At 41.2% G+C, this 288358-nt stretch overlaps 16 protein-coding genes and 5 gene segments (V, D, J or C); 11 read left to right on the forward strand and 10 right to left on the reverse strand.

The window, feature by feature from the left end:
• Nucleotides 1-17831: 17831 nt before the first annotated feature.
• Nucleotides 17832-26990, forward strand: LOC119896469 (ornithine decarboxylase-like). Its single transcript, XM_038709906.1, has 10 exons — nt 17832-17988; nt 18211-18338; nt 18440-18613; nt 18730-18902; nt 18991-19207; nt 19330-19413; nt 19533-19686; nt 21674-21682; nt 24149-24270; nt 24749-26990. Exons 1-10 carry the CDS (start codon nt 17964-17966, stop codon nt 24989-24991), a joined length of 1329 nt encoding a protein of 442 aa, XP_038565834.1. The 5' UTR covers nt 17832-17963; the 3' UTR covers nt 24992-26990.
• Nucleotides 26991-32034: 5044 nt separating this feature from the next.
• Nucleotides 32035-96231, forward strand: LOC119896365 (protein TANC2-like). 4 transcript variants are annotated; one of them, XM_038709815.1, is made up of 30 exons: nt 32035-32337; nt 38004-38176; nt 50822-50928; nt 51159-51260; nt 63399-63538; nt 68040-68199; nt 68287-68607; nt 71884-72009; nt 72257-72523; nt 74265-74404; nt 75714-75945; nt 76033-76205; nt 78137-78217; nt 78301-78501; nt 79858-79992; nt 80204-80400; nt 80506-80614; nt 81668-81790; nt 81869-82006; nt 82185-82283; nt 84503-84694; nt 84818-84911; nt 86673-86806; nt 86901-87024; nt 87412-87587; nt 87877-88009; nt 88559-88650; nt 88767-88901; nt 89153-89253; nt 90456-96231. In XM_038709815.1, the coding sequence occupies exons 3-30, from the start codon at nt 50871-50873 to the stop codon at nt 92332-92334; spliced, it is 5862 nt and encodes a 1953-aa protein (XP_038565743.1). In that variant the 5' UTR covers nt 32035-32337; nt 38004-38176; nt 50822-50870; the 3' UTR covers nt 92335-96231. The 4 variants fall into 4 exon arrangements, with proteins under 4 accessions (XP_038565743.1, XP_038565738.1, XP_038565731.1 ...); XM_038709810.1 differs by lacking the exon at nt 38004-38176; XM_038709803.1 differs by lacking the exons at nt 32035-32337; nt 38004-38176; nt 50822-50928; nt 51159-51260 and adding an exon at nt 55484-56521.
• An 802-nt stretch (nt 96232-97033) lies between these two features.
• LOC119896442 (cytochrome b561) lies at nt 97034-107431 on the reverse strand. The gene is made up of 6 exons (XM_038709879.1): nt 107274-107431; nt 105689-105896; nt 100061-100159; nt 99791-99894; nt 99532-99689; nt 97034-98493 (listed from the first exon to the last, which is right to left on the reverse strand). The coding sequence occupies exons 2-6, from the start codon at nt 105891-105893 to the stop codon at nt 98301-98303; spliced, it is 759 nt and encodes a 252-aa protein (XP_038565807.1). The 5' UTR covers nt 105894-105896; nt 107274-107431; the 3' UTR covers nt 97034-98300.
• A 9023-nt stretch (nt 107432-116454) lies between these two features.
• Nucleotides 116455-178444, forward strand: hdac5 (histone deacetylase 5). Of its 4 annotated transcripts, XM_038709846.1 has the most exons (29): nt 116455-116693; nt 127532-127691; nt 141465-141551; nt 142005-142270; nt 142422-142566; nt 142685-142787; nt 144882-145015; nt 146689-146820; nt 147035-147144; nt 148728-148844; nt 149335-149446; nt 149587-149700; nt 149802-149995; nt 150076-150194; nt 150311-150506; nt 158652-158763; nt 163445-163578; nt 164262-164382; nt 165278-165327; nt 165418-165525; nt 165618-165673; nt 165811-165898; nt 166705-166824; nt 167660-167757; nt 168809-168927; nt 169025-169158; nt 170348-170429; nt 170546-170723; nt 172988-178444. In XM_038709846.1, exons 2-29 carry the CDS (start codon nt 127670-127672, stop codon nt 173025-173027), a joined length of 3291 nt encoding a protein of 1096 aa, XP_038565774.1. In that variant the 5' UTR covers nt 116455-116693; nt 127532-127669; the 3' UTR covers nt 173028-178444. The 4 variants fall into 4 exon arrangements, with proteins under 4 accessions (XP_038565774.1, XP_038565764.1, XP_038565773.1 ...); XM_038709836.1 differs by lacking the exons at nt 116455-116693; nt 127532-127691 and adding an exon at nt 131904-133377; XM_038709845.1 differs by lacking the exons at nt 116455-116693; nt 127532-127691 and adding an exon at nt 131904-133377 and having other exon boundaries at nt 142005-142258; nt 142431-142566.
• Nucleotides 178445-178617: 173 nt separating this feature from the next.
• On the reverse strand, nt 178618-185543 carry pex12 (peroxisomal biogenesis factor 12). 4 transcript variants are annotated; one of them, XM_038709868.1, is made up of 4 exons: nt 185315-185543; nt 184608-184732; nt 183603-184138; nt 178618-181062 (listed from the first exon to the last, which is right to left on the reverse strand). In XM_038709868.1, the coding sequence occupies exons 2-4, from the start codon at nt 184728-184730 to the stop codon at nt 180639-180641; spliced, it is 1083 nt and encodes a 360-aa protein (XP_038565796.1). In that variant the 5' UTR covers nt 184731-184732; nt 185315-185543; the 3' UTR covers nt 178618-180638. The 4 variants fall into 4 exon arrangements, with proteins under 4 accessions (XP_038565796.1, XP_038565793.1, XP_038565795.1 ...); XM_038709865.1 differs by having other exon boundaries at nt 184608-184735; XM_038709867.1 differs by having other exon boundaries at nt 185282-185543.
• A 2681-nt stretch (nt 185544-188224) lies between these two features.
• LOC119896433 (insulin-like growth factor-binding protein complex acid labile subunit) lies at nt 188225-193558 on the forward strand. The gene is made up of 5 exons (XM_038709869.1): nt 188225-188656; nt 189661-189806; nt 190295-190463; nt 190570-190732; nt 191996-193558. Exons 1-5 carry the CDS (start codon nt 188351-188353, stop codon nt 192286-192288), a joined length of 1077 nt encoding a protein of 358 aa, XP_038565797.1. The 5' UTR covers nt 188225-188350; the 3' UTR covers nt 192289-193558.
• Nucleotides 193559-196195: 2637 nt separating this feature from the next.
• On the reverse strand, nt 196196-196807 carry LOC119896468 (histone H3). The gene has a single exon (XM_038709905.1). It carries the CDS (start codon nt 196677-196679, stop codon nt 196269-196271), a length of 411 nt encoding a protein of 136 aa, XP_038565833.1. The 5' UTR covers nt 196680-196807; the 3' UTR covers nt 196196-196268.
• On the forward strand, nt 196800-197488 carry LOC119896451 (histone H2A-like). The gene has a single exon (XM_038709888.1). It carries the CDS (start codon nt 197050-197052, stop codon nt 197431-197433), a length of 384 nt encoding a protein of 127 aa, XP_038565816.1. The 5' UTR covers nt 196800-197049; the 3' UTR covers nt 197434-197488.
• Nucleotides 197489-199369: 1881 nt separating this feature from the next.
• LOC119896455 (histone H2B 1/2-like) lies at nt 199370-199956 on the forward strand. The gene has a single exon (XM_038709892.1). The coding sequence runs from the start codon at nt 199401-199403 to the stop codon at nt 199770-199772; it is 372 nt and encodes a 123-aa protein (XP_038565820.1). The 5' UTR covers nt 199370-199400; the 3' UTR covers nt 199773-199956.
• Nucleotides 199957-205469: 5513 nt separating this feature from the next.
• Nucleotides 205470-206018, forward strand: LOC119896461 (histone H4). The gene has a single exon (XM_038709897.1). It carries the CDS (start codon nt 205631-205633, stop codon nt 205940-205942), a length of 312 nt encoding a protein of 103 aa, XP_038565825.1. The 5' UTR covers nt 205470-205630; the 3' UTR covers nt 205943-206018.
• A 1236-nt stretch (nt 206019-207254) lies between these two features.
• Nucleotides 207255-207870, forward strand: LOC119896458 (histone H2B 1/2-like). The gene has a single exon (XM_038709895.1). The coding sequence runs from the start codon at nt 207296-207298 to the stop codon at nt 207665-207667; it is 372 nt and encodes a 123-aa protein (XP_038565823.1). The 5' UTR covers nt 207255-207295; the 3' UTR covers nt 207668-207870.
• Nucleotides 207871-216699: 8829 nt separating this feature from the next.
• LOC119896466 (histone H3) lies at nt 216700-217419 on the reverse strand. Its single transcript, XM_038709903.1, has one exon. It carries the CDS (start codon nt 217304-217306, stop codon nt 216896-216898), a length of 411 nt encoding a protein of 136 aa, XP_038565831.1. The 5' UTR covers nt 217307-217419; the 3' UTR covers nt 216700-216895.
• Nucleotides 217420-217585: 166 nt separating this feature from the next.
• Nucleotides 217586-218195, forward strand: LOC119896450 (histone H2A-like). The gene has a single exon (XM_038709887.1). It carries the CDS (start codon nt 217677-217679, stop codon nt 218058-218060), a length of 384 nt encoding a protein of 127 aa, XP_038565815.1. The 5' UTR covers nt 217586-217676; the 3' UTR covers nt 218061-218195.
• A 2054-nt stretch (nt 218196-220249) lies between these two features.
• On the forward strand, nt 220250-220837 carry LOC119896462 (histone H4). The gene has a single exon (XM_038709898.1). It carries the CDS (start codon nt 220373-220375, stop codon nt 220682-220684), a length of 312 nt encoding a protein of 103 aa, XP_038565826.1. The 5' UTR covers nt 220250-220372; the 3' UTR covers nt 220685-220837.
• Nucleotides 220838-224840: 4003 nt separating this feature from the next.
• Nucleotides 224841-227568, forward strand: LOC119896473 (multimerin-2-like). Its single transcript, XM_038709907.1, has 5 exons — nt 224841-224969; nt 225042-225113; nt 225194-225224; nt 225441-225685; nt 227218-227568. Exons 1-5 carry the CDS (start codon nt 224955-224957, stop codon nt 227533-227535), a joined length of 681 nt encoding a protein of 226 aa, XP_038565835.1. The 5' UTR covers nt 224841-224954; the 3' UTR covers nt 227536-227568.
• A 3861-nt stretch (nt 227569-231429) lies between these two features.
• LOC119917160 lies at nt 231430-235590 on the reverse strand (the record flags this gene model as incomplete). The annotated part of the segment is given in 5 exon segments: nt 231430-231707; nt 232682-232788; nt 232880-232897; nt 232990-233328; nt 235512-235590. Coding segments are annotated over 5 exon segments (570 nt in total), but the record flags the coding sequence as incomplete, so codon positions are not given.
• A 7131-nt stretch (nt 235591-242721) lies between these two features.
• On the reverse strand, nt 242722-243244 carry LOC119917164. The segment is given in 2 exon segments: nt 242722-243026; nt 243152-243244. Coding segments are annotated over 2 exon segments (372 nt in total).
• Nucleotides 243245-248779: 5535 nt separating this feature from the next.
• Nucleotides 248780-249387, reverse strand: LOC119896474. The segment is given in 2 exon segments: nt 248780-249161; nt 249249-249387. Coding segments are annotated over 2 exon segments (354 nt in total).
• A 677-nt stretch (nt 249388-250064) lies between these two features.
• LOC119917173 lies at nt 250065-250591 on the reverse strand. The segment is given in 2 exon segments: nt 250065-250432; nt 250552-250591. Coding segments are annotated over 2 exon segments (408 nt in total).
• A 1187-nt stretch (nt 250592-251778) lies between these two features.
• LOC119917139 lies at nt 251779-252315 on the reverse strand. The segment is given in 2 exon segments: nt 251779-252137; nt 252230-252315. Coding segments are annotated over 2 exon segments (387 nt in total).
• Nucleotides 252316-254973: 2658 nt separating this feature from the next.
• On the reverse strand, nt 254974-276384 carry col1a1a (collagen, type I, alpha 1a). 3 transcript variants are annotated; one of them, XM_038692267.1, is made up of 48 exons: nt 276145-276383; nt 274026-274217; nt 273511-273533; nt 273067-273102; nt 271579-271671; nt 269909-269977; nt 269760-269804; nt 268755-268808; nt 268616-268669; nt 268472-268525; nt 268309-268362; nt 268157-268210; nt 267473-267517; nt 267308-267361; nt 267161-267205; nt 266890-266943; nt 265980-266078; nt 265690-265734; nt 265403-265501; nt 265124-265177; nt 264907-265014; nt 264362-264415; nt 264122-264220; nt 263983-264036; nt 263798-263896; nt 263603-263656; nt 263443-263496; nt 263133-263240; nt 262998-263042; nt 262036-262242; nt 261576-261737; nt 261403-261456; nt 261171-261278; nt 260981-261034; nt 260843-260896; nt 260586-260747; nt 260233-260340; nt 259742-259849; nt 259588-259641; nt 258957-259064; nt 258726-258779; nt 258518-258625; nt 258372-258425; nt 258148-258255; nt 257704-257983; nt 257404-257594; nt 256815-257057; nt 254974-256620 (listed from the first exon to the last, which is right to left on the reverse strand). In XM_038692267.1, the coding sequence occupies exons 1-48, from the start codon at nt 276224-276226 to the stop codon at nt 256474-256476; spliced, it is 4344 nt and encodes a 1447-aa protein (XP_038548195.1). In that variant the 5' UTR covers nt 276227-276383; the 3' UTR covers nt 254974-256473. The 3 variants fall into 3 exon arrangements, with proteins under 3 accessions (XP_038548195.1, XP_038548204.1, XP_038548210.1); XM_038692276.1 differs by lacking the exons at nt 263443-263496; nt 263603-263656; nt 263798-263896 and having other exon boundaries at nt 276145-276384; XM_038692282.1 differs by lacking the exons at nt 258518-258625; nt 258726-258779; nt 258957-259064; ... (3 more) ...; nt 260586-260747; nt 260843-260896 and having other exon boundaries at nt 276145-276384.
• Nucleotides 276385-288358: the final 11974 nt, after the last annotated feature.

Below are 288358 nucleotides of genomic sequence, written 5' to 3' on the forward strand. Positions count from 1 at the left end.
TCTGACCACAGATGTATTGTTTTTAGCTGCGATTCACCTGTTACTCATGCCGCCTCACCAAGCTCCGTGTGTTCTCGCATCTTTAATGAACAAAGTGTTTCAAAGTTTTGCGCAGTCTTTCAGAGCCAAAGCCAACACCTGTCTGATTCCAACACCAACAATCTGGTTGATCACTTCAATCATATCTGCTTGTCGTCACTAAATATTACTGCTCCTCTAAAGGTTAGGCCTACGTCTAAAGCTAGTAAACAACCCTGGATAAATGACAGCATTCGCAGCCTAAAAAGGGAATGCAGGAAAGCAGAGCGCAGATGGAAAAAATCCAGTCTCCAAGTCCATTACCTCAGTCTGAAGGATTTATTAATTAACTACAATAACATGGTTAAGGATGCGAGAACACACTATTTTTCTGAACTCATTACTACACATAAACACAATCCCAGGTTTCTGTTTAAGACTGTGGATCAGCTGGTAAACCCAACCCCTCCTTGTGCCTCAGCTGGAAGTAATGATGACTGTGAATTGTTTTTATCTTATTTTACCAATAAGGTGGTGTCAATCAGAGCCTCTATTACCCCCGTGGCCTCTTACTCAGAGGTTCCTCACCAGCAACAACAGAGTTTTAACCAGTTTTATCCCATCGACTTGTCTGAGCTTTTAAAAACAATATCACAAATGAGAGTGTCCTCCAGCCCACTTGATATAATACCTACAAAATTTTTACTAAAAGTAATAGATTCTGTTGGGCCCCATTTGATCTCTGTTTTCAACAGCTCCCTATCTACTGGTTGTGTCCCTGATTATTTTAAAACGGCTTGCGTGAACCCACTTTTAAAGAAACCTGGTTTAGATCCTTCCCTCCCACAAAATTTTAGACCAATTTCAAAACTGCCTTTTACTGCAAAGATTCTAGAAAGAATTGTGTCCAAACAGCTGCTCACTGTACTGGAAAATAACAAAATATTTGAAAAGTTTCAGTCTGGTTTTAGGAAGTACCACAGCACTGAGACTGCCCTGCTTAAAGTCACCAATGACCTTTTAATGTCTGCTGATGAAGGTATGTGCTCAGTCCTTGTACTCCTGGACCTCAGCGCTGCTTTTGACACCATTGATCACAACATCATGTTAGACAGACTGAGGCACTGGGTGGGGATCTCTGGTACTGCTCTAGAATGGTTTTCATCCTACCTGTCAAATAGGAAGTTTTGCGTGTCTGTAAACAACTATATCTCTTCATTCTGTCCAGTTAAATATGGTGTGCCTCAGGGGTCGGTCTTAGGACCCATTTTGTTTTCCTTGTATCTGCTTCCCCTTGGACATATTATCCATAAACATGGCATTTCTTTTCATATTTATGCTGATGACACACAAATATACTTGCCCGTCAGATCCACAGACCCTGGAATGCTGAGTTCACTTAACAACTGCCTTTGTGAAGTTAAAAAATGGATGTCAAATAATTTCCTCCAGCTGAACTCAGACAAAACAGAAATCCTGGTCATCGGGTCCCAGCAGATGGCAAATCAAATACTGCCATCTGCTGGTTTGCTAGTAAATCACATTAAGCCTGTGGCAAAGAACCTTGGTGTTTGGTTTGATAGTAATTTAAATTTCGAGCAGCACACCACAAAGCTTGTTCAATCATGTTTTTATCAACTTAGAAATATAGCTAAAATTCGATCTATGTTAACTTTTAAGGACACCGAGACCATTTTACACGCCTTCATCTCATCACGCCTGGATTATTGCAACAGCCTTTTCACCTGTTTAACCCAAAAATCTATTGATCGACTCCAGACTGTCCAGAACTCAGCTGCCAGGCTTTTAACCAGAACAAAGAAATATGACCACATTACTCCTATTTTAGCTTCATTACACTGGCTCCCAGTATGTTTTAGAATTGACTTTAAAATTCTATTGATCACTTTTAAAGCTCTTCATGGCCTCTCGCCTTGTTATATTTCTGACCTTTTAGTCCCATACGCACCAGCACGTACCTTGAGATCCTCGGGCAGAGGTCTGTTGTCTGTTCCAGAGTCTCGACTGAAAACTAAAGGGGACAGAGCGTTTGCTGTCAGGGCCCCGAGGCTCTGGAACAGCCTGCCCGAGGAAATCAGGTCGGCTGAGTCAGTGAACTCTTTTAAGTCCCTTCTTAAAACATACTTTTATAGGAGAGCTTTTCCCGATCTTATTTGACTTTATTTTATCCCTTTTATTTTATTGTATTTTACTAATTTTATATTAAATTTTCATGCTCTTATCTTTTTTGTATTTTTCTTTACACTTGTTAAAGCACTTTGTAACTTGTTTTTGAAAAGTGCTCTACAAATAAGGATTATTATTATTATTATTCATTCCACCTGGCAAGATCCTCGACCAGATAGGCCTGGAAAAAAGGCCTCACTTGCCAGGGTTCCTGAAAAACATTACATACTTGCATTGTGATTCATTCAATACATTTATACATATTTTTATTACAAATTATATAGAAACCTAACAGTGTGCAGCCTTTACCTGGAATGAATCTGTTCATGTGCAAATGAAAACTCTCCAGTGAAGTCGAACCTCTGGCACACCGGTAAGTTGGAAGTACATGCCCACCCTTCTTCAGTGTCCCAGTCTGTGTGTACAGCTGGAAACCTGGAGGGTCCTGGAGGCAGAGAATGTGTTTACGCTGGGCCTTCCAGATTTCTGCCATCTTTGCAGAATTGATCAGAGGCACGCCGAGTGTGTTGCAGCCCTTCTCTCCATCATATGCCTTGATCAATTCCTTGAGCATGACTTGCTTCCCCGGAAAGTCCTCCTGCAGTGAAGCAGCATCTCTGCCTTGGTGATGTGGTGTGTCACATCTGCTTCTGTGGGACACATATGGCTTGCTTCCAGCTCCGCTCACTTGGCTTCCCTGAGTCGCTGCAGGTCACTCTCAGATGAAGCGGGTGAGTTGGGCCATGAAACTGGTGTATAGAGCATGTGAATCAGTTGTGCATCCTGTGGCAAACCTCCTCATATAGTGCCACACATCCAACAGGATCTTCATGCCCAGCCATGCCCCAAAGATCTTGTATAAGTGAGAGTTCCCACAGCAGTCACGGTCCACATATAGGATCTCTGGGGGTGGCACCCCAGCATCACTGTAGCGCCTCACAAGACCATCTGCCATCTTCATCAGGCCCCAGCCCTCACTAGCTGTCAGCACAGACATGATGACATGCCCATGATCATTGCCAATGTTAGTGGCCCAAGCAGCAGTAGACTGGGCCTGACCAGCCAGCTTCCTCACAATCTTTTTTGTGGAGTCCATTTTTAGTACCTGGCCGAAGAGAGAGGTGATGGAGGCCTTTACTTCATCCAGCCTGCAGAGGACATCCTGGGCATATACCTGCATCAGCCAGCGATGTTTTGGCACTGCAGGCATAGCAGGCAAGTCACACGCCAGAGCTTCCTTGGCATCCAGAGCATCAAGGCATGAGCAAAGTACCTCTCCATTGCTGGAATGCTCTGTGGGGCAAGTGATGGCTGTGGGGGTACCACCACATCTTGTCAACTCTGGCAAAGTTCAGCTCAGGCTGGCCAGCCCGTGACCACTTGAAGAGCGCATGCTGGTAAAGGATAGGCAAGGCAGGTATCCAGCCAGCAGGGAGACAAAATCTGCTCCCTATTAAACGGAAGAAAAAGATGGTGTAAGGCTCATCTTTTAAAACCTGCTGCCTATTATAAAATTGCTGTTCAGCTTAAACTGTAACTATACAGTGTAGAATCACCCAGGGATCACACATACTTCAGGGATCACACAGACAAATTAAATATCTGTACTTAACATAGGTTTGGATAAAGAATCTGCTAAATAAACAAAATTTTAAAAGATCATATATGTTGCTAGGGCCTCCACTTGCTCTGCTGCTGCTACAAACTCCATGTCGTCCGTGTCGCTAAGCTCCTGTGAACCCACACCTCGAGGCACTGCTGGAACAGCTAAACACGATATTAATGTTAGAGATAAATAATCTGTATTTGATTGATTCTTAAAAATACTTAACAGTATCGTACACCTTAAAAATTGAAACATTATAAACTTACAAGGCTGAAACTTGGACGGAGAGATCAGTCTTTTCACAGACTTGTCAAGGGTCCTTTGAGTCAGGCTCTTCCCAACCAGGAGGGATCGCAGTGAGGAGGCTGGCACTGGAGGATGACTCCTGGGTGATGGTAGGCTGGACAAAGGCTGTGCAGTGGTAGAGGTCTGGGCACTGGTAGAGGGCAGGGGGCTGGTGGGGTTCCGGGTGCTGGTAGAGGGCTGTGCGCTGGTGGAGGGCTGGGCGCTGGATCGCTGGACCTTGATTGAAATGGCTTCCCAGCCCTCTGGAAACAGCTCCATATACTCCTTAAAAGCCTCCTTGTTGGCTCGATAGTTCCTGGAGTCTTTCACTTTGCCCGTCTCCCGGATCATCAAGGCAACAAGGTATCCTCCATACCCTAGACAATTCTCCATGACCCACCTGAAGGTCTGGCCCCTGAATAGGCCAAACTGATGGAGACCCAGCACACAACTTTTGTGTGGGTCATTGCCCTGTAGTACAGCAGCACGCCTGGCAGACTCCAGTACCTGCTCAGGAGAAAGAGGACGCGACCATGGTCTCTCCTTGTTCTCCCTTTTAACCCTGAGTTCTTCCAGTGAATCAGACAGTATGATGCTGCCATCAGTCTTCTTTCTGAGTTGAGGCTCCATTTCTGTCAGTGAAAAAAAGACAATGTTCAAGTATACAGTATTTAATCAAATTAAATTAGCCTCTGCTGTTATAGAATATTTATCCATTAAAAACAAACTGCAACATCAATAGGATCTAAGTATTTCTTTGTGAAAGGCTTGATAGGTACTTAATAACAAAGCAGGAACCAATGTGTTAAAGTATATAGATCAAGCTAATCTTAGCACATCATGCTCTATTACAAGTAAAAGTTATGAATTCAACTTACTTACTTAATACTAATTTTACTCATTATGCACAATGGTCACTTTCAGAATAATGTACATTACATTATTGGATCATAGCTGGTAAAGGTAGAGCTAATTTTATATACTTTGAACTGCTGGGTTGGTTAATCTATAAAAATACATCATGACTTATTTTTTAATTATATTTTGTATAAATAATTTAAATCTGTAGAGTAAATAGTAACTACAGCTGTAAAATATGTTTGACTTAAAAGTACAATATATCCCTCTGAAATGTACTGAAGCAAAAGTATAAAGAAACATTAGCATATAATGAAATATTCAAATAAAGAACAATTAATGTTACCTCTAAATTGCAAAAGTTCAGTACTTCCAGTAAAGGTATTGAGATACTTAACAACTGTATCAGTCTACTGACTTAGCTATTTATTCATTGTGTAACAGCATGACGAGCTATAGTAAAATTAAATAATAAAGTAAGTTGTATCTTTTACTGTATCATCACTGTAATTTAACTTGCTGGACACCTGTTTGTAACTTAACATTCATTTAAAGACTAAGCTCGTTAATGTCATTAACAGACAGGTCTATCACATATGTACAACTTAAATTGTTAAAATGTAAGTTGTTGTTAAAAGTTAATATTAGTGACGTTAAGTTTTAAAATCGCTATCAGAAAAAAAAAACTGTATAACGTCACAGTGAGGGACAGGTAACATTAGGGTTACTGGCTAACGTCAGTTGTTTACTTCACTGAGCCACAGGTTATTAATTTAAAACTACCATATATAACATTATGCAGCATTATTTTGTATTGGCAAAAGCTATAAAAGACAGACTTACTGTCTAAATGTTGAATCAGTGCCAGTAGTTTTCCATTTCCAACCGGAAACCGCGGTCTCTGGGATCTCGGAGGCTTATTTGTCTGTGATAATGTTTTCATAGATTGATGGATAAATTAGCATACTCAGTCAACAACCACACAACAACAAAAAAGACATTGACTGATACATACAGATCTATTTTGGTCTGTTTTAGCTAACTTTAGTTGGATCCAAATAAATATGGATAGATTTCCGTGGTTACCAATTCTTTTATTATTAATAAAAAAATAATTAATCAAAAACTAATTAATCAAAAAATTAATTAAAAAAATATGTAAAAAATAAAAAAAGATGGGATGACCCGGTTGAAAAGAGAGTAAACCAAATGCATTCCACCTGTGTTTAAACATGTATTTAGGTTGAGCAAAACAGTCCACTCACAACGATGGCGATGAGTTAAAAGAAATAGCTTGTGATTTGTTGTAAACAACATTGAAATAGTGTCATTTTCCATGACAAACAGCACATCACATCCATGCCATTTCCCGGTTTTATTCTGCATCACAGAGCGTCTGACATTATGGGATTTCAGCTGAGATAGATGTCACCCTATCTACTATCCTAACAGTAGGAGACAATTTAAGTATCTGAGAAATAAAAAGGCTTTCGAACTAAAAAATAAAACATTAGCCGCAAGACTTCAGGTCATGTACACGATACGCAGAGTTTTTCCTGATCTGAGAACTTTACTATACCATGGCTGTTAGGGAGACTGATGGTTTTGATTTTAGACTACAACATCCTTTTAGTCTAATTGTGTCAGGTCCTTCAAACAGCGGTAAAACATATTTTGTGAAAATGTTGATTGAAAATGCACATAAGCTAATTTCAAAAAAGATTGAAAATGTTGTATATATTTTTTCGTGTTGGCAACCATTGTATGACCAGTTATTGAAAATTAGAAATGTGAATTTCATTGAAGGATTGTCATCTTCTTTGTGTGATGATACATTGTTGCCTTTAGATAAAAACAATTTGTTGATTATTGATGATTTAATGAGTAATGCTAGCAATAACATTGAGGTCCAAAATGTGTTCACAAAATATGTGCATCATAGAAATTTAAGTTGTTTATACCTAGCTCAGAATTTGTTTTTTTTTTCAAGGCAAAGGTAGCCATACTATTAATTTGAACACCAATTATCTTGTTTTGTTTAAAAATCCCAGAGATAAATACCAAGTCATGCTAATGGCTAGACAAATGTTACCTGGGAAGAGTCATTTTTTTATGGATTGTTTCAAGGATGCCACGAGTGTTATGGTTACTTGATGATTGATTTTAAAGCTAAGACACCTGATGATTTTTCTGTTGTGTATGTGCCTAAGAGAAAGTAAATACACATGTCTGATTGCATTAAAAGAAACCTGTCTTTACTGCAAACTATGCACGGAGCATCTCCATCTCAGAGAGTGAATATTATTAAATCAAAAATAATTAAATAATCACCAGACCTTTTGGTAGCGTTATGCGAAATAGCTTACAATGTTTTAAAAGGTAAAATTCCTTTAAATAAGACAAAAGGTGGGGATTAGACTGCTTGCCAATAAAAAGGTTTGTGCTTCAAAGAAAAAGACGATGCTTAAACAGTCTGGCGGTTTTCTTCTACCCCTCCTGAGTATCGCTGTGCCTTTTATAACGAGTCTTATTGGTTCAACACAAACTTAGATGACTATGGAGTATGCACAAAAAATGTTTCTGGGACCCAAACAACAGCTTGATATTTTAAGAAGACCTCCGGCACACGAGTCTATTCGAGAAACTGTTGAAAATGACCTGGATCGTACTATAAAAGACATTCTGGATCAAAAGACTGAAGATCTTCATGAAAAAGCAAAAAATTATTCCATCGCATTGCAGAGATTTCTCACCATGGTAAAACAAGGAGAAAAAGACCAGAACACACTAACTTTGTCGCTGAGGATTTTCACTCTTCAGAGCAGAAGAATCAAGAAGGAAGAGATTTTGTTTTTGAAGAAGTTTTAAAAAACATGCCATAAAACAGCAGGAATAAAGCTCAGCATATTTTGGATAAAATGTCCTCCTCAAAAAACATCTGCGTGGACTGAACGTGGGGAGTTTGTGTTTAAGGGTAATGTTATTAAAGGGTCTCATGTGTATGATTTGATAAGAGGAGTAACTGCTTCTCACAACGTGTGTGACAGGCAGAGACCTACAGGTTGGGATGAATATCTGCAATCGTTGGCTATATTGAATATACCTTTATCAGTTGTACCAAATCAACAGCTCAAAAGAAAAATTGACGAGATTAAGAGACTTTTGGAGAATCTTCTCCTCTTATTACTGGACCGCCATCTACACCTCTTGTTACCAGAGGACATCGATTAGTAAACAATGAAACAAGTGCCTTTGTATCTCCTAAAATGCGATTGAATGATTGGATAACTTTTTAATTGTATATCGTTATCGGTTTTAAATAAATACATAGAGACATAACTTTATCATTTCAAAGTGTTTTTATTTATATCACCATAATAACAAAAAACAGTGTCGTACACGTTTCAATCTATAAATCATTTTGATAATGAATGGCACACAACTTCTATTATCCCACACCCTGCTTGTCAATAAAGATAGCGGCCCAGTGTTGTCCTCCCAGGTGGGAGAGGTCTGTGTTTACCACCAACATGGCGGGTCTCTCTTTAATAACTGATCACTGAAGCTGGTCACTAGCAAATACTCCAAGAAAGACGCATTGCTTCAATACCTTATCAAGTACTTTTGACAATTCTATCGCATTCATACTATCGTTTGTTAAAGTTAGAAAAAGTCAATGAGAACCTGTCTTCTTGATGATATCTCAATTACTGAATCATATGTGGCGTAAATAACCGCATTTATTGTGCGTTGAAGCGGATTTCTAAAACGAGCCTCTAATCTAACACTAATGTTTTTAATGAGCGACAACTTTTGTCGACTCGCTTCTACATTTTTTCTAGTCTTAGTATGGGTCTTCTTATTTGTTGTTCGGCTACGCCTCTTTGGTGGGGAACTCCCTCTTTTCCCAGCAGGTCGTTTTATTGGTCGGGGGGCCATGGCCACTATACCCGACCCCTCTTGACGTCTGTTCATGACGTTAGTAATAACATCCGTAGCTATGTTTTTAGTGGCTGTTTTTAAATGAGGGGCAACAAATGTAAATCCTTTCTTGAATAAGGGGAATGCTAATCTAAACAAACCCCTAAAGATACCCCCTAACCCTGCAACATACTGAGCACCAAGGCCGCTATATGGTAAATCTCCTCCCGCTTGGTACTATTAATTTTCATTAACGCCTCGAAATCTTTGTTTAGGAACTCTTTTCCCTCGTCTGTTTGAATTGTATGCGGTATTCTACCTTCAGCTAAGATATCTTTAAAGGACGCTGTGACGCATTTACCACTCTTATTTTTTAAACAACGCACCCATGCGTATTGTGAAAACAAATCTATACACGTTAATAAACAGCGTACCCCATCATTTTCAGTAGAATAAGTGGACATGTCGACTAGATCTAGCTGGAATTGCCAATCCTATTGAATTCACTAAAACCTTGTTTCTCTTAAAATGCACCGGAGCCGTCTTGTGTAGAGTATAGGCATCTTGCTTCATGAGCCAGTTTTCTACGTCTGAATCTGCGTACCGAACTCCAGTAGTGTCAAATATGGCCTTTAAGTTTTTGCTTGACCTTTTGGTCCAGAAAATCAGCCAATGTTGTTGGGGGAGTCTTCTTTCTTTCTAGGAGCCATACTCATTGCAACAGGATCTATAATTATGCATCATTTTGGAGTCGTTACTCCTAATTGATTACCTGTGACGTCCATGATTGTGATGCTGCAAAGATGGCGCTGTTGTACTGCACGAAAATAGCTGTTTCCGATACGGATTCACCCAAAAAAGTATGTAAGTCAAAAAACTAGCCCGCTATATATATATATATATATATATATAAATATAAACACACAACTGATTGCTAAAGCCACTCCCAACCATCCACTTTTAGAGGATAACACTGGACATATATACAAACCCCCTTTTTCACAACCGTCTTCACCTTTTGGTGATCGACCCCCACCCCCGCTAATAGAGGATGAGGCCGGACACGCCCTAATACAAATACCCATTTTCACACCCCCATGTCTTTGTTGTTCAAGATTGCTATGACCCCACTCATTTTCTTTTAATTAATTAATTAATTTTTTAATTAATTTTTTAATAGAATTTTTTATAATTTTTTTGATTAATTAGTTTTTGATTAATAAATGTTTTTATTAATCAAAAATGTATTCACGTTCACGTTCACATGCACGTGCTTTGCTTGCCTTTATTTACTACTACTACTATCCCCTTCGGCAATATCATTGTTTTAACCAAATAGCCGGCCTGTTATAAACTATACATTATACGATTTCATTTGTAAGCAAATACGCTACTATTAAATCTTAAAGTTATTTTTATCAGCCGCGTAGTTAGTTAACGTTATATATCAGTTAACGTTAGCTGGATATGAATGGAGAATTGTTCATAGCTAGCTAGTAATTGTAAACGTTACTGACATTCCTTGAAACATACGCTATGTCAGTTAAGTGCCAATGTACATAATTAGCCCAATGGGTTAACTAATATTACAGATAAAAGTTCAAGACAATAGAATGGCAATGAACTTAACAAAAATACAGCAGATTGCCGATTGTGATTGGTCGAACCGTGGAAGGCGCAACGCAAAGTGATTGGATTTCATAATTCTTGGTAGTGGGGTGACATGTGATGGGTCAATTCTTTGTAGCATTCTTGGTAGCGATAGGCAATGCGATTGGCTCTCATATGATGGATTAGCTCTACTGACAGGTGACAGGGAGCGCCACCAGCCAGCCTGGTTGTAATGATATAATTTGATGTGTTGTTGATACAAAAAGTGCATTTGCTTAATAAAAAAAGGTTTACAGTTAACATTTTGGACTTTTTAGTTAGTGCTTGAGTAGCTGAGCATAAAAATATACCTCTTGTGTCCAAACTCCAAACAGGGAGGAAGATACAGCAAGTTAAAGAATTAGTGACAGGGGGAGACCTCAGCCTGCAGCTACAACAGGGAGTGAATGGGAGACGACTGAGACTTTCCAATCAATTAAGGATCAGAGATAAAAAACTAAACGTCCATTGAGCAGGATTTTGACATTTTGAGGGAGAAAAGGCATGTGGCTACATTTTGGTGCCTTTTTTGTGCTTATAGAGATAAATATACGCGACTAGCAGCAGTTTACAAAAAAAATTTAGATCATTAAACACTTCATTTCCTGCATTCTGGTGAATTTTTCTGCACCAATTTCTGTCTTTCCTCCATCGGTTTTTGGTGGAAATGTTTTTATTTATGCAAAGTGAAACCCAAGTTCACGTGGCATCTGACATTTACTGTATCATACTAAAACTCAACAGAACTTAAGTCAATACAGCTCTCAGTCATTCTGTGATGCTTTCAGTTATGTTTCGCTAAAAAAAACCCAGCTTTTATAGTGACAGTATGTGAGCACAATGCCACACCTGAGCAGCAGGAATGCTAAAATGCTTTGTTTACCTCGCTGTGTTGCGGCAGTGCAGCAGGCGTGAGCAGTGAAAACAAGGAATGAAGTTTAACTTATATGGACTCTAAAGGAGTGGAATGGATTTGAAGAAGCAGTAGCGTGAAAGTGATGGCTGTAGAATGGGGTTTAATTTATTAGTGCGTTCCTCAAATGGAATGGACGACGCTCTGAAAGGTGAACAAAGAAATGCGCTGAATTTCAGACAGTAAAAGTGAGTGGGTCTTGTCCAGGTTTGAGGGGATTACTTAAAAATGTAATCCGGTACAATTACAAATTACTTGTTAAAAATGTAATCAGTAACATAATCCAGGTACCACAAAATAAGAGTAATGTAATGTGATTACTTTTAGTTACTGCCAAATAGGCAAATGAAGACAAGAGAAGTAGCCTATCAATGATGCGTCGTCTCCTCAGTGTATTTTTAGAGAAACATACAATAACAAAATCTCCCATTCCCAAAATCCATGTTTAAATTTTTTTATATGATAGGCCTATGCTTTGCACTATGTCACCACTATGGCATTATCTGGCCCATCAATGACAAATAAATATTGTTTTGCAGGTATTCTTCATGCAGGGCTCTAGACTAACTTTTTTGACCTCCGTCCCGGGACTGTCCTGAAAAACAATTTGAACTGTCCTGAAATTAACTTAAAGCATCCCAAAATCAAAATGTTGTTTCTTTACTTTATTATCCTCTATAGTTGTTAGTGACATAATAAATTGTAGCGAACCCACGTATTGGTTAATAAAGTTATGAATATTCGGAAATATTAATTCTGTCAGGGCGGACAGACTGGCTGGTGGGCGCCGAGCAAACAGGCAGGTAAATCAATGGGCGGGCGGGCAGGCAGGCAGGCAGCGACTCCGCACACGGGAATAACTGTGACAGACGGAAACAAGACTTAAGGAAAGATCACAAAAATACTCAACTAGACTAGAAGAGTGACCAGAGCAACATCCCACAGAAGGTAAACTGACAAACTGCCGAAGAGTGAGAGCTGAGCTGAGTCTTTAACTGCAGGAATTGATGGTTGATTAGCCACAGGTGCGGAACGCTGCAGGTGGCGATGAGCCAGGAGCCAGGGCCAGACACGCCTACACACACACATTGACAGGACTAGACAGACAAGACTGACAGAAACAGCAGGGAAGGGAAAACTGAGGAAACACAAGGGAGGGGGAGGAGGCGAAGCCTAATTATGACAGGCACCACCTGAAATCGCCGTTCGCCTAAGGCCTTCAGGAAACCTTATGGTGCGTTCCACTTGGTATGGGAAGTCGGAATTTCCGAGTTCCCAGTTGGAACTTTCAACTGGAATGCCCCCTGAAGTCGGATTTCCGACTCAGAAAGTCGGGACAACCGCACTACCCCGACTTTGGGATCTAAGATGGCTGTTGGGGTATCAACAGTTAGTGAAAGCTGTAGTTTATACTGTTTATCAGCACTTCTGTGTACTTGTGACTCATATAAATGTTTGTACACAAAGTGCTATCCAACAGCTGTCTGTGGTCGTGTTGCTACAGTGTTTAGTGTGAGTAAACACTGTAGCCAGTCGCTTTCTCTGCCAGGGGATTGCCCGGAGGTCCGTCATCTTCGGCTGGTAGATGAAGAAACTCTTGCAGTAATAGACATTTAACCCTGGCTCGGTTTGTTCATGTTGATGTTCTCTGTGTTACGGGTGACGTAACTACCCACGTGGCTGGCCTCCGAACTTTGGTGGGAGTGGCAGAAGTTAATTTGACGGAAATAAAGCTTAAAAGGGAACTTGGTTGTTCCTGAATTCAAAGTAGTGTGGCTTAAATGGTCTGATAACTCTTAAACAAAACAAGGTAAATTCAACAAAGGTTCGCATGAATATGGCTAAGTACGTTGCTGGAAGACAAAGAAAATTTCACGGACAATGCTGGAATGAAGTCTTGGGCATTGGCGTTGCTTGGACGCAGAGCACGCTCTGTAAGCGTGCCGAGAGAAGAGCAAGAGAGAGAACTCAATCAACTCTTGTCAAGTTCTTAATTTTAAGCAAGAAAAGTTATTGTTAATCGTCCATAACAATTATGATAGTTACTGGTCAAAACATTTCATATATTGATTACCACAGATAAACGACCATCTTAACTAAACTTAACATCCAGGAGATTACTGATTGTTAAACATTCTTACTATAAAATGTATAAGAAAGTTATAAGAACTTGGCATTAGATTCCAAACAATAAAATACAGAGTAATACATTAATCCGCAGGAGAGGCATTTAACAATGGCATGCAATACTTCTTTTGTCCTCTGGGGGGGACACTAATTCAATGAGAGGACCTAAGGACCCTCTGACTATTTAACTTAAAGTTAACTCAATCCTTGGTTCAGGAGCTAGGAAAATTGGTTATTTAACACATGATAATATTTCTGTATCATATAATTTCTAAAAGAGTATATAAAAGGTGCTGGGAACAAAGCATTAGTTAGTCATGCATAGAGTCTGTTATTTCAACTTCACTGGAGGTGGTAGGCTTTATGGCCGGAAAGGCCCAAACAGCACTTGGGAGTGGAGCAAACCTTTCACCCCATCCTTTGGGGTTCTTCAGCTGTCTGTTGAGAGATTCTGGATTAATCCTTTTTGATTTAAAATAATTAAACCAACACTGGTTCACTACAAAATGTATATAAAATATAAATTGATAAAATAAATAATGTTTATTTTGCTTTATTCAAATAAAAGAGTTATAAACAAAACTGAAAAATGATCATTTGCGGCACATTTTCACCTCGATGATAAATCATTATTTAATGAGAATTCATAATCTTTTTTAAAAGTCTAACTGACCTGTACTCCGCTGTGCTCAGACTGTACTGAATGAGTACACTGCACTTCATCAGAGGTAGAAACCGAAAACAACACTGCCAATCAGGCAGACATCTCAGCGCAAATCCTCATGTTAACTTCTGCAGCTCTGATAAAGTGCAGCTCCAAACAGAGCCAGATTGTGCTTCAGGTTTTGGATGTTTATAGTGCAGAACTCTACCAGCGAGTCTGCTGGCTGCGTCTCAGTGTGCGTGGGTTACTTTACGATCATTCCGTATGCCGAGTTTCCTCAACTGGGTAGAGATGATTCTCGCCACTAGTTGACGTTATGAGAATACAGATTTGTTTTTCACTGTGTGAGAAGATGCGTGTCGCTTAACGCTAGGTTGTGACAAATTTGTGACATTTCATAATTAAAGTTTTATCATACAGCTGTTGTTTCAAAACTACTCTTTTATGACAGTTTAACTTATCTAGGAAAATAACGATACAGGACACAGTCGTCCAGGTCATAGTTTTTCAACGAAGGTTGGTCAAGGGCAACTGGTCTTGGTTGAAGGAAAAAAAAACTAAAAGATGTTTCGTCCCTCATCCAAGAGACTTCTTTGGTTCTGACTGACTGGTAGGGAAACTTGGCTATTTAACCTCTGTGGGATCGTTAGCTAGGATTGTTGATACCGCTGGTTCGTTAGTGCTCCTGGCTGTGGTCCTCACGGTCGTTTGTACCACCCGTGGCTAAACAAGCATCATTAGTGTTTTCACCTGAGGCCAAGAGGAAATGCTTGTTGAGTTTCCTGGGAAGTGATGAAAGGACAGCATTGTAAGTGGGTGATAAGTGGTGGCGTAGACCCCTTCGTGTGTCCAGCGACAGCTTCTCAACCCTGGTGTAGATGGCTTCCTTGACACCTCTTTCAAACCATCCATCTTCTCTGTCTAAAATGTGCACCTGGTGGTCCTCAAACGAGTGTCCTCTGTCCTTCAGATGTAAGTAGACTGCAGAGTCTTGACCTGAGGAGTTGGCCCTTCTGTGTTGAGCCATGCGTTTGTGTAGTAGTTGTTTAGTCTCCCCAATATACAGGTCTGTGCATTCCTCACTGGACCGCATACACTAGATTGCTTTTGTTGTGTTTGGGTGTGCGGTCTTTGGGGTGTACCAGTATTTGTCTTAGCGTGTTCTTGGGTTTAAAAAACACAGCGATGCGGTGTTTGCTGAAAATCCTCCTGAGTTTCTCTGATACTCCAGACACGTATGGAATCACAATGTTGTTGCGTTTGACCTTCTTCTCCTCATCCCCTGTAGTGTTGGTCTTCTTCCTGGATCTTGTGGCTGTTTTCACAAAGGTCCATTTAGGGTATCCACAGGCTGTAAGTGCCCCCTTCAGGTGGTTCTGTTCCTTCTCTCTGGCTTCTGGTTTCCTGTAAACCCCAATTTAATGTGTACAGCACAGTCCAGGAACATCAAACCCTTGTTGTAGACATCTTCTCGTGTGAACTTGATGTTACTGTTACTGCAGTTGATGTGTTCTGTGAAGGCTTGCACTCCCAGGGTTTTAATTTTGTTATCCACTTCTTCCATGTAGATGTCAGCCACAATGGGTAACACTGGTGAGCCCAAGGCACAGCCATGCTTTTGTCTGTAGAATCCTCTGTACTGGATATAGGTAGTGTTTAGACAGAGGCTGAGTAATTTGCAGATCTGGTCAGTTCCCTATCAGACAGATTTTTCACCCGTCTGTTATCTGTTTCCCCTGTTGTGGGGTTGTCGTCCTTACTCCTCCAAGACAATTCGCCTGTTTTGTTTGCATTGCTGGCTCTTGCCTGTAGGTTTTGGTTCTGTCTTTACTTGCTCTTGTTGTGTTGAGATAACTGTGCTTTCTTAATGAAATCCATGCTCTTTTCTAGTACTGTACTGGGCCGATGTGTTTCCAGTTTTTGGTGTAAGTTGTCAGATTACTTGTTCAGAGCTTCAATGGTGAAATGGATCTGTCTCACTCTCTCATTCAGTAGCTGGTGTTGTGCCTTCTCTAAGATTATATCGGCTCTGTCCTTTCACCGTGGAGCATAAGTGTAGGCTGTTGGGTAGGATTTTGTGTTGTCTGCATCTCAGGTTAAATCTTAGGTGGTTTCTTTAGTCTGCAATTTTCCTGGCTATCCTTTCATACTCCCGTACCAATCTGAGGGTGTTCATCCCAAAATGATTAGCAAGATGTCTGTGAAGGTTGCAAGTTGTTTGTGGGTCAGTTTGACCTGCTCGGGGATAGCGCTCGGACAGCCAATCTCTTAAGGTTTTGTTTCGATGGGTCTCTTTGACCCCGTCTCAACAGCGCACAGGGACTGAATATCTACCTTGGATACCAGCAGCAGCCTGTACCCACAGTCTGTACACAAGAGACAAGCAGAATCTCCTTTAACACAAACATACCCACCATGCATTTCACACGTAACACATGCAAACAAATCTGTATCTCCGTAATAGACTACACTAGACGTTTAGTAGGAAGTACATCAGTAGGGCAAGAAAAACTATATCAGAGGGATTTTGAATTTAAATCTGGCTGAACTTAGGCGTAGTCCGCACACACATTGGTATTTTTATAAACAGAATTTTTCCTCCTTTGTTAAAAACCACTCTGTTTACACGAAGAAGCAAAAACATGCCAAACCACCTGGTGCCAAATAAAAAATGGTTAACAAAGCAGGCAGTGGTGCCCAATCTGACATCAAACACAGCAGATAACGGCACGCACTCTGACATTACAAGGCAAAACTCCTGTTTTACTGCAACCAGAGTTTCTTAAAATCTTCACCCTGGCAGGGGTTTTCAAAAATGTTCGGGTTCAGTGACCTGATGTTATGGTTCCATGTGTACGAACGGCCAAACTGCGAAGAAAAAGTCACGGTTTTGAAAATAGCTGTGTTCATGTAGACAGGGCCTTTGACAGCAGAACAGGGCAGGTGACTTGATCAGAGTGATAACTGCCATGGTTGAAATGTGATCTGACACCACTGATCTTGTCAGTGGAGAAATTAGGTTATGTTTGGAGCCAGTGACATATTGCACTAGATTATATTTGGCAGTGTTTACAAAATTGTGTGTACAAGAGATGAAAGCAGGTGGAATACATCATAAAATTTGGCAGTAGCTCACTCCGTGGGGGCTTGGCTAGGGAACCAAAGGGTTGCTGGTTAAAGTCCATCATGGACAACTGCACTAGGTGCCCCTGAGCAAGTCACTGAACCCCTAACTGCTCCACAGGCACTGCACAGTGGCATCCACTGCTTCTAATTAAGGGGTTAAATAGTTTAATTTTGTATGTGTTATACTGTGTACAATTGTGTCAACAAAAGTTGATATAGCAAGCCAGCTAATAAGTTATTACTTACTAGTCCAACAGCAAGAAGGACAGTTAGGCATCTCTCACACAACAAAATCTTCCCCCGCCCCTGTACTGTAAAAACAAGAACCAACAACAGTTCTTTCCCCTCTGGCTTACATATTACTTAACACCTAAACTGAATCTGATGTAGGAAAATATAACCACTGGGTTATCAAGGTAAACAGGTTTGTTGGTTTTGAAACAGTAGGTGCGGTAAACCAAGACTGAGCTTGCTGAACAAAATCATTGTGTTACACTGAGTGTTAGTTAGGCGTGTGTGAGCATTTTGTGTTAAACTTACTTCCAGGTCTTTGTTTCATGCTGCTAAGAGATAAGAATTACACTTATTTAACATTATTTTGAGATTTGATGATGAACAAGCATGCTGGCCGGGGTAAGAAAAAAAAATTAACTTCTTAAGGTGATTTTTAATGTGAGAGGCAAATGTGCCTATAAATGCTGTTGTTACATTTTTGGTTTTTGATTACAATTTCACAATTTCAGACAAATAGCGAAAAGCTGGTAATAATTGTGATCCAGCCTCACGTTAACAACATTTGTTTCAGGTTATTTTCGTTTTATGATTTTGTCTTTCACTGCTTGTCATCACTTGCAGCACCAGGAACTGCAAATGGATCAGTCATGCGCAGTTTGTCCTCAGAGAATTGTGGATTTGAAATTTTAGATTATGGAAGGACCACCAATGATTTCATTGATAATAAAATAGAAGAGCTTGGTTCAGGGGTGAGTATTACGACACTTGAGTTTTGCTGACTATGAATGTCTTGTGAGATAGTTGAGATGTGTATTTTTCATTAACAGTAAAATGGTAACTTTGCTTTAAGGACAGTGAAGAGCCATTCTATGTGGCAAATCTTGATAGGATCGTTAAGAGGCACGTCAGGTGGCTCACTAACTTACCTCGAGTCAAGCCTTTCTATGCAGTGAAGTGCAACAACACACCAGCAGTTTTAAAGATGCTGAGTGCTCTGGACACAGGTTTTGACTGTGCTAGCAAGGTACTGATGAAGTATTTCAAAGACTTTTTTCACAATCTTTGTTATAGAAAGAAGTTGTCTCCCTCTCATTTTCTTTCTCAGTTTGCTTATTTCAAACCTGTTTTGGTCTAACACAGGGCGAGATTCAGCAAGCCCTATCCCTGGGAGTGACACCAGATAAAATAATTTATGCACATACAACCAAGCCCCTGTCGCACATCAGGTATGCCTGTGCTCATGGAGTAGATATGATGACCTTTGATAGTGAAGATGAACTCCTAAAAATTTCTCTTTGTCATTCCAAAGCCAAGTAAGTGAACAACTACTAATATGTTTGCTTCCATATTTTGTGTACATTCTTGTTAGAGTATTGATTAGTCTGTTGAACCACTTTACAGACTGGTACTCCGCATTGCAGTGGATGACTCTAAATCGCTGGTAAAACTCAGTTCAAAGTTTGGAGCCAGACTGGGGTCAGTTGGTAGGCTGCTGAAACTTGCTGGAGAGCTGGGCTTAGATGTCATTGGGGTCAGCTTTCACGTAGGTAGCGGGTGCACTGGAAGTTTGCCGTTTAAGCAGGGCATAGCAGATGCCCGACATGTCTTTGACTTAGCGGTATGTCGTCATCATTGTGTAAATTGTATTAAAGTATTCAATAAAATTCTAAGACTGTCTGCCAAAGTGCCAACAGCTAACATTTTAAATTGACATGACTGATTGATTGATATTTTTTTCAGAATTTGTTGGGATTCCAGATGAGACTCTTGGATATTGGTGGAGGATTCTCTGGGATTGGGGAATTTCAAGATAAATTTGAAGAGGTTGAGAACTGTGGTTACATAATCTCACATTAACAATGATAACTAATAAAATAAAAATTTAATGGAAAATAAATCAGTTTACATTTGAAATAGCTATTAACCGCTATGAACCCTTCTAGTTTTCAGAAGTCATTAATGGAGCACTGGATGAATTCTTCCCGCCTGACAGTGGGGTGCAGATTATCGCAGAACCAGGCCGATACTACGTGGAATCCGCCTTCACACTGGCAGTGAACGTCATGGCCAAAAGAGTGGTCATAGACGAGTCGTCAGGTAACGACACAAACTAGATGTCATATATATACAATGTGTGGTTGAATTTAAATTTTATTTTTTCCAATGACAAATATGCAATTCCACACTCATTTTGGGACATTATTTTTACCATATATGTGAACAAATAAACAACATCCAAAAACTAAGGACTAAACTTGCTAAAGAAGTCCACTGGGGAATAACTACAACCCTTACATTTGGGAAAAGGTCATTTGTTTAGTTTGTTGCTCTCCACAATGATTTTCCATACATGGCACAGCACCAAACTGTTTGGGCTTCTTCTCCTAAGCCTTAAAACGGCAAGAAAACCTTGTTAATATGACCTCAGGATCATTAGCAATAGAATTGTTCACATTTGCCTTTTGTGTCTCATTTCAAACATTCAGTTTTTCAGACTCATCTGAAAATTGAAAAACAATTTAACTATTAGGATGTGTACAGGACAGAGCTGTAGGCTATACCAGTTTAGTCTAAGCTTGTACCTGAGGTTCCAAACATTGGACAAGTACGTAGTAATGAAATGCAGCTACTAGTTATGTCCTATAAATTGAGCTAATGTTAATTTACATAGCAGCCAAAAAACATACTGATTGTTTTCCTACTAAGCTTCCAGACCTCAGTCTGAAGGGGAGGGGAGACGTTTGCTAGCGCAAAGCGGCTTCACTTTTCCAGCAGTTGGGGAAACAAACTTTTTTTGGTCTTGTGAAGCTGACACACTGTAACCGACATTTACGACATAACATTTACTGCTAGAATATTTTCCTCCACTCCCATTCACCGTCACTTTCTGCCGCACGGACAATCAAACACTTGCACATCCTGATTTTCTTAATGAGTTACGCTGCTCTGATAACAGCACCTGTCACTCAGATGTCTTTTGAAGAACAAGGAGAGGAAGCTAGCCAAGCGTTTAGTGTTAACATGCTCGCAAAGTGTGCAAGTAAAAATAATTAGCGCATTGATATAAAATTTTATTTAGCAATTTTAGTGGCAGCGGTCATAACGGCTGTGAAGCAGTCAGTTGATTGAAGACGTGGCCGGAGGTGAGGAGCTGCATGTGGTTCACGTCCTATAATTAAAAAAAACTTTCAGCTGTTCTTATCAAATGTAACAGTCACTTCACTCCTGGTTTCAATGGTGAACCACCACAAGAATGACAATTAACCAAAACACTACGACACACATTACCAAAAAACACTATATTCTAAGCAGACATGTTTTAAAAAAATTAAATCAAAGTAACATTTGTATTTCTAACAAATGGCAAACTTATTAGCAAATTTTAGAGTAGTATGTAACTGCAGTACTGGAGGCTGCAGTTTCAGGGCCGCAATCCTAGGACCGGAACTGCATTTCTAGGACCCTCATTTACTTTGATACTGCCAGCTAGCTGGCAGCTAGCTAGCTATGTTACCCTTGATAGCCCCCCGAAGCAAATTACCCTTACCACAACCGTCACCGAGTGTGTGCCTAAACTTAAGTTATTGATTATATGCATGTTGACCGGTTAACCCTGTCTGTGTTGCTGTGTGTTATCACCACCACTCCACTAGATGGCGCTGTTGCAAAAGAACTACAGTCCCAGAACTGCGGTCTCAGGATTGCGGGGGTCCTGAAACCGCAGCCTCTGGTACTGCAGCTAGATAATATTGAAATTTTAACAAAACTCCCTTCACCGTCAAGCATCATGGGTATTCTGAGCAACAAATGCAGGCTTTTTTTATTCATCTTCCACAGTTTCAATCCTGAAAATGTGCTTCTCTTCTCCCTGACAGCGAGCTGATGCACACACCGCTGCAGCGCCCACACAGCCCCGTCTTCTGTCACTCACAGCACTTTCTTCTCGTCTCATTCGCTCCGTTTGAATCACATTTTTTTTTCCCTATGCCAGAGATTTGGCAAGTCCCGCCCTACTGTGCTGTGATTGGCTAGTACTCGTCACTTGTGATTGGATGCTGGCAAAGGATACATGCAAGCCCATAAGAAAGTGACGGTACAGAGCGGCGATAATGAAAGAGCAAAGCACCTGCAGGACCAACACGCCGTTCTTTATAAAGAACCTGGAGAGGTTGGAGACGTCTCCCCTTTCAACATCACTAACGTTACACAAGATTTCTTCGTCCTCTGCCCAGCGTCAACTCACACTGGAAACTTTGCAGCTTTGTAGCCTGCCCCATTTGTTGACTTGTTGTTTATTTGTATTATTTATTTCTTGTGCTTCCACTACCAATTACAGCTCTCTGTGAACAGGTTTTGTTCCTTTCTTTGCACTTCATTTCCCACATGGAGCATTTCATTTTGCATGCCTGATTTTGCTGACTTGTTCAGATTTTGTTGTTTGGTCAGTTATCCTTAATTTTTGTGCTTCTATCATGATTAAGTAGGCCTTGTAGTTACATTATTTCTTTTAATGTCTGTTTTAACTGTGTTTATTGTTGATAAACTGTACGATCAGGAGTCTGCACGGAGTATTTTATTTTGAAAATCAACCGGATTCTCTATGCCGTTTCTGTGTCTGACTTCCAGTCTGGTTCATTGGCTCTGTACTGCTTGACTGGGCTTCCGTCAGAAATAGACAGGATGCCTATTTTCTGTGGAGTGGAGAGCCTCTCCTGGGATGCGTTGCAGCATTTCTGGTGTGAGCACAAGCATTGACTAGAAAGGACGTAACCGGACTTTCGGATTTAGTCCGGGGTCTTGTAAACTTGGTATAAATGACTTGGGTGCAGGTGGGCCCCGATTGAGGCTCTGTCACCGCTCTGTCTCCGTAGAAGTTGCTTAGCTCAGTTTTAGCAAAACCATAGTAGCAAAAAACAGCCACATATCTACACCATTTGGAATGTTTTGGTACAGTTTGCGGTGTCATTAGTTGCACTCAAGATATGAGTATAAGTGTTGTTATAAATGTTGCAAGTTCAGCATCCAACTGCAGATCTCTACCTGCCAAGAGCTGTCTCCAAAGGGTGGAAAACCACGGCAATACTTCCTCTTGTTTCGCTTCTTTTTATATTGCTTATTGTTTTTGCCATCATTGTGTTTCTGTGACACTAAGTGGGGGCTGTAAGTTATATTCAATTTAGTCTTGCATACCCCTCGGGGCAGCACTACTTCTTCGTCCTCTCAAGTTGGACTGACTGTCTGACTATCATCTCTCAAGCCCAAGTGGTATTACAACACAGGATGTGTTTTACGTCAGTGCAGCCCAGTTGGCAGAATAAAAGGTTTGCATTGTACGTTTCTGCAAACCATGGATATGTTCTTTACATTTCACTATGTATTATGTCAACATTTCAACAATGCATATCATGAGGAAAGTGACGTAATTCACATGACATCTATATGAGCTCACTTTCTCCAAAGGAGAAGGTGGGTATGGCTGCTGGCTAGAAATTTGCTAAAGCAGCAGAGGGAACTGTTTGAGACCTCCGCTCGTTTACTGTTTCAACTGACAAAACTTGGCATTTTTAGCAAGATGTTTGGACATTTTGAAGACATTTTTCTGGCAATCAGATATTTTGACCCAAACCATGATCTTTTCCTAAACCTAACCAAGTGTTTCTGTGCCTAAACCTAACCAGACCTTGCTAACATCAGCCCTCACAGACATGTACTGACCCCAGTGTTTCCCACACGTTCATTTATTTGTGGCAGCATGCCACAATATCGACGCTGACCGCCACATATTGATTTTCCATTTTTTTTACTAGGCCTATTTAAAATCGTATTTGATTGCAGAGCTCTGCATCCTCTCGCTCATCCCTCTCTCTCTCTCTTGCACTCCCCCCTGTCATTCTGTGGGAAACACTGGATCCGAATGAGTTGTTAAATGACAAACAAATCTTTGAAGTGCAGGTCTTGCATTTAGCAGTTTGCCTTTTTTCTTCACATGTGAAACTCTTGAATCTGAAAGTGATGACTCTTGGCACAGGCATGATAATCTAATCTGATCCATAAACCATCAGGGAGCATCGCGAGTAGTTATCCAGTCATGACAATGCCATTCCCAGTGTGTGCTCGCATATCGTGTAACGTCACACAGACACTTGTAATATCACCACTGACAAAAATGAACATTTTTAATATTTTATATTTAAACTGAAAACATAAAATGAACACAAGCAAGCCATTCAAGTCATTTTGTCTTCAATGCACGTCAAGCCATGAGTCTTTAGAGCTTCAAAGTCCAAGTGGAGTCATTTATTTTCTGTTAATTCAAGTTGCAAGTCATCAGAACTGACTCGAGTTGACTTGAGGCCAAGTCACCAAGACCCGAGTCTACATCTCTGCTAGCAGGGTTGTAGTTACTCACTTTGTACAGAGGGCCAGAGGCACCATAGATACAGTGAATCATTTTTATTTTTCTATTATTTTCAACATCTTTTTTAAAAAAGTATTTGCATCTTTGATAGATCTGGTTGGTTGCCATTTTAGTAACTTATCTTGCATGTATTTCTTCCAGATGGTGAGGAAAACAGCTCTAACAGAATGATGATGTACTACCTTAATGATGGAGTGTATGGCTCCATGAGTTGCATTGTCTTTGATCCCGCTCACTGCAACCTCGAACCATACCTTCACAGGGTAAATATCAAACCTTCAAAAGAGCAGATAACATCAAATGCCAATGATTTACACTTCTCACTTACCACAGTTTCTGAGCATGGTGATTACTGAATGGTTAGTTAGGGAAATATCATAGTTATGGCATTTATTCTTTATTTAAGGTATGGTTAGGGTTAGGAGCGCATTGAAGTCAGACTGTGACCTCCATAAGCTCACTGTCCCCCTAAAGAGAACTCTAATTCACTGGCACTTAATGTTGGCACTGGACGTGAATCCAGAGGTGTGGAATTGTAAAATATGGACGTAATTGCTGGGGATATTGGACTCTAAATTAAGCACAATGACCCAATCTGATATCTTCATGTTCAGTTATTGAGACACTTTTGTTTAAAATGTAAAATAGAAATCTGATTTAAACAAATAGATTATGGTAGAATATAATAACCAGAACCAGTGTTATGTGGATTTTAAATTTCAATATTTGTGCTCTACACAGGCAGTTAAGAGCAGCGAGCAGAGATACAGGTCTGTAATCTGGGGTCCAACCTGCGACTGCATTGACAAAGTAACTGACAGCTACTGGATTCCTGAGTTGCACGTAGGCGACTGGCTTCTCATCGACAACATGGGTGCTTACTCTGTTAGTGTATCCACTGACTTCAACAGCTTTGAAAGAGCACACATTTATCCAGTTATGACAGCTGAGACATGGAACACCTTAAATCTTACTCACACCTAACTTAATACAAATGGAAAACATAGAACAAAACCATAAAAAAACCTAAAAACCCCACATCTAACTAAAAGCTTGCTTGAATAGCAGCATCTTCAGTTGCTTTTTAAAATAATCAACAGAATTCACACAGCCTAGGTGCCACTGCTTGAAATGATTGATCCCCTCTGGTTTTAAAATGAGTGTAGGGAACCACTAATAGCCTCTGACCTGATGACCTCAAACTACGGGTCGAATTATTAAGCTTTATCAAGTCAGAGATGTAGGGAGGAATTTGACCGTGCAGGGCTCTAAAAGTAAGGACCAGGATTTTAAACTGAATTCTATACTAGACTGGTGACCAGTGAAGTGATGCTAAAACATGTGTGATGTGTGCTCTTTTGTTAATGTGAGTTAAAAGCCTTGCAACAGAATTCTGTATTGACAGGCCTATCGCGAATATTTTGTCATGTAAATTTCACTGCACCTGCAATCCACCATGGGATAATGGCATTCTCCCAATTTAGGATTACATTTGTGGTAAGTCTGTTATAGACATACAGTATATAGTATAAGCAATTACAAATAATTCACTTAGAGCAATGCAATGGGAGCGCCGCATTTTTACAACCAGGTAAAAATGGCAGCAGCGTGATGAGGCGTTTTTTCCGGTCGCTGAGAGTTGAAAAATGTTCAACTTTGGGAAAAACGCTGCGCTCGTCACTGTCACTTTTTACCCAGCAGTCCAATCACAGTGCAGGAGGGGCAGGACTAACACCACACAGAGCACATCCGATCTTGAACGAAACGATGTGTCTACACACCGAGGTGTAGGCACATTGGCGTGTCATCACATCTCATCATCAACACTGCACCTCCAAAACGCACCCTAACGCTCCCAACTAGGCGTTTTCAGAAGAGCAGGTGGCGCTTTCAGCTGGTAAAAAACGCTTTGGTGGACACGGGCATTTAGATTAGTTTGCAGTTTGTATACTACAGTTTGCAGTGTAAAAAGATAGCATGGAATATTAAAAAAAAATGTTGTTGTGTTTAAAATACACCATCTTTTCTCAATGAATTTGTAAGGGTATCTGGGGATCTGCTGATACAGAGTGCTATCCATTACTTATATTTACCTTAATGTTGATTAAATACGCTATGTATCCGACACACTGAAGTAACAGGTGTAATGTGGAGAATGGGGACTTGTGAAACAGATAAAACGGTAACAATCTGTTGGAGTTGTTAAGACTGCTTCTGACTCATAAACAATCTTAGTACAGACCATAGTCTGTATATAAAAAATTGACAACACGACAGCTCCCAGAAGTGATGCCAAAACATGGCAATTGGCCCTTTGCGGATGGAACATGGACAAACAATAAAGTCAAATACATTTTCCCAAAGATGGTTTCTGTCATTAGGTAGTTCTTATCATGCTGATGTGTGTTCAAGTGTTCATATTTCTGATACGTTGGGTTTTTCACAAGTTATTTGATGTTATTAGCATGACTGACAGCTGAGCCCTGCTCGCAGTTGAGTCGACTGGGAGTATGGGCTGGACCGGGATACAGCAGCTCCAACCCTGATCACTACTGCGCAGATTCTGACTCCACTGTTTGTAGTTTTTTAGGGTAGAATACACTATTGTTTTAACATTGATTATGTGTGGATGTGAATGTGGAAAAGGTGGGTCTTACCATAAGACCTGCAACAAGAGGAGTGAGACAGGACATAACCAATGTAATACAGACTTTAAGGATTCTGCTCCCAGGACCAGCTCAGAGACACATGTATTTGATGTATTTGTTTATTTACTTAATTTACGTAATTATCACTAAACTTGATTTAATTTGAACTTTACTGGAATCTGTGTCTCATTGAAAAGAATACCATTTATAATGAAAGGACAACAGTTCTCCCGCGACCTGATCCCGGATAAGCGGATGAAGATGGATGGATGGATGGATGGATGGATGGATGGATGGATGGACAACAGTTCATCTAAGTCTAAGTTACAGTTACATCCAAGAGAATGAATAGTAAGGGTGAGGGCCCATTAGGCCTCTGGTCCAGTCTGAGGGTTTACTCTACAGACATGTTTAATTGTGGCCTTTCCTCAAGTTACAGACAAAATTAATGTTAGTGGCACTTAATATGACCTGCTGCTAGCAATGTTTGTCATTACAATTTAATTTAAGACATCTGGAAGATTATTGTAGTTATTGATATAAATTGCAGCCAATTTATTCTGATTAATGTGTATGCCACCAAAAGTAAGTTTAGTCATTTAGCATTGCTCCAAAATATTGAGTTAAGAGTCTTTCACCTGTGATGGCAATTCAAGTTTTCAAATAAACAGCTTAGGCAAACACTTGTCTTTCTATGAATTTTATTCAAGTCTTCTGCAGAAGGAACTCACTGGGACACATTCATCAGAGTATCATCCGAGTGAGCTCCAGTGTCTCAGCACATGCAGCTTTTATCCTAATCTCAGGGTCAGCACTATCTTACCACTGTAACATGTTGTCTTTAAGATGTCCTCTGTGACGTCACAGGGATGAAAGGGAAGCGGCTGGACAGGAAACGAGCTGTTTTCAGTCAGTTCAGAGCAGAGTTTTCGGTGGGAGATGGGAACTCCCTTTGGGTTGGACTTTGGGCTTTTTCACTTTGCAAAGCTATTATATTTCTTTTTTGGTTTTGGAAAATACTTTACAAATGCAATTCAGACACAAAATTTCATATTTATCATGGTATAAGACAAGGCTTTCCAGTATCTCCATGTTTATTTTTGTTAGTTACCTTCCTAGGAATAAATGTAGTGGGCAAGGATTTCAAAATATGTCACTTAGCAGATAATACTACAGTTTTTCTGAAAGACCAAAGTCAGGTTTCAAAAGCATTCAGTGGCTTGTACAAATGCGTTTGCTAATGTTTATGGTTTAAAGATAAACTTTGATGAATCTTATTTATTTCCAATTTAAAATTGTAATCTGTCAGATTGTTATGGGATCCCAATTAAAGAAAATGTGACATAGAGTGTAGAACAAAAATGTAAATAACTTCTATTATTAAAAAAGAATTGTATTTGTGGTTAATGGGAGATGTTTCTATATATTTCTATGTAGCTGTATCAGCTAACGCCAACCTGTTGCTATCGTTTTATGGCTTGCCAAATTACTTCACCAGCTATCCCTGGTACCGGTGTTATGTCAAAGTGTTGATTTAGCTTGCAAGAACAAAGCAAATGTGGAACAATGTGTTTCCAAAACCAGTAGTGATGGAAGGCAGGGGCAGCCAGCTAATCTGGTATTGTTTGCTTCGTAATGCTCAATTTTGATTTATTGTTGTTTTACCGATACACAGCCGGTACGCAGCTTTTTGCCAAATAGTTATTAAAGGCTATCTAACGCCGACATATCATGTCAGTTAAATGTAGTCAATGTATTGTTATCATGCAACAAGGATTAGTTCAACATCAAGCTTAAAGAAATAGTCCTAACGTTGCAGTGGGACTTTACCTGAGTTTCTAGCATTTAGCACTGTGATGCTGTCTCCAGTGTGTCTGTCTCTGTTTTGGCTCGCTAATTAGTTCAGGCACGCGCAGGAGCACATGCTTAGGAAGGTAGTTGTTGCAATTTGAAACCTCACCGCAAGGTGCCACTAAAAACTACACATGGTCCTTTTAAGTGAATTATAAAAATTTTAAACAATCCAAACAGTAGACTTTCTGGTTATAGGTAGGTAGGTAGATATGAACTCCTCTAAAACGACAGACACCATCTTTGAAAAAATTTATTTTGCCTGTGGAAAGGCAGGGTTGGACAGTGCAGCCCTGCCCAAAAGGTCCAGCCCCACCCACAATACCATTTTAGCATCAAGTTTCTGGTTTGGAAGAAGGAAGTGGTTCCTGCTTGTGGAAGGAATGGATAGTAGAAGGTAAAAGTTGGCATTATGTTGGTTATTTTGTGTTCCTTTGCTTGCTACGGTAATTTAAATTCAAATAATTCAAATTCAAATCTAAATTCAATTAATTTATATCATATGATGGGTCATACATGTTTTATTGAAATTAAATGTTGTGTTATGCATTACGTTAGGAAGCTAAGCTGTAGAACCTTTAAACATACCTGAACACATTAAATGTGGTCTATTCGGTAACCTACTTGACATTAGCTAACTAGCTAGGCTACATATTGAGAAACATTACGTCAGTTACAATAATGCTTTCAGCTATGGCCTGCAACAGAGTATGTTAATTCCTTCCAATTTACTGTGCATTTGTTTCTACTTACTGTGTACCAGAAAGAATACGAGAGAACAAAATATGAGGTTATATGAGGTCATTTAAAGATCGAAAGGTCATTTCACTGGATCTTGACCCTTTAAAGACTATTTAGCCAAAAGTCACCGGAGAAAAAGAGGGAAGAGAGGCGGCGTCCTGTGCAGACTGAGGAGACACATTTTGGCTAATAGACGCTGGTTCCCTCTGCTTCCTACCATTCTTCTCTCCAATGTACAGTGCATCCACAATAAGGTAGATGAACGATGGTTAATGGTGTTTGCTGAAGTACAACAGTACTGGCATCATCACAGATACAAGTGAAACAAACACATGGAGAGGTCTGTTGTATGCAGAAGATTAGAGTCAACAGGTTTTTCTGGCCAGCCCGCAAAGACATCCTTTGATACCTGTTTGAGGACACTGTGTGTGTCATCCTAACCACAAGACCAGTCACAGATCGTCACATGGAGATTGAGAAAGACGTCTGGGCCAACCTAGAGAAGGCTTTTTAGAAAAGGTCGGGGGGGGGGGGGTTATTTTCACACAAACACTATTGGATGTAGTTTTTGCAACTGACAAATTTAAGCTGATGATACATGGAGGAACTTTTAAAGCAATGGTGCTGGGCAATGGCAATGAGTAAAGATTACTAAAGTAGTAAAGTAGGCCTATACTGCACAGGCATCATTATTTGTGTGGGAGTACTATGAAGAGACACACGATAAAGTTTGTTACAAATTTAATAAAAATCTGGATAATAAAGTTCTTAAAATAACTCCAGCGCAGAGAAAGCAACACAAAAATAAAGTTGCGATAGTTTGGAAGGTTATTACAACATTTCCAGCCGACAACAGCTGCAGATCAGCTGCAGGACTCTCCTCTGTGTCCGCCTGAGCATCAAGGAACGGAATTTTTAACGAGCTTTATTACCTGCTGTAATCAGCTGTTTTGGAGAGGAGGAGACCGACTTCAGCTCTGTGTAAAAACTTTCTGACTGATGAGAACAACAACAACCCCCGGACCCAGTATTGAACGTGGCTCCATCAGCTGTTCGCTGTAAACACACCGCTGCATGCTGGCTGCTATTTCCAAGCAATACATTTAATGCCAACGTACGATCTCAGGCTGACATCGGCGAGACTTGTGTGGCTATTTGACTGTTGATTGTGATTTATTGGTTTGTAAACAAGGTGAAAAAGAGAGAAGCAGTTGTAGAAAAACACCCGACATTCTCCAGTTAAAGCCAGTAACCTCTACTCGCCCATTCAGAAATTCACTGCAAGGCAAGCTCCACCCCCCCAAAGTATCAGTACTTTCGGAAAGTACTACCCAACGAGCAGGGACTTTTTGGGGGGTAAAATAAAGACCGTGGAACTAAATTTAGACCCTGGTCCCTCCAGTGGAAACGCAGTGAGTTCCTCCAAAGGTTCCAAGTTCCAGGGTATAGTTCCTTTGGTCAAAACGCAGCTCTAGGTTTCGTTTCTCTTGTCAAGATGAAGGAGGAAAGAAGTGTTGCTTTGGGAGAGATGGTCTTTATCAGCCTCTACTGGCTGACTCGTAGGAGCTACACAGACATCCAATATACCAAACGATATAGACGAGAAAGTGCCCAATTACAGCCCTGTAGGATGTTCTGTTTTCAAGTTGTGGGCCTGTAAAGCATGTGTGCTTTCGCTCACAGGAATGTTGATCAATATTCATTGTTTTTATCAATATTTCACTGGTTTGGAAGCTTTGTGTTATTTAGAATGTGGTTGTATGGACAGAAATAGTGTTTTGAAGAAAACTCCCAATAAAAGTGAACATATAAACTTTAAATATGGCCAAAACATGGACATTTACTTGGTATATTTTAGAAAAATTGTGTAATAACTGTTGTATGTTAGTTTCTTTTCATCAAATTTACAGTTCATTTGTATTCCAGGTGTATTTTAAGCTATTCTGTTGCATTATAATCAGTTGGATGATGGTTTTGATGGTGATATTGCTATTAAAAGTCTGATTCTGTTTGGCCTGACAAGGTTCAGCACATAAACTTTTATTGTTGTTTTTATCCTTACCTGGAGTTTATGTTGGAGTCTGTGTTTTGCTGGGAGTCGGTTGTTTTATGGTGTCAGTGGACTGCGTTGTCGTTAGCTGCGGTGTTGTGGCTGTTGTCACAGAGAGAAGCTCGGGAACTCGTATCTACTTCCCGACCCCGGTGTCCTCACATTAAAAGCAGAATAGTGGCTGCAACAGAGAAAACAGGCGTGTGCTTAATTTCTAAGTGAGGTTAGAGCCTATTGACAATAAGGCAGTAAAAAATTTAGATTTATTAATAACTGATATCATTGAAAAACTACATATAGCCCCTTTAAGTTTAATTTGGAAGAGTTAGAACAAGCAAATGCCACCCATTCAGTGAAATGGCCCAATGGTTTTTCAGTTTCATTCACGTTTATTCAGCCTCACTCGTATCACGAGGCATGTCATGATCTGATATTTATTTTTATTTAACTTACATTTATGTTTATCCAACATAATTCTCTCTGCTTCATGCTGTGATGACGGCGTTTCAAGGTGCAAATTGTCTTTTGACCGCTAGGTGTCCTCCTGCATCTTATGACCGCTTCGTCGTGACAGCTGCTGGCTCAAGTGTGTAGCCAGGGATTCTGTTGTTGTCTGTAGCACAGGCTCTCTCTCTCTCACACGCACACACACGCACACACACAAACACACGCCAGCGCGCACAAGCACACTATTGGCCACGCCCCTTTAGTGAATAATTCATCACCTCCCGTCGACTGGAGGAGACTCGTGCCACTGGAGCTCTTCAGACGTCAGCTCGTGCTCACTGGAGGAAGGAGAATAATGGTCATAAAACCTCCATCCGTGTATTGATAAGGAGATACTGATATCCGGTAATGAATGGGGAATTGGGAAGAGTGGGAACCCGCTTTCCACACAACACCTCCGTTGGTTTCTACCGGGGCTTTACGGCGGAGTACACACCGAGGGCTTGATATTAACCCGACCGTGACCGACCTATTATTTACCCGACTGACGTTAGTCTCATAGCCGGTGACTTGAGGGAGAACAAACACGCACGGTAGGTTTCTTGTATTTCCCGTGTATTATTGTGTGTGTGTGTGTGTGTGCGTGTGTGTGTGTGTGTGTGTGTGTGTGTGTGTGAGCGCGAGGGAGATAGATGTAGTAAGATGGTGTGTGTGTGTGTGTGTGCATTTGTGCGTATGTGTGGAGGCTAACATCTACCATCACTGCCATCATATCAAAGAGACCCATAACGTAATAATATTAATGTTTCAGACGTATCATTATTTATTATTATTACTGTTATTATTATTGTTGTTGTTGTTGTTGTTGTTGGTGTTGTTGTTGTTATATAATCATATCGTTTAACGTAGTAATGGCTTTAACATATTGAACTCACCATGGCTGATCTGAGTTACTGTATAAATGTTGACAGCTTGAAACATCACTTAGCTTGTATGTACCACAGAAACACATGATATTACAGTCACAGCTGTATAATGCAACCTGCAGGTGACACAGTGATCAAATGACAATGCAGCTTAAAGGGAAGGGAGCGTGGTTGTAAACTGGAACAGATAACCCTCACAAGGAACTGTGTTTAAATATGTGTGTAAAAGTGATTTTTACTTTTCCCGCCTTTCTCTAGCAGCTATTCTCATTTCTGCCCTGTTTTCCTCAACATGTTGGTCACATTTCAAATTCCCGTCGCTTGGACGGGGCTGGACGTGTCAGCCAGCTGTTGGTTAACAGTTGTTTTGACAGGAAACATAAATCCTTTGTGTGGGAATTATGGGATTATCTCTCACAATACTATGTCCATTATTAATCTACATCATTCGGATGGCACTGGTGTGTGTGTTTATCTATCCAACAGATCTGTCGATCTGTCTATTGTCTGTTTGTTGATGTATCGATCTATTAATCCATCAATCTTTCTATCGACAGTACCTAGTGAGCAAGACATAATACAGGCGTCCAGAGGACTGAAGCATAGTGGTCTTTTTTTCTGAACACTTTGGACATCATTGTGGAGAAGCAGGTCACTCTGACCAAGTAATTTCTTTGTCATATTTGGTCTTCTCTAAGCCTTTGGCTTCTTTTCCTAGACAGTGGCGGTGCAGATGGGTGTAATCCCATGTTAATCTGCCTACCCCTGTAGCTCATAGTCTGGGTTTAACACTGCTCTGATTATAAACCCCCTCCCCTTCCTTGCTAGTCATTAGTTTAATTAGATCACTCACACCACATCACTAGTGCTAATTAAAGGAGTACAAAACATAAGGACTTGGTTTAAGTGCAATGGCAATGTAATGTGACAATGATTTGTTTTGTTTTCCAAACCTGTCTGTCTGAATTGCTCCAATTTTGATAGGATATTTATTGCAAAACATAGTGATAACTAACAAAAATATAATCCATTGTGTTAGTGTGCAGTGCCTGTGTTAGCACAGTTCTGACTTCCTGTTGGAAGAAACTGTCTCGGAGATGGGCAGCGCTGGATTTAATGCTCCGGTATCATTTTCCATATGGCGAGAGTGAGAATAGAGTGGACCTCCTGACTGGTGTCCTTGATGATCATTCAAGCTTTCCATATTGCAGAGGGTAATGCACCTATCATAGGTTAGGCTTAGCGTTTTAAAAGCTGCCAGTTCACACTCCTAAGCAGTACAGTTGTCATGCATTAGTGTAATTCACCCTATTAGAACGGTCCCATTGAGGCAGTGATAAAAGTTAGCGGCACAATTGGAAATATTATACTTAGAGGTGCCCCGATCAGGATTTTTTGGGCCGATCACCGATTGCTGAAAGCAATATCGGCCGATACCGATCACCGGGTCTATTTGAAGCCTTTTATTTATCATGTAGCATTATACAGTATACTGTATATTAATTTAATTAGTCCTAATAGCAATGTATTAAAGTATAAAAGTAACAGATGATAAAGTATCATGAAATGACAACAGTTTTTTTTATTGCCAGGAAACAAGGGCAAAAAATTCCACTCCCTCTGTCTTAGAGACTTAAACCATAGCAGCCTTTGCCTGGTTACTGCAAAAATGTTATAGCTTAACAAATATAGCTTTCCTGTGGAATAAACTACAACAACAGAACAAACAGCATCTTAAATGTATAAATAAATTTACTTCAACTATAAAAACTGCATCAAAAAAGGCTGTAGCCAAAATATTTAGGAGATAAAGGAGAACAGGCATCATGAGTCGATGATAAACTCTAAAATAGCCGCTTTTTGTTCTGGAAAGCTCAGGCAGGTTCTGTTGGCTTTACGGTGTAGAGAGAGTAGAGAGGAGTGGGGTAATGTGAGGTTACATCCACACTGCTACAGTTTTTCAAAACAGTTTTATAACAAATACGATCTTTTCCGTCCACAGCAGCGTTTCAGCTGCGTATCAGAGTTGATCTCTATATTAAAATATATAGATACATATATATATATTAAAACGACTGAAAACACACATCTAGTGGCCGTTCACGTTCACTGGGCATGTGCATGTAAACATGCTGTAAACATGAAGCAGAGGGTCTACTCCGCAGTTGCAGAAGATTTGGTGAATGAAGAAAGTACTACAGATGAATAACCACACCAGGTATTTTTTTTGCGTTGACCGACAACAAAGTGGAACTGTTACTGAAAGCAACACGGCAGTACAAACTGCGGTGGCGGAAAAAAGACTGGGAGCTGTCGCAAAGTAAATACGGCGACATGCGCAGTACAAGTGTTATTTACACAGTAAAAAATATTTTAATAAAACTACTGGAACTAAAACTCTGTCAGTAGCATTGTGTTTTTGATTTGCATGACTGAGAAGACCGAATCAGAAAGCCAAATGTGAGTGTGTCATCGTTTTATAACAGGGGTGGAAATGAACTTTTTGGCTCACCTGCCAATGGGATTGGTAGATGAAAAAAAATCGGCTAAGCATATTTTTTACCGGCCAAAATAATAACTTATCTTTTTATGTCACGTAAACATGTGTTTCAGTACTTTTAATTGAGATAATAAGGTATTCTGTCGAAAACAAACTTAAAGAAGACGCCAGATTGAAATTTGAAGCAAAATGAATATATTGCTATTAAATGCACTTATTCATTAAACTTTCATATGAAGTGTATCACTACTATAGGCCTAATATTAATTGAAGGTTGTTTTCATTTATTAAATCCTTGTGCAAGACAAACAGTCAACACTAGTCTCTAATTTATTTATGCTGTGTACTAACAAATAAATCATAACCATTCATGCACAAAAATAACTGTAGGTTGTAGTTTTTACTCGCACATCGTAAATCATTTTTCTATTTTAAGGGCAAATGCATGTGAAATACTCTGTTAGCAACTGTTTAGCAAACAGAATCAGTCCTGAACCCGCTGCGCTACTTTTCTTCTTCTTGTTTTTTTTATTGGCGGTGCTGTTGACTTCCCTTCCCTGTCACAGAGCTGTTCTACAGGTTGCCACCGGCTTTAACGGAGAGGAAAGTAGCAAACAGCGGGTATAACTAAACGGGATATTTACGGAGAAATATTTTAACGGGAGGACACCGGGAGAGAACAGCCCGGGGGAAAACGGGAGGGTTGAAAGATTTGCACGGTACGGTGGTAACTACCTAAATGCTAAAAAAACGTGTACTCCAAGCACAAACTGACTGTTCCTGACTCTATCCCCTAACCCACCACCCCCTGGCGTAGACCAATTAAACACAAGAAACCTGAAATGAACATAAACAACAATCAAGGAACGCCCCTAATCTGTGTGTTAACACGATTTTAGATCCCTTGGTACAGCAGGGACCAATTAAGTGCAACACACATAAAAAAACAACTCTTATCCGCTGTTAGCTACCGTCAAAAAGATATTATATGGCGATATCGTACCGAATACGTTTACCCATCCATGTGGCAGGTAGCCTTCCATCATTTAGACGCCAAACGGAAAGTCTGTGGCGCTTGGCGGGTGTTAACTTCCACCACGGGTTTATAAAGTCCTGTCTGAAAAGGACTTTGGTGCTAGCTAGCTCTGAAAACTGCCCAGACTGCATAGTGAAACCATTTTAGCTGGCGTTGAAAATTTTTCTGGCGAGTATTGTATCATCTGATTGGCTTTTCTGATCGGCCTTAGAGACCACCAATCAAACTAACCATTATCAGCTGATTACGATCGATCCGATTGGAGCACATACGTTACAGCTAGCAGAGTGAAGTTGAGCAAATGCAAGCAGATAAGAAACAATAGTTGGAATCCCACAGGTGTACTTTTAAGAAGATCCCATCATTATCTTAATCACTTGAGGAGGATCTTTGGACGTTCAGAGCTGAGCAGCAGCGTGTCTACATTAGTTTAGGTTAGTTAACATTCAGATAACATTAGCCCAGCAGTCGACTGTCAACAGGATCAAACTAAATATCTTCAGAGGTGACCAGAGGTTACCATATGTTTGTAAGTATCACTAGATGTGCAAAAAGCTACATAGCATTCACGTATATTTTTTAACATTATAATTTACTAAATTTAACTTTTGTTTATAATAGAGCTGGCCAATAAAACAAAAATGATAATTATCGCAGTGTAAAAACAATATAACATATTCAACAAATGTTTGATTTGATTAATTTGAATCAGAAAATAATTAGTACTTCATTTTTCTATTGTTGAAGAAAAGGGACTGAAAAGATTTTACTGAATTTTACTCATTTACATTTGTTGAAAAAAGATTTTATCATACTTGTTTTGAATTTTCTACCTCAGGTGAGTTAACTGATCCACTGTTCTCATCAATTCTTGATGCCAAACAGACTGACCATAAAGAAAAGTTTAAAACCACAAATAACCATCTGCTTTCTTTAACTTTCACATGGGAGCAAAAATCAGCCTTTAAACGTATCGTAGTAATTATCGATATCGCGGTAACATTTTTGGCCATATCGCCCAGCCCTAGTTTATAGTAACTGGAAACGAAATGAAGTTATAAACTAGTATGTCTAAAATCAAGTCTCATATCATTGTTGCAGTCACCAGGTGTGTCCTTTTGTTCAATGGCCCCCTTGGATGGACCAGTGACCCCCCTATAAAAGTTCTACTGGGCCTATTTGATCCCCTCCCAGACACACATGTATAGAGATGAGTGAAAGCAAGCTGATGCCTCCTCTGTGAGGGTTTTTGAAATTCGTTTCATTTAGTTTTCTTACGTCTTCAGTCAGGAGAGGTTTCTGAGTCCTCAAATTGTAAACAGCTTCCACTCACAGCCACTGGAGGCCGCCAGTGAGAGGTTCTCTCGCGCCACTTTAATGCCTTCAAAGAGTGTAAAAGTGAAAAAGGTTTACAGCACGAAGAAATGGTAAAGGGTGAGCATATCAGTTGGCCCTTTGTTTGTTTATCTACAGGAATTTTTTTGAGACACACTCACTCCCTTCCTGTATGTGGGCAAGCTGAGGGAGTCCTGAGCGTTTACAGGAAGTCAGGATTGGCTTCTCTGGGGAAGAGAGATAAGAGTGTGTCTGTGTGAGTGTGTATGAGTCTGTGTGGGTTCAGCTATTGCTAATAACAAACACACAGACACATAACCGAGCCTTGTCAAACAAACCAGCGCTGTATGTGTGCTTTAGGTTTAGTGTGTGTAGGTGTGTGTCTGAGTACGTAAAATGTGTGTGGTGTGTAGTGTTAATGACACTGGCCATTTCCTTTACTCTTTGTGTGGTTTGTTAAAGGGGAAATCCCTGTGAGGTGGTGAGGAAGCAGGGTGGACAGCAACTCCCAGCATGCCCTGGATCATCTGAGTATCCCAAAGAGGAACTAGTGAAATTGCCGGAGAAGAGGAACGTCCACCCTGCTGTACAAACACACACAGATAATAGATTTGATCTGGGAACAGGCAGAACAGGTAGATGAATTTGAATTGAATTTGCATGTTGTTCAACAACATTCAGACTCAGAGCTGCAGGAACTGTTCATTTGCATTCTTCATTTGTATAGCACCTTCCAAGGTACAAGGTAGTTTATTTGTCATTATACAACACAAGGTTGTATATCAAAAAGAAAGTTTGTAGTGCCTTCATGCTACACACACAAAACTTAACATATAATTAAGTGTATATCAAAATATGGTAACGTATAATATAAAATAAAACAATACATAAAGTGATATGCATAAATTCATACATGTATACACGCAGAACATTCCACAGTGCATTTCTTTATTTACGTCTGAGGTGAGCAGCCACAAGATGATAGTATGGTTTCATAACATAAAAAAAGTCTGACAGTTGGGAAACAGTGTCCATCTTGACTGTGTTTGAGCCTTCTCTTATGCAGTCAAGCATCATCAATGTAAAACACACAGTCCACCTCCTCTCATCTTGCCAGGGTCTTGAGGTGACAGCTCAGAACATGGACCGCCTGCCGAGTGTTTGATCCAGGATGTCGATGGGCATGTTTCTGTAAAGATGTGGGCACAACAGTCTCTGATTTCCGCTGCTTGGCCAACATGAGTCCACTGACAGTTAGCATGACTAATAACACACATCATTTTTCAGATCGCACAGCACACAGGTCTAAAAACAGTCACACACCTCAGGAGAGACATGGATTGTGGGGACAGATCGATGTTTAGGATATTTCCAGTTGGAGTATTTTCCATAAATGTGGCTTTTGTAGCTCTATCAGTCTTGCCAACTTTGTAGTCAGTGGCGTAGAGAATCGAGGAAACAAGGAATCACACAAAACAACATAAGGTGGCAAGCTGCCCATACCTCCTACAGCTTTTCAAATAAGCATGATTTTTCTTTTACATGAATCATTGGAAAGGCTTGTCTCTGAGTCTGACTGAAATCAAACACAGGAAGTAGCCACCTGGAATGGCCATTAGTCAGTATTTGACAAATGACATTTTTTTGACCAGATTGTGGTGCTAAGGTCAGGAGATGACCAAGGTTATTACAATTTATCCCTAGGGGAACACAAATGTCTTTTCCAAATTGTATGGCAATCTAGCCAACAGTTGTTGAGATATTTCACTTAAACCCAAACTGTCAACCTCATGGTGGTGCTAGAAGAAAGATCACCAAAGTCATTCAGATACATCATCTGGGAGCCATGAATGTCCGTACAAAATGTTGTGCCCCTCTATCTGATAGATGTTGAGATCAATTTTAACCAGCTTGGCAGCGCTAGAGGAAGGTCAGGATGTAACAATTAACCTTACTTAAAGGTTCAGTGTGTAAGTTTTAGTGAAATATAGTGGGTTGGGAATTGCAACCAGCGGTTCACAGTGCATTTACATTCTCCTTGGATGGTCCCATTTCCCGAGTTGTGAAGTTGTTCTTCTGATTTCAGTGTGTCTTCGTGTGCTCTTAAGTCGGAATGTGGAATCCTCATGGACGCTGCTGCTACTACCCTGTCTTGATAGAAGAATGGTGAATGTGTTAAGAAACAGGAAGCAGTCAACATATGCTGCAAATTTTGCAAATTTAGCAGTAATTCCTCGTCTGTCAGAGCCTGGCACAAAAAATATTGCAGGTAATGTTTTTAGCACTAAATGTAGTTTTATTTAATGTCAGATCTTTGGCAGGAAAAACATTTTTAATCAATGATTTCATAGTCGCGCATCTTAATCATCTTAATTTCATGTTTTTAACTGAAACTTTGTTAGACCAAGATACCAGTGTAGCTGTTCTTATTGAGTCTCCATCAGTTTTATGAGCGAAGCTAGAGTGCGTAAGAAAGGAGGTGGAGTTGCCATTTTGTTTAATGACACCTTCCAATGCAAGAAGATGTCTTATGGAAATTTTGCTTATTTTGAATATGTGGCTCTTCAGCTGAATTCCTCTTCTCAAGCTATTTTTCTAAATATCTACAGGCCACCTAAATACTGCACAACCTTTTTTGATGAATTTGGTGAACTCCTGTCTATCATCTGTGTTGACTACAAAGCTGGCTATTGCCATGTTTATTAGTGGAAGAGCACTAACATTAATGAGCTGTTACACTGTGTTTAACGTTAACTTATTCTAAACGTGCGAGCAGTACACGATAGAAATGAAACAAAAGTCACTCAAATTAACTATATCTATACACTATAATCTTAAAAAAAATGTAAACTAAATGCTAATGCTAATCGTTCAAAACATAGTCGGACGAAGCTCTGTGGCCGCTTGAACAGCCCCGTTATTCAAAAACAAGAGCAAGATGCACTGACAGCAGGTGAAGCGGTAAGATAGAAGACAAAAGGGAAGAAATAAGCAGCGTGTGGCTTTGGCTAACGTTAGCTGGCTCTTTAGCTAAATCGGTGCCTTTTTATTGAAACATGTTCAACATTTCATACAGCCGATGCGCTTGTCAATGTCACTTTTTTAGTTTTATGTGCTAACAACAAACTCTGCATAAATAGTTACTAATTATTGAGTTAGTAGCCCACTTAAAATTAAAGTTAGAGACTAACACCACACAGCTTTTTCCTTCCACAAAGTTAATGAAACAACCCCAAAATGAAACAGCTGGAATTAATATTATAATAGTAGTAGGCTATATACTGAACTATTATATGAAATTATAATTAATATAGGAACATCATATAAATAATATATTAATATCAAACTTATTTATACTAGTTCCTCCTCAAGGTTGAGAATAGAGCCCCTGTAGCAGACAGATGTAGATTTAGCCAGAGGCGGTATGCCATTGTGCGAACCTGTTCCCCTTGTTCTGTTTTACATCTGTTTTACTAAAGTTATTGTTATAAAAATGTACACAGATCAGCTTTAGGATGCAGACAGCAGCTGTTTATCACAAGTGTCTGTGCTACACCGCCTACACTAGAAGCGTTATCCATCAATTTATTCTCTTCAGCTTTGTTCCCTTCTGGCCTATTTGAATTATGTCGTGTATATACAGTGGTCGATGAAGTTGTCACAAAAAAAGAGTGTTAAGTTTTACAGTCTCAAAATCAATTTATAGTAAATGTAAGTTAAAGGTTTGTTAGTGTTGTAGTTTTTAGTGGCTTCTAGCAGTAACGTTTCAGATTGCAACCAACAGTAAACCCTTTCCATTTTTGTGCCTGAAAATCAAATCAACTGGTCAGCGTTTGCAGGCAAACTAACATTATCTAGTTTGAACCAACTAAAACACAAATCACAGTGTGTCACATGATTTGCAGTAATGTTGTGCACAGAAACGTCAATACAAATGTAAGGCTATGGATTTTCGCAGGAAATCCGACCAGTTCTTCACATAGAAAACAGTAGGCCTATACAGGCTATTATAGACAACCGAGAAAGTGTGTGAATGCCTCAATTGTAAGGTGAAGTTGCAACCTGATTACATATAGGCAATACAAATGTTATAAATATATTTAAATTCCTTTTAAAAAATCAACAATTCCCCTTTTCAAGGTGTGTTGCTGACTTAAGCGGTAACAGCTCAGTCTTAAATTATGTTGAAAAGGTCTTAAAAGGTACTGAATTTTACCTCGGGATTCCTGTATAAACCCTGTATTATTTTATGGAGAAAAAAAAGGTATAATGTGTAAGATATGGCCAGAATTTCACTTTAAAACATTAAACTAACATGAAGTTAGTAAAAAAAAAATATCAGTTTGGACGTTGTGTCAAAGATATTCAGTATTGTGGCCTGTGTTCGGTCCCGGTTCACTGGGAGGCAGCTGATCCCGGTTCTGTTGCTCGCTGTCCAGGTTCCGGTTTTGGTGCCCATCCTCGACTGAGTCAGCCGAGAGGACTGCTAAGTTAGCTGCCGGGATAACTGAGCTTACTAGCTAATGGCATAGATAGCAGCAGTTAGGACCTGAAATAAATGAGTATGAAATCAACAAATGGAGATTTAATTATTAAACATTGCACCCTTTATTTTTCCCACACAATAGCCTCAGATAGGCTGAATAACAACATGACAAGGGTGTGTGTCCATTTAGAGTTTTTCTCTGGTGGAAAAGAGCTGGCAGGACACTAGGATGAAGCTCTTGTGCAGTGAGAGAAAACATTTATTAAATGGACACAATACTGTTTTAAAATCAAAAAATGCATTTGGTAATCGGAGCACTCGCAAAAGAAAGTTGCACTAGCAGAGCACTAAATATTTCTTGAATTTATGGGCAATTCTCTGTAAAAATCAGCAGGTTGAGGCACAGAGAAACAGCTGTTTGCAGCATCTCTCTCTCTCAGCACTGTCCATTGTTCTGAGCAATAGTCACATGTATTTCATTCATATGCAAACCTATACCCTGTTATAATATTAAAAACAGTGTTGGGCAGTTATTGGGTCGTCCATCTGTGCTGTCTATACGTGTGCTGCCGTTGAAATAAAATGGGGCCACTTTTCTGTCTGTAAATGTGCTAGCATGATTGTAGCTTACATTTGCGCTGTAACAGTTTTTGATCACTTCCGAATAATGAGCTATCACGATAAAAAGTTTCATATCATTTTATATCGATAATCATCAGGATAAATGTCGAATCTTCATTTCTTTAAAGTTTAAAGATTTTTTGATTTTGCTCCTGAGTGAACGTTGAAGAAACCCAATAGTTAATTGTGGTTTTAAATTTTTCTTTAAGGTCAGAACAAACACTTGATGCCAAACAGTGGATCACTTAACACATCTGAAGTAGAACATTCAAAACAATTCCGATAAAGATTGTGATCGTTTGAACTTTTGTTATATTGTTATTGAGGAAAATATATTGTGATAATTATCATTATTGTTTTACTGCCCAGCCCTAACACAGGGTATAATTATTCTTACTTGTCAGAACAACACAAGTACAAGGACAAGACATTAAAAAAGAGGACTAACATACTGCAGGACTATGTCTCAGTGATTCTTTCCAAATTGAGATGTCGTTCGGAAGTTAGCAACCAATTTAGGTCAACAAAGAACTTCCAACATGGCTACCTAAACTTTGTGTTCACAGATGTGTGAACTATATGGTAATACTGTGTTTCACGGTCAGCCATTAGAGAATATAAAAAGAATACTGTGTAATTTGAAGATGCAAAGTTTCCTTTTTTAGCATCAACAGGTAGCTGTGATAGTAGCAGTAGCAGCTGAGCACTGGATGGGATTTAGCCAAACTTACTCCTCTGTATATTTTATGTTGTTCTTACATTTGGACAACCTTTTGTGTTTCTGTTTGTAAGACAAAGTTAGAGGAGGTCAGATGGAGCAGTAACTGACAACAGATGGTGTGTGTGTGTGTGTGTGTGTGTGTGTGTGTGTGTGTGAGAGAGACACACACACACATTCACATGAATGAGCTTCTCACCATGTCAGTGCTGAGTCACATTTACTGGCTGCAGACTGCCATGAGTGACTCATGAGATCGGTTTCTTCATTTGCCACATCTCTCTTTGATCTTGTATGTTTCACGAGTTTTTGTTTCCTGTGTTTGGAGTCAAGTGTTTTATGCTTTTTTCTTGTTGTTCATTCATTACTGCAAGATTGCACAAGTTAAATTACTAATTGCTCACACTACACATACTAAAGTATACTGCTTAAAAATCATAAATTAAATAAATGAATTAACTAAGTGCCTTAATTACTGAAATTACCAGCCTGACGTTTGTTTTTTATTATCGATATTAGCCAGTCATTTAGTCTTTATTTAACCTTGAGCGACTGAGAGAAATAGCGAAGCATGGACATGAAATAGCAGATAATACAGTAAGAATATCCATAGTGTTACGATAAACTGTAAAACCTTGAGAGGGAGGTTTTTACTATAAGCCCCTTTGGGTTTCTTGCCTCTCCTACACAATCCCTGCTGTTTATTTTTATATACTGTTCCAAGGTACAAGGTAGATTTGTTTATTATTTTACAACACAAGGTTGTATAACGAGATTAATCTTTAGTTCCTTTTATGCTACTCACAAAAACAAACGATAAACAGTAGATGGGTGATATATAATAAATAATAAGTCATAAAATGTAACAAAAAATAAGAAATAAAACTATTTTACATAGTGGAGTTCTGAGGATGGATTGATTTTGTTAAAGTTGAAATGAGTCACTTGTAGTGATGAACCCACACAGAATTATTACTTTGTTTCATAGTTTACCTCAGCTCTACAGAGCGTTTTAGCGTTTTTCAGTTTATTGATCAGGTTTTATGACCATCACCGTTGCTGTTTTGGTTCATTCTCACCACCCTCATCAGCATCATCTTTCAGAACCAAACAACAGCTTTTTGAGTGAAAAGGATATGATAAACTCACTGTATGCTACCTGCCCAACAGATACAGTTAGCGGCTAGCTGGTGAAAAAGTGGAGCATTTAGCAACTAAAGATTCAGACTTTTTTCTCAGAAGTTGGTGGACAAAACAGAGCTAATAGGACAGTGAATATTGGACTTACATTTGTCAGATGGACAGAAACACACATTTTAGATGAGTAGTAATGTTGCTTCATGTCTGCTCTATATGTAAACAATTGCTTGATACTACTTTAGCAATAAAAATGTTATGCCATTTACAGCTGATTCAGCTGCCCCCAAGTGTCCAAAAAATAAATCATTGCTGTGTAAAAAAATAACATCTGACTGAATCTACTTATTTAGTATTTATATATTGTGGATACAAAAAAGTCAAAAGTCATTAGAATTTGCATGGTAAAGTGTGAGAATTTGGAATAAGCCTGTATATTTATACCTTGTTTTATATTAAATAGTTTCATTTATATACACCCTCTCTCTCTCTCTCTCTCTCGCTGCCTCTCAGACTCTCAGCCAGACACAAAGGAGTCTTGCTCTATTTTCCCAGCTATTGTCTAATTTGTCTTCTGCGTATTTACATAAAAAGCCAACATGTTTCCTTTCCTGACACATCTACTGTTATATATTAATGTATGTGTTGCTGTTCAGTCATGCGTTCGCACGCGTCTGTGTGTCTGAATGCAGCGTTGGATTTTAGACTCAATCTCATCATTCCTGCTCGCTTGTCATCAAGGATTAACACACTGACACACATTACACGCACATGCAAGGCTGAGCTGGCCTTTGCTGTGTGTACGTCACATCTAAAGAACCAGAAGACATCTAACTGCTGCAACTGGGAGCTTTTGTGGGACACTCAGACAGAAAGGCTTATTCCTACACTAGCCACGCAGATAGTTGTGATTTTATTTGCCCAGATCTTCAGATATCTGCTGCTGAGACAGGTTGTACTGGGAATGTATGTTTGTTCTGTTAAATTAAATTTGATACTATGGATTTCTTTAGGCACTAATTTAAATACAGATAGGAAGTGTTGTTCACTGACAGCAGTGTGAGTCAGCGACACACTGTGGAGATCATATTATCCATCCCCCTCCCTCGCACACGCACACAAAAGCAGCATCATGGCATGGTGGGGTTTGTCATCGTGGAGGCGCCACAAAACACTAAAATGTTATAAGAAACAGGGCTGCAACTAACGATTAGTGTCATTATTGACTAATCTGCCAACTATTTTCATGATTAATTGACTAATCGTTAAGTTTATAAAATGTCAAGAAATTGTGAAAAATGCTTATCACAACTTTCCAGTGCCTAAAATGACAAATTGCTTCTTTGGTCCAACCAACAGTCCAAAACCCAAAGACTCTTCATTTACTATCATAAATGACAAAGAATAGCTGCAATTCTGCAAATTAAGAAGATGCAAATCTTTCAAATTTTTGCTTAAAAAATGCCTGAAACGATTGATAGCTGAATAGTTGTTGATTAATTTTCGTTCGATCGACTAATCGAATTATTATTGTTGCAGCTCTAATAGGAAATCATCAAAGGAAAACTGTCATGCAGTTTATATTTTCTTAATGCAGAGCTGTTCGGCAGCCAAGGATATAAACTGCTGTACAAAGTTTATGCAGGCATGGTGTAGGCTAAGTGTGCACTTTAAAATGTTAAAATATATACTGGAAGTAAATGAAAATATATAAATATTGGATCATGAAAGTCAGATACTGCAAACTGCTGCACCTCAGTGTAAGATAACTTAGACTGAGATGTCCGGAGTCAAAAGACACTTCTTTTTTAATGATCTAACAATAGAAATTGATATGTGTTGTAAACGACATTACACATACCAGAAGCTGAATAAAGTTGAATTAAACTAAAATATCATTAAGTTATTTGGCAAGACATCAACAACCTCAGGGGAGCCAGTGGGTACCTGGCCTAGGGCAACAAAACAAAGTAGTGAAGATTCAGACAGGAAAAGATTTAATTACCATGCTGCTGTAATCACCTGTGGTCGACAGAGGGGGACATAGGTCAGTGGCTGTGAACACCTGATGTCTTTAACCCTGACATACTGTTTATGTGGCAGTCATATCACACTCTTTGAATACGCACAGACACATTCAGCTCTATCTTTAACTCATTCTCTTTCTCACAGTCACACAGACACAAACCTTTTTTTTTCTCAACATTTCTCCCAGTAATTTGTGTGTATGTAGTAGAATAGTAATTTTCTGCTCTGATGGGTGACACTGCCAGTGAGTAATTGACTTAATTAGAGAGAGAGAAACTGACAGAGAAGTAAATTTTTGGAATTTGGTTTTCAGCTCTTCTATGTCCTTTTTCTTTTTTATTTGGTCTGCGCAGAATGTTCATTAATCAGGGATGAAATGAAGAATGATCTGTTCATTTACATTAACATAAAATTGAAATTGAGATTAGGAAAAAAAACAATTTTCAGAATCTCTCACTAAAACATTGAGCAAGAAATGTTATTGCACCTGGGACCTCATACATAATTTACATGTTTCTTTTACATATTTAGACTCCTCATATAGAGTCGCAGGAAAGAATTATGTGAACCATTTGAAATTACATGGACTTCTGCATGAATTGGTCATAAAATGTGATCTGGTCTTCATCTAAGTCACAACAATAGACAAACAGAGTCTGCTTAAACCAATACCACACAAATAATTAGATGTTTTATGTTTTTATTGAACACACCTTGTAAACATTCACAGTGCAGGGTGGAAAAAGTATATAATTGGTTGACCCTCCTTTGGCAACAATAACCTCAACTGTTTCCTGTAGTTGCAGAACCAACCTGAACAAAGTTCAGGAGGAAATTTGGACTGTTCCTCTTTAAAAAACTGTTCTGTTCAGCAATATTCTTAGGATGTCTAGTGTGAATCGTTCTTTTTGCTTCAATTGGCCGACAGATGGCCTTACATTCTCCTGTTCTTGATAAACTATGGAAATAATTTTTCCATCAATGATAGCAACCCTTCCAGGCCCTGAGGCAGCGAAGCAGCCCCAAACCATTATTCCCCCTCCACCATACATCACAGTTGGAATGAGGTTTTGATGTTGGTGTGCTATGCCTTTTTTTCTCCACACAAAGGGTTGTATGTTCCTTCAAAACAACTCAACTTTGGTTTCATCCGTCCACAGAATATTTTGCCAGTAGTGCTGTGAACATCCAGTTGCTTTTTTGCAAACTTCAGATGTTCAGCAATGTTTTTTTGGACAGTAGTTCTTCCTTCATGGTGTCCTCCCATGAACTTTGTCAGGAGAGATTTTAGCATGTTCCAGAGATTTCTGTAAATCTTCAGCTGGCACTCTAGGATTCTTCTTAACCTCATTGAGCATTCTGCGCTGTGCTTGTGCAGTCATCTTTGCAGGACAGCCACTCCTATGGAGAGTAGCAACAGTGCTGTACTTTCTGCATTTATTGATAATTTGTCTTACTGTGGACTGATGAACATCGAGGCTTTTAGAGATACTTTTGTAACCCTTTGCAGCTTCATGCAGAGTCAACAATTGTTAATTTTAGGTCTTCTGAGAGCACATTTGTTCACGGCATTATTCACATCAGGCAATACTTAATGAAAATAGCTAAATTAAAATATTACTCTAACCAATATCTCCAATCTCCTCTTATTGATTGGACTCTAGGGTTGGCCGACTCCGGAGTCAGGATTCCTGACTCCAATTAGCTTTTGGAGAAGTCATTAGACTAGGGATTAACATGTTTGTTTACACGGTGTGTTAAATAAAAAGATAAACTCATAATTGTTTGTATGGCATTAGTTTAAGAAAACTGTGTTTGTCTATTGTTGTGACTTGGATAAAGATCCAATCATATTTTATGACCAAGATGCAGAAATCCAGGTAATTCCAAGGGGTTCACATACTTTTTCCTGCCACTGTACACACACACACACACACACACACACACACACACACGCGCACACACACACACAATTTTTTGTCATTTAGGAGGAAATATATATTGACTTACATTAACAACTGTAGAGAATTACAGTGCCCGCAACCCTCCCGTAACCTTAATCTAACATTAAGTTTTAAGTTAAGCTTTTTGTCCCCAAATGTGAGGCAAGTCCCCATGATGTGACTATGTGACCAGATTGTTTTTCTGCACATGATTAATACGAGTACACTGTACACGCACCCTCTAGTGATCTAGATTAGGTCTTCCTTATGATCTTCTTAAAGACAGATGGTTTGTCCATCTTCTTTTACTTAGTCCAGGACTTGTAGGAAATAAGATAAGAAATAAATCAGGAATCCACTTTTTAAGCAAGGAAGGAGTCCTCTGCAGCTAAGGGCATACAGTTACTGTAATTATTTGTCTGTAAGGATGTACAAACATGTATAAACATTGTGCTTTACAGTTCAAACTCTTTGTTTTCAAACTAACTTTTAGCTAACAAAGCAGAGCGTGTTAGCTAAAAACTAAAAGGGTAAGACACTCTCTCTGACCAACAGATGGACAGCCCTGGGTGGGGGAGGTGGGGGGTGCATGCATTGTGTTATATGGGATGAGTACGAAGGAATTACCTCTTAGTTCACACACACAGAAGCATGTACACCAGCAGATGAACAGTGTTATACTCTAGTACGCATTGTCATTAATGGATCGCTAAGCAACGGCAGACGGTTGCCTAGCAACAGTACCAGCCAGCAAGTTGGGTGTGTTCAAAAGTCACACTGTAGTACAAGAAGAGAGGGGGAGAGTGTGTGCGTGTGTGTGTGTGTGTGTGTGAGTAATGATTCTACTGCCAGTCGGACAAATAAGATATTCTGCAGCGTCAGCTACTTAACTGCAGAACGCACACACACACACACACACACACACACACAGAGCCAGTGTCGATTCTGTGTGGACGATTCTTTCATCCAGTGAGAATGTGGGTTGAATTCAAGATTATAGTAATGAGTGGTCACATCAGAAAATCTGCACAGCAAAATTCTCCTGTGCGTCTTTCCAAAATGTTTGGTTGTAGAACATTGGAGACATAGAGACTGCTCACACGGCTAGTTGGTGAACTACTGGAGCTGGTGAACTACACCTCACATGCCAGCCAGTCGGAAACATGCTAGTGCTAGTCAGTTTAATGAGCCATTTTCTATTTTCTTTGTTGTACTGGAACATTTACGCCCACTGGCATTTTGTTCTCAGGATTATACATCATTTCATTCAGTGAGGAGTTTTAGCAAGGGGGGGGGGTCTCTGAGATTACTGCAAGCCAACTGTCAGTTAGCAAACTTGTTGCTTTGGTAGCTAGCAGGGCAATAATTTCACACAATTTATTCAAAAACTCCCTAAAAGCCCAAACTGACTCTCAGCCAGGCTGTGATGTTTAGTTCAGCTCAAACTGAAAAAATAACTGCTATAACATAGTCACCGTTAGTAGTTTAAGCCTATGGCATTTTACACTGCACAAATTAGCCTAGCAGCTAGCGGACCTTTCCTTTATACTCTTAGCTTAACAAATTACATGTTATTTATACAAAACCAGGTGTGTTCAGTGTTGCTTTTCCTGGTCCGTGCTTGTAAAATATCCACTGTGTCCACGTTTTTTAACGTCATACTGATGTGTAGTTTTCTTACTCACTTGTAAGAAAAAAACGTCTTTGGTTTAAGCCACTGCATCTCGTGACGGAAGACTACAGTTTAATTTTAGAGTTGTAACGTAACGTAACGAGTTATCCGCAACATGAGTTGTTCACCTGTCTCTTGCTTTGCTCCACTCTGTGCGCGCGCACACACACACACACACACACACACACACACACACACACACACACAGAGCCCCCTCACTGCTGTCATCCCTCTTGCGCTCTAAGATGTTGTTTAAAGTTAATAATGTTGGATTACTGTTTCTTATTTCATGGGCCATTTGGGATTTGGGGTCGCGCATGTAAAATATATATTTTTTAATGAAGCATTCAATTTTAAAAGTTCTGTAAATGAATGATGTTCCCGAAGTCATTGAGTAATTGTGTTGAATAGTCATCAATCAATATTGACCAAAATAATCATCATTATTAGGATTTCTGCCTTAATAGAGCAGCCTTAACTCTGACCCAAGTTGGTGGTCAAGTTGCGTTGTGGGTAATGTAGGTGCCAGGTTTAGACAAGGAAGAGGAATGCATGGAATAAAAAAAGACAATCTAATCAAGAATATTGGATGTTACCAGTCAGCTGGAAATAAATGTATAAATTCTAATAGGTCACTGACTGTCTCTGTCTCTCTGTCTCTCTCTCTCCCCCCAGGAGGTATTAACAGGAAGTGTGTGTGTGTGACCTTACATTGCGAGCAGTCATGTTCCGAAACAGCCTTAAGATGTTGCTGGGAGGCAAAAGCCGAAAGAACAATACTGGTCAGTACCTCTATATATATTATATATATCTCGTGTACCCCGCCATCTTGGATTCTGTTCGTAAAGACTGCCTCTAGTCTGATTGTACAAATGCAGTAATGTCAGATGTATCTGATGCCATATATCTTCATTCTACAGACAAAATGTATCGATGCCTGGATGGCAGGTTCTGTGACGTTACACAGCAAACTTTTTCAAACTTCAAGCTCTCTCCCTCTCTCTTTCAACAGGTGGCATAGAGTCAGAGGGGTCAGAGGTCAGGATGATGGAGGGATTCACCCGTTCGCTTCCCTCTTCTCCCCTCCTCAACCTTCGTCTGGCAAAAAGAACTGGTAGGATTATCTATCTGAAGACATTCAGTGGGGTGCACCCACTTACAGTACAATAACAACACATAACAACGACTAACAGGACAACACACACACACACACAGGGAGAAACACATGGCAATGCTAGCTTAAATTTTTGGGAGCTACACAAATAACATTAGCAAAACAAACATGGCTGAGCGCCAGTGTCATACCATTGTTTGTTCATTGGTTGCTCTGTCAGCTGAAGTGTCTGTGGTCAGACATTTGGACGATGACAGGATACACTGTAAGGTCGTGTTCAGAGTAAAATTAGCACTGCAGTGTGTAAAATGCTGTTTCATAACATTTAAAAACGTTGTGCGGGGCTTTGGCATTTAATAAGTCGTCACAAACTGGACTAAATTTAGATCATGACGCTACTGTAAAACAAATTTTCTCAATCAGCTCCTTACTACCAGCGATGTGATCCTACATGGACACTCGTTTTGCTTATTTCACTTGACAGATTTCCTGTATTTGTTTGTAGTAGTGCAGTGCCTGTTCATAGTCGATGTGACGCCTCCCTGAGCTTTTTAATGCAGTGCAGTGTTTGTTCAAAATGTGCGTCTCAAATTGGTTTCACCTAGAGCAATAATAGCACTAAAACAACAAGACAATGGCTGCGACACTGCTAGATATTCAGCGTTTCCTTAGAACGTCATAAAACACGTACATCTCTGTTTCATCACATTCATTTCTAACATATTCCGTGATGATGATAACTTCCGTTTCAACAATTCACAACCACATCAGAGCATATAAGCCCCGCCTCTCGCCATTGTTGCTGTACTTTGGTTTATTCAGTATAAGACACCGCACTCCCTTGGTTCCGCAGCACACCCGTGACGTGTGAGGTTGATTGGATGAACGGTGCTCAACATAATGGAAATACACACACACACACACACACACACACACACACACACACACACACACACACACATTAGAGATATTTTCTGTGCTCAATTCGATACGATAAGAAACAAAAACTAAACGATAAATCTAATGTACTTCAAAATACACTCTTTAACAAAAAGGATTTCCAGGACAGATGAGACGGAGCTGTTGCTGCAGCCGCAGTTGTCGCTATCCATGTGTTGGATACCTGGTACCTTAGGTACCTAGCAAAACAAGTACCGACCTGTTTTCAGAATTTTGGTATCGACTTTGTACCAAAATATTGGTTCTCGTGACATCCGTAATGTGAATTGTGCGGGCTCAGTTCTGATGATAGTGGGTGGGTTGTTTTGCCACTGTCAGTCAAATCTAATCCAACCACACCCACACTGTCCTGATGAACTTTCATTCATTAATAATCCAGATCAATGATTTAGTCCTGTAAACGAAATAGTTTTGAGTCAGGACCCTCAGGATTTGGATCAAGAAGCTTGTGGAAAATGTGTGTCATATGTAATAGTTAGTCTGAGTAGTCAGAGCAACACATAACAAAGTGTCTATGCTTGACTCAAACGGTCTTTCGGAATGAACGCTTACCATTACCCAACACTCAGTAAACAGTAAATTCAGTGCCTCGTTTTCGTTGCTATTTTCCAGTCTGGAGGAGCTGGCATATTTTGTGAATCTGCGTGAATGCAGTTTGTGTGGGAACACAGGTGTCGATGCTTTTGTCATACTTAAGGAGCATGCTAAAGTCATATCTAAAGTAGGTTGGAAAGAAAAGACAGAATCAGGGAGAAACCACAACTAGCGCTTTTTCTTCTTCTTTTTCCTCCCTCTCTCCTACAGACACAGCTGTGACCTGTTACATTGGGTCTGCAATCAGGGGGGGTTGACCTTTGACCCTGTTGATCATCCCTCTGTGCCTTTAGTGAGAGAGAAAACACAGAAATGTAACCCAACCCCCTGCCAACCTCTCCTCTCCTCCGCTGCTCCTCTTCCTCCTCCTCGGGGTTGATTTGACACACTTCTCCTAAACATTACCATGTGGAGTCTCTCTCTTGCTCTCTTTCTGTGCCGCGCTGCAGCTCGCTCTCTGTCAAAACAAAAACATCATGAGCAAAGGCAACTTCTTAAAGTCAGTACACCATGCCCACACACACACACACAAGCTCTGATTTCAGTGTATTTCTCTTCACTCCTTTACCTCTCCTCTGTGTTTTTGGCCTCCCTCCCTTGTATTCTTTCTCCTCCCTCTTGTCTCACAGCAGTAACCACATATTTGGTCAAAATTGAGTTAGAAATGTCGAATTTCTGTGAAAACTGCTTTTTAAAGGTTGCATTAACCACAAACCAGAGCTAAAAACCAAACGTGAAGTAAGTGCACTCAGGCTGTGTGGTTACTTCAGTCTTTATATTGCTACATGCTGCAGTAACTGCACTCTGGTCTGCGGACTCTCGATGCCACTGTTATATCAAACCGTATCGTATCACTTATTGCCCACTAATAGACTAACTAACTAAAGCAAGAGCACTAATGAATTGAAAGCTAGCTGGTGAGATAGCCACAGCCAGTCCTAACTAAAACTAAAGATGACTTATTATCAGAGTTAATGCTAATAAATAACTAATCTAGGTCAATCCACGTGGACAACCAACCAGAGGTTAGAAAATGGTGAGGTCCACAGTTTTTGTTTCTTTTAACAGGGCTTATTTATGGTAATTCATACCGAAAGTACCTAAAGACAACCAACATTATACACGTACATGATATATAATGAAATACATACAAAAAATACTTTTATTAAAGCTGAATTTTTCTCTCTTCTTCTACAGGCTGTTCATCATGGTCTTTCTCCCCACTTATTTGCTCACTGAAAGTGCATAAAATAATAGATACGACAGACAAATTATGATCAGGTAGTGCAAATGCCACACAATAACCGTACGATTTTGGTACCATGGAATTGGCCCTAGCAATGTTGGCTATAAAGCACTACATAGAATCCTGTAATTATTTTGGGACGGTGCGCCTTTTGCCTCTAAAAGATTATTGCATATATTATAGGCCTATTATTATTATTATTATTATTACAGCAGATTCGTGCTGAATGAAGAACAGCCTAATAATTTGACATCAGCAGCTGTTTGTACTGTCATGATTATAGCAGCTGAATTGGCGTGATGCTCTGACATTATCTGTCATCCACCGCATTTAAGCAGCAAAGCAAAAAAACAAGTTACGAACTTAATATGACAGGACAGAGGAGACTCTCCAGAAGAAACATAATTAAACTTTCAGCTTCTGAAATCCACGTTTAGATGCTCTGATGGAGCTCAGGATTGATCAGGAGGACGGCTGCTTTACTCAGTTTCACTGTACGAATCTCGACTGTGTGTGAGACCTTTTGGATGTGTAGAAGAACTCAGAACATTAATTAACATTCGATCCTGACTGATCCTGTCAGCATGTCGGGAGATTTTAATAATCAAAGAAGTTCCGCTGCTGTGTGTCAATGAATGGGGAAACGCTATTTCACCTATTCTTGCACCACTTCAGTGCAGGTTATTTTCACCAACTAGTTGCAAACTGTAACTGTTTGGTGCTAGGCAAATGGTGTACAAAGGGTTTTTAGAGCTTTGCATCTGAAAACGATGATATACGCAGTTTGACAGCCTGCCTCAAAACTTTAAACCCTTTTTTCTCAACTTCACGTCCTCTGCAGTTACTGCTCTCTGGCTTTGTAGTTAATATTCGTTGTACTTATCTTTTTTTTCCATGGACAGCAGGATGACTCTGTAAATCTCAATGCAGCTCTTTCTTTCTTTAAGTCTTCACTCTGACCCCATCTTTCTTCCTTTGCTCCTGTCATTGAATAGTTTTATGTTTTAGAAAGCTCAGCTAAACATCATTTAACAGATTCAATCCTACTCTTTGTTTAGTATTTTCCTTTCCACATTTTTCACATTTTCTGGACTTAAGTGGATTACAGTCTTCCATCTTCACTGTTATTTGTGGTCAGACGCTCTTCTGTTCTTGGAAAAGGAGGTTCACTTTAATTGCAGCATTTCTTTGCTCTGCCGACCTTCATCTAGCTCTTCCTTCAGTCTGTCTCTCTCTGAGTGCTTTTTTTTCCCCCGTTAGAAGAAAACCAAACTGTATTTCTAAACTTTGCTTGCACTTCTCGACATGTAACAGATTACTCTCCGTTCAGCTCCTCCTGCAGTCGTTCCCTTTCTCTCCTCTGTGTGTGTGTGTGTGTGTTTTTGGTTGGAGGAGGGGAGGTTTTTATTTGCAGTGCAGTCAGACGAGGGAGGTCGTCTTTCAGTCCAGATATGAAGGCTCTGCTGTTGCAAGAGAAACTCTTCTAACACTTGGAAACTTTACTTATTGTCCGTCTGACAAAAGAGGAAATCATCTGGGAGATTTACTCGTTCCACCTCGTGCTTTAGTTGTTGTTTTTGCTTTGCGTGGTTTTGGCTCTGCTTGTGAATGAAAAGCATTTCGTTTTGGGGCTATAAAGGACAATAACTAGTGGATTACATCGTCCAGCGCTGCTGTGAGTTGCGGTCAACTTTCAAAGTGGATTTTGGTTTCATCTTTGAAAGTAACAACACCGTACCTTTACTGAACACATGAGGAGTTTGCCCACAGGATTTGCATGTTTGACTATCCTGCTTATTAGCTGTAGTCATTCTGCTTGAGGAGTTGGAGTACCTCTAGTGTTTTCTTAGAGAGCCTCTTCCTCCTTATCTCTTCATTTCTGCCTTCTTTATCTTTCTCTCCCTCTCTCCTTTGTGTACTCTGGAGAAGGAGGAGCTCAGGACCAAAAAGAAGAGGACTGGATAGTGATGTCACCCTGTGCGTTCACATTTTCGCCAAGAATGCTTAATGGAAAGGACAAACAGAAATTCAGCAAACAACGCTAACAGCTGAGTTAAAGAACCCTGCTCTCATTCATCAAGGTAACTGTGGTTTTCTGGGGCAATAGCAGCTCTTTGATTTGTTAGCCCCTCCCTCTGCATGGAACCACTCTGAACCAATCAAACACCCCACTGCCAGCTAGCTATGGACTGCACGGCAGCTATTTTGAAAGCATGCGCCCGCTCCAGAACCAAGTGGTGTCGGCACGAGCGGTCCTCCGTCCGTCGCCCATGGAGACCGGCGGACTGCTGCAGTTGTGGCAGAGATGTCGTGGCGGCGGAGGTCGTCAGCCGCGCCTCCTCCCTCCTGCGGCGCTTGCTGTTTTACGCATGCTGTTGTCTGTCACGCGAGGAGAGCTCTGAGCTGTGTCGGGAATGGATAGATCGTCCCGGAGGAGGACCAGGAAGAAGTGAAGAAGAAGGTGAGAGTGAAGGACTGACTCTCTGTCCTGGTTTTCTTGTTTCAGGTTTCTACCAGGGTTAAAACATACTATATAAGTGCCTGCGATTTACCAATGAGAATGAATCTTATTTGGATGAATGAACGGAAACAGATCCCTGGGTTTTCTTTCCATTATGTGAGCTAAGTGGGTATTGTAGATTCTAGTTAGGGCTGCACGATTATGGCCAAAATGATAATCACGGTTATTTTGATCTATATTGAGATCACGATTATTCATTGTTTTGAGGACAACATATTTTTTGTGCACTTTCAAACTTAAATAAACAGGCTGTGTTCAAACTGTGTTCACATCCATATAATGCTGCATTTCTGCTAACATATAAATTTTTGAATCAGAATAAGACTGGTCCTTAAAGTGCATTATCCCCTAGAAGCAAAATATAAATAACATTTTTAGCCGGAAAGTCCACTAGAGTATGGCTACTGCTACATGTTAACCTCCACTGGAAGAGTCTCAGACGCATTTCAGCAGCTGAGCACATTGTTGGATTGTTGTTAATTTGTCCTTTAGTGCACTAATGACTTCTACTCTGCTTACCAGAAAGAGCTCTCTGCAAACTGGTTTTGTTCGGTTGTCTGCAGTCTGCAAATGCATTTCAGAATAAGAGCGTTTTCCTGCTTGATTTTGCTGACATGTTAAGATTTGGTTGATTTGGTAATCAGTGATTTTTGTGCTTCTACTATGAGTAAGTAGGCTATGTAATTAAAATATTCTTTTTTGTCTGTATGAACTGTGTTTTTTGTTGATTTGTGATCGGGAGTATGCACAGTGTTTTATTTAGAAAATTGACCGGGTCTATGCCGTTCTGTGCAGCTTGATGCGGCTTCAGTCAAAAATAGACTTGTGTATTGTTCGCGGAGCTGAGAGCTGCATCTGGCACGCTTCTGGGACGCGCTGCAGCTGTGTCTGATGGACCGACCGGCTCCGGCAGCCTCGGACACATGTGGACTCATGGCCTTTGCTGTCTACTCTGGACTGTATCAACAGTACATAATGCCACAGTTGATTCCTGAACTTATCTGACGATCTCTACAAAGCTCGACATCTTAAACCCTCCATTAGAAACATACAGTAAACATACAGTAACTTCTTGAAAGAGTCACTGTGTTGTTGTTAAATCATGTTGTCAAGACCTGAGAGTGTCACAGCAAAATTCATCCATGCTGGATGAGGAAGGGAATACTCACAGGGTTAGTTAGTAAACTACTGTAGCAGCTAAGCTAACATGCTAATTAGTTTGGCTAGCTGTTGTTAGTCACTGAGTTTCTTTCTTTCCCTCTGTAATTACTGGGCCGTTTACTCCTCACTGGCATTTTGTTCTCAGGATGCTATACCATTTCATTCAATTAATAGTTAGTAATAGGGGAAATAAAACCTCTGACCTAATGAGCTTTCTAACTGTTAGACCTAGTTAGCAAGATAGCTGGCTGAGTCAGTGGATGGTTCAACACATCTCCCCTACCAGCAAATCCACTTATTGTGATAATTCCGTCGGAATCTAATTTATTTTAAATGCTGGTGTGACCATGCCTTTTCTCTACAGTATTTACAGCACATAGACTACCATTAATGTCAACAAGCATTTTAGTGAATTCTGCCTGTTCATATTCTTGACTTGTGTGCAAATTAATTGTGGCTATGAAGTGTCAGGTAAGGCTGGGCGATATGGCCAAAAAGTCATATCCCGGTGTTCTGACGATCTATGCTGCCATGTCGAAAAATGCTACCGTAGCGCAAATCGACAGCAGAGTATATCGAGTCACTCTGCCCTATCGAAAAATGCTACCTTATGTGTTCCCTTTTCCAATCCCAGACGACCACTGGGTGGTCGTTAAAGTTGCCACCCGTACATAAAGGCTAATACTGGATTGTCCCATATTGAAAAATAAAATGCCCTGTCCCTTTACTGAATCAATATGGTATACTATTTGTCCCGTATTTTGCTGCACACTATACTCTGCATATACCATTTTTTCACACGCTTGGAATGACATGAGCAATAATAAAACAAAAAGGGTTTCACGAGACATGGTGGAGAAGTTTTAAATTAGAATAGACTAATGTGTGAACTGTTGTTATTAGATTGTACAGTGTTTAGACCGTGAATCTTCTGAAAAGTGAAGCCAACACAGAAGTGCCTTAAACCGGCATTCTTTCTGATGGCCAGCAGGGGGTGACTCCAGTGGTTGCAAAAAGAAGTCCGATTGCGTAATGGCAAAATGACCCTACTTGTCATTTGATCCTACTTGTTTACTTGTCATTTGACAGTAAACACTTTCGTAATGAGGTTATGGTCTCAATCAAGTCTTCTTCCACACAGCGTGATGTTCATTTCCTAAATTATGGTCACATTTAGAGGAAAATAAACAATATAACAGGGTATGCTTTAGAGCTTAGCTATCTTGTGATTGACATGTCACTACCATGGCGACCTGTCAGTCAGGATAAAGGCAACTCATATCCACTGCTCTGTCTACATTTTACCAGTGCCATTGAAAAAGCTCATTAGGAGTCGGATGTTAAGTACATTTAGTTGATGTTGAGAGGTTTTTTCGCAAGCCAAAATTAGTATCCTGGTTACTATCACAGTTAACATAAATTAATTAGTTAAAAAAGTTAGCTTTCTCCCAGAAACACAAGTTGACATTTCTCTGAGGTTGTAAGCAGAAGAACTGCACAAGCTTCTGAGCGAAATGTGTGAGAGAGAAATTTAATCAAAAACCCACTTGGTGGACAAATACTCTTACTGACTCCCTTATTTCCTTTACATTCACGTTGAGAGAACTGTTGCATAAAATCCCAAATTGTTGCATAAAAATTCACCTGAATGCAGGAAACGATGTGTCAGAGACTAAAATCTTGGACCCCTAGACCCCCCACTTTATTTGTGTTCCCTGGGCATGAAGTCGCTGGCATGGTGTCCCTTTGCTTACTACACTGGTACTCTTTCCTGCTTGACTATCTTCAGAACTGAAAACAACCAGAGAGAAAAAGGATGAAGGCAGGTATGCTTGAAACAAACATGGCTGTGTAACGTGTTGCCCAACCATGTGATATAACCATGTATTCATTGATGTTCAGAATGGCCAAACTAGTGAAGGACGAGATGTGATAATCGTTCACATATGGGGGATAATGGTGCACAGTCATTCCTAGATGGTAATCATGGTGTGTAGATGTACACATAAAAAGTGAAAGAAGTAGTTGTGTTTAGAATAAAAAAAGAGCGCAACATAGAAGTTTAAACCCTGCTTACTTTCTCATTGCCTCACAAGTGGCAAACACAGTGTGACATATCAAACTGACAGCGGTTATTAGTTTATGTGTCAGAAAGTCTAAGTAGCTAAGCTCATTAACAGGGCTGTTTGGAAACACTTTAGTACTTCATTTTCCCCTACATGACAAAAAGACACATGAAACAATGAACTCCAACAAAGAAAACTTCTATCTTTTAGAAAGGTAGGTAGAAATTTACAAAGAAGGGAGTAAAGAAGAACAAAAGAGACTGAAACGAAGGCAAGAGGAAAAGAAGAAGAAGAGAGGATTGAGATGAGAGAGGAAGGAAGACAGGAAAGAGGGACTGACAAAAGGAATCAGAAGCTACAGAAGTTAATGAGACAGAAATGGAAAAGTATGTTCTCTCTGTATCTGATCTTTCCATTTTATTTTTCTTCTTCTAAAAACGACTCACACACCCTGTCATTGACTGACCACACAAACATGCATGTATGTGCACGCATACACACTGTCTTCCCAGTGTTTCTGGGTTTTTTTCCAGTGTGTGTGTGTGTGTGTGTGTGTGTGTGTGCAAGGCTTCTCTGGTATTTAGTCCAACAGTCAGCAATTTATAGCTGTAATTATAGACTGTAAAAGAAAGAGACAGAGTATGAGCTTCCATGCCGTGTGTGTGTGTGTGTGTGTGAGTGTGTGTGAGTGTGAGTGAGTGTGTATCTACTTTTGTCATATTTAGGTCATGATAGTGAATATACTAATATGGAGATAAATTCCTGTCGTCCCAGTGGGCTTTCTGTTGGAGTTTATGCTTTTTTGTGTGTATTTTAAGTAGGGCTGCAACTAATGATTATTTTCGTAGTCGACTAATCTGTTAAATCTGACAATGAAATTTCACATCAACAGATTTTTATAATCGACGTCGTCGATTACGTCGACTAATCTTTGCAGCCCTAGTTTTATGTTCTCTTCCAAAGTCTCTTCTGATTGGACAGATTTATACCCATTTATGTCCACTCTACTGTAAAGGTTACCTATGACAATTGCAGCTCTGCAAAAATTAAGATGCTAGTCCAGCCTTAGCAGTGCAACGAGCAAACAGCTAGGAAATAGGGAGAGTAATCACCAAAGCAAAATATAGCTGATTTCTTAAGGAAAATGCAAATGCTCCAGTGTGTGCACTTCAGCGGAATAAAAATAAATATATGCGAACCGGAAAAATGATTTACGAGCACAATGTGCAAGTAAACACTACAACCTACCGATGGGTCGCTCTGTGGCCGATTGAGCAGCTCATTATGCAAAATCCGCGACAGCTGAAGCGGTGAGATAGGAGAAAATAGGAAGAAGATAAGGAATATTTGGGTTTAGCAAGTTGGCTATTTAGCTATATTACTGCCTTTTGTTGAAACATGTTCAACTTTTCATAAAGTTGATCTGCTCATCAGTGTCAATTTTCGTGACCCCTCCAATCGCAGCCTGGATGGGGCAGGACATTGAAAAAAGTTTGACGTGCTACAGAAAACTTTCATATGTTGAGCTCATTGTTATGCATTAATGGTTATGATTATTAACAAGTTAGTACTTAGCATTTACTAATTAGAAACTAACTTAATCACCATGTAGAGCATTTTTTTGAACAAGGATTTAATGAAGAAAAACAACCCACAAAAGTGAAATTGCTGTAACTGGATTTAATATTATAGTCTACTCGTGGTAAACTAGTATATGATTATATGAAGTTATAATGAAAATAGTAACATAATATAATTATTAAATTAGCATTATACTAACAGTATAATATTAGCCTATACGATCATTATATACATTATTTAATGTTTTAATTTGATACTAATAAAGTCATTTATATTAGTTCCTCCTCCAGGCTGTGGAGAGAGCCTCTGCAGTGGACAGATGTAGATTTTGTCAGAGCCAGAAAGCCATTGTGCCAACATGTGTTCCTTCTATCTGTCTCCTCCTGAGAGCAACATGTTTCCCTTGTTCTGCCTTACATCTGTTTTACTGAAGTTATTGTTAAATATTCTTCAGTAATCTTCTTTACATCAAGTGTGGTGTGGGTGGTGTGGGTGCAGCTGGTGTATCTTGTATCCGTCCCTGGTTCAAAAACTATGTCAAAAAGTCCCTATGCCAAAAGCTACAATGCACCAGTTATGTTTTCCATAATGATTTCTTATCATGTGATGAGTGATCAGTGTTTGTTTTCAACATGTTAAATTTTTACAAAATCTGAATCAGTATTCAAAAAATCTTAAAACAATATTTTAAGGTGCATGCCACGTATCCAGATACCGTGGTTTTCAATTTCATTCACATCATTATTGCTCACAAGGAGAAGAAGCACACATATGTAGTATAAATATGTTCTCTGTTACATTTTTCACTGTGCTCTTAAATATCTTTGCATGCTCCTGAATTTTGTAAAATTAGGAGCACATGTGCTCCTTGTGAAAAAGGTCAGGGTAGAGCTCTGTTTAAATATGCAGGCAGGCGGATTTTGTTAGCTTTGGACAGAGCCAGGCTAGCTGTTTCCTCCTGTTTTCAATCTTTGTGCTAAGCTATGCTAACTGTCTGCTGGTGGTAGCTTCGTATTTACCATAGAGACATGAGAGTGGTATAGATTCTTAAAGCATCCATCAATATATTGAAATGGCTCACATGACTGATGAGGTGTATGTCAAAGGTGTCGCCTGTAGTGATGAATCCACAGAGAATTATCACCAACACTGCAGTTTTCTTGAGCTCTACAGAGCTTAAATGCATCTTTCAGTTCATTGTTTTAGTTTTCCAGCATGCAACTTTACTTTACGTCACTCATAGTGTGGTTTTTGGCTAGCTAGCAGCTCAGTGAAGCGATATGCTCCGTAAATGCGCTTTCTAGTCTTTTCGACCACTCAAAGCGCTTTTACACTACATCTGCATTCACCAGTCACACACATACACTGAGCCTAAGTGCTCAAACGGAAACTAACATTCACACTCACTCATACACTGGCGGAATAGCTTGGTTCAGTATCTTGCCCAAGGACACTTCGACATGCAACCTTCCCATTAACGGCCAACCCGCTCTACCTCCTGAGCCACAGCCGCCCTGATATGTAATGTCATGCTAACATGCTCACAGTTACATGCAGCTGATCAGCAGGTATAATGTCTAACATGTTTACCATCTTAGTCGAGCGTGGTAACATGTTAATATTTGCTAATTAGTACTAAACACATAGTGATGGACAGTCTAAAAATGTCACGTGATGATGGCACTATATTGTAAAGAGACGCTACCTGCTCAGCATCAAACAGCAGACAAAGTGTGCCACTAGCTGATGAACATAGTGAAACATTAAGCAGTGTGTAAGTGTAAGATATGTTTCTCTGGAGTTAATGGAGACTAAAACAGACCTAAAAAGAGAGTGAATATTGGACTTGCATTCAGTGGACAAAAACATAACTGAATGAAAATGTTGCTCCGTATCTACTTTATGTGTCGGCCATGTCAAGTAAAGAGGTGATAATATTTAAGTCTTAACGTAAGCTTAATTCCACTGCCCTAATTGTATATCCATTTCCCCTTTTCTTCACTCTCCAGGTGAGGATGAGGAGTTAGGACCGCCCCCCACTGTAGACGAGGCGGCTGATGCTCTGATGACCAGGCTGGGCTTCCTGTTGGGGGAAAAGACAGTCAGTGGAGAGCCGGGGTCCCCTTACCATGGCCAGGATGATGGACAGGTAATCAGCTCACACACAGATGCACACTTACACACATCTAGGTTGCATTTAGTGCTGCCAAAACCAATCAAAATCCCAGGACATAATATGTGTTTCTCAAGTGTGATCGCAAAATATCACATTGATATTAAACTCCATTAATAATTATAAGGATTGTTTTTTTCTTACATTCTTAGCTTGTTGTCACTGACATTATTTTATGATCTAGCAAATAAATCAGCCAATCGTGTGCATGTGCATAATATTCTGTTAAGTGAAAAGGCAAATATAAAGTGTCTCCAAATGTTACAGTGTCCTTAAACGTTGATCATTCTCGTATAGATGTCCCGAGTCTCAGTTTCCATCCCAGTCCAATCACATGAAGATTAGAGAAGTGGCCAAATCTGTTTAATCTTTCTGAAAATGTCTCACATCAGATGACTCATGTAGAAAATGCTGGGATGTTACATCTTTAATTGCCTATTCAATACAATATGTGTTCACTTCTTCACTTTTGCCTTTTTCGTCTGTGGTTGAAACGTTGTATCAGTCAAAGTAAAAGTTGATTTTTTTTTCTTTGTGTACATAATTTTGTCACTAGTTGTCTGTCTCTCTTCATCAGGCTACACCAGCATGACTAGTTAAATGCAAACTGCTCGCTTGAACATGATGGCAGGAAAGCAGGAGTAGGATTAGTTTTGAAGCATGATAAACTGCACAGTGCGTATGTTTTATTAAATCTATTAGCATTAACACAGCAGACACAGTGTCAGTGTCGGCACAGATCTCTGATGTACTGACCTCACTTCACCGCTCACAACCGGAGCTCGCTGCACTATGGACATTTATTTAGTCTGTAAATATTAGCTATAGTAGCACTATTCAAAATAGAAATAAAATGCTGCTCTGAACAGAGTTATGTGGAGGACACAGCGCCAGCAGACCTGGGACCGGCTGACCACCTGCCTCTTAACAAATCATGAATGCATGAAATAATAAATAAAGTAAAAAGAATGATTTTTCTCGAAAAATCTACTCAAGAGTAAAAAGTATGGTGCATTAAAACAACTCTAGTACAGTACAATTTTCTCAAAAAAGTTACTTGAGTTACTTGTTACTACCCAAGGTTAAGGCCCCGACAGAGTCAGGCTGTCTGAAATCAACAGGAAGGTTATTCCAGAGGAAAGGGGCCCTGTGCCCGGCTGACTTCGTTTTGACTCTGGGGACAGAAAGCCTCTAAGCCCTGTATTCTGAGAGCAGAGAGCACAGAATGGGATATACACTTTAGGGAGGTCAGACGGGTAGGAAAGGGCTTGCCGATTACAATTTTGTAAGTCATTAGAAGCATCTTAGGGCACATTCAGACCAGGAAAGTCTGCTACTTCACTTGTTTTTTTGTGTTCCACTTTGACACAGCCCTTTTTGCATGTAAACTAGAATTTGTAACAAAGCAGGAAGCTTTTGATTCCCAAACCAAACTGCGCTATATAAGCTCCGGCGGAGAGAGCGTGCTCTGTGTGCCTACCATGGCATGCTGAGAGCAGCACTGCGCAGAAGACGGATCATAGAGAGAGGCTATGTTAATACAACAGGTTATTACTGCTAACATTACTACATACTGCTGTGTGTAGTGCTGTCACTGATGAGTCATGTTTAGCCATTTCATCACCCCTAATTACAAAATAAATCTGACTCTGTCACACTCTGCCTAGGCACACAGGTACTTGTGATATGGTCATATGTTGTCATATGATGCCAGTTTTGCTAGTATGTTTTTATCTTTCTGAAACACCTACCATGTCCCTTATTCATGAAGATATCTGGTATTTTACATAATTTATCGGCACTTTCCTCCTAGCTTTTATCCTGTTAATGCTCTCAGTGTCAGCGCTGCCTTTTCTCGTTATCTCGTTTTCCTGGGTGGGCACACAAACTACATGCATTGACTGAACGTTATGCTGATGTGTATTTGCACATGACCATCGCATGTGATGACAGACAGAGATTATTTGGGGCCTGACGGTCTACAGGTCTGACGGACTGGCTGCCCTGTGACCAGTGTTGCGGTAGTTACTCAAAAAAGGTAATGGATTACACATTACTAGTTACTTTTTTAAAAAAGTAATCCCTTACTTTACTAGATTACTCACTGCTGAAAGTAACTAGTTACATAACTTTTAGATTACTGTGTAACATCAACAGTGATGCACAATAACAATTAAGTTACACCTCATATATGCTCAGATCAACACAAACCCTTATTATAATGAGAACACACACAGGATCTCTCTTTTATGCTCTAGTGCAAAGTGACAACAGAGTTGTGAACATCAGCCCAACATTTGTCAAGAGAAGAACAAGGCTAGAGTACAATACTACAGACTGTGAATCATTAATAGCTGCAAGCATGTAGGCCTGGGGCTGACAGTGAAAGAATCAGGCATGTATGTTATTATATATATAATAATAATTAGGCTATTATTATTATTATCATATGTGGTCATTTTGCCACAATTACGCTCGACGGCTGCGGCTGTGTTTGCGACCTGACCTGTCTTTTCTCCGTGAGAAGGAAGAATTTAGAAATTTGCATGGCGCTGCGGGGATCCTCGAGCTGCAGTAGTGCATGGATCATGCGTAATATTCATCCAGCCAGAGGGAACGATCACAAACCGTTCATAGCGCTTAGCGACACAACCCGTACCGGAGAGGGAGAGGGGCTGGATGAAGTCCGACACTCCACATGATCCATGATGATAGAGAAATATAGAGATTAATGGCAATAAAGCATGCTGTCAATATTTTAGAGACCCACAAAATATCAGAAATCACACTTTTAGGGGAGCTGATGTCTTATTAAGGGGAGCTAAGCTCCCTCTGGCTCCCCTGTGGTTCGCACCCTGATCAGGAGTCTCTCAAATCGTTTGCCAGAAAAGCTGTTCCTCCTCAGAGTCAGCACAAGACTGGCCAGGCTATAGAGCTTTGTCACAGGTGAAACAATGTGAAGTAATACCTCCACCCCTTGAAAGACGTCTTTGGCAGCTCTGCAATTTCTGCGTCCCCATGAACTGGCACTCAAGACAAAAGTGAGGTTGGAAAAGTGTTACGCACACACAAAAGGGAGGTTTGATTTATTTTTCTTCTCCCGTTATGTGGATAGTTCGAGAACCAGTTCGCAAGTAACGCAATGATTTAGTTATTAGTAACTGTAATGTGATTACTGAAGTTATCAACAGTAATGTGTTGCGTTACAGACAAAAGTAATCTGATAACAGTAACGCGTCCCAGCACTGCCTGTGACACAGCTCAACCTTTACATTCTCAAATGACAAGAGTCTGGATATCATATTTGGTGCATGGATTATCCTGCTTGAAATTATAAAAAGAGCTTGCTATATTATCGTTGGTCAATTTGACAATTAACAGCAGGCAAAAACAGCCCTCATGCCACCGGGAAATGTGCCGGTGCTCCTGATGGCCAGTCTGCTAGTAGTTACCAGTGTAACTAAAAACACAATCTGAGCTGGCTACAAAAGCCTGTTAACTGAGACCGAGGCTGGGCTCCGTTCACACCTTAAACGAACTGTACCAGATTTTGTTTGGAAACAGACCGAGAACCACATCTTCAGCTGGGTCTCGGTACCGTTGTTTGGTCCACACCCAAGTGCTTAATGTATTCACACCTGAAAACAAACTCTAGTGAGATTCAGTCGAACCAAACAAGACCGGTTTCAATACAGCCAAGTCTGATCTGATATGGTTTGTGAGCCAATGAAGAGAAGATAAAATTGGTGTGATGTGATGAAATTTTCTTGTTTTAGCCTTTTAATAATAGCACGTGGTAGAGCTGACAGCAAGGTGAGACTAGTCAGGTAGCTAACAAGTGCTAACTGGCTGAATCTGGTAGCATCTAACTTGAGAGGCTAGCAAGAATTTCTATTATGTAATCAAACTGCTGTTAGTGTGAAAATGAGAATGATGAAATAGCATTTCAAGTTTTAATAATTCCTTAACTGATTTCACAAATTGTTGTTTTATTTATATATTTTACATGTGATTATTTAGTTCATGTCTTTTTTTATTTATTTACAACATAGCACTCTAGCTGTTAGTACTTGTTATTGGCCAATACATAGTGTTAGGTGACAGAAATACTCACTCTGCCCTCTCGACCCTGCTGGTTGACTTTTCCAGTTTATCTTTGGAATCCTAAAGGTCTCCAACACGCTTCTGTCCAAGTGAGGAGGGAAAATTTCATGCATAGTAACACACACACTCTGAAATTGATTGCAGCAGAATGATCCTGTGCGATGGTAGGGAGAACTACTTGGCGAAGTCAGCTTTCAAGGTCACTGTACTGAATATATGGCTCTAATGGACTGCATTTACCATCAGTATTTATTGGACAGCCACAAAAAGGTGCAGAATTGTCTCAGTAATATATGATGGACAATAACAGTGAGAAGAACAGTGGGAATTCAACATAGATACATAAATGCAATGCATCTTCTCTTTCCCACAGAGGATCTCTCCTTCCTCCAGTCTGGCCAGTAGCAGCACCTCCCCCTGCTCTACACTGCAGCCTCCTGCAGGAGAGGAGGGCAACAAGCATGCCTCCACTAACCACGCCTCCGTCACCTCCCCCACCTCAACACTGGAGAGCAGAGACAGTGGCATCATAGGTGACACGCTGTAGACACGGCTTCCTAAAAACAAACCCTTATACTGTTAACTTATTAACTTTCCCTGTCTTTCCCTCCCTCTATCAGCTACGTTGACCAGCTATTCTGCTGAATCAGCAGCAGAGAGAGACGGCAGCGCTAAGTACCCCGGTGATGGTTACCATGGCAGCAGCCCAAACCTCTGGCAGCAGGGGGGGCGGCCCGTGGTGGCTTCCACTTCCTCCTCGTGTATGGTAGCAGCAGGAAGAGTGAATGACGACTTCCTGTACAGGGCGGAGGACAACATGGCCGCCTCCACCTACAGCCTCAACAAACTCCACCCAGACCGTGGCTCTGGCCCCGCCCGCTCATCAGGCTCCACCCACTCCATCCCTCTCTACCTCATGCCCCGCCCTAATTCAGTCGCTGGTAAGATGGCAAATGATGTGTGCGTGGGTGTGTGTGTGTGTATGTGCGCATGCATGTGTGAATGAAGTGGTTTCCAGTCCTGCACTGTGCTCCCACACACTCTTTCCTGTTAGGAAGGAATTACATCACTCTTTCTCAGCTATAGTGAGTTCACTAGTTTGTAGTGAGAAAACAAAACCTTGCTTCCGAGATAATTATGTGTCCACCCTGGGGGGAACAGGGCTTTGAACAAACAGAAGCATATATAGGTTACCACACTAACATCATAATTTCATCTTCATTTCCAAAAAGATTCCAAACAGTGACTGCCTCAGTGTCGTTAGCTTTTCCACAGAAGAAGGAAGAAATATCTGGTCAAGCTGCTAAAGTTGCATTAATGAATATTTTGATGTTAACAAGCAAATTATCATCAAACTCTTGACTGGTTCAGTCAAAAAACAAAGTTTGTGTCTCCCTGTGTTAATTGTTCAGTTATCTGCGTGATTATGCGCTTATTTGTTAATTTGTCCCTCATCCTGTTCCTAACAACACAAGTGAGGGGGGGGCAACAGTACTCTACAACGACGTAACTTACTGCAGCTTTGTGTTACGCCGTTATTTGCTAAGCCTTGCCCACTTCTGAGTGATCCAATCAAATTTGAAAGATTTTATTTAAATCCATCTTGTAACTAAACCCCACCCCCACATATTCTGTCCCCCAGGGAGATACATCAAATTACAGAAGCTAAAGATGCCTAACTTTCACTATGACTTTAAGGACGATGTTAGCTAATATCTATTAGCTTAGCAACGGCTGTCATGTAAATAGACAACTATTTGCTAAAATGTGATCATCAACCTTATACTGTGATAATGTGTCAATGTTGTTTTTTTCACAAAAACATTTATGCAGCTTTAATTACGGTAGATAACGGTAGATTATAAATGCATTTCAGTCAGATGGACCTTATTAAACATTCATTTCTTTTCTGCAAATTTTTTTTCACACTTACACTATCTGTAGTTTCCTTTACTTTGTGCTTAGCAACACATACAGCTTTACGCTACTATTTTCTTTATTCATCCTGAGCTAATAGGAATACCTCAATATTTAGGAGACTTATTTTTCATTCCAAGACTGAGATAAGAAGATTTATAACAATCTCATGTGTGTTGTGTGTGCGCTGGAGTCATGACGTTGTTAGCCTAGCTTAGCATTAAGACTGGGAGAAGGGGGAGACAGTCCTGGCTCTGTCCAAATAAAAAAAGCATAGGAACACCTCTAAAGCTTATGAGATAACAAGTGTATCTCTTTGTTTAACGTGTACCCAAACAGAAATATAAAAAGGAGGTAATAATGAGCTCCATGTCTGTAGTTTGTAAACAAAACAACTAGGCTGAAAAACTGACAACGCCTGGGCATATCTTCCTCTTCCCTTTCCTCTGAGTCTCATAAAAACTAAAAACTGTGAGCGCTTTGGGAAAGGGAGGAAGTGACATGTGTGACATTTCTCAAAACACACACACATACAGGATACGAGGCACAGTCGGCACTGACGTTCTCTGCGGTGTTAGTGGATTAAAAATGAATTGAGTGGACCAAACTTTTGGTAGGTTTCTCTCTGTTTTTGTCGGGAGTCGAGGCAACTCAAAGTTTCCATTTTTGTCAGCACTTTGTTAGCTTCCTAATCAGCTTTATAGCAGCTATGGAAATCACTGCACTCCTTAGAATTTTTTTAGACATCCTGCCTGTTCTTCACTTTTCTATCGATGTTACTAAAAATGTAACTTTTAACCACAAATTGACAGAACTACTGTGGGTCTACACACAGTTTTGAAATGGTTTCAAATGTTTGTTTTTTTTTGTGGTATTTAGATATTCACTTGTTGGTATGGGTTCCTGCAGTGGTCCTACAGGCTGTGGATTTATTTGTTGTGGCACAATAGCACTGAGTTCATAAATTCAAAGTTACGCACAATTGAACCTTCGCTAAGCCACATCCCGAATACGCAGCTGGCCACACACAGCGCAGTATAGGACTCACTCTAACTGAGGTCCGACACTGTCGTGGCTGCGCTCCAATGACTGTAATGCAAAAGGAGTCACTTTTAAACTTCTTCTAACTAACTACTGAATGTAACGTTATAAAGCTCTACTGTTCTGCTTTTTAATGATTGTAATAGTGAATAGAGACCTAGCCATCTGTACAGGAGTTGTGTTGATCCTTCATTCTCCGCTTTCTCAACAGTCAATAATAATACGGTGGTTCACTTTTACTCTGTGATCGGTAGGCTTTAGCTTCTATCATTATTTTTTCACCTCAGTTTGAGTCAGTTTGACAGCCTGAATACAACCTTCAAATGCACAGTGCAACTGCAAAACTTGCTGCTTTCTGAGATCGCTTTTTTCCAAAAATTAGACAATATTTCTCCAAGGAATGCAGTAATAGACTGTGCTAAAAGTCCGACAGGTCTGAGAGTTCATTGAACTTAGCAACAGTAGCTAAGGGGGGGCGTGGCTTAGTGAAGGGTCAATTCAGGGACATTTTTCGACACAATGATGTTGCCAGGCAACTAGCGGAGAATCCAGGAAGTCACTACTCAAGGCCGGAAAATAGTCCGACACACAAACACCTGTAAAACCAATACTTGTTGTTTTTACATTTTGTTTTTTGTTGAGATTAAGCTAACTAAATATAACATGTTGATGAGTTAACTAAAATTGCTACAGATTTTGTTACCTTTTGGCAGAAGCAGGCAAGCTTTTCACCCTGGTTTCCAGTATTTGTGCTAAGCTAAGCTAACCATCTCCTGGCTGTGGCTTCATATTTACCGCGTAGACATGAGAGTGGTATCGATCTTCTCATGTTACTCTCACCATGAAAGCTAAAAAGCGTATTTGTCAAAATGGTTAACTGTTTCTTAGCTGTGTTACTAGTACAGAGCTGAATTCTGGGCATTTTTATATACAGTCTATGGTTTAGCCTGGCTTTGCATAAAGACTGCAAACAGGTAAAAGCAGCTAGCCTGGCTCTTTGAAAATAAATACACATACCAACACCTCTAAAGTGCTCTAGTTAATATGCTGTATCTTTTATCCGTACACAAACACCTTCATAGCAAAATGTTTTGATAATTTAGAAATCATTTGTATTCAGTTTGGCATAGCCAATGGCTGTAAATTCTACAGTATGCATGAGCCTGATTTTGATGAATTTTGATGAAAACAATGGGGGCCATTGTTGTTGTCCTATGATGCAGAATGAGGTTTCTTCATCATTCTCTCTCACTCTCTAGCTACTAGTTCTGCCCACCTTGAAGATCTAGCATATCTGGATGAGCAGCAGAGACACACCCCTTCAAGGGCGTCCCTCAGAATGCCCAGACAGAATTCTGCGAGTCGTAGTCAACAGGACCACAGAGGTAAACACATCCAACACAGGCGTAGGGCTGAGCGAAATGGCTAAAACTGTTATCACGATAAAATTTTTTGATTCAAAATCGATAAATATCACAATAAATATATCACAATAAATGTCAAATAATTATTTCTTATTTCTTATTATTTATTATTTTATTGCCCAGCCCTACATGCACGTGCTTTCAAACAAACATACAGTCAACTATTTTTCAAGCAGCATTGCTCCTATCCTCCCCTCTTCTCCTGCAGTTTGTTTCACTCCCACTATCAACCTGAAGCCCCTCCCCTTTGAGGTTGCCGGCCTCGTGTCTGATTGGCTGTTCATCGGCAGGGAGTGGCTCTTCCAGGAAGTGGACGCTTGTCTTCGTAGTGCCGACCCAACAACCAGTCAGGGTGTGGTAATCATTGGCAATATGGGCTTTGGTAAAACGGCCATCATCGCCCGCCTGGTGGCGCTCAGTTGTCATGGAAACCGCATGTGGCCAAGCACTGCCGACGACCAGTCCATGCCTAAACGTAAGCAATACAAAGCAACAACTTCTGAATGCTTTCATTCAACCCATTTTTTAAATGCCTGTATACTCAGATTCAACATTTCTAGATAACTCTTAACTAATGTCAGTGTCAATATGCACAACACTTAAAAACCGACCTTTAACTTCTGTACTTATATATATATATATATATATTCCTACGAAATTTGCTTTAAGTTTAAGCTTCAGACCTCCCTGATGAGGGCTGAAACACTGAAATGGGCGAATGAAGCGTAGTGTGCAGGAGGAAAGTTGTGCGACGTGTTTTAATTTTGATGGACGCACTGAAGTTCATCTGGTCTGCATCTTGCTGAGAGAACAATCTCAAAAAAATATAACAATAATATTGATTTTAGGGGAAGTAAACAAATAGGAATACATTATTCAGAGATTAACAGACAATGGGCTCTGAACAGATACAAACAGCATCCGACTTTTAACGCTTCCCCCCATTGATCTGCCAACTGTTGACACAGTTCTGACACAGACATCACACCACTTCTCGTCAGAGTCGGCTTACACATCTTGCAATGATCCATGGAACCTACACTTTACAGTTAAAGAATCATTTTAAAAAGTACTCTTTGTAACTTCAGACCTATTCAAATAACCATCATATTCTAAGTATCAACAGTAATCCAGCTGCTTGTTGTCTGTACAGGAACTGTTAGAAGCCAACAGCTTGACTTCCAATGATACAGACTTGCCGCTGAGTATAGATACACAAAGGTGTAGATAGTATTACATTTAGCGGGCTTCACCTTCACCACACGTCACCACATTTGCCAGGCCTTTTAGAATAAAGCTTGACTTGACTGTTCTGCTTCTGCAGATAATGAAGCTGGGACATTATGGGACTTGACAGTAAAGGGAAAATGACAATATGAAGCTAGGGACTGTCTCTATTTTGCATTTTGTGTGTGCAAAACAACCATGAGAGCTTTTCAGATTTTTGTGAATAGCTTTCTCCTTTTTTTTCATATTTCAACTTTGTTTTTCTCCAGACCTCCTCATATTGCATGCACATGATAATTTGATGCTTGCTTATGCAACATGGCCCAGTGAGTTGTTATGGGCCATTTTCTTTTTTTTTTTGGAAAATAATTTAACACATTAGAAATCCAGATACAGGTGTTTTATGACATAAATACACATGGATACAGATAGTAGCATCATGGTGACTGGACCCATCCTTTCTCATGGATTTGGAAAGTTTATGTCAAAGACGCCCAGAAAAATGACATGTAGGCAAATCTCCATGTTCTCATGCATTTAAATGTAAGTCCAGAAACAAAAAGGAGTCTCAGTTCCAGAAAAATAAAAAGGTCCAATGTCATTTTACAAATGCTTTATTGTGAGTATACTCACGCTGCACTTGGTAGATGCTTGAAGGGGACATAGTAATTTTTTGGCAGGAGCCCATATCACATGCTTGCCAAAGGATCCCCAGTGAGTTATTCCATCCATAAAGACAGCCTTATTTGTTCTGTAAGAGACAGCTGAGTCATCATGCAGAACATAATAAAATCAGCTAGACTCCCAACCAGTGACCAGACTTTACAGCCAAGCCAGCCACCAGAGAAACCCATTAAATCATGGAGTGGAAAGAAATACAATAGTAGACATGCAGTTAAGAGTAAAGAAGGCAGGAGCCACAGAGAAAAAATACATTAGATTTAAAATGTAAAACTATTCTGATATTCTTCTCCGGACCTTCACTCCAGATGTAGAGGCTGTTTCATTCTCCCATGATTCCTTGGGAAGAGGAGGAGGAGGAGGAGATGAAGGAGGAGGAGGAAGCTGTCCAGGGACTCCAGAGATGAGGAGGAGACAGGAGGAGGCGCTGAGGAGGCTTGCAGGACAAGTAATCCCCATTTTATTTCATTTATGTCTAAGGTACCACACAGTAGATACTAGAAAGCAGTTGTTGAAAGTAACTAAGTACATTAACTTAAGTACTGTACTTGAATACAGTTTTTAAGTATTTGTATTTATCTTCATTATTTTCATCATTTTATGCTACTTGATGCTGGATCTTTCAGTGGGAAAAGACTTTCTACTCCACTACATTTATCTGTATGTTAAGATTGTACACACAAAACATAAAATTAATTTATAAAAAGATGCTGTTTTCAGATTAAGATTAAACTGCCCAACAATAACATCCCGCAGCTAGTACTTTTACGCTTGATACTTGATACTACTAAAACTTACTGAAGTAAAATTATTCACTTTCTTGCAGAGAGTTAGAATAGAATATTGATGCCACTTAGCAGAATAGAAAAATTTGTACCTACAGCTAGGAGATGGCAAAGTCCTGCCACTCGGCTGTCTTCTTGGCAACGCCTCCGGGCAGCTATTTTGGACTAACAAGACCAGGCTCCTATCTGAATTAATGGGGAAAGAGCACTTTCACTGGTCACCTGGACATAAAAACTACATGAGTGGAATCTGCAATGAAATCTGAAGAAAATCGCTGAAAAAGTTCGATAACTCTACCTCAAAATATTGTTTAAAAAGCATTTTTCCCGACCCATTACGTCAGTGGAATAACACGATTGGCTGAAATATGTTTCTCGCCTCGGCTGTTAAAGGAAGACGATTGGGTTTCTAGCGGGAGGGGCAGCATAACCGCCATCTTTGGCGTTACGGGCTCTCCCCATAGAGTTATATTGAGGATTCTTAAAGTGGCATGTCTCCTCTATCACGTCTCTTGCTTAGCTTAGCTTAGCATAAAGACTGGAGACGAGGGAAACCGCTACCCTGGCTCTGTCCAAACGTAACAAAACACCTCTGCTGGCTCCAGCTGGATATTTACTACACAGAAATTAGAGTGATATCAATCAGTCAGTAAGAAAGTGAATGAGCCTTTATTCCAAAAGGATAAACCATTCCGTTAATCATCATCTATGAAATTATTTAACATATTAAAATATAATTATTTCACAGTTTTTCATGAAGCCAGTATGCCGGTAGTTAGCATATTTAACCTGAGTGTGCTGCTGCTTGCAACCTGGTGGTGGTTAAAATGGATATGACACAGAATGTTATTTTACTGATTTGTAATGTCTAGACAAACACATTTTATCACACATTTTCTCTCCAGCTGAAACTTAAAAGGATAGAAAAGAAATCCACAAGTCATGCTTCATGTCTTCCATCTGTCTTTTCAGGTAGTCTCTTATCATTTCTGTCAAGCTGATAACTGTCAGACCTGCCTGGTTCCGGAGTTCGTCCACAACATGGCGGCGATGCTAAGTGACGCCCCTCAGCTGTCGGCCTATCGGGAGCTGCTGCACCGATCGCCACAGCTGCAAAGTACGCTTAGCCTGCGCTCCTGCATACAGGATCCAAGCACTGCCCTCCAGAGAGGAATACTAGAACCACTGGACGCTCTCTACAGAGGTACATTCAGATTCTGCTGTGTTCTGCTAGCTTCTATTCTGATAAACCACGGACAGTACTTAATCTATTCTGGTCTATATTTTCCAGAGAGGAAGTTGCACGTTGAGGGGGCGGGGCTTATTATGCTGATTGATGGGCTGAACGAGGCAGAGTTTCACCGGCCGGACTACGGTGACACACTGACTTCCTTCCTGTCCCGAAACATCCAGAAATTTCCTTCCTGGTTGAAGGTCATTACCACTGTCAGGACCAATCAGCAGGTATACACAACTACACACACACACACACACACAAGCACAAGCACTTGAACTTTTTTATTCAGCTGATGGATGTTGTGGGAAATTATGCATGCATTAAAGCTACCAAAGCTTGGCATTTTTATACAATTTAAGCTTTGATGTTCAACCAAGCAGCATCCAAAGTCCCTAAGTAACTTTTTATGACTCACTCCTAAAATACACTCACTCCGGCTACAGTGCGTAACTGCTGTGCCACGGTTGCCGGAGCTATTCGCGGCCATTATAATCAATGCTTCCACCAGACGCAGCCGCAGTGTGTCCCAGAACTGTCTAAAAACTTCCCAGGAGCGGCTCTCCGCTCCGCAGAGAATAGGTAGCAGGTCTGTTTGTGATGCATGCCACGTCAAGCAGCACAGAGCAGATGAACCAGACAGGAAGTCAGACACAGAACGGCATAGAGAATCCGGTCAATTTTCAAAATAAAACACCCTGTGCTCCAATGGTAAAACAACAATAAAGACGGTTAAAACAGACACAAAAAGACATCATTTAACTAAGTAGCCTACTTAATCACAGTAGAATCATAAAAAACAAACCCTGATTACCAAATCAACTAAATCTAAACTTATCAGCAAAATCAGGCAGGCAAAACGCTCTGATTCTGAAATGCTCCCTGTGAGAAATGCTGCCTGAAGTTGACCAAACAGGGTCACATAGAGCTCTGAAGAAGGTAGTAGAAGCAAAAAAATGACAAATTAATAACAGGCAGGCTGCACGCTCCGCTGCTGAAACGCTCCTGAGACTCTTCCAGTGGACTTTGACGCCGGGCTATGGACACATCAAAACCGGGTCGCAGCCATAACGTGCTGTAGCCGGAGTCAGTGGATTCCTGGCGTTAATGCCTTGGTTGCTTTCTTCAGCAAAAAACACACTTAACACAATAAAACTTAGACTGTGATATCAGATGGTTGTGTTTGTATTCATTCTAACAATTCACATCAAAAAATGAAGAAGTCAGTCAGGTTTTTACAGTTTCAAATCAATTTCCCTGTCGAGCTTTGTACTTCTCCACATGCTATAGTAATGTGCACATGGCTGTAATAAGAGCGATACTTGGTGTCACAGTTTGAAAGGGTATTGTGCTTATTTTTTTGTTTTTGTTTTTTTGAGTTTTCCACAACTTAAACATGACAGAAAGAGCAAAAGTGTAAGGAATGCATTACACTCTGAATTTAGCATAAGCTGCAACATTTAGCATGCTAACTAGCTTGCTACCTACAATACTAAAATGGTACAGGTTATGTTTAACAACCCTGTTCAAGACCACCAGATCCACTGTGCAGTATGTTCCCACTGTGTGGAAGGTCATCCTAGGCGCTATCAGGGTTTAAGCTAACCTTAGCGGCGCTGTCCCATTCTATAGTTGATTTTGGAAAAGTCTACAGCCAACAAGATAGCATTGCCAAACACATCAGTTAATCCTTAACCTAAAGGTCTTTCTGTCGTAGCAAGTGTACATTTACAAAATATGTAAGCTAAACAGCCAGCAGGGTTGGGTTACTAACTACTTAATTAGTTAGTCAGTTAGCTAGCTACAGCTGATAAAATATGCCAGTGAGAGTTGCCATTTCAGCCAGCAAAATCATTGTCCGCTAGCTATAAAGCTACTTTCTCTGTCTGGAATCAAGGACCTATTGTTTAAAAAACTTTTGAGTCATAAATCTGTCCCCATTATCATTGTAAATTACATACAGTGCTAGGTGAGTATGGAAAGTTACAGGTGTAGCAAAAGAACAACAAAGGGTGTGTTCATCTACTCAGCGGTAAGAAGGGCATCCTTCCTGCTGTCCATGGCAAATTTACCAACTTTGCTGCTAGACCACAGTGAGAATAACTGTTATTGCTGACAAACAAAACTTATTTTGAACTTTCAATATCTTTTTATCACTCAGGACATCACTGGTTCTCTACCTTTTCACCGTATCTCTCTGGACAGGATGGAAGAGAACAGTGCCATAGACCAGGACCTGCAGGTACCATGCACACAGTCTGCCTGTTTGTCTGTCTGTCTCTCTATCTGTCTGTCTGTGCATCCATCTGTCTTTTATTCTCTCAGGGTTACCTGATGCAGCGAATCCACAGCAGTGCTGAGATCCAGAGCAACGTGTCACTGAGCAATGGTCGCCTTGACAACACGGCACTGGCCAAGCTGATAGGCCACCTGAAGAGCCTGAGCAAGGGCTCGTACCTCTACCTGAAACTGACCCTGGACCTGATAGAGGGAGGATACCTTGTCCTAAAGAGCTCCAGCTTCAAGGTGAGGAAAGGGTGTGAAGTGCAGGTGAAATGAACGAAGGTAGGAAAATGAAATGTTCAGTGTGTAATATTTCAGAGGATCTATTGACAGAAATGCAATATAAGATCCATAACTATGTTTTCAGTGGTGTGTAAAGACATTACATAATGAACCGTTAAGGTTTTATTACCTTAGAATGAGCCATTTATATCTACATAACCTCGGGTCCCCCTTCCATGGACGTCGCCATGTTTCTACAGTAACTCAAAATGGACAAATAGCGCTACAGAGTGCGTTTTGTTACTACGTTCTTCTGCCTAGAATTCTGGCAGTGTAGATGCTCATCAATACGTTGAATACGTTCGTTCGAAGAAGAAGTACATACATACAGCAGGGGTCTGCAAATAAGCTTTGTATTGGAGCAATTTGTTTTAGCCATCAGATGGTGGGTCAGAATATAAGACCATATTATATTAAACCAATAGATAGAGTGTTCCGTTAGCTCAGTCAGTAAAGCGCAGGACTCTTACCTAGAAGGTTGTGTGTCCGATCCAAATCAGGTGAAATTTTTTTTCATCTTCAACAAATTGATTATGAAGCGCCCGTTTCTCAGGCTCACATGACAGCATGTGCTGCAGTGTTCCGGTGTTTGATCTGCATCCATCAACCTACGGACGCTTTTGCATTTCCCCAGTATCTCCAGGCAGAGGACATTTAAGGGAATCATGTTTTCTTACGGCTCTTTCAGAGGTGTGTCGAGCAGGCTACAGACTCTTTTAATGTCGTTCAGAATATTTCAAGGTAAAAGCTCTCAATTCAACTCCAAATAAAGCATTGCTGCAAAAAACGTTCTCATGCTTTTAATTGTAGACTGGACAGCTGGTTGCAATTCGCTACCTCACTGCTAGATGCCACTAAGTCTTAGTCACTGAACCTTTAAGTTACAGGTTAGTCAGTTATAGTAGATAATTACTTGGCAACTGTTATTTATTTTTTTATTTCATTATCAATAAAGTTGAAATGGTGGAATCGAAATGTCACAAAAATGTGAGCCTTTGTATGGGAGTTTCACTTTAAGCTTTTAAAGCAGTTGAACGGGCAGTTGAAGTGGTAGCTGCAGATGACTGAAGTGTGCACACTGTAAATAGTTTCAGTTGGTATGTAACTAGTGACGGGTGTTAAAATGTCAGTTGAAGAGTAAATATTAGTTAAAGTGGGAGTCGACGTGTGGAGCCTGAAAGCGCTTAAAATGTTGTTGTTGAGTATGTGCTGAAAGCAGCTGACCTGTCATTTGAGAAGTAAGGCCTGGAAACAGTTGAAATGTCAGTTTTATTATAAATGATAAAAGTGTGTGTGTGTGTGTGTGTGTGTGTGTAGGTGGTTCCTGTGAGTCTAGCAGAGGTCTACCTGCTGCAGCTCAACATGCGGTTTCCCACCCAGTCGTCCTTTCAGAGAGTTCTGCCGCTGCTCAACGTTACTGTGGCGTCACTGCAACCACTGACCGACCAGCAGGTACACACCATCACTGTGTCTGTGTGAATGTGTGCGCATTCATGTCAGAGTGAACCTTAACCTTTCAACCATCTCTATCATCAGCCTCAGCTGTACTTAACATTTGGCGCTTATTAGCCAATGTTAGAATGCCAACACACTAAACTATACACCTTTGTGTTTCTTTGAAAATCGTGTACTGTATATACTTGTGACTGTTCCTCTCCTCCAGCTGTTTGAGGTGGTGAATGCGGGCGCTCTGACTGGAGGAACACTGCACTGGGCGGAGTTTGCACACCGTCTGGAGCAGCTCTCCTCTTTCCTGCTGCGGCGAAGTGACGGCAGCAGGATGCTAAACCACGCCTCCTTCAGGGAGTGGCTGATGTGGAGAGAGGAGGGTCAGGACAACAGGTTCCTCTGCGACCCCAGGTACACTGACAGGCAGTGAGCGAGAGAGAGCGAAAAAGACAAGAGGAAGAAAGAGAGAGGTTTTGACTGTGCCGCCTGTTTCTCTGTCCACCTGTTTGTCTCCAGGAGCGGTCACACTCTCCTGGCCTTCTGGCTCTGCAGACAGGAAGGAAAGTTGAACCGACAGCAGATGCTGGAGCTGGGACATCACATCCTGAAGGCTCACATCTACAAAGTTAGCTCACACCAAGTCTTCAAGTGGCTTAGTATGAATGGGTTTAGATGGTGGACCAACATTAGGAGTTGTTATGGTGCCACGTATGGCAAAAATAATGAGTGGAAAATGTTCTAATATCTAAAGAAGGAAACTTCCCTCTCAGCTGCATAATGTTCTGTTAGCATCTAACAATCTGGTTAGAGCCATATGAGGTTTTGCACATAACAGTAGGATTTTCATACACACTGACACTACTATTATAATATCCTGAATGAAGGGGAGTCTGTGCTCTTTACTAGTGTGGCATACAAACAGCAAGAATTTCATGCATGCTAACGTCACTTGTTTTTATGCTAGCGTAACTAACACTAGTCAATTTTCTAATCTGATCTAACCTGTTTTTCAGCAGGATCACACACTTGGCGTTTACTAAATGATAACAGAGTGACTTGGGAGATCACAGAATCTTCAGACATGAACAAACATGGTGGCAGACAGTCACCGTTAGCTAGCTGCACTTGTGTGTGCTATGTTTTGCACAGAAAAACCAAAAAAGAGAATACATCTGTGGATGAACTCATGGCTAGGAAGAGGGAATCAGCATGGTTTGTGTATGCATTGTAGTAGTGTGGGCAAATACACAACGCGTTGGTGACACTTCCCAGTCAGCTCACTCTCAATGGCTGTTGCGGGTTTCCGATCAAATGCTCCCTTTTAAATCATAAATATCAAACGTGTTTATGTTTGATATCACACTACAGGATTATTTGAGCCGGTAATTCCAACTAGGAATGCCATGATTGTCTGGAGGGGCCAATAGGACCCAAAATCTTCCCAATTATCCTCTGGTGTGCGGCCGGCATTAGCTAGATAGGGCCAACACATCTATCGGTGTGTAGTAAAATAGTTGTGAGGGTGAGAGCCACATACAAATTTATTTCTAAATAGTAATTTTACTGTTTTCCAGCAAGTTGCTTGATTTATTATTATAAAAAATGTGCATGTAAATATCTGCCCTTATCTGTTGTCATTATAACTGTTTGTTCCCGTCTCATCTTTTCTCATCTCCAGGGTCTGAGTAAGAAGCTTGGGGTTTCCTCCTCAGTTCTGCAGGGGCTGTGGCTGTCCTACAGCACAGAGAGCCTGAGCCCTGCTCTGTCATCACTGCGCAATCTCTACACCCCCAACATCAAGGTAACAGACTGCACACACACATGTCCACACATAGTTGCTGATACAGGTGAACTGTAACTTGGCTCCCTACCTGTCCAGGTGAGCAGGTTGCTGATTATCGGTGGGGCTGATGTGGATTTCCGTAGTGATGTCCTCAACAACGCCCCCCTGCTGTGTGTCCACGCTCACCTTGGCCACAGTGATGCTGTGGCACTGTTGCTTGACCACGGAGCTCAGGTAAAAAAAAAATTTTCCCCTGTAGTTTTTCTGAGGTGTCATTAACATTTTATTAATTTCAATATTTAATATCAATATTTTCAATTCTGAGTTTATGGAAACATTGTGCTAGGTTGTAATTGGAAGATGGTGCCAGTTTACTGTGACAAAATATGAGGTTTCTGTGCTGTGTTTCTAGGTGGATGCTCAGTCAAATGATGGTTTAACTGCACTGGGATTCGCTGCTGCAGCTGGACATCTGGACGTAGTCACTATGTTGAGTCACCACAGAGCTAAGGTAGCCGTCTACATGTCTGCTTGCTAGATTTTCTGGCTCTCAAGATTTAAAGAGGCCATATTATGCTCATTTTCAGGTTCAAAATCCTGAACAGGTTTACATGGTTTCATTTTCAAAAAACACCATATTTTTGTCATACTGCACATTGCTGCAGCTCCTCTTTTCACCCTGTGTGTTGGAGGCTTTGTTTTAGCTATGGAGTGATGCATCTTGTCTCTAAATGATCTTTGTTGGGAGTTGCACATGCGCAGTTCCTAGTTAAGGAACACTAGCCAATCAGAAGCAGGGAAAGTCGGTTCAGCGAAAAGATGGTAAATAGCTTCGATTCAGCTGTAGGCTACATGTTGCTTACCAGCTTGGCAACATGAACTGGATCAAGAGTTTCAGAGTGGTGAGTTATTAATCTGTAACAAAAGTATCTTTCATCCATAAAGTTTTAACTGAGCTCTGTCTCTACATCACAGTAACAACTTTATGGCCACTGACTGCCTGGAGAGTAGCTAGTGTTTGGAAGGGAGAGGAGAGCTGTGCTGCAGCTCAGTGTTTTTCCACCGGTGTTTTTGAGAGAGTGTCGGAATAGTCGCTCAGCGAGCATTATGACACACATTTTGCTTTCATCCCTGTGTTGTCACAGGAAAGCGGCTGGACTACAAACGAGCTGTTTTCAGGCAGTTCAGAGCAGAGCTTTCTGTGGGAGATGGGAACTCCCTTTGGGCTGGACTTTGGGATTTTTCACTTTGCAAACCTGTTACATGCACAAAAAAGATATAACTCAATAAAGGAGAGGGAAAAAGCCAAAAAGCATACAATGACCTCTTTAAGGCCACACAATTTGAAAGCTATGTACTCTGGTGCCATCCTGTGGTCATATGAACAGTGACACTGTGGGAGGCGGCAGCGGGATGCCACTAACCCCTTGTATCAACCGATCTCCTGTAGGATGTTGTGGGATTTTGCATTAGGCTTATCTAATTTTTTTCTACATACTACAATTTATGCCATCAGATTATTGTGAAAGATGCTACAATCACATTCTTTTTTCTTTAAAAAAAAATTATATCAAGAGATCAGTTACAGCAAAGCATATAAATGTTTCTTAGAGCTTATAAAAACAGATAACACCAATTAAACCCAACCCACCAACCAACATAATAATACAAAAAATAATAGTACTGTGTTGAAGTACACAGACAGGTTTGCCAACAAACCATCTATCAAAAAGAAATACATTTAAAAAGAAAGTATCCAGTAAACACCTGTAGTAGACTTTACCACAATTTAGGAAAAAAATGAAACATTGATAATTTATAAAATAGATTATTCCCCCCCCATAATTCTTTTACCTTGTCACAGTTTTATAACATGTACTATTTTTCTCGCCTCCTTATGACAGCGCCAATATAAATCATTATCTTTTAATTTGTGCTTTTTCGAATACCATCAAGATATTGCATCACCCCAGCTGGAGATATTTTCAGCAATCTGAATTTTGTTTCAGATTATCAAAAGTTACCCAGAATACCTTGAATATCAGACTCAGCTATTCGAGTCTTAGTATTATACCATTCTGATGCTTCAGTTGTCAAAAGGGATTACTTGGAACGTGACTGTTGGGATTACAGTAAAACATAGATTGACCTGAGTGTGTCCCAAATTACAAAGAGATCAAACAAATATGTTTCTACTTTAACCCAGGCGGGGGGCTTGTGAGCGAGCAAATCTCAGTGTGTTAGTTGTGCAAGTGAAAATGAGCAATGTCTACAAACTGTCTAACCTAGGAAGGTATAACGTCATGTGGTTAAAATGAAGCTTTTTCCATGATCACATAAATGATTCTACACATTTGTCCTAATCTTTTAGGAGCTGAGGGGTGACATAAAGGTTACCTTGAGGATCATGATCATTTATTAAATTAATCCTACCCAATAGAGATACATCCCGTTGAATCTCTTGAAGTTTAGCCTGCATCATTTTCCAGTATCCAAACTGATTCAACAGATTTTTGGTCTACTATATTGAATTATAGAAGGCGTAGCTCAAGCATTGGATGTTTATGCCTAGTGTGTGTGTGTGTGTGTGTGTGTGTTGAAATGAGGTTGAAGTTGTGGTGTCACTGCTGCAAAACACAGTCCAAACCGTTTTCCATTGCCTCCGTGCTTTGCAGTGTTCCAGGTGCACAGGACACTGCTCCTAAGTCTCTGTCTCCCCCGTGTGCTCAGGTGGGTCACGTGGACAGCTCAGGGCGGTGTGTTTTGGTACACGCGGCTCAGCGGGGCCACCTGGAGGTGCTGCGCTTCCTGCTGAAGCATGTGGACTGGAGCTGCACTTCCTGCTGCGGCCAGAGGGCGGCGAGCAGGTGCCAGGCGGTGCAGCAGGCTCTGGTTTCTGCAGCCAGCATGGGCCACACAGAGGTCAACTGCACGCGCATACACACACACACACACACACACACACACACATATTTATGTGTTTATTTTGCATTAACATTTGTTATTGTGTGTGTGGTTCTCTTGACTGTGTGTGTGTCTATGTAGATAGTATCATACCTCCTGGATCTTCCAGAGGAAGATGAGGAAGAGGAGGAGAGACCTGAGATCAACGCACCTGACAGTCTGTGGGGAGAGACAGGTACTACAAAAAGTGCCCGATTAACTACACATGTTCATACTGCATGAATACTACTCGACTACTCAATGCCAGTGCAGATATTTGAATACTACTAATACTACTGATTTCATATATCTATCTGATCAAATATTTATTTTGAATATTTAATACATAGATGTACATTAAAATAGTTGTAATTTGTAGTGCACACACTGCAGTTACTTTACATTACTAAAGGGCAGTGATGGATTGAAGTGTTCATTGGCCCCTAGGCTACACTTTTTGTGGGGCCCCCTGCCATAAAAGTAATTCACTCCTTTCTGTAGGGGTGGGGAGTTGCACCTTTTGCGTTCGGCCCGACGTTATCAATTAACAATTACAAAATAAATTTTTATTTTGTGAATAGATATAGAATCGTCCCTGTCTGCGCCGCGATGCATCAACAAATGGATCCCCACCCCCGCCCCACCCCTACCTTTCAGGCAATAACCTGCTGGAAATATGTTACAGCACATGCATGTGAGCAGGACAGACGACAGATACATAAACACACACACAAGCACAGCCGGTAATAGCCTGTAAACACAGCTGTGCCTTTTAATGTGCCGGCTCAGACCCAAGATTCATATTCAAACTAAGTACACAGTTTCAGCGAGCAATATTTATGTTAAAAAAAGTACAGTTTCAGTCCTTTTGTGTGCGTTTCTTTCCTTTGTTGTAATACATACTGTGTGTGTGTATATGTATGTGTATATCAAGATGGAGGACAGGAGATATATATATATATATATAAAAGGTATCAGTGTCTCCCAACTCCAACTGACAACTGGACACAAATTCAAATCAGCGACAGACACACAGTCTGTGATGAGATGAACACAGGACACATGAGATGAAGGAAATGCCAGAGTGTGCCACAGTGCCTGAGGAATTTATTGCAAAGCTTCCTTAAATAACGCACATGAAACAACAAATCCTGTCAGCCATAAAGATTGCCCCCCCCTTAGAGTAGCATTGGAACTTCTGCCTGTCAGCTGGAACGACTGGCGGAGACGTCTTTCATCCCAGCGGGGCCCGGGATCGACACTTCAGACATGTGACACAGTAATGTTCCTTTAAAGCAGCAGGGCACTTTGACCTTTATCACAAAATAGAATGACTACAGAATTTGATTATACGTTACTTTCAGATGCATCCTGATTAAGATACAGCTCAAGATAATAACAATACCGTACTATTGCAATTGATGAAAGAAGCTAACTCTGCTTTATATGTCGAAGCCTTTTATTATTTTTTAATCTGTTTTTACTTTTCATACTGCAACATATTATAGATGCATCTTCCACGACTCTTCATAATATTGTTGTTCTCTTTGTTTTTTTTTTGAACTGCAACCAACTCAAATAAAATGCACCACATGTGCGCCGTTATTTCTGGAAACTCTAATGTGTTCGAAATGTGTTCTTTTCTAAACAGTTCATAGAGTAAAGTCTGCCAGATCATTTCAGGTCTAAATCCCAGATTCACTCCTGTTCAACCAGACATTCGTTTACTCTTCATCTTGCCAAACATCTTACGAGCAGAGGTCAATTTTCAATCAGAAAGGGAATGGAACTCTTCTTCTTGTTTGGTTAAAATCCCACCATCCCTTACGTGCAGTGTTGTTTCATGCCACAACAAATATTTTACCAGCGTGAATTGTAACAGATGTTTTTGTTTGAAACGTGCATGTTTACATTGAGAGAACCAGTTTCCAGCTGTCTCACTCTCTCTGTCTGTCAGCTCTGACCGCAGCAGCAGGAAGTGGCCGGCTGTCTGTTTGCAGGCTGTTGTTGGATCAGGGTGCGGCTGTTGAGCAAGGCAACAGGCGGGGCGTGGCTCCGCTCTTCAGTGCTGTGAGACGTGGCCACTGCCAGGTGTGGTGGAACACACAAACACACACACAGACAACGTTTTAGTTTTGATTCCTGCTCCAGAGATGCTGATGATGTGTCCGTGTCTCTCGGTCAGGTGGTGGAGTTGTTATTGAATCACGGGGTGGAGGTGAACATGGTCGACCACCAGGGTCGAACAGCTCTGATGACGGCAGCCTCAGAGGGACATATGACCACTGCCCAGCTGCTACTGGATCATGGTAACCACATGTGTATTAACTGTATTAACAACCACAGCAACAATAGCTTGATGACAAAACAAATTTGTTTTTATTTATGTTATTTATTGCAAATTCTCTTACAATTTTTATATCCATTTAGAGTAACTTTATTTTTTTTTAAAGGATGCTGATAATGTTGTTTTGTAGACTTGGTGATAAGAAATGACCCTGATGAAGGCAGGTTAGTCAGTGAACAAAGCATCGTGTTCTGGAGATGAAGTTGTGCAACTTGTTTTCATTTGAATGAATCTGCACTAAAGCTTACACAGTTCTGTGTAATGGATTCTTTCACACAGTGTAATCACCTAATCCTAACTCAGACATCTGACCCTGGCATTATCTCTGACCCTCTCTCCCTGTTTTCAGGAGCCTCTCTCGACCAGACCGACAAGGAAGGGTTAACGGCGCTGAGCTGGGCGTGTCTGAAAGGCAAGCTCCCATTGGTCAGGGAGCTGGTGGAGAGAGGCGCAGCCACATCTCATGCTGACCGCAGTGGACGGACACCTTTGGATCTGGCTGCCTTTTGCGGTGACCCAGAAGTGGTGTGTAAAACACAAGCAGTCGCTGTTGTATTTTCTGTATTTTTGAAATGGTGCGTCTGTCACTGCATTACCTGTCCAGAGTCTGCGGAAGACAACGTAATGCGGTCATGTCCATACTCTAAGCTAAATGGGTCTTTACAAACTGTTCTTAGTATTTCTTGATAGAAACAGTGAAGAAAGCTGGTGACAAGACTCCGTCCCTTTTAAGTAAGAAATCAAAAAAATCAAACGCCTTTTTATATCCACGAAAGATATTAAACCTCGCCCTTGTTTTGTGTCCATTTCTTAGGTGCAGCACCTCGTGGATCACGGTGCGTCGGTGGAGCATGTGGATTGCAGCGGGATGCGTCCTCTGGACCGAGCGGTCGGCTGCAGAAACACCTCAGCTGTCATCGCTCTGCTCAGAAAGGGGGCCAAAATAGGTAGAAACATGACGGAGTAGTGCTATTCCTATGATTCCTACTGAGAGATACAGACAGGAAATGAGAGTGAGAGAGGGGTATGACATGCAAGAAGGGTCCCCTGACAGATTCAAACCAAGGTAACATAGTGACTAGGCCACCAGAGGGCCATATGATTCATATAGTTACCATATTAGCACATCTACATTATGACAATTATTGTTTTCCAAGGAAGGCTCCCCCTGTTTCCAATCTGTATGCTAAGCTAAGCTAACCGGCTGCTGGTGGTTGCTTCATTTTTACCATACAGACATGAGCGATATCAATCTTCTCAGCTACTGTAACCCTCAGAGAGAAAGAAAATAAGCACATTTCCCAAAATTTCAAACTATTCCTTTAAAGATTGGATGAAAGTGAGTGTAGAAGATGCCTAAAAATATGAGAGCATGGCTCATGTTGATTTGTATGGAACCAAGGAATCCACTTTTTTCTTTTGTTTTAAGGTGTTTCATAAATGGCCACGCCTAAACCTCTGTGTGTGTGTGTGTGTGTGTGTGTGTGTGTGTGTAGGACCAGCGACCTGGGCCATGGCGACCTCTAAACCAGACATCTTAATGGTCCTGCTTAGTAAATTGATCCAAGAGGGAGACAGATTGTACAAGGTAACACCCGCAAGCACAGACAAACTTAATCACACACATATTTAACCAGACACATGCACATTGTTTTGAGATTGTAAGTATTGTGTTTGTGTGTGTGTGTGTGTGTGTGTGTGTAGCAAGGTAAAGTGAGGGAAGCTGCTCACTCCTATCAGTCAGCTCTCCAGAAGTTTCCAGGGGACGAGCTTAAGACGTTCAGACAGCTGAGAGTGTGTGTGCTGCTCAACCTGTCACGCTGCCGCCGCAAGATGAACGTGAGTCTCTCTCTCTCTCTCTCTCTCTCTCTCTCTCTCTCCCCCCCTACACACACAAACGTACACGTTGGAGACAAATTTAGAATCCATGGACTTGAAATCACTCCTAATTTAATTGTAACCCATGACGTGCTTTAGTTTAATGCCAAGAAAGAATGCTCTTCACTTTATTTTGAAATTAATCTCATCTGTCACAATCTCCTGTTCTCCATCTTGATGCACCATCATGAATTCTTTTTATTTGCTTGCAGGATTTTAGCCTCGCTGAGGAGTTTGCCACCAAGGCGCTAGAGCTCAAAGCTAAATCCTACGAAGCCTTTTATGCCCGGGCCCGTGCCAAGCGCAGCCGCAGGTAACCATAGCAACATAAGGACAAGTTGAATGGAACAAACTAACCCTAACCAAATCACTTTAAAAGTACAATGCATTAAACTAATAGCCATGTCTTTTTTATCAATGTCCTGCTGAGAGTCATTCTTTGATGGTTGTCCTGTCTGCCAGTTTAGCTGCAGAGTTTTTACAAGTTAACTGGAAGATTAGTGGAAGTGTCAAAGGCGTGGGCCACACAAGTACAGGGCTTTTGTCATTGTTTGGGAGCTTTGTAGCCTCCACAGTTTCACACCCCACCCTTACGTCTGTTCATAATAGTGTTCTAATGCCATTGTAGTTTGTCCATTGTGTACTGAAGTGAGAAATGTTTTTATTAAAGCGAGGATGAGTGCAGATTCAGCCTCACTACCCTGTCCTAATCCATCTTGTGCCACAAGCCAAGGACACTGGAAATGAGCCAGGAGGCTTGGATTGCCAGAAGAAGAATGTGTGCTTGTGGGGTCCCAAATCCAGATTTACTTTAGTGGGTTTACTCCCTTTGCATGCTGTTCTCTTGAGCTAATGGCGCTAGGGCGTGTCTACACACTTCCAAATCAAGTCCCCTGTAGTTTAGTATGACTAGGGGTTGTCAGTTTCCGGGTGTTGCTGTTGGGAGGCGTTTCCTTTTCGCTTTGCTTGTCGCCAGCAGTAAATACAGAGGCAAGACATAACAAGCAGATCACGATAAGCAGTCATGCTAGACGCTTTACACAAGCCAAATCAGCACAGGTTCCTGTAATTAAAACTTCATTTTAAGTCTTTCACAACGTCCGGCTCATTCCATTTTCTATTACTCATTGTATTGGAAATGTTGCCTCTGAGATAATTCTAGCGCAATGCCATCTCGCAACATTGTATGTGAAAGTGTTAGCATAAAACACTGGGTCAACAACTCACCGCGGATGCATGTGTAACTTTTGTGCATCTCATACTTCTAAAGAGAAACTCCACACCAAGTCTTGCACGGAGGAAAAACATTGAAGCACTGACCTCTCTGGGACTAAAGACTGAGTATGGAACACTGACTCAATGAGAAATATATTAGAAACATGACAAATTAATGTATTACTTTTTGTAATAGTTTGGACCTCTGGACTTCTCTACATCTATTATAGGAGCTCTCTCTTTTTATGTCATCTTCAGACATCGTATTTCTGTTTTTGCTTTCCCTCTCTCACCATTCAGACAGTTCCGTGCAGCCCTGGAGGACCTGATTGAGGCCAGCCGCCTGTGCCCATCCAACCGGGAGATCCAGCGCCTGCTGTCCCGGGTCAAGGAAGAGTGCCGGCAGGCTGCGCAACAACAAGACTCTCCCCCTCCTTCAGCACATCATGTTTATCAACCGAATATGCCCATGTCCATCAACGAGGCCAGGTGCAGAGATTCAGGTTGTTTGCAGGTGCAGGACAGGGAGCGGCTTACCGAGGAAGAGGAGGAAGAGGAGGAAGAGGAGGAGGAAGAACAAGAGGGAAGCCAGAGGGAAGGAGATGCTCCTCCTCACTCCTCTCACCACCCACCTGTAGGCCAAAGTCTTGACACCCACTGCCGCCCTGGAGTGCCATCACCCTCCTCCCTCTCCCCCACTCACCTGTATCATCACCTCCCCAGCCCCACTCACACCCCCTCTTCTTCTTCTTCCTGTCACCCTGCGCCTCCCCCCCCGTCTTCCTCCTATCACCACTTCAGCCCTCCTCTCTCCCCAATGCAGCATCAGCAGCGTGCCAGCCCAATGTCGGAAAGTATGCCTGCATTGTCAGGAAATGGAGGTCTGCACCACCATCCGCAGTCCATCTCAGCCCTCCACTACTCAGACCAGAACCAGGGAGTGCAGCAGCAACACCACCTGTCCAATCAGAGATCCTTTCCTAAGCAGAACCCTGTTCAAGGCCAGTGGCTCCAACCAGCCAAAGTCCAGGTTGTGAGATCCAGTCAGCCCAGTTCCTTGGCTCACACCAGCATGGTTTCTGCCTACTCCCAGTTTGGCCAACTGCCACAAGAACTGGCCGAACTGGGGGAAGGCATTTGCCCGGGCCCCCTAGAAATCAGGCCTAACCTGCCAGTTTCATATCCACTAGATGATGTGGATGTCGACTTTGCTTGCCAGGCAAGATCTGCATCTGCCTATGGGAGAGAAGGAGTAGGGGATAGGGCGGGGCTAAATCGGTTTGGGCAGGCCCGTCAGTTCAGCCGCAACCAATCCAAAGCAGCCCACTACCCCATGGAAGTTACTGAGGCAACAATGGTGCCTCCTGATAACCTTCCATCATCACACGATTATCAATACCATCACCAGGGGGGGCTACGACGGCCGCTCAGTGCCCACCCAACCTCTTCCCCCACTAATCCTCCCAGGCCTCTTGTCCACTCCCAGGGTATCAGTGTCCGTTTCTCCGCCAGCAGCTGCAGCCTCGCTGGTGGGCAGCCTGCTAACCATGGCCCAGGCTTCAGGTCTTCAGCCTCCGCCCAGCACATGGATTTACCTTCAGATGTGGGAGGGGTTACTGGTTACCATGATGACCTCTTTCTGATCTCCTCTCCCCAGTCAGAAATATGCATGGAAGGAGGCGGTACTTATCCTGGAGAGGCGGGCCGATCATCAAGGAACACTCCTTTTATGGGCGTTAGTGACCGGACCGCGAGAGTGCACCAGCAGTATCAACAAGCTCCATCCAGTTCAGCATCCTGTCTCAGCCCCAGTCGCTCCTGGGCTGTGTCTTCAGTGGACACGGTCGTCACCTCACCTAGCAAAACCCCTGTCAATCAAGGAGGCTTCAGTCAAGCCCAACCATCCTCCATCGCCTACCACAACCGCAGCAACAACAATGCCCGCAACGGTCACCTCCTCCATGACAACCAGCTCGACTACTACGAGGTGCAGCCGGGCAGCGGTCCTCAGGGTGAAGGCTCGGTGCGGGTCGCCAGTCAGAATCCCTCCTACCTGGATGTGAAGCTGGCTCGAACACTGCCAGTGATCCACAGCTACTCAGACAGACCAAGTGACAGAAAGACAGGCCCTACCTCTCCTGTCAAACCAAAAAGACCCTTTGTAGAGTCCAATGTATAGAGAAACAATTAAATCTTAAGTCAAGAGACAAGGGAGGAGGGTTAGTGAAGAATGGTTCAAAAGAAGCACTCATATATTCCAAGATTCACTGGGACTATGGAATTATTAAGGCCGGGCTATGCTTGAAACAAACTAGTTTCCGCAATAACTGTTCAAATCGTGGCGTGACGTGGACAGGCTTGCTGAGTTGTTGGTTTGTGAAAAATAAGTACTTTGTTTGAAGTATACCGACTCCTTTATTGTTCAGAAGAGACAACGCACAATGAGGAAGAGGAAGATGTGGAAGCAAACACTCTAAAAATCCTGCTTTTGCCTCTTGTTCATCCCTGGCTTACAGTACATTTAAAACAGGTCTCTGAATGAACTCCGCAACTCTAGACAGTGACATTCAGTCAGACAAAAAAAGACACAGAAGCACCACTATCACCTTTGTCTGCTGCCGACGCCTTTAAAAAAGATTTTCAAGCGCTTAAATGAAATTATGTGAACGACTGGAAACCTGGATACAGTCTCTGCAGGACCCAGGCTCTTAAACGAGTGCCAGTCAGATGCCGGTCAGTGAACCAGCCCCAAGCCATAGTTTGAGAAACTAGGACGACGCTGTCATTGAATCAGCACTGACTTGCTGTATATAAAACAAATGAGTGATATTTATCTTTTTTAAGTTATATCCGTATTAAACTGGACAAACATTGTCTCTCTTAAAAATGTATATTGCTTTTTATTTGGATTTGCCTTTATATGTTTGTTTTGACTGAAATGTAAACCTTTTCAAAGAGACTAAGTAAAGTTGAAGTCCTGCTTCGCTCAGTTATGGGTCCACAACATCCCTTCCTGATCTGCAATGATCATCCTGTAAAAATGCCTTTTTAAGGTTTTTGATTTTTTTTTTTTTGTTGCTTCAGGTAGAGCTGTTTTTGTTGAAGGTCTTTTGTATTCTGTAGTCCTAAAGGCCCTGATTCATGTAAACCACAAGAATCCCAACTGACACGCTAGGGCCCTTTACACCTGTTGCCATGGAAACATTTACATTACAAACATTTACAGTTTACATTATAATTCAAGAAAAGCCAACTGTGCGTTCGCTGCACCCTCCCCCCAACACAGTGACTGTTCAATCATAGCTTAGCAACGGTAACTAGGCATGGCCTGTCAAGCTCTGTATTTCTCTGTCACATTGAAGCGGTGTGCACCTATACGTGACATAAAGAGGGTGGCATATCTTTTTCCCCCTAGCTTTTCCAAAACCAAAAACACAAGAGCAAGTGTAAGGAATGCATTTCAGCTGCGATCATTAGCGTGTCTGGCTAACTAGCCATAGTATTATAGTATTAATTGAGCGTTACTGCCTATGCCAATACTAAATTACTTTGGTTGCAGGTTACGCATCACAATTAATAGCATAGCATATCTATGTAGTATGTATATATGTAGTTCTGCTCTGCTCCTGTATTTCATGCAGTTTATGCTCCAGCAACCCCAGCCAAATGAATTAATTTGCTGCTTTTCAACCAACTCACAGAGCTAACGTTAGCTTGTGTAACCCTTCCACCATCGGCTCCTGAAATGAACTCCATAAAGAATGAAACCCCTTTAAACTCTTTATACTTTAAACGCTGTAAAATTGTGAAAGAGACATCTCATTGTACAATAAACCCGTCTAGAGACGCAATGATTCTGACTCTCTCCAATGACCAATGAGAGGCTAAATAAATAATCTTGGTTTCAGTAACACAATAAATACAGTACTGTGTGAATTAACACACACAAGTGTGGAAATGGAAATAAAATAAAGGTGACAAACAAAACAATTAATTTAGTCTTTAGTCTGTGTTAACCTGAGTGCGCTTTTGTTGTAAGCAGGCTTGCGTTAAGGTTTGTCGGCGCACTCAATGTTGTAGCTCATTAAGAACAGAACAGCAGTAACGCCATGTTTAGAGTGAAAACAGCTGCTACCACATATGTAGAAATCACTTTTGCCAGACCTGTCTCAGTCTGCAGCAGCACAGAACTCATAAGCAGACGAAAGCAAACCCTCAACGATAGCAGACACAGCGCCAGGCAAAAGACTTGAGACGAGCGCTGAAACTCCTCTGGACCGTAGGCGGCGAAACAGCCCACTTTTCTTCAACGACGGCAGCAGTGGAGCTACCCTTGCTGGCTCGCTTCACAGTCCAAAAACACTTTATCAGTCGACCGTCCCAAAGCTCTACATTCAGTGTTCAACACAAAAACAAAATAATGTAATAATTATTTGAATGGAGCTCTTCTGGTCTATGCATCGAACACAGGACTTGCTGGACTGCTCGACATCTGACTTCATCCATGACCAGTAGAATTGATCTTTTATTAGGCCCTATGTTTTGTCAAGGCCTAAATGACCCGAGTCATCACGCAGTGTTTCCATTATTATCTTCCAGTACTTTTCTGGCAAGACCCAGCTCCAGACTGTAGTGTTCACATTAGACGACTGGGGGTTTATTCTGTTAGGGAGCTGGGGCCGTCTAGAGGTACAGGAGCCCAGGGACAAGCACGTTCTTCAGTCTCTGGTTCTCCTCTGACATCTCCACGGGTCAGGACCGACACACCTGACTCCACCCGCTGCCACTGCTGTGTGTTCGCTGTCCGGACTCTCCATCTGGAGACACAAAGACACTAACTGGACTTCAGTGTCGGAGAGAACCAGAAAATGATAATGTTCCAGTACTTTGACCGCCAGCTGCCGTGAACAACTCGAGAGTACATCTATTAATCGCAAAAACATTAAACAGAGCAACAAATAAATAATGAAGTGGCAAATCTTATTATAGATGCACAAAACACTTCTAAGGTACATTAACACCGACTGAATAGAAGTTATGCATCTTAACAATAAATGAGCTAAGAAAATTTACAAATAACCAATATAAATCAGCTGATTACTCTTGTTTAGCTAGCTACAGCTGATAAACTGTGACAGAGAAAGTTCTCATTTCAGATGGCAAAAGCAACGGTTGAAATAAGAACTGCTTTGGCTTACCTCGGTCTAAAATGAAGGCCCGATTGTTCCAAAAAGGACTGAAAGCTTGTGGTAAATCTGATCCTCATGATTGTAAACAGAATATTTGCTGTCTGAGAATGGAAAGCTTGACAGGCGTAGCGACAGTAACAAGGGGAGGGGGCTAGTTGTCCAGAGAGGGTGTGTCTAACGGACAATATTCAATAAGTTGGACTAAGCGTTAATTTTTAAAAATGTGTTTTATTCACACGAATGCCTGTTCTTTTGTAAATTTCTTTATATGTTTCTATTGAATCAGCAGCTTGGTTTCAGAGTTGCTGACGCTGATTGAACCTCTGACCTCTCTGGCGCGGTACAGTCTCTGTGACCACTGCCCTTATTTCTTACTGCTCAGGAGTCTCCAGCCGTGAGAAGATGCGGTAACTTAAATCACTCTGGTTCACAAGCCGTTTTCACCTGTCACTGCCGGTCATGGTATGTAATTCTGGCCAGTTTGAATGATGAACTACATTATTAGCAAGTTGATTGGATGTTCAAGACTAGTTTAAAGAGAAAAGGCGTAGCCAGATGACAAAATTGTCCGTCAATAAAATAATGTGCCGTGCTGTACATGTATAATGTAGCCTCCAACCTGCATAGGGGTCTCGACCCCGAGTTTGAAACACCACAGGTAATCAAGCTTAATCCCTGCCTATTCCCACTTGGTGTGAAATCTGTTAGTGGGTTTACTGTGGGCTTTTTGACTGTGTAAGATAAGTGAATTTAAAACCCAGGATGGTTACCATAAGAACATTAATTGAGCATTTAAAACAACATGAATGTGTTTTTTTTTATCAGCTCTTGAAATTACTGACTGCTGAATTAACATTACAGAGAGGAATAAAGCTGAATGAAAGACAGATGCATTAAGTCTATCTCTCTCTTTCTGGGTGTATACAGTCCCTATACAGCATGGGGACTGACCCTTGGAGCTGTCGGCATGGATCTTCTTTCACACAATCATCTGAACAGCACACAGGGACTGAATATCCCACGAGTTGTTCCAAGGGAACAGGAGGGTCCGTTTGACCCCGGGCAACAATTGCTATATTATACATACACATCTCTGGAGCAACTAGGGGTTAAGTGTCTTGCTCAGGGACACAACTTTTTACTCTTTGTGTGACTTTGTGTAACAAGATTAAGGCCCTATTTTAAACAATATATGTGACAACTGCACTGCCCTTTAGGACAGGTGGACCAAAGTACCCTATCTGTAAATGAGTGAGCTTCACCCACCCCCCCCCCTCTTTCCAGCGACAGCTCTTTGAGTGGTATTGATCTTCTCGTATCACCCTGAGCAAGATGTCAAACTATTTCTTTAATGTTACAGCTGCTTGAGGTGGAACTCATTTGAACTACAATATACTCTGTTGGGCAGTTTAATATAAAAAAAATAACCAGTAATTATTATTTCGACAATATTGGAATAAATGGAAATACTAAAAATAAAACAAATCTAAACTGTGGTTTACTACATCACTTGAGTCGTGCTGTGTCCCTCTTAAGCTGCTAGATACTCTGGATGTCAGCAATTGCATCCTGTTTCTGAAGGCACCGGTGGGATAATCAGATGTAGCGATTTACTGTGTTATAATTGCTTCAGCTTTAACTTTAAGGTTAAGTCAGATGAAAAACTGGACCAAAAAAAACCCACTTCCATTTCTTTTTTTGCTTGTTTGTTTATTTAAGGTTGTCCCAGTGAGATTAACACTTCCTTTTTGAAATATGACACTTTCAAGGCATACATGAACACAAACAACATCCATATGCTAAGTTTCTGTAAAAGCTTTGTATTAGGCACTAGCACTGAGTCCTGAAGTCAAGGCCAAAAACAAACTGCAGCTACACGTGTGTAATTTGGTTAAGCACGATATAAATTTAACAGCTGTAGCCACTAAACTAATAACATTCACCTGAATACACACTGAACATGTATTTTTTAATTTAAACACAAACAGCTTACTAATGAACAAATGAAATACGTTGTGGACAAACTGTACTGACTGAGCTTCTCAACACTTGGATCTGGCACAGGTAGTTACTGTAGGACGTCACATAAAAGGACAGACTTCATTGCAGCGTAATTGATAGTTTTGTAGTGCGAAAGTAGTGTGTTAGTGAAGACAAAACCCGGTAGCGCACAGCAAAGAAGAATTTGTGTCAGTAACAAAAGAAATAAAGCAAAAATAAAGCTTCGGTTCAGGTCTGGGTCTCACATTTGGCAGTACCAGTCGGGTTCAGTCACGTTGGGTTTTAAAGATACAGGTATGAGCTGGGTTTAGGGCTCCATTTTAGCATTGTGCAGAAGTGGGAGGCGATATACTGTCGGGGCCCATCTGCAAAAGTTGTTAGTCCAGAACAATTTCTGAACAGAAGACAAGCTGCATATATACTTCTATATCTCGGAGTAATACGCATGTACACATTTAGCCACTGTACGGCGTAGTTGACAAAAATGTAACTACACATCGGGGCTTTGGTGGCTACAGAGAAACCATGTGGAGACAACACTCTTTGCTCTATAAAATTTCAAATGTTTTTATACATTTGATATAATTTGGTGTGATTGTATTTTCCTTATACAGCATTTACATTTACAAGGTTTCTTGTATTCTGATCTTAAAGAGTAATTCTGGTAGTTTGAAACCTGGGCCCTAGTTTTACATATTTTGGGGTCTAAATGGCTAATAGGTACAAAAAGATTTGGAATTGGTCCAGTAGATCGCCTCAGCCGTCAACTGCAAAACGGGCTGCAATAACTGCAACGGCTGCAACGTAATCCTTGTGGGCATTTGCGCCCATCAAAAGTACGCAAGTTTCACCGTTATGGAAAGGATCCCTAAAGAGATAGACCTTTTTTTACTTGAGGCGATCTACGTGACTAGTACCAAAGGTTTTTGTACCTATTAGTCATTGAGGCCCCTGGTCAGGGCGTTGTGGGTGACCCCCCCTCAGTCAGGGTCTTGAAGTGAACAGAAAGAGCCTCTTCCTCTGGGTTTGGTGGACGTCTGTACTCCTCTTTGGTGATGAGGTAGCCTAGCAGCACCCCAAAACACACCAGCACGATCCCCAAGACGTTGGCCAGGACCCCCTCGGAGGCAAATTTAGAGTAGGTTGGCCTGGGCCCAGAGACAGAGATAGAGACAGACACAGATCAGATGCAAAAAGATACAAAATATAACTGTATATGTATACGTAGTATTTAAATATAAGAGGAGCTGAATATAAATAGATGGTATAGCGACAGCATCAACTATTACTACATCGTTGATCGTGGATCTAGGTTGTCATCACCATCGTCTGCAGTGCCCAGTGAGTTAACCAAACATTTCCTTTTCTTTTTTTCAAAATAAAACATTAAAGTTGATGGATATGAGTAGCAGTTTCTTTAGATTTTGGACAATTTATATGTTATAATCCACTATAACTGAAGTTATAATCCATTTATAATCTAAAACCCCAGTTTTTATAGTTCTTATTTATGGTCATTTTTAGCCATTCAATGTATTTACATTCCCTATTTAATTCTCTATATTGCAGTTTTCATTGCAGAGTCTGTCACTCGCAGACCTTTATGCCTTTTACACACGAGGGATTCACACGAAATGATGCAGCATGTAATCCAGCATTGCTGTTTGTAATTTTATGTTATCGACATAACATAATATCAGCTGTTTGTTCGCTCTCCTGACATATCAGAGCTGGATTAAGTTACTGCTAATGCTAACGCTACATTTCCTAGCGTGATCAGCAGATGGCTGTATGATGTGCTGGAAGCAGATAAACCAGCGGCTCTTAAGCGTTTGCTGTAGTAAAACACACCACCTGTAACCAACGCTGTCACCAAATCCAGGACTGAAACCTTAAGGATTATAACTTCAAACAGGCCTGGACGTTTCCTCCCACCTAAACGGTCGGTTTACTCAAAGCAAATTTTCTCATGTACCTTTAGTGGAATGTAGTCATGATGATAGTTTTAGATTAGTTAGATTTGTTTTATTTGTTCAGGTTTTGAAGATATTTGTTTCCAAGGTTTCTGCTGCCATCTCAAAAAATAAACTAATAAACCAAAACAATCAGGATTGTTAGATACCACTCAAGGTAAGTATATGAATGGAGACACTGACAGATCCAGAAGGACAGTCAGACAGACATACATGATGCTGAAGAGGAGTTTCTCCGTGATGCCGAGCAGGCTGCTCCCTATGGCCATAACCAGCAGAGCCAGACCGCAAAACACATGGATGGGGAGATACATGGCTCGTAACCATGACGACGCAACAGGAAACAGGAAGAAGAACAAACCCATCACCCACTGAGAGGCATTATGGGAAGAAAAGTTAGTGTTAAGTGAAGTTACTGTTAATAATTAATAATAACATTACACTTAAGAAATGTATTGTGTGTGTGGGCTACCTGTATACAGAATAAGACCATGGTAGCCATGCCGCACCAGCTGTGTAGAGAGTACATGTCTGGAATTTTTGCTGTTCTGTGGAAGTCAAACACAGCTACAAAACCTGCACACACACACACACAGAAACAGAAATTTAGGTACCTTTTTCTCTCCATCTCTGTCTCAGTCTCTCATAAACAGACACACACATGCACACACACACACACACACACACACACACACACACACACACTGGTATTAACTTTCACACAATCACAACTCTCTCTCACCTATGATGCTCATGATGAGGGCGAGCAGGTGAATGATGCCGTGCAGCAGCTTTACGTTCCTCTTTGCCTCATTTCTAAATACTCTGTAAACCAGGATGGCTGGGGGGGTGAGAGAGAGAGATAATTTCTTTAGAAAACACACATTATTAGACACATTAGTGTCTCAGGCATCAAATTCACAATGTGACGCAACACATCTTTATACGAAAGCCACAGGCTGTTGCAACTACTCAGAAAGAGGAACCACATCTCAAAACACCCAAGACAATTACCATATCATTAACCAACACGTTCTCACTCCCAAGTCATCACATATGAACACATGGTCAAGACCCGTTGGTGCCAGTTTGTAACGCACTGGGGAAAGCCTTTTTTGAATGTTACAGACTGAGTAAGGAGGTGGTTTGGGTGGAATGTGGGCCAGAAACCAGACTTTCATCCAGGAGACCGGTGTTCGTTTCCGTGTGAGACAAAAAGTCATCATTGAATGGTTTTATTTAAAGGAGACCTATTATGCTTTACCATATTTTATGACTTATCCACAATGTTACAGTGTCAGATGTTCATGTTAAACATGGCCAAAGTTTCAAATAATGACGCATTAAAAGCATTTAAAAGAAATCCCTGAAAGCAAAAACCTCAGATTTCCTCCTGTTCTGAATGCTCTGCTCAGTGGCAGCACCAGCCTTGTAACATGCTTCATTGGCTAACATGCTTGGCCAATCAAAAGACAGTGGGCTTTGAGAGGGGGGCCTTAAAGAGACAGGAGCATCTACAGCTTGTTTCAGACAGAGGCTGAAATGAAGGCCTACATGAATAGTCAGTATAAGATAGAAAATAATTTTTTTGAACTTTGAGTCATGCAAAGCTGCCGTACAGGGGTCACAGAATTACGATATATGACTGGAAATACAGTATAATAAGTTTCCTTTAAGTTACGCAATAAAGTTACTTGCATAAGTAACAGTTATTTTTAACCCAAGCCATGATCTTTTACAGTGTTACCGGGTACTTTTATTTTGATAGTTAACCGGACGTTGCATATTTATTGTGGCAAACTTGACCGCAGAGCCCTAAACGTCAAAAACCCCATGGAAGTGTCCATTCGTGATGAGTTGGAATTGAGAATGTGTTGCAAAACAATTAATCTCTATCTAAATCTGTCCTTCATCACATCAGTGTCAATGTCAGAAACTGTAGAATACAAATGACAACAGAATAAAATATTTTTTTAATAAAAGAATACATGAGCAATGCAAAAGAATGTGATTTTCATCAACAAAAACTAAGTGGAATAGGGGTGTCTGATGAGACAGCAACCAGTCCAAGTCTTACAATCACAGCAGGAATATTTTTTATAATATTCAACAAAAACAAAAATTTTGATGAAGAAACCCACAATAGAATAAATTACTATGAAGGGAAAATTATGCAAATATAGTAATATTACAGAAAAAAATTTAAAAGTCAATATTTTAAGTGAAAGAAGTTGAACTGAACACAATTGCTGATTGTGTTCAGTTTAAATCTTTTCTTCTACCCACCTGTGCCAGCAGCTTTGTACCATTTCCTCTAAGCAGCTTCACACTGCCACAAGTGCCACTTGTTGCTTACAGGGTGAGCACGGAGACCACAGTGTGTCTGATTCCAACAAACCGATCACAAGACGATCACATGTGAGGCTTTTAGAAAGCTTCCGTTCTCCACGATTCGAGTGTTCAAATAAATTTGAAGTGGCCAAAGCTGCTGAGTGTGGATACAGATTCTGGAGGAAAAGGGCTGTGTTGTCAGACATATCCACATTAGTGTGGATGTGGCCTGAGGCAACAAAAGCAGACTTAATTACAGTGAATTAGCTTTGAGGTGTATGTGTGTGTCTGTGTGTGACGACCTCCCCAGGGTGTTTCCATCTCTTACTAACGCCCCCCCCCCCGTCAGTACCCGTATAATGTCCAGCTGACCTTTGCTTTTAACGCTCTAATGCAATCTAGCTCTGTAACAGACAGCTGTGAGCCAGTTGAACTAATCTGGTTACTGTCATTAGCAGAAGTACCCAGGGCTGCAGGCGGGAATCAGAGGAGGAAAAACGGCGACATCTCACTTTGTCTTTATGCCTGGGAACCACAGACATCACCAGGATTTGCTGCAGCATGAATACATCATGGAAAACTTGGACAGCAGCTTGTCTGTAACAAGCTTACCATTTTAAATGCATTCTCCTTCGAAGAAGATCAGCTGTGGAGACTTCATCGAGACAGATGATAACTTAGCTGAGTGACAGTTTGGAAATGCAACTGTATCTTGCTTCCATTGGGTGAAATCCTTGTGTGTTCCAAATTCCCAAAAGTTTTTCCAGCAACTAATAAGATAAGATCACTACTAGAACAGTGAGAAGTCGCTGAACTGGAGCCACTTCAACTGCGGCTGTCTTAACAAAACTGATTTAGGTACCTGAACTTAACCATTCATTCAATTTTGCACGTAACGTTTCACGATGGAAGCGATAAGGCCAGGCTTTGCTTGAGATAGACTAGTTCATTACATTTCTTCATAACATTTATCGCTGTTCAGAATGTCAGTCTCTCAACAAATAATTTTTTCTGGAGGCTTGGTAACAGGGCTAGATGGTGAAGTACTGTAGCTGGCAAGCTAACAGTTAACACACTAGCCAGTCAGGCTATATTGGCCCGTCTACTACCTCCTGACATTTTATTTTTTATTTTTTTTTAAACAGGACTGTACATTATTTCCCCAAACACTTGTCTCTTTTGTGGAGCAGTTTATACCACGATAAAAGAAGAGTTGAATAAAACTGGATGGTGCAACACAGCTAATAGGCTACATGAGCTTCTTCCAGCGATGTTCACTGAAGTTGAATTTGACAAAATCTTCTGATCACAGCGAGCATTGGAATGAATGTATTTCTATGATGCTGGTGTGACCAGGCCTTAAAGGAGAATATCCTGCCTACAGTCACATGTCCACAAACCTGAATTGGTCCAAATGGTTTTTAAATCTTTCATCATTGTGAGGGTGGGATTTTCTCAATCCACAGAGGAACATGTAGCTGTAATTGTTTAGCTAAATTTAAAACATAACCACTCCTTAACACTTTTGTACTTTAATGGCTTCATACAATAGCAGTATAACATGGACAACCTAGAGCAGACATCGGGCCAAATTCTTTTCAAGCCGTTACATGGCGGGCCAGAACATTATTTCAGTCAAATTATTTCAAACCCTTAGATACTCATGTGCACATTTAGGTCAGTTGGTAGAATGCCGGACTCCCATTGGAGGAGTTGTATGATCGATCCCAAAATCCTGGGGACTTTTTTTTTCTCCCTTATTAAATAAATTGATTAGCGTTTTTCACATGCTTGCAATAAAGAGTGCACGTCCCGGCATTTGATCCGCATTCAAAAACCTATGGACACTCATTTTCATTTCCCTGCGGAAATCACAGGGAATCCAATCACACGTTCACTGACGGCTTTTACTCTTTCCAATGTCCTTCAGAACTTTTCAAAGGAAAAGCTCAACATGACACATTGCTGCAAAAAACATTCACACGCTTTTATTATGGAGGTACAATCACTTAAGAGGAAGTGTTGGTAACTGTTGCTGTCATGACTGAGATCTATTTCAGCATCAGCCGCTATCAATGTATTTATTTATTATTTTTCTGCTATGAACTTCTACCATAGCAATCTGGCTGCAGGCCAGATATTATTGGCGGGCCAGTTGTGGCCCGCGGGCCGCCTATTGCCGGACACTGACCTAGAGGGTCCAGTTTTTGAAAGTGTCTCATTTGGTGAAGCGTGGATTTAATTTAGAAAAAGGCAAAGTGAACCCCTTCTGCTCTGTAGCTGAAAAAGATGCTGCTCAGTTTGCTGACTGGCCCTTCCTGTGCCATTGGTTGGATTCTGTGCTGGGTCACACACACACAAACTGGCATGTCCAATGATTCAAACCAATTTCTCGTTCTCTCTGTATAACTCAGACTGGATGGCGGTAGGGAGATTGATGGGTGCCTGGACAGTGTTAGCTTAATGCAACAGGTCAGAAACAGAGTGCTTGAGGGTAAGACACACATCTGCACACTCATAACCACGTACGCACGCCAACAGGCTGACTAAAATACAGCATCCATGTTCTGCTGACCTCTAGATCCCAGTTTCACTCAATTTACAGAATATTATCTGGAAATGGCCTGACCGTGACTACAAACTGATGCAAGACCAGCCGGGTTGATCTGAAGATATCAGTGGTGTGGTCAGATGATGGCTCACTTCCTGGAAGGATTTCAATCTATTTAAAAGTTTTTAGTTCAAGGAATGGCAATGTCTGTCTGACGGTGGATCTGAAATATATCTCACTAAATATGTGATGGATTGCTATGTCATTTGGTAGAGACATTCATTGAGGATTAATCATGAAGACTTTGGTTATTCCCTGATTAACACTACCCTCAGGTTCACGTTTGTGGTTCCGAGTATCTATCTAATTGATTGTCATGACATTTGCTACAGATAAGTCCCTAGAGGATAAAAGAGATGAGTCTATGTGCGAGCTAAGGGTCCACTAGCGCAGACATGTCTGAAATAACAGAGAGGACTGAACGTTGTAGAGATGTTTTAAAACAGCAGAGATTCCAGCGAAAGAAAGGCTGACATGCTAAGTGAGAGATTGCACTGAGTTAAGAGTAGAAAAGATGCTTTTGGCTCTCCGTATACCCCCCTAAACATCAGTTAGCATAGTCACTTTGCGCATATCAGCATGATGATGTTACCATTTAGCTTAAAGCACCACTGTGCCTAATGCCATTGCCTATAGCCTTACAGAGCGTTCCTGTAGACTCTTATGTTCCAGCTGACATGGGAAGTCAGAAATTTCAAATGGAATGCCTCCTTAAGTCAGATTTCCGACTCGGAAAGTCTGGAGAACCTCACCAACCACGACCTCACAATCCAAGATGGCTACTCCCAGCATCAAAAGTAGTGAAAGCCGTAGTAATTCACCGTTTATCGCACTTCTGTCTTATTTGTGTCTCATTAAATCAGTCATACACACAACCCTGTTCAACTTATATCTGTGGACATGTTGCTATGGTGTTTGCATGGGCAAAATACTGTGTAAGGCGTTGTTATCAACTGGTATTGTTAACACTATCCAGAGGCATCAGTCTTGGTTTGGTTAAATCTCTCATTTATAAAGGAACGCTGTCAACTAGGGTGCGACGTCTTTCCCAGCACCGACCTCCGACTTCCAAGGTAAATGGAACGCAGCATTAGTACCATTTTTCCTTAACCTCCAAATTACATGGTGTTCTGTATGCTGTTTGAATTAAAGATGTTTGCAGTAAATGTGGTGGTATAAAACGGACTAGTCATTGCCGATAAAATCTGATAAAAATATAAAAATTGTGGGCCATTTTTGGAAAGATGTCTATAAAAAATGTTAAGGAAAGTAATTATGGGATGGTGTTTATCAAAGCGTGAAATAAGAAATTCAAACCACACCACAAATCTAGCAGACCTATCTCACCTGGTGATTTTGATCTAAATTAGAATCCGTTTCCTCCTAGAGTGACAGCGTTGTGCTGATCAGTGATCAGCATGGACTCACCATCGCCTTGCAGGAAGACCATCCCTAGCACCATGCACAGAGGGTGCAGGTTGAACTCTTGCGCTGAGCCGTCCCAGGCGAAGCCCCCTCGATAGTGACCCATCCACACACCGGTCAGCACCACCGACGCCAGGCCCAGCACCTGTGACGCTCCCACCAGCCACGCAAACATAGTGCGACCAGGACGGGGAGCAGATTCATCCATGATCTGAGAATAACAAAACGGAGAGATTACTGAGTGCTACTGATGCCTTGGGCTGTGTTAGTTCACAGAGGTAAAGAAAGACAAACACAGTGTCACATGGTGAAGTCAATGGGAGCCCAAAAGCAACTTTTCCCCAGAGGCCCCTTAACCTAAAAGGCTAATCTGGCTGTGCTGATAATGATTATTTGAAGAGTATTCTGTAGCACAAACTAGGAGCGCCATGAATGTCTAAACACCAAACTGTCCCTATCACTACTGCAAAGCAGTCAAGAAGCCCGTTAGCTTCCATTGCAGTTTCGTAAATTGATCTTGTGCTGCTAAGAATGGCCAGCACACACCAACCCAAAGAAAATCTGATAACCGACCGAAATATGCGGTGAAACTAAGAAACCCAGCTGCTTGCACTTCTCCAGTGGAACCACATTCTCTGTAGGAGGTGTCGAGAGAGGAGGGTGCTGCAAGCTTCAGGAATAATACCTCTCATCCCCTTTCTGGGTGGACACAGGAGATACCACGACACCAAGGTGCACTCTCTCTGCTGGACTCAGACTATCAACATTCACTGTAGTAACTGAACACCTGTAAATCAGTCCACTGTTCATTTTTCTACTGTTTGCCCATTTGCAGCGTGACATGTACCCTTTCATTTTTCATTCACACTTTATATTCCTGTGCTTGTAATATTGTAAACACACAATATTTACTTTTAATGACAAATCAAGTTAGATTAAAAGAAATGACTGAATTAAACATTTTGCAAAAAAAAACAACAAAAAAAACCCCACATACCCCAAAACTCTTACTGTCCATGACTAATGAGTAGCTACATAACAGTCAGCCCCACGTCTGCTGCTTTTATCGTGTTTTCTATCAGCCGAAGAGTCATGCAGTACAAACACGACGCTGAGATCCCATAGCAGGAAGTGCCGCACCGAGCTGACAGGAGTTACATGAGCGCTTAATCAGAAAAAAAGCCAAAACCAAATGGCTTTCCTGCCTGCTCGCCTCGTTATCGCAGCGTCTGACCCGCGGAAAGTCATTATTGTAGCCAAACCTCACTAAAGTCAATTAGCCTATCACTCCCGCCTGCCAGGATCCGGGTCCCGGTCCAGACACATCACAGTGCAATTACCACACAGACGCACTGCCACAACTACAGGGCTGTTATAGAAAATGACAGGCTACTGTGATGTTTTGGCTCCGACGGTGAGCTGTCACCTGTTACCTGTAGCCTGCTGTTAGGGATCTACATGACTCGACACTATATATTACTCTAAGGGTATTGTTTAACTCCTGCTCTGACGATAGTAACACCATTAAAAGACAGTTTCCATATGGGAAAATGATTGGGGATTATAAAGGTCAGATGGCGTCACTTACTGCGCTGTCGGCTCTGCTCCGCTCCGCTGAGGAAGTCCTGGAGTCCACTCACGATCCGCCTTCTGCCCACTGACCGTGCAGATGGTTGTCTGTGTGTGTGAGAGGGTGTGTTTAGGCCTATGTGTGTTTTGGATGCCTTCCTAAACAAGCCCAACCCCAACCCATGTGACAGCGAGGACTTGTGAGGAAGAAATAACCAAATGCTCTGTTATTCTACAACCAGCACCATAATTACTGTTGTCGTCCTTATCAGCCTTCTAGTGGACTATGGTGCTACATTATTAGCCCAGGTAGGCTATATGAGATTACATTCTTGTAGTAAAACACAGATATATGATAAATAAATAAATACATGCATTAAACCATGGATAGATCTAATACTGAACACGAGCCGTGGAGTCGTCACAATGACGTCACAGTAACATCGAGAGTGGGGGTCGCCTGCGTGGATTGATGACTCGCAGCTCCAGTGTAAAGGTTTGTTGCCGTGACAACACTGGAGGGGGTGGAAGAGGGAGGGGAGGGGATGGTGGCGAGGAGGAGGAGGAGGAGGAGGAGGATGGTAGTGTCTGTCAGTGAATCATAGCTGCTCATTAGAGGAGAGCCAGGCAAATAAGAACAATCAGCAACTGGATTAATGCACCTAACACTACTTATACAACACCAGGCTGTGACATTATAGCTGCAATTAGTGCTGCTACTATCATTACTACCACTGGCACTGCCATACCTGTTTAGAATATTACATTAGTAGCCTACTACTACGACTGCTACGCTGTTACCTCCAAGTGGAATTTTGTGTTTTTGTATTGTGAACTATTGCTTAGAGGTTTTTGGTATGAAACCTCACCTGGGCTCATTACAGGGAACTACATGTGATCAGTAATAATACTCAAAAAAAATAATATTCAAATCGTAGGCTAGTTTTTGCAGTTGTGGAAGAAGTACTTAGCCTAAAGATCCTTTACTTTTGAACAGATGTAGCCTTATATAAACAACCCTTCCATGGCTCGCAAGCGGAAACCTCCGGGTCAATAAAGTGATGCCAATGCGGAAGTGCCTTAAACCTGCATTATCTCTAATGGCCAGAAGGGGGCGACTCCACTGGCTGCAAAAAGAAGTCCAATGGCATTGGAGTCAATGTCAAAATGACCCCACTTCTCACTTGATTTATTACCTCAGTAAACACTTTCCTAATGTGTTTATGGTCTCAGCAGTGTTGGGCAGTAGCGTCGCTACAAGTAGCGCCGTTACTAATTTCACTACATTTTTCAGTAGCTTGGTGGTTGCGTCGCTATTTTCTGAATCAAATAGCTTTTCAGTAATCAAGCTCTTTTATTGACCGAGTAGCGCGGTAGCTTCCACACACGCTACATTTTCCCAAGCATTTCTGAAGGATCAGTGAGTGACGCCACCGCCGCACACGGGCCTGTATGTGCAGCCGGAAGAAGCGCTTCCTGTGACGGTGACATCACGTACCAATTATTGGGCTGATGTCTGCGACTTTGCTGCAGGGGAATAAAGACACATGCGATTGAGTTTACTTTCTACTGTGGTAGTATAAACATATACATATATGATAATTAAATTAGGCCTACTTTATAAAACAACAATGGTTCTCCGTGTGTAGCATTAGGAATACATTTAGCTGCCATGATATGGCAGTAAGCAGGAGAGTTTCTGTGTGTCTGATTTAGCTCTCTCTCTCTCACACACACACTGTTTGGAGCAGGTTTTTAGTCTTTCTTCTATTGCTACTGTGGAATGAAGTTGGTTAAATATAAACTAGGCCTATACTGTGTTACTGTGTGTGTGAGTGTGTGTATATGTAAAAAAATTAAAAGTAGCTTAGATGTAACTAAGCTGGGGGGTAGCTTCTGTGTAGTCAAGCTTCATTTAATGTAGTATAGCTAGTAGCTTAGCTCATTACATTTTCCAAGTAGCTTGCCCAACACTGGGTCTCAGTGACTAGTTTCAAGTTGCTACCATGGCGACCTGTCAATCAGGATAGAGGAAAATCGTATCCACTGCTCTGTGTACGTTTAACTAGCCGTGAACTTGTTTTTAGGTCAATGTTTTTAGAACTCTGACCTTTTCACAGTGTGCTTTCAGTTAATGAAAGTCGACTGTTTTTTCCGGTATGTACATTTTGTTTCAAGCGTATTTTTTGCTAGCCAAAATTAGCATCCCAATTAATATCACAGTTAATGTGAATTATGGATGCACCTAACTAGCCAATCTAGCTATAGCTCCACTATTTAATAAACCAAATATAAATGGAAAGTTTTTAGATGTGGCTTAAATTCTTTTTTTAAATAACTCTCTGCACATCATGTACACACTGACAAGAGTTTTCAGTCTCTCCTCAAATGCAAATTTAACACCATCTGTCCTTAAAAACACCGTCCTACGATATGTAAGTTTGTGTATGGCCATATACATTCACCCTGGCTGCAAGTACATTGTACATGCACAAGTTTTGCATACCACTAATACTGCTGTATGTATGTTCCAAAAACAGCATGTTAAAAGTGTCTGAAGAACTACTGTCCACCCTGCAGAAAAACACCAATAAAAAGAGTTTGGAAAAACAAACAAACAAACAAACCACTGTCCTCTCTGCTCATTACACTGTCTACCCAACCATACGTCATATTTATAGATGTGATATAAATAAATAAATACATACATAAAGCTATCAAATTAATTTAGTGGAGTAAATATTATAATTTCCCATCTAAAATGTAGAGAATTAGAAATAAAGAAGTACTTCAATATTGTATCCATATACAATAACTAAGTACATTAAGCAAGTAAAGTAATCTTTGTAAGAGCTCACACAGCAATGACTCAGTTAATATCCATGCATCCTCCCTTCCTCTCCTCTTGGGGGCACTGCAGTCTCAGATAATTCAGTTAAAGATCAGTCTAAAGTGCAGCGTTTAGTGCAGCAGCGGGTTCAGTGGTGTTCACCCTAGGGTCTGGGGATCTGTTCGGGGTCTCAGAGGGCAACACAGGAAGATGGAGAATTATGCAGGAGCTTCCTTTTACCATCAGATGACCGTCTAAAGTCTGTGTAGGTATAGTTGCTGTTCCAGTTTTATTAGATGCAGGCTGCACTGTGATCTTAATCAGGAATAAGTATGTTTGAAAAAATGGCTTTGTGGTACAGGTCTGAAAATCAGGAGATAAGAGAGCCCACATGTTTCGTAGGGTTCTGTTTGTGAGTCACCTGAACCCAGAAGTGGGAAACAGAAGAGTTATCTTCATTAATGTCAGACATTGGTGTCTATAGCTGCGTGTATGTGTGTTCAGCGTGTGTGTGCTCTTTTTCTGTCTGACATTTCTGATTTCTCCTGTGACTCACAGGAGGCTGACTCACCACTGATCCTTTTGCTGTGTGTGTGTGTGTGTGTGTGTGTGTGTGTGTGTGTGTGTGCTACATATTGACATATCATTCCTTCATCTTTTCTCACTATTTTCTCTCTCTCTCTCTCTCTCTCTCTCTCTCGCTCTCTGTCTCTTAATCTTTTATTGTCTTTTAACTTTTTATGACACCACTGGGCAACTTTCCCTCACTTTCTTTCCAGTATAATAATAAAGTCTTTGGCCCTCCTTCAGTATGACTGGACACATTTCTACCTGTGTGGGTTTGAATCTGTGTGTTCTATTAGTCTGAGATTTTATATCCACCCACTGGTGCTGCATAAATTCACAATGAAGGATGCACTGATTCCAGGATGGAACCGAAATGGTGTTTAATTTTATGAATTTCCATTTGTCCACAGTATTTCTTGAAATCAATATGCCCTTGGTGACTTTTGGAAAATATAATTATTAGCTTTCTTGCTGAGAGATGGATAAGAAGATGGATACCCCTTTGATGTATGAAGGTTAAACCAGCTGCTGCCATCAGCCAGCCAGCTTTGCTAAAGAGCTAAAGATGAAACAGCTAGCCTGACTCTGCCCAAAGGTAACATGCAGCACTTTATTTGTTGATTATATTTTGTTTGCAGTAACAAGTTATTGAGGTGGTAATATGTCAGTGTTGTGTTTTCAACTTGTTCCATGCACCCACGTGTCTCAAACTTGCATTCTTTCCAATAGCCAGCAGGGGGCGAAAAGAAGTCCGATTGGATTGGAGTCAAAATGACAAAAATGATCCTACTTCTCTCTTGATATATGACCTCAACTAACACTTTCCTAATTACTTTATGTCTCAATTGATAGTTTCTTCAAATGTTGCATTACTTCCATCTACTGGAAAAGCTGTGTTTTCCCTGCACTAATTTTTTTGTGTGACACAAAAGGATACACACAAATTTATTGCCATTGTAAAATACTATGTTGACGTACAAATGAAGACACACGAGTTGTAAATTAGAGGCACAGGCTTACAGATACAAATCACTCTTCATGTATTCATGTATTGTGTTTTACAAGTTATATATCTTGACATTTGTTTATGAATACTTGAAGGTTCAGTGTGTAATGGTGTGTTCACACTGAAAGCGGATCAAGCGTTTTGCGATGCTTTATTACAGACAAAGTCAATGCAAAGATGCAAATTCACGCAAAGATCGCTCCGTGCGGTGTGGAAGATGTGTTTGTTACGACATTCGCTGGTTCAAGCTAAAATTCAAGTGAAAATTTTTCAACTTGAGCGAGAAATTCGCTTGACACTATGTTGCAAAAGACTATCAGCGTTCTCAGAGCGTTGTTTGGAGAGGACCAGGGAGAGCGGGGGAGTGACACGCCACTGGCCCGAGGAGAGATGCTAAACTACGGGGAAGTGTAGAAGAAAGGGCCGGGATCAGCGCTGCCGCTTTTGGACAAATAAATACCTGTAGTCAGTCTGGATTATGTCATTTAGCGGCGGGAGGAGCTCAGAGGTATCTGCTTTTATTGAATTAGCTTTTTACTTTAGTTTTTGGTATTACAACGTTGATTTATCTTCACTCGAGTTTCTCAGCAGTAAGCTTCCGTATATTTCTGGTTCCACGGTTGTTGTTAGCGTCGGTTGGCACCCAGAGCTCTGTTGGACTACTACTTCATATTTACATAAAAACCGGACTAAACTTGACATTGCTTAGAGAAAAGAAATCGAGGAAGTTGAACTACCTGTGTTCAGAATATATCTGTGTGTTACTTTTTTCCAGCTATCATTGTACTTTACTGCAAACAAGTTAGCATAGCATAGCCCTGATTGATCCGAACATTTTAAAAGTTTTGTTCTGCTAACTTGCTGACAGACCTGACAAAGCATGAAGTCATGTGTCTAACAAATCGGCATCATATTGTAGTTATTTCGGCATCAGTTTGATCCATTTGTTGCGGTTAAATCACAGCAAAATGTTTCCTTTGGGTTCAGCTGTAGTAATCGCCGATTGTGCTTATTGGCGTTATCGTATTGTGTGTGAACACTTCGCAGTTGTCCAACTATAAAACTCCCGCGAGGATTAAATTCACGTTGTATGTGAACATACCATAAGCTTCCGTGGTGAGGGTTACGAATTGCAACTAGTGGCTCACAGTGCATTCACGGAATCGTTATATGCATTTGACGTCTTTTGCAAAATATGAATATGCAATATGAAATTTTGAAGTGGTGAAACTTGCTCTAACAAGCTGTTTGTCCATTTGGGCTACTGTAGAAACATGGTGGTGCAACATGGCGACATCCATGTTAGAGGGGTGCATGTAGCGGGGATAGAAACTCCTGGATTTTCGATTTGATAAATGATAAAGCATGATGAAGAGTGAGCAGTGTTGAGGTTTTAGCTGAATGATTAATAATCATCTTGTAAGTTTAGAAACTAATTTACTGTTATATTTTACACTTATAGCAATAGTATCATTTTGCTTCAAATTTCACTCTGGCCTCTTCTTTAAATTTATATTTGACATAATATCTTATTAACTCAATTAAAAGTACAGAAACAAATGGATATGTGACACATAAGGCAATTTATTATTTTGGCTGGTAAAAAATATGGTTGTCTTGGCAGGTGGGCCAAGAAATTTGCACCCCAGGTATGTAGATAGAAATTCTCATTCTAAGGTAACAAAAACAAAACACTTCATTATGTAAGGTCTTTCCACACCACTGAAAACACAGTAATGTATATTATATTGCATTTTTGTCAATAGATCCTCCTAAATATTACACACTGGACCTTTAAGAGACTGTTCTAATCCCATAGCTTTGTCACTACAAACACACACACCCTTTCACGTTCCTTTCAAGTAGTCATGTGATCCATTCTTGATATAACAATATTTATCATAGCCACTTTAATGTAAACATACAGTTGCTCATGAAGGCCAATATGGGCTCTCCTTTAAACAGAGCTGCCACTGTAGTGCCAGTGTGTAGGCGTAACGTTTAAGACAGTAATTTGCATTAGGCAGCACATGTTATATTATTTTTAGCTTTATTTAAATTAATTTCATGACTATTCTGGGATGAACAAACAATGGAAGGAGGAAGTAAATATGGAGGAGATGAGAAAGCATCTGAAGGCTAATGATATGCAATTGGATGACCTTTGACTTTCACTTATGTCAACCAATCAATAGTCCTCTGTTCCAAAGACCACCAATCAGTAGAGTCCTTTAAAAATACCCACGAGGCACCTGTGGAGTAGTATGACTGAGGACGTCTCCATGGCAACAACATCATTACCAGAATAGCTCCTTCTTTCTCTCTATTTCTGTCTCTCATTCTCTCCTTTCATCCACCTCCTGCTCTCGCCTTTCTATCTTCTTCTTTTTCTCTGTTCATGCGGAATACCTCTCCTCTCCTTTGCTTTTTCTTCATCCTCCCCTTCACATTTCATTTTCCCTATCCTGCCATTCCCTAACCTCCCTCCCTTCCTTCCCCCTATCTCTCTCCCTGCTTCGCACATTCTCCCCTTCATCTTTTTTCCAACCTCCCAGCTCTGTCGTATTCTCAAATGTTCTTTCCTCCCTCATTTTGCCCACTCTTTCATTCTTCTCTGTCCCCTCCACCTCCTCCTCATCTATCTGTTTTGCAGTCACATTGTGCTAAGAGTGAATATATTTATAGCTTCATCTATGAGTCCTCCTCTCCTCCCGTTTGCTCTCCTCTCTTTATGTTGTAAACAATGATGAATGAAAGTGAATCTTGTCCCTGTCAATTCTGATGCTTCTGTTACTTTTACCGGTATCCGTCATAATTAAAAATATTTTTAAATCAGATTTGACAAACCTCACAGACTCATTCCCAAATAGAGAAGATCCACCACAGTTCCGATATGCGAGACTCTGTTTCACAGAGTACCTTTGCATTTTTGTTTCTTAGCAAAGACTGTTTGGTACTTTTGATAAATGCTAAAAATATAAAAGAGAACAAGAGCAAGAGTCTATAGCCATGTCTGTGAATACTTTAACATCAGTATGCTAACCTGCTGATGTTAAGCAGGTACAGTGTTTTATCATGTTCACCATCATAGTCAAGCATGTTAGCATGCCAGTGTTTGCACAAAACACAAAGTGCTGCTGAGAATGTCATTTTGCAGGTATTTGGTCAGAAAGTACTGGACAACTTGAGGTTTTGACCTGATGATGGTGCTAGATAAAATATTAGAAAACAGGGTTTACAATTCACCCTGAAGGGGAAAGTAATGTGTGTACAAAATCTCATGGCAATCCACTTTATAGTTTCAGTCTGGACCAAAGTGATGGACCGAAAGACAGATCATAGCCACGCACCGAGCATGGCTAAAAATCAATAGGATTGTTAAATTATGAAAACTTCTGCAATGTTAAGGAATATTTTTCTTGGTTCACTGGTTGACAATCCCAAAGAAGTGCTACTGTTACTGGGGAATGTGATGATGTAATGTGATTACAAAGGCTGGATTACCAACAAGCTCCCACAAGGCCCCATGCCCCCTGAGGTCCTGGAAGCTCAGGGCTTACTGTGTGCCAGCTGGTGTCTTTAATTGATAATATGTTGGGGAATATATACCACTAAACAACAAAAACACAATCTCAACTCACACTGTAAGGGACTTCACAATTATGGGATAATGGTGAATGCTAAGATATGTTGAGTAGCAGAACTAGAGAAGAATCATGAAGTGGGCAAACTTTGCTAACATTAGCCACCATAAGCTACTGGTCATACAAGACCAAGTAAGACTCTGGCAGCAAAACTTCAGAGTGTTGAATTGATCAAGGGTGTGTTTTTTAATTTGTTAGCAGAAGAAAGTGTTATTTTTTTCTTTATTATGGTTACATAGTCTCGCATAATCATGGGTCAGGTAGCATGGGGAAACTAAACTAGGGGTCTAATGAGGGCATGGGTCAATTGGAGTCCCCTAGCAGGTTAATTAAAAATTTTCCGATCAGATATTCTAATGTTTTATCTAAAACAATGTTTGTCATGTCAGTGCCTACATTGGTAGGAATGTGTTTATTGTTGACATTGTAAATTATACTCTATGTCATCATTCTGTTATGTTCACAACAGAATGTTGTGCTTTGGTTTTAAAAGCTGCTTCTTTGTTTTGAATATGCCGAAAATCTTTGGTTACAATAGGCGGCACAGTAATCAAGCTAACATGACCAATTTGCTTTCGTCACCCAAGACTCCCAAATCCAAATATAATTAATTCATGATATACAACAGAGAAAAGCCATGGCTGGATTAACCTGCTTGCGGACCTTGAGGCAAAAATGACTTATTATCCTTATTAACACCCCTGTTTCTCACCACTTTGCTTTTGTGGTACTTTTATTAAACAAATTGATTTTGGAATATGAAAGTTGTTAGCACAAAACTAAAAGAGTGAAAGTAAAGCATGCAAAAAAAGTTTAGTTAAATTGTCACAATTGTTATAAAGGATTATTTTTTGATTGACCAGTTCATCAATCAACTCATAGTTGACTTGTATTGCCCAGCTGATTGGGAATAGTCTTTCAGTGTGAAGTTAGCAGTTAGCCTAACTCTGCAGCTCCATTGTGTGTATGGAGTCACCATATGGGCAGAAACATGGGGAAGCAAGACAGACTAAACGACGCATCTGTCTGCCTGCCTGTCTGTCTCTGCCATGTCTGTCTGCCTCCATTGGTTTCTACTGAGTCTATTTTTAGCCCCAGCAGACTGGTCACGTGGCAGGAGGAGGACGTCAATAATGTTGTTGTTGGTGGTGGGTGAGAGAGAGAGAGAGAGAGAGAGAGAGAGAGGCAGACTGTAAATATGGAGGAGGTGAAACGGTAGGAGGTCGGTTAGACGCGTCCTGCTTGTAAATTACAATTACGCGTTTTCATGTGAAAGAAAAGCGCAGAGGAGCTCTCCGGGGGGGCACACACCGAGCCTCGGCGGAAACCAAAGCCGGGAGGAAGCGACCTCTGCGCTGAAACGAGTTCCAGGAGGACCCACCGACATCCACGGTACCGCGGGGTTTATTACTAGCGTATGCGTGGTTGTGTACGTGTGTGCGTGACTGTATAAGAAGGATATACCTACCGACGGACACTTAAAGGATTCTTGAAGAATGGTTGCAGATTGAAAGAGGGGGGTTTGTGCTTGCTAAGCCATTGCCTAACGTTACACTTCTAATAAACTATACAATAACACATACTAACTTACTTTAGCTTGCTAAAGGACATAAGCAGACACTTGACAGATAGAGCTGCTAAGTTAACTAGCTAACAAACAGGCAACACTCAACAGCTATTAACGTTAGCTGCTTTCACGCAAGTTACCTGAGTGCCAGCAGTTATAGACCAGATGTGAACTTCATAGCTAGCAGCTAACTAGGGAATAACTAACGGCTGACAACCAAAAGTTCAACAGCCACCATACATAGTGCAAGCCTGAAGCTAACACAAGGCAGCAGTTAACCCTCTACTAGGATGGTTAGTGGATGACTAACGTTAAAAGGCAGCAGTGACTCGCCAGTGGCTACAAGTGCAAGCAAATAACCTAGTAACACAACAGCTACTACCACTAGCAAGTGAGTACCACATCTCACCCTCTGTGAGCTTGAAAGGTGGATCTGAACCAATGTGTTATTATGTCATACTCTAACTTACCTTGTCTAACCTACATGTACAGTTTTGAATATGGTCCCTTATGAGAAACATATGCTGCATACACATGGCTAACTTTAAAGGTGTCTGACATTTTGCCGAGTCTGTGAGGACAGCAGCTTTTTCCAAATGATCAAGTTAATGCTCAGCATGAACTATGGCAACCTCTTACGTTATATTATGCTCCATTCCATCTGCCAGTTTAAACTATCTTGCGCAGTACATTTTGTTATCAAACTGCATTTCAACCACAATGTTGTCTGACACATGACACCTACCTGGGTCAGTTGCCACAAAAGAATGATGCAACGCGACCTTCAGAAAAGCTCAAAACAACAAAATTGACGCAGCTGACTTTGTTGTGTCTGAACAAACCCCACAAAAGTATGGCCCTAGAGATAATGCTTTTATTGAGTGAATTGGACAGTAACAGGGGGTGGCTGACAGCTTATATTTTGTCGCTGGTGTTTTTGCGCATTGGCTGTATAAATGGGCCAAAAAGGCAGGTAGGTGCAGGTAAAAAAAACCAAAAAAACAAGCCCAACATGCAACTACACTATGATACTGTTAGTTACAAGGGACTATCTAGATATGCAACCCCAAATTATCTTATAAAGGGTATGCACGAATAGCAAACATAATTTAATGATGTAACATTAACCAATCAATCATGAGTTGTTTACTGAAAGAAACATGTAATAAAATCAGACATGTCAGATATTTGAAAAATAATATTATGGACCTCCCAGTGATTTTCGTGAGGTTGAATAATCCTTCTTTTAAAATAGGACCAGGCATCTATATACCTCCTCCCTCCATCTCCACCATTGGAGGTTTTGTGGTTTAGTTTGCTGTGTCTTCTCTACCATTCCTCCCTTACAATATAAAACTCGTCCGCTGACTTTTATGAACTAACAGCAGTCCGTAAAATCCTTGGTGACAAATACTTTTCCGCGCACAGGGGTTTCAAACCATAGAAACTGTATTGAAAAAAGTACTGTAAGCTGTGCATAAAAAGACTTTACAAATGGAGTTTAGGTTGGTTGAGGGGAAAGAATGTGAAGGATTGGCCCTACTCCCAAGTGGCAACATAAATTTGCGGGTCACTGTGGTTTAAAAACATCTACAATTACGACTTGGTGGCTCCAACACCATAGAGTGGCTAAAAGCATGCCATACTGGGTAAGTAAAAAAGGGGCCATTTGATGAGACATAAAACATACCTCCATGTTGTTGTATAATTGGAAAAGGGCTATAGCCTAATGCAATGCTAATACTGTAGATTAGAAATATTAAATAGGCTACCCTGAGCTCATGATAACAGTCTTACTGGGTTTCATTTATTCAAGAGGGAACCTATGGGTCTGAAAAGTGAAGCCACCTGGAGGTAACTTAAACTTGCATTCTATTGAACGGCCAGCACTCCTCTTATTGCAAAAGAAGTGTGGTTCCATTAGAAATAATGGTAAAATGACCCTACTTCTCACTTGATTTATTACCTCAGTAAACACTTCCGTAATGACTTTTGGCCTCAATCATTAGTTTCAGTATGATGTTCATTTAGTAAATGATTATCCAATTTAGAGGAAAATAGAAAATAAAGCAGACTATGCTTCAGTGTGTTATTTCCTAGAGGCTGAAAATTTGCTACCATGGCAACCTGTTAATCAGGCTAGAGGCTACTCGTTTCCATTGCACAGTGTAAATTTAACCAGCACTGCTGAAAAAGCTTATTAGGGTACAGCTATTCATTTTTCCGGTAAGTATGTTTTGTTTTAAGCATGTTTTTAGCTAGCCAAAATTAGCATCCCGGTTAAAATCACAGTTAATGCGAATTACAGATGCACCTTGCTAACCAAGCGAGCTAGTGTCACCGTCTCCTGCAAATGTCGTCACGTCTGGTTCCTGGTTGCAAAAAGTCAACATGGTGGCTGCCTTAATGTCAAACTCGAGACTTCAAAACGGCCGTCCACAAACCAATGTGTGACGTCACAGTGACTATTTCCTCTTCTTTTATACAGTCTGTGATTTCATTCAGAAAAGGCATAGCATATCATCAGGGGTGAGTCGTGCACAGTTTAAGGCTGCAACTAACAAATATTTTCATTATGGATTAATTAGTTGATTATGTCCTTGATTAGTTAATCTTTTGCTCTGTAAAATGTTGAAGAATGGAAGCTAGAATGGGCATTCTTCAACATTTGCACAAGGCAATGTCTTCAAATGTCTGACTAATAGTCCAAAACCCAAGATGTTCAGTTTACTCTAACATAAGACAAAGAAAAGCAGAAAATCCTCACAATTGAAAAGCTGGAACTTTGCAACCAATTTTTCAAATTAGTTTTGACGTAATGCATGATGGCATTCTAATGGACACATCTGGGGCATCTGGGAAGTTTAGAAAAGGAGAAGAAAATCAACCAATGTGCCTCTGATGTCATAGAATAAAAGCGTAGGCCCAGATCATTTGGGGGAGATAGAAAAGTAACCATTTAAATAATATGAAAGAGGAAATACCAAGACAGAGGAAAAGAGAAGAAATAATCCAACACAACCAAAGGACATAAAAAAGCAATAGAAATAAGAAACAAATGGACAAAATAGAGGGATTATCTAACACATCACAAACCAGTGCTAAACATTTTGTCGCCTCTCAGTGCTGTTTGGGAATGCTGAAGTCCCACAGTCGCATAGAATGAAAACTTCCATAGTGCTTTGAAACGTGTACTTTAATGATGACAGCTGTTTGGTTATGTTCAGTCACAGAGTATGTGATGATTTGGGTAGGTGACATTTAATCACTAATTCCGCTCGTTGGTAATACCTCAACGAACCACAGCAAACCAGTTCACCCCCAAACCCTTCTTTAAACTGAAACTTCCTTCTGTCCTTCCTTCCAGTGCATCACATAATTGTAAATAACATACACTCATAAATTATTTTTTGTTGTATAGCACATCTGGCCATATGATCCACAAGAAAGTAAATTGTCAGGACCAGCCCTATCTAGATATTCTTTTCGTTCAACCAGGCAAAGTCTCTGTGGGCATGAAAATGTAGATGCCTGAAGAACGTCGCTAAATGTGCTGGTGAGCAACCTTCTTAGGAAAGAACGGGGATCCATCTTGAAACATTGCATCCAGTTATCTTAATACATCTGTAGCCCCTCCTCCCTGAAGTGCCTGACCTCAAGCTCCGAGGACGTGCGCTGTGCTTTGAAGCTAATTTGACATAGAATCGGAATTAAAACTTCCGTGTCCGTCACAAAAGACATTTTCCCATAGACTTACATTGTGAAAGAAAGGACTGGAAAACAGTGGATACATTTTCTTGAGTGACGCAACCCTTGTGTTTCACTGTAAGAATGTGATATATTTTGTTCCGATAACATTAGAACCCCTATTGAAGGAGGGTTAAACCTGAAGTTAGCCAGCTCGGCCGGCAAAAGTCTGTTGTACTTGCTCTAGAGGCGGCATTAAAGGAAACGCTAGTGCGCTGGCTCATGTGGGGCTGCACAACGTGGAAGCTATGCTGAAGGTTAATTTTGTATCCAGAAATTGAACTTTTTTGGCTTCATGTGCCACTGAGCAGCTGTCATAGGAGTGGATGAAGCTTCCCAGGCTGTATCCGGTTCTCTTTATGCATCCATGCCTGACCCCCACATCAGTCTGGTTGGAAGGAAGGTGGCGGTGGATTTTCAGCTGAGACCAGAGGTCAGACCCTACTGGTCAAGGGTCACCCCATTAATTACATTAAATCTTAAATACACAAGAGCTTTAAGGGCCATGCCACTGACTTCATGCTATTCCGCTAAGGACTAGAGACATATGTTGTGTGAAAACCCAGATGTTTAATTTGCATGAACGTGAAATGTTTTCTGTTCATTTCTTTTGATTTCCACTCTATGGCCCGGATCAGACGGTGTTGTGATCAAGTTTCTGCTAATATGACAGTTGTTACTTAGCGGCAAACCGAAGATTACAAATCGCTGGCAATATAATCTTTGATTAGACTGACAGGACAGCTGATTCGGTGGTTACCTAGCAACGTGAATACAAATGCAGCGCACTGCTCTTTTCCAGATTCAACCAAAAAAGGCATTGCTGTGCGCCTCAAGTTTTCAAACCTGCAAAGCGCTTTCTGTCTGATTCAATTCAATTCAGTTCAATTCAATTTTATTTATATAGCGCCAAATCACAACAACAGTTATCTCACAGCGCTTTTCATAAAAGAGCAGGTCTAGACCGTACTCTATGATGCTATTTACAGAAGCCCAACAGTTCCCACCAAGAGCACTAGGCGACAGAGGCAAGGAAAAACTTCCTTTTAAGAGGCAGAAACCTCGAGCAGAACCATGGCTCAGGGTGGGCGGCCATCTGCCTCGACCGGTTGGGGTGAGAGAGAGAGAGAGAGAGAGAGAGAGAGAGAGAAAGAAAGAAAGAAAGAAAGAGAGAGAGAGAAAGAGAGAGGGATGTAAGGAGAGAGGGAGGGGAGGGAGGCAGCCTACACATTGAGGCCTATCTCTTCTATTCTTCTGTTCTACTCTATTCTTCCAAACTTTCTGGCTTGTGACCTTGTCACTGGTTCCATATGTCTGCTGGTAACCAGTTTAACTGAGGTGTGATTATATAGTATAGCCATATAGTTTGATAATAGCCCAGCAGAATAAGAATGCCTCATGTTACCACCTCAGTTGGAAGAGACTGGCCCGATAATCTGTTTAATAGGATAATTTTAGTGTCTTGTAACCATGTAAACATTTAATCTGATTGTTTGTCTTTGGTTGGAATAAATATATTCACATGCGGGTAACATTAGGTGACGTGAACAGGTTTCCGGGTCGGATAGAAACATAACAAAACAAAACCGGTCTGTGACTGATACAGCTGACTTTGCGTCACAGGTGTAATATAGGATAGTGAAAGTCAGGAACCCCCACAAGGGGTCACAAGGTAAATCTGAGGAGTAGCAAGATGATAGACAGTAGAGGAAAGTAGAGAAAACACATCTCTGCTTTAAGCTTCATTTGCTGATGAAGCAAAACACGTAGCTCGCACTTGCATAATAGATGTCGGTAATTTTAAAGCTGGCCAGGACGTGAGTTTCTTCGGTGTGCGGCAGGCCTCTTCTCTTTTTTTAGATTCAATTTACTGTAATGTTAAAAACATGGAAAAGCACTGAACCCTCACATTTGACAATGAATTGATTATTCAAATAGTTTCATTTTCTGCCAATTAATCGACTAATCACTGCAGGTCTACGTAAAACAGTGATCTTTAATACGCAGTCCTGAAATCACTTGTGAAAGGACAGCTACTGTGTGTGTGTGTGTGTGTGTGTTGGAGTATGTGTGTATTTGTCTCCTTTCACCTTGAGCCTGTTGAGAGAGAGAGAGAGAGAGAGAGAGACAGAGAGACAGAGAGAGCTGAAAACCAGTGAGAGCAAGAAATATGAAGTATAAACAAATCCTGTTGGAGGCCGACTACGACTCGGACTCTACATCTCGTTCTCTCACTCGCTCACACTTGCTGTTTGTTTAGGGAAGAGGTGCTCAGGTGAACCGTTACCACGGCAGCCAGCTCCGTGGTTGCCAGGCAGCACTTCCTGCTCCTCTCCAGAGTGGGAGGGGCCAGGTATTTTAGGAAATGATGGTGTGAAGAGGAGGAGGAGGCGGCACAGAGAGAGAGAGAGAGAGAGAGAGAGAGAGAGACTTATATTTCTTGATGCTTTGGCAGCACTGAGACATGTGGGAGCTGGTTGATATGTTGGAGCATGTTTTCTCTGTCTTTCTGTGTGTTTGTGTGCGTGGCAGTGGGCTAATGGAGTAGTTGGCCAGCAGGTTAGTCTGTCACAGCTAGTTAGCTCCATATCCAGAGTACACACAGACACATAAACACGCGCTCACCCATAGCATTTCATCCCATTATCTAGGCTCTGACACTGTTATCACGGCACTCAGCCAAGTTGCTGTAGTGACACAGACTTCCTGTGACTTCTTTGGAGAGTTGAAGAAGAGCCACATGCAGCATTTGCCAAAAATAGACAGACCAGTTGGAACCAGGATAATTCATTATTCTAACCCCACTGGGGCTGCATCTAATGATTATTTACATTATTGATGAATCTGACCATTATTTCCACACTTAATTGATAAATTGTTTGGTCTATAAAATATGAAAATATTAAAAAATGCATTTCTCAATTTGCTAAAGCCCAAGATGACGTCTTCAAATAATTTGTTGTGTCTGACCATCGTTGGGTTTGACATCTGAGGACATCATCTTGGGCTTTAAGGAATTGTGACCAGTAATGTCTCTAGAGCAAAGAAAATAATCATCAGAGGAATCCTTGATGGAGTTTATACTGCAGGCTGTGTTGTTTCCTCTAGAGGTTTCCGACCCTCCTGTTGAGGCTGAAGTACATTGCCAACTCGATTGCACAATGTTCCTTTTGAGAAAGTGTTTTTTTTTTTTTGCTTTGTTTTTGCTAACTCACATTTCCGCTAGCATGATAGATAATCTATGAATCGTATTAATAGATTCTGGATTTTTCAGTGAGGTGGGTGGAGTATATACTTATTTTAAGACTTTTTAGCTGAGTAACTGAACTTAAATCTATATAAGACAGGTTTTATTTTCAATTCAAAATACTTTTAAGTGCTAAAACTCGCCAACTAGATCTTTATTATGAAATTACTGGTGGTTGTGTGGTAATGTTTCGTGTTTCAGACTTGAGAGGAAAAGAATATTTGTATTTAGGTTGGATGTAAGGAGGTCATTGATGCACTCCATTTTAATCAAAGGTGTTTTTTTTAACCCTCTTGTGTATGTAATGGGGTGGACCATTACATACACAAGAGGGACATAATATTAGTATCACCACAACAAACTACATCTTTAAAATGTAGCACAGTATTGAATCACAGAGCCCATTAGGAGCTTTATTGTAATATTTATTGCACGGCTGTTGTTTTGGAGTGCATTTGATTGTACAGATGTGCTCTATTAACTTTAAAGAGCAGTTCACTATAAAAATAAACTTTTATTTTTTTTTGAAAAGGAGTTGGAAGAAGTAAAACTTATGTACTCCTACTCCTTTAATTCTTACATTCCTTTCAATTAACAATTTTTATATTATTATTATTATGTTTATTTATATATCTATATATATTTATTATATATTATTATTTTTATGTACACAATATTAAAGTGACCACTGACAAGTATTTATTTATCTAAACTCGATAATGTACTTATTCAAACAGCAAAAAATACAACCAAAAAACTGTACTGTAGCCTGTGTGGACAGTACACAGTGTACTTTACATGTAGATAAGTTTATTTGACATGTAAAACATTAACATTTTACCAGTTTACTGTACCTGTAATCCAGTTTATTGTAAACCATTTGGGACTAGTTCCAATGCAGTTAAAGGCATGGCAAAGAGAGTGGGTCGAGGTGACATGATGATGATGATGATGAAGAATCCACCCACAGAGAGATGCCCCCCTCCCTCAGTCAGAGCATTAAACGCCTGGGCTCAGAGCCAACAGACCTCAGACAGACCCGCTGTCTGTCTCTGTGTGTGTGTGGCGTGAGGAACAAACGAGTATGTGTTTGTGTGGAAACACAGGCTGAGCCGAGGGGAGTCTGAGCTAAACATGTTCCTTTTAAATCACATTACAGCTAAGTAGCCTGAGCATCACCCATGACACACGGACACACAAAGGCCGTCTGACAATCATTTAGGATGTCGGGAGTCTGTGACGTTTTTCCATGTGTCCCGGGTTCTCTCTCTCTCTGTCTCTCTCATGTGTACATGCACATACAGTACACTGTACAAGACCAGTAGGTGGCACCAGAGGACCAGGGAGCCACAATAAGCAACAGGGTGCAGCTTGTTTCCCTAATGCGATGTAATTCCTGTGCAAACATGATGTTGGTTCAGGACACAACACAAGGAGGAATCATTCAGAAAGGTAGACCAGTGAGACACCGGTTAAGTTTAGGGTTAGAAGTTAAAAGAAGGGGGGGGGGGAGAGATGATAAGATGCTACGGTAAGAAAACAGATAAATTTGGATAAAAAAATTCTAAATTAAACAAGAATTAATGTGCAATATTGTGGTTTATTCTGTCCCAGTCCTGCATTTTTTAAGGATTTAAATCCATTCTGGCTCTCATCATTATCAGTGCTAATTATTATTCCTACTATTTATTCTGCTGTGAATGGAAAATGACTAAGAAAATCTGTACAGGCGCAACTAATAACACCAAGTCTTTAGTCATTTTAATAGTTCCACCTGTGACGTGTCAAAATGTCTTCATTTGGAGACAGTAAAGGAGGAAGAGTGCTGTGAACCTGACGGCTGTCACAGTTCAGTCTAGCAAGATCTACTCAACAACAAAATAACATGTGGTTTGCAAACTGGACAGCCTGAAAAGGGAGACACTTTGGATGTGATCTGCTACCAAAAGCTACAGGAAGTTATCTGACTCCACAATAGAATGCTGGTCTTACATTTCTTCCTCCATCATTTCCTTGTACAATGGCCAAACAACAATACACGCTGACGAGAAGCCACCAGGAAACACATTTTAGTGGAAACACATTCTCTCTTGACAGCAATCCCCACACAGGCTTTATAAACGTTTCCCTAATATCTCCCCTTGTAGGAATAAAAAAAGTTAGAGCCAGGCTTTCTGTTCTCACGTGGCACATATGTAGTTTACACTGATAGTGGTGGCAGATTTACACAAAAACAACATTTCTAGCCGGTGACTGTTGATCTTTCTGATTGCTAATAGCTGATAGCTGATAGCTGACTAGCTAGTTAGAATGATTGAATGATTATGTTGATGTAATTTTTGAGGGGATTGGTACCAAACAAATATATTTTCTTAAGTCTGTACAATATGATGTGGCCAGGACATCCTTGCATTTATTTAAAATGGTATTTTTACACACTCACCTTTAACAAATATTGCACCTCCTGCTATTTCAAAATTGCAGTAGACCATATTACGATTTTGATAAAACTTTTAATTGGGGTGCGTGTGGCTCAGTTGATACAGCGCACGCCCCATGTACAAAGCTGAGTCTTTACTGCAGCTTTGTACATTACTGCAACCCTTTGCTGTGTGTCACCCCGTATCTATCTCCCTCATCAAAGCAAAAAATAAATTCTATTAATTGTTCAGCTCTAATAAGCTGAAGTGTAAACTTCCCCCAATTCAATAAAGAGCAGGACAGAGCTGCTGACATTAGCAAGCAGGATGTGTTGTCATGGGGGGGGGGGCTTTTTAAAAAAGTAACCTGTAACCAAAAAGAATAACGTGTTACTTGAATCTGGAATTTCTGCTCGGTTAGGTCATTGCTGAAGTTAGTTACTGAACTATAGCTGCTAACGTTAGAAATGCTGGTGTTCGCAGGTGACGTTAGAGCAGATGAACACTCCTTACACTTCTGCTCTTGCATTTATTTTATTTTAGAAAAAAAATTGAAACTACCTTCCAAACTCTTTATATAGAGACTGTCAACGCTTCAACAAGGGAACAAATCTGAAGCTTGACCTGCCGTGCCTAGTTCCTGTTGCTAAACCATGATTGTGGGAGGGTGGTAGCAAGTAGTCAATTGCATCAAGGCTGATCTATACTTCTGCGTCAAATCCACGCTGTAGTCTACAAGCTGCGCACCCTACGCCGTAGGCAGATGCACGCCTCCGCAAAAATGTAAATACATGTTGCGGTTCTTGACGCAGACCTCAAGAACTGTGAATGCTCGGCTTGGTAGCATCGCATTTCCTCCAAGCTCCCACAAAGTGCTCCGTGCTTTGAAACTAATTTTACAAGTGGCTGTAAAACGGTGGATACATTTGTGTCACAATCCCTGCGAAATGACTTGTTTCACTATCAGAAAATGAAATCCATTCAGTCAATAACATTTGGAAAGTCTAGAAGAGTATTTTACCCCTATTCAAGTTAACTTAGGGGTAAACTACCGCCAACTAGCTGCCTATCTTTTGGCGCTGTCATTGCAGAGACACAGCCATTAGCACACACAAGTATAAATGCTCAAGATGGCGTAGGGCAGGGCATAGACTCAACGCAGAAGTATGAATCAGCCTTAAGTGTGATAAAGGCAGAATAAACAAACAGCTGAATAGCAAGTGCTGAAACTTAATTTTCTCTTTGGCAGGAAAAGCCGACATTGAGAAGAGATTCATCTGTCTGTCCATCGTCCGTCCTCCAACACATGGCCGACTCCGAGGACCCACTTTAACACACACATACACTCTGTGAAAGGGTTGGGGAGGGGATTCCAGGTTCAGCCTTCATGAATTCATCACACACCTCAGGTAAGTTTCTATCCATCTGTCTTTCTCTCTCTCTGCTGTAGTTAGCAATGGTGTGACGGGAGTGAGTCTGACTAGTTGGCTGGGTTTGATATTAGTATAAGCTTAAAGCTGTGAGGTGCTTTTACCCTGTGAGCATGGAAAAAAAGGATCCCCTTCTTTACATGATGTCTGTACTGACTGTGTCAAAGATTTGACCTCTCAGTTGAATCCATATGAGCAACGGAAGCTTTAGTCTTCACTGGGTTGGATTACGCAGTTGTGCGGTTTGTTGTTGCACTTGTCAGCCCAGTCAATTATATAGAGGGGAACCTTATTGAGCTAGCAGCTCAGTTTACCGACCGGGGTATACCGGGGTAAATAGTGTGGCTCGTCTGAACTGAGGTCAATAACACAATCAGTCATATCATCATACTGTATGTTGCTTCCCTCTGCTGCCCTTAAGTGACAAGGATGTGTGTGTGTGTTTATGAGGATAGTGATATGGTTGAATGGGCAACCAAACGGCTTAGATCATTTCTTTCCCATTTCATACACTTCCTTTAATCTGCTTGTCCATGATCTGCTGGGGAAGGTCATTTAACTTTTTCTTAATAACAAATGTAATTTTTTGGACACTTGACACAATGAATTCTCAGCATTTTGCATCATCGCCGTCAGGTGTAGTTTAGGGTTTGGGTATTGTTTTTAAATTTATCCAATTCTTTTGGAGCTGCTTCCTCCCTCATACCAAACCGAATTACTGCAGGTGTTGCATTTTGCTGTGTCGTACTCTTTTTTTTGATGAAGCTAAGCCAAACTTTGGAGCGTTTGCTGTGGTCCGCGATGGTCCAGGACTGGAAACAGAAGGACTCTCTTCTTCATGCTTTGTTGACATACTGCGTAACAAATGACGTGACGTTAAGCTGGCGTAGTGGTTTCAGCAGATAAGTGACAATTTTATGGACTGTAAAATGCTCACTGCAGGTCAATGGGGAGCTGAAATATGCAGAAAGTTAGGAACCAATAAGCAGAATCCAAATGCATGGGTCCAATTTGGAACCGGTTCTCGATACCTAACCCTAGAGCAGTGTCGCGCTACTGACATTCTCACACAACTTTATTCGTTCCATTCGTGTAGAGCTAAATTTCACACGGAGAATTCAGACACTCAAATAAAAGAAAAGATAAAGAAGATCAAAAAACAGAGCAGCACACAGATTATTTAGAAGGGTTCTCACATAGAACAGGATGCCAAAAATAATCATGGGGGCGTGCCCCAGCTGAGCCACGTTTGTGTTTTGTGCATCGACTGCATTTAAAATGGAATGTGAGAGGTTTTGTGACAGACATGGTTCCATATTGTTTCCCAAGAGAGAACCTGCAGATTATTTACTGTGTTCTTGTGTTGGTGATCAACAGATGGCAGATTCATTAGTTGGGTAGCACACAATCAAGACAAGGCCTCCTCAGGTATCTTTTTTTGACACCTTTATCTCGGACTGAGCGACTGGTTGACTGACTGACTGTAAATTGGTTGTCATGGATACAGATATAGTACATAACGCACACACACGCAGACACACAGACAGCAGTGTGACTCCAGGGGTTGATGCGCCTCAAATAGAAACGCAGAGATGAGTCATCCGCTGAGCTACTGCAGTAGGCGCACACACACACACACACACACACACACACCTTTAACAGATGTGTTTAGTATGTGAGAACATTAGGATTTCAGACATGTTGCCTGGTCAGTTGCATCTCTCTTTGTCTCTCTCGCTGCCAAATTAATTTGAAACGATATTGTAAGACAACAGAAGAAGTCTTTAAGACATAATGGTGCTTCCAGAGAAGAGAAAAGGAAACTCGAGTCAATGTAAAACGTTACGCACGTTCCTTTTCACTATTTACATTTTCTCCTCTTTCTACATGTTTAGTCTCTCTTCTTGTGAGTCACACTGAGGCGGGCCTCATTCTGCTTGCGGACACACAGAGCTGTTTACACAGGAGGTGAGGATGATGAGGGCGATGAAGGTGACAAGGAGGAGGTGGGATGTAAGGTGTTGATAAAATGATTCAATGAAATGTTGCCGTTCCTGGAATGGAAACTGTCATCCCAGCAGCAGCGATGAGCCCAGAGATGAGAAGCGGATGAATACAGAGGAGTTTGTGAGCTGATCTACTGGATCTTCACTGGTGCCGCTCAGTTCTTTTTAATGTATTACCATCGGTTGCCTAAAGCCTGATTCATTCTGATGCTTTGTAATCCCTGCACTCCTGCCGTCAGTGACATTCCATTACACTCGGTTAAAACACAGGAACATATTCCTTAAAGCGCAGCCTCACTTAGGACTGAGCTGCTTTATGGAACAAACAAATGCTATAAATAGCAGCCAGCAGTTTCAATTAATAATATCCACACCGACAGCGAAGTGAGAAAAGTGAGCAGTGCAGCTTTCGGTTATAAAACAACATTTCCGTGATTCTCCTTGACATTTCCCAGTGGCGACACTCACACGCTGCTGTTGGATGAACGCTTTTTGTCAGATTTGAACTTAAGTATTTCAAGAATGTATAGTAAATAGTAAAAAAAACACTTACTTACCTTACTGGGGCTTATGTATTGGACTGTTTCATGGCCCGGTCCAGTTTCTTCTTGGAGTCATTGATTTTTGCATTTTTGGAATGGATTAAACACACAAGATATAAGAAGTTAATTAGTGAGACACTTATTTATATTATTTTCATCGTTGTTTTTATCTAGACTGTGGGCACAATTATATTTGGTTCTGTAAAGCATTTTGTATTAAGAAAAGTATTATTATTAATATTATATAGGATTGCAATATTGGATTTTAGTATGAATGTGATACCTTGATCTGTCATTTATTCAATCCATTGTAATGATTAGTAACAGACATTACTGTTTTGTCTAAACATTGTTTCTTAGTATAATTTCCATTAGACTTGTCGTATTTAAATATGTAGGTATCAGATAGGGTTGGTCAAAAATGTTATCACAATAGAAAAAGTAATATTTTTGATATTGACAATTATCACAATAAATGTCAAATCATTATTTTTGTCAGGTTTAAAGGCTGATTTTTTGCTGAAGACAAAGACAAATAGTTAAGTGTGGTATTAAACTTTTCTTTATGGTCAGAAGTTTGTTCTGACCAACTTGATGCCAAGCAGTGGATCACTTAACACGTCTGAGGAAGAACATTCAAAACTATTATGCTTTAGTCTTTTTTCAACAAATATGCATGATTAAAATTAAGCTAAATCTTTTTTCAGCCCCTTTTCCTCAACAAAATGAAATACCTTCATAGAAAAATTAAGTGCTAATTTGTTTGTGATTCAAATGAATTAAATCAATTAAACAATTAAATGAATTTGTAATTGAGGATAGTTATATTGTTTTAATTATCATTATTGTTTTATTGCCCAGCCCTAGTATCAAACCTCAGTACTTAAACATACAACCTTGATGTGGATTCCTTAGGTTTTTTATATTTTTAAAATTGTGACCAAATTCACACTTTTACTGTGAAAAATCAACCTGTCAGTGAAGAAGAGGTCACAGTCCCCATTTGATTGACAGATGATCTGTGGGCAGTGCAGTGCAGAAACATGACAGCGCTGAACGCCTCCCTCTCAGCCCCCTCCTCCCCACCCCAGAGCTGTAGGCTTACTGCTCTCTCTCTCTGCCTATTTTTATCTCTAGCTCCTCCTCCTCCCTGGCAGGCTATTTTCAGCTATAGTCTCTCCAACAACCCCCCCCACCCCTACATCTCCTGTGTTAGTAAATGCTTGTCTTCTCTCCCCCTGCCTCCTTCTTCTTTAATCTTTAAAAAAACAAACAAAAAACAAAAACAGCCAGTCTAACAACACAAACACGCATCAAAAAAAGAAAAGAATAAAAAGGAGTGTATGATGGTGAAAGGAGGGATGGATGTGCAAGGAGTGTCCTTGTTCTCTGTCTCCTTCTGCATGTTGTGACGCTAACTAAAATAAAAAAAGCTGTTGTTGACTTTCTCCTTATCCGCCTAACTTCCTTTCCACCCAGTGATCTACTTCCAGCCTCTCTCTTTTGCTCACCCTCCTCCTTCTCTCTCTCTCTCTCTCTCTCTCTCTCTCTCTCTCTCTCTCTCTCTCTCTCTCAGCGTTCATTCAGCAGCTCAAAGAGAGTACACATAGACGCACACACACACACACACCAGTGATTCTCAGACAGTGAATATTATTGGTCTGACCAGCAGCTGTTTCTGGTCTCTGTACAAAGCTCGACTGCAGCAGCCTGCCCCCTTTTTTTGGTGTGTTTTCAAGCGAGGCATAAGAGGACAACGTGTGATTTCTGGCTGTTCATTTTTCTGGGAAGATTCTAACTCGCTGCTCGTCTTCTGCAGCCAACCCTTCCTCTTCCCACATTTCCTCTTTTTTATTATACTGCTGTCCCTCGCCCTCCTTCCTTCCATTTCCCTCTCTCTCTGTCATTCTCTCAGCGCTTCGTTCTAATTTTGGAAGCATGGAACCTCGGGGAGCGCTCTCCCAGAGCTATTTACGTTCTCGCCTCTCCTCTTCCTCCTCCTCCTCCTCCTCCTCCTTCTCTCCCCTCTCTCTCGTCAGCCAGGAGGAGAACAGCATGAGGATCCTTTGATGCAGCCGAGCAGGGGAATTCGGCTTCTCCTCGTCTCTGTGTTTTTGTTGTGTTGATAGCTGCGGGAAGTGGTGAAGAGGCTGCAGCAGCAGCAGCATCACTCTCCACCCGATCCCTTCCATCAGTTAACCGCTTATGGGAATGCACGGTCCTACAGGGGGAGGGAGTTTTCATTGATTCCTTCCTCGTCTTGCTTTTGCTTGTTCAGTTCGGTTGGTAAAGCATCAGAGCGGGCTCAGTGCAGCAGAGGAAGCAAACTTTTTTTCTTAACCAGCAGGAGCCAGCAAAGTGTTCTGCATAGATCAGGACTCCAGGCGATGTAGACTAACTGACCAGAAAGTCATATTTCAGGTCACTAAAAAGCCTGTTTTTAAGCTGTACATGTCCCCCCTGTTTTAAATTTTGATTCATTCCTCGAGCCGAGCAGAGGGGAGGACTTCTTGAACCTGCAACCGAGGCTCCGTTAGAAAAGAGGAAGTGTCAGTGACTGGTCCTCACAGCGCAAACTGAACAGCAAGACACGGCGGAAGCTCCAGGAAACCTGAAAGGCAGAGGCTACCTGACTGAGACTGCAGCCTAAACAAGACATCTTTGCTGGATTACACAATAAAAGCACAGAGGAGTTTTCTGAGTTCTTTCTGGATTTTTTATGGGCTTCATTTTTCACCCAATTCAGCAAATCATTTTACAACAGAAGCACAGAAAACATTTGGACGTTTTCAGTTTCGAAGTAACAGAATGAGTAACCTCTGAAAGCATATTTCAGTGTTTGTTGACCCCCATCCTGGCCAAACTTGAATCCTACATAAAGTAAGACATGCCGCTGTCTCAGGAGAGGAACTGACTGGTGTTTTTTTGTGACACATTAGAGCGCTGCCTCTTGTCTTGGCATGCTGTTGCATCCCACTGTGTCAGGATTGTGCGCCATGTTGCAGACCATCTATGAGACTGAGTCCTGTTTTTCCTCTGCCAGCACAGACAGCCACCACCAGCCTCTGGAGCTCCTGAGTGGCAACAGGGGCTCCAGCGCTGCCATGCCCACTGCTGGTGAGTCATCTCTGGGAAATGAGAGATGGGGAGGGGGGCTGCTGTGTGCTGGAGGTTTGATGGGGAATCAGACTAAAGGTTTGGATCCAAATGTAATATATTTATAATGTCTGGTAATTACTTTGTGTTTTGTTAACCTTTTCATATTAAGTTTTTGTATATCACAGAAGTGGTGAATAGATATTGATGCCTGTGAATGGATAAAGGGTAAAAATAAATATGGGTGTGGAGTGGGGGGGCTCAGAGGTTTTTTTGACAGAATAATATATATGAGGATGGACAGTAGGTTTAGGTCAGAGGTTTCCTAACTGTGAGGTGCTCCTCCCCGGGGGGGATGCTGTGCGACGTGAAAGGGACAGGTGCACGCCAGTGTTCTAAAATCAACGGGAATTTAGTTTATTGTAGTTTGGCTTGCTTATTAACACGCTCAGGAGTTGCAGCAGAGGCTGTGACACACAGCTCACTGAGGCAATTAAGGTAATTTAAAGCCCTTAGTGACTGACTACTGCTATTTGCGTCAAAATCACTGCTTCTTAGATTCAGTGTGACTATACATTTCCCGAAGACATCCTTATCTTTGATATCCATCGTGAATAAACATCCATAAATATCCTCGGAAATCACAGGAAAGTGATGGTCCAGAACGTGCCTGAGAATTTTTTGTGTTTTTAGTGTTTCCCCAGTATCACGTATCAAGTAATCCAGTGATAATTGTCTGTACGTGCATGGGTACATTGCAAACAGGAGCTGCTAATAGCTAATTTGGCATACTTTTAATGTTGCCAATTTACAAAAATGTAAACAAATACAGGCTGAAAACAGAGCTCAAGTAGTAGCCCACAGAATAAAAAGCTGCTAAAAGACCAATAATGTCTGCTGTGGGTCTTCAGCCTGTGGAGGTTTTGTTACAGTAAAGTCACCCTCAAGTGAGGCGAGCTGGGTTTGGACTGTGGCTTGATGCCACCTCTTGAAGCCAGCGGGTTGTTAGTTGGTAAAGCAGGACTCACTCTAATCTTCTTTTCGGCTGCAATTACAGTGTTGGCTCACTGTCCAATCCAGGTCAGTGTATGTGAGTTTGTGTGTGTGTTCTGACTTAACAGGCTCACAGACACTTGTAGGGACAACATGTCCTCTGCTGTAGGTCATGGTTTCTTAGGTTTGTTTGCTCTTCACTTACATTGATCACATGCATTCTTTAGAACTGGTTATGCATTTTACATGAGCGTTTGTGAACTTAAGCAATTGCTTAACTAAAAAAATGGCAGAGCTACTGATTTCCAGTCTGTGAACGAAACTATTCAAACCAGCCAAATGGTTTATAATTCCCATCTCTAGAGCCTTTATCACCTGCTGTATGTTTTCACTATTTACACTAGCAAACTGTTGCTTTCACTTGGAGTTAGGTTTTTGTCCAAACAACAAATTTAAGTGCAACATACAATCTCTGTTGCAGTCTCCACTCACTCCTGAGAGAAATATGGCTCTTTAGGTGGTAAATGCTCCACTGTGTCCATTAGCTAGTCGGTAACGGTCTGAGTGCTGAGCAGGTAGCTTATAACTGGTTTATCAAAGCTTTTTTTGCTGCAAACAGCTTGTTGCTGCTACTGGAAACAAGGCTGATGAGAGCATTGAGACTGTAGTGAGACATTAAAGCTGCTGCCTGTAAACCTAAACATCGAGCTCCATCGAGCTGAGGGGAACTACAGAGTGCATCACTGTTAGTGACCTCCTTCACTGGACCCACTGTTAATACAAAAATATTTGTTTGTGCAGCTGTGTAATTGATAGAACCAAATGTTGTCAAAAACATTAAGCCTGGTGTAACACAACAGGCAGCATCCGCTGTGGATGACCTACAGTCTGCCAGCCCATAATACTTCTTACCCACCCTCAGTCTCTATAGCAACACTACACATGTGACTCCTCTCTCTCTCTAAGCTTCTAATTTGTCTAAAGTACACACAGCCATTATACTATTTTTACCTCACTCTCTCTCTTGCTCTGTCTTTTCTTCCTCCCTCTCTGTCTGACTGTCTCTCTCTCTCTCCTGGCTTTTTTTCCAGTGTGTTTTGCAAGGCTGATGTCATAGTGCCTATTTTCTTTTAGCAACGCAGAACGAACAGGACAGAGAGAGAGAAAAGACGAATATTGGTTTCCTGAAATACCTCCCAGCAGCAGCAGCAGCAGCAGCTGCAGCAGCAATGTGAAATAGGAGAGACAGCAACAGAGCCTGGACTTAATTGCACACCTCTGTCTTTATGAACCACTAATTTCATAATTAGTGACAGATCATGGCCAGCACATAGTGCAGCATATTTGTTTCTTTATTGGCCAACAACGTCTGCTGGGGGCTAAAGATGGTAAATGTATTTAGAAGAAAAAGGAGCAGAGGGAAGCCTTCATTAAAAAAAATCATCAGGCTCTCCGACGTTAACTGTCAGCTATTATACCAATGTTGTTCTTGTTAAGTCTCCATCTTTGTTGCTTTGTTCAGTGCCCCAGTATTGTATTTGCAATACACCTTCCACCGATCATCTGTCAACTTTGAATGTTTGTAGTTGGAGTGTTTTCCTTTGTCTGTTCATGCTAACTAGTCTTCTTCTTGTGTTTATTCCAAACTAACTGGACACATTAAAATGCTTCCTGTGTAGCAGGAAAGAGACTTTAATAATAATAATAATGATAATAATAATAACTTTATTTGTAGAGCACTTATCAAACAGAGTACAAAGTGCTTTCACAGAAGATAGAACATTTAAAATCAGAACAGTTAAAAATACACCATTGAAATAAGACAAAGCATGCAGAAATTAAACTTTTCATAAAACTTTATCCTGAATAAATACGAAATAAAAGCATGTATAACAGTTTCAGCATCTCATCGCATTTAAGATGAGGTAAGATAAGATAAGGTGAAAGAAGCATGATTGGACAAGCTTAGCAATGTGTTGTTCAAAGGAAAAATTACTATCAAAAAGGACACCAAGATTTCTGGCAACAGGCTAACGTAGGTAGACAAATGACAAATAGAGGGTATAATCAGATTAGTAGTGTGCTGGGGACCAATTATGAGGATTTCTGTTTTATTAGAGTTGAGTTGTAAAAAGTTTATTGACATCCAGAATTTTATGTCAGTCAGGCAGGCCTGGAGGGAACGCAGCACACTGAGGTCAGTTGGCTTTACTGGGAGGTATAACTGAGTATCGTCCGCATAGCAATGGAAGAGAATACCATATCGGCGGGTAATGTCACCCAGGGGGAGCATATAAATGGAAAACAAAATAGGTCCGAGAATTGATCCTTGGGGACAGGAGAAAAGGTGGATTTAAAGTTTTTAATAGACACACAGTGCTTCCTGTTAGATAAATACGAGGCAAACCAGTCCAATACCGTGCCATATCTGGAACACAACCAGATGACAGCTATTTATGATTAAGAGCACTTAGGAACCTAGACTGTCCATGATTTTGAATAAAAACTTTGTAGGGATAATGTCCAAGGGACAGTGAGTCTCAGTGAGTTCTAATAAATTAGTTGGGGAGAAGTAGCTCCTTATCATATTTTTCCCACCTTTGTCATAAAGTGAGCAAGGATCTTTTCACAAACTTTAGACAGTGAGAAATAGCAGCTTTCATTATCTGTATCACAGTTGCTTTGTTGCTAATGTTTTATAGACCAGTCAATGAATCAAGAGCTTAATTGGCAGATTAATTGAAAAACAAAAATAACTGTTAGTTGCAGTCCTCCTGTAGATACATAATGTGCCACAGCCTTCATTTATAGCGTTCTGGATCATTTCATTTCATCCATGCTGATTATTTTAGGAAGAGCAAGAACTTCTGACAATATTTCACCAGTGATGAGTAAAGTTGATATCAGCATATATGAGCTGAATTATGTAGCATCTCCCTTCATGGGGTGACTTGGTTGAATAAATTGGTTGATTTCCATTATCAGTTCACCTAGTCATTATTTTTTTCCCCAGTTGAACAATAATTGTGACATTATAGAAAAATGTCACAATTATCTGCCATTGGAGATGACATATTTCAGTTGCTTGTTTGGCCCGTCAAAGCAGAGATTCAGTTTTGTGTAGTAATCAATTAATAGTTTAATCGACCTTTCAGGTTTAGTTGAATATAGACAGCTTTAGGCCTGGGGATTGATCTTTTAGTACTTTCAGTACCCACCAACATGTGTTTCTAGAGCCGAGTAGTGAAACCAACCAAATGTTGGCATCATATACTTAATCATGCTTTCTTTGGTTAGATATTTTCTCTTGAAAAATTATATTTTTCTTTTCTGTTTGTGGAAAAGTTCTTGTACTGCTGCTGGTGTTCAAACAAAATTAGAAACCGATGCATTTGATAGAGTTTGACTTGTTCTGTTAAATAGAAAAAAGGCATTGTAGAAATTGAAAAACTTTGTTTTGCTCTTCATTGTGAGCTGAAAATATTAGTTAAAATAATTTGCAACTTTTTTGATGATTTAATCTTTTAACTTTGGCCCCACACAAATATATCAATGATGATGGCCATGAAACGTGCTACATATTGTACAATTGTACCATTTGTACATACTAATACTTCCCAGAGCATGAATCCTGATGACTTTGAAGATCCCCTGACTTTTTGTTGATATTTGTGGTTTGGAGTGAAATGGCCTGACAACTGTTGGATGGGTTGCCATGAAATTTAATATACATTCATATCCACCTCAGGATGAATTGTAATGACTCTGGTGATCCTCTCACTTCTCATCCGATCAAAATTGAATTTGTCCTGCAGAACTAATGAAATTCCCGTCAGCCTCAGCTGTAGTTTGTTCAAACACAAATTCTAATGCCAACATGCAAAACTAAGATGGCGAACCTGGTCAACGTTACCTGCTAAAACACCAGCATGTTAGCGTTGTCACTGTGAGAATGTTGGCATGCTGTTATTAGCACCAAGCTCAACGCACCGCTGTACTAAAGTACAGGCCAACAGAGCTGCTGCCACGGCACGGTCTTGTTCTAGTGAAAATGCCACATTTTCCATTTCCCAGTTCCGATCATCTGAGTATTTCCAGGTTTTGGACTGTTGGTTGGACAAAAAAACAATATGTCTCCTTGGGCTTGCATTATTCATGACGTGATTGGCATTTAAAAATGGGAACACATCGTTGCAGCCCTATAAAAAACTAAGCCTTATGGTACCAGTTTAAGGAGGACTGCCTTGTAGAGCACCACCAGGAGTTGCAACAGGGGCTTGCCTTTGTGATTTGATGTTCTCTGTGATGCATACAGAGTCATTAGCAACAAGGTATAATCACAAGTCTGTATTCATTTCTACCAGTATTTTACTTTTTTTTACTGCAGCGTGAATGTGCATGAATACTGAAATGTTGCCTTTTTGTAGTGTGTGTGTGTGCGTGCGTGCATGTGTGTGTGTGTGTTTACCAGACTATAAATGTCTTCAGTTTGACGTCAGACGCTGGCTGCTGTGGAATGCTGTTCTCTTGCCAAATGGACTGTTATACACACACTCACAGACCAGTCTCTCTCTCTCTCGCTCACACACAGCATATACGCACACACACAGGGACAGTGTGTGTGTTGTAGTGGAAGGGGAGACACGTGCGTCACAGTGAAATGCCAGAATATTTGTTTAGGTAATATAGATGTGAGTGGCTGCACAGATATTCACAGACGCACACCCACACACACACACACACACACACACACACACAGCCTTATTTATCCCCATTTCTAACTTTTTGGGCCTTTTACCAACTTTTTCTTGCAACGGCCACAGTGCCTGAGCGAGCTTAAAGGTTACAAACCAGCAAACCTGATACTGGACTGCTTCTTCGTGTGTGTGTGTGCGTGTGTGCGTGTGTGAGGGATCATCACACGTCTTTGTCATCTCTTTTAAGTAATTAACGCATGCTTCTCTTTCTCTGTATCAAGGTCTCAGGTCAAAGGTCAAGTTGGGACTAAAGATAAAATCTTTCCTTCTCTAATTAGTCACAATCCTCCAGGACAGGGCTAATGAGCTCGGCCTTGTTGTGGATGTTGACGTTTGATTAGCTTAGAACCCACATGACGTGAAAGCAGAAAGAGTGTGCCAAAGAATGGGAGGTGACCGTCAGAACACCTATAGAAAGGTCATGGGTCAGACTATACCATAGGTTAGTCCTAATTGAATTTCCTCCTGGGCCAGCAGACAGGTAATATCCTGACGTCCCAACATGTCGCAGTGTGTGGCCTCTTCCTGGAAGTGGTCTGATCCAATAGCAGGGGTCAGCCGAAGCCAGGAGAGTGTAGTTACCGCAGGTTTGCAGCAGGTCAGGGACAGTGCCTCTAGTCAAGGGCACATTGATAGGTGCTATTGGTGATGAGATGCTGAGACCCCCCCCCCCCACCACCACCGCCACCACCCCTCCCCTGTCTGTGTATCAGGCAGCATTAACCTGTTGGCTGTCTGCACTACCAAGAGCCACCCTAAAGAAATAGTCCAAATTATGTCATACTAACTCAGTCTCTCACTTTCTCTCTTTCTCTCTCTCTCACACACACAAGTGATCAGTGTAAGCTGATTGGAGCAGCTAAGCTGCTAGGAGCTTCCGATCTGAGTGCTGCTGAATCTTAGCATTGTAGCTTATCTGTGAATACAAACCTAAATAACCACCCCCCACAGAAAGTGTGTTTCCAGCCGCCTGTATTTATGTGCATATTCAATTTTATTGCATAAAGAAGTTGGTGTTGAAATGCCTGAAATAAAAAAGGTGAAATAGTATTGTTTAACAAATTTTTGGTTGAGAAGTTTCTGTATCGCTAAAAAAAAGCGACAAAGTGCAATAGTAACAGAATGACAGAATTAATGGTGACACATATAAAGTTTGCAACTTGAACATCCTCTGGAGAGATGAAACCATCAGATGTGGATGGAGACATGAGGAGACTGTAACTGACTTGAGCACTTTTACTTTCAGCAATTTGTTGTGCCGTCTCTTTCCGCAATGGTTTAATGGCCCCCGACTGGAGGGTTAGCACCACCAGCTCCTAATGTTTGTACTAATATAACAGCAGTGGCTAGAAACATGCATACATATACATTTACTTTTGCAGTTTTTCCTGGAATTTTTGTTAAAATGACACTAAATTTGAATGGAAACTCAACTATGGAGAGTACAGTATGTGATGAAGGAGTCAGCCTGGCACACTGAGTCAGGAAGTCCATTTATATACATGCAAAAACAATGCATGTATCAAAATGAAGTCATCTGTAATGACAATCCTGCAAGTTGGATACAAAATATAACCAAAATGAAGTTAGTTTGCAACATGTTCCAAACGTACTGTATTTTTTAGGTCACCAGATCTACCAAATATACCCACTTTACCTCCAGGTGAACAGATAGCAACCAGACAATTGCAGCAGGAATTTCCCCAAACACTACACGTCATAGGTCGATGCTTGTGATGACGATGAATTCTTACCTCGCTGAGTTCCCATATCTTTCATTTCACAAGGTGAGAAGTCAGCTAACGCCACTCTGGTGCCTGAAGCAGGAAATCAATATTAATCTGTCATACTGATTAGCCCACAAATCCACATGAGTACCAGGCGGTGCATTTGGGAGAGACACGTTCTCAGTTTTTGTTTCCTATCACACTAATCTCTGTAACGATGAAACAGGTCCTGCAGTCCTCTTTTCTTTCTTTCCGCCATAGTGTTATAAATAACAGCGGGCTTCTCTGATAGTTTGCCTCTGTGAGTATGAATGCCACGTCTTAACATAGTCTGCCGTGTCCTTTAGCCTAGCCACAATGAATTTAGTCTAGACTAATGCCAAGATAAAACTACGGAGAGTTTAAGTCAGTGCTAGGCTAATGCTACGCTTGTGGCTATTTTTAGGCGGCAGGACGCTGTGTTCCTCACTTCTTACAACACTCCCACAACTGATCTGAATGAAATGGGAACTGCCTGTGTGTGTGTGTGTGTGTGTGCGCAATGAATGATGTAATAGTGTGATGTATCCTTGACAACATTTTCCACACTGATCAATCACGCTTTCTCTCTCTCTGTTTCTCCGTCCTGCAGTAGTGGAGGTGAAGAGCAGCCTCCCATCGGGCATGCAGAGCCCAGTAGGAACCGCAAGCGAGCAGAGAGGAGGAGGTGGAGAAGGCGGTGAGTATCCTCTGAGATACCTTGAGGGGTGGTCTGTTAAATTGACTTAGGTGATGTCACTCGAGTCAGCATCGGTTGGGGCATTTTTTGAAAATGGAGTTAGAGAGATGCGAGCTAGCCACACCTCTGTAGCCCGCTCCTCATCTCTGCTTCAGGCTAGCAGCTCGAGGCTACATTAGTTGCTATTAGCATGACACCTCCAAATCTCCGACTGAGCTGCTGATGGTCGAATTGCATTGTGGTTAATATAGGCGACAGTTGGTAATAAGAAAGAAGAATGTGCAGCATACAAAACACAATATATCTTGATCTGCTGCATTGATTTTTAAAAACAAAAATGACCATCGTGAGCCCAACAGCGTTACAGGAGCGCAGTTCTAGATCGTTGGAGTACACAAACAAATACAGAGGGAGGAGTAAAGCTGACCACTTGTCCGTGGGTTGCTTTTCCAGGTGGAGGTACAGGAGAAGGCCCAGGAGGAGGAGGGGGCGGAGGCCCCGTGGACCTGCGGACAGAGTCCAGGGTGGGGACTCTGTCAGGGGGTGCAGCGGTGGACACGGCTCTGAGAGAGCAGCAGCTCCAGCAGGAACTTGTGCTGCTCAAACAGCAGCAGGAGCTCCAGAAGCAACTGCTGTTTGCGGAGTTCCAGAAAAAACACGAAGTGCTCACGAGACAACATGAAGTCCAGCTGCAGGAACACCTGAAGGTAGATAGTCAGGTATTCACTCATTTATAAGCTGGCTAGTCCCCAGAAACCTTCCATTCTGACTCTCATCTCTTTATTGGTTAACCAGCCTGATAGTGATTCAGCTCCTCAGCTGGTTTATTTGTCTCAGTAAGATGTGTGTGTGTGTGTGTGTGTGTGTAAGCAACAACAGGAGCTGTTGGCAGCAAAACGGCAACAGGAGCTGGAGCAAAAGAGGAAATTGGAGCAACAAAGACATGAAGAGCAGGAGAAACATCGACTGGAGCAGCAACTGTTGCTGCTGAGGAACAAGGAGAAGGGCAAAGAGAGTAGGTTATACTGCTGCTACTACCATACGCACATGTTTGCTCTGTACCTACAAGCCACTGGTATAAAGACAGCGAAGTGTCCTGATTGCTGTCCTCTCTCTTTGATGTGTTTTGGAAGGTGCCATTGCCAGCACAGAGGTGAAGCTGAAGCTGCAGGAGTTCCTTCTCAGTAAGAAAGAGCCTGGCATTGGCGGACTAAACCATTCCTTCTCAAAGTGCTGGTGAGGACTGCAGAGAGCTTGACTGGCCACTGTAACATGACATATTGAGTCAAACTGAAGTAATCTACATTATCCATGTGATGGTGTTTAAATATAAAATGCAAGCTGCATCTTCAGTACAAACAGTTATTTAGTAATCACAGTTGCAGTAAACTGCACTGTATGAATGTGAAAATGTTGCTTAATCACAGATCAGAGTGTGTGATCCCCCCTCGTTGCCTGGTGTGAACAGTGTCCTGTCAGGGACAGCGAGCGGCTGCTATAGTTTGGGAGGTTTTAGGAGGTTGTAGTCTGACCCAGGCTGAAATGAGCCGCTTCAACACCCACAAGGCCCGTATTTATCAAGCATCTCAGAATCACTCCTAGGTATAACGTAAGACTATAAACACTCCTACTGCAGAATAGGACTTGAAAGTGATTTATATAGAGTCGTACACGGCCTTTCAGGACTAGGACTAGAGTGTGATCGTGTCATCGTTTTGAAGTGGAAATTCTGACATCCATGGTTTTACTTCTGTGACGGCTGAGAGACTAGTGTAGGCCGGGCGGAGTGAGGTTTTTACCTACTGCACAGACTCCTACACAGTCTTTGTAGTGTGTGGTTGCCACCTTCACTGTGTGCATATAAAGTTTGCCAAGTGATATGGTGGTATGGTTATGCAGGGTTTGGAAGCGTAGGCTAATTTAACTACTGAATTAATGAACTGGATCATTTTAGCTACAGGATCATGGATTCACATTGATTTGATTGGTTTATTTTAATGTGAAATGGAAAAAACACCCACAAGGTTTCCCCGCTGCGTTGCCTCTGGTAAATGAAGTATGTGTTTTAATAATTTTTACACAGATCAGTGTCATGTAGTTTTTACCTGTTGGAGGGCTGTGTAAGCGCACATAGAGAAAAAAAATATAGACCAGCTGCGTGAAAATTGACCATGAGAGCCATGCAGCTTCAGGTGATTATAACAGTATCGCATGTATTTCAGACGTGATAGTTGTGTTTTGAAGAATTGAACAGTGGTAAAATTTGAAATGCATAAAATAGCACCACCTTTTTAACATTGACTTATGTGAGTAGGTACCTCTCCAAGGAGAACATATCAACATATGATGACAAAATTAATACAAACTCATATTGATATTGACAAATACGTCATTTAGGCTGTAAATCAACATTGGCAAGCCACTTGTGTGGCTTAAGAAATAAATGTCGCCTGTATGTAAATTAAAACTGTCTCAGCTGCATGGAATGATCCCATCAGCCCGTCCAGTGCCACACCGTTTTACAGCCTATGAAAGAGTGCATCTTGCACACATTACACGGGCATGAAAAGCTATTGACTGGCTTTAGATTAATCTTCTCTTCCGCTGTCCAATTAGCCTTTTAGTTCCACCCCTTTAATGTTCCCTGACAAAATTAATGTAAGTAGTTTCTGAGGTTATATATGAAAAACTATGATGCCAGAATGAATAAATATCTTAATCTCATAATGATATTTATCAATATTTCATTCACTCAGTCTACACAGTATACTACAAAGCTAGTGATATTGCTGTAACACTCCTAACACGGCTTGTGGCTCCTCTGTAACAGTTCTGTCTTCTCTGAATAAGGCTGTAACACACATACCAGACACCCGTTTGACAAAATGCCATCTCTTTAACAGATGGATGAATGTAATATATGTATGTCTGTAAAGGCCTATAGATGACACGATGTCATGTCCAGTTCATCCCAACGGTCCCAACAGCGGCTAGAAAGCTTTCACTGATCTGAAACATCACAGTGAAATGTTCAGTCCTTGCCAAGGCGTTCCCTAAATCTATTTTGCACCGATTCAGCCATAATGCAGGGGGAAGTCAATTGAAGAAGAGGCACAGAGAACAATTTCCACACTCACAGTAACAGGAAATAACAGGAAAGGCATTCTAGGAAATGTAGGAAATGACTAAATGAAGTACAAGTACACTAAACAGGTTGGCAGGATATGATTTTACCGAAATTCTAAATCCCTTAATATTGTGTAACTGTTTTACCAGCAGGCTAACTTGCTTTCTCCTTGTGTTTGTGTGTGTGTGTGTGTGTGTCTGCAGGGGAGCCCAGCACACCTCCCTGGAGCAGGGCTCTCCTCCGCAGAGTAACACCCCGGGAACTCCTCCGTCCTACAAACTGCCCCCACTACTGGGGAACTACGAGGGCAAAGACGACTTCCCGCTCCGCAAGACAGGTACGAGAGACAGAGGGAGGAAGTGTGTGTGTGTGTGTGACTTGCTATGTTAAAGTAGTTTGACAAAGGACAATGCGGAGGTGTGGAGTGTGGAGTTATTATATACTATATGTGTGTGTGTGTGTGTGTGTGTGTGTGTGTGTGTGTGTGTGAGTCAGTGTGAGTCTGACTCACCAGGGAAGAGGTAGCCTAAACCTAGAGATAACAAACACACACACACTCATACACTATATATAACACATGATATAACTGATACCATGTGAAAACTTTTCTCTGAACATGTTTCCAGTGTGTGAAACTGGTTCTGTCTCTGCAGGACTGTTCGCTAAGCCCCGCCCCCTGGAGTTACCGTAGCTGGATCTATCAAAGCTTTCCGTTATCACATGGCACATATGAGGTTTACAAGGGAAATCGTAGGAGGTTTCCATCGAAATACCAAGTCATTTTTGTGTGTTTCCATCCACCTGTTTGCTCAACAAAACAATAACCTGATATTTCAAGTGCAAAAAGGTGTTTTGATTGGCTGATATGGAAGAGTACGGAAGGAAAATGGATGTGTTTGTTTTGAAAGAACGAGATTATTATCCCAGAATTCTGAGAAAGGTTTTCATGAAAACAAATCTGCCTTTTTTTGTCTGAATTAACGAGATGCCTCAAAATCCTCGCCTGCGTGGAGGACTGCTGCCGCTAATCAGCCTGACCCTTGGGGGGGATTTTGAGGTATCTCACTGATTAAGTAAAACAAGGCACAACACTGGATATGAGGCCCATTATATTATGTTTTATCTGTTTACATTATGTAGCTAATCAAAGGAGTTTATGTACATTTTACCAAAAATCTCCCACACTTTTTCATACCTCATTCAATCACTGCTCTTTCTGTTGAGCTGATATCATCCGGCTATTAAGTAATATTTCCTCACATACAGTAAAGCCTCTTGAAGGATGATTACACTTGTAGTTCCAAAAGTGTCTCCTTTTCAACCAGTATTCAAAATTCAGAAGCAGAAATCACTTTCTTTTGCTTCTTTAGTGGCACATGCAAGATGAACTGCGGTTAGGCTCATTCACATCTGTAGTTCTGTAGTCTTAGTCCTGGGATACAGTGGCCTTCTGCGGCCTTACACATGAACTGGTGCAAAATCCCGTCAGCGCCCATGTCTTGCTGAATTCGATCTGTTGTTAGCTGCTCTGATACCACGCAGTCAAAAGGTAAGCATTGACAAACCAACCATGTTTTCCTGGATTCACGATTGCTGGATACTTTCCGGGCAGCTCAAACTAATAAAACCTGTTTACTCTTTCCTTACCTTTAACCTTGACTTATAGACAAAAGCCACCTTAAAATACACCTGCTGGCCAAAAGATGCAGCCAGCCAAAATGTATTACCAGAATGCCTGTGCTCATGTATCCCCCCTGATAGTCTCCTGTTGGCAAATCACCAGGCACCTTAAAATACCCCAAAGAAGTACTGCACTTCTGGAACTTCTGGAATGAGACACATAACACAAGAGATAGAGCCGCACTGTAATAACAACACTGATGAATATAACAAAGAAGGGCTGTTGATCGATGCCAGCGATCACTGATTGCTTTTGGCTCTGAGCTGAGGCGCTTTCATTTCCTCTCTCCGTCCCTCGTCTCTCCCTGTCGCTCTGGGTCTCCCGTCCAGTGTCGGAGCCTAACCTGAAGGTGCGTTCACGGTTGAAGCAGAAGGTGGCGGAGAGGCGGAGCTCCCCGCTCCTTCGCAGGAAGGATGGAACCGTTATCAGCACCTTTAAGAAGAGAGCCATAGAGATATCAGGTGAAAACACACACACACACACACACACACACACACACACACAGAAGTGCATAGTTGAAAAAAGACAGAAAATCTCAGTAGCAGTGTGTTTAGTGTGTTTATTGTGTAAACTTACTGTTAATAAATCCTTTTACTAATACATTAGATCTTTTATGAATTATTAATATTATTTCCTCTCTCTCTTTTTCTGTGTGTGTCTATGTCTCTCGACCAGTTTCCTCCCTCTGTAATAGCGCTCCAGGTTCAGGTCCCAGCAGTCCCAACAGTTCCAATTCAGCTATTGCCAATGGCAACACGGGATCGGTTCCCAACATACAGACTGAGGTACACACACACAAACACTTTATTTTTAACTTTAAAGTTGTACACACCGACTCATGTAGTGCGCGGGTTGGTTTCATTTTCACCATTCACTTCTTCGTACTGGACACACAGCTCGAGCTCGCCACCTACAGTTCACTGTGGTTCAGGACGTTTATTGGCACATTTACAAAACAAGCGTTGGCCAAAGTGAAATGTCAAACACATCAAAACAGAACAGATATAAATAAGTAAATAGCTGTAACAGACACAATTAAAGCAATTTTGTATTAATAATAAGGGGGACTCAAAGGCCACTTTAAAAAGGTGAGTCTCAAAAGATAGAATTTAAAATTGGTGGTAGAGGGGGGGGACCTGAGAGTCAGGGCTAAACACTCATCGCCTATGGAGTTTGACTGGGAACTTGGTAATGGTGAAGAACACAGGATCTGAGAGGTTTGTAACTCATTTCTGTTGTATAATGCTCTGTATTTGCTTGTGTTTTGTCATTATTTTCCAAATAATGCTAATAATTTCCAAATCCGTTGCATATGCAGTCAAATTGAAATGTTTTCTCTTAACTGATTTTATTTTGCTTTCAGGGCCTCTGTAGAAAAGGCTTTATTTTCACAATTAAAAAAATAATAGTACAATAAAATGCAATAAAAAAATATATACTACAGAGTTTGTTTGTCAAACATTATAAAGCAGCATCAAAAATGAGACCCATATTTCTTGCATGTCGCCCAAGAAAATTGTCTAAACCACTAGTGTATTTTTCGGGACAGATGATGAGGACCTCTGTCTTAATTTCATTAAGCTAAATAGGGCCTTAATGGAGGCTTAGGGTACATTATAAGCGACAGCTGCAGGAAAAAAAACTAAAAATTATCAGTTGAAACTGGTCTATGTTGATAAAACACAAACCACTCTAAGGCCTGACAGCGAAGATGCTGACTCACTACTGAAATCTGACTGCAATCTGTCCAAAATGTTAAAGGACACGTTGTGAGAAGGCAGCTTTTTCCAGGATCATTGATAGAAGTTTTGAGATTGGCAGGAAGTTATTCAGTACAGCTGGTGATTAATGGTTGAATAACGACGTTCTGAAAGGAGGAACTGACATAACCATTCACTAGGGAGGTGTTTATTATGAATAAAATACTGTGTATCAGTACTTCATTAAGAAGGCCATGTGGAATTATATCCAGACAGCAAATAGTGGGCTTCAAAACTAGGAAGATTTATATTGATTTATATATTATATTTGAGTGACAGTTAAACTAATGCTACCAAGTCCTCAAAGTGTCCTTGCTGGAGTGTTCTTGTTTTGTTCTGCTGTATTGGGAAAAGGTTTGTGAAAGCCAGGTTATCTTCTATATGAGGATATTATTAAGTGTGCATGTATGTAGCCACGTCCAAAGAATGCAGCTCTTTAAAACAGGACTCAGTGAGTAAATAAGGTGATATGAGAGAGATTCTGTTGGTGCTTACAGTAGATTTTAAAAGCAACTTTGAATCCACAGTGTATAACCATCAGACAACCCTCTCAGCTACTGTTAAGATTCCACAGATACTAACAGGTCTGCCTGTCTGCCTGTCCGCAGCTGAGATCTCTCCATCAGACACTGGGGGCTGATGGGACATTGAGTCCTCTGAATCTCTACACCTCGCCCTCTTTGCCGAATATCTCCTTGGGCCTCCCTGCCAACACACACATCACGGTGGGTCAGCGCAACACACACACACCTACACAAAAACATACAAGTGCGCACACAAACACGTACTTCATAAATGCATATACAGGTGCTGGTCATATAATTAGAATATCATCAAAAAGTTGATTTATTTCAGTAATTCCATTCAAAAAGTGAAACTTGGATATTCATTCATTCCACACAGACTGATATATTTAAAATGTTTATTTCATTTAATTGTGATGATTATAACTGACAACTAATGAAAACCCCAAAATCAGTATCTCAGAAAATTAGAATATTGTGAAAAGGTTCAATATTGAAGACACCTGGTGCCACACTCTAATCAGCTAATTAACTCAAAACACCACAAAGGCCTTTAAACGGTCTCTCAGTCTAGATGAGTTTTATGAGCTCGGAGCGAGGATGTCACATGACCTGCAGCTACCGCTCGCTGATTGTGTGGCGGTTACCTAGACTTGTCTGTGTGGTAACCATGGTGATGTGCCCTCTACAGCCGCCCCAGAATCTCTCTACCCAGCAAGAGGCCGAGCGTCAAGCCATCCAATCACTGCGAGGGGGCGGGGCTTTAACAGGGAAGTTTCTCTCCACATCCTCCCTACCTGCAGGTAAACTTTACCACAGTTCCCAATTTAAATAATACGTTATTATGGTTTAATTATTATATTAAAATATTGCATACTGGATAGTCTTTATATAAATATGTGAGTAAAGAAAGATGTTATACAATGATAATGTTTGTTTGCAGGGGTGGGGCATGATGTGGAGACAACGCCCCCCAGCTCTCATTCTGCCCATTCCTCGTTACTGCAACATGTACTACTGCTGGAGCAGGCCAGACAGCAGACCGCCATGCTAGCTGGTACACACACACACGCACACACACACATGCACAAGAACACTAAAGTCCACCCATAGTATCCAACTCAATTGTCTTTGTGCTGTGATCCTCCACCCACTCAGTCCCCATGTACAGTCAGTCGCCACTGGTTACGGCAGAGAGAGGCGTGTCCAGCGGCATGCGGGCGGTCAACAAGCTTCCTCGCCATCGGCCACTGGCACGGACCCAGAGTGCACCTTTGCCCCAGTCCCCCCAGGCCCTGCAGCAGCTGGTGGTCCAGCAGCAACACCAACACTTCCTGGAAAAACACTACAAGGTACACACGTGCATACACACACACGCACGCACGCACAGATATGCACACATGCACACGCTAACATTGCTTTGTACGTGTAGATACTATCGAAGGGGGCAGAGCTTCCCAGGCCACCGCCAACCCACCCAGAGGAGACAGAAGAGGAGCTAACAGAGACCAATGACATGCAGGAGGATGATGGAGGGGCAAGCCTTCACAGGTGCGACAACCAGTCAGTCAGTAACAGTGACTGATTTATCTTTATCTAGGTACTCTGTGTCACTGTAAACACCTGGTTGTTGTTTTGAAGTCTGCCCTGTTATTCTGACCTATCAGGCTTCAGAAGGAGGGGTCAGACGACAGCACGCCCACCTCTGAGCGACTTAGTGTGCACGTGAAGAGTGAGGAGGAGCACGGGGGCATGCACGTGAAAGGGGAGAGTACCGAGAGTGAGCTGGACGAAGAGGACGAGGACGAAGACATCATCCAGCTGAGGGAGGGCGACGATGAGGAGAGGGGGAGCTACACACAGGTTTGTGTGAGAACACAGTGTCTCTCTCTCTCTCTCTCTCTCTGCTGCAGTCTGCTGCTTTTACATCAAAACTCCAAGTGGAGGTCAGCTGCTACACTCACTCCTTTCTAAAATAGTGAGTCCCAAGAGGGTTCGTGAAAGATTGTGGTGCAGCTCAGTTATTTTTAATAGTATAGAACAGGGGTATTCAATTAGATTTCAAAGAGGTCCAGTTAGAGAAAATTTCCTGAAGCAAAGGTCCGGAACATCAAAATGACGAACTTGCGTTATCATTCAGTACTATAACCTATAGTTGTATCAACACATGTTTTTAGTCAACAACGGACTGTCAAATCAAATAATAGTCAGTTTTCACATCAAACTGGAAGGATAATAAATAATAACTATTCAAATAATAAATTCTAAATTTAAGTAAACTAAATTAAAGTGCCTAATTTTTAGAAAAAATGTAACAAAAAGTGTAGCTTGAAGTGATGAAGTGTAGTCTTAACCAATTTTATAATAAACACTCAACACATCATAACAAATGAACAGCTGTAATACCTCCTCAAAACAAACATGAGATTTCTCCTGCCAGCTAGCATTGGAGATCTATGAGATATTCTGGTTTTGAACTGCCCGTGGGAGGAACGTCCATGTAAAAATCTCTACATTCTTGATTAATAGCCATGTGAAATCTCTTTTATCTTTCGTCTCCTCAATTCGGGTGTGTTTCCAAAACGTCTCTGGTGAATCTCGCGGACTTGACTTGCAAGCATCGGTATACACAGATTTGATTGGCTGAGCAGCGTCACATGAGAGGATTGGAGCACATGCGATTGGTCTGTGAGTTTCCTGGTACTCTAAACCAGTACAGTAAATGCTAGAAAAGCTGCGCGGGTTAAAATAGAAACGCTCCGTCACGAGGTAGTAAGTCTCAATAATAAATGGGCTGTAGGTCGGCGGTCCGCCTATTAGTGACCTCTGGTATAGAATATTTACTCGTTGGCTATGGCTGCTCTAACCTGTTAAAACGGGCGCCAGGTTGTTGTTGTGGCCTGGGCGTTAAACTCAGGACATTTTGGTTACACAGTATCATTCCACAGAGGGATGAATCACACAGATGCATCATCAGCTGACCTCCTGCTGTTTTCCGTCTCAATGTGTTTGCTACAGATGTTGTTGTGTGTTAGCTATCTGACTCATCACAGCTAACTGTTGGCCTGTTACTTCAGTCCAAACCTTAGATGGCTTCAGGTGTTTTTCACCCGCGCACGATTGTTTTCACATAGTGTGTTTGTGGAGCACTCTCGAGTATTCCTTTTGGGTTTATCTCTTATTGTGCTGCTTCTTCAGAGAAACAAAAACAAACAGGATGGCGGTGCAAACACATCTACAGGTGCTGAATCAAAACGCAGACTGAAGGCAGGAACCAGGCAAATGATCAGCACACTGTTCTAATAGCTCCCAGCTGTTTCAACTGGGCAACGTTTCGATCCAACAGTGATCTTCGTCAGGCATTGTCAAAATCACCATCACAAAGCAGAAAAAGCAATATACAGACAGACATTCGACACTCAGGTGATTGGGATCTGCATGACGGACAGCCAGTGTACTCTTAGGCTGGACCAATCAAAGCAGAGCTGGACAACACTCTCTGATACTGAGGGACATGACTCTATGGGTGGCGAAAACAACAAGATCAATATTATACAGGCACAAATTAAAGCCAACACATCAGCAGTTGAGTCAAATATATTCACGGCACAGAAAAATACATAGAAAAAAACAGAAAACTGATGCATTACTCACCCAAAGCGGACGACGTCAGCTCAGTCAGTGGGGACTTGGCTTGGGAACCGGCCCTGAAGGCCCTCATTGATCAATAAAGCATATAAATACATAAATATACAATATAAAAAAACAGCAAGTGGCCAGAATCTGTATTGATGCCTACAACAGGAAAAGCAGCACAAACAAAAAGCAAGAGGATGAAAAGGGAGGGTGTACCGACAGATGCAGACTTTTGAGAGAGACAATCAAGACATATTCGTAAAGATGTAGAGTAAATTAATCTGGCTGTTAATTATAAAATATAGAAGGCGTCACTTTTCAGAAAGATGTAGTTGATGTCCCCTCCCTCGCGTTCATTCCCATCTCAGCGTGGATGGGTTGTGTTTGAATGAGAGTACGTAATCCATTGGGACAGTTGATCTTGTAGGTGATGTTTTTTGTGTTACAAGTGATGATAGCCTTGACATTGAATCTTTTTACCGGAATGCAGATGAGTAAATGACATTTGAAAGTGAAATTACATTGTGCGCACTGTGCACACTGGAATTTGTCGATAAGAAGTGAGGAGTTCGCTCTGGTGGAAGGTCGGCTCTGACTGTGAGATCGATGGTAAACAGTCCGTGGGGGATCTTTGAAGACTCATTTATGATTAGGATCAGATTTCATGTGCCAATGTTGAGGGGAAATCCTTTGAAATTCCTTTCCCAAAGGAGAGTATTGTATAATGCAGAAGGGACGTCCATTACCCGAGTCAAACCTTCACTTTGGCTGACATTCTTAAATGTCTCTACAGCATTTTGGATCCAGCCTTCTTCATACTGCCTATCCCTAAATCTTTCCACTGTGACTCAAATGCGGCGTACTCTATTAAATTGACTGACTTGGAAGACTTGTTTTGAGAGAGGTGGGAGGGAAACTCTTGCTATGTAATGTTCTTGTCTGTCGGTTCTCTTTAGTGACCTGTTGCCAGTTTGTCTTGTTCTTTGATGATCAAAATGTCCAGAAAACCGATTAGTGAGAAATCACAATTAACCGTAAATTTAAGATGGCTGCTTGAATCCAACGTATAAGGAAGCATAGTTTCAACTGCAAAGAAAAATATCTTTGTACGTAAAAACAGTTATTAAACCCAACTTGGTTCATTCTTTAAAAAGCTGATCTGGGGAATCTGGCCGGTGGGGATTCATATCTGAATGAGAGGCCCGTAGAAAATACTAATATACGAGGGCATCCGTTATTATACCTGGGTGGATTAATTTAACCGGGCGGCCTAGTTTTTCTCGATGGCTTAAACACATTTCTTGAAATTTTGCCTCTTTCTCTCGAAACTCTAAACACAAATCCACAACTTCTCAACCAATTCTCCAAATGTCCTATTTTCAGGTCAAAATGAAGCTCTCCTCTCAAAACCATTCAATCTTGCTGAAACCCCAAACTTTGGCCTCAGAAACACACAAACTGCAACACAGTCTGACACACTGGTGAGAGAAATTCAAAACAATGCTGCAAAAACTGGTTATTAGTAATTTTGCTTGTGGTTCTCCCCCTCAAAAACCTTATTCTGCCCCAGCATCCTGTCTTTGGTCTGAGACAGGCCAGAGATTCCTGTTCTCCACCTCCTCCTCCTCTACCTCCTCCCCTTCTTCTCTACCTCCTAGTCCTCTGCCCTCCACCTCCTCCTCCTCCATACTCCTCCTCCTCTGCCTCCTCCCGTTCTTCTCCACCTCCTCTCTGGTGTCCTCTATGTCTTCCTTCAGATTTTTCTGGATCCATTGTTCCTAAACTGAATGAACTGACCATTTCATCTATTGAAGCTTCTGATTGGTGTGTTATCAATTGCTAATTAAGTTGCAATGCTAATTAAGTGAACAATACTGAATGTTAGTATTTTCTCAGTGACCACATGGTGCAGGCAATGAGAAATGAAGGGATTTGTGAGTAGACTTTAGAGAAATGGGTGTGCTTTTTGAAAAATGGAGTTATGGTTTGGAAATTTTAGTTCAAAAGCCTGCTTATAGTGTTCAAGCAATGGAGAAAACCTGTAATATACCTGAGCAGCTGTTAATATACCTGGTATAACTTGTATTGTATAAGTATTGCCTAATCTAGGGCTGCTTGATTTTGAGATTGAGATCACGATTATGTAACTGGATTACTCTTATTTACTTAGGAAACTTAACGCATAGGGTGCCACTCAATGAAAAACATTTTTTTTAACACTGTGCCACCCCCTCATTCTGTTCCTTTGCCTTGCCTGTGAAAAGTTTCATTCAGATATAATAATATTTACTGGTAGCTCAATGGGCTCTGTACTATAATCAAGATAAAATGTTATTTAATAAAAAATTTCTCTACCAAAGTAAATTAATCCTTGAGTAAGTATTGTTATCATTTAACTATTCTTTTTCATATTCTAATTTGTGTTATTATTTGGTTTAAATACTATGTAATCAGAATAATATTTTTGGGTTAGCACTATAGCAGCCGTGGTCAGTAGTATAGTTACAGTTTTTTTCAGTTGCTAAGATGCAATGGTCAAAACTGAAGCCACTTTTTCTAAACTCTTCACACAGTCTGCATTACCAACATGCATCCTGGCCAAACAGTTAATCTCACCTCCAAAAGTCACTCAAACCACCAAAACACTTCATATAAGCCTCAAAATAAACTTGTCCAGCCAAAACTCTCTCCGACTGAGAGAAAATGAAAGAAACCTGTAACATATTTTCACTTTATTGACTGTACTATAGTATATGTTGCAAGAATGAATCAGAAATGCATTCAGTAATTTACTTGTGGAAAAAAAGAAGTTCCTGACATTTCAGTGCTGCAATACACTTTTTTTTTGGTTGTTTACATAGTTAACACTGGTACTTGAGACCCAGTGACCACAGTCTGTAATTGATGAACCATCCCCTTGAACCAGTTCTGCTAAAATATAAGCACATTTCTTGCTTTACACTCAGCTTGCAGTTTTACAGTAAAACCACATTCAAAACATTACACATATTTCTCTAAAACATAAAATGGAAGTAAATGTTCTGCATAGATTTTCTATATATATCTCTCCAGCTACAGCAAAAATGCAGGAAATTTACCAACATTTTGTTTTGAATGTGTTTTTAACAGTTTTGGACTTAGCATTTGAAAAATGTGCTGCAGATATACAGTGTTTTGCAGGTGGTGAAGTAGTTATGGGAAAAGAGTTCATGGATTTTGGAGAAAGTGGTCATTGAATGCATTTTGTGTGAAAACAAAGAAAAATGATTCACAGTTTGGTCCACATACACTTCTGTTTCGCTGACTGTGTGAAGAGTTTTGACCATGTGACTTCAGTTTTGACCAGCGCAGGTTAGCAATTGAAAAGAAACTGTAACTCTGTGCATGGTCGCGAGGGGGCTGGAGCCAATCCCAGCTGTCATTGGGCTAACCCTGGACCCTGCTAGTTCATCACAGGGCTAACTCATAGAGACAAACACTTCACACATACGTTCACACCTAAGGGCAACAACAGTCACCAATAAACCTATGCATGTCTTTGGAGGGTTGGAGGAAGCAGGAGAACATGAAGAGACCACTCAAAGTGCTTTACACTACATCATATTCACCCACCTATGAGCAGAGACCCAACTGCTCATCAGAAAAATTTACTCATTCACACACTTTATTTATTCATTTAGCTGACGCTTTCATCAAAAGCAACTTACAGTTGTTATACATGTCAGAGGTCACACACCTCTGGAGCAACTAGGGGTTAATTGTCTTGCTCAGGGACACAATGGTGGATGGGGCACAGTGGGGGATTGAACCCAGGTCTCTCACACCAAAGGCCTGTGTCTTATCCACTGCTCCACCACCACACTTTCACAGTGATGGAACAGCCAGCAGGAGCAATTTGTGGTTCCCAACCTTCCGGTTAGTGGAAGTCAAGGTCTATCTGAAGGTCTATCTGGTTTGCATGTGCATGTGTTTTGTCCTCTTCATAGAAATCTGCAGCTACTCTGTGGGCTGAAAACACATGTAGCTGTTGCTAAAGCTGCAATACAGTCATTCTCTGGACACCTATGGATACTTAACTGTTCATTATTAACTTATGAAGTAACTGTTAGCAGCTATTTGTCTTGTCACATTATTAACACATTTGGGGGGTGGGAAGATAAAAATTAGAAATTTTATTTATTGAACTTTTAAAATTGAATGCTACATTTCTAAATTGTATTATATGCATTACCTCAAAAATCCCAAATAGCCGTTGAAATTAGAAACGGCCCATAATAATTCAACATTATTTGCTTTAAACGTCAACTTAAAGCACAAGAAGGTGACAGCATTGCAGTGTTTAGGCTGACTGCTTTGGGGGCCGTTGAGCGGCCGCGGGGCTCAGTGTGTGTGCGTGTACACGGAGAGGAGCAGAGCAGAGACAGGTGAAATACTCGAGATGACGACAACTCATTACGTTAAGACAATTCAACTTTGCCTTTTTACCCTCCTGCATTTTCATCTGTTGAAGCAGCCTCTCTTTTTATTATCTTCCTTGTTGTTTGTGCTGGTTTTCCTGTTGTAGGTTATAAGTACAGATTCTGGCCATAACCTCCGGAGTGATATATCTATATATTCAGTATATATTTCTATTTTTTCTAAAGTGTTGGATTTAATATGTAGCTCTATAATATTGATCTTGATGTTCCTAATTGTTTTGCCTTTTCCATAAAGGTATTCTTTGTGCCCCATGTGGGAGTATCAGACAGTGTTGTCCAGCTCTGCTCTGATTAGTCCTGCTTAGAGGAACTCCAGTGATATTACACCATCAGAGTCTGTTTACAGGTCGTGGGAGTACTACCGTATGTGTAAAAAAACAACAACAACAAAGACAAGTTGTATGAAGCTCCAGAGGGAGCTGAGTGCGGTATGTTGCCTTAAGTGATGCCACTTGAGTCCGTCTGGGTTGAAGCTGAAGACCGCAAGTTTGAAACTGAAATGAATCTGTTTGTGTGGAGGCAGAAAGAAGTGAGCTTACCAGACCTCTGTAGCATCTCACCTCTGCAACTAGCGCAACACACCTGAATCTGTATAGTCAAGTGAATTAAGTTGTGCTGAATTGTGGGTAATTTAGGCAAGAAGAAATAAGAATGCATGGGATAAAAAAATACTATCTCTGGTTCTGCTGCATCGATGTAGATAATTTTGTTATTGTTTTTTATTTTTTATTAAAAAAAAGTCGATAATAAGACCAACAGTGTTAAAGGAGTGCTTTGCTAAATGGGATGGAGTGCACTTTTAAATGTCAGCAGGAGTGGCCAATGATCTTTTTCCCCCCTCCTTCCAATCACACCCAAATACACTCCTCGGGCCCAGGTTCACTGTGGGTGGTGTTTGTGCTTGAGGGTGTAGCAGCTTTTATTTGAGTGGAGGGTTGAATGGATCAATTCAAAATGTACCATCACATTTAACTGGGTTTTCTTTATTTTCTTTTTAAATAATTTTTTTATAAGCACACAAGTAGAGGATGAGTCATCAGAAGAAAGCTTTGACATTTTAGAGAAACGTAAAATGGTGGGATTCTAATATAAAGCTGCACTTTTGTGACGCACCTGCCGCATTTTGTGACTGTTAATGGAAGAAAACACAACATACATAAAACAAAGACACACCACTTTAAAAACATGAGAGCCTCACCGCTGGGTGTCCAGTCAAACTTGAGCAGACTGACGCACAGACGCACGCACGCACACACACACACACACACACACACACACACACACACACACACACACACACAATTGTTGACGCTGCAGTGACATCAGCAGCTGGTGACTCAACCACTGGACTCATCACTGTGTGTGTTCCTGTATGTCTGTATATCTTCAAGTGTGTGTGTGTGTGTTTTAGTGTCCACCCACACATGATGAGTCACCCATTTCGCAGCAGGGAGCACAGCAACACCCCCTAAATATAGAGACTATGTGTGCGTCTGCAGTACACACACACACACACACACACACACACACACATCCTCACGCACACACACACACACACTGTGGAGGTTGGTGATTAGTGAAATTTCAGGACAGTCAGTCCAAGTGTCTAAAACTAACCGCAGGTGCAACAGTTGTTGTCGTCTTCATAACAGTCAACATGTCAGTCGTAGATTTTAGCATGTTTTCATACACAGATTTTTATGAAATATATTTAATAATATTTAGAATTATAGTAATGTGAGTGTGTGTGGTGAAAATGGAGACACCACACACACTCACGCTCTCTCTCTCCTCCAGCACTGCAGTGAATGGGCAGAACTCTGATTCATCCTTCTGCTATGAATCATAACTTTCTCCCCCCCCCTCCTCCTATCTCTCTTCCCCTTCCCATCAGGCCTTGCAGCAGCTGGGTGTGTTCCAGTCCTCGCTGCCCCACAGACCCCTGGGAAGAGCGCAGTCCTCCCCGGCAGCCACTGTCAATCCCATCAAACACCTCTTCACTACCGGTCAGTTTTTGTGTGGGTTTTTATTGTTTTGTTTTTTGTGTGAGCGTGTGCACATCTGGTTTGCTATTGGATGAGAGTTTGACATCAGCGGCGTCTCTCTGCCTACTATAAGCCACCGCGCTTGTTGCCTAGCAACAGGGAGCTGACTCTGTCGGCTGACAGATCAGATGAGCTAAGTGAATTGACTGAGATACCACAGGTTCTCAAGTAGTGTTTTGTCTATTGAAGAGGAACAGTAAGGCCTTTCCAAAACTGCTTTCTCCTCCCTCTCCTACTTCCACTCCGTTTGCGCGTTCAATGCGGAGGGTCCGCCACATTGAGTGACATCCGTAACCAACAAGGGCGGAGTGGTAGTGGGTTGTTAAACCCTCAAATGCCAAGTGAGCACCGATGGCAGCTTGTTGAAGGTGTGTAACACCCTTTGCTGCACGACGGGGGACCTTTCTTTCAAATGTGAGTTCCGTGTGACTTCGCCAGTTAACATGTAGGATTTTTAAATTCTGAAACTACACTAACATTTCATATCACCATTTATAGTTATATTGTGTTTAATAAAAAATGCTCTTGTCTGATAGACAACACAACTGTAATACGAAAATCTTCGTCCAAAACTAAATAGCCCACATTAAACAACAGAATAATAGAACATGGCACAACTAGATACACAGGGGTGTCACGTAACAAACAACAAAGAAAAATAGTTAAGTCTTTATACATTTTAACTGTTTAAATTCTTCAGACTATATAATGCATCACTATAATGTTTGATTTCTTTTGAAATGTATTTGTGAATGTAGGCCTAATGTTTTTTTAAAGAAGATAAGAGGTTCAAATAGGCTTTTCTTTTACAATGAATATCAATCTTTTCATAAAAGAATATAATATTTATTTTTTCATAAATATCTAAAGTCATTGTATAATATTCAAAATATAACCAAAATAATTTGTTTTATGAACAAACACAAATAAAGTGACAAATGTTTTCAGTTTGGTTATTGTAAAAAACACACCTTTCCTGAACATCAATCCTGAATCTTACAGTTTTTCTCGATTGCTTAAACACATTTCTTTAAATTATGCCTCTTTTTCTCAAAACTCTAAACACATATCCACAACTTCTCACCCAATTCCCCAAACGTCCTATTTTCAGGTCAAAATGAAGCTCTCCTCTCAAAACCATTCAATCTTGCTGAAACCCCAAACTTTGGCCTCAGAAACACACACAGTGCAACACAGTCTGACACACTGGTGAGAGAAATTCAAAACAATGCTACAAAAACTGGTTATTAGGAAGAAGTATAAGTTGCTTGTGGTTCTCCCCCTCAAAATCCTTTTCACATTATGAACCCAACAAAAGAAACAACAAATGTTTCATTCCTTAGTGTGCTGTACAGTTCTACACACCAAACAACTAATTATTCTGCCCCAGCATCCTGAATGTCTGTGCTTTCTCGATGAACACATGGTGCAGGCAATGAGAAATTAAGGGATTTGTATGTAGAGTTTAGAGAAATGGGTGTGCTTTTTGAAAAATGGAGTTATGGTTTTGACATTTTAGTTCAAAAGCCTGCTTATAGTGTTCAAGCAATGGAGAAAACCTGTTTATTTGATCCGCATATTACAGTTTTTCTCAATTGCTTAAACACATTTTCCCACTCTGACATCACATTTTGAAAACAGTTAACACACAGGATAAAACTGAAGCTCAATGGCCAAAATGACTCATTTTGTTAGCAAAATGCTCTGACACTCACAAACCATTAAAAACATGCAACATAAGCAAATATTTCCATCAAACACCACAAATTAATTTATTCTTTCAATCAATCATTACACAATGGACAACAAAATACAAAATATAGCCATCAATATGAAATATGATACTTTACAAACTCAAATGGATACTGGGGGAAAAAAAGCCACCAAAGGAAACTTATGGTTGGAAATACCTTTAAAAAAAAAAGATATATATATTTTATCTTTCACATTTAGTCCATTTGTTCTTGACGATTATGGCTCAGGTTCTCATCAACATCGCATTGAATGTTTTCCCTTGCAATGCACCAAGGGAAATACCTCCTTGCATCCATCCCTGGCAGTACTCTCTGCACCTATTGCCACGCAACCAGCATTCATTGCCTCCAGGAGGGGCATCTGCTCATATGTGCCAGTGATCATACACCTTCCACTTCCAAGCAGAGAAGAACTCCTCGATTGGGTTCAGAAAAGGCGAGTATGCAGGGAGGAATTGCATCATAATACGAGGCTGTGCTGCAAACCATTCATTCACAAGGCGAGAGTGGTGGAAAGCCACATTGTCCCACATTATGACATACGGAGTCATGCCAGGCCTCAACAGCCCTCTCTCTTCGGGTGGAATCAGTATTTCTTTCAATGCATCAAGAAATGTGATGAGGCGTTCTGTATTGTAAGGGCCAATAGTTGGTATGTGGCAAAGGACCTCATCACTGGAGATGGCAGCAAACATGGTGATATTGAAATTGGCTTCATCCACAAAAATGAATTTGTGATGTGCCCCTTCAGCTTCAAGCTCCGTTATTCTCAAAGAAAAAGAGCAAATTCATAAAGCAAATTATTCTAACTATGGTAAACAAGGAACTACAATAAAAAATCTGTACCTGCACATACTGGATTCGTGCCTCCTTTACGATGTCAGAGTTTCTTTGAAATGGAACTCTGTACAGTTGCTTCATTCCGACATGATTTCGTTTAAGGACTCGATCTATAGTTTCTAAATGCTCCCTGATCTGCAATTATTGCTGCCTGGATTTCACGCAGTCTGATTACATCGTTTGCCACAACCATATTTACAATGGCAGACTCCTGTTCAACACTAAATATCTTTCCTCTGCCACCAGTGTGTGGTAATGTGTGGATTCTATAAAGTAAAAGCAAAAAGCATGTCAAAATTGACATTACTGTATGACAGTCACATAAATGGGATTGATAAAACACCTGCATTACTGTAGACACACTTTGTTCTGCTAACAGGGCAATACAGTAAAGCTGAAATACACAGTGGTATACATTACAGTAACACTGTGAATTACAATAGATGCCACAGTGCTCCGACTCAGAAGGGGCTGGACCCTTTGTCCAAACTCTCTAAAGGACAAGCCATGATTGATGCCATGGTCAATAATTGTTGCCTGAATTTCATTTGAAACTTGAGCTCGATTTCGTCCTCTTGCTGCTGCAGCTCCTCCACCACGCATACAAACTCCTCTTCCTCGGGCCCCTCTGCCATGGCCTCTTGCTCTCCTTCCGTGCCTATGGCCTCTTTGATCCATGCTTGCAAATAGCAACACAGAGGGGGCATCTTTTATAGATAGGACTGATTGCTGATCGAAGAGTTGTGCAAATGAGTTTCACACAGGCGCATAGACATTTATAATTATGCAAGTACTTTCTATCAGCTGTGATTAGATGTTTTCCTTTTGTTCAACACAGTGAATCCAACAGAGTTCGGGGTGTTTCAGTGAGCTCCGTGGTAACTGTTTTGACAAAGGGTGTGAAAAATGTGTGAAACAAATGAAAAAGTGTTAAAACATTTGCAAGAGAAGACTTCTGCTGTGCTAATAATGTGATGATGAAGGTCAAGCGGACCCCAGTTTCATTTAGTGTGTCTTAGCAAATGAGAAAAACTGTATAGCAGTGAGTGCAGCGGTAACGTCAGATCCTATTTACGCTGGGGGGAGAGGGTAGTTCGTCCTAAAGATGGCCGCTGTATTTATACACTACGCGGATTAGGGAGCTCGATTTGGCTGTGATTATAAGTGGCGAGGGTCTGGTTTCTGAAAGGCCCTAGGAGTTGGAGGAGAAGATGGGATAGGAAGAAGATGAGGAGTAGGAGGAGGTGGAGGGAGAACAGAGTCTCTGGCCTGTCTCAGACCAAAGACAGGACGTTGGGGCAGAATAATTTGTTGTTTGGTGTGTTGAACTGTACAGTACTTACTAATAACCGGTTTTTGTAGCAGTATTTTGAAGTTCTCTCACCACTGTGTCAGACTGTGTTGCAGTGTGTGTGTTTCTGAGGGCTTGTGTGTCATGTCGGAGGGCAGAGTTTGGTTTTTCAGCAAGATTGAATGGTTTTGAGTGGCGAGCTTCATGGTCTGAAAATGAGACGTTTGGGGAATTGGGTTGAGAAGTTGTGGATTTGTGTTTAAAGTTTTGAGAAAAAGAGGCATCATTTCAAGAAATGTGTTTAAGCAGTTGAGAAAAACTGTTCCATAAGCTTCACAACCTGTGTAAAGTAGGAGTCAAACAGTGGATTCAGCATTAAAAATGTGTGTCGTACTCCAGGTTCTTTCTAAGGTTTTTCCACCAGAAGTACTGTGGTAAATCCAGTGTGCTGCATGTCTCACACGTATTTCACTTGTAGCTGCTGACATCTAGTGGTGTTTCTACAAAGTACATTGTGGTGGACCATTAACACGTATTTGTTGTTTTCCTGGGGTAATTGCTGCGTAAATAATGAGAATCCATCGTATGAACCATCGTCTGCATGTTTATTTATTTGTTTCTCTATTTTTTTACCCAGCCTCCATCTGGGCCCAGCTTTTATTTGTACAAGCCACAACACTCAGCTATTATTTTTATTTGAGAATATACGGTATTCACGTCTGTCTGTTTTTCTCTCTCTCTCTCTCTCTCTCTCCAGGGCTTGTATATGACAGTCTGATGTTGAAGCATCAGTGTGTGTGCGGCAACGCTCACATCCACCCAGAGCATGCTGGGAGAGTGCAAAGCATCTGGTCCAGACTGCAGGAGACGGGCCTGCTAGGTCGCTGTGAGGTATATACACAAACGAGACAGACACACACACACACGGTTGTTCCTGTATCCCTGTGGGGACATCTCACTAACATAATGCATGCCCGTGCCCCTTTCCCTAACCATTCTTAACCATCTACTACATACCTAACCTTAACCCAATTGTAACCTGAAGCCTAAAACCAAGTCTTAACCCTCAAAAAGCGTCTCTACCTGTGGGGACCTTAATTTTTGTCGCCACGGTGACTTGAGTCTCCATCAGTTAGTGTGCATTCTGGTTAAAGTCCCCACAGGGATATAAAAGCATGAAGCACACACACTTTGTAAACAGGACCTTTGTCCTCACAGCAGAGCTACGCCCACAGTACTGTAATGTCATGGTTGGTGCACACACTGCAGTCTATCCCAGCATGCACCGCAATACACTGCTGACATTCACCTCCCAGAGAAGGCGAGTGGTGTTAAAGCCTTCGTGGCAGCACTGCTGATCGTGTTTTATCATCATCATTCACTGAAAATATCTGTGTCCATCGCACATAAACAAATGTTCTCTGCTTCTGTCCACCAAAGGTTTATTTTCCAGGTCATGTTTAAAAGCTTTTTTTTGTTAGCTGATTTTAGCAATTACCTAATGTCCATTCAATGTTTTTTGCAAAGTGCAAATGCATTACTCAGTCTCCTTCTCCGTCTGTGTGTGTGAGCAGAGGATTCGTGGGCGTAAAGCGTCTCTGGATGAGATCCAGTCTGTCCATTCAGAGTTCCACACTCTGCTGTATGGAACCAGTCCGCTGAATCGACACAAACTGGACCACAAGAAACTGCTAGGTACCAGTCTGTCTGTCTGTCTGTCTGTCTGTCTGTCTCTAAGACTAAGGCTGTCAGTCACTGGATAAAGCCGGCGTGTTACAGACTTGCATGGCTGAAAGTTTAGCTGAATTGCATGTTCAGTCAGTCTATGGTTCAGAGAAATCCCGTTTAGGACAGATTTTTGTGAGTTGCACTCAGATAAAAGTAACCCAAACTTTCCCAAACCAAGTCTTCAGTAGGGGAGTAAATTAGCGGCCCCTAACACAATATTGCTGTCCTACCTTAACCCGAAGTTTTGCAGTACTCCATACGCTGTGTTGAAGATGGAGAGAGAGAAAAAAAACAGTGAAATGGTGGTACTGATGACACAGATTCAAAAGCTGAAAGCACCTTGGCTGGATGCAGCCAAGTGTTCTATGACAAGTATTGAGATCCTTTACTTAAATAAAAGAACCAATACTAGAGTGTGAAAATAGTATAAATTTGCATTCAAAATCCTTCTTATATAAAAGTACAGAAGTATTTTTAACAAAGTATGCTTATATTAGGAGTCCTGCAGTAAAATGTCTCTTGTGACTGTTCATACCGATGCATCGATGTTAGAGCAGCATGCTGCGGTTGAACTACTTTATATACACTTAGCCAGTTCAGTCCAGTGGTTCCCAACCTGACTGCAAACAAGGCTGCAGACCATGTGACTGCAGCAACTCGTGTTTTAAACAACGGGCTTGCTGTTTTCTGTCTTTCTGAAGGTTACAGATGGGGATAGGACTTTTGGTAGATTTTCAGTTGAATGTTCTTGTTGGTTTGGAGAGACCCTCTCTAGCATCAGCGTGACCTTGAAGAATACATCTGTAATTCTGCTTCCCTGTAATGCTTCCTAATTTAGCTCTACTCTGACTGGTTGTTTCAGGTCCAATCAGCCAGAAGATGTATGCTGTTCTACCCTGTGGAGGAATAGGGGTGAGGTCATCTCTCTACTTGCCTGTCTGTCCGTCTGTCTGTACATCAAGTGTTTTAGCTCTGGTCTGAGCTCTGTGCTGCCCCCTGCAGGTGGACAGTGACACAGTGTGGAACGAGATGCACTCGTCAGCGGCGGTCCGCATGGCGGTCGGCTCGGTCATCGAGCTGGCCTTCAGAATAGCGGCAGGGGAGCTGAAGGTAACACACGCGGAAATACAAACGAGTGTACTCAGTTTTCTGAACCCCCCCCCCCCCAATCTCACCTGTCCTTCACTCTATGTTTGTTACAGAATGGCTTTGCAGTGGTGCGTCCGCCCGGTCACCACGCCGAGGAATCCACCGCCATGTCAGTACACCCACAAGATTATTTTAACACGACTAGATGTTCCATTGCATCATATTTTGGTGATGACTAACAGTTTGCACCACTTTTTCTATGCGTGCGTCCTGCATGTGTGTGTGTGTGTGTGTGTGGATGAACAGGGGGTTTTGTTTCTTTAATTCAGTAGCCATCACAGCCAAGCTGCTGCAACAGAAACTGGGAGTGGGCAAGATCCTCATTGTGGACTGGGTGAGTAGCATTGGCACACACACACACATACACATACACATACACATACACATACACATACACATACACATACACATACTGTCAACATTGTTACCTGTAACCAGGGAAAGAATTAACATTTACTTTTTTAAGACTTAAAAGCATGAATTATTCATTACAAATGGTAATAATTATAATATAATAATAAAAAGAATTGTTATTTAAATGGTACACATAAATTTACAGTTTTTAAGTATGTCAGAGGTCGCATGCCTCTGGAGCAACGAGGGGTTAAGTGTCTTGCTCAGAGACACATTGGTGGAAGTGTCACAGTGGGGGATTGAAGCCGGTTCTTTCGCACCAAAAGCATGTGTCTTATCCACTGCACCATCACCACCCCCCTTCTTTTGAAATTTGAGGGTTTGCTGCACCTGTTGCTATACTAAGCGTATATAGCCTGTAGCAAAAAGTCCTGTAAGGGGACCTTGCTTGGTGTATTATTGTAAAATCGTCTTATTCCAAACTGTCTGAATCAATTACTCTGTCGATCAGCTTGATGTTTACATTGAGGGAAAGACATCCTTCATCCTTCCATCATGGAAATATTCTGGACATCATCTATCTACACATTTCCCCAAAGTTCAGCCTGATGAGGCTGCATTCATTCACTGTTGTAATACTGCACTACATGTTAGTAGCCACTTATTCATCCCCAGGCAAAGACAACTAATCTGGATAAAATGTTGACCACACACATTGTACTGAGTGTCAGTATCATAACATCCCATCGACCTTCTCTCTGACGCCACTGTGACCTGTCACTGCAGGACATTCACCATGGCAACGGCACCCAGCAGGCCTTCTACAGCGACCCCAACGTCCTCTACATCTCCCTCCACCGCTACGATGATGGAAACTTCTTTCCTGGCAGTGGAGCTCCTGAGGAGGTACGCAAGTACACACCACACACGCCCACCCACACACAAAGTAGATGTGAGCATTCTGAAATAGCTGAAGCAGTCTCATATGTCCCATGTTCTGAAAATGATCTAACAACTAACGCTAGTGTTTCCTCTCATTCATTCAATTCATTCATTCTCAATCATTGGACACCCACTGGAAACGCGGTCTGTGATTCACACCCCTCCCCCTCTGGTTATCAGTGAGGTCTAAGCAGAAATGCATTATTTGTTAAACAATCAAGCAAAAGAGACAATACAACCAATGAGTTTAAAGGTACCCTATTTGTGTACCCGCAGTAATGCTTTTATTCAGTGTGTCTAACAAAAACACATTGTGTGTATCCTTCAGACCTGACTAATGCATTTCCTTTTTTATAAAAACATCTGTAAAGTAAAGTTTTTGTAATATCATCTGAACTTGGACAGCTTTCATTGCCTTGGAGTCTTATTCCCTGCCTTTTGCGGCTACATCTCTTGCAGCGTCGCCGCCACCTACTGTCGATCAGTGGAATAGCGTGAACATTTGCTTTCACTGCTGCTTCACCTCCTTCTGATGATGAGTCTCCTCAGCATGTCCTGTCACCTCTTTGAATTTTTGTCAGAAGACAACGGCCACAAATAAACCAGAGACCTGCTCATCAAAACATGCACCCACTTGCTCGGTGCGCTAAGCTTTGACCCCCAACCGTAGAAGTGACATTAACAGTTGCTGTACATTCACATTTACAGCAACTGAATCAGAAAAGCAAAGGCACGCCGCACAACGTGTGACCAAAGTTGCACAATAATAACAACTCTCTCTCTGTCTCCCCTTCTGCAGGTGGGATCAGGTGCAGGTGTTGGTTTTAATGTGAACATAGCGTGGACTGGAGGAGTAGAGCCACCTATGGGTGATGTGGAGTACCTCACTGCCTTTAGGTAAACATTCTACTTCTTATTATTAAATATCTTTAAATGTTGACATTATTACCAAGGTGGAGGGAGAGACATATAGTCCCCTCCAAAAGTATTGGAACAGTAAGGCAAATTCCTTTGTTTTTGTTGTTCACTGAAGACATTTTGGGTTTAATATGTATTAGTATGAGACAAGAGTTCAGAATTGTAGCTTTTATTTCCTGGTATTCACATCTAGATGTGTTAAACAACTCAGGACATATCACCCTTTGTTTGAACCCACCCATTTTTCAAGTGAGCAAAACTATTGGAACATGTGACTGACAGATGTTTCTTGTTGCCCAGATAATAATGATAATAATAATAATAATAATAATAATCCTCATTTGTAGAGCACTTTTCAAAAACAAGTTACAAAGTGCTTTAACAAGTGTAAAGACAATAATACCCAAGAGACAATAATACAAAAAACAAAACAAGATAAAAGCATGAAAACATTGAAAAGACTAAAATACAGATAAATATAAAATTAGTAAAATACAATAAAATAAAAGGGATAAGACATAATATTAAAAGGGACATCTAGATGTGAATACCAGGAAATGAAAGCTGAAATTCTGAACTCTTGTCTCGTACTCATCTTTTGATCTTAAACCCAAATGTCTTCAGTGAACAACAAAAACAAAGGAATTTGCCTTACCTTTTGGAGGGGACTGTAAGTTGAATGACGCTGACGCCTCTGCTTGATTTCAAAGTGTTTCAGCTTGCACAAAAAATTTCATCTTTGAGTAGTTTGACTCAAAATAAGAGGAAAATAATGCACAGGGTCTGGAGTGAAGTTAATGTCTGAGGTGTCACACATGCATGGTACAAGTGCTAATGTAGACCTGATGCACTGGGGAATAAATGGTGTCGCCACAAAATTCATTTTCATTTGAACAAAGTGATGTGAAAGGTCTCCTTAAGAAAACAACATGCTTTAAAATGTCCATTGTGTGTGTGTGTGTGTGTGTGTGTGTGTGTGTGTGTGTGTGTGTGTGTGTGTGTGTGTGTGTGTGTGTGTGTGTGTGTGTAGGTATGTGGTGATGCCCATTGCCCAGCAGTTCAGTCCAGATGTGGTTCTGGTGTCCGCAGGCTTTGACGCAGTGGAGGGTCATCAGTCTCCTCTGGGAGGATACAACGTCTCCGCCAAGTGTGAGTACCACACTGGCGAGAAAAAGAGTTACTGGACGCTCTCTGAATGAATAGTTATAATGAGCGTTTCTTGTCTGTGATCGGTGTGTTTTGACAGGTTTCGGTCAGCTAACGCAGCTGCTGATGGGTCTGGCGGGTGGGCGCGTTGTCATGGCGCTGGAGGGCGGTCATGACCTCACCGCCATCTGTGACGCATCAGAGGCATGTGTCTCTGCGCTTCTGGGAGACCCGGTGAGAGAGAGAGAGAGAAAGAGTGTCTGGAATATCATCAGTAATTATTCATGTTTTAATTTCAAACATGAAACATGCTAGCCTCTCTCGACCTGGAGGTGCTGACCACCGTCTCTGTGAACATCATGGAAATATTACACTGCCAGTAAGACAAGCGCGACGGTCTTTAGTAAGCTTTGTACTTAGTTACCTCAAATCACCACAGACAAGCGGCTAATTTAACTGCTCAGTAGCGTCCATTTGAATGTTAAAGAACATTTTAGGAAATACACTTATTTGCTTTTTTCCCCCCCGAGAGTTAGCTGAGAAAACTGATACCACTGTCCAGTCTGAGTGTCACGTATGTCACTGTCCAAAGTGGAAATACCCCTACCAACACCTCTAAAGCTCACTAGCTAACATGTTCTTTACCTCATACAGGTCCTGGTGTGTAAAATCAACAATGTGTAGTTTTAGAGGGAGTTACATGCTCGATGGATTTCTTAGCGAACAGCAGCTGCGCACAGTGACATCCCAAAATTTGGTCATTGCATTGAGGTTTCCAAGCTTGGTACCATCACATCTGTAATCGAAGCAGATACCAAAAACTGCTTACTAACCAAATCTGGCAACCTGTGCCACATTTGGTCTGCTTTGGACTCCTAACTTCTGACTGATATTGCCAGCTGAAGTAAACAAATAGTAACCACAAGCATCTCTGCCCTATACAACCTCTGACTATCGGGAACACACGTCCATATTTATGAGGAGGTCATTTGACCCGACACTACCACAGCCACTGCCGATGTAGGGTTAAAAGGACGATCATTGGTGCAAAGTCACAAACGGGTAACTGGCTAACATCTTAGCCAAATAGTTCAACTTAAAGCTTTGTTCAGCTGACGCTTGTTTGGAGACGTGATCTGTTGTGTTTTGTATAGATGTGGTGTTTGATTTGGCTCTTAACAAGAGAGTCCATATGAAAATCCTGTGCGGTATAATAGTGTAACTACATTAAAAACCACATAAATCTCCATGTATTAGCTCACATTTTGAATGGCTGCTCTTATGGCATTTTGCACAACGCATACCAACTCTTTTTCCTTTTCTTCCTTCCTCTGAGTGGATGCATTTTAACCTCTCAAATGTAAAATACAGAAGTTGATGTCATGCATTTCTATTATTAACACACACTCTCTGTCTCTCTCAGTGTGACTCTGTGTTTCAGTGGCCTCTGGAGAAACCCTGTCCAAAAGCTTGGGCCTCACTGGAGAGAGTAATAGAGATCCAGAGTAAGAAACACACGCACACACACACACACACAAACACAGTAAACATACACAATGATGAGAAGCTGCAACATGTCTCATGTCCATGTGTTTCTCTCTCTTTCTCTCTGTCCCCGCAGGTAAACACTGGTCTTGTCTTCAGAGTTTGTCTCAGACGAGTGGCCACTCGCTATTGGATGGCCCCCTGGGGGCTCAGGGCCAATCAGAGGATGAGGCAGAAACAGTCAGCGCCATGGCCTCCCTAAGTGTTGATGTTGAGCAGCCGGGCTCTCTTCCTGACAACGCAGAAACCAGCAGGTCAGCTGTGCACTGTGATACCTTCACACCATGATTAGGGGACTGAGACTCAGCAGTGCACAGAGTATAGAAGTACGGTACAAGCCCCATGCATGTGTCACTCAGCCCATTAAAGGGTTCAGAGTGCTGATATTAGTTCCACTTCCACTATTTTTTTTATTTAACCTTTATTTAACCAGATGATCTCATTGAGATTTAAAACCTCTTTTTCAAGAGAGCCCTGGCCAAAATGGCAGCATATTAACAGTGCACAGTTACAAATATGAACACCAAGCACACGCACAACAAGGAACATTTAACAAGACCCTTAAGATACATAAACAAACAACATTAGACTACTTGAAAGTACAATTTATACATACCGTAGGTTTATACATACCGTAGGTTTAAAGGATTTAGTTATTTTAAAAGCAGTGACAACAATTTATGGCATCTATTTCCAAATCTTTCATGCGGTGTTTCACCAAATTCACCAAAAGAAATCAGATTTCGCAACTGCAAATCAGTCTGCAGTGTGTTCCAGGTGGATGGGGCTGCATAACTAAAGGCCTTCTTACTGAGCTCTGTTCGGACCGTAGGTACAGATAACAAATACTGGAGTGCAAATTATAGGAACTGATGTTACGAGACATATAAAGTTAAGAGGGAAGCATTTCCAGCATAGACTTGTAAATAAAAGTGAGCCAATGTATGTGCCTCCTCACTGATAATGAGGGCCAGTTTGTCATTTTGTACAAGGTACAATAGTGTGTTGATGGTAGACAGTATCCAACAAAGATAAACATCGATCAGGCGCATTTCTATAGAGCAGGTCAACGTAATCGAGTGCAATGAGAAAGGTTGCAGCATTAAGATTGTTCTGCCACTCTACAGTTAGCTTGTTTATTGCTATAGTACCATAAAAAATACATATTGTGTATCCTGATGCTTTTCAGTTTTTATTCACCAAAGTATATTGTCTTTAAATTAGGGTTAAAATAAAATAAAATAATATGATATTAAAGGGTATTATTGCAAGAACTCCTGAGTGGGTGCAGCTACTTTTAGATAAGACAAAATCAGTGACAAATGAAATACAATATTAAATATGCATTTTATGTCAGTTGGTGTCAGTGAATATGGATATCTATATACGTTCTATATCTATATACGATACTGTCATCATCTTTACTGCTTATAGCTACATATTACCATTGTTTCTTGTAAATCTTGTCTTTTATAACCAAACCACTTCACTCCACCAAAGTCAATTCCCTTTTCCTCCACAGTGTAGCCAGCACCATTGCTTTCAGCCATGCTTGTTGCTAATGTATGTAGTCCTATATACATCTAATAATATGACAAACCTTACCAATGATACTGATATGATTACGATAAAAAATTGCACAGCCTAATTAAAATCCTCATCAATCCACTGGCTTTCATCATTAGTCATTATCACACATCCAAGTAATTATATATTGTTACAAAAGTCATAATCTAATATTGAAATATGTATCATGATGTGTTTTTGTTCAGAAATATCTGCGTTCATGACAAGACAATTATTAAAATTGTCACAATTTGCCAAGTTGCATTTAGTTGTTTTTACCATTAAAAAAAGTTTCTTAAAATTAAGATTTGGATCTATAATGTTACGCCAAGATATTTGAATTTTAGCCTTGATGAGAATGTCAACATTAATAATATAGATGCATTTGCAATTCTAAAATGGGTCATTGTTGTGGGAGATCAGTACACTGATCCTTGAGGTGCCCCAATCACTGGCAAGTAAAGTTAAGTAGTACAACTGACAATTATGAAGTAATAAGATGCTAAATGCTAACATTGTAGCCGAAATGCTAAGCTTTGGAGACAGTGGAGCAGAGCATTATTCACCAATATTTACCTAATGGATAATAACGTTAACCACCATAAGCAACTAGTAATACCAGACTAACCCAGACTGTAGCAGCAAAACCCCCTGAGCGTATCGAATTGAGCAAGGGAGCATTTTCTTGCTTATGAATTTTTTTATTTTAATTTGTAAAGGAAACAATGTGGTTTCCTTCTCTTAAAAGTTAGTCTTGCTTTAACACACTGCGTTCTCTTGGATGAATACGAAGTCCTCCATGCCAGTGCCCCAGATGAAGAATTTAGTTTAGCAGAAAGTATTTTGGCACAGGGTTGTTTCATAGGGTGTAATATTAAAATCAAGGCGTCTTTGTAACGTACATATTTTGACAAGTGCTCTTAAATGTGACGTTTGATTTTACTGCCTGCAGGTCCACGGAGGAACCAATGGAAGAAGAGCCTGTATTGTAGGAGGAACTTAAACAAGAACCACACAAAAAACTCTACACTCACCTCCTTCTGGCACTTCCTCTTCCTTTTCCTCTTCCTCCGCAGGGTGTGTGTCGGTACACACACCCAGAGTGGAATTGTGCCATTGTGGAAGACTCCGATTGGCTGAGGAGAACATTATGGAGGCAGGAGTAGGCGGGCCCTGTGAGAAACATGGAGACATCTCTTTTCTGTTGGTTCATCAGCCCAAGGAGGAGCAGACGACTTGTTAGCATCTCCATGGGAACCAGAGGAGGAGAGGGTCAGCGAGGAGACGCGTCTTTTAACCTTTATACTTTACCACCTGTACACAGCACCACTGAAAATTTCCCTACTCTTCTCGTCTTTCTATTTTGTCCCTACTCCTCTGCTTCCACAGCGGGACGATGACTGTGGGAAATCTGAATCTCGTCAAAATGTCAGACACCAAGCGGACGACTTGTCTACTTGTCTGTCTGTCTGTCCGTCAGAGAGACAGGCTTACCGAACATGGGTTTGGCTGGCGGAGGAGGAATAACCCGGCTTTTAAAATAAGCAGAGGAGGAGGAGGAACTAGGTGCCTTTTTTTTTTAAAACAAGCCGTCCAATCACAAACCACAAAAACACCACCACCGCAGCACCTCAGCAAACCGACCAGCCAATCAGGACTGAAGGAACACACTGATGCACACACACAACAACACAACACTCTTGTTGTTTCAGTCAGTCAGTTCATTTTTCAGTCTTTGTTTCTTCATCTGGATGCCTTAATTTGTTCCTATCTCACTATTTAGCAACCTTGAGAGAGAGAGTGAGAGAGAGAATCACAAGAGTTGATATAAATATATATTCAGAAATGTATTCAAACTGCTAAGAATTGTATTTTCTTTCAAATCTTCATGCCAGGTATTAACAACAGACTGATTTTCTTTGAGGGAAGAAAAGCCTCTAAAGCCATCATTTCACACTAGAAATCCCCAGTAAAAATCTCCATTGAATATTAACATAACGTTAAAAATAATATTCAATCAGACTTTTGTGGGATCTGGTGAGAGTGTCTCAGGATCAGCCCTGTTTTAGCAGTATTCACTGTTTGAAATATGTCATTTATGGAACTGCTTCACTACAGACCACCACCCCTCTGTCACTGGTCTCTCTTCTCTTTCACTCATTTTGGTCGAGAGTCATGTGACCTGAGCCCCGTTCCTTCTTCTCTAAAGGGGATTGTGGGATTTTGTGGCACGTTTTTGAAACACCACAACGACCACCACGTCCCTCTTTTTTTTTCTATTGTAATATTTCCTGTTTGGTGTAAATACTGTCTCCTACCCTGTTGCCCACGGTTCCGTCACAGCAGACTTAGTGTGGTCACTTTTCTATATCTGTACATACATATATGTATAAAAACACAAAATACTTTCTTTTTTTGTATAAAAAAGAAAACATAATATACTATATAAATATATATATATATGTAAACAGTGTTTTATCCAATCAGATTGGATTTATGAATATATTCTATTTGGAGATTTGATGTTTTAAAGGTTTGGCAATTTGACAGAAGTAAGCACACGGTCTGATGTCATCAGACCATTGTTTGATTGTTTACAGATGTTGAGGATGGCTGGATATTGTTGTCGTAGTGGTTGTTGTTGTTGGAGGTGAACAGCGAGCTCCTGTTCCTCTGGCAGGACCAGGCAGGCACCGCTGGCCTCCACAGGCAAACAACAGCAACTACAGAAAAGGAGAGACTTGGGTCAAAGGTCATGACTTGATAAATAGGTTGGTCCAGTGATGATGTATATTTGTAGTCCAACAGGGAGTAAGCTAGCCCCTCCATGGCTTATGATATTCTCAGAACTGAGCGGTTCCAAAAATGTCTTACAGCAACAACGTTGAAAATTCGAACTCCCCACAAGGTTGGTAGTCTTCTTAGCGACTCATAAGATGACCAAGAAAGGTCGCTTCCATTAAACTGAATACAAACCCATATAAAATCAAAGATGACGCAGCAAGTGGCAGCGTGTTCAGGGTACCACCAGTCAGAGTTGATGGAGGTCTAAGAGATGTGGGGGAATGGTACAAAACAAAAGTTCTTTCTCATTAGCGTAGATGATGATGACTTGGCTATTTTCAATTCAACCCACTACCAAAAATATTTAGGTACGAGCTACCAAGATGACATTATATTCTCCGTGGAAAAGAGCATGCAAGCTGCTACTGCGGGGGGGGGCAAACAAATTACCTCAGTCTACCTCAGAGCTATTTCGTCACAGTTGAGAAGGGGCCACAGAATTCAGCTTAACTGATGTGTCAACTGCGAGGAGACACATACAAGCTAGTTTTGTGCGGTGAAACCATTGTTTTTTTTGCGTGCAATGTGTATGTATTTGAATTTAAGTTTACTAGAGAAGACCTTTCTTGGTCAGAGTCTTTGTGGGTTCCTTAGTTTGCACCCATCATTGAAGAGGCCTACCATGTGGTAATATTTTCAATGTTCTTGCTGTAACAAATGCTATGACCCACTCAGCGACCGCCATACATAGCATGCTGTTCCTGAATCAGGGCTGATGAACCACTCTGCCACTGAAATGGCAGCTCAGGACTGCGTAGTTGTGTTTTTATATGAAATAATCTGCATATGAGTCAGCACTACTCACACCAGGTCAAAATGATCACAAGCTAACAATTGGCTAGCCTTTGAAAAAATGAACTTGAGGTCTTATTGCTCTGGTGCCATTTAGCTTATTTGGCTAACTTATGCGCTAACGTTACTTAATCAAAATAAAAACAACAATAAAAAACTACACTTGATTTGGCAAATCTATTAAAAAGTATCCTTAAATTAAAACTTTTAGCTTTTACTGTTCGAAAGAAGACTGTTCTGACAAATTTAATTGCAACTTTGAAGACGTTAAAAAAACTTGCTTTATCACAACTCATAAAAGTGTCAAAATGGCTAGCGTGGCTCAAACTTGCTAACTACAGTAAGGTTGTGCGTTCACTAGACTTTCTGAGCGCCAGTTTATCGCAGTTTTTCCCGCTTCAAGTCACCTCCAACCTACAGCCTGTTTTAGTGCATTTCTTGTTTGGCTACCTTAAAGCCCAGCGCAACCTTTTCAGAGATGTAATGTGTTTTCCAGTATCACAAATCACATTAGGGTCTGGAGCTGGAAGCTACCGCCGCTTCTCTGCTCACTGAAGACGCCCAGTGGACGCAAAGTTTCAGAACTGGACCACTCTAGTACCCACACCTCTAGAAACTCACCTCAGACTATCGAGTCCCTCAGTAAGCGGACTCTGCCGGAAACACGGTCTTTAACCTCACTCAAGTCCATTTCCCAGGACCCTCTGTGGTGCAGCGAGTGTTGTAGCTGACGCTGCTACCTCTGGGTCCCATCTGTTCAAAGCAATATAACACTGACTGGGACAGAGAGAGAAAGAACTAGTGTCCAGCTTTAGCGTTGCGGCAGCTTACATCATTCGTACAGCTCCCTTTAGCTTTTACACATGTGGTTGAGTGCTTTTTGTGCTTATTATCTGTCAGGTGGAACGGGCAGAGTATCGACTGATCAACAGATTGATTGATTTATTGAGCTGTGTTTCCAGGAGGTTGAGTGTAGTCTTTTTGTACTAATGTAAACACTAAGGCCATTTTGACCATTATACCTGTAGTCAGTAATAGCAGCACCTCTTGTTGGGGGGGTGGATAAAGCGGAGGAGTGGACGGAGCGGTAACTCAAGAGGACCTTGTTGCCACAGAACATGGTAGCGATGGACGGCGTTGACGTCTGAGCTCGACTGGAGTTCATGCGGGCACAAAGGAAAAAAACAAACGAGCAATCGACAACTGAGAAGCCTGTCAGTTAGGAAAATAATACCTAATAAAAATGCCTTAATATTTTCTCAACTGTTATGGAAATTTAGAACCAACAAGTAATGAAATCAGATTGTCTGTTGAAGAATTTAGTATTTCCCCTTTCACTGGGGCAGCATCTAGTGGCAATTAGAGGAACTGCAACTTCAAATATATGGTTTTCAACTTGAAGGGCAACTTGACGTTTCTTAGTTTGGGCCTTTCTTCCCTTTTTATTATATCATCTCCTCTTCTGTGGTTTAATAGGACCCGACTGGAGAATCAGTGCAAACCAACTCCTAAAATTCGTATAACAGTAGTGGATGGTAATTAGTATTTTCTTCTACATCTACATGGAAATTTGACTGTTGACAGCAGGCGTGGGTTAGGAACAGCTAAAAATACTTTGGACACCGGGGCGTGTGTTCCCTTTACATGTCGGCCTTTTGTTGCACTGATGTAGTGCTTTTGCTATCGTGATCAACAGAAGTGACAGCCACAGTTACAAAAATAAAACGTAAATTGTAACATCGTAACAAACTGAATAATCCTTTAAGTCGGGCTGGTTGCTGCTTGGTACACATGAGCACAGATTGCGGAGGTCACCATGGCCGTCTGGTCCTGAGTCTTAGTAAAAATAAACACCCAGAGAACCATCTGCACCACCGGAGTTTCCCTCCTGTACATTTAAAACTTTAACAATACAACATGAACAGTGCTGACAGAGTCTGATGGTGTCATCAGGGTGACGAAACCTCCCCAGTCTGGAGGCCACACAGCTTTACTGTTGCTACCACCCAGCCACACACACACTAAGGTGAAACGCACACTTTCACATATACACACACAGACTATTTTGCTACATGAGTTAATACTGTATATTTCTTGATATGTTTGATACTGTGGTGTAAATGTAGTGTCCTGCTATGATGCGGTGTGGGGGGGGTTTGGACATTTGGGCAGGAGGAGGTTCAGCATCAGTGTGTCACCCCTCTCTCTCTATTACCTCCTCCTGTTTTTGAGGGGAGGCGGCCTCTCCCTTACCTTTCTCTCGTCCGGCCGGTGACTGAAGAATTGTAAAAAAAGCTGTTTTGTTGGAACTGATCACAAGCACATTCCTGACTATTCTCTGTCCGTGCTGTCGTTTTATCCAATTCTTTCTTGTTGCGACAATACAACATGTGTCTAGTTCTTGCCGACTCACATGTATATAAAGTGCATATATGTGTACACATGTGCAATACACGCTATTCGAGCAATCTATTACTGTGACTATTATTGATGATATTTGTCCCTGTTTCAAAGTTTCAGCCCGTTTTTTTCTTCTTGTCCTGATTTCCTGTTGATGAATTGTGTTGCAGGAGTTTAAAAAGGGAAGGCGACTCGTGATTCTTCACACAGTTTAATTTCAGGGGTTTGTGGACATTTTAATTAAAGCCCTTTTTTATTACTCTCAATGTAATGTTGTGACGTTGATCCTGATGATCTGTTTCTTTGTTTGTTTTTTAAGTGGGCCTGTTGTTAAAATTGTCTGGAAACTCAATAAAGCAATTCACTGACTGCCTGTTGCATTTCCCGGTATTCGTACAAGCATAACATCTGCCCACCAGCACCCTTTAAAGCGCCTTTGGACAGAGCCAGGCGAGCCATTTCCCCTGTTTCAAGTCTCTATGCTAAGCTAACCGGGTGCTGGCCGTATCTTCATATTTACAGTACACACGTGAGAGAGTGACTACATTTCTCAAAATGTCCTTTTATTCCTTTAAAGCTTCCAAAGTCTTCAAAGTTGTGCACTTCAGTCACATCCCACCACAGTAAGAAACACTATGCCTTCTGAATGTCGTTATCTTCTTTATCCATTATGAAGTTCTCTTACAAAGTGTTTGCAAAGCCAAAAAAACTAAATAGGAACAGGTTATTTGGACAGGGTCCAGGTCGGCTGCAGACTAGATATTTTTGAGAAGCTTAACTTTCAAAGTGAGGTTTAAAATGAAAATGGTCACGTTTATGTGCACTTTAAGGCAGGACTGAGGTCACGAGTCCAAGTCCCTTTAAAGCACCCTCCTGTCCTTCGAAATCTAATCAATGTATTTAATTAGGATTCAAACCCTATTGTAGAACCCACTGTGTTAGTGCCGGTTTATTATCATTTGTCTTATGCCGCGGCTCAAATTCACGTGAGCTGGAATGATCTAGAAACATGAATAACCTGAAATGGTGTGTATGTGCTTATTTAAATTCCATATAGATATGAGCCCACTTGGCCAGATGGTGGCGCTGTAATTAAGGCTTAAAAAGTAAGTCGTTTTTTGAGAAACACATTGTTGACATCTCATCCTAGACCATCGTTCCGATTGAGGGCCATAAGTCACTCGCTTCCATTTCCGGCCCATAGGACCTTATTTTGGAAAAATATGTACGGTAGTTAATGGTGATAGACAACTTATTTTATCCCGTATGAACTGTGCCCTGAATTACACACGATGTTGGTCAAATTAAAAGATCATATTGTCCATCAATTTTGTCTGTCAAAAAGTTGCAGTTTGTTGTAAAACAGTAAAAGTTACATGTCGATTGAAAACCATTCACTGAACTACATCTCTCGTCTTGCACAATATATGTCACCGATGTGTTAGCGCGGTAATGCTAGCTAGTGTTCATTGCGTGGTTGCTACTAGCTAGATTACTTAGCTATGTTCCACGCAGAAATATATCTCACCTGATGGGTTTAATCCAACGACTCTGTCCCTTCATCACATCATCCTCTCATGGAAGTTCTTTGACGTTAGCATCAGTAACGTTGGGACCTTATTTCGGGAAAAACATATTTTACACTAGTCAACAGCAAGAGACAACAAAATTTGAATTGTTTCCCGAAGTACACATATGATGTTTATCAACTTAAAATATAATTTTGTAAGTCAAGAAAGTCACAGTTTGACATAAAAGTGTTAATACAGAGACTGTGAAAAAACATAACTAGAAAGACCACAAACCTAAAAGTCACGTATGTGACGTCACAACTATTTCTCTCAATAACTGAAGTTAACAATCCTGAAGCTAATGTTACGGACAAGAACGTCTAAGAACTTCCATGTGTAGATGATGTGATGAAAGGACCGTCGTTGGATTAATCACATCAGGTGAGATATATTTGTGCGTGGAAAACAAAGCTAGATAGTCAATTTGTTGACTACCGTAAATATTTCTTCCGAAATAAAGTCCCATAGGATGGAAGAGAGGGACTTAGGCTCTGTATACAGAGGGAACAAACTCAAGCCACCCATTCATCAATCTGCCACTGGCTAGCGTTGCTGCTAAGCTTTTGGCCTGTTAGGGCTACCGTACATAGTGTAGATTTTGGGATGCTGAAAATTTGAACTGTTACAAAATGAATACTGCTGAGCAAACAAATGAAACAATTTAACAACAAATTTATAAACATTAATGAGATGCGAGCTGAAAGAGAATCCCAGCGTCACTTCCAAATCAGCTGGTGTCACTGAACAATGAATTGAACACTTGAGTACATTGGGGAAAAACTACATACAAAAAGGAAAACCGTGTTCTTATCCCAAAAACAATACAAAGTACTTCAACACAGAGAGCTGCAGCTCCTGAGCACTCAGCGCTCGGCTGCAGAGGGAAAGCAGCCGACCCATCGTCTACTACTGACCGCTTTACTTTTGAAAAACAAGGCCCCTGTTTTGTCCACACCCTCTGGAACTGAACTTGAATACGTTGCCATCTCATGTGGTCTAGCTCTCCGGCGAGTAGATCTTGATGAGGTGTTGCAGTTCGGTGGGGTAGCCCGTGACCGGGCAGCGGCGGTTGGCTTTCACGTACGTGTAGATGCAGCGGTAACAGAAAACGAAGCCGGAGGTGGAGAGCACCGTGGCGTTCGCGCGGAGCCTCCGGCACAGCGGGCAGGTCCTGCTGGCGGAGGCCTGCGGAGTTTCTTCGCCACGATTGGCTGCGAAGGGTGGAGGATCCTGCTGCAGGTGGAGGGGGGGAGGGGGAGCGGGCAGGGAGGTGAGGGTTTTCACGGTGCTCTGGTTGTCTGAGGAGTACCACCACTCCAGGAACTGCAGGAAAAAGACGCCCATGGAGAGGGAGGTGGAAAGGGACACGGCCACGCCCCTCGCTGCTTGTGACATCAACCACCACGCTCTCCGCGCCAGGCTGCAAGCAGAAGAACAATGCATTGTGGGTGGAGGATTTAAGATCTTTGTCTGACATTGGGTTCATGCAAGAACATTCCCATATTCTTAAACCAAATTCCTGTCACTTTGCTCTTTTACCAGAGTTTCAAGTGGGATTGATCACACGTTAAGATAAGGCTGCCTGTTCGGCCCCGTTTGTGACAGGTTTTGTTACCAAAGGGTAAAAATTAAAAAAAAATAAATAAATAAATTTGAATTTTTCACTGCCAAACTTCAAATCAGAAATGTGTCATCAGAGCTGAACTGCACTGTGACAGAAACAGAGAGAACAGTCTGACATGAAGTTTGATGAGACAGCGATCTCTGGACATCGTGGATTCATCCTCAGAATGAAATCTATAGGCGACACTGTCCTTTATAACACTGTGACTCTGTGGACATTAAGGCGGCTGTGAGGTTAGCAACACTTGCTCTGTAACATTTACTGCAGTAAACACTGTTTAAATCAAAGTCATCTGTATGAAGCTGTAAGCGATCAATGAACAGCCATTTGTCATGCTGTGTTTACACTGATTAGAACATTCCTGTGATGTTGGAGATGACGTGAATGTGAGTGAGGATGACTGTGGTGCAGCTGAAAGGACCTCAAGATTCTAAAACTAGACTAAAACAACAGTGAGTTTTTAAATTATAATATTTTCATCTTCTGTTATTGTCACCGGCATTTTATCCTGTCAGGTTACAGCCGAATGTAACATACAGAAGGATTCCAACACTTTATCATTCATTAAGGAAATTCACGTTTTGTAGGCTAAATGATAAATAAGCGGACTACACTGGGAAAAAAATATAAGTTTGTTATCACGGACCATTCATTAACATTGTTTGTACGCAGTGTTTCCCACAGGATTTTGTGAGACCATGGTGGGAGGACATCAATTCTCTAGAGAGGTCCGGGGGCATGCTCCCCCAAAAGAAGAATTTGTACATTTTAAAGTTAAGTGAGTTAATTTGGTGCACTTTAAAAGCAAAATAAGGCTAAATCTATGAAGAACTTTGCACTCTTGATAACAATTTTGTGCCCTAGTAAACAGTTTGATCATATTCACACTGCATAGATATGAATGCTGATTAAACAGCAAAAAAAGTCAACTGATTTATTTAATGTTTTTCCAGCAACCCTAAGTAATTTCCCTAAAATTTACTTTTAATGGACACGTTTTATACTTCCTGTAAATATAATCCAATTAATCTTATTTCCACACTGTATGTATTGTGTTAACACCTTATTTTGAAAACCACACTTTGTCACATGTGCATCCTCGTCGCGCTACATTCACCAAGTCCGACGCAATTTGATAAGTTATATTGTATGTTGTGCCCGTATTGCGTACAATTAAGAGTTGATAGCCTCTCTTCAGCTAAGACTCACACTCTAACCCTTGTTACAAGGTGAGAAAATGACTGAATGAATAAAGTCGCCGGCGGCAGTGGTCTCACAGCAAGAAGGTCGTGGGTTCAAACCCCGGTTGCCCCGGCTTTTCTGTGTGGAGTTTGCATGTTCTCCCCGTGTCTGCGTGGGTTCTCTCCGGGTGCTCCGGCTTCCTCCCACCATCCAAAGACATGCAGACTAGATTAATTGGTCTTTAGGTGTGAGTGGTTGTCTGTCCATGTGTGGCCCTGCGATGGACTGGCGACCCGTCCAGGGTGCACCCCGCCTTTCGCCCGATGTCAGCTGTGATTGGCTCCAGCCCCCCGCGACCCTGTACGCAGGATGACGATGGATGGATGGTATAAAGTCGCTTACCCTGCCTGTCAGCTCGCTCTGTTCCTTTTAACTGCATTTACCATAAAGGCTCTAAAACGTGTGCACTCCAAATTTAGCGGCTAGCTGGATCGTGTTCTCACAAACGAGAGACAGTGGAAACACTCAACACACCTCAAAAGAAAAAGTAGCTTTCTCAAGTCGGATGCCAAAGTGTGTGAGCAGAACTCTTTGATGTTAATATATTTTCGGCTCATTTTGAAACTATGGCGGAACAATTTAGACTGTGGCGGGCCGCCACGGTCTCATTAATTGATGAACACCACTGTACACAAGAGAAAATTTTAAGCACACATTGTCTAAAAATGCTCATACATGCCACTTTTGTCACTGTTTGTACGAGGCCTATTGATTTTGTTTTGTGACGGCCTATTTGAATTAATTAATCAATTCCTTCCTTCCTTGCAGCCATTTCTTTGCAGGTAGTTCGGCACAGTGCTGTTTGTTTTGTTAAACCTAAAAAGAAAAAAACTCTTTAAGAGCCTCAAATCAGGAGAAAAAATCTGGCCCTCTGTCAGTAGGATGGCGGACCCCGACCAGTTTGTGAGCACCAACCATCACCAGCTTTAAACCTAAAAAAGTCAAAGTAAATAAATTATCTGATTGGAAGACCTGACTCCGGTAAAAAAAAAGATTGGTCTGCATTCAGAGGGGGACACAGAGCGGCCAGAACTGTCCCCACTGATTGGATGAACTATTCATCTAACACCAACAACACAGACACACAGAGTTACCTCCCCTCAGCTGGGCTGCCAGTTCTGTTGGTCTTCAGCTCCATGTCTCTGATATCCTGAGCGTTAAGTCGTGCCAGTCTGACCCTGGCCAGCCACAGCAGGGGATTATGGGTCCTGGCGACTCCAAAGACAAAGAGCAGCTGCTGGCTGAAGACCCAGGCCTGCCAGGCTGAGCTGACGTACGGGTACGCTGCCACGGCCGCCCGGTACAGCCTCTGGCTCCTGGTCTGCGCCAGCCGGATGGAGAAGTCCTCCTCGTCCCTCTGCCGCGCCAGAGTCGCCTCCAGCTTGGCCCGCAGGTACGGCACCAGGCACAGAAGAAGTAGAGAGCGCCAGTGTGACTTCCTGTGCAGCCCCAGACGAGCGGGAAGCCCTTCACCTCCCGAAACTCTCTTCAGGCCGTAGAAGTTCTCAGAGAAGGAGGCGCTGCAGTGAGACAGGAAGTGGTTCTGGAGGAGGAGGTCCAGCAGCAGATAGAGCTCATCAAAGCGTCGCCACAGGAAGCCAAAACGAGACGGGTTGGACTCCGCGAGAACCTGAGAAGGCCACCAGCGCTGGGGTTAGAGCCAAGGGTGACGTTTATTTGTAAAGCATAGGGCTGCGTGATTAATCAAAATATCAAACATCAACAAACGCTCCTCATTTATCCCCAAGCTGCATCAACAAATGACAAATGACATCCCTTTGAAGCTGAAGTATGGATCATACACCAGCCTGTTCTCATCAGTAATGATGTCAATAGACACGGGACTTAAAGTTTAAGGTTTGGATGCTGACAGCTGCCGGCCTGCACGCACACATCAGACGCACTTTTTGTTTTTAAGAGAGAGGCAACAGACTTAGCTGATTATCCGTGAAATCAGCGTTTCATGTTGAAACTCCACCTGCAAGGACCAGAACTGTGCCGCTGCCACAACTTCAAATGCAAAGTGCTTTACACAAGGAAAAAGTAAAAACCAGACCCACTGAAGGCACTGCAACTCCTGGCCAACGAGTGACGCTCACCTTGATGGCGTGTCTCAGCGCCGGCCTGACCGCCTCCATCAGAGACTCTTGGGCCAGGACCTCAAAGATTGACGGCTGCTCGTTCGCAGCGGTGGCGGTCAGATGGGCTCCGGCCTCTGCCATGGCTGCTGCAGAACCACAACACCAGACTTTTAACTTCACAACATTATTCAAGTCCCAGAGCTAAACGTGGCTTATTTTCCTGAAAGACGAATCTTTGAAAAACACCCAGGGTTGTTTAACAAATCTTCCTGCTTTTCTGAATGTAATGCCATATCCTGCAAGACTTTTCAAGACTATCCTTAAAGGAAAAAATCCATATAAAAAGGATGATTAACCCATTTTCCCAAGTTACTTCTCCATTTCCCATTCCAGGAGACTAGAAATGACATATCTCCTCCTGTGTTTACCACACACACAAAAGAAAACTTCAATATATAGTAATGGCATTACTAAGTAGCTTAGTGTACTTGTACATAGAGATGTAATCTCTACCTGCTAGTTATGATGGCAGGAATACTTTCCTTTAATAAATCTCTGCCATAATGTTCATCATTTTTACATTTAATTAAATGCAATTATATTAATGTGCTTCTCAAAACACTGTCTTTATAAGTAATTAATTTAAGAAACTCCAAGTCAGCCATAAACAAAAGAGGTGACTTGTACAACACCTGAAGTTCCTGCTTGTCACTGTGCAGCGTTACCTTCCGGTGCTCGCTGCTAGCTGTGCTAGCTGGAAGTTAGCAGGACCGCGTCGCTCTGGTTTCCCGGCGTCTCTGCTGGCCTCACGAGCTCATCTGACACACCTCATGGTGCGCTGAACACTACAACAAAAACAGAGGGACAGATCACTCGCCATTTATCTTTCGTTACTGATCACTCTCCACGGATGTCCACAACAACCACCACTTCCGCGCTCAGACGTTTTCCTTTATTTCAACAACGTCATGACGCAGATGTACGTCATTCTGGCCGCTCCATCGCAGCAGGGTAAACGCTGCAGGATGGGACCTAGACAGGTGCAGCTGAGTAAGTGCACTAATGAACCTTTTCAGAAGGTCGACATTTCTTTATTTGACATTCTTTATTCTAATATTCTAATATTTTGAGATGTGGATGTTTGATTTCCATGAGCTGTAAGCCATAGATCAATCATCAAGACAAAAGGCCTACAATATTTTACTCTGTGTAATGAATCTAGAATATATAAAATTATGGGGGAAAATTAACTTTTTAAAATTAAGATGCATCTGCAGGCTAAGTAAAAAATGACACACTGATATGATGGACAAAGCTACAACTTACAATGATTTCATTGTTGATCGATTGATTGTTTTAAAAAAAAACAAAAGTCAGAAAATAGTGAAAATGACTCTCAGAGTCCAAAGTGACATAGCTTCTTTTGTCTGACTGACAATATTTAGGAAATGTTATTGTTTAAGACACTGGAGCCTTTGAATCTTTTGACATTTTATCTGATAAATTAGTTCATTTATTATCAAAGTTGTTAAAGCTGGGGTGGTAAATTTATTTCAGAAGCATTTTTTGCTATATTTGTTGTCTTTACATCCCAACAGCAATCAATAAACACACACACACACACACACACACACACACGCGCGCGCAGTATATGTGGTTAATGCAGGACAATGCCTTTACTTGGTCTGCTAGTTGATGTCTAATTTTAGAAGTGCAAATTTCCCAGCATACCTGCAATCAATCAAAAAAACTAAATTAATTGACATTGACCCACTAGGTAATCCTGCCTTGGTTTTTAGAATTTACAATATTTTATCCAATATTATATATAAGGCATAGGCATGGGTAATTCAATATCAAATTAAAATCATTTGTAATATTGTAAATGACAAAGTCAATGGAGTTCATAAATATCAAATTAATTTGAAACAAACCAGCTTTGGTTTTGTTTGTTTCTCTGTTGGTTTATCGTCCATCTGTCTTTCTGTCTGTTTCTGTCTATCTCATCCTCTGGAAAACGCACACATACACGCAAACACTTCCTAAGATGTTAACAGCCTTTATATAATATTAAAGTCAGGGGAACAGATGGATGGAGAGACACCAAGGCTCCCTGCAGGTATTAATAGAAAAATGAGAGGGTGGGGGGGGACAGAGGCAGAAATATGAGACGTGCTGCCAGAGTTTAGAGGATGAGAGGAAACATTTGGTGACTGGAGAGGATTAGAGGATTACTGACACAGCTGACTTACTCCCATCAGCATCATCACTTTGTTTCTCTCTCTGTTCATCATCTCCCTGCCTGTCTTTGTCTAGCTGTCGTCCAGTGAAGTCAGAGGACATACAGGAGGTGATGATCCAGTATGGAGATGTCTGGGTTCTTCATCCGCAGAGGAGGTGAGTCGGGAATGGGGCAGAGGGAGGCTTATACAGCACAGATGAAATTTGGAAGTTGATTTACCTCGTGTGATTTTAATTAGAGGCAGTTTTTGTCTTGAAAGTGTAAAAAGAAACATCCTCCACTTTTATGAGTGTGAGAAATGCTATCAACCAGCAAGATCACTGTATGCTGTTTTTAGACAATACTGTACGTCGTAAAACCTTTTTATTAGGATTGATGTTGAACAAGTTATGGGAAAAAACAAATAGGTAATTCTGTATCTGCTTTCCAGTGAATAGGAAATACATGCTGAATACCAGTCTTACTTTTACATTACGTTGACAGGCTCACTGAATTTAATCCTTTCTGTTACTTTGCCCTAAATGACGAGGCTTACGTAATTACATTTGCATGGGAAAGGGAGGATGAACCGGATGAAAAACCGGTGTTAAAAACAAGTGTAACAATTAGAAATTGTTGAGAAAGAAAGATTTAAAGTACGGTAGTTATGGAATGATGAAAACTTGGTGACAGTTTTTTTTCTTGCTGGTATTTGATTGTAGAAAGCATGTCTGCCCCTCTCGAGTCGTTCAGAAGAAAATTGTAATCTCATTGGAACTTTGTTGCACTAGTCAATATGTTCATAGTAAAGCTTCCCTGTAGAATTGTTTATATTCTGTGTTACTCACCAAAACGCATTGTGTGTATTGTTGACGTCTAACAAATCTGTTGAATGTATTTCCTTCTTCGTAAAACACTTGCAATTTAAAAAAAGTACAAAGGGGCTTGTAGTGATAAACACACAGAAAATGTTACCAACTCTTCATTTCCCCTCAGCTGTATGGAGCTTTTTAGCCTCTTTTAGCTCATTGTTTGGGTTTTTCAGCCCCTAAAACACCACCTTCATCACACTTGTTTCCAGCCACTGAAGGCTGCTTTCTACCACGACCCACTGTACACTACCAAATTGCAGACAGACAAACTTAGCCACTATCTGGTGAACATATTGGAGTTGGTGGAGACCAAAACAGAGCTAAAAGCTGAGTGAATGTTGGCCTCTCTTTAGTCTGATGGTCGCTCTGTGTCTGCTGGTAGTGAAAGTTGAGTTTTTTAACTTGTTCCACTGCCCCCAAGTGGACAAAAAAATAAATTAATGCACCTTTAAGCATTTATTAGATCCACCAAACAAGCTCAACTTCAATTTTTCAATCCAAACTAAAAACTCTGTGTTTGCTTTCTTATTTCCAGTTGCGTCGACGCTGACTGAGAGGCTTGGCGAAGAGAACGGCAGAATTAAACTACAAAGCTAGATTCAGCTTTCCACACTTGAACTACTCCTCTGAACAAGCTGCCCTCCCTCCCTCTTGCTTTCCGGGGAAATATGTGTCTCCTGTTCCCGGCACTTCTCTTTGTCCTCCTTGCCTTTTATTCTCCCCCATCCCTTTTCCCATTCGTCGAGGGCACAAAGTTGTGTCCCCACCAGTGCATCTGTTACGAGCACGCTGACCTGGTGGACTGCCGTGGCCGTGGGTTCGAGCATGTTCCCAGGGGCCTCCCACACGGCACGTGGCTGCTGGAGCTGGGAGGAAACAATTTGAGCGAGATTGGCTCTCGATCCTTCACTGGACTGTGGTCCCTGCGGGTGCTGGTGCTGACCAACAGCCAGATACAAGAAATACAACCACAGGTATGAACCAAGGGAAGAAGGAACTTTTAATGGGGATTTTTTTTTTTAAGTTTCTGAAAATTGCACTGGACACATTTAAAACATTTGAAAGAATGTTAACAGGTTTAACTTTAAGTTTATCAAAATATATTTTTGGGCTTGCTGTATTAGAGAAGTTGAAGTGGAATCACTTGAAGCAGTTGAAGTACAATATGAAAAGCAGTCATCTGAAAAGTAATGCACACAACGCAAATCTTAAATTCCCATCGTTTTAGTTTGACTGCTGGACTACTCGTGCTCACAACGTGAATAAACGCAATCCGCCATTACTACAGCTGTATGAACCCAAAATAAACATTTTGCTGTGGTTTAGTTGCAATAAATGGATGAAACTGAGACCGAAATAACTGCAATATGATGCAGATTTGTTGAACATAATGAATTCATGCTTTGTCAGGTCTCTCAGCAACATGACAAGCAAACTTAGAATGCTTGTTTTTCAAATAGAGCTCGGATCAATCAGGGCTATGCTATGCTAACTTCTTTCATAGGAAAGTACAACGATAGCTGGAATCAAGTGAGTGAAGATAAATCAATGTTTTTACAAATTACAAGTAAAAAGTTAATTTCACAAAACCAATTAACTCTGAGCTCCTCCTGCTGTTAAACAACTCCATTATCAGAGCAGAATCCAGTCAGACTGCAGGTGTTTATTTGTCCATTTGACTTGCAAACAATGAAAGCCGTTAAATTATCAGTAAAAGTGTAAAATGAAAGCAGTTGAAAAGCAATGTTTAGAATAAGGGATGTAAGCACTGTAAATACCTTTTGAAGTAGAAATGCGGCGCACTGAACACAGGTCAATTGTTGAAGTGTAATCTCTAATCTAATCTCTCTGTAATTTCTTTATTTATTCAGAGGGACAGTGCACATTAATAAACATTTTTAACATTGCATCGATGTAAATATACCAGATTTAGTTGACACCAGTTGATATGTCTGTATGCCTTTCTCTCTCACCACAGGCATTTCTCTCTTTGTCATACCTGGAGAAGCTGGATCTCAGCTGGAACCAGTTATCATCTCTCCCTGTCGACTTCTCAGCCAGCCTGCCTGCTCTCAGAGAGCTGCGACTGGAGCACAACAACTTGTATCATATATCTGGATCCAGGTACCTATCAGCCTGTTGGCCCTCAGAGTGGAAAATCCATCTCTCTTCCACCACCACCATACCCCATACTCCTGTCATCCTCCTCCAGCTCCTCAGAGCAGAGACTGATGGGTGGGGAGGCATAGCTGCTCACTGTTTATATTGTTTATTCCCTGATGCCCTCTTCTTTTCATGCTGAATACAGTCATGCAAACCTGTTTCCTAACCAGTTTGCCTTGTCAACTTAAAAAGTCATGATATGTCAATGCTGTGTTTATGGCTTGTTTCCACTGACCCCAAGTGGCCCAAAAAAATCAGTTATTGCAGTTTTAAAGAGAGTGAAAAATGACTTCCAGCAGCTTACTTCAGTCTTGTCCACCCCCTCACCCGACGCACCAGTAGGCCACACAAACCTCGTCTGCAACAAGAGAGTTTAGCTAGCAGTCGATGAAGCTACAGATGGCACATGTGGATTGAGTGTTGTGATTGTCTCTCCCTCCTCCTGTCAGCTTGGAGTATCTGGACAACATGGAGAAGCTGGACCTCAGTCATAACCAGCTGGCGTCGGTTGGCCCCGGCGTGTTCAGGGGCCTCTCCAGGCTTAGACAGCTCTACTTACACAACAACAGACTGACAGTAGTGCAGCAGGGGAGCCTGGACATGCTGCCTGGACTAGAGGTGCATACATAACTCTTGAAACCACTCTGTGTACATATCAAGTGGTCGGGACGCCTGCCTGTCTGATCACCTGTCTGTCTGTCTGTCTGTCTGTCTGTCTGTCTAGGTGCTCCAGCTGAGTAACAACAACATCTCTCTGATAGACACTGATGCTCTGGCTCCTCTCTACAGCCTGGCAGTCCTCGCTTTGGAGGGAAACAGCCTGCACCACCTGAAGTTTAAAACCTTCATCAGCCTTCATACAACAGCTACACACATCCAGCTGTCAGGTTAGCAGTCTCACTACTACTTCTGTTATCCATGTCCATCTTTGTGTGTTAACCTTTGTTGTTAATCAAGTGAAGAGACACCACTGTGGCTCACAATAGGAACGTGCTATATAGGAAGTTGAAAAAAAAACCCCTGCTATTTAGATTCTCATTATTTCAAAACAAGAGAAACAGCTCGTCACTTTATCTTGTTAAGTCATGACACCTTGCTGTTATCTCGTTAAAACGAGAACTTGGAAAAAGATGGTGTGTTGTTATAACAAGAAGTTTACATGTGCTTTTTAAGTGAGAAAAAGTTCTAGTCAAAGCCTAAAGGGACAGTAAAGCAATGACCAACCATGTGACACGATGGATTTACACATGTGGCAGGAGGTTTTTATGCATTATGGCTTTCGTATTGTTTTGTGGTACAGTACGTTCGGTGTTGGCTACAGGATGGCAGATGTTATCCGACAGGAATGAACATCTCCTGCCCCCCTGCCAGCTCGAGCAATACACACAAGGCCAGATGGGATGAGGGAGGATGGAGAGCTTAAATGCACATTCACTTTATGGCCTCTCAGTCATCAGCATTAAAGCCCAGTGTCCCACCTTCTGTCTATCACCAGGGAAGGTCTGACTACCACTCCTGATGATATTGGATCTCTCTAAAGTAGCAAACATAATAAACTATCCACTGCTGAATGGGCTCCACATATTCACCACCCTCTGACCGGACCAGAGACTGGTTTCATCAAAATAAAAACATATCTAAACACCTCTAGACCTGAAGTTGTGATTATGGGTACAATTGTCTTCATTAAACCTTTTATCAATTTTAGTCAATTTACACTCCAATGTCCTCTCCTTAGGAAGCGAACTGATCTTTTTCATTTTACTACAATCAACTGAAGTTTCTTCAGTTCTTTTATTCTTTTATTCTTTGAGTACTTGTGGGACAAATTAAGTAATTCTCCTTGAGCATTTATTATATATTATTATGAATGGTAGAATGTAGAAAGATTTGTAAATAAGCATAAACACTTTAGCTTTTTACTTTAACTTATATAGATGTACAATGCATATACATGCTGCAAAATAAAACATAAATGGATATTTACAATAAGTAAGATATGAAAAAGTCAAAAACAATTAAAAGATTCAGTTTTTTGTGTGTCTGGTCAAAATCTTCCAGGGATCGGTTTGACTCGACACTCAACACTTCTGAGGCTGTATTATCTTTTTCATTGATCTCTACTTCTACCTTTATTCTTGCCCCACCAGGCAACCCATGGAGCTGTGACTGCGAGCTGCATCGTGTCTTCAGTAAGATCTTGCACGTTCGCCACCTCCACATCGACGACTACCACAACGTGACGTGCCACGACCCGCCGCAGCTGGCCGGGGCTTCGCTGGCCTGGGTGGACAGCCAGCTCTGCGTGGCAGAAACAGCCACCGTACTCGTCATCACTGTCACAGTGCTGGTCACCGTGGTGGCGGCTTTGGTGATGGCGGAGAGGAACAGGAAGAGGAACCGTGGGAAGAACTGGGACACTGAGTCACAGGCGCAAACGTAGAGCCTACCGCCCCGAGAACCTGTATGATAAACAGTGAGAGGTAGTGACCTAACCATGTGAACACCCTGAAGCCTGGTTGACACAATTAGACGATTACTTGAATGGACATTCCCTTTTTCCTTTGATATTCAAACAGGCGATAGAGTGGACTGTATGTCTAGAAGACCTGAAGGACACTACAAGTGTGGTTTGAGTTTTTGCTCACGTTTTCACTTTAAAGTATATTTTCCATATTGTTAAAGCTCCAATGTGCAGACTTAAAAAATAGAATTCAAGAGAACATGATGCAGCTCTTAGATTCACCAAATCCTCCACAGATTAGAAAAACAATGGTCAAAATTTAATGCAACAGAGGCAGAAAAATCCTGACTTATGTTCGGTCCCCCAGTGGGGGAACACCAAGACTGGGTATAAAATTTCCCATAATTCAAGTCAATAAAGTATTTCATTAGATCCCCCCTGCCTGGTAAACACCCACATATTTCAAACTCCAGACATCCAGTTTCTAACACAGTTTTTTTGACATCATAAGGACTACTATGAATAACAGTTTATTTAATACTATCCTTGGTAGAATCATATGTTGATGATGTGATTTCATAATGCTCTGCAAATAATTGTAGAAATAAAAAAAGTTAATTATTGCAATAGTAATACAAACTTTAATAACAATACTCATATAATAATCAATCTTATTTTTATAATAACATAGGCTGTGTTTAAAAACAAAATTAGTTATTGAAGTTTTGAAGTATGCCTATGGCCGCAATGTCGAACAGTGGATCACAGTTCATTGCAAGTTAGGTTAGGTTAGTAAGGATTATTTTAAATTAAATTTTGCATATCAAGATATATATCTACAGTATATCCATCTCATCCTTAATAATATCATGAAAATTATTAATTATGAATTATTATTACCATATGTTTTTAACCAGGAGGATTTAGAGGGCAGTTAAGAAGTAGCATTAGCTGCTAACGCTAGTGTTAGCTAGTGCGTTGACAGTTTCTATCATTAACTTCACTGACCTTTGTAACATACAAAGCAGGGCTGAGAAAAGAATACAAAAAAGGCCCTACCTGCTCTACCAAGAAATAAAAACTAAGAACAATAAATTACTATACCCTCCCCTTCTAATCATGTTGTACAGTCCCTGAGCATTTGGTATTTTCTTTGAAACAATAATTAGCCTATCAAACTATATTTTCAGCCAGCATTGATGCTTCACAGATGACGCTCATAACAATAAATTGCAAACTTGTAATTTTAGACTTCTTGAGCCTTGTCTTATTACCTGCGTTTGTCTGTCAGATGTTTATTTCAAGCAGTCAGACAGACAGGCAGCACTAGACAGAGTTCTTCATGAGGAACACACTGTGTGTTTCTGGATTACTGCTGGACTGATCGAGGGAAAGGGATAGAGAAAAACAAAGTCCTATTGAGGTCACAGGCCAGATGTCAAGATGATTACTGCCAGACTGGAATACATTTATTAAATGTGTGTGTGTGTTGGTGGTATTAAAGAGGCAGAGACTGAGGCCAGACAGACTGCCTTTCTCTTGTCCTTTCATAATAATTAAGATTATTTTTGAAATCTCTGAATCCCAGCAGAGAAATCCGAGGCTTCTATACCCTTTAGTCTGCCATGTATTTCAGTGGATGAATTCTGAGTGTGTAAATGTATCCTCAAATGCTAACAATGCAAAGCACCACATTTTACAGTTGCGAAAATGACTGCTTGCACAACTCTACATCTGTCAGTGATGGACAAATGTTGATTAGTAAGTGTCTGAAATCCCAATTTGCTGCTAACTATTGAGTGCAGTATTGAGTGTCCATTGAATAGGGATCAGTGAAAGAGGGAGCAGTTTTGGACACAGCCCAACAAACTTTTCAAACACATTGAAAAGTAATTACGTAATTAATTACTCAGCAGCAAAAGCAAGGTGCTATATACTAACGTTAGCTACTTAACTTTCATTCCTCAGCCCAGCTTCGTCAAAGGTGCCTCAACTCCAAATCCTCCACACCCACACATCATCTGCTGTATTTAACACGTGTAGACGTAGAGAACGAGACACTGTGGTTTTACAGACCTATCATTTGGAGGGATTAACTGACCATCCTACATCCTGTCATACAAGCTAACGTTAGCTAACACAGCTCTCCAGAAGTCATTAACTCAGCTGCATTCTTGACATGCCTCAAACTCTAAACAAAACTAGGTGACTTTTTAATGAAGACTCTTTTGTCTAACAAGACAACTAAGAATGTGTGACATCGGAATACTTTGGAATTACTAGCAAATATCTCCTCTTTGGTAAAGGGTTTACCCCAAAAATGGATTTCAAGTGACGTGTAAAAATACTGTATCCAACTGAAAATGCTGCAATGCTAAAGTTTTTCAGCTATTAGCTGTGCATCACTGAAAAGCTGAAGGGAAGGATGGATATTTGGTTTTATGAAAGGGGACACATTTGACCTCTGTCCCTCTTTTAGGTAACAGATTTTAAAGCTGAACAGAACAACAGGGATTAGAGAGATCTTAACTTCATAGTGACTGACTGAAGGATATTTCAGACAAACTGAAAGGTGAGGGGCTGAGGGGGGAGTTGTGACTTCTCAAACCTGATCTTACAGAAATACATGAAATGACCACGAACTCTTAACTCCGGATTAGTACGTGGCACCACCATGTAATTTGGGGGTTAAGAGTGGTCATTTCACTTATTTCTGTGAGATCACGTTCAGGTTGCTCATCTCCTGGTGGGTGAGAGTGACTGTGAAAATGTCCCAGTTGGTGAATAGGATTTCTCCAATTTCGCATCCAGGAATGAAGCAAACAGGGGTGGATGTTTAAAGCTAAAAGGAAGGCACCCTTTGTTGCACTGAAGTTTACTGTGATGTAGAGTTAAAAGAAGCTGTTGGGATGAGACAGTGAGGAATTATGAAATGTGTTCTCAGGGAGACGGAGAAAGAAGCAAATTGTTCAGTTGATCATCTCCTAGAATCCATTACCACTAGTCACCTAAGGTGTAAATAATATTTAGTATATAAGAACTACTTTCTGTGATGCACTCATTTCCATTTAGCTCTGCATAGATCTTGACTTTATAAACACTTACATTATAGCTGAGTTAAGTTTGAACATGAAAGCAGCTCCAGCTGTGATGGTGTTGGTTGAGCACCTCTGGCAGCCAGGGCCACACAAGACTCCCAGGGGAAGAGGACAGGAAGCTCCAAAGGCACTCACCTGGGAGAGCTGATCACAGCTGCAGCCAGTGGTAAAACATCCCGCTGCACTAAAGGAGCTCAAAAATAACATTAGAGCATGATGACAAAGCATGTTCTGTGAAAGATGGCTTAAACACATAGCGTATTTAATCATAGCTCAATTCACAAATCACCTATAATTGTGTTGTAATTATGAGGAAGGAAATACATGCTCAGTAATATTTCACATAAACTGAAGGTAAAGCCACCACACTATGCCATTGTCTGATTATTTTGTATTTAAATGAACGCTTAATAAACCCAAATTACAGGAGAGATTTCAGTGAGTCACCACAGAGTGGAGTAATGCACCCATCCCGTCTGTCTGACATTCTGGAAGAAAAATAGTTATATGAACAGTACAAGGAATAAAATATGTAAGAAGGCTTATCTGCATCAGCAATACTAGCCTGGGTATTAGATCATGTAGGGATTAAGTGGTATCTCACATCACTAGTACAGACTGATCCAGATCGCCAACAAGCAAAGGAAGTGAAATAGGAAACTGGGTAGTTTATGTTCATGGAAAGGGATTAAGATATTTGTTCTTAAATTGGAAGTGAACAGTTAGAAATAGCATTTTTATTTATATATATATAAATAAAAGAATAGTGTTCTACAGCAGTAGGAGAGGAGAGGCTCTTTAGTTAGAAGTGAGGTGGCTCTTAAAAGAGCCGTTGTGTTGTTGTAGAGGTGGTTTGTGAGTTTAAGCCCTCTCTCCGCGGATGCGTCGGGCCAGCTGGATGTCTTTGGGCATTATGGTGACCCTCTTGGCGTGGATGGCGCACAGGTTGGTGTCCTCGAAGAGGCCGACCAGGTAAGCCTCGCTGGCCTCCTGCAGAGCCATGACAGCGGAGCTCTGGAAGCGCAGGTCGGTCTTGAAGTCCTGAGCGATCTCCCTCACCAGGCGCTGGAAGGGCAGCTTGCGGATCAGCAGCTCGGTGGACTTCTGGTAGCGGCGGATCTCTCTCAGAGCCACGGTACCGGGCCTGTAGCGGTGGGGCTTCTTCACTCCGCCGGTGGCCGGGGCGCTCTTGCGGGCAGCCTTGGTGGCCAGCTGCTTCCTGGGAGCTTTTCCTCCGGTGGACTTACGGGCAGTCTGCTTGGTTCTTGCCATGATCTCTCTGTCTCTGAACAAGAGAAAGTGAGGGAAAGCGGACAGACTCGCTGCTCTTAAAGTGCGGGAGCGGCTGTGAGACGGTGACGCTGCTTCAGAGCTCCGGCTCCTGATTGGTGAGGGGCCCCTCCTGGCGCCCAGCACCGCCTAGAGGAGCGACGCACCGCCTGAATCTGCGCTGCTTATTGGCGGAAAATCAGCTCGAAATGTCCGCCAAAATGCAGAGGGGCCGCCCTCTGCTGCTCTGCAGGAGGCCCCTTTTCTGGTTGGTCTGGCAGAACCGTCCCCGCTCCGCGGACATATAAAGGAGGGCTTTGCCAGTCGGGGCCACAATTTCTCTGAGTCTCGACTTTAGAAAACAGATCTAACCATGAGTGGAAGAGGTAAAACCGGCGGAAAAGCCAGAGCAAAGGCAAAGACCCGCTCCTCCCGTGCCGGGCTCCAGTTCCCCGTCGGCCGTGTCCACAGGCTCCTTCGTAAAGGGAACTATGCTCAGCGTGTCGGCGCCGGGGCCCCCGTCTACCTGGCGGCGGTGCTGGAGTACCTGACCGCTGAGATCCTGGAGCTGGCCGGCAACGCTGCCCGCGACAACAAGAAGACCAGGATCATCCCCCGTCACCTGCAGCTGGCCGTCCGCAACGACGAGGAGCTCAACAAGCTGCTGGGCGGAGTCACCATCGCTCAGGGCGGCGTGCTGCCCAACATCCAGGCGGTCCTGCTGCCCAAGAAGACCGAGAAGCCCGCCAAGAAGTAAATCTGGAGACTAACTGCTGACCCACAGCCCCCAAAAAGGCTCTTTTAAGAGCCACACACTTCTGATAAGAACATGTTTTCCTACTTCGTTTCTTCTGTCAAAAAACAAATGAAACAGGTGTAGTTGTACAAGGAGATTTAAATATAGTGACTTTATGGTTTAAAACCAAAATCACCCAACAAAATGATGTAAAAGCTACCATTAATAAAACTGCTATTCATAGCTTTCTTACTTTTAAAGAACTTAATAGTTATGAGGCTAGACTGGAGAGTGTGTGTGTGTGTGTGTATCTCCTCATACTCCTAGCGCCATTATACCAGGTCTCCTCCAAGACCGGCACCTATCACCCCTATGAATGTGCTGGGCAGATACAAACTTTTAGGAAATCAGGCAAATACCTTTTCACTTTAAAGCTCTACTGATACAACTGACATTCAGTGAGCGCACATCATGGCACTGGTGGCCTGTTGGAAAGCAGCCTGCGTCGCTCTTTAAGCTGGCCGGCACCTACTTTCACTTTCCCTTAAAGGCGTATTTAGTCTCTGCAGAGAAAACTAAACTTCACTCTGTAACATCTAAGTGAGATGATGACTAGATTATTAGATATAATAACAGTATGCTGTTGTTGAAAAGCCCTTTTTGTTTTGTTCTAGTTATATTATACTTCCTCTCTCTGACCCTGTCCCCTCTCCAGTCTATTCTCCATCTTCTGTCACTACAAAGACCCTCTTTCAGCCACAAGAGTACATTCTGTTTTCAAAAGTCATTAGAAATGAGCATTTAAGTGCTTTAGCCTATTTTAAATAAAAATTGGGGGGGCCGAACCCCCCTAGCATTTCAGTGTCCCCCCCAGGTTCAAAGTCGCTTCCTCGCCCCTGTATAGCCTATGCATATATAATAGGAACTACTTGAAGACAGAAAAGGTAATAAAACAATATAGATTAGAGAAAATTAGGCTCCAATAATTTAATTTGCTGTTGGAGTAGGAATAAGATACTTTTATTGATTCCCTGTGGGGAAAATTCAGGCTGACACAGAGGCATGTCAAAGAACAAAATACTAAAGAAATAAAATGAAAGTTGAAACTGTTACATTCTATAAATATTAATATATATATTAATCAGTTACTGTAAGTACTTGTACTTCTCTTTTAATGCCACTTCATACTTATACTCTGCTACATATCAGCAGCGAATGTTGCACTTCTTCACTGCAAAATTAACATTGTTAACGTTATTATGAGATAACGTTATTAGTTACTTGACAAATTAATATTTTTGCATAAACATTTGACGTCCTGATGATCAGTTAAGTAATAAAAATGAAATTAGCAACTCATTTCACTCTCTGCTTTTCATTTGCTGCTTCTCATGATGATTTAAATGTATTGTTAATAAGGTTGAGGTTTGGAAGGTGTCACTTTGAGTGTGATGGCATTTTCTCCTCACTTTCAGAACATTTCCAAACCAAACAGTCAGTCGATGGATGGAGAAAATAATCCGCATATTAATCCAGCATGAAAATAATTATTGGTTTCAGTCTGAGCTCCACCTCAACAACTACAGCGCTAAAATCCTGCTTTTACATGAAAGCTTAATAATAATCTAATGATGTAATAGTCTAACAGTCAAAGGGGGCTTTTTCCTGCTGTGAGTACTTAAGTAGACTGCGCTTTCCTGAGTAGTAAGCTATATGCTTTTACTTAAGTAACATTTTCAATGCGGGGTTGTTACTTGTAACAGAGTTCTTTCCCAGTGTGGCACAACTGGCTTAAAGGATTCATTCTGTTCTCATGGAGAAATGTTAAAAGCTTGCTTTTGCTGCGCATGCGTGTTGTTGCTCAACCTACATCCAATCCTGTACGAGGAACAGCACAGTCTAATTTGCATTATTCGCATTCAAATGTGCCATCTCAGGCCTACAGGAGTCATTCGTTGAAGCAGTAATCTACTCATACGAAACTCACGATGCCTGATCCCGTGAAAGCGCCGAAGAAGGGCTCAAAGAAAGCCGTTTCTAAGAGCGTCTCCAAGACCGGCAAGAAGAAGAGGAAGACCAGGAAGGAGAGCTACGCCATCTACGTGTACAAGGTGCTGAAGCAGGTCCACCCCGACACCGGCATCTCGTCCAAGGCCATGCTGATCATGAACTCGTTCGTGAGCGACATCTTCGAGCGCATCGCCGGCGAGTCCTCCCGTCTGGCTCACTACAACAAGCGCTCCACCATCACCTCCAGGGAGATCCAGACCGCCGTCCGCCTGCTGCTGCCCGGTGAGCTGGCCAAGCACGCCGTGTCTGAAGGCACCAAGGCCGTGACCAAGTACACCAGCTCCAAGTAAACCCGCTGATACACCAGCAACACAAAGGCCCTTTTCAGGGCCACCACTGTTTACACTAAGAGCTCTCTTCCTGTTTAATAAGTCAGTTTTGTTCAATATCCGATACGACTGAATTTTTCTCATTGTAATTAAAGTTATTCTGTCTCCATCGAAGAATCTGTCTTGATGGCTTTAGTAGCCTATATCACTCTTGTCTTGTTGCACTGGACAGTAGAAGCTGCTTCATTCCTTTAACGCAACCCCAGCCTGAAAGAAGTGTATGACTTGCAATAATTCCAAGAGTTTACCATTAAAGCTAATTATTCTAGAGGCCAGAACTTGAAGTTGTCCTTAATATCTCTAATACAATAATGTCATGGCCTTTTGGTCGGTCAGTTAAATTCCAATGTTTAGCAGTCATATTTTAGAAGTTATACTCTATTCATTAACACGAATAAATGTTAAAACACTCGATGTAACGTCAAAATCCGGGTCCCGTGCCTGTGTCTGGAGGAACTTCTATTTTGTTTTTTTTATCCACTAGATGGCGCCATTGGTCGAGTTACAAGTAAAGCTCCAAAGTGGGAGTGTAGGCTACTCAGATCCACAGTATCAATATCCCAATGTAAAAATACTTCATTACATGCAAAGAAAATCCAGAAAATGTAAACAATTTTCAGTGTAAAACAGATAAAATCCCTTTGTACAAATAATGGTATTAGATCCATATGTAATAGCCTATATTTGACACACAGCGTTTCTGCTTAAGAGTGTACACAGGTTAAACCGGTTTAAAACTAATTTTATTATTGTGTTAACCTCAGACTCCTTGTCTTTATTTCATGTTCTCTGAGGAACATATAGAATATGTAATTTTCAATTACTTAATGTACAACCCTCCTTCACATTTATATTACACACTTGTGGACCCGAGGATAATAAAAGTGTCCTCTTCCTACTTGGCCCGATGTTGGTGTGTGTGTGTGTGCATATGTATGTCTTTTTTTTCTGCTCCTACTATTCAAGCTCAAAGTTGCAACATTGTTACATTTCAAGCAATGAAATCTGTCTGCTCCCAGAGATTTTCAGATCAAAAGGGGAATCCCTGTGGGATGCAGAAACTGGCAGAGAACCAGATCCAATCAAACTTTATTTCTAAAGCACATTTAAAACAACCAGGTTGACCAAAGTGCTGTACACTGACATGAAACAATAAATAGACAAAATACAACATACAGCTCTCATGCCGGATTAAAAGCCAAGGAATAAAAATGTGTTTTAAGTCGCGTTTTAAAAACGGAAGGCTGGGGGCCAGTCTGACATGAAGAGGCAATTAATTCCACAGTCTCGGGGCTGTGACTGAGAAAACTCGATCCCCTCTGCTCTTGAGCCGTGTTTTAGGGACAACAAAAAGAGACTGGTTCGCAGACCTTAATGACCTTGAAGGAGCATGCAGCTTCAATAGATCAGTGATATAGGGTGGAGCTAGGCCATAATGGGCTTTAAAAACAAACAATAGAATCTTAAAATCAATCTTAAAATTAACAGGGAGCCAGTGAAGAGAGGCAAGAACAGGGGTGATACGATCTTGCTTACGAGTTCCAGTAAGGAGACGAGCAGCAGCATTTTCAACCAGTTATAGACAAGAGAGGGAGGCCTGGCTAACACCTATATACAGAGCATTACAATAATCAGTGCATGTATAACCCTCTCGAAGTCTGTGAAGGATAAAAAGGGCTTAAGCTTAGTAAGAAGCCTAAGTTGAAAGAAACTTTCTTTCACAACAGAATTGATCTGCTTCTCCATTTTAAAACTTTTTAAAAAATTTTTTAACTCCCAGGTTTGTTACAACAGACTTAACATAAGGTTGCAAAGTGCCCAGGTCTATTTGTGAGACATCAGAGGTGCCACTGGGTCTAAAAATCATGACTTCAGTTTTACTCTCGTTGAAGTTTAAAAAATGTAAGGCCATCCAGGCTTTAATATCATTAAAACAGTCAACCATTCTTGTTAAAGAACTACCATCTTTTCTTTTGATGGAGAGGTAGATTTGCAAATCATCTGCATAGAAACGGAAGCTGATGTTATGTCTATTTAAGGTAGATCCAAATGGAAGCAAATAGGGTGAAAAAAGAATTGGCCCGAGTATTGAACTCCACATGTGATTGACACAGAAGGTGAAACAAAGGCACCAAAACTGACTCTAAAATCTCTGTCTGTCAAGTATGACCTAAACTATTCTAAAGTGCAATTTATACTTCTGCGTCAAATCGACGGTGTAGGCTACAGGGCCACGCAGAGGCTACGTAAAGGCTACGCCATCGCCTGATATGCACCTCCTCAAAAATGTAACTACACGTCGAGTCGACGCGGACCGTAAGCTCTGTGATTGGTCGGCTGTGTAGCCTCGCAATGCCTCTGAGCCGACCGAAAGTACCCAGCGCTTTGAAGTAACTTTTACTAGCAGCCAAACCATCTGCTGTAACACAGTGAATCAATATATTTGAACGTCACAACCCAAGCGAAATGACTCGTTTCGCTATCAGAATGTGATCCATTCGCTTGATAACATTTGAAAAGGCTACACCAGCCGCACGTTTACAATTTTACCCCCATTTACGTTAGCGGAGCGCTAAACCGGAAGTTAGCCTGCTTGGCCGGCAAAAGTCAGCACAGTGGACGCTGTAGCGCTACTGCCGTCTAGTGTTTGGGGGTGTAATTGCAGAATGACAGACACACCTACGCTCAAGTATAAATGCATGGCTACGTGCGTAGTCTACGGCGTAGGTACGCATGTAGACCCTACGCAGGAGTATAAATGGGCCTTAAGGCAGTGCCCTTAATCCCCACGCCATGCTCGAGGCGAGAGATAAGGACGCTATGGTCAACTCTGTCAAATGTTGATGTAAGATCTAAAAGCATAAGAATTGCATAATCACCAGAGTAAGTTGAGAATAAAAGATTATTAAAAACGCTTAAAAGTGTGGATTCAGTGCTATGAAATGTCTTGAAACCAGATTGGAACACCTCAAGAACACCATGTGTATCTAAAAAGGACTGCAACTGTAAAAGAACTGCCTTCTCTAAAATCTTCAAGACAAAAGTGAGTTTAGAGATAGGGCGATAGTTTGAAAGAACTGATGTGTCCAAATTCGTTTTTTGGATGAGTGGCTGCACCACTGCTTGTTTAAAATAGGCTGGTACAGAACCTGAAGTAAGGCTGCTATTTAGAATTTCTTGGATGTTAGGTCCCACACATCTTTAAAAAGGCGAGGTGAGACAAAATCAGTGGGACAAACTGAGGGTTTCAAAGGTGACAATATTTTTGAGAGTAGAGATGGATACAGACTCAAATTGGGTGAAAACAGCTGCACACTATGGAAATGGAGGGGTCAAAAGCAGGAAGTGAGATGCTTGCTTTAACTGAGGCAATCTTATCGACAATAAAGTGGAGAAATTTTTCACAGGCCTCAAAGGATGCTACATGATAGACTATTGGAGAGTCTTAAGAACAGACTTAATTTAAAAAAAAAGAACATGAGGTTTGTGGCTATTATTTGAAATAAAATCCGAGAGATACTTGGTCTTCTCAGCTTTAAAACTTCTCTGATAACTGTGCAAACTTTCTCTAATAATGTCATAAGAAACCTGCAGATGATCTTTTTTCCATTTGCGTTCAGCTTTCCTACACTCTTGTCCAGCAGCACGAGTTAAGTCGTTTATCCAAGGTTCAGATTTGGGTTTTGAACACATGGATTTAAATGGGGCAATGGTGTCAAGAATGTTGCAACAAGTGGATAAAAAAGAAGAGATTAACTTTGCTGTATTCTGACTAGCAAAGGATCCCATAGTCTCCCTAGCAATATTAAAAGCACCAGAGAATTGCGCAGCAGTGGTGGGTTTGATCATCCTGCAGATACGAGGTGGAGCATATTGCTTAACGGTTTGATAGGGAAGAGAAACGTCAAATAAAACAGGTGCGTGATGATGAGCAGCTGATGAAGGCCGGGGCAACCGGGCCCACATTAATCCCACGACCTTCTTGCTGTGAGGCGACAGTGTTAACCACTGCACCACCCAGGCATCAGTATATCATTTATTAAATTATTAAACTTTGATATAATAGATAGCAGTATTAGCAGTAGGCCTATATAATAAGTAGCCTAATTGTTACGATCGGACTGGCGTTCTACGGGAGCAGTAGAGGAAGAAGCTCTTTAGTGAAGAATGAGGTGAAGTAAGAAGTAAACATGGAGACTCTCTGACTGCTGACGTACAGCCCCAAAAAGGCTCTTTTAAGAGCCACACACTCTCTTCAATAAGAGCATAGTTTCCTATTTTGTGTCATCCATCAAAAATTGAATAAACATATATAATAAAAATAAACATGCATGTAGCTGCATGAGGAGATTAAATATAGTGACTTAGTGATTTGGAACCAAGATCACCCGACAAAGTGGTGTGAAGGCTATCATTAAAAAATAGCTGCTCTTAATAGCTTTGAGTTATAACCTAGTAGTTATGAGTTACTTTTAATGATCTGTATGGGGGAAACCGGCTGCAAACAAACTACAATTTAAATTATAGTTACATTCTAAATATGTAGGCCTATAAATATGTAGGTATACACACTATAGCATTCAATTAACATTCTATGTAGATGTTTATTTCCACACTATATAGGCTACAATCAATCATAACAATTATGTTCAGTAAGATATAGTCAAAAACACAGTCTGTAGTTGGCATTGTGGAGTCTGATGGCACATTTCTGTCGGCACTCACTCAAATCCACACCTTTCTCTCCATCACCCAGGATTCAATCAGTAAGGAATTATAATCAAAGTGCGTTAACAGGAAAGCTGTTGAATAGTGCTTTCCTTTCTGACTCCATGTTTGTGAAGACTTGTGAAGACCGCACATTGGTCATGTTGTGCTGCTCAGTCTCCTGAACTTCCACACAGACTCACTGATGCAGCTGCTCCCTTTCACTTTAGACTGGATTTGAGCCATGGAGATATTTATAAAGAGCGTGTTTAATGCTGACGGAAGACAAAGTTAAGGGTTGTGACTTATACTTAAATCACGCTCTCACAGAAGTCTCACAGGTAGAAAAGAGCATATTAATACACCACATGGCAAAAAAAAGATCCAGTTAGCTGGCGCTACAAAGGAAAGATATGGAGAGAAAGAACAAAATGAACGACATAGAGGAAATTAAAAAATGAATCTCTGTAACTTTCCTTCAGAAACCCCCTCTTTGAGTGATCTTAAGACAAAAGGAATAATCATGAGCAACACACCAAATGTACAGAGCACTCTTTAAGAGCAAGCACAGGAGTGGGATCCATACGGTAACGCAGCAGGCCAAACAAAATCTTTCCACACTCCTTTCCCATTCTTAATGTTGTACTGTTCTTCTTTAAACCTCTTTTTGGATGAAGTATATCCTATTCTCTCAGAATAATAGGCTATGCCGTGGCATCTCATGCTTCATTTTTCAATTGACACTTTAACAACAATCTTCTGCTTCAAGAATAAAAATCACTGGTTCTAACCGGCCCTCCATTAGGGGGGACTTAAACTGTTATTCTACATATTTCTGTGTGCTACGTTGAGAGTGATGAAACTGAATTTGTATGTGTTCGCATATTTTGCCAATGAAGTTTATTCTGATTCTGAGATGGACAAAAAAACAAAATCAAACTCAGAAGAAAAGCTGCTCTGTGTGGGCGGAGTCAAAGGTCTGCCTGCAGAAAGTTTGGCACCGCCCAGTGAAACTAACTAACTCTGTTACGTCCGCAGATAAGATGTAAATACCAAACGCAGCCTTCAGACAGCAGACTCGACGCAGTCATCTGAAGAAGAAAACCCGCATCATGAGTGGAAGAGGCAAGGGAGGAAAAGGTCTGGGGAAAGGAGGCGCTAAGCGTCACCGCAAAGTGCTCCGTGATAACATCCAGGGCATCACCAAACCCGCCATCCGCCGTCTGGCCCGCCGCGGCGGAGTCAAGCGGATCTCCGGTCTGATCTACGAGGAGACCCGCGGGGTGCTCAAGGTCTTCCTGGAGAACGTGATCCGCGATGCCGTCACCTACACCGAGCACGCCAAGAGGAAGACCGTCACCGCCATGGACGTGGTGTACGCTCTGAAGAGGCAGGGCCGCACCCTGTACGGCTTCGGAGGCTAAACCTGATCCTGACCCGCTGATCCTCAAACACAAAGGTCCTTTTAAGGGCCACACACTTCATCTAAGAGCTCATCCTCAACACGAACGGTTGCACTGATAAATACATGATACTATCAAAACGTCAACAGTAGCTTTCACCAAAACCTCTCAATTCAGCATATAATACCAGCACCATCAAGCCACTAACACAAAAATTTGAGTGCTAATGGGTCATGTAGGGTGGTCTACCCTATTGCCCCTCCCAAATAAAGATCTGGTTGTTCAGTGGGTCATAGGCTTTATTTCATCCTGTAATGAAAAGAATATGAACTCATTAATTTTTTTTTTTCTTCAAGATTCCCCTTGTCACTTCCTTAACATCTTGTACCTTTACATAAAAAGAATCAGCATGTAGCCTACTGTACTGATACACTACACAAATTACTGAATTGGGAAGAATTATGCTGTGCCAAGTGTTACCTAGGCCTACAGATACAGTCAAAATTAATATTACAGCCCACCAGCTGTTTCAGGGACATATTTGGACTGATATTAATATTTACTCATTAAGTACTTAAGTACTAGGAATATTGTACTTTTGAGTACACTGCACATTTTAGTTAGCAATTAGTTACTTGCAGAAACAAAATATGATGTCCTGATAAAGTAGGTTTAGTTATATTTCAGAGTACAGCTAAAATGATCAGTTGAGTAATAAAAATGAAATTAGCAACTCATTTCACTCTCTGCTTTTCATTTGCTGCTTCTCATGATGATTTAAATGTATTGTTAATAAGGTTGAGGTTTGGAAGGTGTCACTTTGAGTGTGATGGCATTTTCTCCTCACTTTCAGAACATTTCCAAACCAAACAGTCAGTCGATGGATGGAGAAAATAATCCGCATATTAATCCAGCATGAAAATAATTATTGGTTTCAGTCTGAGCTCCACCTCAACAACTACAGCGCTAAAATCCTGCTTTTACATGAAAGCTTAATAATAATCTAATGATGTAATAGTCTAACAATCAAAGGGGGGCAATCAAAGTACTTCTACTTTGATTATTTAAGTATACTGCGCTTTCCTGAGTAGTAAGCTATATGCTTTTACTTAAGTAACATTTTCAATGCGGGGTTGTTACTTGTAACAGAGTTCTTTCCCAGTGTGGCACAACTGGCTTAAAGGATTCATTCTGTTCTCATGGAGAAATGTTAAAAGCTTGCTTTTGCAGCGCATGCGCATTGTTGCTCAACCTACATCCAATCCTGTACGAGGAACAGCACAGTCCAATTTGCATTAAGCGCATTCAAATGTGCCATCTCAGGCCTACAGGAATCATTCGTTGAAGCAGTAATCTACTCCTACGAAACTCACGATGCCTGATCCCGTGAAAGCGCCGAAGAAGGGCTCAAAGAAAGCCGTTTCTAAGAGCGTCTCCAAGACCGGCAAGAAGAAGAGGAAGACCAGGAAGGAGAGCTACGCCATCTACGTGTACAAGGTCCTGAAGCAGGTCCACCCCGACACCGGCATCTCGTCCAAGGCCATGCTGATCATGAACTCGTTCGTGAGCGACATCTTTGAGCGCATCGCCGGCGAGTCCTCCCGTCTGGCTCACTACAACAAGCGCTCCACCATCACCTCCAGGGAGATCCAGACCGCCGTCCGCCTGCTGCTGCCCGGTGAGCTGGCCAAGCACGCCGTGTCTGAGGGCACCAAGGCCGTGACCAAGTACACCAGCTCCAAGTAAACCCGCTGATACACCAGCAACACAAAGGCCCTTTTCAGGGCCACCCACTATTTAGACTAAGAGCTCTCTTCCTGCTTCTCAACAGTCTATAAGCAGATCCTTGTCACAGCCAGCCTCTCAGCAACTTAAATTACTTGGCTTCTCCAACTTGGAGACTTTGTCTGTAGTTATCATGCTATATTAAAATGCTACTGCAGAAGCTCTTTTCATGCTTTCATTTAACCCTAATCTGACACCAGTTGTGTAAAAGACTACAACAGTGATGAGAACTCCTGTGACCAGCTACTCTTGCTGGCTCTGTTCATTTGAGAGCCAGCTCTTCATTTAGCGCCACTTCTGATTAGACTAGCATCAACTTTCATTGTCACTACGCAGACTACATACAGAAGTATTCACAGCATCAGTAAACATTAAATGCTTAGAGTGGAGGTGAACAGTAGAGAAAGGGAAGACTGAGCCAACAACAGCATGAGTGGAGTAAAGACACCAGGAAGATCCATGACCTCAAACCATCAGTTAATCAGAAATACTTTGATTCCTGAAGGGAAACTCTGTTACAGTTGCAGACATTGCACAAGGGCAAAGGAATATAATAAAGATAGTGGTAAATAAAGAAGTACATACATTTCAGAGTTAAAATATAAGGAGTGTGGATATGTACAATATTTACATAGTTAAAGGAATTGATATGGTGAACAGTAATAAGGAATAAATAGTAGCAGCGGAGTATTGCACTATAATTTAAGCAGGTGTTATTGCAGCAAACAGATAATATTGTCCAACTAACTAAGTATCCATGTGTCAGACACTTAGAGGGAGGAGTTATAAAGTTTGATGGCCACAGGCAGGAATGACTTCCTGGCATGCAACGAGAAACAGGATAGCACTGGCCACCACAGACTCATAAAACATCCTCAGCATCGTCCTGCAGATGTTGAAGGACCTCAGCCTCCTCAGAAAATAGAGATGGCTCTGGCCCTTCCTGTAGAGGGCTTGAGAGTTCTTGGCCCAGTCCAGTTTATTGTCCAAGTGCACTCCCAGGTATTTGTAATCCTCCACGATGTCCACAGGGACCCCCTGGATGGAAACAGGGATCACTGGTGCCTTGGCTCTCCTTAGATCCATGACCAGAATATAATGAATTTGCCTCGGATGGATCAAATTAAGTTGGCCAGATTAAGACTGGGACATTGCGGGCTGGCAAGTGGACTGTTTCTGGTGGGGAAACACAGGGACGGCAAGTGTCAAGAATGTGGAGTAGAGGAGTCGGTCAAACATATCATCATGCACTGTCCGAGATATGCTGAGGAAAGGAGTCTTTTATTCATGGGTCTAAACGATCTGGGAGTTGAACTACTATCTTTAAAAACTCTGATGGGTGAAGGTCCTAATCAAAAAGAGAGAGCATTGGAGCTAATTCAATCAACATCACCTATTCTGCTGGAAAGGGACAGAAGAAGAAGAGAATGGAGAGTAGATGAATTAACAGTATGAATCCACGTATATGGTGATTATGCAAAGAAACTCCCGCACACTGTCTAACTTAGAAAGTATATTTATATGCTGGCAACGTTCAGACAATGAGTATGCAGAGCATAACAACATAAACATTAGGTTATATATACAGTTGGTTAATGTACAGTGACATTATTAAACAGTGTAGGGATTAGGTCTGCAATAATATGGTCACTACCTAAGTTAGATTCCTATTTTTTGCAAGAAATATATGCAAAATTCTTCATCTGCCCAGAAACACAAAGGTCCTTTTCAGGGCCACCCACTGCTTCAACAAAGAGCTCTTTTCCTGTTTAATAACCCAGTTTATACACTGGGCAACGTCATAATGTTCTTTATCCTCTACAACTGAACTTTCTCAGTGTGACTTAAATTATTCTAAACATTTTCCAATTAAATTTAGTTACTTTTCATTCAGCAATTTAGCAATAGCCAAGTTTTTTGTCTTCTTGTTGCACTGGACATAAATAAAATTCCTGCATCAATAAAAAGCTGCATCAAGGTTTCCCCGACCTGAAAATAACTGATTGAGTTGACCATTAAAGCTGTGTTTCATGTGTATCAAGTGTACATTCTCTGTTATATTGCATTTGGTTCTTTACCAAGTGTAGTTTGTGTGTAATTTATGGTGCTACAAATTACTAAATCATGTAATGCTAATGGAGTTTTGGTCTTCTCTCTACTTTTATTTACTTATTTGCTTGAAGTTGTCCTTGATATCTCTGATACAATAATGTCATGGCCTATAGGTCGGTCAGTGAAATTCCATATTTTAGAAGTTATAGTTGTACTATATTCATTAACACGAATAAATGTAACAACACTCGATGTCACTTCAAGATCCAGGTCCTGTGCCATCATTCTGGAGGAACTTCATTTTGGTTTTTATCCACTAGATGGCGCCATTGCCCAGGTCAAAAAGTAGTATGCTTTAGTGTCTTAGAAATATGCATTAAGTAAACAAAAGTCATTACAAGTATACTTTTAATTTTTGTGCTTAATTTAAAGTACCTTTAACATGTACTTTTTAAAAGAGAAATAGATGTCATTAAGTTCAACTTCAATGTACTAAAAATAAAAAAACTAATTTTATAATACTTAAAGCGGTATTTCAGTGTATTTATAAAAAGTGTACTTTATTGTAAGTGTATTTTAAGTTGTACATAAGTGTTTTATTAAAAAACAGCACTAAATTTCAAATACTTAAAGTGGTAATTTAGTGTATCCTTTTGTAAGTAAATTAGTATGCTTCACCAAAATATGTTTTGATTTCACTTAATCAGACGTATATTATACTCACCAAAAATGCACTTAAATGTTAATTCATTTTAAACTCCATTTAAGTGTACTTTATAAAAATATACTAAATTGCAAATACTTGCAGTGGTAATATTCTGTACTTCAAGTCATTTGTAATACACTATTAGTAAGCTTTATTAAAGTGTGCTTTCATTTCACTTTTTTTAAAAGTCGACTGTAACGACTGTCGTCACAGCAACAAGGAACACTAACGAACCAGCGGTATCGATGACCCGGGCCAACGACCCCACTGAGGTTAAATAGCTGAGTTTCCCTGCCAGTCAGTCAGAACTGAAGAAGTCCTTTGGATGAGGGACGAAACGTCTTCCAGTATCTTCAACCAAGTCCAGTTGCCCTTGATTTTAACCTTCGTTGGATATTTAAGTATACTTTCAAAAAGTGAAATTCAATATTAGTTTATTTAAAGTGATATTTAAGTTTGTTTTTTTTAAGTGTGCTGTATTGCAAATACTTTAATTTAGTGTACTTGTGAAATTAATTTAGCTAAAAGTCTATTGTAGTATACTTACATGAAGAGTACTTTTTGAAGTGTCCTTTAGTTCACTTCAAAAGCATGTACTAAATCTCAAATACTTGTTGTTCTAGTATACATATAATAACTGTACTTTATAGGCATGATATTTGCATATCATGTTTATTAGTACATTTATACTATGGTTACTTTAATGGAGTGCTTTAAAAGTTGCAATTCAAAGAACTTTGTTTCCACCACTGGGATCTGTATACGTATGGACTGTTACATATAAATGCACAAAGACTTGCTTGACAGAAAGATCATTTTATGTATGTCAGGTTCAAAACAGTTCTTAAAAGTCGTGGTACATCCCACTCAACATTACAGTGTAGGTGCAATGTACTTTACAAGTCAATCTACCAGGGATTTTTACATTAAAAGTATCATCTGGTACCACATTTTATCACTTCAACCCTATTAGTTACAAATTTCAGGACTGGTTGGCAGTTCTTTGGGAAAGTTAAGGCCTTCCTTGATGCTCAAATCAGTCTCGCTCATTGTTGTTTGGTAGAGGAATAACATATACCTTCTCTCTTGACGTAATCATGACACATTTGCATGTCAGTGACTCTGGATGTATGTCATACACTTTGTTGCACTCAGACACTTCATACATAAAGCTTGATGCAATGTTAAGTACTGTGTCTCTGCACAGCTTCCTTCCAGACTTCAAAAGTTCCTTGACCAAAACACAGTGCATTACGCCAGAAACTACCAAGCTCAGAATTTTGATTAGTGTTCCGTTCTGCAACTCTACAATTGAGTTTGAGTTGAGTCTTTTCTGAAGGCGGCTGCTGGTGTAAAAGTGATAGAGTATTCCATTCACAACAAAACAGTTGTAGCAGCAGGCTTGTCTCACTCTGACACCTGGTAGTTCCTCTATTGCAAGCATGTGTAACACAGAGACATCTGTCTGTACTGATTTACCAAAAACTCTGACATGGGCACTGATTTGAACTGATTTGTCAGTTGAAGACTTGCTGCCCTGTAGTTCAGAGAAAAGATCTTCAACATTTCACATTAGCATTTCACATTATGGTGGCTCCTTTCTTTGTGACACTCCTCCCCCTAAGGTACCTCTTCATTATCTGGAAAGGGCCACGAGTTATTGCATTGAAATATTTCAATATGGTACCATTAAAAGATTCAAAGGAAAATGTGGATGTGGCCCACAGAGGTCCCCAGTTCTTCACACTTGCAGCCAAGTGCGTCATTAGATGCACATTAAATGAAACATTAGCTGTGCCATATAACCCCTCAAATTCTCTGACAAATTTTTCCAATGCCTGCTCAGCTATCGCTATGTCGCTCTCTCTGATCCTGTCTTGCAGGAGGTGATACACTGCAAAAAACAAAAGGAAAAGGTGGTTCCAGTATTTTTCAAAACAGGCAAAGCACAGAATAAAAGAAACGACCTCCACTCAGACGCCTTCCAGAATTTCCTTTCTTTGATAGATCGCGGTACTCTTGTGATCTCTGTAGGGGGCAAGATTGCTTTGAGTTCCTTGTCGATCAGCTCAGTTTTAGTGCCTATGTACCACCCATTTTCATGGTTTGTGGAATCCAGCCACAGGGTTGCCAGCTGTCTTGTAACACCAAGACATACACTATGCTGGTATTCAGGAACAAAGCCATGGACCATTTGAAAATTGTCTAATTTCATGAGTTGACTTGGGGCCTTACACCCCCCATGGCATGCTGCTGAGGTGTTGCGTTCATTGCATTGTCGAAATGCTCAGCTTCCATATAAAGACAGGGCTCAGGGCTAACATATGCGTAAGGACCCCCACCTCTTTGATAACAGAAGTCACAACCATAAAGTCCATTAAACTGCTTCGTATTTCTGATACTGATTCGTATTGCTGATTCAGTTGCCAAGAAGTGGCTTGGCAACTGAATCAGAACTACATACAAGGGCATGCACCTTCGAACTGCAACCATCTGCTCAGGTGATGCCATGAGTTTGAAGTTGCTGAAGTTCTTTTACAAATGGAATAAGGAGAGTCTGGATGTTGGGCTTGCCCTCTCTGAACTAAAGGCAAGGAACACAGATGTTGTTCTTCCGGTCTACAGGTTGTAGCTCAATGATCTGACACTGAATAGGCCACATTTAGCACTTGGAGCTGTCATTTTCACCAAGCTCACCACTATCTTTGAGCTTCCTATATTCTCCTCCATATTGTATATCACAGATGAAACCTGGAGCTGATATATGTCTTGAGATTTTTATATTGGGGTTTTCGAGAATTTCTTTTATCTGCGAGGATAAACTGACAACTAAAAAATATGAACCCTTTTTTAAGTTAATGTTCACATCAAATTCCGATTGACACAAGGCACGCTGTGTCAATCCACATTCCATTGTTCCAATATAGTTAGAACATTGACGGCAGTAAAAATGGGGCTCATACTCTCCACATTTCCCATATGATTTATGGAAGAGATATGAGATGGCTGGCATGAGTCTGGGAAAATGTTCATTAAAAATCTGTAGTGGATGGTCCAGAGCAATCCCGGTCAGGTTATGCCTCAGGACGTAGGACATCAGAAGGAGTAGACGGTGCATGGGCATTTTGTGAATATTAGCACAAATATGACCTGTATTTGTGTTTACTATTGGATTTGACAAGCAATTATCTGTGCTAATTTATTTCTTGTCAGGTTTGTAAACATGTAAAAACGCCCCATATCAAAATCACACTGAACATACAGTGGACTAAATCTAATACATGATGAAAGAAATAGTTTGAATATATTTGGATTCTTTACTAAATACAATGACTAAACATAAAATATCCTTGTTTGCATAAGTGTGTGAACCCTTGGGTTACAGCAGCTGCTGGTGCCTATGACTTTTGGCAACTAAACCTTTTCAATGATAGATTAAAATAACAAAACTGCTGCTAATTTTTTATTACTTTTCATGAGAATATAGTAAGACTGGTGTAAACATAACTCTTTAAAAAAAAAATGTATCCTTTATTTAATTGCCCAATGATTATTTTTGTAGCCTACTGAGAGAAAATTTTAATATTCAGTGACAAAGTGGTCTTACAATGAAGTGATTATTTTCACATTTATCAAGCCTAGGGTTGTCAACACTCACAAAGACGGACTGTCAATGTAAGCTCACCTCGGAAGGATTTGGGTTGGGTCTCTCTGACCCCTGTACATGCACTGTCTGGTGTCCTCCACAGCAGCATCTCCAGCAGCTGACTCATTCTGAAGTTGGGACAAAGTGTATAGCAAGTCAGTCACTGAATCTAAAGCGCACATTAAAATAAATGAGTTCTACCATTAACCAGTACTCAGGTAGGGCACCCAGGGTTCAATGTTAAAATCTTTATCATGTCAGAAAGTCTATTATCTATTTGCCCCAACACATTTTTTATTGTCCATCTCCAGCAGCTGACTCATTCTGAAGTTGGGACAAAGTGTAAAACAAGTCAGTAACTTCAAACAGTAGTATTATTCAGTTAACTATTACCGAAGTACTGTGGTTATTTTCATATTGAGTCTGATCTTAAAATTATCTGATAAAAAACATTTAAAAAATTTAAATTGATTTAATTTTAACACTGGCCTGATTGTGACAGTGTAGCTCTGATTACTTCTCCAGCTTTTTACTAAGACCACTGTTGTTGTTGAGATGTGATTATCTACTGTATCTGGGACAATCTCATCCTACCTGTGATGGATTTCTGTTACATCTGTTTGCCCCCTGCCCCAGCTCAGCCTGGTATTCTCCAAAATCTTCAGCACCTGCTCTAGCTGTCCCATTCTGAAATTTGGACAATGTATGTAGCCAAGAATTCATATGTTAATGCTGGACTGTGTACACTACTTCCACATATTGGACACCCACAATGAAGAAATGGGTTATTACTTGGAATGTTACTGGTTAGTTCATTGGTTTAACTCATAGACTAGTCCCGACTATTGAGGCCTACAGGACTTCCACATCAGTGCTGTTAAGATACTGCTTGTACAGCTTACGTCCTCTGCCTTTTGTCTGAAATATAAGAATTCCAAGACAGAATATTATTATTATTGTATCCCATAACATACTGCCCAGCAAATTTATTAACTAGCATTATTTTAAAAAAAAATCTAAATTACTAGTAAAACCGTCAACATGTTCTTTTTCAATAAGGAACACTTCTCACGCTGCGCCAGAAATTAGTGTAGGAGGAACAATGATTCAAAAAGCAGAGTCTGTTAAGTATTTAGGCGTAGTGTTGGATAGGACACTGTCGTTTAAAAAGCATGCTTCAAAATTGATAAAAAATGTATCGCAGTTCAGATATATTCGCCCCCAAATGAGCACAGACGCAGCCTAGCTCTATATGAATGCAATGATATTTTCACATTTTACATACTGTATCACAACTTGGTCTCTATCAACCAATTCTATGTTACAACCACTTCAAAGCTTGTATAAACAGGCACTGAAAATTTTAGATAAAAAAACATTTTCATAGTTCATAGTTTCACCAGTTTCATATCGCTACTGTAATATTGTGAAGAAATATAGATTATTGACTTTTGAAAATTTTGTTTTGTTTTCAAGTGTCAATTTAGTATACAAAATTCTCTGTGAAAGCTGTGGCGATGTGGAACGTGTTGCCATTAACTGTTGGTGAGAGTAATACCTTGCAACCGTTTAAACTCAATCTGAAGAAGTGGTTCAAAGCCGGACAGATTTGCGAACATTAACACATATCTGGTTAATTAGTGTAAGAAAAGGGGAAAGAGAAAAGGAGAAAAAAATATAAAATAAAAAAATTAGAATTGAAATTTATTGTAAATGTAGTAAATTTTTTTTTTATTATTATTTATTTTAATTTTATTACTAGTAAGAATGCTCTTTGTCCACTGTATAAACCTGCTGTCATTTTGCTTCTGCCCAGGGACTACAGATGAAAATTAGCTTGAAGCTATCTCTGTCTTGTGTAACATATTTGTTGTGCAATGTCCCTGTCAAATAAATAAATGGGAATGGAACTACATAGCATAGTTATTACCTTTGTGTGTCTATATTCTGTTGATCTTGCTTTTTTTCTGTTACTGATGTCCAATAAGTAGAACTTGTACTTTAACATCCAGTCATAACGTAGTTGTTCTGCACGGCCCTGCTGTACCTCTTGAATATAATTTCTTTGTACATCTTTTTAAAATATGTGTGGACATTGCTATAATTAATCATTTTGTTTGTTCCATAAGACAGATAAACAAACTTTTCCTGTTTGTCTGAAAACTAGCAGTCTTAAAATCAGAATTTCCCCTTAAGTTGTAACCCCCCCTTTCAGAGAACCTTTTCTGTATATTACCAGGCAATCAATTGTTTCTAGCCTTGAACAATATTAAGGCTGTTTGAAATTCAACTAGATCGAACAGTTTTGATGTTTTACATTGTGTAAATAATGAATATTCAAAAATCCACTGTTATGAATTCTTCTCACTGCTAAATAAAAGGTTGCAATGAATTTAAACATTTTCCCATATACTTCTAGGCAGTTTTGTTTGGATATGTTTTATGTGAAGTTTCCAGCAGATCCTGTCCTCTCACTAAGGAATTTCTATACGTGTTCACATCTTCCATCTGTAACTGAGCCTGATTGATTAGTTAACATTTGCCAAGTATGAAATCCGTGTATTTTCCTCTACAAATAAAAAATAATTCAGTAGCTCAGGCCATGTTATTTATGTTGGGGATGAATAAATGCTTTATTAGCAGGCATTAGTATTAAATTAAATTAGTAGCCCAATCGTCATAAGAGAATAGTGTTCTACAGCAGCAGGAGAGGAGAGGCTCTTTAGTTAAAAGTGAGGTGGCTCTTAAAAGAGCCTTTGTGTTGTTGTAGAGGTGGTTTGTGAGTTTAAGCCCTCTCTCCGCGGATGCGTCGGGCCAGCTGGATGTCTTTGGGCATGATGGTGACCCTCTTGGCGTGGATGGCGCACAGGTTGGTGTCCTCGAAGAGGCCGACCAGGTAAGCCTCGCTGGCCTCCTGCAGAGCCATGACGGCGGAGCTCTGGAAGCGCAGGTCGGTCTTGAAGTCCTGAGCGATCTCCCTCACCAGGCGCTGGAAGGGCAGCTTGCGGATCAGCAGCTCGGTGGACTTCTGGTAGCGGCGGATCTCTCTCAGAGCCACGGTACCGGGCCTGTAGCGGTGGGGCTTCTTCACTCCGCCGGTGGCCGGGGCGCTCTTGCGGGCAGCCTTGGTGGCCAGCTGCTTCCTGGGAGCTTTTCCTCCGGTGGACTTACGGGCGGTCTGCTTGGTTCTTGCCATGATCTCTCTGTCTCTGAACAAGAGAAAGTGAGGGAAAGCGGACAGACTCGCTGCTCTTAAAGTGCGGGAGCGGCTGTGAGACGGTGACGCTGCTTCAGAGCTCCGGCTCCTGATTGGTGAGGGGCCCCTCCTGGCGCCCAGCACCGCCTAGAGGAGCGACGCACCGCCTGAATCTGCGCTGCTTATTGGCGGAAAATCAGCTCGAAATGTCCGCCATAATGCAGAGGGGCCGCCCTCTGCTGCTCTGCAGGAGGCCCCTTTTCTGGTTGGTCTGGCAGAACCGTCCCCGCTCCGCGGACATATAAAGGAGGGCTTTGCCAGTCGGGGCCACAATTTCTCTGAGTCTCGACTTTAGAAAACAGATCTAACCATGAGTGGAAGAGGTAAAACCGGCGGAAAAGCCAGAGCAAAGGCAAAGACCCGCTCCTCCCGTGCCGGGCTCCAGTTCCCCGTCGGCCGTGTCCACAGGCTCCTTCGTAAAGGGAACTATGCTCAGCGTGTCGGCGCCGGGGCCCCCGTCTACCTGGCGGCGGTGCTGGAGTACCTGACCGCTGAGATCCTGGAGCTGGCCGGCAACGCTGCCCGCGACAACAAGAAGACCAGGATCATCCCCCGTCACCTGCAGCTGGCCGTCCGCAACGACGAGGAGCTCAACAAGCTGCTGGGCGGAGTCACCATCGCTCAGGGCGGCGTGCTGCCCAACATCCAGGCGGTCCTGCTGCCCAAGAAGACCGAGAAGCCCGCCAAGAAGTAAATCTGGAGACTAACTGCTGACCCACAGCCCCAAAAGGCTCTTTTAAGAGCCACACACTCCTGATAAGAGCACTGTTCCCCATTTCTGACAACTATATTTAAAAAGTAAACTGAAACTAACTACTAAAATATGAAACTACATGGATACAAAAATATAGTTGAACTAGACTATTAATAAGCAGGTTCTCCAGCCTAAATATTTATGGAGATATTTATAAAGTGTGTTCAATGCTGATAGACAAAGTAAAGGGTTGTGAATGTAGTAGTACAACAGTTTGACACATTCAACACTGTCTGTAGGCTACTCATTATTGCCACTATTGGGGACAGAGTGACGTGGGAGAGAGAGAGCAGTCACTTTCTTTATTCTCAGTGTCTAGCAGGGGTGTTTTTAGGATCTTGAAACATTGGGCGCTTAGTCCAGCCCATAAAACTTCATATCTTCATCTTTAAGAACATTTTGATATTTTATGACCTTGTAACTGATTATCTATTCCCATCTTAAATGTGCAATTGTATTACTGCCTGCCTTGGCCAGGACACTCCTGGAAAATATTTTTTCTGGTTTAATAAAGATATAATAAAACAACAAAAAACAATTTGCAGCAGTGAGGACAAGAATCGTGGGGCAACTAAGAGTTTGCAGCAGTGAGGTAATACTTTACTCTATCTTTCCTACTCTTGAGGTGCTATTTCTTACTGAGCAATCCACTAGAATCTGAAGGCCGGCTGAGCGAGATCAAACAACTGGGTGTGTGTCCCACTCACTGAAACCAAGCGTTTGTCTTGTTAATCCGGAGGGCGATCCAAAGCATTTAACAGAGTACTTGCACTCCTGTTGTACACTTTTACTGAGCAATCCACTAGAAATAAATGTGCATGTACCACGAATCGTCCTTTTTAAATCTCCATGAAGGTGTTGATAAGATCACTTTAAAGTATCACTTTTGCTGCCCAGCCAACTTTTGTTGCCTGTGCCTTTTATTATGGAGATGCAGCCAACCAAACCCTTGCTTTGCAGCAGCACAGGCAGCCAAAATCTGATTATTCCTGAAGCATCTAAATAATCTTCACAACTCAAAGAATTATTGTGGCAGTAACACGGAGCAGCTCCTCGTTGAGGCAGGGAAAACCTACATACAGAGGAAGCTGTGAGTCATGCCTAAAACCCAACAGGACTGTTTTATCACCAGATTCTCTCTCTCTCTCTCTCTCTGTGCATCTCAAAAATAAATAAGAGCTGGTAGCTGCTGAGTGAAAGATTTGTTTCACCTGCGACATTCTGTTTATGGACTCACCGTCGCTATAAAACAAACAGTAACCGATGTGTTTTAAAGAAAAGAAACAGGCTTATGTCCAAAGCAGGACAGGACACTTTTAATATATCTCAATCAATGCAGTGATCGTCTGACATAGATCTTACAGTGTGTAGTCTTCATTTGCTCTGCAGAGACTAAAGGCGCTTTTAATGCGCCGTTAATGGAAAGTGAAAGTATTTATTTGCCGGCTTGTTAAAGAGCGACGCAGGCTGCTTTCCAACACGGTCACCAGTGCCATTGTGAGCGCTCACTAGATTTCAGTTGTATTAGTAGAACAATAAAGCCTTAAACTGAAAAGGTATTTGCCTGATTTTCTAAATGTTTGCATCCGCCCAGCTCTGTGACTGTGACAAGCGCCCGACCACTTTACTGCGTAACTGCGCACACAGATCACAGCTCATTTCGGTTAATGAAGTAATACAGATTACAAATTGGTTAAGTTATAAAAGGTAGGCTATGAATGGAAAATGTAGCGAAATTAAGAGTAGGTCTACATTAGATATACCCATCCCTGCTGCAGCTAGAAGTAACAACAGAGTGAAAGACTTGGTAGACCAGACTCTGTTGTTTGTTCAGCTGTGTTGTCCTTGTTCTGAGCTGTTCTGTTACAAATGTCTGTCTCTCTTTCTCAAAAACAAAATCAAACTCAGAAGGAAAGCTGCATCAAACATGTAGACCTAAAAACCCCATTAACTTTTTTATTTGTTTATTTCATTTATTTCCCGCTTAATCTCTCGTTCCACACTCCAGTCCAGCTTGTGGCGGTAATGCACCGTTAAACTGGTTTGCCAACCGCCATTAAACCCTGAAGAAGAAGAAGAAGAAGAAGGAAAGCTGCTCTGTGTGGGCGGAGTCAAAGGTCTGCCTGCAGAAAGTTTGGCACCGCCCAGTGAAACTAACTAACTCTGTTACGTCCGCAGATAAGATGTAAATACCAAACGCAGCCTTCAGACAGCAGACTCGACGCAGTCATCTGAAGAAGAAAACCCGCATAATGAGTGGAAGAGGCAAGGGAGGAAAAGGTCTGGGGAAAGGAGGCGCTAAGCGTCACCGCAAAGTGCTCCGTGATAACATCCAGGGCATCACCAAACCCGCCATCCGCCGTCTGGCCCGCCGCGGCGGAGTCAAGCGGATCTCCGGTCTGATCTACGAGGAGACCCGCGGGGTGCTCAAGGTCTTCCTGGAGAACGTGATCCGCGATGCCGTCACCTACACCGAGCACGCCAAGAGGAAGACCGTCACCGCCATGGACGTGGTGTACGCTCTGAAGAGGCAGGGCCGCACCCTGTACGGCTTCGGAGGCTAAACCTGATCCTGACCCGCTGATCCTCAAACACAAAGGTCCTTTTAAGGGCCACACACTTCATCTAAGAGCTAATCCTAAAAAAGCTGTTATGTGTTGACCGGACCCCTTTCATAACCACTAGTTTAAATGTTAGCAGGGTACATGGTCCTAAAATACTCCTCCAGTCTAGTAAACTTACCAGAAATGCACTTGATGCTAAAACAGGTGCTGGTGTAAATGTCCACCATTTAAATTTAATACCACTATGACAAAAGTAGGTAAACCTACACTGTCCCAAAAGAAGTTATAGAATTGAACTAATCTTTTGTTCATTTGAACAAGGCTGGTTATTGCAGCGCTGCAGTCCTCTGGTGGGCAAAACAAACAAAACGGCACAGTTCTCAAACACAGAAGGCTGCCTGGCTTGCTTTAATTGACGAAGTATAATGCACAAATCCACCTCTTGATCTTTCTCTGTCATGATTCTATGGAGCCACAACCAAATTCAAACCATGTAAAAACCACAGAAATATGTTGTCAATGTTCAATTAAGCCACTACTCTGGCTAAATCCTTCCATTTTCACAATCTTTCCTGAGTATACAACCAGACCAGCCATATAGCCTATGTATATAATAATTGCTATCTTTATATCTCTAAAATGCTCATGCCCCTATCTATGAGTAAAATCTGTATGTTAACATCAGACTTGCGGGGAATACATTGAAGCAATAAGCTTGACACACTAGATGAATAAAACCCACTCTTATTAAAATTTAACAAATCAAATAATAATCTGGATAAAGGCTCCAAGTTCTTAAAAGAACTCCAGCACAGAGAGAGGAACAGAGAAATAAACGCATGTAAACGCAGCAGTTTGGCAGGTCTCCCTTGTACATAGTAGAAAGTAACTGATGACACCTCTTAACAGAATATCATACGTACTGTATTGATACTCTGTTAGTGCAAAGATTACGTTATGGGCCAAATTTTGAATCGTTACCTCTACAGATATGATCAATATTAAAGTATTAAAGCCCACCAAGCTGTTTCAGGAACATATTTGGACTTGTGATTTTGATCAGTGTTGAACCATAACAAAGTTTTCTCATTAAGTACTTGTACTTTACTTAATTCTTTGCTTTTAATCCCACTTTATACTCAACTACATATTAGGGGGGATATTGTATTGTACTTTTTACTTCACTAATTATTTGAAATATTTTAGTTACATGATATATTAAGATTACATGTGATGTCCTGATAAAACGTTTTTTGTTATATTTTAAACTACCCAACAGTTTATACAAGTAGGGGAGACACAGCTGTATTGTAATTGTAACATTCTTTACAATTTCCTTCACAGACTAGGCCTACTTGAAATACACTTGGTCTCGAGACGGGTCTTAAGACCACTTTTTGATGGTCTTGGTCTTATTTGTACTCGGTCTTGGTCTCGGACATTGAGGACTCAGGATTTTATTTCAAGACCAGTAAAGACCATATCAATAAATTGCTTTTGCATTGTCTGATTTATTTGTTAACGTCCTAACTTTGATTGGATGTAAAACTTGTTGCTTGAAATGCAACCAATAACCCTAATTAAAAATGTGTTGTTACCTTTAACGGCTGTCACCCCTCCCTGCACCCCTTCACACGCACTCCAAGAAAAGTGAATGGGGGAGACAGGAGGAGATGTGGCTGTCTGGGAGGAGCAGGAGGACAGGTCAGCAAAATCTTCGTAATAACATTTAGAAAGAATGAATCTGTCAAACAGGGTCCAGGAGAAAACACACAGCAATCTGAAAACTCTGCAGTGCAACCTTACAGAGACGTCTGGACCACGTTATTAACTTTTACTGCCACTTAGATAGAAAGCATAAAGAAAAGTATACCATGTCTTTTTGATGTTAGCAGAGCTAGCAAACTTACGTATGTTAGGCTACTGTATGTTATAGCCATTCATTTCAGTTGCTTGCTATGGTTGCCTGCTAGTTATTTGCCACCTAGCCAGGTGCACAAGCTACCTAATTTAATTAACATTTTGAGGGAAGTAGCTAAGTTTATTAGAGACATGTGGTAACAGCTTGTATTATGTTGTACATCAGTAATGATAATTATAGTGATGCAACACGTGTTTAATAAATATTTGATTTGATTAATCTGAATCACCCTCCACAGTCTCATCCCCATTTTCTTTTGAGTACTTCTTTCCTTTTGTCTTTACCATTTTCTCCTTTTCTGCAAAATGCCTTTGTTTTACTTTGGACAAGGATGCCTTCTCCTGCTCTTCCTCAAGGGAATTCCTGACTGGTGTGTCTGTACGAATTTCAGCGGTTCTCCTTTTTCTGGTCTTAGTTGTCTTTTGGGGCTCTACTTTTGGGAAAGGGCTCACAAAGATAGGCTAAAAGTCCTCAATGATCAAGGAAGCTTTTCCTGCAGCAGGCACGCTGGAAGCAATGGAAGGTGGCCCAATGACAGGCACAGCGAAAGTGCTGGAGAAAATTGTGTTTTTGAAAAACCTCTGCCAGATTGTTAAAACAAACTTGGACATGAGCTATGGCTTGTGGCTGTCTCAGGGAAAGGTGCCTTGTCTGGAAACCATGTAAGCAATCAGCCCCTGCCACTCCATGCTCATCTCACAACTCAGGGTGCTTGCAGTTGTGAGCCTTTGCCAGGTCATAGGCAAATTTACGAACCTACATTAAAGCATTTTTGTAAATTAAAAAAATATGAAAATGCTGGATATATATATGGACATTCTACACAAATATTCATGAAACATAACAAATTCAGCAATCTATTACTTCTTTGGGCCATAACCATAAAAGTAAGCAGCCTGACGAGCTACTCCGACAACATGGTGTCCTGCTCTGAGTAATAACAATAATCGAATGATATGATATATAATAGCATAACAGTCAAATTTTTTCTGCTAAGTACTTTTACTTGTAATACTTTAAGTAAGCTTGTGTACTTTTACTCAAGCAGTTGTGGACAGTAATTAAGTACATACTAAGTAAGTATTTACTCAAGCACTGTACTTAAGTACAAATTTGAGGTACTTGTACTTCACTTGAGTATTTTCTTTTGTGACAACCTCGTGGTTGTCTGTGTTGTGCTGGTTCGGTGTGTTTGTGTGTGCTCCAGTGCGTCTGCAGGCGGAGCCAAGGCCATGGTCGTCGAGATGTTAAGCACATGTTCGGCCTGGCTTACATGCATTTACGATAAGACACAACTTTATTAATCCCCTGTAGGGGAAATTTTGGTTGACATAGCAGCACAGAGGAATGTAAAAGAACTCTGCTCTCATAATCTATACTCACTCAATCTGAAGTTACAGTATGTAACTATTGTTGCCCTTGATATCTCTAAAACAATAATAAAGCATCATGTCATGGCCAATATGAAAAGAAAATAAATCTGGGGGTGTGGTGTTAGAAAGAAGAGAGCTTATCAGACTTCTGTAGCCTGATCCTCATCTCTGCTGCAGGCTAGCAGCTCAAGGCTATGACTAGCCTAACACTCTGCTTCTGATCCATTGATATTATTCCTTTGTGAGCCTAACATTGTTATAGGAGAAAAAAGCTGGTGCAACATGACTGAACACATCCCAGTGTACTGCATACTTACTACTATGGTGCAATGGCCTCCCTGGGGTGAATGTCTGTAACCAACACAGAACGTCAGGGTGGAACAGTGCCAGGCTCCTAACACTGGGTCACAGTTTTACTGTTTTTATTTCATCATAGGTCAAATTCCAGTTTCCTCTGGCCTCTTCTTTAAACTCACCCTAACAGTGCCAATGCACTCTCTCTAAGCACCACACAAAACTGGCTACACCGTGTTGAAGGTCAATCAATGATTACATTAAAGTCACAAGCATCACATCCATTTAAAACCACTATAAAGTATGTAGCTGCATACAATGGGATTAGATCTCTAACCCAGTGGTTCCCTGGTTTGCTTTTTTAAACCAAGTCACACCTTCACGATGTTTTTTGACGTTCCAGTGCGTTTTTATTGTTTGGTGTAACTGCCATAGTGTACCACAAAAAAGTAAGCCAGCTTCTAGAAAATGTATGTAAGTTATTTCATTGTCTCAAACTGTGTTGAGGGATGAGATGCAGTTTTTCAGAGAAATTGTGTGTGTGTGTGTGTGTGTGTGTGTGTGTGTGTGTGTGTGTGGTGGGAATGAGTTATTCAAACAGATTTTGCAGCAGCAGCAGCAGGTGGACTTTGTGCCAGGCTTCCGTGTCCAGCAGACAGCGTGTCCAGCTCTCAGCAGGAAGATGAGCTCCACCAAGGTACCAGTTTGTCTGTCTAATTGTGTCTTAATTTGTTTTTTGGTTAAAGTTGTTGGTTTCTTTCTGTTACAGATATGTTTTGTTTTTGTGAATGTGTTGGCTCTGTCGGTAACCCGTTTGGTTGAAGCAGGCCGAGTGGAATTGGTGAGTGAACTGACCCTTCACCTTAAACGCAACTCTTTATACTTGCTTAACATAACCAAATCTCCTGACTCTCTCAACAGGTCCCCCGTCAGACAGCAGCCACACAACAGGGTTGGTAGTGTGTGTGATAGCACATGCATGATAATGTAACTGTCCATAATAATAATATTTAATGTATGAATTTATGCACGTTATGTGAACACCTAGGTAGAAACACATTCAAATGAAGATTTTATTTGTTGTTAGACGTGCCAATTGGAATTCACATTAACTGGCTAAGTGATGCGGTCTTTTAACATTTGATTGAGACATGAATCTGTGTCCCAGGGGGCGCTGTTCTTTTTTACGTTGCCTACCAGGGACAGCTGAGAGAAATCTTGTTTGACCCGATCATCTTCAACCACGTGTTGGTGAACCAGGGCTCCGCTTACAACAATGCCACGGGTGTGTTCACCGCGCCGGTCGCTGGCATCTACCAGTTTGTGTTTGCTGCCCAGCTCTGCCGCGGAGACCACAACAATGCATGGCACTTCATGGTCAACAGGGAAAAGAGGATGATCTGCCATGCTCAGGTACACAAGACTAAACTAGACTAAGACTACAATACTCTTAAATAAAATAAACTCTAAAACTGGAGTTCACTACACTAGTTTACAGTAAACCTAACAAGACAAAGTAAATGAACTAAACTAAACCAGATAAGTATAACTACTTAAGAACTACTTAATTAACTTTTCATTATAATCGTTGAGATTTCAGTCCTGGTTGATTTAGTGACACCCGTGGTGTCTGGCCCTTCTTGTTCCTCCCTTCAACATTTCAAACTGATCTGAAAATGACCATGTCTTGTTTTGTAGGCAAACCTCAGTGTCACAATCTCGCCGATAAATACATGAAGCTGCTTCACAATGAAAGCTGTCCTCTCTTTACACACTTTTAACATGAAGCAGCGTCAGGAATGCAGTCATTAGCTAGTAAGTAGCATTAGCAGTAACGTTAAGACAGCTGTGATGCATCTGTTGGACAGTAACGAGTAAACTGCAACAGCAACGCTGGATTACATGCTGCATTGTTGTTTGTGAATCCCAATTGAAGGCAATTTGAATTCAGGGCAGGAATGGCGGTCATCATTGTCACTAGCGACCAGCTCCTGCAGACGAGAATCAAGTAGATCAAAGTTGGCCAGTCTAGACTCAACAATACACTATTCAAAGACTAAACAACAAATGAACTAGACGAGAAAAGTAGACTAATCCTAAATAAACCCCACTAGACAAGAGTTAACTAAACTAATCTAAAATTGAGTCTGTTAGTTTAAACTAAATGAGAACATGCTTAGGCCATGTAATAACAAATGAGCAAACTCATTCTACTGATGAAGAGTGTGAGATGTGGTCGAAGGCCCCAAAAGTATACTGTGATATCTTTGGATATCAATTATCAGAGGCAGAGATTTCATCTTCATTTGAGGTGGCTTTATTGCAGATAACACCATAGCAACATTACAACATGACTAACAGCCTCTTCTGGCTAGGCCATATACACTCTGCACACTACACTACATAATCCCACTATGCAAACGGAATTAGAAGGCAGAATAGAATGAGTTATAGACCACTTTAGACCAAAAAGTAACAGAACTTAATTCACAGATCATCTTGTAAACCATGGTCATCATCGCTTTTTTGTCACATTCAACAGGCAAAAGCAAACAAGACTAAAGTGATTTAAAGTGTACTAAACATAAGACTAAACAAAACTAAGCACATACTAAACTAAACTAAGGTAAAAAAAAAAAAAAAAAAAAAAAGATCAAACGTAAATTTCAGACAATAAAAAAGACTAATGCTTTCTTTCTCATTCTGAGAGATCTATATTTTTCTAAACTAAACCTAAACTAAACTCTGCACATCCTGGTCATCAGAAACAAAATGTCAGGAAAAGGAGGAAAAATATAATCAAAAGGAACTAGTTTGTTGTCTGTAGAAAAGGCAATGAGGATCTACTGAAAAGACATGAATGATTTTGATATAACCAAACTGCCAGCCAAACTGAGTAACAGAACAATGTGCCTAAAATGCCATTCTCCACTCCTGTCCCCCAGGTGGTTGGGACTGACACAACCCTTAACACCTGCTACACAATGGTGCAACTGAAGAAAGGTGACCAGGTGTGGGTGAGGCAGAAAGAAGGGAGTTGCGCCTGGGCCAGCACTATCTCCAATACCATCACCTTCTCTGGAGTCCTTCTGGCAAGTGAGGGTGTGTCCATGCTGGGAAAGAAGCATGGCTCTGGCAGCTCCTGTCCACTGCCCAGCCTGGGCCGCTACACGCTGTCCAGCTCTGCAGGCCGGAGTGCTAACATGTCTATTGTGGCCATCGCTCTGCTCTCTCCTCTGGGATTAATCCTGGCAAAGTTATAGATACCTATAATACAGTATATGTGCGAAAGCCTTTATTTTATTCTGATTTATATTTTTAAGTGTTGACTTGCTGGAAACCATCAAACTTACAGCACAGCAGTTTTTCTCATTTGGCTTGAGAGGCTTATGAATTTAAGGGATAATTCTTCACTTATGAGCACAAACTCTTGAATTTGTTGGTCATTTCAACACACTATAGCCTACTTCAAATGTTTGCTGCCCTGACATAATGAAATACTAAGAACTACATAAATGCAATGAAATTTAGTTAGCTTTACAAATATTTGTTCTTGCTATCTTGCTTCTTGGTGATTCTAAGCCTAATGTTCCCTCTACGAGCTCTGTTTTGGTCTCCACCAGCTCCTGAGAATGATATTTCTGCTCTTTAGCTATTTGACTGAGCTAGTTAAATATGAAATTAAAATAGCGTTAGAAACCCTCAAGGTAGTCAATGGATGTAAAGTTGTTAGTGTGATGTAGAGATGGTGCACAGTTAAAATGTTACGAAAATGTTATGAAAGACGCATTTGTGACATGAACAACCACTCTGAAACGTCTTGCTCCAGTCTAGGTTGTGAAGCGGATTTGGGTTGTTCTGTCTGTGTTTAGCCATTGTTGCTGGCTGAAGTGGCTTCGTTTTGGAACAGAACCCGCCCTACTCTGCTTCTGATTGGCTAGTAGTCCTTTTTACTGTGCATGTGCAACAAAGATCGAATAGAAGTGAGATGCTTCACTTAGTAGCTGAAACGGAGCGTGCAAGACATGAGGTGCTACAGAAATGTGCAGTATGACAAAATTTGTTGGGGTTTTGTGAAAATGAAACCATGTAAAATATGTACATAATAATTTTAATTACTTTAACTATACTATCTGTGTGTATACTTGAATTAATTGCTTTTTGGCCATTGTTCCGTATAACACGGATTCGTCTGTAGTTGGAAACAAATAGACGCGTTGGGTATTGAACTGATATGATATGCGCTTTTCAATAATTTCACTGCAAATTTATGTGAGAGAAATATTACAGCTTAGACTATTAAGGCAGGGTGAGTTTTACAGAGAACAGAACAGAGAATGTAATTGGGCGCCGTGAGTCACAACCAATGAAAAGCGTGAGTGATACCGTTGCTACGATGCGCCTGACAGCTCTCTCTCTTGTTGACTGTCCCTTCACTTCCCTCTCATTTCCCTTCTGTTTGTGGATAGCTACATGCCTCACCCACTGTAATTTTCATTCCAGGAAGTTGGCACATGAGGATAATATCTGTCTCTTTAGCTGCAAAATGCTTCACAGCGTTCACCAGCTTGTTGCTCACTTTGTCTCTGTTGTTTGGTGCTGGGGAGGTAATACACAGTGGGGTTACCAAAGCTTTTTTTTGCTCAAAATAGCTGCCTGTTGCTGGAAACAAAGTTCTACAAAACAGTAAAATAAGGTAATTATACTAAAAAGCTCAGTAGAAAAACAAAATACTGGCTACAACAATGAGCTCAAAAAAGCTAAAATGTAGAGCTGCTGTTGTTAATAACAACCCCTTTAACATATATAAAACATATATTTAAAATAGTCTCATTTAATAATAATATAAAGATATTGATTAATACATGTTTGTGTTTAAAAGCATGATGTTTTGGGTCTCTTACATTATGTATATATATATATATATATCTCACATTTCAGTATATTGATGTTGCATGTGTGTATGTTATTCAAATCTTGGGTTAAATAAAATCAAATTTATGTTGTACCTTTTTGAACTACTTGGCATTTTCTTCACATTTTTGTCATGTAATGTGCATTAGAGCTCACCGCAGACCTGTAGCTGAATTAGTGTCGAGTTCAGTATCCAGCTTATGGGAATAAAATTCAGCAGTGTAACAGTACTGACTGTCCTGCAGATGGAGACACCTTACTGATAATGTCCAAACACCCTGAGCTGAGAATTCATTCATGTGCTCCGCGAATACTCTTAGTAGAAAGATCATGCAATATAATTGCATTGAGACATGACACCTTTTATTGGAGTAAAATATAGAAGGGCTTAGTGCCTTACATATATATTATATGTTTATGTCTGATGTTTACACTTTTTAAATTTGAAGCTTATTTTATATCTCTATTCATCGTTTTTTTTTCCATTGTATTTTTATTTATACATATATTTCATTTTTCTTTTATTGTAGGCATTTGATGGGGACAGCAAAGTAAGAATTTCAGTGTACTGGGAAACTTGAACATCTGACAATAAACACTTTGAATCTTGCTCACTGGAACCTCAGCAGTATGTAAAGGTAAAAATATTCATAGTTCACTCACTTGTCTCATTTCATATCCCACTATTTATAGCTTACGTGAGAGCTGGGGGAAAAAACAACCTAGGTTTTACTGAACAAGTCTTGGACATGCCACCTCTTATCATTGTTGTGTTCAACCTTTTCCAGATTCATTGTATGTATGATTGTATGCCAGTGTTAGCATATTGGTACATAATGTTGCATATTTGTGCATAATGTTAGTTGGTTAACAGTAAATAATTAGGACCTTTTTACCTTTTCCACTCCAGAAGCTCACATAAATAGAGGTTAATAATGTAGCATTTGCCCTCAACACACTGAAACTTACAGTAAGAAAACACATACAAATAGACAAAACAAGCAAATTAAGGAAACATCTTCACAAACTTGACAACACGAATGTTGCAAAGTGAGAAAACACAAGCAAAGACAGAAAAGCTCTGACACGACAGGGACATGCTTGTTGTCGCTATGGCTTGTGACTTATAAAGTTACTGAAGTCGGCTGTGCATAAGTGGTGTTGGAAAATGAGCAACAATGTAATTTTTCGGCAGGGCAGCAAGCATGTCCCAGCCATGTTTATCACTTTTCGGTGTCATCTGTGCTACTTGCAATGTTACTGTGAAAACAAAAGGCACTGATTTTTCTTGTTAGTGCCTAAAGGAAATAAGAAAACAAAAAATCCAATGTCTTTATTGGGTGGGAAAGTCAAAATTTTGTGAAATATGTTCCTGGTGGATATGGCCTTCCATGAGCTACGAACACTGACAGTCTGTGCACTATATTATAGTGTGGTCACACTTTGTTCAGGCTGCTGCAGCAGATCATCCTCAACAGCTGTCGGGTCATATTGTATCTTCAGTTGACACAGAAACAGCAGTTTGTTGCAGTCTGGTGCAGCGCTGGGGGGTTGCTGCTCAGAACCAGGTGTTGTTTGCAAAGGTTGCGGTGAAGTGGAGGACTGCACCTCCGTCGTTTCTCAGCACAGAGAGGTTGCTCTGTGACCACATCCTCTTCTCTGCTGTTGCTCTCAACGCCTCTGCAGGCTTTCATGCCCCGGGTTTGTTCCAGTTCTGAACCTTCTTCTGCTCAGAGATGAGCACGCTGAGTTCCTGTTGTTATGGGCTGTGGTTGACTATAATGTGAACACTTACTTCTTTAACCTAAACCTAAAAGGAATGTGCTTACCGTGATGCGCGCTAAAAAGTATGAATGTTAGAATTCACAATGGTAGATTTAATTGAATGTATCACTGAGATGTCATCAGAGAGATCCTTTCAGTTTTGCTCAGTGGAAAATCTTATTCTCAGCTTAGTCCAAGGAATGGAAACACATGTAAGAAAGAAAAAGTTCAATTCTCAGAAAACAAAGATAAGCATGCTGCTAAAAATACATCCACTGAGTCAGCGGCAGGCAGTGAGTTGATCTCTTCATAAAAGTAATGGAAACTGATGAAACTTACATGTTAACTACCTACATCAAATAGCAACTGTGTGATTGGCACCTGACAGGTGGGAAACTTGGTACATGTTGTATTAGACCTTACACATGCGGCCCACTTTAGACAACTGTTTCAAAGAAATACTGATGCCGTACAGTACATGTCTTCTGAAAAGCTTTTATTGAGAATGAAATTCAACTTGAAGCAGTTCACAAACAAACAGACAGCCAAGTGTCAGTCAACAATGGATATCAAATGATTCACGTGCTTTTAAATCCAGCAAGTTGCTCTTATTTGTGCAGAATGCGATTAGCTGATTTCGCGTTGAAGGCAAAATGCAAATCAACATTCATACCTTTAAATTTTTATTTACAGTTAAAAGGAGAACCAGCTGGTTTGTGCAGCTCAGCAGTCAGTTGTTCTGTTTTCCAGATGACCCCTGTGCAGCAGACAGAGAGGGAATCATTTTCAGTGATTCATCCAAAAAAAAAAAAAACTCTTTTGGGTTTTGTAACACCTACTTCACTTAAGTCCTTTTCAAACTTTCAAAAATGCGCCTTATTACATAACTGTGACGGCATTTTTACATGTCGGCCTCTTGTTGACAGTAGAATGCCATCAGCGAATAGACAGAGAGAGACAAATTAAATGCAGGACATGTACTCAAGACAGAGAACTGTGTAAATTGATGACTTACCTATCATCTCTTATTGTTATTATTTATGTTTAATAAAGCTGTCATTTCAGATCAGTCTATTGATTTTTTTCCCCTTTGTGCTGGAAAAAAATGGTTAAAAACAAAACACAAGACCAGCAGCCACCCTCTGTATTTTCAAATTCCATCCCTGTCAATTGCATGAAATTCTAAATGTCCAGAAAAATGCTTTGAATACAGCATGCGAGCACATACAAATGAAACTAAATCTGTCTCAAATGTGTCGTCCCAATAACGTTGCGATAGGAAAGACGGTGGTTTTGATTAAATGTTAATAAAGTTAACACACTATTGTGCTTGATAAGGTCAATTAACATTTTTTCTGTACGAAGCCACCACGTTTCTCTGACCCCTACTTCAACGTAACCACACAGACATTCAGTCATGTCTTACTGCAGTTGCTACGGGCACTGTCACTGAACATTTTACTATTGTTATGAGTAGTAGTAAAAAATTCTGTAACAGCCCTGTCACATCCAAATAAAACTACACTTCAACAGGAAGGTGAAGCCACCAATGTTACGTTTTCCTTGTCTGAAAGGGAATTTATTGTACCATCTGGCCATGAGCGCTTTAATTTAAAATACACATAAGGTTTTCCTACAGCAAGTACAATACTTCTACTGGGAGGTCTTTTGTACAGAGATACAACAATGAGCCTGTGTAAAATGCTCATAGCACGATCATGTTGGACCAACCTGAAGTCTCCACACGATGAACACCACAAAGGCTCCGTAGATACTGCTCTTGGCGATGAAAACAGCATAGGCCAGCTTGGCAGTGTGCGTGATCTTCAAATATTCCTCTGCAAAAGGAATTGCAGCATTTTAGCGAGTGACATGATTCAGCAGCGTTGATGCTTTCAGCTGTGTAGGTTCAAACAAATCAATCCTTACCTCTTTTTGCTCCATCTCCTGACAGAAAAAGGAAAGAGGATTTAGGTTATTTCAGTGCAACTTTGAGTTTTGGGAGTTTAATATGATTAGAACTATAAATATAAACACACCTTCGACTGACATTGAATTTTGCACAGTTGTGTTTCCATTGAAGAAGTTGACGGTGCAGGTGAACCTCTTGCCTGGTGTTGACCAAATCCTGAGTGGGACCCTCAGCCTGCTGGTGATTTTGTAATAGTCCCCGTCCCGCAGAGCAGCATTGTCGGTCGCCACGCCATCTGTGATTTTATCCCCATCGATCTGCCAGAACACACTCACATGGTCCGGGTAGAAACCATAACCCAGACACACCAAGGTCTTCTTCTTTTTCTTGTTTTTGCTGTTTTGACACTCATTTTTTGAAGGTTTGAACACTTTCACTTTTGGCGGGGTGACAGTACGGTTTGATTCTGCGGAGACAAAGGAAAGAAATCATTGCAATAGTTGGACATTTTGGGAAATATGATTATTTGCCTTCCTGCCAAGAATATCTGTGCCATAAGTAGGTAGCTAGAACGAGTAACCAGGTAGCTTATCTTAGCATAAAGACTGGAAACAGCTGGCCTCAGTCTTTCCAAAGGTTACAAAATCCGCCTATACCAGCACCTTTAAAGCTCACAAATTAACACGTTATATCTCATTTGTTTAATGTTTAATGTGATGTGCTAGAGAAACACTCATTCAAAAAACAGTGATTTCCGTCTTTCTTTTTTTCCTTCAGAAGTGTCTAACATTAACATCGCAATTTATTAGAGTTAATTTTCCTCTTATTTTAAAGAGACAACCTCTGAATTCCAAATTCATGTTATCAGATTTTACACAGTTTGAGCTCCATCAGACTCCAAAGTTACATACCAATGCAGCTCAAATCTAAAAGTAATTGAAAACACATCCAAACTATAATTTTTCTACATGCCAACACTTTACAAAAACAGAAACTGTTAGAAGCTGTAACTTCAGAGATGAATTATTTTGTGTGAGGTTATTTTCTTACCTAAGACTGTCAATTTGGTGCCACTGCCAAAGTAAGCAGGGTTGTAGTTGGTCACATAGACACATGGCTACAATAAAAACTGTTTCAACTTTCTGCACATACAACTGTGAACAAAATATTTTGCTATTTTTCACTGAAAAAAAAACAGTGTTTGGACATGTCTCCGAATTCAGCTTGTATAATAAACTGAGAAATTTAACAGAGTTAGGTTGATTTTAAAGTACAGGGCGACACATCCTCAAATCGTACCTTGTAAATATTAAAGCAGCTAAGTTGGGCTTGGATGGAATATTATTGATAAATTTGACTCTGAATTCTACATAATTTTACATTATAATTTGTTTTACCTTACCTAAGACTGTAAGTCTTTTCCAGTCCCAAAGTAAGCCTCTGACTGGAAACTCTCAGTTGTTCACAGAGCTAGTGAGAACTCACTTTGAGAACCACAATCTGGGCATAGAGCCAATTCTTTTATTGCTGCGGCAGTTTGCTGGAGGACGGGATTGGACTGACTAGTTAGGACTGAAACAAAACTAACCTGAGCTATAACATATATAACTTTTATGGTTTAAAGGACAAACACTACATTTATTGCCACCAAATAAAATCACATAAAAGCCAGTCCACATGTAGCCTATTCTCTCTTTTAAACAAGTTGTGAAAGATGCTCAGTTTGCTTTGTTGTTGCAGATTTTCTTACCTAAAATGGTCAGTTTAGTTCCATCTCCAAAGTGAGCCTCAGCGAATGAACACGGAGGACTCAGACTGTGACAAAAACTTACTGCTTCTGTCTCAGTGCTGCTCTTTCTCGCAATTTATCTAACTTTGTCACACTTTGACATGTGGAGACGTTCAATATCATGTACTGCCGTTAGCAATAATAGATGTCACTCTCTGCTACAGATCACCTTTTAAACATCAACATTTTGAGGCATTTTTCTATGATAATTTAAGTTTTTTCAGCACTAAGTACCTTAATCATCACTTGCAAGTACTCTGTCAGTCTTTGAAGTATCTTAACAGGGAATCAAGTCAGAACAATTCCATTGTTATACGATATTTTAATCAACTTAATGTTGGTTTCTTACCTAAAACAGTTAATCTGGTTCCTCCACCAAAGTGAGCCTCATAAGCACCACTGGCACAGTGCTCAAATTAGCCTAAGATACAGTTTATGTATTTTGACTTTAATACGTTCAGTATATAACTCTATCACTTTCCTTTAATTCCTAAATGCAACATCGCTGTACTACAGCTTTTTTGTTGAGTTGGAAGACAACAACAGCTGAAAAGACTGTGAGGATCACATACAGCATCATAAGAAGAAAATCAGATGTCTTACTTACCAAGAACAGTCAGTTTTGTGCCTGAGCCGAAATAGGCTTCGTTATTGGCACAGTGCACAAGCTTGATATCAAAAAGCACTGAGCTGGATTAGAAACTACAAAGGCCCAAGTGCAAAAAAACGACTAGTTTACAGAGTAGGATAGGTTCAGGTCAAAATCTCCCCAGGTCAGTTTAATAGTTTGTTTTTCCTTCATTCTCAAACTGTTTTAACATTTTTCTTTAATGATTTAAGTTGTGAGAGTTCAGACTTACCCAGAATTGTGAGTTTGGTTCCACTTCCAAAGTGAGCTTCAGCTCCTGTGTCACACTGATTGCATCCTCTACCAAAAAGTTACAAAACTGAACTTAACTGGCACTTGGAAAAAGGCTAATAATCTATGAGACTATTGCAGCTTGAGCATAGGAAATGGATTTCATATCGTCCACGTTTTCTGTTTTTTAAGAGTGGATAAAACCCAAATGCTGCGTATTGTCGCTTTATTTTTATTCAGTTCCAAACAAGTTTCCACACTGAAATTAAGTTTTCGTACAGTGTCAGAAACCTGCATGTTTTCAGAATACTGATATTTCTATCTGTGACAAACGTCACGGTGACTTTATGTGCTCCACACTGAGCATGTTACATGGAGGAGGTTTTTGTACAGCCGTTCTATTGGATTGTATCACCGTGCCCCCCTGTCCCCACAGTGAAAAAGCATTAGACAAAAACCTAACTTCTCTTTTCTTGTCTTGTCGTTCCTTCCCCCACCCAGCTTTCCCGTATCTCAGCCTCCATCTTTCTCCGTCTGTCTGTGAGAGCAGCTGTGCAGGCCGATCTGACTGACAGCTGAGGTGAGCTCCATGCAGCCCGATTGCTGCTATTTCTGTGACAGCTAAGAAAAGAAGCAAGAAAGTAAAGACTTCATGTTTCTATGTACGGTAGCTCCACAGAGGAAGTGACATCTTTACCGGTCACACCGTCTCATCCCACCCACTTCTATCACTTTCTATAAAAAGATGAGACAGAACTTGTGCTGTCTGACATCAGAGTAACATCAGCAGCAGCTCACCATAAAATTTAGTTTGGTCATTGTTTTCTCCAGAAGTTGAATTCAGATTTTAGCTTTTGCTCTCTCTGTGTTTTGGATTTTTATAGTTCCCAGCATAGGAATTCTGCCAAAATATCTACTCCTAAACAGACTGTGTCTACAGCCATGCTAGCAGCTCTGTGACTTGAGCTAACATGCTCCTATTAGCTGGTCTTTAAGATACACAGTCTGTGATCCATGAATGTTTGCACAAAATTCTGTGCCAATCCAACTTGTAGGAATCAAGCTATTTCACTAAGTAAAACTGTTGACCTTTGGTGGCACTACAGAAAAAATCAATGGACCACCAAAGTCATTAGCATTCATCCACTGGGGAAAATTAATGTCTGTAAAAGCATTTCATGGCAATCGATTTAATAGTTGCTGACGTACTTCAGTCTGGACCAAAGTAGTGGACACACTGACTGACAACTCTAATGTAGCCATGCCTAAAGCAAGCTGCTGGCTTAGCTAAAAATATTAAAATCTATCAGGCAAGTTGTCATAAGTTGTAATTCACTGAATATATTAGTGCTCCCCGGATAGTGAGCTTTCCTCACCCCTTAGTGGTAAGGCTCAACCTGTCAGGTGTAATGGATATTCCAGCTAGCATGGGTTGCTAGAACGGCTTTAGACTGATTAAATAATTCCATAATGTTTGATTTTTACTAATTAGATAGTAAAGTCAGTAAAAGTAAATGTTACTAGAATTGTTTGACTCATGTACAGTAAATAGGGTGTTTTTACATGTTGACATATTGTGTATCTTATGCAAGTGAACAGTTTCTACAACCTTTCATTAATGGGCTATTTTTGTTCATTTTATATTTTAATGGAACTAGCAAGTCAGATCCCCATAAGTACACAGTAACACCAATCTACTCATTTAGACTGTAACATTATCTATAATTTGACTGGCCCCACTGTGACATGTTAGCCTGACTTCTTGAAATATTCAGCATTATGATTTGTTTTTATATGTAATGCCAAATGTACCCTGTTGAGGTCAGTGTATGATCAACTCTTAAACTTGTTCTTTCCTTCCAAATAAAACAACACTTTCATCTACTCAGACAACAACAAAAATTAAAGAATAGAACAAAAAGAAAAGACTTTGAGAAAGTGATAGAGATGTGTACAAAGAGCACTAGACTGTATATGACAGACAGACATTCTTTTTTCTTGTTCCAGCAGCTGTGTACTTATCTAACTGATCAGCTTTGTGGTACAGCAGAAATATCAATGCAGTTTTGTTCTCTTAATTAGTATCTGTTTAACAGGTTACTTATCGTTGTCTTTGGTAAGTGGAGCTTAATCATGGAGACTATATCAACATAAGAGATTTAACCATAATCTATGGTGTAACAGCAGCTTAATATTACATAATGTAAATAGATTCCAAATTATTATATTTTTCTTCTCATGCACGATACCAACCGGCAGCTACACTTGTTTTTTCCAGCTTTATTGCCAAAATACATACAATACAGTTATTTGAAGATGAAGATGGGGTTTTTGGATTAAAGAGCAGCAGACCAAGAGCCACCCGGTGATTGCACAGGGGAGAGGAAAGAGCCAGGAGAGGAGCCATGCTGGCCCAGCTTGGACTTTATTCTGCTCCTGAGGAGTTGGTCTGGACAAAATGGGACTCATTGACCAAACAATGGAATTCAGAGACCTGCCCCACCAACATCCCGGAGCAGACACTCGGCAGGTGGTCTATATTCTGAGCTGTCAGCGCAAGATGAGGAGGTGGACTCCGTTTTACATCAATGATGCTTGGTGGTCAAACGCAGTCTTTCCCAAATGTCAGCTTGTTTATTGTGAAGATGAAACTTTCACATCATCATCGGTTGCTGCGGTTTACATTCACTGTGGAATGTTGGGGGTGTATACATGTAAATGTAACCAAGTCAAGCTGTAACAATTCTCATAAAATAGACATAATTCAAATACAAATAGCAGCAGTTGATCAGGCAGGCAAAACAGCAGTGGCTAGACAACCCTAAAATTACAAGAATTTAATTAGTTCAGTTGTCTTAACACATAGTGCCAAAACATACTTGCTAAATACCTGACAATATTTACCTCACACAATGCAGTAAGTAGTCAACTCAGCTCTGACTCCACCTCGCTTATGGATCGGATGTTTAGTCATGTTATCAAAAAGGCACACAAACTAGTAAACTTGCATAACTATTAGACAACATATTTTTACCTCAGCTTTAACCACTGCCTTCTCTGTGGTGGACCTTTAGCACCACAGGCTATTCAGGTGATGAGGTCTGGACAACAGGTGACTTAAAATACCTGTGATTAAAACATGTTCACAAGTTAAAAAAAGATTGTCAGCCTTGACTCATAACTCCTACAAAACATACCTGCTCTCTAGCCACACTGGACCACAATGCCTACAGAGAGATCTGGGTGCGCCCTATAAATCAACTCCTAAAGCGGCACAGGTGTGTGCCTGCTTCTAGAGACAGGGGGTGGAGCTTCACTGAGAGGCTATAGCCGCCCATGGCCGTACTAGGCAAAAAGCCTGCCTATCACATATGTAAATAACTGTATATATTTATGTTACCATATTTTAATAGTCCTACGCTTAATTATATGTTGTATGTGTAGCATGAAGGAACTACAAATTTTCAAAAGTCAACACAGTGGACGCTGTAGGGCAACCGCCAACTGGCGTTTAGTGGTTTAATTTCAGAGCAACGGTGACACCAACGCACAAGTCTAAATGCATGGCTATGTGTGTAGCTATACCATAGGATACGCATGTAGACCCGACGCAGGAGTATAAATCAAAGTGGGACACTGGGAATGGGCCGTAGACTACAGGCTACTGAAGTGCGGGTGGGTTGATTGGAGGCTAGCTGGCGGGATGGGTGCTAGTAGATTGGAAAACAGGCTAAGGTTCAGTTTGGAGGCAAGCATGCTGGAAGTCACTGGCTGGGAAGCAGACAGAATACCAGTTCTTTAAAAATAAAAGATAAAGTAAGTAAACTCAAACCCAAAACCATGACACCATCCCGTCCCAATCCTGTGATAAATAGGGTAATCCTGCAGGTCTCACAGGATTTCCGAGATATCTGGTTGGCTTTCTGTGGCAGAGGGCAATAAATGAGATGGCACCTTCTTAAATCCAGAAGAATTATTGTAATTCTAGCTCTGTTGAGCAGTTACTGCAAATATAAGAAACTGTGTTGTGGTAGCAGCCCGGCTGACGGTGAGTGTCCTTTTTTTTCTCCTTTTTATCAGTTATTCTGCTTTTTTCCTTGGTTTTCTGTTCTCTGCCTGCCTCCCTGTGTTTTCTCCCCTGTGTTCTCTCTCTCTCTCTCTCTCTCTCTCTCTCTCTCTCTCTCTCTCTCTCTCTCTCTCTCTCTCTCTCCCTCTCCCTCTCTCTCTCTCTCTCTCTCTCTCTCCCCTCTCTCTCTCCCTCCCTCTGCTCCTGAGCCCAGCCAACTACCTGCACCTGCATCCCATCAGCCACCTCGTCAGCCTGCCACACCTGCCAGTAATCACCTCATGCCTGCCTGCATTTCAACCCCGGTTCTCCACACCCTCCTCGCTTGATTGTCGTTGCTCCATACCCGGTGCCACCTCTATGTTCAGGCTTTTCATGTTTCTTCACATTTTCCTTGTGCTTTGTCGCCGCTACCTCTAATCCTGCCTCTCTGTCTGTTTCCCTCCCAGGTACACTCACCCTTGTCTTCCGTTCAGTCGGCTGGGCTCATCCTCTCCTCCTCAGACTACCCCCACGGTGTCCTCCCTGTTCCCCCACTGCTCCTCACCTCCTCGGCCCCAGTGTTCCCCGGCTCCCTGGCCCCCAGTCCTCCTGGTTCCCCGTGCCTGTGTTTCCCCAACATCCACCTCTCCCTCCACTCCAGTCCCTCTACCCCTTTATCCCTCAATAAACCTCCTTCCCTCCAAACGTTGCATTTGGGTCCTTTCCGGTCCCCACAACTTGCAATCCCATAACCAGTTGTTTTCATAATGATATGGTAAAACAAATGTCTAAAGTCAATTCAATTTTGACTTTATACATAATTTCTAATATGGCAATAGGCACAGTGCTGGGAAAGATCACTGGTGTGATCATGTAAAAGTTTTTAACTGATCTATGTTCCGTTTAATTTTGAGTTATAAAACTAATTATAATTGATCTCAATAAAGAGAGAAATCATGGCACTGAGTAAATATGATCCTGTTAGTTTTCTAGCTATATTCAACAAGACAACCATGAAGCATTCAAAATCCCCCAAATGCTGAGAATTTTAAAGTATTTTAGTAAATATATTATATACAAGTACACATGCTTTAATTCAATATTTTTCAGCATGCAGAGAATGAGGATTAGTCATGTTTTCTTCTTCTTCTTCTTTAGTGAAGTAACTACAATCCAATAAATAAAGATACAATTACATCTAAAACTCAACAACATTTTGTAAAGAAAGCTTATCAAATTAAAGTCGTTTTGAGGAGACATTCAGAAAGTCGTAGTTCAGTTATAAAAGTCAACACATTTTGTTTCTTGACCAAACTTTCTTACAGTGAACTGTAACTAAAATGGACATACCATTATGTTTACCACCCTCAAAAACGTTAACAGTTCTGGGTTTAAATATTAAAAGGTAAATAGAAAACGGCAGAAGGAGTGTTTCTAGCAGGTATTGTTAGTAATACAGCACTGGTGTGTTTCAGTCCCATTTTGGGTTGTTGTTTAGCCACAGAGTGTGTCTGAGACACTGTGTGTCTAGAGGCACAGTAATACACAGCTGAATCTCCAGCCGCAACATGGTGTATGTGCAAAGCGGAGTTAGGCACTGCAGGCCGTGACATGGTGTACTTGGATTCTTTGAAAGGAGCTTCAGTGGCCCATATGTCTTTGTTTAGAGAATATGTTACCAGCTGCATTTCCCCCCTGCCAACGTGTCTGTACCAAAACATGTACAAATATTCATCATTATCTTGTTCACACTGGAGCGATACAGATATGTCTCCTTCTTTGTTGATTGCAAATGGAGGCTGACGTATTTTCATACAGCAGGAGAAACCTGGAAGATAGAGAAGAAGACAGAGTAAATAACTAGATTTTACATAAAGGTAAAACAGCAAAGTTGCCCAGTGGGAAAATTAAAAATGTGTTCTTACTGGTAAAGAGCAGAAGAGCTAGTGAGAGGACCTTCATAATCACTGTTGTTGTACAGATCTTATATGTGAAATGAGAGCTAATGTTCTTTCCTCCACCTGTAATGTTTCCTCTGCACGCTTCACTCACAGTTTCAAACAGTTTCCTAGGACAGCTACAGTCTCCTAGTGGCCACCCAAAGGTGATATATCATCATACATACACATACATCATTCATGTGTTCATGCAGAAAAGTCATAATGAGACGAAAGGAAAAGCAGAGAGATAGAATCGGACCGGGGGGCATATTTACCTGCAGTTTTTGATGAGTTACTGCAGTGTGAGCCAGACAGGCTGTTATAGTGATTCACGCACATTAAAATATTAACTATTTATAAGGCGTTTGCGGCTTTGTTCTTTGGTGCAGAAGACTAGTTTCCACGGCAGGTTTTATCAATTCATCTTTGTCTTTATTTTTAACATTATCTTTGTCTGCTTCTTGACTCTACCATTGCTGTTAACATTACCTTTACTTTCACCTTTGCTTTTTACCTTAATTTATTTGTCTGTACTCTTTCATCACTGCTGCCCTTTCTTTTACATTTACTCTATCCCATACATTTACTTTTATCTTTATTTTCAGCTTTATCGCTATCTTTATCTGGACTTTATCACTTTCCTTTACTCTATTGTCAGTTACACTTATTTTGTCTTTGTTCTATTATTCTATTTCACCTTTATTGTTATCTTCTCTCACTCTATTGGGCTTATTTGTATTTCTTTACTCTTTCATTACTGTTACCTTTAATTTGACATTTATGTTTACTGTACTGTCACATCTACTTTTACCTCTTTCTTTATCTCTATCTCTATCTTTGTAATGACCTTCACATGTAACTTTATCTTTATGTTATTCAACTCATCATAACTGCATATTTCATTTCAAATAATGAACCACATTCCTTTTTGTATTGTCCCTCTCACTAAAGCACCCTGAACAGTATTATCGTGTTGTTCATCACAAAAAAGTATTAAATATAAACGCTGTTTCCTTTAAATTTAATATATTTGATATAACAGAGAGCACTTTTACCCAACATTAAGTTAGATGATAGATAAAAGTTTGTATTTCACTCTTAAGTTTTGATCTGAATTAATAATAATAATAAATAATAATATTTCAGCTGTGTCAACACAACACAGCTACCAAACAGCAGGAAGATGGGACAGGGTTTTAGTAAGTCAGTGACAGCAAACCACATCACTGTGTACTGGCAGCACAGAAATACACAGCTGAGTCTGACAGATTCACACTGTGAATGATCAGAGCTCCTCTCAGTTTGGTTTCCCTAACAATCTCAATTTGATCTAGAAACTGCTGCTCATACTCGGGCGGATTGATATCGTAGCTGTATCCCATTAGGCTCATCAGTTGGTTCTCTCTTTGCTGGTACCAGAGCATGACATAGAGATCGTTGTCATTGTGACTACATTTGATCTCTACCCTGTCCGTCACATTGACTAGTCTGGACTGAGACTGCTGAACTGTCACACTCTCGGCTTGATCTGTGGAAAAAGAAATATAAAATATTATTGAGACATGCATTACCATTCATAGTATTGTTGTATGACTTAATGGAGATTTTCATGTCATTCTGTCTAAATTTTATTTAATCTTAAAGAAGCAGTACATGGAAGCAAGAGAAGAAGAAAAAATCCAGTGCCAGCTGGAGACATCTTAGCTGTGACATCTGGCATCGTAAAGCTGGAGGATGATATCTTGAGAGAGACTCTGCCACTTTTTTATACTGCACATGCTCAGTTGCAACAACTGAAGAAAAAGCAGTGAGGGTTTTTTTGTGAGGGAGTGACATTAAACCACATCACTGTGCACAGGTAGCGCAGAAATACACAGCCGAGTGGGACACGTTTGCACTGCGGACGATCAGAGCTCCGTTTAATGTGTCTTGTCTTCTCAGCTCAAACTGCTCTTGAGACTGGCCCTCGTAGGTTTGGGCGCCTACTCCATATCCAAACCCAAGGAGGTCCATAGACTGACTGTCCTTTCTTTGCTGGTACCAGAGCATTACTGGACGGCTGCTGTCGTCATGGCTGCAACTGATGTGGACCTCGGTGCTCTCCTCCACTATCAGATGAGGCCGTTGATTTATCACGATACTGTTGACCTGAACTGTGGAACATTTTGATTAAATATTGATGTAGAACAGACGACAATTCCTATTTAATACAGTGGAGAATTTGCTGAAATTTAAGGTCTTACTTGGAAACCAGAGGAAGATAATACCAAATGTGAATGAAGACATTGTCATGTACTGCTGTGTGAAATATGCTTTTGCGTGAATAAGGGCAAGAATCAAGAATATTTTTTTATTATTGGGGAGGTGCTAATTCAGCACCATGTGCATCTGAGAACCTCTGTACCATGTGCTCTACCTCCACCTGTTGGCTGAATCTAAACTTTGGTGGATTCATTTTCCATTCTTATTAAAAATATAAGGCAAGGCTCAAATAAAAATAAAATATCTGACTTGGGATAATTTGGTTTGTGCATCACTGATTAGAACGGGTCAAGCAGGCGTCCTGTTAATCCCACAAGCCTTTTCATTCTCTTTATACATAAAGTTACTAATACTCACACAGACAGTGCTGTACATTTTAATGTCATGGGTCAGATGTCCACTGGTGCCCCACAAGGTATTAATCTTTTCATTATGTTTCATAACATTTGTAATCATCTCATAATCATAATTTATTCTAAATTTAATTTTCCTCACCTTAACTCAACATCTGGTCTATTTAATGACACAATCTGTCAATCAAATCAGCGACCTTTACATGAGCTCTAGACCCTGTTATGGTCCATCCTTATTTTAGTAATTGTTGTGAAACAGAAACGGAAACCTGGTTAATCATATCCTTGTATGATTATAACGTAATCCAAGCAGAAGCAAATCAAGTATATGCACAGCTGAATATCTCTGTGTCTTATCTGCTAGTTTTCTATTGTATTTTATTTAGTGTCTGATTTTATTATACATTAATTTTATTATACATTAATTTTTTTGTCAGTCTGTTGTCTTTCATGCCTTGTGTATCTGCCTGCAGCCCTTGTCTGTATGAAGTTCGGATTATGATTCTCGCCTGCCATTTTAGTTTGGATTTTTGCTTTTCTTTTGTCTGTGTACTTTGGAATTTGGTGTTTCTGAGTCTGGGTCCAAATACTTGTTTTTCCCTTGTCTGCACTTGGCCCTGCATTATCTGTTTTTTATCAGATGTTTGTTCCTTTTACTATATTTTTTAAACATATACACGGTGAGTTTGCAGCTAAACTACATGACATGCCCACATATCATCATACAGTATATACTGTATGGCATTTTATTTTCATGTGTCCCACTTCACAAATCAACAGGAAAGACATAAAAATAAGACAAAAGAATGTGTACACTTAAAAAAAGAACAAAAAGGGCATTGCTGAAAAATAAATTACTTTAATGGATGAAAGATGAATGCAGGTTTTTACAGATGTAAAACATCTGAACCATTGTTTCTGTGTTTTGGAGTTGAATGATGACAGCTTTTTATTTAAATGATAAACAGCATCTTATTTCTCCATTCTTTTAAACTTGGACCATCTGATGATTTCACTGTAAGATTTTAGACAAACAAACCTCAGACCGTTTGAAACCACAAGTGATCAAATTCTAGGGTTTACCGGTAACTGACTATTAAAATGAGTATTATGGAATTAATCATGTCGCTTTCGTGACTGTATTCCTCAAATTATGTGAGTTAAAATGCATTCTGTTGAAGGGTAGATGCTTATTGTTTCAGTGGTTTGAAACTGCATCACGTGAGCTCAGTGGTTTCATACTGGCGTGTGACTATCTGCTGGATCGGCATGGTTTTTGTAATAGCGAGGAGCTTTTCTTAATCACAGTGGTAACTTGCTGCACCAAAATATTCTGTGCTGTGTTCAGGGTGCCTCGGGCTCAGGATGTGGAGATATGCTGTATTCTCTCCGTTTCCACTCACATTAAACTGGCCTTCAAATGATGGTTCAACGGATGGTGACGTGTAATACACGTAGCCGATCAGCTTCAGGGCAGTGTCCCCCTTTGAGCGCTGATACCATAGAATGGTGTTCAAGTCTGGGTTTTTATGTGTGCAGGTCAGTTTGACTTCAACATTCTGTGGCCTCAGTAGCTCAGCTGTCTGAAGCACTTGCATGTCTTTACTGAGCAAAACTCCTGTAGAGAGATAATGAAACACTGTTAGGTGGCATGTAGAAATCTTTGCAGTAAATTCTGAGTTTAAGTCAGTGGATCATAGCAATGAGAACTATTTCAACGCTCTTGGTCTTAACCACCTTTGATCCTAACCCCTTGACTGGTTTATTACAACCTTAATCATCTTCATCATTGGATCTCTCTTTCTGTCCTTGGTTTTGAATCCTTGATGACTTTCCCTAACCCCAGCTTGAAAGCTTAACCAGTGGAGGACAAAGTATTCAGATTCTTTACTTAAATAAAAATACTCGAGTTCTTGTTACTTAAGTAAAAGTATATAAGTATAATCAGAAAAATATACTTAAAGAATTAAAGAAAAAGTACTTCATGCAAAAAATTGTGCCCTGTGACTGTTATACTACTCTGTATTATAAATTATTATTACTCATGCATAATTATAAGGGAAAGCAGCAAGTCTTCACATTTGTGAAGCTGGAACCATGAAATGTTTTTGCGTTAAAAATAGTTTGAAATTAATTTTCTGTCAACCAACTGATTGTTTCAGCTGTACTTGTATAAAATGCTGGGTAGTTTAATTCATAACAGAACAATATATTTTATACACTGTGTTAACTGTGAAATCTGTTTTGTGTATAAAAGGCTTAATGTGTAAAGTAACTACTAAAGCTGTTAAATGTAGTAAACTCCATGGCGCATGGAGTCATGAGGAGCATCTGTCAGCCTGTGCCTTTCCTTTGGTTCCCTATTCCAAACTGCCCAGAAGATGGACCTCAGTGGAGGTATAGTATATAATTAGTTCTTTATAAATTAAGTTGGTCCAGATGTGCTGCAGCCTTTTTCCATAAAGTAAGTGGTCAAACAGTAGAGGAGCTAGTTTGAAGAGGATTCATGAACCATTAATAAAGCCACTAGTTGCAACCTATAAACCCTTAATAAACAGTAGGATAGTGGTACCAAATAAGGTGATCAATAAGTATCAAAACTAGTTTTCACTATACGATTTCCCCCAATGCGTATAAACAGAAGTTGCCGGGCAAAGTCAATGCAAAGGACTTCAATAGTACCTTCAATCCAGATGAAGATAGGTATGAAGAGATGAGGCCGGATCATGTTGAGTCTCATGAACCAGCTGAAATCTCTGCAGAACTGTTTGCATATGAAGTCAGAAGAACAACCAACTATTAGAGAAGGTATGTTTCTGCCTTTCTTTCTGCCTCTATGTCTTCAGCTCCACCCACTCTTTGATTGAGTCTAAATGTGCGTGTTCATGTGGTTTGCTCCAGGTGTACAGGGAGACATGAGGGTTTTTGTAGGGGAATGTGGGGCTTTTCTATCATGGTGCGCCGATATGCTGCACAGAAATAATGCCCACTATCCTTGGGATGCCTCAGCTTGAGCATATGAAGGAATGCCTCCTTCTCACCATTTCCACTCACGTTAAAGCTACCCTGAAAGGATTTCTCAACAGTTTGAATAGATGTATAACTTGTAAAACCGACGAGCTTTAAAGACGAGTCTCCTTGTGAGCGATGATACCACAGAATAGTGTCAAAGTTGTTGATGTGGTGTTTGCAGGCCAGTTTGACTTTATCATTTATGTTCCCCAGCACTTCAGCTGGAGCCTGATGGACATCTTTGCTATGATTTGGCGATATTCCTGTAGAAAAGAGCAAAATAATTATGTACGTTAATTCAAATGAAGCCGTATGTGACGAAGCAAAAATGAACAACTTTGTGTACCTTTGATCCAGAAGAGTGGGATAATAATTGCGATTAAAGCACTGTTCATGTTGAGAACCCTCTACTGTACGTGTCCTTAGTTTATGATCTGAAGAAGGAAATGGAAGTGTTGTGGTGCAAACGACATCACATGGTGAGGAAGACGTCAAAGGCAGGCATGAGCCTGATGTGTTGTGCCTCACGTGCTATCAGGTAAAAGAAAAAGCATGTTTGTGCTTGCATCACTCACGCCCTAATAGCTATTCTATCACATAATACATAGCATGCCTATTTTATCTGCCTATAAAGGTGACATGAGAAATGTAATAATTGTCCTATTTAAAATGAATGACTTGGATAAATTTCAAAAATAAAACCAGAAGTCTAAAACCAAGAGGCTGTAGTCTTAATTACACCCCATTAAAATGTTGGATGAAGTGTTGGATACTATATTCTTTGGGTCCTCTTGGTACCCTGTGAGTAATGTAAAGGTGTCAGCAAAGGAAAATCCAAAGGGTTTATCCCCTCTTGAATGTGCTCAGAAGATTTCAGGGCAATCTGCCTGTTAGAGAATATTTGTTTCTGTGAAAATTTGACATTTCAGTCTAGGGTGATACAAGGTAAGTTGCTACACTGCGAAGGATTTATCTTCCACGAGTATGCAAAGTAAATTTCACAGCAATCAGATCTGATTTCTGTTGTACTGGTGGACATGTCGACCCAAAGGTGCTACTGGGGGAAAAGTCAAAGGGTCACTAAAACCTTTAGGACTGTGCTGGTGTCCATGAGCACAAAAATGATTTGGTTAGCTTTAGAGGAAGATCAGGATTTGGATTCAAACAAGTTCTTAACTTGAGGTTAGTCATGGTTAATATAATAAACATGTGGTTAAGGTTATGGAGCAATCGTGGTCATCCTTTAAAAAACAGCGTTGGAAATGGGAAACAAATGGCAGGCTCCAGTGTTAAAGTCTTTTTTGTTGTCCCTCCGGCCTATACAGACGCTCTGTTGCTCTACAAAGTCACCAGACTTCCTCCTTTGTCATAATTCCTACAGCCTCCACAGTACTTTGTCTGGTTCTCTTGGTCCGACCAGAATACCAGTAACAGTAAGGATTGACTAAGGATGACTAATCTCAGTTTCAGGAGAGCAATAAATAATTTGTAAATGATTATTGCTCAGGATTCCCCTCAACATTGTCAGTAAGAGACTTTGCTGCTGTATTCTCCAGTGATGTTTAAATCTGCATTTACAAAAGCATTGGCTGATGCTGATAAGATATCAAACCAAATTACAACCACAAAAGCAGGTGCCTGCTGTTCCCTGCCATGTACAAAACCACCAATGCTGAAAGTGAGTGTAGTTTTTGTAAACTTCGGAGAGACTTTGTATCAACGTGCATAGCGAGCTGCACAGTAGTACACTGCACTGTCCTCAGCAGCCAGCTGGAATATCAGAGAGACATTTTTTGCATCGCTCCTACTCAGATCTCCACTGATGGTGAACTGCTGCTTATATGGCTCTTCCACACTGACATCGTTATAGTTCACATATCCAATAAGCTTCATATCTGTCTGTCCAGGTGGCTGCTGGTACCAGAGCATCACTCTGTATTCAGTTTGTTCATGGGTGCAGACAAGATGCACTTTGTCTCCAGGGCTCCGGATGAGAGCAGAGGGATCCTGATGGATCTCTATACCCAGACAGCCTCCTGGATACAAAGAGTAGCATTCTTTACTTTGTGATGGACGACAGAGAAAATGACACATTCCCAAACATTTTCAACAGAAGTTATTACCTGCAAAGCAACAGAAAAAAAGGAGGCTGATCATTTTGACTTCTTCTTCCCTACAGATTAGGACATAAAACTGTGTTACTCAAAACCCTTTGATAATCTACTGTAGATGGGTTAGAATCAACAGGTGCCTCCGCTGAGCTGCCTGAGGTCTGAGGAGAGAAAGGGATGAAAGGGCTGTGCGTTATTAAACAGGGCCAGAGCTCAACTCCGCCTCCTTACATTCAAGTCCTCAGCTTTGGCCCCTGGCTGTAATAACAACGTAATGTGTCCTCCATAAAAACAGTTATACATGTGATACCATTTCATATATTTGTGTTTGTTTAAAATGTTTTACATAGGGTTCAACATTTGGTGAGAATTGTGACATGTGCATGTTTTTGGTGTGGATAGCGCCACCATGTGGACATTCATAAAGCAAAATAAATACCAGCACTGTCATCAGGTCACATTTCATTGTGTCCAATACTTTAATTTAATTACCTGTAAAATATTAGCATATTCATTACTAGTTGTAAAAACTAATTAGCCAAAGTTCATAACATAACATTACTGAACATGTGAACATGGGAAACAAAATACATTCATTTTTACAAGAACAGATTCTGAGTGTGCCTGGTGATGAAAGTGTTTTGTCAGTTTTGTTTCTTGCCATACACTCCTGTAGATGTGAGAAAGTCACATCAACTCTTGGCAAGTTATTTGAATTCATCTTGAGGGAAACATGAATGTCTGAACTAAATATCCTGGCAATCCATCCGATGGCTGTTTAGATATTACCATCTGAACCAAAGGAGTTCCTCATTGTGGTGAACAACATCAGGCGGTGTGCCAGTCATCTTTGTGTAGTTTTGGTGCAGTTTGAGAGGTACCTGCATCACTGTGTGCACTGACGGCACAGAGATACACTCCGCTGTCGCCTGGTTCCACATTTTTCACTGTGAAAGATCCGCTCTCACTCACAGTCTTGGCTGCTGAGTACTTGTCCTGGCTCACGTTCCCAAAGTCAGGTGGCTTGTAAGGCACCGTGTGGACGATCAGCTTCATACTCTCCCCCGGTAACTGCTGAAACCAGTACATGTGATAGTAACTGCCATGCAGGTTGTGACTGCAGTTCATTTGGGCAGAGTGACCCCTCTCCACCAGTAAGCCCGGGGTCTGTTGGAGTCTTTTAGTCCATGTTAAACCTGGAATCAAGCAAAAAAAAAAATTGCATATAACAGATAATGAACCACATGAGCTTTAGAGTTACATGGAGTTGTACAATCAATAAATGAAACCTGTGGGACAAAACCACCTGCAGTACTGAGCAGGGAAACAGTGCAGATGATGAGAGGTGACATCATTTTGATCCACTCAACAAACAGATGACTCTCACAGTGAGACAGCAGCTGACGGGATCACCTTATAGTACAGAATGTGGTCTCTCCTGTCACAAGGCGTCATCAGACTGTTTCAGTTCATGGCCATCCTCTCAGGATTAGCCTCATTAATAAATCAGTGGTCAACAGTGCTCACCTTTTTAAAATACTATTCCAGAGTGAACTTAATAGATTGTATTATTCAATTTTATTACATTCAGTGTCTTCTTGCCCTTTCATCATTTGAATTCAGCGTTTTTAATGAATTAACATGATTAACATGCTGTTTATTTAAATATCAACCTCAGAATCAGGTGCTTAAAGGAAGTTCATACCTAAAGGACTGTGTAGAGCACAGCTTATTACATACAATAATGATATTCCAGTAAATAAAAGGAAATGTGAATTTCTTAATTTTAGTAATTTAAGTTTGTATTACTATTGAGATACTGACCTACACAAGTCTGGGAGACTTTTACAACCAGAGACAAAGTAAGTAAGAGTTTTTATGGATACACCTACAACCAATCAGAGCAACGAAACGTGTGACATAGCGCTGAGCGACACGCGCAAGTTGGGGCTGGGCTTGGTTTTTTTCATTCAGGAAAAAAATGGCGGCCTTTCTCAAGTTCCAGCTAAACAGTACACTAAAACGTGTTTCTGAAAACATTTTGAGGAGGAAAATGCAGGGCAACGCAGCATATTTGATCAGCACTGTCTGGTTAAACGTTTGATCTGAGGTTCATGAGCCTGGTGTGTAGATTTAAAAATACAATTCAATTGTACATGTACACTTCTCATTGGCTTGTGATTTGGCGTTCCCATTTGTAAGGTTTTATCACAGCTGTAGATTTTGTAAGCTACTCTCCACTTTTGTGTTAAAAATAATTACCATTTCCAGGAGGAGGATCATGCTCACCATCATAGGTAACAGATTTCTGCAAGACTGAAACTTGTATGCAAACATTTGGGGTCAGTGCACATGTTGTATTTTGTTTAAATGAAAGTTTGAATGTTATCACAATTGTTATAACAATCATATTTTATTCATTTAGCATACATCTGTGGAGAGAAACACTCCATCTTATTGGATAATAAAAGTGTTGCATCCGTACTGTGTGATAAGCTGTCTGATATGAAATATTCTCAGAGTGTTTGCTGCCTGTGGGTTACAGCAGGTGTCTATTGTGACTGTGTTAGAGGGTTTTTGTTGAAGACAGAAGGTTTATGCAGCACTGTGCATCACTGGCAGCACAGAAATACACCACGTTGTCTTTGGCTTCAGTATGAAGAGATGACAGACTTCTCCCATCCCCGCTCACGTTAAAAATCTCTTTAAATGGATCTTCAACAGTCCCAGAGTCGTATCGCATATACCCTATGAGAGTCATTTCACTGCTCCGTACAAACTGTTTGTACCACTGGATCATTGTAAAATCACTATTCGTATGGTTGCAGTTAATCAGGACCTTTTCTCCAGGATCTTTGAACATGGCAGGAGGATTCTGATGAACACTTTTTGTTGAGAGCTCTGCAGAAACACAGTTGAAACATAAGTTGTTAGTGGAGATAAGAGGTTAAATCTTCAGGATTCAAACGATCAATAAATGCATATAACATTACCGGCTACACATAGCGGCAGAGCAGCCAACTGGATGAGCAGTCTAATGGTCATCTTTGTGCAAAAAAAAATAATACATACGAAACATGAACACTGAAAACTGAAATGAGTTGCCTAAGAAAAGGTGGGTTAATACTGTGGGATGCAGGGGCCGGTCCAGAAAGAGAGAGAGAGCCATCCATAAATCTGATTGGCCAGCTGTGGTGCCCCTCCTAGCGGGGCGGGGTCAAAAGGTGGTACATACTGGGCTTGTGAGTATAAACAAATGTAGAACACAAAGCACAAATAGAACTAACTGACTTTAAAGCTGAAATGAATCATTATAAATAATAACAGAAATAATAATAATATAAAAAATTATAATAATTATTAATCAAAAGTTATTTAAATGTGCCTTGAAATTATTACTTATTAAAAAGTACAAAATTATTAGCATCAAAATGTATTTAAGTATCAAAAGTAAAAGCATTAATTATACAGAATGGAATTTCAGAATTATATATAATATTACTAGATTATAATTAGTGAAATGTGTGAGCATCACTAATGCTGTAGCTGGTAAAGATGGAGCTAATATCAACAACATCGTATTCTGCTGGGTAGCTTAATTATAATAATAATACATCATCATTTATTTGTTGATTTATATTTTGTATTAATGTTTAGAATTTGTAAAGTAAGTTGGAATTAATGTTGTCAAATGTGTGATGCAAAGTAAAAACTTGGCTGCCAAAACGTGGTGGCATAAAGGTATAAGAGGATAAAATGGAAATGGTCAAGTAGCTGAGTAAATGTGCTTCGTTATATTAGATATTAGGTACATTTATATTTTCACACTAAATTTTTGTAGTGGCTTGCTGCAGTCACAACAGAAACTGAGACATGATGGGTACGTTTTGACAGCATATTTGGGATGATGATGATGACGACATTTTAGTGAGATGTGGGCTGAAAAAGACTTTTTGCGTATGGCTGTTTAGAAGTAACAAGTGACAGACTGAACAGACACTGTGGGATGACCTTAGAGAGGAGGAGACAGACATTTAGTGAACAGAGTTTTGGTTCTTCCTGTAGTCCTCCTCTTTTCTGGCATTATACATGGATGTACAGTATTTGCAAAGAAGCACTTTTTAACAGTGTACCCTAATATGCACTTTGAGCCAAACTGGCACAGACATTTGTAGAGGCATGAATGATTCCCAGAGGATGAATTCTAATGGATTTTGTGATCCCCTGACTTTTCCTGTATCAGCAGTGACATTTGTGGTTTTGAGTGAAACGGCTTGAGATTGGACAATTGGATGGATTGTAATACAATTTCCAATTGTATTCTCATCCCAATTGCAGTAACTTTGGTAATCCTCTGACTTTTCCTCTGGCACTATCATCAGGTTTGAATTATATTTGAATTTCTCCAATAGTTATGATCAAATACCTGCAAAACTAATGGCATTCCCATCAGCCTCTGCTCTACTCTGTGCTTGTGTGTACTTTTGTGCTTATAAGCAAATGTTAGCATGCTAATACGCTACACTAAGAAGGTGAACATGGTAAAATATATACCTACTACGCATTAGCGTGATAGCATTAACACTGTGAGCACTGTAAAATGTGTTTACTATATCTGGGTGAAATAACCCATAGAGTGCTTTAAAAATCCCAGTATCTCCACCACCTTTTTTGTCTGTTTTTACCGTGCCTCACTTCATCAACACCCCTCTGATGTTTACCCTCGGTGTAAAGTCAACTACTGAGTCCCAATTGCCTGCAGAGGGGTTTCCTCTCTGCAAACAGAGCTTCCTCTGTGTCTGAAACCGGAGAGATCAGCATTCCTCTGCCCAGGCTTCAAATAAAGACCTGAATTCTTGCAGAAATAATCCATATTCCCGCTGGGAGTGCAAACCTATCCACTGTTCCTGGGTTGATGCCTCCCTCAAGGTGGACAATCGGTGTCTTTGTGAAGCCAAGATTATGCCAAGAGACTGAGCCCGGAGCAGGTCCACCCAGCAGCCTTCAGTCCCACTGCCTGAGCTGTGCAGATGGTCTACCTCACTGTGGAGACACTGGATTATTTCGGGCAAATATCATCAACAGTGCTGGATTATTAGAGCGACATCTGTGGTTTTCTGATGGATTATAGAAGATCTTCATTTTCAAAGTGGTTTTAATGGCCCAGATAAGACATCACCACCTGACTGCCTGACGAGTCTCCACCAACTGAGAGGTAGGCCACAGTTATTTTTTCTTTTCTGACACAGGGTTAGAGAGCCCACATGTATTGGGCTGCTTCACAGATTTTCAGGGGGCTATATTTTCAGACCACAGCTGCCATTTTTTGACTGATCACTCTGCAAAACAATGCGGAGGTTTTAAATTGTCGATTAAAATAACTAAGATTATGAATTTCACAGTGTTGCTTCAAAGAGTGTCACAATCCATCCAGCTTTTAAACACACAAGGACCCCCAAAGCCAGGACAAAGACCTGATTTAGCTCCTAAAGCAAAGTTAAGAATCTGCTACAGTCCACATTCAGCGTCCAATATGTCCTGTTTGTCTGGATTACACTCTCTGTGCCTGGCCCTTCCAAGAGGTATAGATTGAAGAAGAGAGAGAAAAAAATATATTTCTGAAAATGTTCTTTAATCTTGTTTCCTCAATCAGTCACTGTACAACTGGTAAATAGGTAAAAAGCTTCTTTGATTCAAGTCCTGTGGAGGGTGGGGGCAGTCAGGGAATTAGGCAGGATTCAATGTTAGACCACTTAACATGCTTTATTTCAGCATTCAAAATAATTAAAAACATCTCAATTTATTATACATATACAAAATAGGTACAGATCCTTGTGGTGTTTTCCCCCCATGGGGTATGTCTGTCTGCCTTCTCTCACAAACTCTTTGCTGATGGCTCTTGTTGTGTCCATTTTAAAAATCACTATCTGATTCCAAATTTTTTGAGAAACCCTTTGCACAAGAAAACAAGAAACAAACTACAACAGATGTGTGGATGAAGGGGAAGAGAAGAAATCTGAATGACAGAAAGGTGGAGGGGGGGGGGGGTTCAAAACATAAAGAGATTGGATCCACTTTTCACTTGAGCTCAGAAACAGAGCTAGAGTTTGACTGCCAGCGCTACCAATGCTGGAAAAAGAAGAAGTCTGTTTCATTCTGGACACCAAGAATAAAAGCTGTGGTTTCGCTTTAGCACCAAGAGGGGGCCCTGCAATGCCAGTGTGACCTTCACACTACAGAACATATAGCCAGGAGACCTCAAAGAAAAAATAGCACCGTAGGTTTTCGCTGTTTCTGCTTCTGCTAAAGTGTCAGTAAACCTCGACTACCCCACCGACTGCCACAACTACTGCAGGCTTCATTTAAAAACACTGGGCCCTTTTTTTGCACAGCTGGAATTCCTTGATTTTCTGAGGTAGCCACAGGATATTTTTCTTTCAAAAAAGAGGTTTAAACCCATGTTTCTCTGCTGGTGGTTTTAATGTGACTTTTCTTAAAAAAAAAAAAAGGGTTAAATTGAAAGGAACAAACAAGAAAGCAACCACATCAACAAACAAATCACAAGAGCTACAACATCAGCAGATGAGGAGGAGGGAGTTGTCAGTGTTGTCTGGGGCAGGGGAACAGGGGGGGCAGAACAACACAGACAAACATGGCTGTCAGTTTCACCGTTTATTCATCAACACCTGAAACGTGGTACAAAGCAATTGGGTTCTGTCTGTTGGGACTGTCCTTTCATTCCTCTCACCGCAGTGGTGTATAAAAATACAAAAGTCACCTGTGTGTTTCTGTTGGTTTCTGTAAACTCCAGAGAGGCCTGGTTTGGCTGGATGAAGAGGGGAAGTAATTTTTTACACTTTACAGAAGCATATATTATTTTCTTGTTGCCAGTGAAACAAAATGTCTTCTTTACAGGATCCTTGGTGTTGGTGATGGTAAAAAAAACAACAACAAAAAAAAAAGAGTCAGAAACAAAAAAAGTAGTGGTCCCGAACACGACGATGCAGACTCCGCCACATCGCCGCCATCTTGTTGAAGTGCAGGTTTTAGGCAAAGTGGACCATCGGAACAATAGCCGAATGGAAACTCGTAGAATCACGAGCAAGGGGTCGGATTTTTCAGAAAAATGGCATTAGAGAAATGTTTTGGTGGGGTTCTTTTTAGAGAGAGATGACTGCTAGAAAAAACAAAACACACACACACGCACAACAACAATTTCAAGTCCAGATTTCTCTTTTTACAAGAAACAGACAGGTCCAACTTCAAGGCCGAACTCTTGGTCTGGAGCACCAACATCCATAGGAGCGATATCAATGATGGGCAGGCGAGATGTTTTCGATGTCTTGTAGTCGATGATTGTCTTGCCCCATGTACCGGTGTGTGACTGGAGAGAGAGAAGAAAGGACAGTTAGGGTCAAATGGCAAAAAGGGCAAAATGGCTGCTGCATGGTTAACACCGGACATTTTCAAAATTTCTCCAATTTGCCTGAAATTTCGTTCAAAAGCACATGAACCACAAGACAGCAAATTTTGCCTTTAGTGAGAATGGGATGAGAATATGAACAAAAGTCTCCTCACCGTGCATCCATCCTCCAGGACGCTGTAGGTGAAGCGGCTGTTGCCCTCGGCTCTGATCTCGATCTCGTTGGAGCCCTGGAGGAGCAGGGCCTTCTTGAGGTTGCCGGCGGTGGCGTCCATGTAGGCGACGCTGTTCTTGCAGTGGTAGGTGAGGTTCTGGGATGCCTCGGTGGACATGAGACGCAGGAAAGTCAGCTGGATGTTGACGTCCTCTGGCTGAGAGCCCTCGCTGCCATACTCGAACTGTGTAAGAAAGACGAGGGGGAGAAGTTACTGACTGAACTGTGGATGGAGAGGAAGGAAAAGAAGGGGAGAGGTAAGACGGAATTGAAAAATAGTTGAGAAAACAAGAGAGGAATGAGAAAAATTGGAGATGAGAGAAGGGGTAGAGGAAGGAAAAACTGAGATGAAAGTTGACCCAAGAGAAGGCAGGTAAGGATGGATTTGTATGCTGAAACTGAAGGTAATGAATGGAGCTGTAAAGAGGAGAAATGCAGGAAGAAGAGATTGAGGAGAAACCAAAGAAACCAAGATGAGGTGGAAGCAAGGAGTGAGGAAGTGCCCTTTTTAGTGCGTTTCGCATGTTTACCTGGAAGCCGTCGGTCATTGTCTCGCCGAACCAGACGTGCTTCTTCTCCTTGATGTTCTTGCTGTTGTACCAGTTCTTCTTGGTGACCTCGCGCTGAGTTGGGGATACGCAGGTCTCTCCGGTCTCCATGTTGCAGTAGACCTTGATGGCATCCTGAGTGCAGCCCTGGTCAGGGTCAATCCAATACTCGCCTGAAGAACAAGGTGTCAGAAGAGGATAAGAACCTGTCTCAATGCTGACCTAAATGCTGCCATCTACCATTATCCACTCCTCCCACTTCCTCTAAAGGCCTTTACTCACCGCTCTTCCAGTCAGGGTGGCACATCTTGAGGTCACGGCAGGTTCTGGCGGGGTTCTTGCGTGTTCCGTCGGGGCTGCGGATCTGCTCAATCTGCTGGCTCAGGCTCTTCAGGGTGCCGTCCACCTCCAGGTCACGATCACGGAGAACGTTGGCGTCATCAGCGCGGAACATGCGGAAGGGATCGGGGGCCTTCTCCTGGGGCTGGGAAATGAAGCCGATGTCAAATCCACCGCCAGGGGCACCTGGTGCTCCGGGGGGTCCAGGAGGTCCAGGAGGACCCTGAAAGATGAGAAGGGGAAGAGGGAAGAAGTTGGTTATTTCATTGCTGGTCAAGGCTTTGTGGTGTTGTCAGAAAATCACAACCTCTGTATTTCTTTCGTTAGGAGACACAAAGTAAATAGACAGATGCATGTGTGGATGGTTAGACAGTTAGTTAGACATACAGCAGGTCCCATCTCTCCAGAACGTCCACGAGGTCCAGGAGGTCCAGTGGGTCCAGGCAGGCCACTCATACCGTCCTTACCAGGAGAACCAGCAGATCCAGCGGGGCCCTGCAAACAGCATAAAGAGAAACCTTAAAGTCCCTCCAAACACTTGGAGGCATGGAAAACAGAAGGTATTAAAAACTGATCCAAGCACTGAAAGACTGTGCGGTGTGTAAACTCACTCTAGGTCCAGCGGGTCCAGCAGCACCAGCGGGTCCCTGCTCTCCAGAAGATCCCTATGGGTTCACAAACCATAACAGGAGTTAGAAAAAGTGTATATATTGTACGTGTAGTTTGTATAAGTGTGGGTGTAAGTGTAGTGACATACAGGAGGTCCAGGAGGTCCCTGCATGCCAGTGAATCCTCTGTGTCCCTTCATGCCTCTCTCTCCGGCCTCTCCAGTCTCTCCCTTGTCTCCACGAAGTCCAGGAGCTCCCTGTATGGAGGAAGAAGGGGTTGAGTGTTGTTTTGCCTTCCTCTGCAAGATGTTCCATCTATTGTAGTGGTCTATTAATGTTGCTGAGATTGTTACTTACAGCAGGGCCACGAGGTCCAGCAGGCCCAGCAGCGCCAGCGGGGCCAGCAGGTCCCTGCAACATACAAAAATCAGTTTGATGTAGAGGCAGATTGCAGTGAAACACAATCTATGCTCTCACCTACAGTGATTCAGTGTCAGTGGTGGATTTTTTATTAACATGTATGAATGTGTGAAGGTAGACATTTTTACAAAAAGACATGACCAAACTGAAAAATGGTTTGTCACTCACAGTCTCTCCACGGTCGCCATTCTTTCCAGCGGGTCCAACGGGGCCGGGGGCACCGGAGGGTCCAGGGGCACCAGGGGCTCCAGAAGGACCGCTCTCTCCACGGTCTCCCTAAAACACAAACAAAAAATAATTAAATTTTCCCCAGCTTTAATCTCTGTATTTTATTACCATGGCCTGTCCAGTCCTATGTTTAAGGAATTTAAAGGGCGGCCATAGTGAAAAGGGCTCGGATAAAATCCAAATATCTGTCAAGCAGATCTCATAGATCTTTGGCCATTGATAATTGTACATAGAAAATTGAGGTTTCTATATAGGCATTTAGTGAAACTGCCCGCTGTCTAGGCTATGAGAAAATATAACAATTTGCAGGAGGTATGACTCTGCCCTCTGGTGGTCATATTGGAGGCCATTAGCTCTGACAACAGCTGGTGATGGTGTTTCTATACATGTCAAATATTTTTTTAAACATGGATTTTGTGTGGTAATAGCAGCTCCTCAGCTAGCTTACTACTGTAGATGCTCAGCTAAGTATCACTGTATCTAGCAAATACCACTGTAGTTAGCATGTTGATTGCTAAATGACCTTGCAGGCTACTTTAGCTATTGCTTCTTTCTTTTCATTTGGACTCACCTTGGGTCCAGGAGCTCCATCCCGACCAGCTGATCCCTCGTTTCCAGGGGTTCCCTAACACAAAAAGGCAGATTAGGAAACACCTACAGGGTTGACTGAACAAACTTAACACAACAGTATATATCAGACAGATAGCCGTGGTGTTTCTTCATACCTCACGTCCAGGCTCGCCAGGGGCTCCAGCCAGTCCAGGGGGTCCCATGGGTCCGGGAGGTCCACGCTCACCACTGGGACCGCCAGGTCCCTGCTTTCCGGTCTCTCCCTGTGGGTGACACAGCCACAGTCAGACTTTTCACAACTACTTCAGTTACTTTAGTAATTGATTGAAGCATATCTGGGTTTGCTCAGTTTGGCAGGTGTTAAGGCAGCGAGGCAGGAAGTTACTAATTAGATTTACTTTATACTACTTTAAATTAACTTCAATTACTGAATGTGCGTTTGTTATTTAAAAACAATCTTCAGAAACTTTATTTTGTGTTTGGCAGAGGCCCTAAATTATTGCAACCAGTAGAAAGTTTTCACTGGATCAGATGATCCAGGGATTCTAAACATCCTATTAGCTGGTTAAAAACACTTCTGGTTCCATGAAATCAATTGTGAAGTTTGTAGTTTTGTAGAGTTTGTAGAGTAACAATAGGAACATACAGAAGGTCCAGGCATGCCAGGGAAACCTCTCTCTCCTCTCTGTCCAGGCAGACCAACAATACCACGCTGTCCAGCAATACCCTGAGGTCCGGGAATACCAGCACTACCCTGTAGGGGGCAACAGAGAGAGACAAAGAGAACATGGTTAGACATCAAGGCTGCAAACAACACCTAACCAAGATCTGCATGTTGTGTTATTCAGTGCTACTACTAAAAATGTAATGTGTGATATATTAGTGTGATAATGTAGCTGGTATCATATCAGGCACTAGTCATTTATTGGTTGAGAAAAAGAGGCTCCTACGATTACTATTCCAGTTTGTTCTGAGGGTTTTGCGTTAAAGGTAACTTACGGGGGCACCATCGGCACCAGGGCTACCCTTCTCTCCAGAAATTCCTGGGGGTCCAGCAGCACCCACTTCACCAGGGCGACCAGCAGGTCCAGTCTCACCACGGTTTCCTTTAGGTCCCTCTTTGCCAGATGGTCCAGATGGTCCGGGAGGTCCAGGGTTGCCCTATTAGGGGGAATACAACAATGTTGAAAACCATCCTAGTGGTTGAGCCCTGCCACAGGAACAAGAATGGCTAATAACATCAGAGACAGACTTACAGAGGGGCCGGGAGGTCCAACTCTGCCAGCAGCACCAGGGAAGCCAGTAGCACCCTAGGGAGATAAACAGAGCTGTCAGTGCAAACAATAGAAAAAGATCAAAACCAAGGACAGAGTAGAAGATATGTGGTGACTTACAGGAGGTCCAGCGGGTCCGCGGGCTCCCTTAGCGCCAGTATTTCCAACGGGACCCTGAGAGGACACAAAGTGTCAACATGGGGGAACCAGTAGCAGGTAATGTAGCCATGGACACTTTTGATTTTCAGAATCATCTCACTTTTTGGATTTTCTATACTATAATGAGGTGTGAATGTATGAGTTTAGAAACCTGAGGTCCAGGGGCACCAGTGGGTCCAGCAGGGCCGGGGAGACCAGCATCTCCCTTAGCACCATTATCTCCAGCCTCTCCCTTAGCACCAGGCTGTCCATCAGCACCCTGTTGTAGAAGAGTGGTGGATGAAGAGAGACAAATGATTTCTCATGTTACTTCTGCGTTGAAGCTTCAAGCTAAAAAAACAGTTGGTAAGTGAAGCTAGGACATTCATGAAGAAGTGACTTACAGGAGGTCCGGCGAATCCAGCGGGTCCAGGTGGTCCGGCCTCTCCACGCTCACCCTGAGGAGGAGGAGGCAAGTCAACCAAGGATTTCAAGGATTTCAAGGTTCAGTCAGCTAGGGAACTGAAGCTTCGCCTTCTGCTCTTGAGAAAAGGCAGACCAACAGACAGGTACTTACAGGGCCTCCGCGGGCTCCAGCGGGTCCGACAGGTCCAGGGGCGCCAGGCTCTCCCTTGTCTCCGGTGGCTCCAGCAGGTCCGGGAAGTCCAATTGGTCCAGTCAAACCACGGGGACCATCCTTACCAGGAGCGCCATCGGCACCCTTGACTCCTTGGTCACCCTGAGTTATTGGATGGAAAAGGAGAGTGAGTTATACAAGAGGTGATCATACATCAGATCCTGTAATACAGGGAGCATTCTATAGCTGGAGCCACAGCTGGTTAGTAATTACAGTTAATAAAATTATGTAGAGTAGGTGTGATGATGGTGGTATTCTTCATGCTGGGAAGCTGCTGTGGATGGTGGAGATGTCTGTAAACTGATCAAACTCATCATAATGCCTGATCAATGTGTTGCATTAGCGCATTAAACTAGCGTGAAGTACAGGGAGTACTAGGAATACTGTTGAGACCACTCACTCTGTCTCCCCTCAGTCCTGGAAGACCAGCGGCACCGCGCTCACCAGGCATTCCCTGCAGTCCAGGAGGTCCCTGGGCTCCGGGAGCACCGGGGAGTCCAGCATCTCCCTTAGCACCATCGTTTCCAGCAGTTCCAGGGGATCCACGGGCACCAGCAGGTCCAATGGGGCCAGGTGCACCACGCTCACCGGGGAATCCTCTGTCACCCTGAGGGGAAAGGGTGGCAGAGAGAGTCAGAGAAGTTGAAGTGGAAGAGTGCAAGAGTCGTCAAAGAAATTATGAGGATATCTGACTCTATAAGGCCTATCATATTCCCCAAATGGAGGTACTAATGTGAGGCAGAAAGCTTCCATCCCAGAATAATACTCCATTTTTCTTTATAGAGGTACTTCTTAATACAGAAATTTCAAATCTCAGCAGCTCTGGTAGGCATGGCTCTGTTTTTCTAAAAGACCTTTCCTCAGGTATCCATGTTGGACATCCTCAAATGTTTGTTTTTGTTGTTAGACCATATAGGCTTAAAATTAGCCATGCTATCGGCATAGCTGACTAACATAACATTAGCATTAGCTTTTATTAGCTAGCTTCAGCCTTTTACATACATTGACAACAATGTGTGATGAACCTGTAGGCTAGTTAACAAGCTAACGGTTAGGTAATGTTAACTGAGCTGACTCTTTTCAGACTTCAGCTTGGAGCCCTTTGAGCTGAAAACAAGGGCAAAGGTCAAGCTAGTCTTTGGAGCCAAAAATAGCTATTTGGGCAGTTTACTTTAACTGTTACTGAATTAATTTCCAGCAACAACTACACCTAACTTTTTTAACTGCGTGTAGCCTGGTTTTAAAGATTTACTTTTTGTAAACTAATACACAACTCTCCAATGCTCCTTCATTAATGGATGCTGCTGGGGGAAGACTGCTGCATAATTGTGAATATGATGATGATGATGACGAGTGTCTTACTCTAGCTCCAGCAGGTCCTGGGGCTCCAGCCTCACCGGGCAGACCCTAGATAGACAAAGAGGCAATTAATGCATTAATATATGAGAAAGTAACAATTTGATCAAGTATCTAAGTCAATCATATCTCAGTCAGTACCTGCTCTCCAGGCTTTCCACTCTCACCAACAGCACCCTGGGGTCCTGGGAGACCCTGGAATCCAGGACCTCCGGCAGGTCCCTGCTCTCCTCTCTCACCAGCAGGACCCTGAGGATGAACAAGAGAAAGACTGTTAGAGAAGTGACCAGAAGTAAGGCATTGTGTTGGTATGATACTTGTTGTAAGTGGCTGCATGTATAGCTTTAGGTTTTATAGTGAGAGACCATCAGTTGTAAGGGGGGTACTGCAACTGAGCCTGGTGTGAATGTGGTCACGTGTGTGTGTGTGTGGTTGTGTGTTTTTAACTTACAGCAGGTCCAGGGGGACCTTGAGCACCAACGTCACCGTCCTTTCCAGGGGCACCCTGGGTAGAAAGATGGCAGGCTTTTAGACCAACAGGTTCAAGCTTTGAGGCATTACAAGAAAACAGTAGAGCGCTAGAGAAGAGTAGCATAGTTTAGGCAACTTACAGCAGGGCCAGTGGGTCCCATTACTCCTCTCTCACCGGGCTTTCCACCCTCACCCTACAGACAGGAGTAGAAAAGCACTGTTACCAGAGGTGTGGAGACCGCATTCAGTAGCCTACTTCTCAGTAAACCACTGACTCAAACATTCATAAACATACTATCCAAGATACTGTGTAGCAGTTGATACACATTACTCACAGCAGCTCCCTTGGGTCCGGGGAATCCCATGACTCCAGGCTGGCCTCTAGCTCCAACTGGGCCAGGGGGTCCGGGGCGACCATCTTGTCCATTGACTCCCTGGTAAGGAGGACTCATTAAGGATTTACTTAAATAAGCGTTTTTAAGTATTAAGATCAACTTTACTATACTGAACATGGACTTACAGCAGGTCCAGTCTTGCCATCAGGTCCAGGGCTGCCAGGGCTGCCAGTCATACCCTACAGGTAGAGGTCAGAGGTCAGTTGAGTCAGCCTGTGCGGTGAATAAACGATGTGACTGACAATTATGTGATGGCAATCTCACCTTAGCTCCAGGCAAACCAGGCTCACCGGTGCGGCCAGGCTCACCAGTAGCACCTTTAGGTCCAACAGCACCGGGGCCACCACGCTCACCAGTGGCACCCTATGATGGGGGAGGAAGAGAAAAAAGAAGTAGGCAGGCAAAGGTTAGTTTAATCTGGAAAAAAACGGATCTGAAGTATCTCAATGCATGTGAGTGAAATGGACATGTGTGTATGTTTGTGTGTGTGTGTGTGTTACTCACTTTGGGTCCAGCAGCACCATCAGAACCAGGGAAACCACGACCACCAGGGGCACCCTGTAGAGAGAATCAGGCACACCTTGCTTAGCTCTTTGTTTCCTAATATTTGGAAATGCTGCTCTGTTACTGCATGTTGCATGTAGAGTTCTACTTATTGTGGCCTGCAGGGGGCACTAGAGAGTTTGTTTACATGGTTCCAATGAGCCACAAGGCTGCCTGCATCAAATGTGGCACTATGTGCACTTGTATTACAGTATGTTGGTAGGTAATATTTTGACCAGTGTTTGGTTCCCTAGAAGGGAAGAAAATTATTATCTAATTTTCACTGACAGCAAAAAGTCAAAATCAAATTTAAAAAAACATCTGTTCATTTCGAAGCTGCACGAAAGTAAAATTAATTTCTAATTCACTCATCAGTCATTTAGGCAGATATTAATAATATAAATAGAAACATCTGTATAGAGTGACGTCTCTCCTCATTATACTTAATCTTAAAAAAATATTTGAGTATACAGTATAATAATGTGAAATTTAGGTCAGATGCATACTCGCTCTCCAGGAGCTCCACGGGCTCCTACAGCACCAGGCTCTCCTCTGGCTCCTCTCTTGCCCTCCTCACCAGAAGGTCCTGGGGGTCCCTGAACTCCTGGAGCACCCTGAAGAGTACACGCACACACAAAAATGGCATAAGAGACTGAATGTGTATTCATACATGTGTGTATACAGGGCTATGCGCCATGCTGACTGAGGTCAACTTGAACTTACAGCCTCTCCCTTGGCACCGGCTTCTCCCTTGGCTCCTGGGGCACCAACCTCACCCTGAGGGAAAGAAGCACATTAACAAACATAAACAAAAAACCAACACAAATAGCTGCCAACAGCAAAAAAAAACACTGGTAGGACATTGAGTAAATACATTATGTTTACTTTTGATTCAGTGGTTTTACTTCAGTATTTACGGACTGAAGAATTATTTTTGATCATGTCCGTTCCAGGGGTTGGATTTCAGAAAATGTTGTTTATTTCTGAGACCACTTTACTCACAGTGTTTCCTTTGGGTCCGGGGGCACCGGCAGCACCCTGAGGTCCGGGGGGTCCACGGGGTCCGGGGAAACCGGGAGCTCCAGCAACTCCAGCAGCGCCCTGCAGGGGGCAGCACACAGCAACAACACAGTCATATCATGCTGTACTGCATGTAATGAGTCTGAATACTGTGAAACACCAGCCTCGGCTGCTTGGTTAGTGCCTTGCTGAACCCTTTGAGCCAGGATTCAGGGATTCAAGCCCTCAACCCTGACCTATAAAGTTAATGTGAGAAGAGAGGTACTTACAGGGGTTCCCTTAGGTCCGGCGGCTCCATCAGCTCCTGGGTTTCCCTGAGAGGAGAATGAAGGAAAAAGATTTTATTTACTATTTTATTAACAAATACAAAGTAAAGAAGGTTCTCTGAGTGATGTAGATGCAGTAACATCATCATAAAGAAGCAGCCACTGATGACGTTTTGCTTTCTGTGATATTAATTTGGTTTGAATTTTGTCTGGGCTAAAGATAATTCCTCTGTGGTTGTGATCTCATCTAGGATCTGAACAGTCAGTGATGGAAGGTTTTTGTTTGTACTTACAGAAGGTCCGGCAGGGCCAGCAGGTCCGGGGTTACCAGGCTCACCACGGGCTCCAGCGGGACCCTCAGATCCACGAGCACCCTGAGGTCCAGCGTCACCCTGGGTAGAACGGAAACAAAGAACAGGATCCAGTCAGACAACTCAAACCAACAGCGGGGCTGTGATCCATCATGGGTGAAGGTGGGATGGAAGAAGAAGGGATGAAAAATATGGGTATGTAGTTGTGGAAAGAAAATATGAAAATGGGAGAAGAGAGGAGTGTATTTTTAGGGTACACTGTGTTCAAGTAAAAAAAAAAAGCCAGTGTTTTTAAGAGCATTTGTCAGCTTTAAAACTGCTACTCCAAAAGTGTCTAAGAACCAAGCTCTGCATGAAGCAGCTAACAATTAACCAAAACTAAAGTTGTGTCCCAATTCTACACTACATAGTGATATTATATATTATTGCTATTTACTAATATACAGCTTTTGCAGTTGACATACAAGAAATTAAACAAAACAAACAAAGTGAATGTTTTATTTTGAAAGACTCATTACTTTTCCATTTCCTTTACTGCTGTGTGGGCTACTTTAAGCCAATAGTGTCCATCAACAGCTCACCCCAAAAATAAGCAAATGTAATTAATATCCATTCTATCACTTTTTACATATTTTTCTACATACCCCAAATTTGCTTAGAATTGGGATGTAGTATGGAATTGGGACACGACACAGAATGTCTGTACAGCTTGGATGAGCTTTTGTGACCGCCACCCCATGTGACCCCAAAGGTCGAATTAAAGGTTATCTACCTGCAAAGCACTGCAAAGTCAGGTGAGTAATGTTCTAATGACCACTACATCCAAAGTGCATAGCTAAAAGATGTTTTTTTGGATGGTAAAACCTGTGGAAGATTTAGCAAGAAGTTGTACCTTGGATCCAGGGCCACCGGGGAATCCAGGAGGACCAGCGGGGCCAGTGGGACCCTTAGAGGAAACAATAAGAAAAAAAAGATTCAGACAAATGTAGCAGATCTAGCTGGGAAATGCAACCACAGTGACTACAGAAAAATAATTATTTGATTTTAAAGCAGAAAAATCTAAACTTGTAGTTAGATTACAAAACACAGGAACAATTTATACCTTCCCAGTGTTTGGAATTTATTCTATTTATCTATTAGAAAATTGAGAATAAAAGACTTACAGGAGGTCCAGCAGCACCAGCAGCACCATCGTTACCACGAGCTCCCTGCAACACATAGACAACCACAATTAATTGATCTGTCCATTAACTGACTGATTGACTGGTGACAGTAGTTGTGTGTGTGTGTGTGTGTGTGTGTGGACTCACAGCAGCTCCAGAAGCACCAGTGCGGCCTCTCTCACCAGGCAGACCACGAGGTCCCTGAGCCAGACAAAGAGAAAGTCACTCAGCTACACTCTTTAAATTGGTGTCAATTGAAAAATCCAAGATTAGCAACTATCTTGTAGAGATAGGGGAGCTTGTTTTACTCACCATAGCACCAGGAGTTCCATTCTCACCAGGGGATCCAGACTCTCCCTAAACATACATTAACACACAAGCAGGTGAGGTGATGAATGATAGAAGCTGTAGCATCATTTGTCAATAATTTAACTGGCTCACATGGCTACTATTAGCCAATAAGGACTTTAGCTGCTACTACTTCTAGTTGTAACATTACTGTGCCAACAACTAATACTAAAACCGTGGTTTACACAAAGGGTCAGTCTGCTGATATTACAAGTCAGTTTACTTGTTATAAGACATTGATAACAGGAACCTTATATTACAAAAGTTTGCAATTCAGGGGCAGTTACCAGGCAGTGCCTGGAGAAAGGATGCTATTGGTTGCATTATGGGAAATGCAGGAGCCAGTTTTAGTCAGGATATCTCACCATCAGCAGATTCCATTTTTATCATTCTTTTAAAAATGTGTCAAGGTTAATAAAGGTTCTAGCATTGCTACTGCTGTCACAATTGCTATTAGCGCCACTATTATAGATACTACCCTTTAGTACTACTCCTATTGCTAGTGTTGATACTATCAGCACTTCTGGACTGCTGCTTTTAAAACTACTCTTGCTGCTTCTTTTTTAGTAGAATTCAACAACTGGGTGGTCAGAATTAATTTTTTTTCTACACTGAGACAGAGGTCGGAAGAGTGAGAGGGACAGTCACCTTGGGACCAGCTGGGCCAGTGTCTCCCTTGGCACCATCCAGACCACTGAATCCCTACAGAGAAGGAGAGACATAAAGACGATGTCCACAGTTAGGAGACACATTCTTGTTGATTGGTAGCTTGTTGAGCGGAGATGTAAGCGCTGACTCACTCTGTGTCCCTTGATGCCGGGCAGACCAGGGGTTCCTGGGAAACCACGAGCTCCCTGAGAGAAAGATAAGAGATAGGAGACAGAATTTATTATCACAGCTCTGTTTTTATACATAATTTATACAAAATGCATCACTAAGAATTACACTGTCATGGCAACTTACCTGTGGGCCAGAAGGTCCACGCTCACCATTGCGACCAGGTTTGCCAGACTCACCCTGACAGACAGAGAGAAGGGGATCAACGGATGAATATATTCCTTCTTTTGAGATATAGCTGGTGAATATGAGCAGATACAGTCAACTTACATCCTCTCCGTTCTTTCCAGGGGGGCCGGCGGGGCCACGGGGACCCATGGGACCCTGTAGAGGAAGACGCACACAAGGTGAGAATGGCGACTAAGGTTCAATGTAGGTGACTATTTGTTTCTGTGTTCCTAATACTTACAGAAGGTCCAGCCTCTCCAGGCTCACCAGGGGGGCCAGTGAATCCCTGAGGTCCCTGTAGGGGGGGGCACACACACACACAGCATCACTATTACACTTACACTACCCTTACTGTACAAATATGAGACACTTTCTTTTACATGTACATTCACACTATGGTTAAATTATAGTAATATTATGGACGTGCGCAGTGTTACACTGCTAGGGGGTATGTTTGTTTTAATGGCTGCTGTTCGCTCACTTTGGTGGGAGCAATTTTAAATGGAGTTGTGATGATAATAACTAAACAGAATCTATGTATTTTATGGTAGGATTCTGTGTCCGTGACTTGTTATGTAAATTGTTTGTTTATTTGGAGTGAGTCCTGGTTAGCTTCAAACTACATTCACAGATCTGCTTTGTTGATCACAGATTGCTTGGGTTTTAATGATTATTGTGGTGAATCTCAGATTTGAACCGCAATCTTAAATGTTTGAATGGTTCTTCCTGGTGCTGACGATTCATATTTTAGAGAGGCATCTTGAATAATGCAAGCAAGGTGCTGTCAAAACACTGTTTCACTGGCATTTCAGCTGAAGTTGAAACCGATCTGGCAATCAAGTGTGTTCAGACAGAAAGCCAAGGGACTGTTCACCTTGCTTCATTTTAGCAAATCTGACTGCTGTGTTCATGTGCCCCAAACAACTATTGTACCTACTAAGCTAGTTTACCTAGTTTTAGCTCAACTAGCTTACATTAGCTACATTTGTTAATACCTTTTGACAAAAATGTATTTTTTAAATCCGTTAACACTGTTAGTGTTAGTTCCCTTTTCATTAGGAAATTAACTCTAGGATGGAGTCACTGGCTTCGTGCCAGCTGGGCACTACGGAGAGGGTAGTGATGTCATGGTGATGTAATGATGATACATGCGGTACACGTGCTGTCACTGCCCTCTCCCCCTCTATCCTCCCAGCTTCAACTTTGAAACATTTTGAGTTGAGGAAGGAGGAAGTGGTATACTTACGCTAGGACCAGGAGCTCCAGAGGGTCCACGGGGTCCCATTGGGCCCTGTCAATCAAACAAAGGCATGGTCAGATACTGCCACCATCACCATGATTGACAGTGAAATGATAGAGTGTGTGTGTGTGTGTGTGTGTGTGTGTGTGTCCTACCATAGGTCCAGGCACAGGCATGGCAGGGGATTTATCATCAAAGCCACCAGACATTTGAGGGGAGAAGTTCTGGAAAAAAGAAACAGAGATATTAAAAATTCCAATCCATCTCTCCATCATATGATAATAGATTTTGAGGCATCCCAGACAAAACATCCTCAATTGTGGCTCTATTTTATTCTGAAAATCAATGCAGAATGCAACCTCAAGCTAAACATGTCAGATCAGATATCATAGTGCAGTTTGCTCGGCTCCAGTTGGTTTCTGACAACTGAAAGCTTGGTTCCCTCCACTGCTCTATCAGACAGTATCGTGCCACGACCTTTGACCTTATCACTCATTAAGTCTTTTTGGATGCTATTGGTAATATCTGACAACAGAAGCCACTTTGAAGCCCACAAGCACAGTGTAGTAGATAAACAACATGCAATCTGAGGTGAGGTAAATCTAGGCTAGGCTTTTAGAGTCTATTTTAGCTTAGTCTGGTCAATTAAAATGAAAGTGTGTTGTTAATATGTTATTTTACATTAAAATATTACACAGTATTTAGTCTATAGAAATATTGTGTTAGTATGCTAATTTAGGATGGAAGTAAAGTATTAAGTATTAGATTGTGATACTATTAGCTATTTGTGATAAAGTAGCTAATTAGTCAGTGATGGTGGTTCTACATAAGCATAGCAAATTAGACAGGGATGATCTTTCGTGTTAGCTGAGTCTGGTGAATTAGCATGTGAGTCAATGATAAATTCTATATAAGAATGAAAAATTTGCCTGGGCATGTTAGCTTTGGGATTAACTCTCTAACAGTGAGAGTCATTGGGAATGTTAATTTGGGGCACTAAATTAGGATGGAAGTTGACGGTTAACTGAATCATGGGGGTCTGAATGTTGGTTTAGCATTCTCAGATGTAATAAAATAATCATATGGCCATAGTTGATCAATTTTATACATTGTTAGATGGATGGTAAATATATCCATTCTACAATAAACTGATCAACTAATGGATGAACAAGCGTCCAGAACATCTCTGCTTCCCTTCCATGACCATCTCCATAATGAATTTCTGACCCTCTAACCCCAGACTGAAAGCTAAACTCAAAGCTTGTCAGTAATTTTAAGACAAGACTAGATTCTGTGACAGACCATCAAGTCAATGAAAAGGTTTTAACTGTCAGATTGGAGCTCAGTTTCCCAGGTTTTCCTGCCCTGTCTGAAGCTGTGTTCACACCCAGCATGTGCTCATTGGTTTATACTGGTCCATTTTGTGGCCATTCACCAAACAAAAAATCACACATCTGGACAGTCAGACATTTGGAAATCTCTCAAGTCTCTAACAGCAGCACTGAGGTGCTGCTCATTCTTTGTGAGAACACAATCAAACAAACTGCAGGACACAAGAGGAATTATGGGCAGGGGAAGATGATTGCCGAGAAGAACAAACCTGAATTGGGACTAATGCTTGTTTTAGGTCGTTAATGTGTCCGACCACCCCAGGAGAAAAAGTTGAAGTCAATGACATTAGTAGACTGATATAATGCTAAAACTCCATCCAGTAACTAAGCTACATGCATGAGTCATGTGACTTGTGTTTCTATCCATGGTCAGCTTAGATCTGTTCTATTTGGACAAGTCAAATACAGAAATACAAAATAAATCCTCAACTTACTCCACCGAGGCCGGGGGGTCCAGGGGGGCCAGGAGGTCCAGGAAGTCCAGGCTGGCCGGGGATACCATCGTTACCTGGGGGACCAGGAAGGCCCTGCAGAGAGAGAGAAAGACAAAAAGAAGGGGTCAGCCTCAGGAGTCAAAATAAGAGGGTTAGCTGGATGCAAGGCTCTGACGCTAACACATCCTTAGCTAAAGAGAGGAAAACACAACATCCCCCCATCACATGGCTGCCTATACTCTTGATACATCATCAGAACAAATCCTTGTGTATAATATCCTGTGTGTCTTGACAGGCTCACTGTCTCCCTATGGTGATGAAAGCAGCATTAAACCTGGTAAAGATGCAGTTTCCCACAAGACTGACCATGTGACATGTGACATCAGGATACAGGAACTGGGTAGGAATAATCACTGACCCTTTTGCAGCAAAGCTAGCATTTGGTATCAAAATAAATGTTTGCAATAAAAATTTGATTATAAATAATCATTAATGAAAACTAATTAGAAATTATTGTAAGTAAACTCCCAAACTCAGCTGTAAGTGAGCTGACCTGCCAAAATAAATTGATGTGAAGTGTTTTTACATCCAACTTGTCAGCTAACCAAAGATGTCACAGCAGCTAGCTGAATCAAATCCCATCATGACAAAAATTTTATGAAATAATCAAATCCACATGAAGATTTGTAAAAAAAATATAAAAAATATAAAATGTTATTTTTATTTCAGATTCCATCAATTTAGATAAAAGTGGCATCACCACTGCTAAAGCAATCCCAAACACAGCTGAGGGAGATAAAGCCAACTTAACATTTTAAGAATATAATCAATTTTGTTGACATAAATAATAATAATTCTACTTCCTGTCCTTTTCCAAACAGCTTGACCTCAGCATGTTTTCAGTCACTGGTTATTTCACTGCTCTCAGTCAGTGATTAACCGCGTTAAAGCAAACTTCTTGCTTTCATTTACTTTGTTGCTTCATAATGATTTCTAGAAACAAGATATATTGACTAATGCAGAATGCCATTCAGTGTGATTTTTACCATAGTTACTTGTAGGAAAATGTTTAAATGGAAAATCTCTCATTAAATATATGATGCTAAAGTATGATTAATTACCAGTAACTAGACCTGCTGCCATTTGGACCAGCTACTGTTTATACAGTAGCCCATAAATCATTTGAGTGCGCTTACTTTTCATGCTTCACTCTGTTTCTTTACTTTGATGTAAGTGAGATTTTGAACGCTGGACTGAGCTAAAGGACCCAAGTCCCGTTTCCACATGTGCCTGAATTAAAACACACGTAAACACATCGTTGTTTTTTTTGTTGTTTTTTTGCCAGTGTAGCTGCTTCCACACCATCATAAACACACAGGAATCAGCTCAGAGTGCCAGACCACAAACGTACCACAAGGCCCTCAGGTGAGCAGAGATCTTATGACTGATAAGTAGAGAAATCATATAAGGAGGAGAGTGCGAACCTACCCTGTCTCCCTTGGGTCCACGCTCTCCCTTGGGTCCCTGCGAGTGAAGTAAAAAAAAAGATAAGACAAAACTAAATGATGTAATTGATTTATCAAATATAGAACATGATTCACACTATTAATGATGTCGATAAAGTTATTCATCACCGGTAGCCTAATGAATCAATAAACAAACTTTCTTGATTCAGTTTAAGTATTATCATCTTACACCTTATTATCATCCATCCATCAATGATCAATAATCAATGATCAATAATTAATTTTACAATTAATCGTTTATTCGACCGATTAAGTCTCTTTGTTTCTCTGAATTATATTGTGTGAGTGAGGATGATCACGATTAATGTATTGTATACAAAGGGCAGTGATTGATGCAAACAATTTACAATATATACATTTTATAACATTTGAACTATTAATGATAAATGAAATAATCAATATTTACCTCAACCTGAGGCTCCTGGAAGCCTGCAGAGAGGAGACATAGATGTAGTTGATTTTAGTTGGATTGTGCAAGAAAAGACAGATAAAAAAGGATCCTTCAAAAAGCTTTCCTGGTAAAGATCTTCAATGTAATCCTGTAATCATGATTTGTTCTTACAGCAGGGTGGATGTGCATCTAATGCTGGGGAGAATGAGTGTGTGTAGCCTACGTATGTGTGTGTGCATTTGTGGGGGTAGGCTAATAGGAAGGCTACTGTGTTTAGCCATGTTGCAGTATGCAGCCATATGTTAAAAAAGTAAGGAAGGGTATGAGAGAATAATGAGCAAGACCGGAAGTGTTTGAATGTTTTGGATTTGCCCTTTTTGTTTGTTAACTAGGGAAATAAAAATAAAAACACAAGAAAAATAGGAAATATAAACAATGCAGGCGACATTTACAATAAATACAGAAAGAAATAACGTCAGTCGAATAAAGAAAGACAAAACATAAGAGATAAAGAGATAGAGATATAATACCGTCGTCGGGGCAGATGGCGCAGCACTCGTCGTGGGGGATGACGGGGTTGGGGCAGTCAGTTGTGTCCTCGCAGATGACCTCATCGCACATCACCGTGCCGCTGTCGCACACACAGATCTGGCATGGCTCTGGCTTCCACACATCCCGGTCCGCAAACACCTGGCCGTCCAGGGTGCAGCTTCCGCCCGTGCCTGAGGGGGGCGACACACAGAGAGGGACAGGTGAGAGACCAGAAAACACATACACACTCGCAGAGAAAAACAAAGAGTGTAGATGAAAGCATTCAATTTAAAAATTGGAAGTTGAAAATTTTAACACAAATTATATATATGTTGATAGAAACTGCATTTATGAGCGTTAAATGCTCTTCTTTCATTCTAAATGGTGTTTTAACGAATTTGATTATTTTCTAAAATTCCCATATTGCATTAACTAAATGTTTTTAATGTAATTGTAATATTACTAAGGTGTTGTTTTCACATATTTCACAAGAGCTGTGATCCATAAAGGCATATAGGCCTACAGAAAAAAATAACAACATTCTGAAAAGCTGAAACCAGAGTGTAGGAATGATCTGGACAGGAACTGGTGGCCTCAGAATCGGGCCAGATGGAGGGCAGATTGAGGTGACAGAGAGGGCGCCGACGTACTGCGTCTGGATGCACGTCACATCATCGTTACGCAAGGAGCAAACGCGTCTCCGAATGAGCAACAAGAAAAACTAAACGTGCCTCTGCTCTAACTCAAAGTCACATTTTCCGTCCTGAGCTGCATCTCTAATGGATTTCTCAGCAAAACTTAACCCAAAGTGGGCCTCCTTTTAGGGCTTATAAATCCCCCAGCGTGCCAAAGTGCTGAGCTCAGACGGAAAAGCAGCAGAGCTCCAGACCCGTCGGCTTGGCAGCAGCTGGTGGAAACACCGTCCGCATGTGTTTGCAATTAGGCCTAGAGGAAACCAAAAAAAGAGTGGAAAGAAGAGGAGGAGGAGGAAAAGGACAAGGAAAGGAGGCGGTGTGGGAGACGTGGCGGCCAGATGTGTCTGAAAGTGCGGAGAGAAGCCTCTGGGTGGCGCTGTGAGACCGTTCAGAGGGTCAAACTACATCTGCTTCAGATCGACAGACAGACAGGCAGACAGCTGGGTCCTTTCCAGGCAAGAGGAACATCTGGAAAACTAGATTTCAGCTCCTTGGTTCCTGTTTCCAGAGCTGAGCTGATTGTCTTTGTCTTCTTGCGGGAGGAAGGAGTTCGTGTCTAAACACCAGCAGAGGCCTTTGTCTGAGCTTTTGTGAACTCAGAGCATAAAGAGGGAGCCTGCCCGAGCTGTAGAGGTCAAATGTTTCCAGCAGACAAGACTACGCCTGCTCCCTCTCCCTCTCTCTCCCTCTGTTTTCTACCTGTGTGACCCTCTCGCTCACCTGGCCAACTCAGCACTTCAGGCAGTAAATTGCTCTGCCAGATCAATCAGGCCTTTCCCTATCTGCCTCGTGTCTGCTGGAAGCGGGGGGGAATCTTCGCCGCTGATGGCATGCAAAGGCTATTTTTCCTCCTCCATTCTGACATCCAAAGCTGTAGAGTTAATAGATTTTCAGGCTGGGCTCAACCTTTGGGAGGCGTGGGTGTAGGCAGTGTAGTCAAAGGTGTCAAATTGATAGGGAGGATCAGGCTGAAAATACTAGAGCCTTTTGGGGTTCGAATTTGATAAAGCATGCATTTCTGCTAATCTCTGTTAAAAGCCCTCGCCTGGAGGAAAGCCTGGAAGACCTGCAGCAACTCGCTCTGCATGCATGGGGGAGGTGGGGGGGATAGAGAGACACTGACAAACACAAGGGGAGGGGGAGAGAGAGGCCTTCTTGAGATGCCCAATGCATTACGTACACTCTGTATTGTTTAAACCGCAAGCTGCACAAGCTCATCAGTCTATATCTAATATATCTAAGTGTAGATAAAGAAGCAGCACGCAACAAAGTTCTTATTTCTAGTTCAAACTTTTTCCTTTCTTCTCTCCTCTGTCTAAGATCTCAGCAGCCGTCCACCCACGTAGAGAAAATCCACTTTCAAAAACCAGTTTAAAAAAACAAAAAGGGATGAGAAGTTCCAGTAAACAGGGATGAAACTTACGGTCGTCCTCGCCCTGTGCTCTGACCAGGAGCACCGCTGCGCTGAGCAGCAGCGCCAGCCGCAAATCCACAAAGCTGAACATGTCTAGATGCCACTAGACATGTAGACTCTTTGAGGCAAGAGAGGAAAAAAAGTTGGGGGTATTTTCTCTTTCTGCTACACTCCACTCATACACGGGTGTTTGGGGCAGGGTCCACTCGTCTGTTCACAGTCCTCCTGACCCCAGCAGAAAACTCCCAACTGCCTACACTCACTTTCCACCAGGGTTTTTATATGGGAGCCTGAAGAACGGGGAGGTGCTGGGGACTGGACCGATTGGGGACGCACCCTCATTACCCAGCTGCTGCCGCTCACGTTTAGGGAAGACAAGAATGGACCCCTCCTTCAAAGAAAGGAGAGAAAAAAAACAGAAGAGAAAAGAAGAAGAAAAATCAGCAGGTCCCTCCTTCCATAATTCCACAGCAGAAGGGTTGGAGTTTGGATCAGAGGAGGAAAGGGGGGCAGAGCATGAGGAAACCTGATCCTAAAGAGCATCGGAGGGTCGGAGGAGGATCTCCTTCTCCAGCAGCCACGGGTCTAATCCAGATTGTATTTCTGGTTCTGGTCTACTTCCTGATTGAGTTTGATTTCAGTTGAATTTTAGACTGCTTCTGGTAGTCTGGCTTTGGCTTTAGGGTTTCAGAGCAGTTCTAGTTCTAGTTAAGGTTTAGTTCACATTTTGTTACTTCCAGTTTTGGTGTGTTGGAGTTGTGGTTCAAGCTAGGGTCTAGGGTTTTTTTTAATTACTTTTGGTGGTAGATTTGTCATAGTTTCCAAAGTGTTTTTCTGGTTTTAGTTGTGAGACTGAGACTGCCATTATGAGGCAACATTCATAGCATTCATCTGAAGTTGTGTCCCTGGCCACCTGGCTAATGTAAGTCCACTATATATCCACCAATATGCACTCTCCTTTTAGCTCTGTTTTTGGTCTCAACCAACTCCTGAGGGAAATATCTGCCCGGTAGCAGCTAAATTACTATTGTTAGGTTCATTATTAGGCGCAATTTTCACCATATCATTGTAGCTTTACTTTGCATCTGTACAAACTGGATCACAAATTGTGAGTTATAAAGAAGTATGCATTTACCAGGGATGAAGGGTTTAGTAAAAAAAAAATGATGTCCAGTTGCATGATGGGAATTGTAGGATCCAGCATTCATTGAGCCTGCTTATATTACTGAAGTCTAATACTAAATTGCTTAAGTACCCCTTTAATTTATATCTGACAGTCCATGGGCTCTCTGCCACACGCCTTCAAACTAAATGACTCCCAGAACTTGTTGTAAACCTGTGTTAGGGGATTTTTCCTTAAGTGTCATTGCACTTCAGACACATCTCAGATCTTGATCAGTGACTCAACACCGATTGTCTATAAGAGCACTGTTATGTTTGATTGTGTTGTTGAGTTCTCCTGTTTCATCTCTCAGCTACATACTAGCATGAGAGCTGTACCACCTGCTGTGACCTGACCCAGAGAGGGCTTGCAGTTCTGGCTTTGGAACCAAGTAAGTCTCAGCTAATAATGACAGCACTAAGTGTCACAACTTGACCAATGACAGTAGGGATGAGGAGCCGGCTACAAGAGGTCTGGTAAGCTCACTTCTTTCTAACCACACCCCAGATTTTTTCACTATTCACTCTTCATCTTCACTACTTGTAGTCTTCAGCCCCAACAGACGCTGAGTCAAATGACATCACTTGAGGCAGTTCATCAGACTTCCCGCAGCTCCCTCTGGAGCCACAAAAAGCTTTTTACAACTTATATTATGCAAAATCTGCCTGATAGATTACAAAAGATCAGTCTCTGGGGAGCATGCTCCATGAACGTCATTACAATTCATTGGATCTTAAAATATCCTGTGAAAAAAGATTCATCCTCTGGGAACCATGAATATCCACAGCAAAATTGAATGGAATGGATGTTTGCCCTGTCATCAGTTAAAACTGTGAAAGATGGTAGGTTGACCTGATTGTGGCACCATATCATAACAATTTGACATCACAAAATGGAAAGGGTTTATCATCTGGGGACCAAGAATATTACTATGTAATTCGTTGCAAATTCAAATAGCTGTAGTTTCGTTTCAAGATGCTGATAAATGAATAATAAATGAATGCGCCAACAACATCTTAAAAAAAGACTTAACACTTGGCAGAAAAGAAATGTAGCAGCTTTTAATGTGTATCAGTCAATGCTGTGAGGACCTCTAATGCAATTGCTGTAAATTCACCTTCAGTGTATTAGGGTAGAGGCAAAAATTTCAGGTACAAGTATCCTAGAACCTTGCCATGACATATCTGAATTCAAGATTTAAAATTTTTGATGGTACTGTAGTAACTCTTGCACAAATACCTTGCATGTTAAAAAAATTTAAAGATAGATAGATAGATAGATAGATAGATAGATAGATAGATAGATAGATAGATAGATAGATAGATAGATAGATAGATAGATAGATAGATAGGTAGATAGATACCTGGCTTACTGTAGCAGCTGATTGTAAAAAAAAAGCTTCACCGTTTCTTATGAGTGAACCAGATGTTTGCATTTTTTTGAGCGAGTGGTCGGCTGTCGGCTGAAACTGCCTAAATTGTGGGGTTTGCAGACATTATGATTGTTATTGGCTCTAAATAATAAATGCCCTGTTTTAGTGGCTGCATCCCCCCCCCAGTCCAAATAAAGGTTTATATGTGCGATTCTCTGTTTTCCCCCCCGCAAAAGGCTGTGTGCAGCGCCGGCCGGGCTGCAGGTGAGCTGTAATTAAGCAGAAAGCAGACATTATGGAGCAGAAGAGCTGCAGGGAGACGCAGCGCAGCAGCCTTCTGCCATCTGATCCAGCAGCAGCAGACACGTTGCACAGTCTGAAGCTGGCCAAGCAAGCCTCTAATTCACTGCTCCTCTCTCTCTCTCGCTCTCTCTCTCTATCACACACACACATACACACACACTGTAGATACCTTCACATTATCCATGTGTCTGCCTGTTCCTTTTTTTTTTTTTTTTACAGGGAAGAGGATGGAATGCAATCTGTCTTTCAGGAAGAATGAGAGGCAGAAAAGAAGAAGAAAGGGAGGAAACGCCACCTCATCATTCCCCGATTCAACCTCCAGGTCTGATCGGATCCTCACACTTTAAAGCGATTATAATCAATATTTAGGGCCTGTGCATGAAATGTGTGAGGTCCCTATTGAAACTGAAGGAATTATATTTCTTTCTTTCTTTTATCTGCAAAATAACCTCAATTTTGGGGGCCTAAACATACTTGAAAAGTCACCAAACTTTGCACATAATTCAGACGCTGCGAAAATCTTTGTATTTTATGGGTTTCGCACATGGGTGTGGCAAAATGGCTCGCTACCGCCACCTACAGAGCAGCCCCTGGACAAAGTTTCACCTACGTGTGACACATGTATCATGTCCAGACGTACAAAAAAAGGCTCTTGGAGTGATGCCCTAAACACAACAGGAAGTCGGCCATTTTGAATTTTATGGTAATTTTTGGATTTTTTTAAAGACTCCATACTTTAACAAACTCCTCCTAGAGAATTAGTCCGTCCGACGTCAGATTTTCCCTGTCTACTCTAAAGTCATTGACGATTGACGAAGTTGTACAAACGGTGAGTTTTCGTGAAACGGCATGCCCATGGTGCGGCGTCCAAAATCAATGATTCACCATGAAAGAGGAAGTTGTTTCAACTTCAGTGTACATGCTCACATCTGCACCAAACTTTACGTGCTTGATAACAGTCCTTCACGAACACATCTAGATGTTCATTTACAGTCGTAGTGCGAAGTGCTATGTAGCGCCATAAAAGGAACAGGAAGTGATGATTAACACGTTTGTTCAGCGTCCGAAGCGTGTTGGAAATTCACAGCCACACTGGCAGAGCTCCAGAATCTGCAACGTGGCCGCCTCACACCTCGACACGCTACACGTGCGAGGGCCCACCCAACGCTGCTTGCAATTTTAATATTTTAACAAAAATGGATCACATGAGGGATAAGTGGTACTATTGCCCTGCTGCAGATCCTTTTAGCTCCGTGTTTTGGTTTTCCGGCCTGCCACTTTACTCTTTTGGTTCACTCTCACCGCCCTACAAATCGACTGTATGCTACCTGCTCAGCACCAAACGGCGGACAGACAAAGTTAGTGGAGTATTTAGCAGCTAAAAAGCCAGATATTAACCCTCAGAAGTTGGTGGCGATAAAAACACAACTAGACGAAAAGTAACATATGACTTACATTCATCAGGGGCGGTGGTGGCTCAGGAGATAGAGCACGTTGTCCACTAATCTTTGGTTCATTTCCCAGTCTGCATGTCGAAGTATCCTCGGGCAAGATACTGAACCCAAATTGCTCCAATTTTGAGTGTGAATGTGACATGTAGAGTAAAGCGCTTTACATTTTTAGTTTAGCTTAGTTACATTTTCTTCAGAGCAGAATTATAAATTCAGTGTAAATGTTTACATAAAAGTCAGGCACGGTCGACCAGAGAAAAGAGAAAAATACACAAACAAAAAAGATAATAATTTTGCCATAAAAATAATAAATCCAGTCAACATGGAGAACGCAAGATTTTCACAAAAGTGAATATTCCTCCAAATTTAAAACAACAGGAGGCTGATGACACCATCAGTCTTGTGTTGTTGTATGAATTTGGAACAATCATCCAGTATCTACACCTGCTTATCCGTGCAGGGTCGAAGGGTTTTGGAGCCAGTCCTAGCTGACATTGGGCGTGAGGCAGGGTACACCTTGGACAGATCGCTAGTTCATCACAGGGCTGACACACAGAGACAAACAACCATACACACTCACATTCACGTTCACTAAGCGCAATTTAGAGTCCCCAATTAACCTTCCTGCATGTCTTTGGATGGTGGGAGGAAGCTGGAGGACCCTGAGAGGGAGAACATGCCAACCTCACACAGAAAGGCCTAGGACCACCAAGGTGAGGCCACAGAGCTATCCACTGGGTCACCGTGCCGTCAATCATTTCAGCCATAAAAGTATTTATTAATAGAGTTAGTAGCAATTTGAGGATTATACCATGACGGAGGTCCTTGAATGTCTTCCACGTTGACATGTGACACAGTGCAGTAAAAGGAATGAGTAGGGGAACTGAGCATATAACAACACCATGATGGCGCCCACAACAGCCCATGTTCTCTGACTGGATTGGAAGTCTCCAGTTTCTGTGCCGTTTGGAATGAACTTGAAAGGTTTTTGCATAACTGATTTAAAAATAGCTGTAATTGTCGTCCGTGCAGGTTAAAACTGAATCAAGTGAATTTCTTTCAGCAATTCTTTACATATACTCTAATAAAAAAGCACAATAAACCAGTGAAAATTGTGTGTGTGTTTTTTTCCTTCTGTGTAGTCTGGACCAAATGTGTTTTTGTGGAGGTGATGATTGAGCCTTTTTTTCAGCCTAAAAAATAATGACCTAAATTAAAGAGTACAGGATAATGTACATTTTCTCTTTAACTCTATAAATGTACATAAAAGCTTTGATTCCTAAAATGTCCTAGCAGACATTGCATGCACAGATCTGTCAGCTACTAGTTGTGAGTTAATTGGCTTGTTCAGAATTTCAAGGGATTTATCTTTAGCAAGTTGGGAGGTCACATCAGTTCTCACAAGCAGAACAGTATGTTTGACCCCAGAAACAAAACTACACGCACACATAAATCACAGTCCATACATATACTGTAAGTATAATCTAACTAAAGCACATTGCAAAGCCATAAAGTAATAAAGTCTGAACGATCAGTGGAGCAAAAGTCCTTCTCTGTAATTTCCACTGTTTCCCTGGCAGAGCAGAATTGGAGAAAAACCATGGAAATATTTGGGATTCCTGCAAAGGAGGAAGGAAAGAAGAGATTAAAACGATATTAATTATCCCAAAAGGTCAGATAGGAGGTAGAGAGACATTTAGGTAACAATAAATATAAGAAAGAAAGAAAGACCTTAGCATTACTGTTACTATAATAAGGACCACTAAGTTGAGGCCAAGTTCAAATGTATGGCCATTGCGATTTAGCAAGGTCAGACGCTGGGACAATGAAAGCAGTCTACAGCTGGTTTCTAAAATTACACTGGAAATAAATTATGCAAAGTAATCTTTCGTCTTTAGCAAGCAAGGAGCCAGAGAGACATTTGCATTACAAGTTTGCTATTTCATTGCGCAGAATATGAGAATAATTGATGTGGTGGAACAAAGAGTCCTTGATCTACTTGTTTGTAGATGATATGCTACTGTATATGGATCACGTATTGGTGTCACTTCTGGATGACAATTTAAAATGGGATATTAAAGTTTATTTGACCTGGTTTCGCTGAAAAATCTTTTCTTTGTATAAATTGAAAATATGCAATTTCATTACTTGTTTTGTTTTGTTGTCTTTACTTCTCCAGAGACCCCACTGCTGTTATGTGTGATAATTTTTTATAACCTTATTAACTCCTAATTAACTTATTTTCTTATTAAATGTCAGCTCATCCATGCAGGTTCTTGAATGTCCTGATGTTAAACATTTTTGGAGTTCAGTGACTAACATAGTATCAGATATTACTGGGGTTGATGTGCTGTGCCTGTACTAAACATTATGCTGCTGAATGACGGCTCATTAAACAATATACTGAGACATTAAATGAAGGTAATTTTTCTCACTCCCAATTTCAGTTTTTAAGTTTTAGATATGTTGATTGTATTTGTACAGTAAATAGCTTTAATAAAGAAGAAACAGCTGCCACTAAAAGAGTTGCTGATTTAGTGAAACCCGTACACCTAAATGTATCTAGTATGTGAATTATTGACCAACAAGTCAAGAACAATGTTCTATGTGATGTGCAAAGTGGCTGGAGGGATGGTAGAGCATTGTGGGAGGATTTATTTATTATTATTTTTTGTCTATCACAAAAATACTTTCATTCATGGTTATCTGCAGTGAAGCGATTAGTTCCTAATGGAACAGTTGTCCACAGGTTGTACACTAGGACAAAGTGAGGAGAAAAGAGGGAATGTTGGCTGAATGTCTTTGAAAGGAAGAAGAGTCAAATTCTTTTTCATGGAAAATCTTTGGGAAGCAACTTGAGGACGCAGCAGCACATTTTTAAACAATCCTCTTCACAGCCCCAAACGCTGATATACCACTATTTTTTAACAGAGAAATAAAATCATAATATACTAGACAAAGTAAAATTTTAATTATTTACTTCAAATTTAAACTTAGGCTACTCCACACAGCTGTAAAAAAAAAAGGAGGGGGGTGGACTGCTGAAAATGATTGGACGTATCTGAAGATGAAGTATTGCATCTGAGTGGAAAAATAGGGTGTTAAAGTGAGGTAGATAATACATAGTATTACTACAGAGAGTAATACATAGAAAGTTAAGAACAAAGGGAGAAGGGGGTCGTTTTTCTATGTTTTGTGTGTGGGTTGGATTAATTATTACTCTTAATATTAAGTATAAGAGAGTGTGATAAAATACTTAACACACTGTTACACTGTGAAAACACTTGAATGACACACACGTATGGGCAAACACACACACACACGGGGTGTACAGAGAAGGTGAGAAAAAGGCAGAGAGGCAACTGCTAACAAGCTGCGAAGTTTGTTTCACTTTTACCTGTGAATACATTTGACACCTCGACGTCAATACACCCCCCCCCCCAACCCCATCCCGCACTCACAAAAATAAAATCAAAATAAATGATTCAAAACTTTAAATAATAACAATGACAAATTAAATTAAAAATATATTACGTGTAGGGTAGATGAAGTTGACAAAAGTAACAAATTCAAAAAACCAAGCTCCCAAGCTATCCTCTGAAAGCCGAGCTGAACTCTATTTTCTACTAGGGCATGGGTATCTGCCATTTGGCTCTGTATGAGGTGAACGCTGCGATGGCATCATTGCCACATCATCGCCACATTGGCCTCAGGCCCCAGCCCAGCGTGGGGTGCAACTGAAAAATGAAAAGGCCACGGAAGAGGCTTGGACCAGAATTGAAAGCTATGATTAACACAATACGATTAAGGATCTGTCTCTTACTTACTAATAACATTTATAGAGTAATTTCGCGCAGCACTCCTGAAAATGAATAATTTATGTTTGAAACTTGACCTTTGACTCCCCTCCTCAATCGTCCCAAACCTGTTGCCTGTGTGAGTGTGATTACAGTCATTGAGTCGGGGGATGTTTTGAATATTTTCTCATGCTAACACAGGGTCCCCTCCATTCCTGGCAAATGGACAAATGACATGTTTGGTTGCTGCCAGTACTGGTACTTCTGTTTCTGTAATATTACCATCACTGATGACAGACTGATAAGTGGCCATGGCAGGATGTACAACACTGCTGAATACTGTCACAAGAGAGTTTCACCTGTTGATCTCAGTGTGTTCTACTTTAAATCAATGGGAACGTCTGGGAATTGAACCAACTCATATTTGATGCATGTACATAAAAGAAGAGTTCCGTTTGCTCCCCTGCACCACACTGCACACAGACAAAGATAGTGACAAGACACACACAAATGTAACTGATGGGCGGCTGTCAGTCCAGGTGTTAGTGCTGCACTTTGTGTTCTCCCCAGCTGTTTCCCGAGGCTCTTCCTCACTTTAGTTCCCGACTGTGTTGTTAAAAAAACAAATAACAGACAGTATGGAGAGGAAAAGGCAAGTGCAAGAATGTGGAAGGAAAGGTATGGAAGGATGACAGCAGGATGCAGCGAGGAGGCAGGGATGAAGCGAAGCAGAGAGGAAGAAAGTTCAATTGTTGTCAATAAATCACAGCTACAGATGGAGACATTTGAACAGCTAGCCATACTGATTAGCTGGATGAAATTACCTTTTGTGTAACTCTTCATGTGTGCACTTTCTCTTCACCTTGCAGATAGATAGCATGACAGGTAAGAAGCGAGAGACAATACTAAAACATGACAGTTTACTATAACAGACTACATTCAGAGCAGGTCTGTTTTAGTATAGCCTGTCTGAAGAGCTACATGTGCCTCAAAATCCCCACAATTCACAGAACAACACAATTAGCACTCTCAAATTAGGTCCCACTTGGCTCTGAGTCCTTCTTGGCTCGTCTTGATGGGAAGTTTTACCGACAGCTCCCTCCTTCAAACGTTTAAAATTCCTCACAAATATATTTTTACCCCTGTTTTTTGGATCCAAGACTTTGAGTATAAAGCAGTACACTGGTATAGAGAACAACACTAGTATATCCCAAGATATGGACAGTGGGTAATGGTTGGTGTACATGAGCATAGTGCTGCCTTTGCTTTGTTTACATTTTCATTAAAATTAAAATTCTTTCTGATTAGGATTCTCTGCGCTCTGACCTTTGACTATCAGCTGCATCTGGTAAAAATAGATTTGTTCCTCAATTCTTTTATTTATTCAAGTTTCCAATAAGTACTGAAGTTCAGGACTATGTTTATACACATATTGTACATATAGAAACTTATATACACATGTACTGTATATGTCATACATTTGCATACACACACACACACACACATACAGAAACGACCCCTGCACTAATTGTATTGAATCCAACAGTGTCTAGCATATACTGTATATAAATACACTATACCTACCTTTATTTACACCTGGAAAAAACACATTGAGGTATAGCTGCCCTTTTTTTACTACTGTGCTGAGTTTACATTATAAAAATAAAATTTTAAAAAAGGTGTAAGACTAAAAACATTTCCAGATATAAAACATGCATATAATCACTGCTAAGACATGTGCAGCTAATCGTCCCCTGAAGATCACAGGTGAGGACAATAAAGAACTGTCCTGCAAAGAGGGAAGGAACAGTGGGTTTCAGGGGGAATCACACCAGATTTTTTAAACTGCATTTTTGGTGTACTCAAATAATAATTTTTCTACAAAATATAATTTATGTGCATGCATGCAAAAAATTCTACTCAACCTATCCCATTGTGTATCCAGAATGTGGGCACAAATACAGTGTCTTCCAAATTGTCCACAAAAAAAAGAAAAAAAAGCTGTAAGGACTAAAACGTCAGAAGCTACTCATAGACTAAAAGTTTCTGCAGTGAATTTGCATTTGGGGTCCGGGTTATGTTTCGAGCTCATTGTCTGTAGGGATCACTGAGTCAGACAGATGAAATGAATGTGAATAAGCAGGAAAACATTTAGCAGTGACAACAGCCTGGTTAAGTGCATTTTTTTCATTGTGAAGATGAGGAAGATGTTGAAAAACAAGCGAAGAAGAAAAAAGAAGAAGAAGAAAGCGTATCAGAACATAGTGATGAGGAGGAGAGCAGAGGAAGACGGGGAGGTGGTGGAGGAAGTAGGAGGATGTCGAAGAGAAGAAAAAGGCAAGAAGATGGAGAGGAGAACAAAACAAGATAAGGATTTAGAGAAGACAAAAGAAGAAAAGGAGTGAGACAAGGGCGTATCTGTCCTCCACTGCTGGAAGGCAGTGTGTTGTCCAAACAGTCTGAAATAGAAGCAGTCATTACTCCCTGTACTGCTGTGACTGTGAAACCGACTGACTGACTTTCTGACTTTCTGTCTGTTCGTCTTATTGTGTGATTGTCCCTTTCTTACTGACTGTCTGACTGACTTTCTGTGTTGTATTCATAATGTGCAGCGGCCACTTAGCTTAGAAACAGACTGCAGGGTGGAGTTGCCTTCCCTGTAACCACACACACACACACACACACACACACACACACATGGTTCCCTCTTGATCTGGCTCTGAACTGTTGGCAGTTTAATTCACAATGCTGCCAGGATGCTGCAACAAGCAAATCCAAGTAAGTCGGTACTGACTCCAAACAGCAGTCACACTTTACTCATGTGATCCATTCACTTGCATGCAAAAGGTGGGGAAATCTGCATCACGCCTGCTAATCGAGCACGTTTCTATACTTGACTCATAGAGGTGCTACGCAACATCAGCTGACAATGTTAATAAAGTGCTAATAAATCTTACAAACACACTTGATATTATGATTATTAGAACCATACTGCAGCTAATGATCATTTCAGCTAATAATTGGAAAGGCCAGAAAATAGTAATAATTACTCCAAAACCCCAAAGAGAGAGAGATAAAAACACATTCTCACATTTAGTATGCCTGGAAAAACAAATATTTGGCATTTTATTAGCTTTCTGTTGACAGACTAAATGACCAATTGTTTAAGGACTGAATCAGTTTATTTTGACCTTAGAAACAGCAGTTGACAAGGACCTCAAGGGCCTCTTACCAGCAATTCAGAAGCCATTCAAATGTATCCCAGCTCTTAGCTTCTTTAGGTAATGCAGTTTGTTTTCTAATTCTGGCTATTTATTTTCCATTTTTGCATTTTCAATCAATGCTTTGCATCTCTCAGTTCTTTAGGCCAATGTCTTTTTTGTTCGAAAGTGTTCAGCAATCATGTCCCCCTAATGGTGAATGGTGATAGTTTTAGTGATGCTGTAGAGTGTCATCGTCAATTCAAAATTTGAATTTGTACCAATAGCCTAGTTTGGTTTATGAGCAAATCCCTGCAGGATTAGACATTCCCTTCAGCCTCACCTGTACTTTGTGCTAATCAGCAAATGTTAGCATGCTAACTAAGATGTTGAACATGATAAATATTATTCCTGCTAACATCAATGTTAAATTGCATGTGCCTAAATACAGCCACACAGAGATGCTTGCATGGCTCTCGATTCTTAGCTTTGTGGTCTGGCAAAGATGATGACTGATTGCTTTTTTACTTAAGAAATCAATTAAGTGTGCCTCTCTTCTCAAGTATAGACAATAGAGCAGATTATAGACTTGATACAGTAAAACATCCAGATATTAGCTCCTTGGTTGTGTGCGTGTCTCTCTGTATCTGTGAGTGAGTGTGTGTGTCAGGACAGAGAAGACACACTAATGTGTATACAGTAAGCACACCTTTTATACTCCAGTTTGAGAACACTTCTCCAGATCTTCCATAACAGATCTTAAATATCAGTCTGCACATGCCAGCCGTCTACTGTACATTAATGGTCACAGATTAGAAAGTGAAGTAGTTCATGTGAGGACAGAAAGGCAGTGTGTGTGTTCGCCAGTAAATAAAGTATATGATTATGTTGGGTCTCAACGTTTGGAAAACCCACGACACAAATGACATTTCAGGGGG

Source organism: Micropterus salmoides, unplaced genomic scaffold (genome assembly GCF_014851395.1).
Source record: "Micropterus salmoides isolate LMB-PRFRI ecotype aquatic unplaced genomic scaffold, ASM1485139v1 Ms_hic_scaffold_10, whole genome shotgun sequence".
Taxonomy (NCBI): Eukaryota; Metazoa; Chordata; class Actinopteri; order Centrarchiformes; family Centrarchidae; genus Micropterus; species Micropterus salmoides.

What these genes read in the sequence shown, in the direction of transcription:
- LOC119896469 (XM_038709906.1), top strand. Translation starts at nt 17,964, where the DNA reads ATGATGAACAAGCATGCTGGCCGGG. An exon ending in GTTTTGACTGTGCTAGCAAG is followed by an intron (nt 18,614 to 18,729) that starts GTACTGATGAAG and finishes GGTCTAACACAG; the next exon opens with GGCGAGATTCAGCAAGCCCT. An exon ending in TCGAACCATACCTTCACAGG is followed by an intron (nt 24,271 to 24,748) that starts GTAAATATCAAA and finishes TGCTCTACACAG; the next exon opens with GCAGTTAAGAGCAGCGAGCA.
- LOC119896365 (XM_038709803.1), top strand. Translation starts at nt 56,245, where the DNA reads ATGGACTGCACGGCAGCTATTTTGAAAGCATGCGCCCGCTCCAGAACC. An exon ending in TAAAGAGCTCCAGCTTCAAG is followed by an intron (nt 78,502 to 79,857) that starts GTGAGGAAAGGG and finishes GTGTGTGTGTAG; the next exon opens with GTGGTTCCTGTGAGTCTAGC. An exon ending in CCAGCTGCTACTGGATCATG is followed by an intron (nt 87,025 to 87,411) that starts GTAACCACATGT and finishes CCCTGTTTTCAG; the next exon opens with GAGCCTCTCTCGACCAGACC.
- LOC119896442 (XM_038709879.1), bottom strand. Translation starts at nt 105,893, where the DNA reads ATGGATGAATCTGCTCCCCGTCCTGGTCGCACTATGTTTGCGTGGCTG. An exon ending in GGTCTTCCTGCAAGGCGATG is followed by an intron (nt 100,160 to 105,688) that starts GTGAGTCCATGC and finishes TCACCCCCCCAG; the next exon opens with CCATCCTGGTTTACAGAGTA. An exon ending in AAACTCCTCTTCAGCATCAT is followed by an intron (nt 98,494 to 99,531) that starts GTATGTCTGTCT and finishes CTCTGGGCCCAG; the next exon opens with GCCAACCTACTCTAAATTTG.
- hdac5 (XM_038709836.1), top strand. Translation starts at nt 133,221, where the DNA reads ATGCTGTTGCATCCCACTGTGTCAGGATTGTGCGCCATGTTGCAGACC. An exon ending in CATTCCTTCTCAAAGTGCTG is followed by an intron (nt 142,788 to 144,881) that starts GTGAGGACTGCA and finishes GTGTGTCTGCAG; the next exon opens with GGGAGCCCAGCACACCTCCC. An exon ending in TTCCCAACATACAGACTGAG is followed by an intron (nt 147,145 to 148,727) that starts GTACACACACAC and finishes GCCTGTCCGCAG; the next exon opens with CTGAGATCTCTCCATCAGAC.
- pex12 (XM_038709868.1), bottom strand. Translation starts at nt 184,730, where the DNA reads ATGGCAGAGGCCGGAGCCCATCTGACCGCCACCGCTGCGAACGAGCAG. An exon ending in CGCTGAGACACGCCATCAAG is followed by an intron (nt 184,139 to 184,607) that starts GTGAGCGTCACT and finishes TGGCCTTCTCAG; the next exon opens with GTTCTCGCGGAGTCCAACCC. An exon ending in GGCAGCCCAGCTGAGGGGAG is followed by an intron (nt 181,063 to 183,602) that starts GTAACTCTGTGT and finishes TTCTGCTTGCAG; the next exon opens with CCTGGCGCGGAGAGCGTGGT.
- LOC119896433 (XM_038709869.1), top strand. Translation starts at nt 188,351, where the DNA reads ATGTGTCTCCTGTTCCCGGCACTTCTCTTTGTCCTCCTTGCCTTTTAT. An exon ending in TATCATATATCTGGATCCAG is followed by an intron (nt 189,807 to 190,294) that starts GTACCTATCAGC and finishes TCCTCCTGTCAG; the next exon opens with CTTGGAGTATCTGGACAACA. An exon ending in TACACACATCCAGCTGTCAG is followed by an intron (nt 190,733 to 191,995) that starts GTTAGCAGTCTC and finishes TTGCCCCACCAG; the next exon opens with GCAACCCATGGAGCTGTGAC.
- LOC119896468 (XM_038709905.1), bottom strand. Translation starts at nt 196,679, where the DNA reads ATGGCAAGAACCAAGCAGACTGCCCGTAAGTCCACCGGAGGAAAAGCT.
- LOC119896451 (XM_038709888.1), top strand. Translation starts at nt 197,050, where the DNA reads ATGAGTGGAAGAGGTAAAACCGGCGGAAAAGCCAGAGCAAAGGCAAAG.
- LOC119896455 (XM_038709892.1), top strand. Translation starts at nt 199,401, where the DNA reads ATGCCTGATCCCGTGAAAGCGCCGAAGAAGGGCTCAAAGAAAGCCGTT.
- LOC119896461 (XM_038709897.1), top strand. Translation starts at nt 205,631, where the DNA reads ATGAGTGGAAGAGGCAAGGGAGGAAAAGGTCTGGGGAAAGGAGGCGCT.
- LOC119896458 (XM_038709895.1), top strand. Translation starts at nt 207,296, where the DNA reads ATGCCTGATCCCGTGAAAGCGCCGAAGAAGGGCTCAAAGAAAGCCGTT.
- LOC119896466 (XM_038709903.1), bottom strand. Translation starts at nt 217,306, where the DNA reads ATGGCAAGAACCAAGCAGACCGCCCGTAAGTCCACCGGAGGAAAAGCT.
- LOC119896450 (XM_038709887.1), top strand. Translation starts at nt 217,677, where the DNA reads ATGAGTGGAAGAGGTAAAACCGGCGGAAAAGCCAGAGCAAAGGCAAAG.
- LOC119896462 (XM_038709898.1), top strand. Translation starts at nt 220,373, where the DNA reads ATGAGTGGAAGAGGCAAGGGAGGAAAAGGTCTGGGGAAAGGAGGCGCT.
- LOC119896473 (XM_038709907.1), top strand. An exon ending in AAGCAGGCCGAGTGGAATTG is followed by an intron (nt 225,114 to 225,193) that starts GTGAGTGAACTG and finishes CTCTCTCAACAG; the next exon opens with GTCCCCCGTCAGACAGCAGC. An exon ending in GACAGCAGCCACACAACAGG is followed by an intron (nt 225,225 to 225,440) that starts GTTGGTAGTGTG and finishes TCTGTGTCCCAG; the next exon opens with GGGGCGCTGTTCTTTTTTAC.
- col1a1a (XM_038692267.1), bottom strand. Translation starts at nt 276,226, where the DNA reads ATGTTCAGCTTTGTGGATTTGCGGCTGGCGCTGCTGCTCAGCGCAGCG. An exon ending in CTGGAGAGGCTGGACCTTCT is followed by an intron (nt 268,670 to 268,754) that starts GTAAGTATTAGG and finishes CTTCCTCTACAG; the next exon opens with GGTCCCATGGGTCCCCGTGG. An exon ending in GCGGACCCGCTGGACCTCCT is followed by an intron (nt 260,897 to 260,980) that starts GTAAGTCACCAC and finishes TTATCTCCCTAG; the next exon opens with GGTGCTACTGGCTTCCCTGG.